Source organism: Onychostoma macrolepis, chromosome 05 (assembly GCF_012432095.1).
Source record: "Onychostoma macrolepis isolate SWU-2019 chromosome 05, ASM1243209v1, whole genome shotgun sequence".
Lineage (NCBI taxonomy): Eukaryota > Metazoa > Chordata > Actinopteri > Cypriniformes > Cyprinidae > Onychostoma > Onychostoma macrolepis.
This window is the reverse complement of record NC_081159.1, coordinates 31810093-32098450: the sequence shown is the minus strand read 5'-3', so window position 1 is coordinate 32098450 and position 288358 is coordinate 31810093. Positions and strand designations below refer to the sequence as shown.

The following is a 288358-nucleotide window of genomic DNA, read 5'->3' as shown; positions in this document are numbered from 1 at the left end:
TGTCTCCGTGCCTCTAGAGGTCCCCTGTGTTCTCCTCTGCCTTAGTTCTTCCTCGTGTGGCCTTGTTAGCGTTATCCAGCTCACCTGTGCCTTGTTTCCTGTGTATTTAAGTTGTGTATTTTTCCTTGGTTCCTCACTCGGTTTTTGAGTCTGAACCCTGTGTTTCCTGCCTGGTCTCACTTAAGCCTCTCTAAGCTAGCCCAAGTAAGGTATCCTGAGTTCCTTTCTTTGATTGTTATTTTTCCCTGGCTTTGTTTTCTCCCCTCTTGGAGTTTTGTTTTTCTCTTTTGGCTTTTTCCATTTTGATGTTATTAATACCTCGGTCCGAGAAGAACTTTTGTTGTATTTTTCCTGCAAAGACCTTTTTTTTTTAAATAAACCTTCATTTCCTGGAATACTGCCTTAAGTGTTTCGTTTGGGTCCAACATTATCACTCTCGTGGCTCAGTGGTAGATCTCACAACCACCACACCAGAGACCCAAGTTCAAGCCCGGCTTGTGACAGAAAAACCGAGTCATCCATGGACCCAGAAACACTCACCTCAAAGGACCTGTTGGCAGTGGTTGCCCAACACGAGTCATCTTTTCAGCGCCATGAAGCCGTTCTCAGCCATCAGGAGGAGCTAATGGCCAAACACTCTCAACTCCTCGCTGATCTGATGGGTTCCATCCGCCAGCTCTTTGAACGGCTCCCGGGCGCTTCACCTCCCTCTGCTTCACCCCCGAGTGGCAACAGGCCTACTTCAGTTGCAGAGCCTCGATTACCACCTCCCAAGGCCTTTGCAGGGGATCCTAATTCCTGCCAGGGTTTTCTCACCCAGTGCTCCCTGACCTTCGAGCTCCAGCCCTCAAGTTTTCCTACAGACCGCTCCAAGATTGCTTACATAATTACTCTTCTCTCAGACAAGGCGCTCTCCTGGGCCTCCGCGGTGTGGCAATCCCAGGATGCCTGTGTTGAATCCTACGCGGCCTTTGAAGCGGAGTTCAAGCGAGTGTTTGATCATCCAGTCAGTGGTCGGGAAGCTTCCAAGCGCCTGCTTACTCTCAGTCAAGGCTCCCGCAGCGCCGCAGATTTTACCATCGAGTTTCGGACCATCGCGGCAGGTAGCGGATGGAACAATGAGGCGTTGATGGTCTGCTTTCAAGGAGGGCTGTGATGGGGAAAATTAGAGCTCCTCCGGCTAACGCCATTCTAGCTGTTCCAGCCACTCTGTCCTGGGAGGGCCACCAGCATCTGGTCCAGGCCATGATTGATTCCGGTGCCGCAGGTGACTTCCTGGATCTATCCTTGGCTAAGGAACTTGGGATCCCTACCCAACTTCTTCCTCATCCCCAGGCAGTTACAGCATTGGATGGCAGACCTCTGGAACCGGGCAGAGTAACAGAGGCCACTCAGTCCCTGCGACTTACCATCCATCAACACCAGCAGGAGGAGACCTTTTATCTTATTGACTCTCCCGAATATCCGGTTATCCTGGGCGACCCCTGGCTGCGCAGACATAATCCCTGCATCGACTGGTCCGCTGGCACCATTCTAAGCTGGGGTTCCACTTGCCATCTCACCTGCCTGAGTCCCTCAGTCCCTAGTTCCGAGTTTCAAGAGTCCATCAATCTGTCTCGAGTCCCCAGTTCCTATCATCAGTTCAAGGCAGTATTCAGCAAGTCCCGGGCCACCTCCTTACCACCTCACCGCCCCTATGACTGTGCCATTGAGCTACTCCCTGGCTCTTGCCCTTCCAGGGGTCGGATCTTCTCCTTGTCTTCCCCAGAGCGCACAGCTATGGATACCTACATTAAGGAATCCTTGGCAGCCGGCATCATCCGCGCCTCTACTTCCCCGGCTGGGGCAGGCTTCTTCTTTGTGGGGAAGAAAGACGGGGGTCTTAGGCCATGTATCGATTACCGGGGCCTCAACAAGATCACGGTTCGGAACCGATACCCCCTTCCTCTCATGGCCACTGCTTTCGAGCTACTACAAGGAGCTTCCATTTTTACTAAACTGGATCTGCGCAATGCTTACCATCTCGTGCGGATCCGACAAGGGGACGAATGGAAGACGGCCTTCAACACCCTCACGGGCCACTGAGTATCTGGTGATGCCGTTCGGGCTCACCAATGCCCCCGCTGTATTCCAAGCACTGATAAATGACGTTCTCCGGGACATGCTTAATCTATTCGTCTTTGTGTATCTTGACGATATCCTCATTTTCTCGGGGTCATTGGAGGAGCATGAGGGGCATGTCAGCAGGCTCCTCCAGAGACTCCTTGACAATCATCTCTACGTGAAGCCGAGAAATGTGAGTTTCATGTTACCCAGGCTCAGTTTCTCGGGTTCATCATCACTCCTGGCCACGTGGAGATGGACCTAAGAAGGTTGAAGCTATCCTCAACTGGCCTATTCCTGCCACAGTTAAGGAGGTTCAACGTTTCATCGGCTTCGCAAACTTCTATAGGAGGTTCATTACGAACTTCAGCTCTGTGGTGGCCCCCTTGACTGCGTTGACCAAGGGAGGAGGCAAGATTCACTGGGGTCCGGAGGCAGCAGGGGCCTTCAAGGAGCTCAAGCACCACTTCACTTCGCTCCCATTCTCTCAATCCCCAACCCAGAAAGACCTTTCGTCGTGGAGGTGGACGCCGGAGGTGGGCGTGGGGCCATCCTGTCGCAAAGGGGTGAGGATGGAAAATTACACCCTTGCGCCTTCATGTCCCGTCGCCTGTCGGATGCGGAGCGCAACTACCACGTGGGGGATCGAGAGCTGCTTGCGGTTAAACTTGCCTTGGAGGAGTGGCGTCATTGGCTTGAAGGGGCTCAGCACCCTTTCCAGGTTCTCACAGACCACAAGAACCTGGAATACCTCCAGCAGGCTAAGCGGCTGAATCCTCGGCAGGCCCGATGGTCCTTGTTTTTTAATCGATTCCAGTTTCTCCTGTCTTACAGACCCGGCACCAAGAATTTCAAGCCGGATGCCCTGTCCCGAGCCTACTCTCCCGAGACACAGGAGAAACCTGTGGCATCGATTATTCTGAGGTCTAGGATTGTTGCACCCCTTCAGTGGGAACTGGAGAGGGTGGTGCAAGAGGCTCAAGCCCAAGAGCCGGACCCAGGAGGTGGTCCCGCAGAACGCCTGTACGTCCCTCAATCTGCCCGGGCCCTCGATATTGTCTCCGACCGAGGGCCCCAGTTCTCATCCCGGTTCTGGGGGGCCTTCTGCAAGCTGGTTGGGGCCACAGCCAGCCTATCGTCTGGGTTCCATCCAGAGTCTAATGGCCAGATGGAAAGAATTAACCAGGATCTGGAGACCACCCTGCGGTGTATGGCAGCCAATAACCCCACCTCTTGGGCTACCTATATCATATGGGCAGAATATGCCCACAACACCCTCCAGTCCTCGGCCACTGGGCTATCCCCCTTTGAATGCCAGTTCGGGTATACCCCCCATTGTTCCCTGAGGTAGAGTCACAGGTTGACGTTCCCTCGGCCCGGTGTTTTGTCCAATGCTGTCGGCAGACCTGGAGGAAGGTTAGGCGTGCCCTTCTTCAGACCTCCCAGAGATACCAACGTCAGGCCAATCGCCACCGCCGGACGGCCCCTAATTTCCGACCTGGACAAAGAGTCTGGTTAGCCACCAAGAACCTGCCCCTCCGGGTCGAATCAAGGAAGCTTTCCCAGAAATACATTGGCCCTTTTCGCATAGCAAGGAAAGTTAACCCTGTTTCCTATCGTTTGTTTCTTCCCCGTTCACTTAGAATTAACCCCACGTTTCATGTCTCATTGCTAAAACCTGTCTTGTCTTCTCCATTTGCCCCCCCACGCAGACCCCCTCCACCTCCCAGGATCATTGATGGCCAGCCGGCCTACACAGTCCACCGGATACTGGACTCCCGGAGGGTCCAGAACTCACTGCAGTATCTGGTGGACTGGGAGGGCTACGGGCAGGAGGAGCGCTCCTGGGTTCCAGCCAAAGACATCCTGGACCCAAGTTTGATCTGGGAGTTTCGCACCCGGAGGCAGGGGTGTTCTGGAAGGAACGTCAGGAGCCGTTCCTAGAGGAGGGGGTCCTGTGAGCATCCTTCCTCCTGTAGTTTGTCTCCGTGCCTCTAGAGGTCCCCTGTGTTCTCCTCTGCCTTAGTTCTTCCTCGTGTGGCCTTGTTAGCGTTATCCAGCTCACCTGTGCCTTGTTTCCCCCTGTGTATTTAAGTTGTGTATTTTTCCCTTGGTTCCTCACTCGGTTTTTGAGTCTGTACCCTGTGTTTCCTGCCTGGTCTCACTTAAGCCTCTCTAAGCTAGCCCAAGTAAGGTATCCTGAGTTCCTTTCTTTGATTGTTATTTTTCCCTGGCTTTGTTTTCTCCCCTCGTGGAGTTTTGTTTTTCTCTTTTGGCTTTTTCCATTTTGATGTTATTAATACCTCGGTCCGAGAAGAACTTTTGTTGTATTTTTCCTGCAAAGACCTTTTTTTTTTAAATAAACCTTCATTTCCTGGAATACTGCCTTAAGTGTTTCGTTTGGGTCCAACATTATCACTCTCGTGGCTCAGTGGTAGATCTCACAACTACCACACCAGAGACCCAAGTTCAAGCCCGGCTTGTGACAGGAAACATTATTTAAGTATGTTTTACAAACAAATACTGTTTTGTCTTTTTACTTAAAAATGGCATGTTTAATTCAGTACATTACTTGCAGTTTCTTTATCATTTATTGTTCTAAAATACATATGTAAATTTAAATACAATCTCCTAAGTAATATTTACTTAGTGTTCGCCATCTAATCAAATCACACCAAAAAATGAACAACTCAAGTAAAATGTACTCAATACAGCAAGATAATTGATGCGCATGCGTCTTTGGCTCCGAGTCCGAAGTGGCGCGCACAGAGGAAAGGAAGGGAGACTTCACGACGACTAATGTGAATTTTACCATGGTAAGTTATTAATATGCTTATTAATTAATTGAGGTATGTTTGCAGAAAAGTGTAGAGTTATTAAGCTATCTGCAGTCCCAGTGGTTTGTGTCTACCTTTCTTTTTTTATCGAGTTACGGATGCTAACAGTGTTCATGTTAACAATGTTAACAGATTTTTGGATAACGTTAAAACGTAATCTTAGTTTTGTTTTGTTAAACACATGGATAACAGAGTTAAATCGTTACTAAATGAAGCTATTAACATAGTTGACAGAGTTTGCAATTTGCACCACCATCCGTTATTAGCAAACGGCATCTGTCGAAAACAGTTGTCTTAAGTTTTATATATAACGTTAATCTTGTCAGACGATTATTGTAAAAATGAGTTTTAACATCCGTGCAAACTTTGCTCGAGGCTTTGGCCTGTCGTGTTCGAGCATTCTGTCCCAGAAAAGTTCGAGCTGCCGAAATGTAATAATCACCCTGTTTTTTGCGTATTAATCACACAGGATTAACGTTAAGTTTTTAAAATGCACGTGTACAAGGCAAATATTACCTTGAACTTATTTATATTGTTTACCTATACTATGGGGTATGATATCTATATATAGAAATCGATAAGGTGACTGTACTGCACACTTTTGCATTTACACAAGTTAAATGCTTGTTTAAATCAATCTTAATTACTTAACAATCAACCTTATTTAAGTTGTAAAGCCTGTATTTTATTTCATGATGTTCTTTTACTGACCAACATCCACTTTACAGGTGGTTGATATCTACAAGCAGTTGGAGATTCAAATTTGTTTCCATATGAGTGTTAGATAATCTTGAGTAAAAAAAAGTTAGTGTAGTTTAAAATATTATGTTAAATGATTCAAAATACATGTCATGAATGACACCTACAAATCATACATTTTTAATTTACATAACTGCATAACCACAGTCAATGAATTGTAAAGGTACATTTAGTTGTAAGAATATTTCATGTCAGTAAGATCAGTAAATTTATTTACAATTGTTAAATTAATTCTGATTAACATTTATTACATTCTTTTACAGATATTGCACTCACTATTCAAGCTAATGCAAGGTAAGTTGGCAATACTTTATTACAGCACACCTCACAGATAGATAGCAATAAGTATGCATTCACACGTGCATCGTTTGTTTACTGTAGGTGCCAGAGCATGAGGTGGTTATGTAAAAAATGCAGCTTTCAGTCAAATCAAAGGCTACAGCTATTAAAACACTTAATGCTCAAACATGGAAATGCAGGCCGTCAATCATCAATACCATGTCTTTATGCGGATTGTCCTTGTTCATTTAAAACATTTAATGCCCTTCAGATACACTTATCCCGAAACCACACAGAATCAGACAAACCAAGCGAGGTGCTGTCATTTAGTTGTCTAATATGCAGTTCAACTCCATTCTCTTCGGAGAAGCAATATTTTGAGCACCTTAGAAGCCATATGAGGAGGTACGAGGTAGTGACATGTGTGTTCAAAAACTGCAGCTTCAGTACAAACATTTATTCAACCTTTGTGACTCATAAACACAGGAAACACAATACACACTCCATTGAAGATTGTAAAACTGAAGTCTTGAAAAAATACCCAAATCCTGCTGCTTTTCAAAATGATCTAGAGGTCTCTGATGATGACACAAAACTTGATGAAACTTTGGTTGATCCAGGAGAGAACTTGCCTGAAGTTGTAAAGAAGAAGTTTGGACAACTTCTTCTAAAGTTGCAAAGTAATTTCAATATGTCAGGCAAGTGTATTGATCAAATTGTAGATGACCTTCAGTTCCTATCTTCCTCTGCATCTGCTCCAGTTTTGAAAGATGTTGTTGAGTCCACTTTGAAGAAACATAACTGTGAAGTGCATTCAGCGGTTATCTCAGATTTGGTGAAAACTCTTTGTGAATCACACCTTTAAGTTCAGATCTAGGGAAAGATGGCCCTTTTTCAACGTCATTTAAGAGGTCACAATTCATGAAAGCACATTTTTCAGTCGTTGAACCAGTAGAATACATACTACACAATAAAGACAACAGAACATTCCAGTATGTTCCAATACTTCAGTCGTTATTGCAAATCTTGAAGAATGTAGAGGAAAAAGACTTGGTCACTCAAAGAAAATCTGGATGTGCATCACAATACCAGTCCTTTCAAGACGGATCTCACTTCTGTAAAAATGATTTTTTGGCTGGAGATGAGGACGGATTAAGTCTTATTCTGTATATCGATGACTTCGAAGTGTGCAACCCCTTGGGAACTTCCCGCAAGATCCACAAAGTCACGGCCGTCTATTGGGTGTTAGGAAACTTTCCAGCATATGCACGATCAACACTAGCTTCTATTAATTTAGCTATTCTGTGCAAAGCAGATGACACAAAGCGATTTGGATTTCAGAAAATTTTAGAGCCACTCCTGACAGATCTTCAAAGCTTGGAAAAAGATGGTCTTTTTATTCCAAGTTTAGGAAAAATCATGAAAGGCACTGTGGTGAAAGTGGTGGCTGATAATTTGGGGGCCCATTCTTTGGGAGGATTCGTTCAAAACTTCACAGGCTCTAATGTCTGCAGATTTTGTCTCGGAGAAAGGTCCCAGTTTCAGACCACAGAAGTAAGATCTGGACTTTTTCAGAGGAGAGATAAAGAACAGCACACTCTGCATGTTGAGACGGCTTTGTCAAGTCATATTTCCACTCCTTGCTATGGTGTGAAAAACCAGTGTGCACTGTCTGAAAAACTACAACATTTTCATGTAACATCTGGTTACCCACCAGATGTGTTACATGACCTTCTTGAAGGTGTCGTTCCATTGGAACTGGCATTGTCATTTCAAGCCTTCATCAAGAAGAAATATTTTTCTCTTGTGGAGCTCAATACTTGCATTCAACAGTTCCCTTATAAGTGGAGTGACCAAACAAATCGTCCACATGTGATTCCTAGTCATTTTGCCACAAAAAGAACTGTAGGAGGGAATGCACATGAAAATTGGTGTCTGTTGCCTCTCATAATAGGTTTGAAAGTACCTGAGGATGATGAAGTATGGCAGATGTTAATGACCTTAAAAGACATCGTGGAACTTGCAGTGGCCCCAGTTCATACTGAGCAGAGCATCTGCTACCTTGCCACTTTAATATCTGAGCACCGAAACAGATTTCTGGAAGTTTTTCCTCAAGAAAAGCTCCTCCCCAAACACCACTTTCTTGAGCACTACCCTGAGCTTATTCAGGAATTTGGTCCTTTGGCAGCCCTGTGGACCATGAGATTTGAAGCTAAGCATAGCTTTTTCAAAAAAATTGTCAGACAAACAGGCTGTTTCAGGAACATACTGCTGTCCCTTGCAAAAAAACACCAGCTCATGATTGCATTGCATCTCCATGATTCAAATGTGACAAAGTCATCACTTTCTCTGTGGATGTGCTAAAGGATGGCATAAAAGATTTGGTGCAACACAGGTATCCACATGTCACAGTGGTGCATGTTGCAAATAATGTGCACTTCTCAGGCACCAACTACAAACCGGGGATGTTGCTATGTCATGGTTTCACTGCAGACTTGCCAGACTTTTCTGAGGTGTTACAGATTATCTTGGTTTGTAACGAACTGGCCTTTGTTGTCAGACTACTAAGCACATGGTATAATGAGCACTTTAGGAGCTATGAGTTGGAACACACAGGCAACATTCAGATACTGGAGCAAAAAGAAATGGTTGACTACTATCCTCTGGCTGCATACACTGTTGCAGGAAGACGACTGACTACCTTAAAGCACTACATTTACCCTTCTGTTTAGGTGCATGATTATCAAAGTTAATATTATACTGAATTCATATTGTAATGAATTGTGTTCATTTATTTTTTGTATCTGTTGCAGATGTGCACCCCAGCAAAGCTGCGATTAGTTTTTGGAGAGAATGATGTTCGCAAATTGGTTCTGCCCTCAGACATCCCCAGTACTTTTCAGGACCTCAAAAGTATAATCCAAGAAACATTCAATATTCCAGAATGCTTTACTTTGATGTATGAAGACATGGAATTTGGGGGCCAGTTTTTCAATTTGGACTTTCAATTTAGATGATGTGCAGGATAAATGTACTCTGAAAGTAGTACAAACTGAACCCGTCACCCTAAATCTGGCTGTTATGAATAGATCAACTCTACCAACAGAGTCCGATGCCAGGTCATGCAGTTCTCAGGACACTGTTGTGCTGACTCCTGTAAGTGACACTTACCTTTCTTCTGACTCCACATCCAGCGGATCTCAGGACACTGTTCTTCTATCGTCCTCTGAGACTACCACATCATGCCGTTCTCAAGGATGGCCAACAAATTTTATAGTACCTACTTTCTCCTTTGATACTGAGCTATTGCTTTCAGATGGAAACAAAGCCTACCAAAAGGACGGCACTCTCTTGAACAATCATAGAGTGACAAGTAGTGTCCTTGAGACACTAGCAGAGACAATATTTCGTTACACTGCATATCCAACGGGTGTCCAAATTATGAATGTAGTGGAGATGTTGATTGAAAAGTAGCCATGCCTCAACCAATTACAATTACTTTTATTTTGTAATTAAATTCCGTAATTTCGTTACATGTAACTAGTTACTCCCCAACACTGGTTGACACATCCCACAAGGACACTGATAACACCACGCAGCCAAAACAACCACTGTTCATGGAAACTATCCCGGCTGAGCCCTGCCCACAGTGCTCATCATAGCCAGACTGTGACGAACTACAACAGCTCCAAGACTCAGCACTGTAGGATCAGAATGAGTCAGACAAATTTAAGATTCGATCAGAACATCGAAACATGAAAAGCCGAAATTCCAGAAGAGGCCCCAATAAAACAGGACAACGTCATAAATCAGATTCCTAGCTCCAACCTCTGAAGGAAGCCTAACCAACAAGCCTCTTCCAGAACAGCTTGCAACATTAAGACAAAAGAACACTTATTGATAAGTCCAACGCAGGAAGGAGATCGTCAAATTTGGGGCAAATAATCAAGATTAATGGTCAAAGAGATGGCCATCACATGTGTTCCAAGAGAGAAATCACGAGCTTCTTTAGATTGACTTTTCCCCCACACATAGAAGACAAAGACTGAAATTCCTCTGTCCAAAGAACATGTCTTTTGGTCTCCACAGAACTACACAGAGACTTTCTGTTTCATATGCACATAAAATCATCCTAAAAGCACATTTCTAGGCATAACACTATATTATGTATGTAACCACACATTAGACTATCATGTTTTAAGCACATATTATGTATGTCTTTTTAATAACTATTGAATGACTTTAAGATTTATTCGTGTTTGGTATGTATGAGTTTGACCATTTTAGCTTGAAACGTTTCTTCCAACTGATTCTTTGTCAAATGTATCATATTCTGGTTATAGAAATCACATCCAAAAGTATACTTTGCAAGAGTGTGTAAAATTCAGACCATGTGACTGATAACGTGCTGATTTATGATGGAAGGAACAACCCTATCTAAGATAATAGCCTATCTAATTGGTCAAGACACCAGATGGGATGTGTCCAAAAGCCGAGTTTAAAACCTCAGGACACCATCAAATCTTCCTCTCTCCCTTCCCTTCTGGCCCTTCTCTCTTCTGGCTTTTTGCCACTGCGTTTTGACGCTGGTTTTTAGCGCTCTTTGAGCGTGCTCTGGCCTACAGGCCAGTTGCTACTTAACACCACTATGAGAAGAAAAACCGTTACACCCTTTCTTTCTTTTATTTTAGTTTATTTTCCGTTGCGAGTTTCGTGTTCTCAGTTTAAGTTTTGCCGCCACGCCTTGTCTCCGAGTTCAACTCGGGCCTGTGACCGCCTCAAAACTTTCAACGACTACTGAACTTCCAGTCAATCAACACTTGGGAAACCCCTTTTCCTGCAACGACTACAACGACAAAAGGGAATCCCTGAAACACAAAGGCAACGCAAGCAAGTAACCTCCAGGTCTAACTGAGCTGGTGTGTTTAATATAAATTTTAGCCTCATTGAGAAACTCAATGCGAGGGTTAAATAAGTGATTGATGGTTGTTCAGGTCTATGCAATAGCACATATTGCTATAAACTTGGGATTTCACATTCACATTCTCATTCTCTAAACTCATCCTTTCTCTCTTTCTGCAAAGTGTGAATGCGTGTGTTCATGTGTTAGATTAGTTTATGTCTTAGGTTTATATAAATAAAGTCTTATTTATATTGAAAAGATAAGTATCTTGTGTTTTGTGCTTACAAGTTAATGTCTTAATCTGACTATCTTGTTACTGTGCTTATTAATAGTGTTTTCACTATATTTTGGATTTTAATATCCAGTGCAGAATTAATGTTATACGGCTCGTTCAGTGAATCGCTGCCGACTCAGTGATCAGCCACAAAACAGTGATTCTGTTCAAATTCCCTATAAAATCATAAATGATTCCCTTTGAGCTAAATTAAATTATTTACATATCAAACCCTACCTAATATTGGTGGAGAATGCAGGCAGATTAATCTAAATTGTGAGCATAAACCAAGTTATTTAATCTTTTCCATTGCTGTGGATGAAAGATGAGACGCTTCTGAGCGAGACTGGTGTGTGTGTGTGTGTGTGTGTGTGTGTGTGTGTGACGTCAGCAGCGTGCGTCTGCTTGAATGAATGAACGCAGAGAAGGCTGTAACCCGAGTCCGCCTCTCCATTGTTCAACTGCAGTAAGTGAACTTAAAGTTAACATCTGAGATCGTACAATAAGGTTGAAATTGAGCGTATTCCTCTTTTCTGTAATGCCTTGTTTTATAGCTGAATTGATGTCCTGCGTGTTCCAGGTCATTCAATAGCTATACTCCTGAATCTGAGTCACCGTTAGCTGAACGGAGCTAAACTGCAATAATTAAAAGGTAAATAAATCGGTGGATAAAGAATAGTTTTGAGTGTGTTCCTCAGTTCTATTTTATCAAAGCCTTATTATTCATAGTTTGATTTTCAATGCGTGTTCCATTCTCAGATCATCTATGCTATAAGCTTGATAAAGTTAAAGTTAACTTTGTGCCAACAGCGAAGAAAACCTGTTGTGTTTACGTGTCCAGAGAAACTGGCATAGGCTTTTATGATCCGATCACTGTTTTCCTCAACTGCAGCACGAAGCGGCTATTCGAATAAAGTTTAATCAAACTCTGAACGAACTGAGAGTTTAAGCGCCACATCGCAGAACCAACTAAAAGCGGTGTTGTTATTTGTACAGTGTTGAAATGCGCCGACATTTCATGTAACATGCTTATCTGTAATTGCAATGCAACGATTCACGTGCTAGTCCACTAGAGCTTGTTTTGGTTGCCACAGTTACGATCATGACATGGAAGTCTTAACCTACTTCCGGAGCAACTCTGAACTACGCACGAGCAGCACATCGATGCTATTGTAAACAAACTCCATGCTCCAAGCTAACAAAACGGTTGTGTTTACAATTGAAGTCTATGCTAAAGTCATTAGCCTCAAAGGTTAGCAGTTAGCATTAGCATCCAGTGGTTGAATACAGTGTGTGTGTTTGAAAAGCCAAAGTGGTTTAACCCTTTAAACATCTAAACTAATACACTTGTTGGTCTTTCTCTTTCTTATTTATCTAATTTCTCACTTCTTACCACTTATTTGCATTTTACTAGAAAGGGAAATACTAGTTCACAATTATTAATTGTGCCAAATTCAAATTTAATTAAAACATTACATTTATTTGGAATCATTCAAATTTTCCCCTCAGATCATTTCATATGATCATTACTTCTAGTATTCTCTTCTGGGCCTAGTCATTTTAGGTACAAATAAGTCTACCTAAGTCTACTTATTCTACCTAATTGATTTATTACCCGTATCAATAGATTCTATTTAGATGTATACTCACTCATTACGTTACTGCATTTTACGCCCTGTTCTTCCTGTCTTGGTTATACACTTAGCCACTTTTTTTAATTTACTAATTTCCTGTTTTATTTAAATCTCCTTTTTGCTTATTTTACCCATTTATTACTTTTATTTTACTTTGTCTTACCATTTTCTTTCCTCTGTGTATCCTAGCTTGGGAACGACACACCCGCGCCTTAATAGGAGACATTGTTATACCTCACTACGAGTTCAAATAAATTAGAGACAAATCTCTTTCACCCAAAATTTATTTTTGTTGATTGGTTGTGCAGCAACTGAAAATAACGCTCTACTCATAGTTGGGCATAACAGCTTGCTAGTGGACCCGATCCACTTAATCTACTGTCTTCCCTTTTCTCCTGCTTTCTTTCCTTTTCGCTTTTCACATTTGTAGGGACCTGTAAGAACCATCAATCGATTCTAAGTGAATGAAATACACAATCCTGTCAAAAGGCGAATCATCCTTACGAATTTGATTGTAATCAAACCCGCTTTTGTTCTTCCTAGCCTCCCCACATTTGAAAACGCAATCCAAATTTTAACATCTCATCCAACGCGGAGATCAATTTAATAGAGAAGTTTTGAGCAGCTGTTGCCTTTGCAGCCTCCCTGGTGAGCGGTCCAACTGTAAGGTGTACGTTGTCAATCCTGTCAGACTAAGAAAGAGATATCAGAATTATTATTATATTCGTTTGTCTAAAACAGAGATTTAATAATATCGTTTGCCTCCTTGATAACATTTAATTGAAAAAAAAAAAATTTCCTCATTTGAAAAAAAAAAATTGTTTCTTTAGTGGAATTAGTTTTTCACCTCTTTTCCCTCTTCCTCATTAGAAGTGACAAAGTCTTCACATCTCTAGTCTACCTAGATACCCTGAGACCAACACAGTCATCACCACACTACGCTAGTGGTTCAAAATCACTGACACAACACTTAGTTGTCCCACCACACATAGGCTTCTACTCCACACAGATCTGTGTCAGTCTCTCTTCTCCCCAACGTGCTAACATGCCGCAGACTGCAGTCCTCTTTGCCCAAGGGGAAGATGCAAACACTTGGCTGAGAGGCACAACAGACAGCCTCACCGCCAAGACCCTTGAACTGTTATTATTTTTAATATTAATCCTAATTCTGAGAAGATTTCTGACACAAGATTCGAGCCAGAACACCAACCACGAGGAGCTAGTCAAAATCACCAGCTCCCTAAGCTATGCCTTCACAACCCAGCTGAAGCTGAGTGACAAGCACATCACCCATCTTCAAGAGGAGCTGACATGTGCTCAACGCCGCATAGAAAAGCTGGAAGTGAAAGTTCAAGATCAACCCAAAGCACCCAACGAGAGGGAGCAGGAAACAACGGAACAAGTTAAGGATCTCCAAGCAGCCCTGACAGCAGCTCAGCTTGACCGACAACATGCAAAAGCTGCCCAGAAAGACCTGGTAAACAGACTCCAGTATGCCGAACAGCTACTAGAGAAAGCCAAGAATGACATCAGCAACAAGAATGCTGAAATCAGTACCTTGAAAGACCACCTTGAAAGGTACAGAACTGAAATGGACAATCTGGCCCAACAACTAGACGATACCAACTATGAGCTCTATATGGTCAGAAAATAACTCAAACATGCTTATGAGCAGAGACAAGAGCCAAGGCAAGAGAAACATCTCTCAGCCTCACCACTGCTGAGCAGAGCCAGGTCCTACGTCCAAGAACTAGTACGCAGCGAAAGAAGCAAAGGGCCACAACCCAAAACCTCACCTGCCTTCGCCACAGAACTCTTTCCTGTCAACGAAAGAAAACCTCCCATCCAAGCAGACCTTGGACCTGCACTTGGGATGACCATCAAAGACCTCGACAAGCTGTCTAAAAACATCAGCAAGTTCAGCCCGAACTCCACAGAGGGCCACACCATCGAGGCTCATCTGCAAGATATCGACTTTTATCTAGAAATGAGACCTCATGTGACTGACAGAGACAGGTTATACCTCCTTAGAGCAACGTCCAGTCCCGAGGTACGAAACTTCCTAGATCGACAGCCCAGTCGAACGAAGTCAGACTACCAGCTACTTCATGAGGTCCTGATTAAAGAATTTACAGACCCAGAGTCCGAACATGGACTGTTAAACTGCCTGGGAAACCAAACAAGGTCGACAAGAGACTCCACAAGCTTACTACAACCGACTCCGACAAGCTTACTTTGGTGCACACAACGAACCTGACCTTGAAGAGAATGTGAACCAAAAGCCTCTTCCTAAGAAATCTGCACCCTGGAGTCAGTCACCATCTAGGCGTCATGGCCTGTCCACGCTCCATGACCATCCAACAGTTGCATGACCTAATACAGAAGGCCTACAACAAGCAGAAGATGGCCTCAAAGAAAGGTAACAAAACCTCCACACTCTTGAACTCTGTCAACAAAGACTCAAGCTTTGCACTGCACAACACCCAGTTGCATCACAACACCAGAGTCCTCCATCAAGAGCACAGAGAACGTGACTCCCATGTCCACGACAGCTATCAGCCCAACCGCTGGAAAAATCCAAGGGACAAGCCACGCTTCTCAAGAAACCCAAAAGATCAGAACAACTGGAAACCTAACCAGACATCCAAAGGTAACTGCCTGACTCATCCAAGTGCAACTCGTGTGGGTAAGCGACAACGAAACCCACCTCAGCACCACTCAGACATGCACAGTGCTGAGTATGCACAAGAACAAGACAGCTTACCATCAGAAGACATGGAACAAGTCATGGGACAACTGAAAGAGTTCCTTCAAGATAAGCTGAACACAGATGACTACAAAATTGAATCATACTCGCTGTGACCAGCGACAGAACGGAAGGCCAGTGATCACATGGTACACCACCATATCAGAGATGACACGCACCTGTTCAACAACTACCCCGAAGGAGCAAGTCTCTCACGGCCAACTGTTGATGAAAACTGAGGTACCAGAAAACATCACCTCAGTCACCCATCACCACTAACAAACTGCTAAATGAACTCCAACTCCAAGAACCACATTCTTGTCTGTGCAACAGCAACCACCAAAGCACAGAAGGTCAGAAAGTCTGCCACATCCAGAAGGCAGCACAAGAGGAATGCAACATAGGAGACGAAGTTTGCATCCCAGCTTCACACAGCCATGCCAAACTACCTCCGACTGTCTGCTAAAGAACTTCCTGCCTTTCTGGACTGACCCCCATTAGATCATGGACGCCCTCATCCAAGCCAAGGATGCAGAGAGCCAGTCTTCACTGACATACCCGAAAAGGGGGGAGACAATACAGACTAAAACAGATCTGACCACACCTACACTACACCAGTAACACACAAAACATTACCTACATCCAGAGGTAACCACATCTACTGATAACACATTTAACAAACATATTCTTCCCACAAGTAGAATATCCAAATTTTAGCGTAACATAAAGTTACATACACCACCATGAAGGAACATGCAGCTATCCTCACCATAGTTAGAACACCTGACACTAAGTTAAGGTACATGACTCCCTAGCTGCACATGACATCCTAGCTCAACAGTAGTTGCAAACCATGCTAGGAAAACCCACTGCAGATTTGTTTGTTTTGTTCTTCTTTTCCTTCCCCTCTTTCTTTAGTAGGTGAAACACCTAGACACCCTGCAAGGGTCAAAGGTCTGATATTAAGATTGACTCACCACACCTAATATCCGCAAGCCACTCTAAACAAAATGGAAGCCAGAGAGTCAATTCATTTTACCACAAATGATGTCACCAGAAACTAAAGGTAAACATTCTTAAGTTGAGACAACTTAGAAGAAATGAACAAATCTAATCACAAAATTTGATTGAAGAATCAACGTACTGAACCAAATTAGAACGACAATTTCCAAATTGAACTAAAACTATTCTATTTACTAAACTATATTGACTAATTGAATATAACCACCTGTACCCGAATAACCTGATGCCCTGCACCAGTACAGTAACTGTCATGGAGGTGTTGTCTTGTTGTTTCCTGTGTTTGTGTCTGCTTCTTCTGCCTCTGTTTATCCAGTGCTTGCCGATGTCTCCAACTCGACACATCGCCAATCAAGGGGGGTATGTAGGATCAGAACGAGTCAGACAAATTTAAGATTCAATCAGAACATCGCAACATGAGGAACCAAAATTCCAGAAGAGGCCCCAAGAAAACAGGACAACGTCATAAATCAGATTCCTAGCTCCAACCTCTGAAGGAAGCCTAACCAACAAGCCTCTTCCAGAACAGCTTGCAACATTAAGACAAAAGAACACTTATTGATAAGTCCAACGCAGGAAGGAGATCGTCAAATTTGGGGCAAATAATCAAGATTAATGGTCAAAGAGATGGCCATCACATGTGTTCCACAAGAGAAATCACGAGCTTCTTTAGGTTGACTTTTCCCCCACACATAGAAGACAAAGAACCAGACTGAAATTCCTCTGTCCAAAGAACATGTCTTTTGGTCTCCACAGAACTACACAGAGACTTTCTTTTTCATATGCACATATATTATGTATGTAACCACATATTAGACTATCATGTTTTAAGCACATATTATGTATGTCTTTTTAATAACTATTGAATGACTTTAAGGTTTATTCGTGTTTGGTATGTATGAGTTTGACAATTCTAGCTTGAAACGTTTCTTCCAACTGATTCTTTGTCAAATGTATCATTCTGGTTATAGAAATCACATCCAAAAGTATACTTTGCAAGAGTGTGTAAAATTCGGACCATGTGACTGATAACGTGCTGATTTATGATGGAAGGAACAACCCTAGCTAAGATAATAGCCTATCTAATTGGTTGTAATGAGGAGGCAGTGGCGTCAGGATCCATGTGCAGTTTTATTGAAACACAAGAGAAGTCAGACAGGCATAAATCAGTAACTGGTGTCAGATATAGCAGAGGCAGGGCAGAATCAGACACAGAGTTCGGGCTGAGGGTCAGGGCAGGCGGCAAACAAACAATAGAGATACTCAGTAAGGCAGGCAGAGTCAGAAGAGGCAGGCAGCAATCCTTCGGAAACGGGTAAACAATCCAGGTCATCAACAGGTAAGCAAACACAGGGAAAACGCTGTGACCACCTCAAAACTTCAACCAGACCAACTCCGCATCCTCAGCCAACGCCCAAGACATCACTTGGGAAACCCCTTTTCCTGCAACGACTACGACAGCAAAAGGGAATCCCTGTAACACAAAGGCAACGCAAGCAAGTAACCTTCAGGTCTAACTGAGCTGGTGCGTTTAATATAAATTTTAGCCTCATTGAGAAACTCAATGCGAGGGTTAAATAAGTGATTGATGGTTGTTCAGGTCTATGCAATAGCACATATTGCTATAAACTTGGGATTTCACATTCTCATTCTCTAAATTCATCCTTTCTCTCTTTCTGCAACGTGTGAATGTGTGAATGCGTGTGTTCATGTGTTAGATTAGTTTATGTCTTAGGTTTATATAAATAAAGTCTTATTTATATTGAAAAGAGAAGTATCTTGTGTTTTGTGCTTACAAGTTAATGTCTTAATCTGACGATCTTGTTACTGTGCTTATTAATAGTGTTTTCACTATATTTTAGATTTTAATATCCAGTGCAGAATTAATGTTCAGTGAATCCCTGCCGACTCAGTGATCAGCCGCAAAACAGTGATTCTGTTCAAATTACCTATAAAATCATAAATGATTCCCTTTGAGCTAAATTAGATTATTTACATATCAAACCCTACAGCACCCCAGGAAAACTTTCTGGAAAACAGCCAGGGAAGCCAGGACAACATATCACAGCCACCAGAAACATCAGAGCCAGAGCCCCGCTCACCAGACACACTATCCCTCTCTCCAGCATCTCCACTTCTAAGCTTCTCACAGAAAATGGAGGAACTGGTGTATGCTGGGACAAAACTATCCCACTCTTTCGCTGCAAGCCCCCAGATATCAACTAAAAATGGCGGGCCCCACAACCACCAAAGCCCATGGACCCAGCTCAACCCCCTCCTCCTGTGAGAGCTCTTCGACCGCTGACACAACGCCAGGGCTGACCCATCTAATCTGCGGCCTAGTATGCATCAAACTAAGATTGCTGAGACACAAAGTAATGCCATCAAGTTAGCATTTTTAAACATTCACTCATTAAAATATATATATATATATTTCTGATCAATGACTTAATAACCACAAACAACCTGGATTTTATGTCTCTAAATGAAACATGGCTAGAAGACAGCTGCAGTGCAACAGTCCTCAATGAAAAAGGACTGAAAAAGGACCTCCTAACTTTAATTTTTTAACCCTTTAACGCATACGATCACACCAGTGTGATCAGTCTTGGCTGGTCCCTGAAGCGTACGATCACACCGGTGTGATTAGAACGTTCAGTGCGTCACATCATCAACTGCTGAATTCAAATTTGCTTTCTGGCGCGGAGCCAGATCAGACGCGCAAGCGCTTGTCATATTATCACTTATTCAGTGTTTTCAACCATATAATCCCAGACAGCAAGCCAACATTGAATAAACATTGTTTTTCCATCTGAATCATCATTATGGTTGATGTTGAAATTTCAATGCAAAATAAATGTTGAATCACCATTACCATATCGATGAAAACCTGATGTTATTAATGTTGATGGCAACAATATTGGAACAACATTGATCTATAGTTATCTTTATGATTGATTAAGCATTGATATTTGGTTTACCGGGTGATCGCTGAATGTGTTGAAAAGTCATTGATTTATAGTTGACCGGGAAACGACGCTGTTGTTGAAGAGTCATCGGCATATAGTTGACCGGGAAATATGATTGAAAATGCATCGATATATATAGTTGACTGGGAAATATGATTGAAAATCCATCGATTTTTGGTTGACCGGGAGATCAACACCAACGTACTGCACCGGACACAGCTCATTTCTGGACCTTGGCACAAGCGTACAGGTAAGCTTGCTTAATGTTCGATATGAATGAATTGTACCAAATCAAATACTGTTAGGTTGATCGTTAACATGATGGTTAATGTAGTAACCGACGCAGTGCTGCAGTCACTGAAATAGATTTTTGTTTTACCAATGTGTCAAAATCTGCCAAAAGTACTTGATCTCTTCTAGGTTATAAAGTTAGCAAAACCTCATTGGTCCAGTCTATTTTTGTGACAGCTAGCTCGAAATACATGTCTGTACCCATTGCTAGTGTCGTGAAATCTATTAACACAGCACCGCTATTTCTTCTGACCGCCGGAGAACACCGGCGGAACCAACGCTAGCATAGTGCTCTACCCACAGCAGCGGCGGGCCAGAATTACACAAAAGATATGGTTTACCTTTACTTTATTCAATGCAGAACTGTCTCGAGTTGTAACGTTAACTGGAAATGCCGATTAGACCATCTCGTAATAGCCTACAAATCCAAAATATGAATAATCCTCTAGCAGGGCTGTGATGTGCGATACAGATTTGTAACTCCATTGTGTTTGTTTTCAGAAATGATAACAGTCATTTTATACTAGTGCTTATGCGATATCACGATTTTTGATGATCTTCTGCACCTTTTCTGAGCGCGGGGAAGCGCTGTTATACAGCACCTGACAACCGGGCCTGGCGTCTTAGCCCCACATACTTCATTTAGAAACAATTCAAATGCCTCGTTAATTTATTAGCCTGTTTTTGCGGTGAGATTTATGCATATTCCTCCATGCACCCAGTATTTAAGCAGAAATTAATGTGCAATTTAGTCAACCAGAAAAATCTTTTGTCTATGGTAACTCTAATCAATACATTTACTATTTAATTAGTTATAAGTATCCAGTTGTTTATATTTAATTTGTTGAGTTAACAATTAGTTCTGATTTAATAAAATAATAAACATGATTTTTTTTTTAGAGTCACTTGGCCTCATAAATTGTCCTTATGAAAGATGTCACTGCAAGCTAATCCTTTGCCTCCCTTTAATTCGAATACATCCATGAACATATTGGGCAGTTTTTAAAAGTGCTTTGAATGTAGTCTGTCTTATACAGCCTCGACAAAAATGCGTTTCTACCCAGAAATATAAAATGATTTACCTAACTATGAGATGGCAAGCTGAGAGAGGGGGTAAAATCTTTGCGTGGCAGGTGGAGCTGCCACTCGACCAGTCACGGATATATGTTCCATTCAGACATTATAGCACATGTGACAGAAAATTACGTGATGTGACGTGATATAGGTATCTTGTACTTAAATATAGTGAACGGAGTCCATTATTCATGAATAAAAATTGTTCAGTCTTTAGAAAACCCTTGCAAGCCCAGTTTAAAAGAACATGTTATCATCTGCTTTGTGGGGAAATACTCAGGGCAGTGGATGATTCTGAATTAAATTGCTGTTTACTGACACTGTGATTTACTTTTGTCCTTTTTCAGATCATTAATCCACATCGTTTTCAAGTAAGCAAGTCTTTAGTATAATAAGCCTCATCTGAAGTGGCTGCGCCACGCCCCAGACCGAGCGGGAGGAGCTGGAAGACAGACGCAGCAGGAGTTAGCACTTTAAAAGAAAAAAAAAAAAGAAATAATACAATAAAAATGATTGTTTAATTTTTAAAGAATGCGTGGGGTGTCATTTGTGCTAGTCTAGGTTATAGCCTAAAGGTATAGTTTCTATTTTCTATATTTTGCTAGCCCATCCTGGCTGTCGATAAAGCAGGATTATAGCCTAATAATAATGTTTTAATATTATATTAAAATTACAGACCTTCAGATTAAACCTGTGGTATACTAAAACACCATTGAAGTTTTGTTGATATGCTGGGATTTCAACATTGTTTCAATATCCATTGTAATCGAAATACCATTGAAATTCTGTTGATCTCTAGGTATGATTTAAACGTTGTTTCAATGATAATAGAGGGTGCAACATGATGAAGAATCAACATCAGAGTTTGACGTTGATTCAATGATTTTATCGTTGACAGCGGGATGTTGATTTAACATCGTTTCAATTACTATTTGCTATCTGGGATACTAATTTTAGATTTCAGACATTTAAATACACATAAGTTCTAGCAAAACCATACATTTATAGTTTGTAAAATACACGCTGATGTCTATGGAAGCAGCAATAATGATCCTTACAAATATTATCTGACGACATGTTTTATTGATATCATATACAGATTGTGTAGATAACTTTAAAGTTTACTCTGCTCTTCTCCCAGTTTACTGGAGACTTACTTTAAAGTGTTTCGGGAGGAGAGGATGAATTTACGTGTTGTAAATCCCACAGCTGGGATTCAGCACGAACAAACATGGCGGCCCCCATCACCCGGTATAGATCAACTAACACGGTCATTATAAAAGTGTTTAAACAACCAAATACATTTACTTGCACATATTTCAGAATCGGAATATCAGATATTTAAGAATATAGCGAGTATGTTTGTGAATATTAATATTAAAAAAAGGAAAAACGAAATAAAAGCAATCCATGTGTCATACAGCGCTATTAGGGATGCGGTGTGTCACGTGACAAGCATGACGCATCGCCATGGAAACAATAAGGCTATAAGTTCTAAAATAACGGTCGCCTAAAAAAACTCAGGCCAGGGGCTCAGCTAGAATATTTTAAACTCACATGCGAAAGGGTTAAGTGTCTGCAGGACTGTTTGGAAAGTTGGAGGTGTAGCTGCTCTATTTAAAGATGTTTATCAATGCAAGCAAGAGTCATTTGGTCAGTACTTGTCTTTTGAATATCTAGGTATTGTGCTGAAAGGTGCTCCACGCATTCTGTTTATCATTACTTACAGGCCTCCAAAATACTAACCAGCCTTTGTTGAAGAGTTCACAGAACTGTTATCAATGATTTCCTCAGAGTTTGACTGTTTTGCTATTGCAGGGGATTGTAATATTCACATACATAATGAAGAAATCAAAACTGCAAAATAAATTATAACTATTTTAAACACTTTTCACCTGATTCAGCATGTGCATGGACCCAGACACAATTTACATTTACATTTACATTTAGTCATTTTGCAGACGCTTTTATCCAAAGCGACTTACAATTGGGGAATACATAAAGCGATTCATCTTGAAGAGGCAATCAGACAGACGAAGTGCTTGCAACACCAAGTCTCAGGCATTGTTCAAATAAATACAAACTACCAAAGGAAGGAATAAGTAAAGAGAATTTTTTTTTTTTTTTTAAGTTTAGGATGAAGTCAAGTGCCGTCGAAAGAGATGAGTTTTCAGTTGTTGCTTGAAGATTGACAGGGATCCAGCATTCCGGATAGGGGTGGGAAGATCATTCCACCAGCCAGGAATGATGAACGAGAATGTTCTGGAGAGTGATTTTGAGCCTCTCTGTGATGGTACCACGAGGCGTCGCTCACTAGCAGATCTCAGATTTCTGGAGGGGATGTAGTTTGTTAATAGAGAAGTAAACGGGTGCTGAGCCAGTGGTTGTTCTATATGCAAGCATCAGTGTCTTGAACTTGATGCGAGCCGCGACTGGTAGCCAGTGCAGAGAGATAAAGAGAGGTGTAACATGGGCTCTTTTGGGCTCGTTGAAGACCAGTTGTGCCGCTGCATTCTGAATCATTTGTAGAGGTTTGACTGTGTTTGACGGAAGTCCAGCCAGAAGAGCATTGCAATAGTCCAGCCTAGAAATGACAAGGGCCTGGACAAGAAGTTGTGCAGCATGCTCTGTCAGAAAGGGCCTGATCTTTCTGATGTTGTATAGTGCGAACCTGCAAGATCGAGCAGTCTTTGCAATGTGGTCTTTGAAGGTCAGCTGATCATCAAAGATTACACCAAGATTTCTGACCTAAGTTGATGGGGTTATTGTTGATGAACCTAACTGGATCGGGAAGTCATGCTGTAGAGTCGGAGTGGCAGGGAGGACAAGAAGCTCAGTCTTTGCCAGGTTGAGCTGCAGGTGATGTTCTTTCATCCATGCCGAGATGTCCGCCAGGCAGCCTGAGATCCGCGCAGCTACCGTTGGATCATCTGGTTGAAAAGAGAGATAGAGCTGTGTGTCATCAGCGTAGCAATGGTGTGAGAATCCATGTGCCTGGATGATGGGACCCAGTGATGTAGTGTATGTGGAGAAGAGGAGGGGTCCAAGAACTGATCCCTGAGGAACCCCAGTGACCAGTTGATGTGCTTTGGATACCTCCCCTCCCCAGGCCACCCTGAAAGACCTACCAGTGAGATAGGATTCAAACCAGCGAAGTGGAATGCCAGTGATGCCCAGTGATGAGAGGGTGGACAGGAGTATCTGATGATTGACAGTGTCAAACGCGGCAGATAGATCCAGCAGAATGAGGACTGATGATTTGGAATGGGCTTTTTCAATTCGCAGGGCTTCAGTGACCGAGAGAAGCGCAGTCTCAGTTGAATGGCCCCTCCTGAAACCTGACTTATTTACTCATCAATAGAGGTCTAAACATATCATCTATTGTTATTAAGGATGTAGCACTATCTGATCACTTCTGTATTTTCTTTGATATATTGATCTCTGTTACCACTGAATCTAGATCTGTCTCTGTCAGAAAGAGATGCATTATGAAAACACTAGTGCGCTATTTATGGAGGCTATATCTTTAACACCAAGCATTTCTGCAGACTCTGTTGATCTCAAAGTTAAGAATGTTATTGATGATATTGCTCCCGTGAAAGTCTGTAAGAAGAATGGCAGACAAAAATCACTTTGGAGAAAATCAACAGCAGTTCAGAGTATGAAAAGACAATGCAGAAAAGCTGAGCGGATGTGGCGGAAGACGAACATCTAGTCATGCAGAGGTCACACAGATTCGACCGCAATTTCAAAAAGAAGTGACTATGTTTGTTTTTGAAGCAATTGATAGCAACATTTTGGAAGAAATGGTAAAGCACCTTAAATTGTCAACCTGCTATCTTGACAAACTTCCCACATTTTTATTTTTTTCTTAACTGTTTAGAAGCAGATCTCTTAGAAGTGGTGAATGCCCCACTTCTTTCTGGGACTTTTCCAAACTCCCTGAAAACTGCAGTTGTTAAGCCCCTTCTGAAAAAGCGCAATCTTGAAAACACAATATTGAGCAACTATAGACCAATATCAAATCTTCCTTTCATAGGTAAGATTATTGAAAAGGTAGATTTTAATCAGCTGAATGACTACTTAACCCATAAGAACCCGGACCAATTTCTACCTTTAGGAAAATTATGGGGCATATAAAACAGACCAAATGGACAACTTATAACATGTTTCTGCAGTTGTTTTTAAAATACAACCGCTCCTTGTGAAAGATCTGTAATGTTACACATATGACACATTGGGCGTTTATGATAAATTTTTCATGTTACATATATGTTACATTGGGCGTTTATTCCTCAATTGAAAAAAAAAAAAGTGTTATAATTTTTTTTGCTAAATAACTTCTTCTTTTTATGTTTATTTGCTTTTCCACAACATATATCAAAATAATTACTTTCCTGGGAAGATAAAACAAAAACATTTTCCAGAAGTAATACAGTTTTTGCATTTTATTTGCTTTGCCACAACATATTTCAAAACCACATAACTGTGACCATTAAATTTTACAACAACTCTTTTGTAACATATCAAAATTCTACCTTTTCAGGTATATGGTTTAACCAGAAATTTATTTTTAGATTTTTTTTTTTTTTTTCACAATTTGAAAATGTGCAAACTGAATAAAATAAATAACTACCTTACACTGGAGGTCAACATGTTAAACATGCGTGTAGATTTGTTAAAATATGCTTTGAAATGAGCAGCAGAATATATAACACTAAAATAATTGAATCAGCTAAATTAATTAAGCAGCTCATTACCATTTTTACCATTTTTCTTAATGTGACAAATACATCACATCAAAATTCCTCTTACTTTTATAAGGTTAAGAGCCCGATGTGACATATGTGTCACCACAATATCTTTGTAACTTATTTTATATCAATTTGCTCAAGAAATGTCCTGCTAACCAGACAGGACAGCATTTTGGAAATGTTGCCATGGCAACAAAAAATGCACACATTGTCACATGACTGAACCTGGGTGTTCATTATATGTCACTTAGGGAAAGTGAGGGATAATGCTTTAAAAATACCTTTCCAGATAGTCACAAGTGTTTGTGACACCCGCATCACCGTGGGTTCTTATGGGTTAAACTCAAATGGATACCTGGACAATTTTTAATCTGGTTTCCGAGCTCATCACAGCACAGAGACAGCACTCATTAAGATAATAAATTATATTCGTTTTAATTATGATTCTGGGAAAATATCAGTGCTGGTACTACTAGATCTTAGTGCTGCGTTTGACACTGTCGATCATAACATACTTCTAGAGAGACTGGAAAACTGGGTCGGGCTTTCTGGGATGGTACTCAAATGGTTCAGGTCATTATGTGAGTATAGGAGAGCATAAGTCTAAGTGGACATCCATGACATGTGGAGTCCCACAAGGCTCAATTCTTGCACTGCTCTTGTTTAGCCTGTATATGCTCCCACTAAGTCAAATAATGAGAAAGAACCAAATTGCCTATCACAGCTATGCTGATGATACCCAGATTTACCTAGCCTTATCTCCAAATGACTATAGCCCCATTGACTCCCTTTACCAATGCATTGATGAAATTAACAGTTGGATGTGCCAGAACTTTCTTCATTTAAACAAGGAGAAAACTGAAGTCATTGCAATTGGAAACAAATATGAAGTTCTCAAGGTGAATGCATACCTTGACTCTAAAAAACAACTAAAAATCAAGTCAAAAATCTTGGGGTGATTCTGGAGACAGACCTTGGTTTTAGTAGTCATGTCAAAGCAGTAACTAAATCAGCATACTATCATATCAAAAACATTGCAAGAATTAGATGTTTTGTTTTCAGTCAAGACTTGGAGAAACTTGTTCATGCCTTTATCACCAGCAGGGTGGATTATTGTAATGGTCTCCTCACTGGCCTTCCAAAGAAGACCATTAGACAGCTGCAGCTCATCCAGAACGCTGCTGCTAGGATTCTGACTAGAACCAGAAAATCTGAGCATATCACACAAGTCTTCAGGTCTTTACACTGGCTTCCAGTTACATTTAGGATTGATTTTAAAGTACTTTTACTCGTTTATAAATGTTATGGAGCCGACGAGACGAGAGACGTGCGGATCCATTTGTAAGTCTTTTATTCAGGGACGTGGTCACAAAATAAGCATGGTTCATGCAATGGTAAACAGGTACAACACAGGCAAGACAAAGAGTAATCCTAGGGCAAGCGTGGGTCTTCGATCGGCGAACAATATCCAACAGGGCAAGGCAGAGAGATTATCCAGGTACACGAGCAATAGTCCAAACGAGGTGCAAACAGAGTCCGAACGGCAAGGCAAAAAGGGTTAATCCAGGAAACACGGGCAAGAATCAAAATAAGAGAAAACAGGCAAGGCAAGACTATGGCTGTATCCGAAATCGCCCCCTATACCCTCATTCACTATTCCCTACATTAGTCCACTCATACAGTTCACTTGACGGAGTGAATGAAACGAGTGAGTGAATTTGGACACCGAGTGCACCGGAAAGACTGCCACTTTTGCATAGTTTGCTTGCTGTTTAATAATCATTTTAAACGGGCAGCTCCAGTAGTAAGTTTGAAGGATTTATCTTGAACTCTGTCATGGAAATGATGTATAAACTTTAATAGTCAATTTACAATTAGTTTGTACCTTTGTTGTATTACGCTGTATTACGCCGTGGACGAGCGCTTCTAAAATCAATGAATGGATGATTCAGCTGCGGATGCCATCAGCGAGACGCGGGAATTCATTCGGTGCGCGGCTCTCACAGTGCATTATGGGTTATCGCTAGCCGTTGAGTGTACATCGGTTGTACACTCATTTTTGCGGTGCATTGTGGGATTGAATGAGTGCACTCAAGAACATCCACTACAGTTTAAAACACCACTTAAAATGGCTGTCCCCTCAAATAGTGCACATAGGGGGCGATTTCGGATACAGCCTATGACAACTAAGTGGGCTCCATAGAGTAGCTATCTTTAGGTGAGTGATATATGCTATACAATACTCGGCAGTGAGGAAGAGGAAGTCCATGTTTTATGTAGCATGTCTGATGGGAATCAGCTGTGTAATCAGTGCATTAAGCTGTGTGTCTCATCAGTGCAATGGATGATGGGAACTGTAGTCCGGGGTGAAGTGCAGTGTAGTCCAAGAGTCCATGTGGTGAGCGGGTGACCTCTGGTGGTGAGTGAACGGAAGTTTATAGACCGGATTCGTGACAATAAATCACTCTATGGCCTAGGACCTAAATACATTGTAGATATGCTCACTGAATATAAACCTAACAGACCACTCAGATCATTAGGATCGAGTCAGTTAGAATACCAAGGGTTCACACAAAATAAGGGGAGTGCGCTTTTAGCTATTATGCCACTCGCAGTTGGAACCAGCTTCCAGAAGAGATCAGATGTGCTAAAACATTAGCCACATTTAAATCCAGACTCAAAACTCATCTGTTTATCTGTGCTTTTGTTGAATGAGCACTGTGCTACGTCCGAACTGATTGCACTGTATTTTATGTATAATCATTTTCTATTGACTATTTTACATCCTTTTATGTAAAGCACTTTGGGAATTACCACTGTGTATGAAATGTGCTATATAAATAAACTTGCCTTGCCTTGCCTATCAACTTAGCAAATGGGCATCTGATGACCCCTTTAACAATATTTTATTCATCCATTGTAATTTTGACATTATACATTATACTAAGACATATGTAAAGGTTATTGGTTTACATATGCCCTTTTTTAGTATTAGAGCTTAACTGAGACTTTGTAGACATTTAAGAGGCTGTGGACCAGTATATGCTGTTCACAAGCAAAATATACCTGAGTGGATCACCATCTTTCTAGTGTGGCTGGTTAAGAAGTATGATAAGGAACCAGCATACACAAAATAAGCTGGTGTTTTCAGCAAGGTTACGCCTATTAGAATGTATTACCTTACCATTTTTGTGCCGATGACACACAAGTGTACCTCCCTTTGAATCATGGGGATAATTGTGACATACATTCTCTACTGAACTGTCTAGCGTAGGTAAGATGCTGGCTGGCAGCCAATTTTCTAACATTCAATGATTCTAAAACTGAAATTGTAGTTTTTGGACCTCCAGCGTTCATTATACAGATAAACAACCATTTGGGTTCTTTATCTGTGAATTCTCATACACGTGCAAAAAATTTGGGAGTGATTTTTGAGTTTGATGCTGACTGTGCCACGGTCACATTTGAAGTTAAAAGGAGGTTGTGCCTTCTCTGTTGCGGCTCCATGACTGTGGAATGATCTGATGGTACACAATAGGCTGTTGTCTGATGTTGATTCCTTTTAATCTTCACTGAAAACATATCTTTTCTCTCTGGCTTTTGAATCAATGTAATCTTATTAATCAGGGTGTCCTCTTGTCAGTTTATCTATTTTATTGTTTTGTGTTTTCTTTTCGGTTTGTATTTGGTTGTTTTACGTTTTTAGATTGTACAGCACTTAGGTCTGTAGATGCTGTTTTAAACGTGCTTTAGAAATAAAAAATACCTTGCCATGCCTTACCTGGTACATACAGTATATCGCATCGCTTTGTGTTGCAAAGTATTTTTCAATCCATTCAAGAAAGTAAAGGTTTACATGGCTAATATTTAAATGGGCTGTATATATATATATATATGGATAATAATGTGCTAGTTAGCCAGTTTCGCGTTTCGCCTCAGTTTAACAAACAAACAAGGGACTCATGAACAACCATATCAAAAAACAAACAAACAAAAAAAACAGTTATAGATCATCCAGGTAACCTCACACAGTATTAAGAACCAAGGGTTCCCAAACTTTTGAAGGATGTTATTTTAATCATTTCAGCTATTTCTTTTGTCTCGTAGACTATATGTAATCTTCTTGTATGTAAAATATCTTACTCAGGACAGTACTAATCAAAAAATAACATGCATTTTGTATGATCTCTCTTATTTTGTTAAAATTATTCACATTTTCACAGATTCTACAAGGGGTTCCCAAACTTTCGCATGCCACTGTGTGTGTGTGTGTGTGTGTGTGTGTATGTGTGTGTATATATATATATACAGGTGCTGGTCATATAATTAGAATATCATCAAAAAGTTGATTTATTTCACTAATTCCATTCAAAAAGTGAAACTTGTATATTATATTCATTCATTAAACACAGACTGATATATTTCAAATGTTTATTTCTTTTCATTTTGATGATTAAAGCTTACAGCTCATGAAAGTCAAAAATCAGTATCTCAAAATATTAGAATATTTACATTTGAGTTTCAATAAATGACCATCCCTACAGTATAAATTCTGGGTATCTCTTGTTTTTTGAAACCACAATAATGGGGAAGACTGCTGACTTGGCAATGATCCAGAAGACGAACATTGACACCCTCCACAAAGAGGGTAAGTCACAGAAGGTCATTACTGAAAGGTGTGGCTGTTTACAGAGTGCTGTATCAAAGCATATTAAATGCAAAGTTGACTGAAAGGAAGAATTTGGGTAGGAAAAGGTGCACAAGCAACAGGGATGACCGCAAGCTTGAGAATACAGTCAAGCAAAGCCGATTCAAACACTTGGGAGAGCTTCACAAGGAGAGAACTGAAGCTGGAGTCAGTGCATCATGAGTCACCACGCTCAGACGTCTTCAGGAAAAGGGCTACCAAGCCACTTCTGAACCAGAGACAACGTCAGAAGCATCTTACCTGGGCTGTGGAGAAAAAGAACTGGACTGTTGCTCAGTGGTCCAAAGTCCTCTTTTCAGATGAAAGTAAATTTTACATTTCATTTGGAAATCAAGGTCCCAGAGTCTGAAGGAAGAGTGGAGGCATAGAATCCATGTTGCTTGAAGTCCAGTGTGAAGTTTCCACAGTCAGTGATGATTTGGGCTGCCATGTCATCTGCTGGTGTTGGTCCACTGTGTTTTCTGATGTCCACAGTCAACGCAGCCATCTACCAGGAAATTTTAGAGCACTTCATGCTTCCTTCTGTTGACAAGCTTTATGGAGATGCTGATTTCATTTTCCAGCAGGACTTGGCACCTGCCCACACTGCCAACGGTACCAAAAGCTGGTTCAATGACCATAGTGTTACTGTGCTTGATTGGCCAGCAAACTCGCTTGACCTGAACCCCATAGAGAATCTATGGGGTATTGTCAAGAGGAAGATGAGAGACACCAGACCCAACAATGCAGAAGAGCTGAAGGCCACTATCAGAGCAACCTGGGCCCTCATAACACCTGAGCAGTGCCACAGACTGATCAACTCCATGCCACGCCGCATTGCTGCAGTAATTCAGGCAAAAGGAGCCCCAACTAAGTATTGAGTTCTGTACATGCTCATACTTTTCATTTTCATACTTTTCAGTTGGCCAAGATTTCTAAAATCCTTTCTTTGTATTGGTCTTAAGTAATATTCTAATATTTTGAGATACTGATTTTTGACTTTCATGAGCTGTAAGCTCTAATCATCAAAATTAAAAGAAATAAACATTTGAAATATATCAGTCTGTGTGTAATGAATGAATATAATATACAAGTTTCACTTTTTGAATGGAATTAGTGAAATAAATCAACTTTTTGCTGATATTCTAATTATATGACCAGCACCTATATATATATATATATATATATATAAACACACATCAACAATCTAGGCCAACTATTGATTTTTCTTATCAGACTTGTGAGATGTAATCTCGGAATTGCAAGAATAAAGTCAGAATTTTGAAATATTGAAATTTAAATTTGAACGCTGCTGCCACTGCCAGACAAAATAAATAAATAAATAATAAATTAAAAAAATAAATAAATAAACGACGACAGCTGTGGTTAAACGAGATAAAGAGCGGACTGGACAGAAACAATCATCAGAAAAGCTCTCGTTTGCAGCGCACACTTCTTATCAGAAAAGGTTCAATGAAGTATTGCATTTTGTTGTTATGGGCGCGTCTAAAGATTTCTTATGGATCTCAGTACTATGTCGTGTATGAAATAATGTCTGCATGCATGTGTGTAAAACAACAAACTGACGATTTATATGCTTAATCATGTGTAATTGTATATACATTGTTATGAGTAATTGTGGCTGGAATAATAATGTAGCTGTAAAAATATTTGCCTGCTGAAATTGAAATATATATTACATCTTCATAGATACATGGTGAGTTTGTCTTTACTGTACACCTTAGTTGTGATCACTCAAGCGGAGGTAATCCTGTCAGATCGTCCATCTTTTGAGTGAGTACAGGTCGGCCAATTTCGTCCATTAAAGTTAACCTTTTCAAATAACGCGGTCCCGGACAGTATGCAGATATGCAGCCCTTACATATGCAGGTAAAATTGGAATTTCTCAAGTTATTGTTAAAAAAACAAGCTAACAGACTTCATAGCTAGCTTTAGTGAAGCGGTCAGGGGGATCTGCCACCACCGAAGCTCCGCCCATAGAAAAACGTTGCAATGTTTACTAACAGGAAATTGGTCTATATACTAAAATTTAGAGCACATGACCCATGAACTCAAAATAAAACATGCTTGTTAACCCTTTCACACGTGAGTTTAAAATATTGTAGCTGAGCCCCCAGCGTGAGGTTTTTAGGCGACCATTATTTTAGAACTTATAGCCTTATTGTTTCCATGGCGACGCGTCATGCTTGTCATGTGACACACTGCGGCCCTAATAGCACTGTATGACACATGGATTGCTTTTATTTTTAATATTAATATTCACAAACATACGCACTATATTATGAAATATATGATATTCTGATTCTGAAATATGTGCAAGTAAATGTATTTGGTTGTTTAAACACTTTTATAATGACCGTGTTAGTTGATCTATTCCGGGTGATGGGCGCCGCCATGTTTGTTCGCGCTGAATCCCAGCTGTGGGATATACAACACGTAAATTCATCCTCTCCTCCCGAAACACTTTAAAGTAAGTCTCCAGTAAACTGGGAGAAGAGCAGAGTAATCTTTAAAGTTATCTACACAATCTGTATATGATATCAATAAAACATGTCGTCAGATTATATTTGTAAGGATCATTATTGCTGCTTCTATAGACATCAGTGCATATTTTACAAACTATAAATGTATGGTTTTGCTAGTACTTATGTGTATTTAAATGTCTGAAATCTAAAATAAGCATTATATGGTTGAAAACACTGAATAAGTGATAAAATGACAAGCGCTCGCGCATCTGATCTGGCTCCGCGCCAGCAATCAGATTTGATGAGCATACTGTAAACTTCAGCCACGAAACTGGCTAACTAGCATATTATTAGGAAAGACGATTTGCAAAGATTCATAAAAAAAAACCCTTATACTCACTTCTTCTGTAGATGAAGCTGGATCACGAATGATTCGTGCAAACATAGACGGATTTAGGCAGATCGGGATCGGCGCATTCCCTTCAAAAACGAAAGTAACGTTAATCCTCTGCGTCTTCAGGGGCTCAGATGTCGGGAGTCAATGACGACTGCTATATGCATTATTACATCCAACAACAAAACACCTCAATCGCTTAATCAGAGACATGTCTTCTCCTGCACCGGAGTCGACACAATGGCGGACAGCTCTCAGCTCAGCTCACTCAGGGTGGGTCTAAGGTAAGACAGCCTTGACAATCAACTATCGTGGGAGCGGCCTGTGCTGAACTATGTCATTCTGACAGGAATCTCAGAACAGCCTGATTTGAGAAAGGGGATTTTAAAATAGGAACTTTAAAAAAAAAAAAATCTGGGTGGATTTTTATCATTATAGGATGGATGTGTACTCACACTTCCAACACACATTTATGTTGAAACAACTTGTAAAGTGAATGTTGCATCCGATGACCCCTTTAAGTTTGGATAGCCATTTTACGTGACCTGTCTGTCCATGACATTGACTTTGGGGATGGGGCATGAGGTGAACTCAGCTGAGAGCATAGACAAACCATGAAGTTACCTTGACAACAAAGACCTCCATTCATTTCACTCTTGCCCAGACCTTCTCTGCGTCAGAACAGCACATTTCAACATCCCTCCTTCGACTATACCAAACCTGATCTATTCCCTTCTTTTTGTCTAGACCTCTCCTCCCCTCCTCTTCATTTCAGGTTTTTATGCACAGAGTGGAAAATGTCATATTTATCAGCTGTCAGAGTCTGGCAGTTCTGAGTTACGTGAGGCAGAACAGCATAAAATTATCATACACAGGCATGAAATTACAAAATCGCCTAGGGACACCTAAAAAATATTTCATATTTCTTCCCTCCCCACCTACAGCATCAAAAATGATGGAAGGATTGTAAGAGAAGATCTGCAGAATGCATATTTAGCTGTGGTGCTTTAGGGTAATTATTTATTTTATTTATAAAAGACAAAAGCTCTTCAGTTTTTAATACTACCGGTAATGCTTTAGATTGGAGAACACTATTAACTAATTGCTTATTAGCATGCATATTACCAGCATATTGGCTGTTTATTAGTACTTATAAAGCACATATTAATGCCTTATTCTGCAAGGCCATATTCTAGATCCTTTATCCCTACCCAATACCTAAACATGTTCCATTATGGTGGAAATGGGAAACATTTGCTGAGAGGAACCTAGCTTGGAAAGGGTGGGGGGAGTGGTGTGACAATGTCAGCAATATTAATGACCAGTGTTGGGCACGTTACTTTAAAAAAGTAATTAGTTAAAGTTACTAGTTACTTCTCACAAATAGTAACTGAGTTAGTAACCGAGTTATATCATTATAAAAGTAACTAATTACCAGGGAAAGTAACTATTGCGTTACTTTTAAAAAAATGTTCAAATGTCAAATAACTTTAGATGCCCCCAATATTAAATATGTTAAATTAATTAAATGGACACCAAAAATAATAAATTATTATTATAAAACATTGTACATTAATCTTACACTATTTATCTACTGACACTTAGTATCAGTCAGTCAGGCATTATAATATAATATTATGATAATTTAATATTATATGATGATAGAACTTTAGTAATTAGAATAACCAAGTATGAATGAATATTTGTCATCAATATAAAACGCCCTAAGGATTAATGAGCCGCTGGGTTCATGAATATTAATCACGTTGTCTGCGTTCGCTCCAATTGATTTGCTGAAATTAAAACAGGGACGATAATAGGTGAGCGCCAGCCAATGAGATTGTCGTTTGCGCATTAGTTCAGCCCACTACCAGAGAACCCGGCAGTTCTTAAAAGCTGAAGAATTCCAAAGGAACTGCGTTATTTTGACAGGAAAATACAACAAAGAATATCGTTTACATGTAGCGCGTCAATTCTGCATGTTATGAAAGACTCTCTTGCTCTGTATCTTTCTTTGCGTGCGTGTCTGTGAGAGAAAGTGACGGCGAGTCGTGCGCTTCACACTAGAGTTTATGGTACGTCAAATACAGCTACACTGCGCATCCATTCAGATGAACTGAAAAATTCAATTCTAATAATATAATATAGTAACGCCACATTTTATTGTCAGTAACGGTAACGGCGTTGTAACGGGGGAAACAGTAATTCGTTTGATTACGCATTACTGAAAAAAATAACGCCGTTAGTAACGCCGTTTATTTATAACGCCGTTATTCCCATCACTGTTAATGACCCTCTGTGTTAGTGAGCTATTGAGAAAAAAAGAGAAAGAAATAGGAACAAAATTTAGGAGCACCTTCTGATCAATGACAAAAAATAAAAAAATAAAAATAAATAAAAAAATACATAAATAGAATAAAATAATAAATAATCTTCACGAGGGGATTTGCAGGGACACCTTTGTAATGGCATTTTTCTAACCTTATTAAAGGGGTGGTTAATTGTGATTTCATTTTTTTTTTTTTTTTTACTTTAGTTAGTGTGTAATGTTGCTGTTTGAGCATAAACAATATCTGCAAAGTTACGATGCTGAAGGTTCAATGCAAACAGAGATATTGTCTTTTAAAATGATGGCAGTTTAATGCCTACAGTTACGGCTCGTAGGGAAAACAATGCGCTACTTCCCGGCTTGGTGACATCACAAACCCTGAAACTTACATTAACCCTGCCCCCAGGAACATGAAACAAAGGGAGCCATTCAGCTGCACAGATTTTAATAATCAAAGAGAGGCGTACGCACGTTTTCTGTGCATACGTTCGTTCTATGTACCACACGTACGCACATTAGAGAAACAGTCATAAGATCAAAAGTGGGATGGTTTCTACTCAACATTTTATAAATGAGCCCCAGAAGGTAAATTACTACAGGAGGTCATGTTAGAATGTCACATACCATAGACACTTGTGGTATTACAGTTCAACACATTTTATTCACAATACATTCCATCACATCTTTATACCCTACAAACTATGGTGAAAGCACAATGACATAAAACAAAATTAGTACATAATGCGGCTGCTAAGCTTGCGCTCATTTGAGAGTTTGTTGCAAGCTGCTTCATTTAAGGATCTTGTATCCACATCAGGGTAAGCACATCTCACCTTTCCTGCAAGGGAAAATTGGACAGCTTAGTAGTGATGGAAATTTTGATTCTTTCAAGAGATTCATTCATTTTCAGTTCGTTCACCAAAATGATTCGTTTATTACATAAATTCGCCAGCAGGTGGCGGAAAAAAGTGTCTTATGCGTTATTATGTCTTAAGTCAGCGGACATAGGCCTACTGTATTTACTTGTTACAAAAAAATCTGATTTGGCTTTATTAAAATGTGTGCCTAATTTACTCACTAAATAAATAAATAAGTCTAAATAAGTGGTTCAGATGACCAAAACATAAGGTTTTCTTGCATAATTAACATTTTTAATTGTTTGGTCAGACCTTTACACATTCAAAAATCTGGGATTATGCTAAACGCGTCGTGGAGTTATGTTCTGTATGTTAAATATGAATATACAAGCGTATGTGCACAGTAACTGCACTTTGCATTCACTTTCTGATGATAGCTGAACAAGACTGACAAGCTAAATGAATGATCTACCCGGTACATGTTAGTTCACGAACGACATGTACCAGTTTGTTCAATTCGTTCACGAACAAGATCTTTCTTCAGACTCAAAACAGCGGCTCGGTCAGTGATTGGCGTATTAGTTCAGTAACAAACATTTGTGAACGAAAAGAACCAGTTTTTGAACGATAATGATGACGAACAGAGCTCGGCTCGTGTAGTTTGGCATATTTGCAGCAAAGAAAGAAATTTACACTTTAACATTGTAATGAAAACTGGCCCACTAGGTGTTTTAGACTTCGTTTCGTGGTGAATTTTGCACTTTAAACAATTTACTTTTAAACAGTACTTTTACTCTAGAACAAAGTAGTGAGTAAGTTTTCATTACAATGGTAAAATGTAAATTTCTTTCTTTGCTGCAAATATGCCAAACTACACGAGCCGAGCTCTACCTGTGTGCCATCATTATCGTTCAACAACTGGTTCTTTACGTTCACGAATGAGATGAACCAGTTTGGTCATTTCGTTCACAAACAACAACTCGTTCATGAATGAGATCTCTCTCTCGTTCAGACTCAAAAGCAATTTGGTCAGTGAAGGGCGTATTCCTTCACTACATTCAACAAATCACATGCTCCATCACATCTCTTACTCGAATGCTATTGGTTTGAGGTTTAGTCAGTCGATTTGAGGATGAAACCTGCCGCTCTCCTGTGGAGGGAGGAATTCAGTAAACGAGAAATGGAGTCAATGGATTATGTGAACGAGAACGATTCGTTCATCTAAAAGATTTGTTCAAAAAGAATGATTCGTTCATGAACGTGAACATCACTACAGCTTAGAGGTCTGCTAATACTTTCGAGTTTCGGGTCGGGTTCGGGTACGGGTTTGTAGCTAAACCAAAACTATATGCAGTAACGTTAGGCTACTTCTTTCATAGACGCACACACACACACACACATTATTGCAAACAGATATCAGAGTTTGCACAGCGAACACACAGCACGGAAACTTTTATTAGTAAAATAGCTTCGATAGGCTACTGACTCGCAACTTTATATTTCTTTGCAATGAGGGGGTAAAATCGCTATTTTTGAAGTAACCAAGTCTCATTAGGGGCTTTCGCACCGCATAGTTCTAGGAACTAAGTTCTGGAACTAGCCAGCAGGGTAGTTCCTAGAGAACCAATTTCTCCCTTGGGCTGTTTTCCTGGTTGCGTTCGCACCGGCAGCAGGAACTCTGAAGCGGCTGACTGCAATCTTTTTGCGTGGATCTTTAATTGCTTGTAGAGAGAGGCGCACAGATTCTACTTTCATCCCTCTCTCTCTTTGTCTCTCTCTCACTAATTCAAATAAATGATTAATTAATTCAAGTAAATGCGATCTTATGGCACTACATCTTTGTGTCTGATTTAAAGCAGGCCGAATGCTAACGAGCCTTAACTGACAAAAATGACCATAATTAGCACGGTGGAAGAATTATCGTCTTGTCGTATACAACCATTCAAAAACTCGGCAGAATTTATGTGACCGCTGCTGCACCTGATGTTCAGAAACTTTCATAACTGGTAAGTGTTTTTTCTTTTGCCTTGTGAACTGGCCGAGCCTTGATGAATCTGTTTCTTTACATGTATTTGTATTTACTGACCATTGAAAGCAATCGTGAAATACAGCATATTTTTTATTTATTTATTTATTTTTTATTGGCATTTCGTTGTGGAGGAATAAAAAGAAGATGATTTGGGTTCGGGCTCTAAATTTAACTGACAGACGATCTCAGGTACGGGTCGGGTTCGGGCTTCAGTTTAAAGCCCGTGCAGACCTCTACTACAGCTTAGCTGTATGGTGTAGTGATGAGAAGCTCGGATCATTTTACCGACTCAGACCTTTGAGTCTCGTTCAGCAAAATTAACAAATCTTTTTTCGAGACATTTCGTTCATTTTAGCAAAATACAATTAAAATGTTACGTGTTACTTCCCTAACACATCTACTACTTATGCAAACGTTGATCACACCACAAACAATACAAAACTATAATGCTATAAGAAACAGAAAAAAGTTTGTTCGTTCGTTCATCACGTGACTCCATAAACTTAACCAATGCAGTCTGAGCCGGAAAGAGAATTGATTAGTTCATCTCGAGTCTTTCATTCTTTTGTCACATGACAGCATTGGATAGAGAAATTAGTTAATTTACAACCTTCCTTACAAACGGGTGCTTAGTTAAGTTGGCTTGAGAAAGCCAACTTACTGAAATCCTATTTAAACTTATTAGGTTGGCTTGAGGACTAAATTTCTGAATGCATCTCCTCCTAGAGCATTCAAGCTAGAATCACCAAACTCAGCCCAGCTGTTCAGACTGATCTCACTTAGTGTGCTATATCTTTTCTAACTGATTGGACTTATAGTTTTCATAAAACTGAAGATTAAAAATCATAAAATCCCATTGATTTACCATTACGGAATGTTCAAATGAGCCAAGACAATTCAAACTCCAACTGTCAAAATACAACTTTTAAACTCCCAGAATCCTTTGAGACTCAATCAAGCTTCCCTTCTATGTACTATTTCTAATCCATTTCAAACTCATCTATCTAATATTTCTAATCTTTCTATCTATCCTAGCAACATACTAACCATGCTAGAAACATGCTAGCGACATGCTAGTAGAATGCTAATCATGTTAGAAACATCCTAGCGACATGCTAGTCACTTGCTAGTCATGGTAGCAAGATGCTAGCCACTTGCTAATCAAGCTAGCAACATGCTAGTAACATGCTAATCATGTTAGAAATATGCTAGCGACATGCTAGTCACTTGCTAGTCATGCTAGCAACATGCTAGTAGCATGCTAATCATGCTAGCAACATGCTAGTCACTTGCTAATCATGCTAGCAACATGCTAGTAACATGGTAATCATGTTAGAAACATGCTAGCGACATGCTAGTCACTTGCTAGTCATGCTAGCAAGATGCTAGTCACTTGCTAATCATGCTAGCAAGATGCTAGTCACTTGCTAAACATGCTAGTAACATGCTAATCATGTTAGAAACATGCTAGCGACATGCTAGTCACTTGCTAGTCATGCTAGCAAGAGGCTAGTCACTTGCTAATCATGCTAGTAACATGCTAATCATGTTAGAAACGTGCTAGCGACATGCTAGTCACTTGTTAGTCATGCTAGCAAGATGCTAGTCACTTGCTAATCATGCTAGCAACATGCTAGTAACATGCTAATCATGTTAGAAACATGCTGGCGACAGGCTAGTCACTTGCTTATCATGCTAGTAACATGCTAATCATGCTATCAACCTTTTTCTGTTTTTTACCTTTTAAAAACCAGTAAATGAATACTTAACTAGCCTATTTCAAACTGAAAACCTTTAAACTTCAAGCTTTCACAACTGCTTTAAACATTCAGGCTAGGCTTTCTCAAGCCAACCTAAAGTTTGTCTCGACTAACTTTTTAATCTAGTTATTATTAGTGGTGCTTGCCAAAGGCAAGGCATCACTATTGTTATCTTGCATACTTACGGTTCGCTACTCCTCCTGCACCGTTTGTCACAGACCCATGAATGAGGTGTCAAATTGACCAGATCATTGAGAAGATGTGGGCTATATCTTTTCTAAGCGATCGGACCTACGATGTTGGCACAGCGGACGAAAAACCAGGGCATGGCAGAGGAGAGAAGTTTCCCCTCTACTCAACGAAGATCCTGTGCCTGTGGACCTCCAGCATGAGGAGCATGATTATTGTTCATTTCCCGTTCCTGCGGCTGTCAATCTTTCTTTAGATCAGGCTGAAGATCTCCGAAAGGAAGTGGAACAACTGAGGAAACAGGTGGAAGAACTGTCCGTCACAGATTTTGCTTGGGCAGATTTGCTGCATCAGACGATGACATACGGTTCTACACTAGGTAAGATTTAAAACTTATAAATAATATATTATATCATTATTAGGATGCTGTATTATAATTTTCTGGTCTTTGCATAATACAGTATGTCCATGTAGATATTTTATTTACATGTCAGTAAACCTGTATACTATACAAGTAAGCTACAATACAGTCTAAAAATAAGATAAAACTGTTGGTCATTTTGTGATGTGTATTATCTCAAACATGTCCCACATCTTATGTAGGTTTGTGACTTACAATCACTTAATGGCGTTCTGGAGACTCATTGAACCTGCATCCCACAACATGGTTTGTGTGACCAGAGCAAGGGCAGCTACAACTAGGAGTGAAGGCGGAGCATCAGGCAATGCATCTGTAATTATATATTTTTTTCATTGATCATTCCTTTCTAATTTTGTTTATTATACAGTACATACAATATACATTGTGTTATGAATTTATGGGTCGGGGGGGGGTGTTATGGACGGACTCGGACACAAAGATGATAGGTGAGTATGAGGTGATTTATTGAAACAGGTTAAGCACACAGGTGAATTGAGAGGTGAGTAGATATCTTGGAAACGGCAATTCCGATGGGGATGACAAGGTGATGATACTTCTTTTCTTCTTCTAGGAATACAGGTAGATGAGACAGGTTGGATCCAGGGAGTGACACACACACACACACACTTCGTGCTGGGACTTCTGCAGAGAGAGAGAGGGCGACACAAGGAGGAGGAACTGTTGTGAACTTTTCACCAGGAGACGTTGGGATATCTTTCATACAGAAGTTCCTCTTTATTGAGAACTCGCTGCGCGTCGCTGTAGTCATCCAAGTCTAACTCAAGCAGCGATACATTGTAGTTTTAAATACATTTTAGGGGGCAGTGCTTAGGAATGGAGACCAAGCACCTGGGTGACAACTTTAAACAAAGCATGCAAATGAGAAAGACCGACCCAATCAACAACACTCCAATATATAATCCAATCAGTCTAACGATTCATGTCTGGGCCAGGGGGCTCCGAAAGCCATTTGCAGAACAAAAGATTCGAGTCTGGCTCATTTCACTTACAATAGGAGAACAGGAACTGGCAGGGACCTCTTGCATCTGATGTAGTGATCTGACTCATGTCACCATTTTTCACCTTAAATGCTAAATACAAGGTATATAACTTCTTCAGTTTGTACACTATTACATTGGAATCTAAATTAAACATTTAAATAAATTTGTAATCCCACAATTCCCCCTTTGAGAGTTCTAATAACTCATAAAATACAAATTTAGACACTTAAAAGTTTATTCTTGTAACTTGTGATCGTTACAGGCACATAGCACTCGTTCTGTGTTGATTGTCTGTAATTGCATGCTGACACAGAAACAAAACATGCAATTATGGTCCGTGAAGTTCTTAGTCTTTTCTGGTTGGAACTGTCATTTCTCGTGATGGGCGTGAGTCATTTGTTGCATGAAACACTTGATACTAACAGGTTTCGAACCATGAAGAATTATCTTCAGCCATCAGGTGTAATTTTGCTGAAAGATCAAGAATGTCTTGATCATGTTGCTGGATGACTGAAGTTCTCGTATGTGATACTCTGCGTTGTGTATTTTTTTCTTTGTTCTGTCTTCCGTGACAGTTGGCTCTGCAGTGGGTCTCGTTGTCTTTTAGAGGTTGTGGCTTCACACGCAGGTGAGGAGTTCGGCGTATGGGTCTCAGGACAGCCATCAAGTGGTATCTGCACAGAGGAAGAAAGAAAACAAAAGACAGCAGTATTTGTTCTAAAGACTACAAACATTAGGGTTGTATCCTCTGTTCAATCTGCGTCTGCTATTGTTGTTCCTTCTTTCCCTATTTCTTAATTCCTGTGACACCTAAAGAACAGTGAGGTGAGGGTGGACTAGTGGATGGGGAAGGCCTATGAGGGATGTTCACCGCAGGGTTGGCCCCAAGCCTGTTGCTCTGGTTCTTCCCTGGGCTCCTCACTGGTCCATGTGTCCTAACCTATCCCTGTAGGTGGAGGAACAACTTTACAGTGTGACACATGAGTCCAAGTTTTCCTTCCTGACACAATACTGCAGCTGCTGTAATCAACATCACTTGATGTGGTCCGTACCACTTAGGCTCTAATGGCTTGTTTCTGAACGACTTTATCATGACCCATTGACCTGGGATGATGGTGTGTCCACCTTCTAGTGGAGTCTGCCAACACGACTCAACTCTCTCTCTGGCACTCTGTACTGCCTTTGTGAGGTTTTCACAGTAAGCGATCAGGGCATCTGAAGCAATGTGAACATCAGCATTTCTAAGATCAATCACACCTGGCATCTGCATAGGACGCCCAGTAATAATTTCATGAGGGCTCAGTCCTACTGATCTGTTAGGTGACGCTCTCATACTACACAGTACTGCGGGCAGTGCTTCAACCCATGGTACTCCTTCCTGATGCATTTTGCTTAGCCTGGTTTTGATTGTTCTGTTTGATCGTTCAACCTGTCCTGATGCTTGTGGCCTATAGGGACAGTGAAGGTTCCACTTAATCTTCAACATTCTAGACACTTCCTTGACTACCTGTCCTGTGAAGTGGGTACCTTGATCTGAGTCAATGCAATCTGGTAATCCCCATCTGGGAATGAAATCAGTAACAAGACATTTAGCAGTATGTGCAGCTGTAGCACGCCCTGTTGGATAAGCTTCTACCCATCTTGAGAATTTGTCTATTACTACCAAAACGTCAGTTTTTCCTTTACAAGGGGGCAATGATATGTAATCAACTTGCAGGTGACGAAATGGCCCTGGTGGAGCTGGGGTATGTGCTGCTGGTGTGGTGGCTGCTGGTACCTCATTATTTTTCTGACATGTTACACATCTCTTGACTGTTTCAGTGGCTATGTTTCTGAATTTTGGATTCCACCATTGATTTGAGAACCTGTGATTCATCGTTGCTGGACCACTGTGACCCAAATTGTGTATTTGTTGAGCCAAATATGGCAACAGTGATTCGGGAGCAACATACTTTCCCCTTTGGTCCAGCAGCCGGATGAATCCACAGTGGCTCCTTTTCTAACCATGTCCATGCTTCATATAGAGGAACGTCTTTATACAGATCAATGATTGATTCCGGAGGTAGAATTGTCTTCTGTGCTGTACTACCTGAACACACTTGTACAGTTGCATAGAAACAAGCCTGTTTAGCCGCTACATCAGCAAGAGCATTACCTTTAGCTTCCGTAGTATTAGTTGTGAGGTGCTTTCACTTTGATCACCGCTAATTTCTTTGGGAGTTTCATGGCAAACATTAAATCTTTCACTAATCCAGCATGCTTAATGGGGATCCAGCAGAAGTTAGAAATTGTCTGGTTTGCCAAATAACACCAAAATCATGAATTACCCCAAAAGCATACCTGGAATCTGTGTAGATATTTGCAACTGATCCTGAAGCTAGCGTGCATGCTCTTGTTAAGGCTACTAGTTCTCCAGCTTGAGCTGAAAAATGATCTGGAAGTCGACCTGAAGCAACTACTTCAGTGGTGGAAGTTACTGCATATCCTGCTCGTCTGTTACCTTCAATAACTTGAGCTGAACCATCAACAAACAACTCCAATTCTGCGTTCTCTATGGAGTTTCTGCTATTTCACTTGTCGCTGCATATGTAAGCGTAACACAATCATGAGTCATTTCACCTTCACCCTCTAACACAACTTCAGTCATTGCAGACATCATACATGAGGATGGGTTCGTGACTGGTGCACGCTGTATAACAATGTTCGGGGCTGTGAGAGTTGCTAACCAATTTCCCCAACGGGTGGAGGTGACAGAAGTGACTTTGCTTGATTCATTAGTGCAGACACTGCGTGAGGGCATTTTACATTTACATTCTGACCTAACACCATTCCTGATGAAGCCTGAAGCGCTAGATGAACTGCCTGTACTGCTCTGAGGCATGGGCCCATACCTTGAGCGACTATGTCAAGTTTACCAGAATAGTAATGAATTGGGCGTAAGCTGCCCCCATGATCTTGCATTAGACATGCAGTCATAAAGCCTAAGTGTTCATGGACATAAAGCACAAAGGGTCTATCTGATTGGGCAATTCCTAATGCTGGTGCTTGACATAGTGCTCTCTTCAAATCATTAAAAGCTTTGAGATGAATTTCTTCCATACAAACAGTATCTGAATCTTTACCATGGCCTTTCAACAAATCATAGAGAGGCTGTGCAATCGAGGCATAGTCTTCAATCCAAGGTCTACAGTAACCTGCTGTTCCTAAAATGAGCGGAGTGTTTTAATGGTAGTAGGCGGAGGTATGGCTTTGACTGAAGCCGCCGATCCTGTGTAATGGATCTATTTCCTGCACCAATTGTTTGACCCAGAAATGTGACTTGCTTTTTAGCAATTTGAGCTTTGTGAAAGCTGCATTTGTGTCCTTTTTTATGCAAATAGTCCAACAATGCCGTCAATTCAATTTGATGTACCTCGTGGTCTGTTGAGGCAAGCAAAATATCATCGACATATTGAATCATAGTGGACTGTTTGACTGGACATTCTGGGTCACACAAATCACGTCTGACAGCCTGATGATATATGGTTGGGGAGTTTTGAAATCCCTGTGGCAATCGTGTCCACTGGTATTGTTCATAGTCAACTGTGAAAGCTAACCATGACTGGCTGTCAGAGTGCAACGGTACAGAAAAGAATCCATTAGACATATCAATTACTGAAAAAATCTTACAATCTAATGGTAAGCCATTACAAATTGTAGATGGATCTGCCACTAGGGGGGGTGATTTTATCAATGTTTATTGGCTACTCTGTAGTCTATTGTAAGTCTCCATGTCCCATTTGATTTCTTGATGGGCCATATGGGTGAATTACATGGACTGTTGGTTTTAACTAGCACTCCTTGCTTCAGCAACTTTTCTACAATAGGTTTGATTCCCTGTATAGCTTCCTTATTAATCGGATATTGTTTGGTGACCAGAGGTGGATTTCCCGTCAATTTAACTGGTTCTACACCTGTTAACAAACCACAATCATCCTTGTCTTTAGCCCAAATTAGATGATTCTGTAAGAAAGCATACTCAGTAGGGATTGCATTATTGGTAGAAACTTGTGCTGAGGAAATTTTTATGCTAGCGGATTCTGAGGACACGTCTAACGTTAGATGTACTTGTCTCAGAAGATCCATGCCTAAAATTGCACCTGTATTTAATGGAGCACATAGCAATTTTGTAGTCAGTTTTTGGGCCAAATTGTACCTCTATGGGCGGGGTTTCATACAAAACAGAATCTTCACCTATTACGCCAGTTAAACAAAGTTTGGTTTTCTTATATGGGATGTTTAAAACTTGTGCCAATTTTGTAGGAATTACTGTACACTCTGCACCTGTATCAAGCAAAAAATCTATCTCTTTCTCTTTACGCTACCTTTCACAAAAATTCTTTTGTCATTGTGATGGATTACAGGGAAAGGTAACTACTCACAGCCCCAACAATTAGTTTTTTCCTGGTCTTGTTGTGCTCTTACAAGAGCCTGTACGAGCTGTCCTAAAGTTTCAGTGGTCACTGGCGGAACTACTTCAGGGTTGTAGGCAGGCTGAGGAGGAGCAGAATTATGCATAGCATTTCTTTTACTATCTTGCAACTTCTTCCTACACTCTTCTCCCAATGTCCTAATTTTTCACAGTAGTTGCATTTGCCTTCTCTTTAGACCATCTCTTGTCTTGTTTTGTTGTGTTAAACGTAGCTGCTGCTACTCTCACTTTTGCCTTGACATCAGCATCTCTTTCCCATGTAGCTAACCGGTCTAGGTTACTTCTGAGAGTTCTGTTAGACCAAGTTAGATCTAAGAATGGTAAAGCTTTTCTGTATTCGGCTACAAGGCCATCTGACCAGATACGAACTAGGGGTCCCTTGTCATCTAGCACACTTTCAGGGTCATCAACAATTCCACTGTAAATTACAGCTGACTGACAAAATCTCTCAGTATATTCACTCACAGTTTCTTCTTTCTTTTGCACACAGGTAGTAATTCTAGACCAATCTATTTTGGGTCCCATGATATTCTTTAGAATTTTCAAAACACCTTCTCTCAAATCGCCTTTACTGGCATGTTGTAGTTCAGAAGTAACAGCAGACTCAAAACTGTTGAATTCAGATTCAGTTAGAATTTGTGACATCAGCTGTGTGACTTCTGTTAACGACATGTCGTAAAGGCGCATTTTACTGGTCAATACTCTTCTAAATTCAGAAAAATGTGTGCGTGCTGAGGGTAAGCTCTGAGACAGTCTCTATATCTTTAGGTCCTAGTGTTTTGGCAACAGTTTGTATTTGCACAACAGAAGAGTTGAGAGGAACACTTTCAGTTTCCTCAATGCCTTGAGATCTTCTCCGAGCACCACAAACATTGACCGAATTTACAGGCACATCAATTACTGATTGGAGAGCTACATCTGTCAAAGAATGCTTGTAAATCAGGGTAAATTTTATCCGGCTGACTAACTTCCACATCAGTTTTTGCTGCAGCTTTGTTGCGGTTCAATTTCTTAGTCAAAGAGGACACTCTAGCTTGAAGCTCATTGTTCGGTTTCTCTAGCTCTGGGTTACGCTGAGATTGTTGTGTAGCTAGTGCTAAACCAAATTCTCTGTGGCAGCAGATAATGCCTTTCACATTGTTCTTGCGAACACATGCTCCGAATACCTTTTTACACTCATCTACAGACCAAGTCTTATCTGGATGGATCTCATATTTCTGAATTAGTTCTTGTCTAACTTTTTCAGTGACTATTAGGTTCATTTGCACTCCTAACAGTGATTTGAATTCGCTATCTGACCACAAAGGAGTCGCAAGACCACCCTTTTCTGTTGTTGGAATCAGCCTAGCATTCCTTCTAACCATTTTGTACGTTTCTTCTGTACCACACAAACAAAAACACTAAAACTTCTGATCAACAGAGGGTACACTTGTTAACACAGCTTAACTATTGTTAACTTTCCAAATTACCAACACTTCACACTTAACTTCCTGCCTACAAGAACAGAGGATAAACCAAAATTATTAGCATGAAATGCTAAACTTCTCTGTGAAAAGAGGATAAACCAAAATAACTAGCACGTAAATGCCAATCTTCCCTGCCTACACAGAACAGAGGATAAAACAATATTAGCACTTGATGCTAAACTTCCCTGCCTGGACAGAGGGTAACTTCATCTCTAAAAGTTCATTTTTTTTAGAGGAAAACTTAGTTAACCAAACCCTACAGCTGTCTGTTAACTCTTCTCTGACGGCGCAGAGGATAAACAAATTTGTACTGGTCTTAAAGGTTCTTTTGGATTAGAGACAGCACTCACCACAACCTTGGTTGAGAGAAAATTCAGTCTGGAAATCTTTGTTCAGCTTGAAGTTTTCGCTGGATTCCAAAAGATGCAGTCTGGAAGCAGATCTTTGTTTGAGCTTGAAGTTTTCAAACTGGATTCAGGTGAGGAAGCTGGAACTCTCCGGGTCACGGCACCATCTGTTGTGAACTTTTCTCTTCTACGAAGCAGAGACCAGGAGACGTTGGGATCTCTTTCATACAGAAGTTCCTCTTTATTGAGAACTCGCTGCGCGTCGCTGTAGTCATCCAAGTCTAACTAAAGCAGTGATACATTGTAGTTTTAAATACATTTTAGGGGGCAGTGCTTAGGAATGGAGACCAAGCACCTGGGTGACAACTTTAAACAAAGCATGCAAATGAGAAAGACAGACCCAATCAACAACACTCGATTGCATTGATAATCCAATCAGTCTAACGATTCATGTCTGGGCCAGGGGGCTCCGAAAGCCATTTGCAGAACAAAAGATTCGAGTCTGGCTCATTTCACTTACAATAGGAGAACAGGAACTGGCAGGGACCTCTTGCATCTGATGTAGTGATCTGACTCATGTCACCATTTTTCACCTTAAATGCTAAATACAAGGTATATAACTTCTTCAGTTTGTACACTATTACATTGGAATCTAAATTAAACATTTAAATAAATTTGTAATCCCACAGAACACAGGAGGTTAGTTTATACAAGGTAAGCGGTCTTAGAATATTGGAAGGATATAGTTCTCTTCGTTGTAGAATGTAGCGTTGTCTGAGTCCACATAGCAAAGACGAGATCGGACACTGAAGTGTGTGTGTGGTGAGCTTTTGTAGTGTGGGCTGATGAGGAGGTGATCAGGTGCAGGTGTGTGTGATTAGAACTCCGGGGATGTGGAACGTTGTGATTGGTGGAGTGAAGGGCCTGACTGGTCTGTGACAGGGGGGGGATAGAAGAAAACAAAATTTAAATGCTACAAATGCTACTTTCTCTATGTGTAAACACACATATAATAAGTTTTAACATTTTTTAACAGGGTCAATGCCTGCAGCCCATAGATGAGTTTTTTCTCTTCATGGTTCATCTCTCAGTTGGTCTGACACAAAGGGATCTGGCTCACAGATTTGATATTCATCAGTCCACCGTGAGTCGAATTATAACAACCTGGGCAAATTTTCTTTATACCGTTCTTGGATCAGTGCAAAAAGAGAACAGCTGTCGGCTGATGAGGTAAAGGAAACTCAGTCCATTGCTCGACTGAGGGTCCATGTTGAGCGTCTCATCCTCAGGGTGAAACAACACAAGCTGTTTGATACAGTCATCCCTATTTCCATCACAGGGAGCATCAACCAGCTATACACTGTTGCTTGCCTCCTTGTGAACTACCAGAACGGCCCCTTGGTAAAAGCATGGGCAAAGGATTAAAGACTAGACAAGACACTTGCTGTAGGGGACGGAACAATTTGAATTTATTTGTAGAGAATATAAATGTTGATTAATTGTAAACAATTTTAATAATGTGTCTGTAAATAAATAACTTTGATACAGCATTTCTGTAAACATGTAAATATAAATAGCTGATAGTGTTTCTGTAAACGTGTAAATATAAATAACTTTGATACAGCATTTCTGTAAACATGTAAATATAAATAACTGATAGTGTTTCTGAAAATATGTAAACATAAATAAATGATAGTGTTTCTGTAAACGTGTAAATATAAATAACTTTGATAGTGTTTCTGAAAATATGTAAATATAAATGACTGATAGTATTTCTGTAAACATGTAAATATAAATAACTTTGATACAGTGTTTCTGAAAATGTGTAAATAAATAACTTTTTTACAATGTAAATCAACTTGAATTTCTTTTTTCTTTTCTTTTACATTTTTAAGGATCTTGGCAGGTAGAAATAAAAAAATAAATGGTCAGCCCTCTCTCTAATAGTTTTAATCTCTAATAGCATTCTACAGTCTTTGTAAATGCGCTGGATCACCATGTCATCCTGTGCGTACACAACAAAATCACACCAGTCCAATCCCGAGATCAGCATCTGACCTTGCACTTGCCAGTAATAAGCATGCTGTTATTTTAGCTCTGGTGTGCCATTCTGCAGCTTCAGGTAAGGGCAGTCAACATAACTTTTTAAATTTGGGCACTTTATCTCCAAAAGGCCAAAAACCTGGTGCTCTGTGAGGTCGTAAACGATACCATCAGGAGAGGAGCCAAGCCAAGGTGCATCTGGGTGAATTAAGAATCCACAAGGGTAGAAGTTCACTCCACGCAGCAGACAGTATTCCTCCACCGCTGCAGATTCCAGTTCAAGGCCTCTCTTCATGTCTGCTGTCTGGCGAGTTCCCTTGTGGATTCTTTCAGCCAAGTGTTCAGCAGAGCTCTGCCCCCTTACATGGCAAACCTCTCTAAATCGGGACGATGTTACTCGTGGCTTTCTAACGGAGTGCCAATCCATCGAAGCACTCTGGTTTTTGGTGGCATGCTGAATCTTGTGTGCCGTTTCCAGAGTTACTGCCAGTGACTTCATGTGCAGTAGTTCATGTTTGCTATGTACAAATAAGCACACAGATGGTTCAAGGTTGTAACCATCTAGAGGCAGAGGTGGTCTTGGTGGTTCATCTTGATGGGGAGTAACGTTGCGTGTTGTTGCAGCTGGCTGTTGGTATGACAGAACACTCCCAGCCTGAACTTTACCGAAAGCAGAATCCACCATCCAATCATCACTGGACATCCCCATTGTGGTGACTAAAGGGGCTGTAGTGCTGGTAAAGTCCTTATACACCTCTGCTACTTGCAGGACTGAGAGGTCAGGCAAATCGCTGGAAACACCTTTATACAAGGTACTCCTGAAATGAAAATGAGTAAAAAATAATAATAATAAAAATAGTATGAAAAATAAGTTGCACATTTTTATAGACTCAGTTACCATTCTTTATTGTATGGAGAAAAAAGATGCAATGAAAGTGAATAGTGACTGAAACAGTCATGCTGCCATATATGTTTTTGTGTTAAAGTAATATGGGTTTGGAATGACATGAGAGCGAGTAAATGCCATGACTTTGTGAACTATATCTTTATCCATATAGTAAACAATCCTAAACAATCCCATATTATACTTCTACATTAAGTAAGTAACCGATTGCACTGTGCACCTTAAGCCATCAAAGTCTTCTTAGTTGCCTTTTTCTCTATCACGAATTAGAAATCATAAGAAATTATTTATCAGTAGAAAACTTAAAATCTCAAAATTCATCCTTTGAAACCCATTTTAAAATCAGACATTGCATTACCATGGAAATGGTACATTAAAATCATGTTACAAAATGTTTTCATTCATGAATTATAAAAATTTAAGTTTGGATAGTGCACTATAATGTCTCTGTTCAAAACTGTGAGTGACAGTTAAGGGGTTAATGTAATCTGTAAAGATAATTAAACAATGACATAGTAAATGGATGGCCCCAAATGAAACAAATATATATCTATCTATTTATCTATATAAATAAATATATATATATATATATATATATATATATATATATATACATATATATATATAACTATCTTTCAAAATCAGTATCTTTCTTTTAAAGTGCTAAATTTATTTACTGAATAGACTTATGTCTGCATTTCTAAACTTACTGTATACATTAATAGAAATTTAATAAAAAAATAAAAAAAAGTTTAGAAAATTTAAACATTTTAAAATATGAACAATAAATCCATCCTTTATTTCACTAGTTTTGTCTCCCTACTCTCAAACTATATGGCTTCTCTGTCTTCCTCATAGATCTGAAACAAGTCGCCCTCACGCTGATCTCTCCTGTCACCTGATCCTTTTCAGAGACAGAAAAAAATGACATAGCTTTAAAGGGTCATACAGATCGTATTAACATAATATCATTAGCGAAACTTTAAAAACAGAAGATCTTAAAAAGGTTAAGTAAACAAAACACATCCTATAAGTGTATGCACTGTCACAAACGAAGCTAGCTAACGTTAGCTTGTTAGCTTGAGAATACGTACCTTCAAAGTTGTCGATATAGCTTGAAATATACAGTTTGAAGCCCTTCTCCTTTTTACTTGAAGGAGTGACCGATGCTAATCTTACAATTCGATTGACATCGTTCACTGTAATCCGTGGAAGTTCTTGCAAACAGTGAGTGTAAAATGCCATGCTGAGAGCGCTCATTGAAACGGTAGAGAAAAACTGCTTCCGCTGCAGCACCGGACGTTGCGGAGCAACTGACACGAAACGCGGAAGTAGTCGTGCATCGAGTCCATTGACTCATCTTTTAAGTAACCAATAAGTAATGACCTATGACCTTCATAGCCACCCCATAGACCTCCATTGAAAACAGATCAAAAAGGATATCTTTGGATAAAAGTGTCATATAAACATGCAGGTTTTGCTCTTTTGACTCGTGATCGCAAACAGGACTTTCCTTATGAATGCTACACATGCTAGCAGTGAATAGCTACATGCTAATAGTGATTAGCTAAGTGTTAAATCAGACTAAGAACATACGAATAACTCTATAAAACTACATAGTAATGATGTATGACAACTACCAACCGCTTAGCAACACAATAGTAACCTCCCAGTTATAGAGGTGTGCTATATCTTTTATAAGTAATTGAGTGTACGATGTTCGTCTGGTGGACGAAAAAATTTGGGCAAATATGTCCAATAGACGTAACATTGACACAACATTAGTGAGATTATATCTTTGGATCAGGAGGTCATAGAGACTTGGGGGAGGGCTCTTTTGACTCGGCCTATCAAGCAGCCAATAAGTACTGACATGACAACTTCATAGCTATGCCTAGCAACCACCTACAGCACCCTAGCAACCGTAAAAGGACATTAACAAACATTTTTTTCAGCACCAAAACATTGTAGAAACATGGGGTTGGGCTCTGTTGATTCAGACTGTCAAATAGTCTTTAAATATCATCCCATAAACTGTATAGTCACACCATTTAGAGTACCTTAGCAACTGAACAAACACATAAGCAATTTCTCAGCACCAGAAAGTGGTATAGAGGGTGGCCTCTTTTGTTTGGGCTGAAAAACCAGTCTGTAAGTATCAACATGGCGACAGTGCAGCTACACCCTAGCAACCACATAGAGAACCCTAGCAACCGTATAGCAACATAAAGAAGCCATATCTCAGCTCCACAACATCATACAGACATGGGAGTTGGCTCTCTACAATCGCGCAGAACACCGTAGCATCTGCCCAGTGCCGAGTTTTGCCACTGCAAGCACCACTCACATTTTCTTCAGGAAATGTATTTTCTAGTTCTGCTTCTTCTTCTTCTTCTTCTGGACAAAACTTCGGTTCGCTACTCCTCCTGCACCGTTTGTCACAGACCCATGAATGAGGCGTCAAATCGTGCGGCTTATTGAGGAATGGTGTGCTATATCTTTTATAAGTGATCGGGCGTATGATAATCGTACAGTGGGCGAAAAATCGACCGAAAAATCCCATAGACTTAACATTGAGGCCAGCTTTGACGAGCTCAGAGCGAGAATTTCGTAGAAACATATGAATCACCACATTTAGAGAGGCTATCAAGCTGTGCGAGAACATACCCCGGAATGGGGTATAAGTTGTACCCCTGGGGCACAAGAGCGCCTCAAAATTGCCCCATTGACATACTATGGTGAGGGACTGCCCATGAAACAGCACACATTTTTCCTACTATGGTAATTTACATAGGAATTTTGCATTGAACATAACTCTGCATCACAATATCATAGAGACATGGGGTGGCTCATTTTACTCAGCCAACCAATCAGACTCTCAGGATCATTATGAAGCTATCAAGCCATGCCCTAGCAACCATTTATAGCACCCTAGCAACTGATCCCATAGACTGCCATTTTAAAAGCCCAGATGGATATCTTCGGATCACAGTATCATAGAGACATGGGGGTGGGCTCATTTGACTCGGGGCAGCAAACAGCCAATCATGGATCACGATAGACACTTCCTAGCCACGCCCTAGCAACCATTATCAAGCACCCTAGCAACCCAAACCCAAACAGGCATATCTTCAAATCTGAATGTCATAGAGACATGGGGGTGGGCTCGTTTGACTCGGGGCAGCAAACAGCCAATCATGAATCACCATAGACACTTCCTAGCCACTCCCTAGCAACCAATGTCGAGTACCCTAGCAACCCAAACCCAAACAGCCATATCTTTCAATCTGAATATCATAGAGACATGGGGGTGGGCTCGTTTGACTCGGGGCAGCAAACAGCCAATCATGAATCACCATAGACACTTCCTAGCCACTCCCTAGCAACCAATGTCGAGTACCCTAGCAACCCAAACCCAAACAGGCTTATCTTCAAATCTGAATGTCATAGAGACATGGGGATTGGTTTATATTATTAATACGGGCAAACAGCCTTTGGAGTATTATCATTGGCAGCTGCCAAGCCACTTCCTAACAACCAAACAGAGTACCCTAGCAACCATTTATCAAGACTTGGGAGTTGGTTCTTTTGACTCATGCTAACAAATAGGACTTCCAAACATGTAACACATGCTAGCAGTGAATAGCTACATGCTAATAGTGATTAGCTAAGTGCTAATTCAAACTAAGAACTCTATAAAACTCCATAGTAACGATCTGTGACAACTAGTAACTGCCCTAGCAACCACCCCATTTACCTTAGCAACCAACCTGTGTACCCTAGAAACCACCCTGAGTACCCTAGCAACCGCATAGCAACAACCTAGCAACCACCCAGAGTGCCATAGCAACCACCTAGCAGTGCCGTGGAAAACACTCATGCCGACCTAACAACCAAGTGCTGAGTCTTGCCACGGCAAGCACCACTCACATTTTCTTCAGGAAATGTACATTCTAGTTATTCTTCTGAGACTAAATTTACAACTCTAACTCCTCCTAGAGCTTTAACTCTACAGACTCCAAACTCAGCCCAGATCTTCAGACTTATCTCGCTGGGTGTGCTGTATCTTTTATAACTGATCAGACTTATGGTTTTCATAAAAATGAAGATTAAAAATCATAAAAATCCCATAGACTTACATTGACGGAATGTTCAGATGAGCCAAGACTATTCAAACTCCAACTGTCAAAATTCAAACTTAAACTCCCAGAATCCTTTGAGACTCAATCAAGCTTCCCTTCTATGTACTATTTCTAACCCATTCAAACTCATCTATCTAATATTTCTTATCTATCTGTCCTAGCGACATGCTAATTATGCTATAAACATGCTAGTCACATGCTAATCATGCTAGCAACTTGCTAGTCACTTGCTAATCATGCTATCGACATGCTAGTCACTTGCTAATCATGCTAGAAACATGCTAGCAACATGCTAGTCACTTGCTAATCATGCTAGAAACATGCTAGCAACATGCTAGTAACAAATGCTAATATGCTAGAAACATGCTAGTGGCATGTTAATCATGCTAGCAACATGCTAGTAACTTGCTAATCATGCTGGAAACATGCTAGTAACTAGCTAATAATGCTAACAACATGCTAGTAACACCCTAGCAACCACCCCGGGTACCACAGCTATCGCATAGCAGCCACCACAGGTACCCTAGCAACCGCATAGCAACACCTTAGCAACCACACCGGGAACCCTAGCAACCACGTAGCAAAACCATAGAAACCACCCCAGGGTACCCTAGCAACCGCATAGCAACTGACCCAGGTACCTTATCAACCACATAGCTACACCCTAGCAACGCCCCAGGTACCCTAGCAACCACCCCGGTTAGCCTAGCAACCGTCATAGCAACCACTCCAAGTACCCTAGCAACCATATAGCAAATCCCTAGCAACAATCCAGAGCACCTTAGCTGTCACATAGCAACACCGTAGCAACCACCTAGAATACCCTAGCAACCACACTGAGGTTCATAGCATCTATCTATCTATCTATCTGTCTGTCTGTCTATCTATCTATCTATCTATCTAATATTCCTATCTATCTATCTATCTATCTATCTATCTATCTATATGTCTTTCTATTTAATATTCCTATCTATCTTGTTTATTTACACTTCAGACTTCTTCAAATGAACACCTTCAAACTGCAAGCTTTTAAAACTACATTTAATAGGTCAGACTTTCTTAAGCCAGCTTAAAAGTTTGTTCACAAACTTTTTTATCTACAATTTCCAATTTCTTACATTTCCAATTTACCTGAACACACTCTGTGAAAGATGACTAGACTAGGTCTAGATGCAATTCGAATTTAGATATGTCATGAAACTCAATTTTATCTTGTGGACGATAACCCAGATCTGTGTGTATGTTGTTGGCTATTCTCACCAACTCCTGGTCGGGGCAATGAGGGTTTAAAAAATGAGCTAGACAAATACTGAAGCACATATTGTCATATTTTTTGGGACAAAAAGATTTTGGATGACCATATTGTGCGCTAGGTCGCTTAACTTTCTACACCCCCCGCCTCGTTTGTTTCGTGCTACCGACACACATAACCAGCGGTGGAAAGAGTACTGAAAATTTGTACTCAAGTACAAGTACTGTTACATTGCTGAAATAATACTCAATTACAAGTAAACGTACTGGTCCCAAAAGAGTACTTAAGTAAAAGTACAAAGTACTCCTCTCAAAAACCACTCAGAGTACTAGTTACTTTTTAGCCGGTGATATTTAATGAAAAAAAAATATACATTCATATCAAAGATCTATGTGGATAATAGCTACTTTGAACAAAACCCACTTTTACCTGATTGACTGAAATGGAATATTGGACATTGAACACTCCACCTCTTACTCATTGCAGATTCACGGTTGGATAGGAGTGGTTAAGAATATCCAAGTATGTATCGCTGCAGCCTGGAGACCTCCAAGTGGGAGACAATTACGCCGCAAGTAGGTTGGGAGAGGGTAGGTTTAGGGTTGGGTTTGGTGTAGACAATATTAACAAATCCCACCCATTTGCAGCTGACCCGCCCATTTGGAGCTGGCTCCGACCTCCATTTACAGGTGCATCTCAATAAATTAGAATGTCATGAAAAAGTGTTTAAATTAAATAAAGTTTAATTTTGATGATTAGAGCTTACAGTTCATGTAAGTCAAAAATCAGTATCTCAAAATATTAGAATATTTACATTTGAGTTTCAATAAATGACCATCCCTACAGTATAAATTCTGGGTATCTCTTGTTCTTTGAAACCACCATAATGGAGAAGACTGCTGACTTGGCAATGATCCGGAAGACGAACATTGACGCCCTCCACAAAGAGGGTAAGTAACAGAAGGTCATTACTGAAAGGTGTGGCTGTTTACAGAGTGCTGTATCAAAGCATATCAAATGCAAAGTTGACTGAAAGGAATAATTTGGGTAGAAAAAGGTGCACAAGTAACAGGGATGACTGCAAGCTTGAGAATACTGTCAAGCCAAGCTGATTCAGTGCATCAAGAGTTACCACGCTCAGACGTCTTCAAGAAAAGGGCTACCAAGCCACTTCTGAACCAGAGACAACGTCAGAAGCATCTTACCTGGGCTGTGGAGAAAAAGAACTGGACTGTTGCTCAGTGGTCCAGAGTGGTCCTCTTTTCAGATGAAAGTAAATTTTGCATTTCATTTGGAAATCAAGGTTCCAGAGTCTGGAGGAAGAGTGGAGAGGCACAGAATCCATGTTGCTTGAAGTCCTATGTGAAGTTTCCACAGTCTGTGATAATTTGGGCAGCCATGTCATCTGCTGGTGTTGGTCCACTGTGTTTTCTAAAGTTCACAGTCAACGCAGCCATCTACCAGGATATTTTAGAGCACTTCATGCTTCCTTCTGCTGACAAGTTTTATGGAGATACTGATTTCATTTTCCAGCAAGACTTGGCACCTGCCCACACTGCCAAAGGTACCAAAAGCTGGTTCAATGACCATGGTGTTGGTGTACTTGACTGGCCAGCAAATTCACCAGACCTGAACCCCATAGAGAATCTATGGGGTATTGTCAAGAGGAAGATGAGAGACACCAGACCTAACAATGCAGATGACCTGAAGGCCACTGTCAAAGAGACCTGGGCTTCCATACCACCTCAGCAGTGCCACAAACTGATTACCTCCATGCCACGCCGAATTGAGGCGGTAATTAAAGCAAAAGGAGCCCCTACCAAGTATTGAGTACATATACAGTAAATGAACATACTTTCTAGAAGGCCAACAATTTACTAAAAATGTTTGTTTTTTTATTATTGGTCTTATGAAGTATTCTAATAAATCATCACAATTAAAAGAACCAAAGACTTAAACTACTTCAGTCTGTGTGCACTGAATTTTTTTAATGAAAAAATGAATGAGAATATCTGCTTGTTACGTCTGAAATCACGCCTCACCGCTTCTGAGTCCTAACGCTCTGCAAGACGCCCCAAAAAAACAGCAAACTGTGCTAATATACACCCACGATGTCATGTAATACTGAAAAATTATAACCCTAACCTTTATTTCCATACTGAAATCCCAGATGGCCAGACAGTGATTCAGCTCAAATATTAGTGTCTAAGACACTGTGAGCACGGAGACTGTAGTGTGCACAGCAAATTTTTAAATGCTTAGCTTAAATATGTAATATTTACTAAATAGTGCTAATAAATGGCTGTTGAGACAGCAATCCTTACGTCATAGTTAACAAGAGGATTCTCCCCAAGCCTTCAAACTGACGTCATCAGAGTGGAAGCAAAATTTTCAGTTTTTGATTAAAGATTATGATGGCAGACAATGTTTTTTGCAGTGTATTAACTTGCACGGTTTAATTGTTCACCACAAGACTAGTAATGTGCACTAAAAAAGTAAGTAGGGTCATTTTGATTTCATGACGACTAATCATTTTCAATACCATTGGCAAAACTACCACATAATGTATACTACCATATAGATATTTTAATATTTTACTTTTTTTTTTTTTTGTATATCCATTTTTTCAAGGCAATCATTATTTCAAGCTTATTATTTCAAGCTTCGAAACTGGTTTAATCCAAGTCTTCTAAAAAGACACATTCATTTTATATGATGAACAGATTTTAATATAGGCCTTCATGTACATACATATAAATATTGATCAATTACCATTACAAAAATCTCAATCTTAAACATTTGCTCATTCTGTGTATTTGTGTCTTTAAAATAGGGTAACTTTGTTGCAAAAGCTTACAACACAAGGAAGCTTGATTTCAAATTTGATTTCAAACTGAATTGAATTTACAAAAAAAAAAAAAAAGACCTCAATTCAGTTGAGGTATTCAAAACATGACAATACTGTACACTTATAATTTTTATAAGCAGTGATTTAAGAGCCATATATTTTAGGCTTATTTATTTAGAGAAATGGAACATCGGATGGTTTTGACCTGTAATGTCTGTACAATGTAGTGGTGCAGTTAGGCAGACTAGGATATTTATATTTACAAATCAGACAAATATCCCATTCGAAAACATTTCTAGCATAAATTTACATTGTAAAGAAATTAAAGTTCCATCTTTGATTGTTGAAAAACTTTCTGGTGCATTTCACATACAGCCAATAAAATTTCCAGTAGGATATTCATTGTTTCTCTCCAAACTTTGAGTCCATAAATTACACTGAGCTCCCTCACTGTCCGATCAGCTCTTCAACCCTGCTGCAGTGGCGGCTTTTCCCGGTTCAGATATCAGGGCTTTTATTGGTCCGTTTACGTTCGGATATCTTTGCTGGCTACTGAAGTTTCGTGAAAGGTTTGAATATCAATTCAGATTGTGGGCGTACTCAGTAATGAACTATGATTTAAAAGTAACGAAGTAGATTATTTTGCTTAATTTGTACTTAAGTACAAGTAAAAGTACAGCTTTAAAAATATACTCAAAAAAGTACAAGTACCAGAAAAAACTACTCAATTACAGTAACGTGAGTAGTTGTAATTTGTTACCTCCACCACTGCACATAACTGTAAAGCAGAATCGCAACCCACATCTGCATTGCTTTTTCTCGCAGAGACACATTCATGAAAGCGTCTTCCCCACCATCACGTATAGTATAAATTCAAAAATCAACGGAAATTCACACACAAGTAAAATTGAATCAGAAACGATCAACAATAACAAGTGTCACACAACGCTGTGTCTCCTGCAAATAGTGACTTGTGAATATACAACAGCACGAATCAATGGGGCCAAGCCTTCTACCATCGATGCTTGGCAGTGCTTTCTTTTTGATATATGTGACTGTATAAAGTAGTGACTTTTGTGTTTTTCTTGTCCTTCCCTCTCTCCCTCCCTTTGACTGGACTTTGAGATATTGAGTATGTGTCTGTTGTTGTTGTTGTTGTTTTAATTTTTAATTTTTTTATTTATTTTGGATGTTATGTATGAAAAATAAAAAATGTTGATAACAAAAAAAAAAATTAGAAGAGAGAAAATCTCTACATATGCAAGGTAAGACGTAACACAAGAAGACATACCAACACAGAGAGAAGGCATAGATGGGAATAAATAGGAAAGGGGAAACGAGTAACAGATGCGGGGCTAATGGAGCGCACAGCGCTGTGAGTTAACGCTGATTGCTCCCCCACGTGCAGCCGTAGATGACAGGATGAAAACAAACCACCATGTGTAGCTGACATAGCAGAAATGAGTCGGAGAGAGGTGCCGACCATGACAAGAAGTTACAATTCAGCACGTATATGAAATGGTAATAACGTAAATCAAACAATAATAAATCAGCATCAATAACAAACAGTAATAACTGCATGAAAATCCAATGTCAATAACAAACAATAATGTAAGGAATAAATCAATAAATAAATAAAAATTTAATAAAAAATTAACAATTCAGTACATAGAACATTATGATCTCCTCGACATCATATCATTATGCAAATCTGTTAACATTCTTTGTATTAAATTCAGACGTTCCGACATCAATGATAATGCGTTTACTGTAAGTCTCAATACTGTATGCTGTTCACGGACACCCTCCGGGACCCCGTTCATGGCCTGCTGAAACTGCCGGAATTTGTTATACAGTTGTTCGTGACAGCTTCTCCAAAACTCGGCTGCATGACGTAAGGCCTCGGTGTGTTGTTGTTGACACGATATGATGTTTCTTAAAATCAAAATTACTTCAGTTTGTGCATTAACAGCAATCTCTTCTGCTTCCCGGTAAGATAACGGTTGTCCGGCCAGGTCGAAAATCCTCTCAAAGTAACGATTAATGAATGAATGAATGAATGTGTCCTCTGTAGGTAATATTATCACGCAGTTGTCGTCATCGCCGTGCTCACCTGTCAAATTTAGTAAACACAGTTTATAAGGAACTGGAACTCTTAACACGTTAAGAAAAACTAATGTCTGTATAACTTACCATTAAGTCCGACGTCGTCACCGCAAACAACTAGTTGGGCTTCATCAACTGAATAAACGATAACGACAGTTATTATTATTATTATTAGACGTTAAACCACTCGTTAGAAAAAGAGTAAAGACTTACATATCTCTTCCAGGATCTGTTCCAGACCTTCGTCAAACTCGAGATTCTCAAAAGTAGCTGGAGATAATAACGATGTTGTGTTAAACAAATATTCATGTTAAAATATTTAAACAACACCGTTGAACAAAACACACTTACCGTCGTAATTGTCAGCCATTGTTTCAACGATTGATGAGGTGTATCAGTGTCGTACGACAAGAAGATAGAGTTTTACAGGTAATGAACGTGATATAACTTTTGCTTTTTAACGCTTCAGAGTGTGGGGGGCGTCTCCTGAAAACGCATCGTAAAATCCGATAGCTACCAGCAGGGGGTGGCCTAATACCGCAAATCTTTAGTAAGGTATACGGTACGACGTTAATTTGTGAAATAGTACGGACGAATATTGTGAAATTCATGTTTAAACCATAATGATAAGTATTCTATAAATAATGCAATCATTCGAGCATGAATACATAAACTCCCGCTTTTATTATTTTACATTTTAAAATACCAGTTTCGCATCTGTTTACCATAATTTACCTAAGGGTATGATATAGATTTACAATACGTTTGTTAAAAACAAAAACTCTGGATGAATTTTATATTTAGCTCTTATTATCATTCGCGTTTACCATATATTTATTCAGATTGCGACTTTTGTTATAAATCTCATCAAAATCTCCCCACGCAAATTCATCAGACGTCACCCCCCTCACATCTTCATCAGTTTACTTAACACAGCTGGAGATTTTTCACCGATGGGATGGAACGTCTTTTAGATTTTTCTTTTTTCTTTTACAACTTAATTGTCGCGATGTTAGCGGGATGCGATCTACGTCAGAACCTGTCTGGTCTTTATTACATATCCCTGCGTGTAGACACGGTTTTTCCTTATCTACGCGTGTTTGAACGCAACGGGGGGTTTTTAACTGCCGAAAAACCAAAGCTCGGGATATCTGTTTATTGATCTCGCGTGATGTAAACCATCTGTTCAAATGAGCGTTTGAAGTAGGTCTGATGTAATTCTTACGTCGGAAAAGATGATGGGGATCTATTTGAATCATCCGTTTTACTTATACTGCATAATATGTTTTAAACATGGCAACAATCAAAGATCGGATAAAGAAATAACAAAATGGGGGTGGAATTTTTATGACCCTCATCAATCAAATTTTGACTATGATCTCTCTCTTTGTAGAGCTTCAGCATATGTCTTCTTCTGTGACAGTGAGTTGATAAAATCCTCCGCTTTCTGAGGAGAGTTGAACATCATCTGCTCACCTTTGTGCCGTAGTTTAATTACCACCGGATAGGTGACCAAGTGCTGTCATCTTCTTCAAGGCTGGATTAAAGCTCTTTCTCTTGGTAGTTGTGGCTGGACTAAAGTCAGGAAAAAAATAGTAGTGTGACATTGTCCTGCGTATAGTTCACCGGATATGCCTGCCAAGCACCCTTCAGGATCGCCAATCTGTCTTGCCATCTTAGTACACGGAAGATGAGAGTACGCGGCTGATCTGAGTTTTTCCTTCCGTCATACACGAGATGGGCCCAGTCAATCTCAATGTCACGGCCTTTCAGTGAAGGGATCCACTTGGAAAGATTAGCTCTGAGGAAGCCAGCTGCATTGGAGCCCTCCGCCCCCTCCGGCAACCCCACCAGTCGCACATTATTTCTCCTGCTCCTATCTTCAATGTCCGTCATCTTCTCATTGAGTTGCTCCAGCTGATTTCTTAAGTTTGTGACTGTTCTCCTATCCTCACGTGCAGCTGCTTGAACAGAATCGACCCGGTCACGTGTCTGCTTCGCCGCGCTAGCTAGTTCCTCAAGCTCCGCTCTTAGCTCTTTAACAGAATTGTTGGCCGCTTGTATGTCCGCATGCAGGTCACGCAATGCTGGGGTCAGTACAGAGTCTACCGCATCTCTTACTGTCGAGGCCCTCTCTGGAGCATGTCGAGATCCTCTCTGGAGATGGTGGAATCTTTTAATTTTTTCTTTATTGGCGATTGCTCAATCTCTCTTTTCCGATTGTCTTTGACTGTTGAAGTACTCATGACGGGTCAAATACAGAGTGGCTCGAAATTTACTGACAGGATTTTACAATATTTGACAGAGTGAGCAGAGCGAAGGACTGCACGTGCATCGCTGTCGAAGGGTCACGTGATCTCAATATATGAGTAAATTCTGAGTAAGTTGCGCATAAAACAGACCTTCCCAAAAACTCTCCTCTGGATTCACAAACGCTTCGGAAAGGGTCCGATTTGTTAGTTAAACATGTGTATGTTAATGAATTCCAATCATTTGTAAATAGGGCACTTGTGCATGCTCATTCACAATTAGCATAATCCCCGCCTATAAATTACAGCTATGCAAATTGTGTGTCCTGGAAGACAGTGGAATATTCTGGTCTACTTTCTCAGGTTTGGCTCCAGTATATTGCATAAATGCATAAAAGACTAATAGTCCATATACCTAACAATAAATATTCAATAATGTGTGTCAACCAAAGAGTTTTCAGCCAGCTGAAAAAACATCAGGTGCTCTTCTTAAAACAACCAGCTGGTGGTGCTTGAAAACATTTTGGTGGCACAGCGTTTTTCCAGCTGATGCGCTTTAGTTGCTATGATTTGGAATATCCACGCTGGCAACGTATTACTAGTATCTCATTTTTAAGAATTTTACTAAATATAAAAAGCAGTAATATTGACTTCTCCATTGGTGAAGGCAGTCATTGTACAAGTAGGATGGTTGGTCGCTATTTTTCCCACCAATCCTCTATTTACGGCTGGATAAATAGTGACAGTGACGAGTGCTGCATTTACAGTTATCAACAAAAAAAAAAGGAAAAATTCAAAAAGAGGGCAAGGGCAAATTAACTAAATTAACAGTGCATCAAAAAACATTGTCATCAGTTTGCCAAAAAGAACACAGAACGTTTTACGCACCATTTACATGTGGTAGGGAGAAGGCGTACATTTCTTTTGTACCAACTATCATTTTGAAAATATGAACATGTTCATGAATTCGAAAGTTTACGTCAGAACGACTTTACGGACGATTTACACAAAAATTAGTTCTGCTCGTTTTTCATGAATGAGGCCCATTGTATCTACTGTACACTTTGTTTGTCATAATGAGATGATTCACGAGCTTGCATAACTCTGAACAAAAACAACACCTCTGATTGGCCATTGGCCATTTTAAGTTTCAAGAAAATAAATCTAAATAAAATGCTGAGAATAAACTCATTAAATTATGAGAAAACAGTAGTTACATTTCTAGAAATAAAGTAAAAAAAAAATGTTGAGAATAAACTCTAAAGTCATTACATTTTGAGAAAAAAAAAGTTTAAATAAACTGCTGAAACTGAACACACTCGTGTCATATTAATTTAATCTTGTTGGACAGGGTCAAACAGCATCTGCAGTGGCATAGGTTGGAGAGTAATGCACATGGGTGTAGCATATGATACGATCAACTAGGGTTTGAATCTGTCTTTTGCTGAACTTGATTTTCTTCCTTTCTCATCATATATCACACCGGAAAAGTCTAAATCAATTGCTAATAACAATTATTAATAATAATTTATTAACTAGGTAGGTTTAGTGTTACTACAGTAAATCTATTGTAAATATTCATTTGTGGATTGAAAAGTATTCTAACACTATTAATAATAATAATAATAATTATTATTATTATTATTATTTATACATACTGTATTTTATTAGCCTACATGACACCCATGTCTGGTTCTTGAATTTATGATGTTTGTAGTTAATAGATTTGGCTGATTTTAGCCTTCCCTCTGCCTAAGGAATTCCCCCACAGAACTCTCACCCGCCATGTTCTTTGAACATAAACCAATATCAATTTTAAGCCCAGCCCTGCAAACCCATGGCAAACTGCCTCCAGGTCTTCTGGGGTCTTCAGGAGGTGAATTGCTTGGTGGCGAATGGCCACTACCTCCTCAGCAACTCTGAGGACAATGCGGTGACAGTGGAATGAGGGATGTCAAACACTCTGGAGACCACTCTGTATGATGTACCTCTGGCCAGACAGAATAGAAACACCAGGGTCTCGATTGTGGCACCCCATCAATGTTGTCATTCACTTCTCAGAAGATCCAGGAGCACTGTCAGGGCCTCCCTGCTCAGCTGAAAACTGTTAAAAAACCTATCCGGCACTGGCACATTCAGCTTTGTCCTGCAGTACAGGGATCTAGTCTGATTTAGGGAAAGAAGGAAAAGATAAATTGTTTAGAGATATGACAAAGTAATTAGTAGAATAAATATTGAGATACTTTAGTAAACTACTTTTAGTAACTACTAATACCACATTGGGGAAAACTACACTGTTAGAAATCGCTGTAGATTTAGCAGCACAGTACTGTAAAAGCCTACAGTACAATACCACATTCTGGGTAGTTTTGATTGAGCGGGAATATTTTTCAGTATATTTTAGCGTTGCTGTAACCTTGCTGTAACCTGGCTGTAATATGCAAAGCAATAATAAAGGACTGCTGTAAACAGCGAAAGCATGCCACCTGACTGATGTCACATCACACACACAACACAACTGCAGGTCGCTCGTTGGAGAAGAACGGTGGAGAAGAACGGATTTCTGGAACTTTGGTAAGTTATTTTTTAAGATTATAATTAGGTTTTTGGATTTTTCACTGTAGTGTTCATTGTTTTTAGTGTGTAATGAAACTCGGAATCTAGCAAGCGAACGTTTCACTCTTCTCTCTCGGGCTGTAGTAACATTAGTCGAAAACTCTGTTACAGATTTGTCTACCGCTGTTCCATTCCCTGCTCTCCTAAAGTTTTTAAACTTAACTCCGTGAATAAACTTAGTGTATTTCGACCAAACCATACTTTATGATTGTTGAAACTTTGAAAAGACAAGTCAAGAAGGTTTGTGTAAATTTTATTTAGTTTCTGTCTTCTTTTTTTTAATAAAGTGTGTTTTACCATAGTTTGTGAGGTAAAATTGCATTTGGCAACAACAAATCTCTGTAGGGATTCGATAATATCAGTGGTTAAAAAGGAGATTTAGGCAGGCGTCTTGGGCAGCTGCCCAGTGGTGCATTTCTAAATTTCCGTCATTACCAATAGAGTTCAATGGAACACCCTAGTTGGCTAATGATGCTTTTAGGCAAACGCACCCCAGGGCACGTGACGGGGGCAACACATGCTTAATTTTCATCAGTAATGCCTGTAATTAAATTAACACTGCTATTAAGTACGCTATAATACTGAAATGCAGTAATACTACACTACTGTCCTATTACTTAAGACAGCATGTTAGAAAAAAAAAATGCATGGAATGATTCTAGCTTTTCACATATTTCTGTGCATAGTAATTATAAGACTTTATTGTCAGTAGATCATATTTATATAAATGAAATAGATCTTCACATGTACTTTCATTCAAAGAGATGAAAACGGATTAAAAATAGGCTTAAATACTCCTTTTCCTGTGACTCTCTCTAGTGGACAACATTAATATCAAATCCATCCTAAACTGAAAATAAATATATGTGAGTCTCTTGACAAGCAACACATAAATTAATAAAATGTATTTTGATTTCTTACAGCTCTACAGTGTGGGCCACTGATCTATGCGCCCTGAGAATTTTCGCAAGACAGAGTTTTCTGTAAGTATTAGCCATATTAATACAATATTTTAAACTTTTAATTTTTTATTTTATTATATTATTATTATTTTTGCTACAGTTTTTTTATTTATTCATTTATTTATTTTTTATAATTTGTATTTTAACACTGTCTGCTCATTTTTCATGGTGCTGTGGCTAACAGGTGTTATGGTACTTACCATTCTAAGTCATCTCTTTTTTTTCAGTTTTGGTCATTTGGTCATCAGGACAGAGTATAAGGAGTATGGTCATCCCAGCCAAGTTTTAAAGTATGTCCAGCTACATCTGCAAGTCACGCAGCTTTTCAACGTTTCTTTTAAATGCATTCACTGCACACACAAAAGTTCATAGGAATGTGGCTAATTACTCTTTTGCATGTGGCTTACCTGAGTGCCCTTGCACTTTTAAGAAATTTCAATCTCTTAAATCTCATATGTATCGACACCATGGCAAGACAAAAGTTGTGCCAACTGAAGGCAAATCTCAACCTCAGAATGTTATACTGTCATGCCAGGTTAAGGATTGCAAATTCCAGTGTGCACACTTAAAATGCCATATGAAGAATGGTAAAAAAAAAGTGGCCTGTCCTTATAGCGGTTGTGCCAAATATTTTCGGGTTAGGTCAACCTTTTCTTCTCACTTAAGTAGAACCCACAATTTTTCCTACCAAGAAACTAGTAGTCACACTGCTCCTACCAGCCAGCAAATTCAGCAGTGTAGATTGCCTGAAGAAATGTTCCCTGAAGCTGTGCTTAGTGAGCAAGATGAAGAGCAGGATGATGGGCGTAACCAAAGTCAGTTTTTGAACAATTTGGCAAGAGAAAACTGTCTCCCCTCTTGTAGCTGATTTAAAAGATATAGAAGAGCTGTGAAACCAAGGATGGTAGCAATCTGAAGGGAGCACTGAAAGCCATATCAGGGGACAATCTTGGCTCACATTGTATCGGAGGATTCACAGAGAGTTTTAGTAAAAGCATTTACTTTTGTCATTACTGCTTGATAGACAGAGACACATTTCAGAAAAATAAATAAATAAATAAAAAGTAGGCCCTAAAAGGACAATTGAAAACTACAGAGAGAATGTTGAGCAACTCAGTGGTGGCCAACCTATGGTCAATGGAATCAAATTTTATTCTTTTTCAATAACCTGAAACACTTTCATGTGTGCAGTCCAGGTCTCCTACCTTGTTTGGGCCATGACCTGTTTGAGGAGGTAGTCTCATATGACTTGGCAATGTACATTAGTCATCTTGTAAATGTTGAGAAACACTTTACATACGTCCAGTTAAACAGGTGCATTTCACAGTTCACATATTCAGGAAGTGATCTGAACAACAAGCAAGAAAGATGCGGGGAACCTTGGGCGTCATGCAATACAGAACTGGTGCTTCTTACAATTGCTACCTCTTTACATTGGGGATCGTATTAAGAATCCAGTTGACAACCAATTTGGCAACTCTGCCTAAAACTAAGATAAATAATTGAGCTGATTTGTGTACCAAAAATCAGCCATGACCAGATTGCATACTTAAATATTCTCATTGAAGATTACATACACTTCAGAAGTACCATGTTTCCTGATTGTCCACTAAAAGCCAAGCATCACTACTTGATGCACTACCAAGACCTCCTTCTACATTTAGGACCTCTGATTCGACTCTGGACCCTATGGTTCGAAAGCAAACATTGCTATTTTAAACAATGTGCAAGGAGACTGCACGACTTCAAACATTTGTGCAGCTCACTAGCAGAAAGACACCCATTACTGCAGGCATACTTAAGCACAGGGAATCAGTTTTTTTGTTTTTTTCCCCAAACAGTCAAGTTGTTGGAGTAGCAAGCAACTTTGAAGAGAGGCTGTACAGTCATAGGATTCAGCAGGACACTGGCCAACAGGAAAAACATTACAGAGCTGTCTGCTGTAGAGTACAAGAATACTAAATATTCCAAGGGTCTGGATGTGGCAGTGGCAGATGGTGAGAGTGGAATTTTGTTTGGGAAAATTGTATTGATTTTACTTGATCAAAGCAGAGTACACCTGATTGTGGAGAATCACCAGTCTGCTTTACTGGTTGATGTTGGTGTTCGTCACCTGACTCTACAGGGGGACTACATGTGATATTTCAGTTGTTGCCCTTCATCACTCCATTTGTGTCTAATTTTGCAGGTTTAACAATGTCTGAAACAATGTCTGAAATGGAACCCCTCAGCATACAGCCGGTGAGTCCTGTGAATCTAGTGAATCTCAACAGTTTATACAAAGTGTAGAGGAACAAGCTGATCGACAGACTAATCGATGGCACAAACAGGGAGCCAGACCCAAAGGCACTCGAGACATCAGATTGTCACTAGTATCTCATATTGCTGCGGTAGCATCCTCTACCCCAGATACGGCTATGACAAGACCTGTAAACACTGGTATTCTACAACCCCCTATACATCTTGAGAATCGATTTGAAGCATTAAGGAATGTGGGTGAGGAATCCCCAAATGTGACAAAACATGGATCGAATCAGCCAGCGGCTAACATCGCTACTAACAGGTGCTCAAAGTTGAGCAGACAGCGGCATTCAGCTCAGAATGCAGCCGAGCCCAGGACTCTGATAGTGGGTGACTCTATTATCAGAAACATCAGTAGCAGGACTACAACTACATGCTGCTTTCCTCAAGCAACCGTCTCTGATGTGAACAAGGAACTTCGGAACATTCTGATGAAGCACAAGACTGCAAATCGAATCATCATCCATGTGGGGAAGAACGATATTCGGAAAGAGCAGTCAGAACTGCTTAAGAAGGATTTCAGTGAACTCTTTGAAACACTTCAAAGACTTGAAGTTCAGTCATTCATCAGTGGACCACTCCCAGCAAGGGGAACTAACATGTTTTCATGGCTGCTTGGGCTGAATACATGGCTACAAAGAACCTGCAGTACAAAAGGAGTCAACTTCATCGACAACTTCAATATTTTCTGGGGCCATAGACAACTGTTTAAATTGGATGGCTTCCACCCAAACAAACTTGGTGCAAGAGTCCTAAAGGACATTATCTAGTTCTCCCTCCGTCATCCTTCAGTGGCGTGTGCCAATCCACTCGGCCGCAATGGCACACACACACCTGGACAGAGTATGAGTGACCACAGGACTTCATGTCAGCCTCAGAGTCATCTTGTGGTTGACACATCCCACAAGGACACTGATAACACCACACAGCCAAAACAAGCTTTCCTCATGGAAACTGAGCCCTGCCCAAAGAGCTCGTCACAGACAGACTGTGACATACTACAACAGCTCCAAGACTCAGCACCCAAGGACAACTATCTGGAAAACAGCCAGGGAAGCCAGGACAACATTTCACAGCCTCCAGAAACACCAGAGCCAGGGCCTATCTCACCAGACACACTATCCCTCTCTCCAGAATCTCCACTTCTAAGCTTCTCACAGAAAATGGAGGAACTGGTGTATGCTGGGACCAAACTTTCTCACTCTTTCGCTGCAAGCCCCCAGATATCAACTAAAAAACGGCGGGCCCCACAACCACCAAAGACTGCAGGACTCCCTCCTCCTCCTGTGAGAGCTCTCCGACCTCTGCCACAATGCCAGGGCCCAAACCCTCCTCCATCGGCTGTAGGTGAACCAAAAACAACTGATAACAGCTCTCAGTGATATGTGTCGGTCCCCGCTATATTAGCAACAACATTCACAAATGTTCACAGAACAAGCAGGAACCCAGTGTGCCTGTAGCCTTCTATATTTCTGTTTTATCACGTGATAGAAAGTCTAAGGCCTTCTCAAGCCGTACGGCTGACCCATCTAATCTGCAGCCTATAATGCGTCAATCTAAGATTGCTGTAGAGACAAAATGTAATTCCATCACGTTAGCATTTTTAAACATTCGCTCACTAAAAAATAAATCATTTCTGATCAATGATTTAATAACCACAAACAACCTGGATTTTATGTTTCTAAATTAAACATGGCTTGAAGACAGCTGCAGTGCAACAGTCCTAAATGAAACAGCCCCTCCTAACTTGAATTTTATAAGTGTCTGCAGGACTGTTAGGAGAGGTGGAGGTGTAGCTGCTCTATTTAACGATGTTTATCAGTGCAAGCAAGTGTCATTTGGTCAGTATTTGTCTTTTGAATACCTAGGTATTGTGCTGAAAGGTGCTCCACGCATTCTGTTTATCATTATTTACAGGCCTCCAAAATACTCTCCAGCCTTTGTTGAAGAGTTCACAGAACTGTTATCAATGATTTCCTTAGAGTTTGACTGTTTTACTATTGCAGGGGATTTTAATATTCACATAGATAATGCAGAAATCAAAACTGCAAAAGAAATGATAACTGTTTTTTTTTTTTGTTTTTGTTTTTTTTAAACAGTCTGTTTATTGAGATGTAATGATATATAACAGTAATACAATAACATTGTAGTTACATCTTTTAACATATGACAGCCAGGGAAAAACAAAAACAAACAACAACGAAAAACAACAAAAAGGAAGAAGAAAAATAAAACTAAACAAAATAAATTGGCACAGGTTATTTCAGATAGTGACATGATATGGGAATTTGAGAATACAAAACATGCATGCACACAGGCATACAACAAATGTATCAACAATGGTTAATTCATGCACATCTATGAAGGGGGGGGATTGATGCAATAGGTCAGGTGTCAGACTATCTTGTCTTCTCTTGTCTCATTCAGTACATTGCCAAAATCTGAATTTGAGATAAATGATATAAATGTTGTCCAAATATTTTCAAAAGAAGAAAGTTTACCTTTTAGCATATAGGTTATCTTTTCCATCGCTAAACAGAAGGACATGTTATTAATCCACTGTATGATAGATGGCTTTTCCACTTTCTTCCAGAATAAAGCTATTAGACGCTTTGCTTGAAGTATACTTATATCAACAAGTTTACGAGTGCTGCCATGGTGTACAATGTTCTCTGGAATAATTCCTAAAATAAAAATTTCTGGATTCATTGGTAGGTTTATAGGTACCATCTGAGAAATGAAAAAGCAACTTCTTTCCAAAACTCCTGCACCTTAGGGCAGTTCCACATACAATGCAAAAGTGTGCCTCTATCAACTGAGCATTTAATACATGTGTCTGGAATATTCTGGTTAATTTTATTTAACCTAACTGGAGTAATATACGTTCTCATAATCCAGTTGTACTGTATTCATTTGAGATTACTATTAAACTGTTTGTAATTGAGCTTTCATACATATTCCTTCCCATACATCAAGGGGGATGTTTACATTTAAATCTTCTCTCCAAGAAGCCAATTTAAATTCTGATGATTCTTTAGAGAATGACTCCAACATTTTATAAAACATCGATATTAAACCTTTAGATTGGGCAGGTTTTGATAGCAGGTCTTCAAGAGGTGTTTTATTAGGTTTGGTAAGCTTTGCACCTTGATAAGAAGAAACATAGCTCCTAAATTGAAGGAATTTAAAGAAATGTTTTTTTGGAATATCAAATTGCGCTACAATTTGCGTAAAGGACATTAGATCTTTTCCTTTATAGAAATCCTCAATTTTTTGCAGCCCTTTATCAAACCACTTCTTAAATCCTGGGTCTGATCTAGCTGGTTTGAAACACTTGTTCCCCCATATCGGAGTAAAACATGATAAAGTATCAGATTGACCTAAATATTTATATACAGTACATCACACCAGACATTAATTGTATTAATAAGGATAGGATTAAAAGATACAATATCTTTGTCTTTTCTGAGAGATTTAATATCTGCCGAATAAAGGTAGAGATTAAAGGGTAATTTTGATTTTATAAAGAAAGATTCAATGTCCAACCAAGATGTATGTCTTTCAGAAGAAAAATAATATAAAGTAGATCGTAACTGTGCTGCCCAGTAGTACCACTGTAAATTGGGAAACTGGAGACCACCCCTATTGTAAGGCAAGTATAATAATGATAGACGAACACGAGCTCGTTTATTATTCCAGATAAAATCAGTGAATAATCTCCGAAGTGTTGTAAAAAAGGAGGATGGAGGGCAGAGTGGGATATTTTGAAACCGATATAATATTTTAGGTAGTACACTCATTTTTATCGTATTTACACGTCCGATTAGCGATATAGGTAAACTTTTCCATCTTTCAATAAATTTAGAGATAGTGTTTAAAAGAGGCTGGTAATTAGCTGAAGATATATGATCTATATTAGTCATTATTTTAATTCCTAAATAAGTGAAGGAATCTACTACTGTTGCGAGCAATCATCAGACAAATCGGGATCCATTTGCAGCTTCTTTATTAGAATGGTCAAACAGAACAGGGTAATAGGCCAGCAACGGGAACAGAGTAGGCTAGGCAGAGACGTAGTCGGGAGAACAGGCAGAATAGTCAAGGCAGGCGGCTTACGATCAGAGTCCAGGGAAACAGTCCAAATCAGGGCAACCAGAGAGGGATCACAGAGTCGAGAATCAAGGCCGGGATAACAACAGGAAAGTAAACACGGGTATGGAAACGCTCAGAATGACAGCCGGGGCAAATCAAGACTTCGCAATGAGTGTCAGGAAGTGTGCTGCTTATGTATGGGTGTGTGAATGAGGTGCAGGTGTGGCAAGGTGATTAGGCCCAGGTATGAGGGGTGATGGGAAACTGAGTCCGAATGGGAGTTAATATTCAGGGGATGGCTCCCTCTGGTGGCGGAGAGGGTGTTGTGCGGGAGCTCCGATCGTAACAGAGCCCTCCCCCTGCGAGCAGCTCCTGACGCGAGGAGGCAGACGACGCCGGGGTCTTCCGCGAGGTCGAGGGGCCGGCTTCTCCGGATGCAATCGGTGGAACTCCTCCGTGAGAGTGGGGTCTAGGATGTCACCTGCGTTAACCCATGATCGCTCCTCCGGACCGAACCCCACCCAGTCGACTAGATACTGTAGGGCACTGCCCCGGCGTCTGGAGTCTAGCAGTTCATGCACTCGATACGCCTCCTCGCCGTCGACCAGAATGGGCGGGGGAGTCTGTGGCTCAGCTCCCTCCTCTGACACCCCTCTCGGACCACCAGCGGGTTTCAGCAGAGATACATGAAAAGTGGGAGAGATGCGGTAATTAGCGGGCAGTTCTAGCCGAAATGATACAGGGGTAATTTGTCTGGAAATTTTGAAGGGTCCAACATACCTGGGACTGAGTTTCTTGCATGGAAGTCGGAGGCGAAGATCCCGAGCCGAGAGCCAAACCCATTGCCCCGGCTGGTAGATGGGACCTGATCGTCGATGTCGGTTGGCCTGAAGTTCCTGGCGCCTGACAGCCCGTAGCAGATGGGTGTGAGCTCGGTCCCAAACCTCCTCACTACGTTGAAGCCATTCAGTGACCGAGGGCAACTCGGTGGGTTCTCCTGACCAGGGGAACATTGGTGGTTGGAATCCGAGAATACATTTGAAAGGGGTCATGCCGGTGGCTGGTTTGGTCAGGGAGTTTTGAGCGTACTCCGCCCACATCAAGTATCGACTCCACTCTGTCTGCTGCTGTTGGCAGTAGGAGCGAAGGAAGCGAATGACCTCCTGGTTGAGACGCTCAGTTTGGCCGTTAGATTGTGGGTGGTAGCCTGACGTGAGACTGATATTGACATTAAGACTCCTAAAGAAACTCGACCATACCCTTGAGGTAAATTGAGGACCCCGATCGGAGACGATGTCATCGGGCAGACCGTAGTAGCGGAACACCTGGTTGCACAGTAATTCCGCTGTCTCAAGGGATGTTGGCAGTTTGGGTAATGGTATAAGGCGGCAGGCTTTGGAAAATCGATCCACAATGGTGAGAATGGTGGTGTTACCGTGAGAGTTGGGTAGATCCGTGATGAAATCAATGGCGATATGAGACCAGGGACGCTGAGGCGTGGGTAATGGTTGTAACAGGCCGGCTGGAAGTTGTCTGGGTGATTTAGTGGTGTTGCAGATGTCGCAGTTGTGAATGTAACTGGCTGTATCGGTCAAAAGCGTGGACCACCAGAAGCGATTCCGCAGGAGTTGTTCCGTAGCCGAGATCCCAGGGTGGCCCGAACTGGGGTTTGTGTGGACCTGAGCGAGCAGTTGCTGACGGAAGGGTTCTGGAACGAATATACGGTCGGCAGGGCACTCTGGAGGAGGTTGACTCTGTTGATTAGCATGGCTGATCTCAGTCATAATGTCCCACTGTACAGGAGCTAGTAGAATTTTCCCGGGAATGATATTCTCGAGGGGGCCTGAGAGATCTGCACCTTCAGCTTGACGGGAGAGAGCGTCTGCTTTAGTGTTCTTGGTGCCAGGTCGATAGGTTACAGTGAAGTGGAAACGTGTGAAGAACAGCGCCCATCTGGCCTGTCTGGGGTTTAGACGTTTGGCTGAGCGCAGGTATTCGAGATTTTGTGATCAGTGAGAACGAGAAATGGAAGTGTAGTCCCTCCAGCCAATGCCGCCACTCCTCCAACGCTAGTTTCATGGCCAGCAGTTCGCGATTGCCCACATCGTAATTCCGCTCAGCAGGAGAGAGTTTGCGGGAAAAGAAGGCACACGGGTATAATTTCGCGGGCTCCCCATGGCGTTGGGATAGTACGGCTCCCACCCCCGTACTTGAAGCGTCGACCTCGACAGTGAATTGGCGTTCTGGGTCAGGGTGCCGAAGGATGGGTGCGGAGGTAAAGCGAGTCTTTAGTTCCTTAAATGATTGGAGAGCCTCGGGTGTCCATACTAGGCGCGAGGTGTTGCGTTTGGTCATGGTGGTGAGCGGAGAAGCGATGGAGCTGAAGTTTCTGATGAAACGTCGATAGAAGTTAGCAAACCCCAGGAAGCGTTGCAATTCCTTTACCGTTTGAGGCTGTGGCCAGTCGAGTACTGCCTGGACCTTTTTGTCATCCATAGCGACTCCGTCTTGACTGATTACGTAACCGAGGAAAGAGGTGCTGGTCTGGTGGAACTCACATTTCTCTGCCTTTACGTAAAGCTGGTGTTGTAGCAATCGCTTGAGAACTGATCGGACGTGTTGTACGTGTTCCTCTTGAGTATCTGAGAAAATCAGTATATCGTCTATGTATACGATTACCCATTTTTCTAACATGTCACGGAAGACGTCATTCATGAAAGCTTGGAAGACTGAAGGACTGTTAGCGAGCCCGAAGGGCATAACCAAGTACTCATAGTGCCCACTAGTGGTTGAGAAGGCGGTTTTCCACTCATCCCCTTCACGGATGCGAATCAGATTGTAGGCATTCCGCAGGTCGAGTTTGGTGTAGTATTTTGCCTGCCGTAGTTGTTCGAGGGCTGAAGGGACAAGTGGTAGTGGGTAACGGAATTTCACAGAGATCTCATTCAAACCTCGATAGTCGATGCATGGTCTGAGGCCCCCGTCCTTCTTCACGAAGAAGAACCCGGCGGATGCCGGAGAGGTGGACGGTCTGATGAATCCCTTGGTTAATTCCTCCTGTATGTAGGTCTTCATAGACTCTGACTCTGGCTGGGACAGAGGGAAAATCCTTCCTTTGGGTGGAATAGTACCCGGCAGGAGATCGATTGCGCAATCGACTGAGCGGTGAGCGGGAAGCTGGGAGGCCCTCCTCTTGCTGAAGACTTCTATGAGATCTGCATATTCAGAGGGTAAGTTGAGAGTGTCGGTGAGGGGAGTAGTGGTTGTGTTGGGTAGTCTGGTGAGTTTGGACAGACAATGTTCTCGACACGCTGGCCCCCATTCTGTAATCTGTCCTTGCCTCCAGGATACTTGTGGATCGTGGGTTCGAAGCCAGGGAAGGCCGAGAATCAACGGATGGTTGGGTGACTGTATGACGTAGAATTGAATCTGTTCGGAGTGCAGGGTTCCAATGTGCAGTGTTAGGGGTTCGGTGATGCGGAGAATCATTCCTTTGCCCAGAGGGCGACCATCTAGCGCCTCCACTGCCAGGGAGGAAGTACAGGGTTTTAGTTTCAAGTGATGCTGACTGACAAACACACTGTCTATGAAGTTTCCAGCTGCTCCTGAGTCTAGAAGGGCCGTTGTCTGAATTACTTGGTTCAGGGAAATAAGTTCAACAGGTAGCATAATACTAGAGGCTGAATAGATAGAGCGAGTGATGTCACTCACCGAGCGCTGATCTGATGATGGCCGAACGGGACAGGTGTTCTTCATATGGCCTGCTTGACCGCAGTACAGACAGAGTTGATTTCGTAAGCGGCGTTCCCTCTCCTCGGGAGTGAGGTGACTGAACCCTAGTTGCATGGGCTCGACAGCATTGTGAGGTTTAGGTGGTGAGCGAGGCGCAGATCGTACGGGGCGTCGGGAACGAATCAGATTGTCTATGTGGATGGAAAGCTCAATGAATTGACTCAGGGTCCTCCCTTCGTCTCGACACGCCAGCTCAGATTGCAATTCCGTGTTCAGACCCCTCCGAAACAGCAGTTTCAGGGTATCCTCTACCCATGTGGTTTGCGCTGCCAAAGTGCGAAATGACAGGGCATACTCAGCCGCCGTTCTCCTACCCTGTGAAATTGTGAGAAGCTGCTCACCCGCTTCTCCTTTCTCAGCTGGATGTTGAAACACCTCCTTGAAGTGCTGGAGGAATGAGTCGAAGGTAGGGAAGGTTGAACCATCGGTCCTCCATACCGCAGTAGCCCAGTCCAGAGCTTTGCCGGTGAGTAATGAACACACAAATGCGATGCGACTGGATTCAGTGGGGTAAAGTGACAGTTGTTGGCTGACGAAGAGCGAGCATTGTAACTGGAAGCCCTTACATTTAGAGGTGTCACCGTCAAATTTCTCAGGCAGGGCGAGTCGTGGGTTGACAGAGGAGCTTGCATGACCGGAGGGTTGTTAGGAACGGGTGGCGGGTTGGCAGTGGCTTGTGCTTGAGCCACGCCGCAGACCTTGCAACGCCTGCGAGAAGTTCGCCGGTGAGTGTGGTGTCGATGCAACTGATGTTGGTGCAGAGCAAGTTGCGAGGCTTGAGCCGTGAGCTCAGTGGTCAGCTGAGTCAATGCTGCTGGATCGCTGTTTGGCGAAGTCTTCTGTTGCGAGCAATCATCAGACAAATCGGGATCCATTTGCAGCTTCTTTATTAGAATGGTCAAACAGAACAGGGTAATAGGCCAGCAACGGGAACAGAGTAGGCTAGGCAGAGACGTGGTCGGGAGAACAGGCAGAATAGTCAAGGCAGGCGGCTTACGATCAGAGTCCAGGAAACAGTCCAAATCAGGGCAACCAGAGAGGGATCACAGAGTCGAGAATCAAGGCCGGGATAACAACAGAAAAGTAAACACGGGTATGGAAACGCTCAGAATGACAGCCGGGGCAAATCAAGACTTCGCAATGAGTGTCAGGAAGTGTGCTGCTTATGTATGGGTGTGTGAATGAGGTGCAGGTGTGGCAAGGTGATTAGGCCCAGGTATGAGGGGTGATGGGAAACTGAGTCCGAATGGGAGTTAATATTCAGGGGATGGCTCCCTCTGGTGGCGGAGAGGGTGTTGTGCGGGAGCTCCGATCGTAACAACTACGTTAAATTGTGTTACAGCTGGTATTTGACTATCCTCATTATTTAGTAATAGGATACATGATTTAGACTGGTTTATTTTATAACCAGAAAAATTTCCAAAGAGTGAAAGAAGTTGAGTTAAAGAAGGGATGGAATGAGCCAAATTTGTCAAATATATAATTACATCATCTGCATACAAAGAAATACGCAAATCTATTTTGTCTGATCTGATGCCTAGTATATTACTATGAGACCTTACTGCAATGGCAAGTGGTTCGATTGCTAAAATAAAAAGAAGTGGTGAAAGAGGGCACCCTTGACGAGTACCTCTTTGAATATTAAAAGCGTTGGAAACTATATTATTAGTAAGCACTTCAGCCATAGGATGCATATAAATGCTTAATCCACTTACAGAAAGTTTCTCCAAACCCAAATCTTTTAAGAACCTCGAATAGATACGCCCATTCCACCCTGTCGAAAGCTTTTTCAGCATCTAAGGACAAAATGGCCGTATCACCAGTCCCCCTTTTGAAATATAAAACATTAAGCAAGGTTCTAACATTATGAAAACCTTGCCTGCCCTTAATAAATCCTTTTTGGTCTTGGTGTATTATCTTAGGGAGAAGTGCTTCCAACCTCCTAGCTAAAATTTTACTCAATATTTTAACATCTGTATTAAGTAATGAAATTGGTCGGAATGATTCACATTTTGTATTTATTTTATTAGGTTTAGGTATTAATGTAATGAGAGCGTATCTTAAAGATTCTGGGAGCACACCATTTGCAAAGGATTCTTTAAACATATCTAAAATTGGTCGGACAAGTTCTTTTTTAAATTTCTTGTAAAAATCTACATTAAGGCCATCTGGCCCCGGTGTTCGACCTGCTGTTAAATTGTCAATAGCCTCTGTGATTTCTTCTTCTGATATGTCTATGTCTAGAGATCTCTTTGTCTCTTCAGAGATAGTAGGTATAGATAAATTGTCAAGAAAGGTTGTTTGTGAAATAATATCTGCATACTCAGAAGAATATAAAGTCTTAAAAAAGGATTTAAAAGTGTCATTTATCTTTACTGGGTCTACTGTAATACTGCCACTATTACCTTCAATAGAATTTATTGTTCTTTCAGATTGTTTTTGTTTAATTCTCCAAGCTAGCAATTTTCCTGCCTTTTCACCTTGGTCATAATAATTTTGTCTTAACATCATTAGACTAGCTGCTGCTTTTTTGGCAGATAGTTCATTATATTTAGTTTTAAGGCTCAGCAGTTCCTGGTGAAGAGCTGAGCCATTATTATATGATAAAGTCTTTTCTAGAAGTTTAATTTTAGTATCCAGTTCTGTCAATTCTTTCTTATAGCTTTTTGATTTACTACTTGTGACACTTAGAATAACACCTCTAATGAAGACTTTAAAAGCTTCCCATCTGATAATAGCTGAAGTTTGTGTTGTATTAATATCAAAGTACATATCTATCTGTTGTTTAATATGATTGTTAAATTGATCATCTAGGAGCCATTTAGGATGAAATCTCCATTTTGGAGGATTTCCTAGTAATTTAGGATCAATGTAAGTGAGTAATATGGGGGCATGATCTGAAATTACTATAGAATCATAAGAACAATCAGTGATATATGACATAATTGTTGCTGAAATAAGAAAGTAATCAATTCTGGAATAAGACTGATGTGTTCTGGAGAAGCAAGAATACTGGATATCTTTAGGGTGTAATTGTCTCCATATTTCAACAAGGTTTAAATCTTTTATAAAATAATATAGGGTCTTTCTGGTCTGTTTATGAGACTGATCAAGGCCAGATGAACGATCTCTAATCGGATCCAATGTACAATTGAAATCTCCTCCCATCACATAAAACCCAGAAAATGTGGATAAAGTTAGAAAGAGGTTACTATAGAATTTGGGGATGTCATCATTAGGACCATAAATATTAACAAGATTCAATGGTTTTGTTAATAATGTCCCTTGAACAATTAAGTATCTACCTGAAGGATCCTGTATTATCCTATCCATCTGAAATGGAATTGATTTGTGAATCATTGTGATTACCCCTCTTGCTTGAGAACTAAATGAAGCTGCAAATACCTGACCAGGCCATCTATTTCGTATTCTACATATGTCTTTGGGCATTAAGTGTGTTTCTTGAAGAAAAACAATTTTAGACTGAAGGTGTTTTAACCTAGACATCACTTGTTTGATTTTGGAAAGAGTATGCAGCCCCCTACAGTTCCAAGAAAAAATTTAACCGCAATGTTTTCCGTCATTTTATTCTACATTGTGAGATAATCCAACACTCTCCCATATTTTAAAACGGAAAGACACCTGTACCTTATGAAGATAAAACATAAAACAAACTAGAACTAAAATAAACAACATGAATAGAAACATCGTCCAATTAGAGAAACAACAACACTTTAACTCCACAACGATGAATTGCCGAAAACCACCAGCAAATTCAAACCATTGACTACTTCTAACTTCCTGAACTAGATCAACCCAATTTAAAGGGGGAAAAAAAGTAAGATGAATCGCATCGCACTCGAGCCCCGCTGAACAATTTACATAGTCTCCTTATAAGAAATAAAGTCTATTGATTTATTGTCCATTGCTTATATGCAATTTTCTTGAAAGTGAACAAGCACTGAGAAAACAGCACCAGCTTACATGTTCATTAGAAAGTCGTCAACTTCCGATGGACTTTGAAAGACGTGAGCTTGGCCATTAACGGTCACTCGGAGGCGCGCTGGAAAGATGAATCCGTACATCAGTCCCTTAGCTCGCAGCTTCTTCTTGACTTCGTCAAATTGCCTGCGTTGCTTGTTTACTTCAGCAGAAAGGTCCGGAAAGAACATGATTCGCTGATTTTGGAACAGTACATCTTTCTTTGCTCTGGCCGCTCGCATCACACGCTCCTTGTCTCTGTAGTCCAAGAACTTCACAATCATCACTCGGGTAGACTTCGCATCCGCTGCAGTCCTTCGTGATATAACCGATCCTGTGGGCCCTCTCTATGGCCAGTGGCTTCCGCAGTGGTTCCATGTCCAGCGCTTCAGGTAACCAGCTTTCTAGAAATGTACATGCATCGTTGCCCTCGGATTTCTCTGGTAAACCTAAAAGCCTCAGGTTGGAGCGTCGGCTGCGATTCTCCAAATCATCTATTTTCCAGGTGAGTGCAGTAATTTTCTTTTCCAGAGCGTTGGTTGTTGATTGAAGTGTGGAGACCGAATCTTCGGTCTGAGAAATGCGTTCCTCTGCCTGCGTTATTCTTCCGAAGCACTCTGTGACTTGATTTTTGATATCTTGTACAGCTGAAATGACCGCTTCGAACTGAGAGGCCATGTCAGCTTTCATCGAGTTTATTGCTTGAATGATACCACTTGTATCAGCGTGTAAGCCACTAGCTTGATCTCCACTAATCGGTGACAAGTCTTCACTGCCATATGTAGGCCGCAGCACCTCTTCCATGCTTTCGGATGTAATTTCTGTGGTTTCCACTTTTTTCGGCTTTTGCTTTGCTGGTTTAGGTGACATCTTAAAGAGCAATCACTTATAAACAAACTAAGTTCGAAAGTCAAATGAAACTGGGATAAATTTAGGAAATCTTCATACAAATTACAGCAGGGCTAACTCGTGCGTCTCTTCAGCAAGGCACCATAACCGGAAGTCCAAATGATAACTGTTTTAAACACTTTTGACCTGATCCAGCATGTGCATGGACCCACACACAATCATGGTGTAATGGTGGTGGTCGCCCTGGCACAAATAAAATCTCTTAAGTTTTTTTTTCGGGCGCCAGCCAGGATTGATCGTGACAAAATTAAAGTAACCCAGGATAGCCAATAAAAAAAACCACCTGTTACAATATTAAGTCACAAAAATTAGTCAGAAGAAAACTGTTCGAAATGGGAATATTTATTCCACAATGTCCATGGAGAAACTTGTTTGAAAAATAAGTAACAAGAAAATTAAAAATTAAAAAAAACATTTCAGCACTTTGAGTCAGTTCAAGGGTGAATTCGATGAATTCCTCCGTGTAGTAATCGCGTCACACTATTTCACGTTTCCAACACGGCAGATTCACATCCACAGTCATTCATAATTTGTCCATAGGAGAAAACAAAGAAACATTAAATAAGCATTTTGTTAATTTCATAATTAAGCAATAACATCAAACCACACTCTTAAAGCAACATTTAATCATTTACCAGTCATGGAAATCAAAAAAGGAACCCACCGAATGTGCGGGGATGAATATTATGCGAGTGCGTGCGTGTATAGAGAGTGAATGAGTGTGCGTAATGGTGGCGTAGAAATACTGACCAAGTTCACAGTCATGAGGGGAGCTGAAGCGTGTATCTAGTGGTCATCAGACACCAGGACAGGTGAATAAGCAGCCGTGACTTGTCTTCAGAACAACCTAACTAAATCCAGATGAACTTGAAGTGCAACGCTTAAAAAGTCACGTGGGACTCCGCAACGCACTAGATAGCGTTTGCAGAAGGCAACAGTTCCAGACGCGGCCGTCTTTCCACTTTTACTTCACTCTCACACTGCAATCCTTACTGATGACGCAATACTCCTGGGAATGACTCACTTCCTTATATCCTCTTTCCTTCCGCCATTAATTGAAACACTCCACCCCTAACGCGCAACGTAAAACGAAAGTAAACTGAAAAGATATTGTGGCCCAAAGTATTTTGCACTGCCACAGTGGACACACTCTAGACAGTAAATGCAATGAGTTTGCTTCCTTCTTTTCTGAGAAGATCAATAATATCAGAAAGGAGATTGGCATATGTAGTTTTGCAGAGGTCACACAGATTCGACCGCAATTTCAAAAAGAAGCGCGATGTCTGTTTTTGAAGCAATTGATAGCAAAATTTTGAAAGAAATGGTACAGCACCTTACATCGTCAACATGCTATCTTGATACACTTCCCACATCTTTTTTAAAAAGTGTGCTTAACTGTTTAGAAGCAGATCTCTTAGAAGTGGTGAACGCCTCACTTCTTTCTGGGACTTTTCCAAACTCCCTGAAAACTGCAGTTGTTAAGCCCTTCTGAAAAAACACAATCTTGATAACACAATGTTGAAGAACTATTGACATATCAAATCTTCCTTTCATAGGTAAGATTATTGAAAGGTAGTTTTTAATCGGCTGAACAACTACTTAAACACAAATGGATACCTGGACAATTTTCAATCTGGTTTCCGAGCACATCATAGCACAGAGACCGCGCTTATTAAGATAATAAATGATATTCGCTTCAATTCTGATTCTGGCAAAATATCAGTGCTGGTACTACTAGATCTCAGTGCTGCGTTTGACACTGTTGATCATAATAACATACCTCTAGAGAGACTGGAAAACTGGGTCGGGCTTTCTGGGATGGTACTCAAATGTTATTATGTGAGAATAGGAGAGCATAAGTCTAAGTGGACGTCCGTGACATGCGGAGTCCCACAAGGTTCAATTCTTGTCCACTAAGTCAAATAATGAGAAAGAACCAAATTGCCTGTCACAGCAATGCTGATGATTCCCAGATTTCCCTAGCCTTATCTCCAAATGACTACAGCCCCATTGACTCCCTCTGCCAATGCATAGATGAAATAAACTGTTGTGCCAGAACTTTCTTCAGTTAAACAAGGAGAAAACTGAAGTCATTGCATTTGGAAACAAAGATGAAGTTCTCAAGGTGAATGCATACCTTGACTCTAGGGGTCAAGTAAAATCAAGTAAAAAATCTTGGGGTGTTTCTGGAGACAGACCTTAGTTTTAGTAGTCATGTCAAAGCAGTAACTAAATCAGCATACTATCATCTCAAAAACATTGCAAGAATTAGATGTTTTGTTTCCAGTCAAGACTTGGATAAACTTGTTCATGCCTTTATCACCAGCAGGGTGGATTATTGTAATGGTCTCCTCACCGGCCTTCCAAAGAAGACCATTAGACAGCTGCAGCTCATCCAGAACGCTGCTGCCATGATTCTGACTAGAACCAGAAAATTTGAGCATATCACACCAGTCCAGCTTCCAGAAAAGATCAGATGTGTTAAAACATTAGCCACATTTAAATCCAGACTCAAAACTCATCTGTTTAGCTGTGCATTTGTTGAATGAGCACTGTGCTACATCCAAACTGATTGCACTATGTATAATCATTTTCTATTCTTAAATGTTTTAAATTCTTTTTAAATCAATTTTTAAATCACTTTGTTTTTATTGTTGTGATTATTATTATTTTTAATTCCTTGTTATTATTATTATTTTTAATGACTATTTCATTTCCTTTTATGTAAAGCACTTTGAATTACCACTGTGTATGAAATGTGCTATATAAATAAACTTGCCTTGCCTTGAATCAGTTGTGGATGCAATCACATCAGCACTTCCAAAGCTGGATGAGGATAGGATTAAAGCTTTGGTTGAGTGACTGCTTCTGGTTGTTGGAGTAAAAGAAGTTTCAGATCAGAATTATGTGAAGGAGGGTGACACCAAGGACATCCTGACACCTCTACAGTGCTGCAGACTTATAGCTGCCTTTCAGAGGAGAGGTTAGTTCAATTTTGTAGTTAAATATAACAATCAAAATCAGCTGAAGGCATATTTTTATGTATTTTGTTATTTATTTGCCACAAGAAATCTTGTTCTTCTTTCGAGGGAAATCCTGCCTTTACTCAGGCAGCTTCTTCCAGAAACGAACAGTAGCCGCAATGAACGATCTCCTCACTCTTTGTTTGTGTTGGGTGTTTGCACGTGCGCATGCCCCACATGAACGGCGCAAGCCGCGAAGGGGCAGGATTGAATTAGAGATAATGAGTTAGACGCGAAAGACTGAACATCGTGTTGGTTTCATACGGATTACTTCATCACAGAATGTTTGTTTTTGGTAAGACTTTGTCACACAGTCACCAGCGGAACCAGCCTCCTACACACGCTCCCTCTCTCCTGATTACTGATCACCCACACCTGCACCCACTTACCGACACCACATTTAAGCACACTCCACTCACTCACTAGGTGCGTTTACATGGAGCACTGTAATCGGTTTAAAAGTCCAATCCGAATGAAAATGCTCCATATAAACACCTCAATCGGAATAAAAATGCCCAAACCGAATGAAATTGTAATCGGTTTGAGAGGGGTGGGATAAACCTTTCTATAAACCGAACAAAATTAAAATCCTGCCATGTAAACACTTTAAACCGATTACTTTGCATCTACGTCATCACGTCCAGAGGTCGGGTCGTCAGAACATGAACGTGATGAAGTCGGCAACGGTACATTCTGTGATTTGGGGACACCGACACTACAGTAGAGACTGGGTAATAGTGGAGGTATAAAGTTAAAATTTCCATTATACAGTTAAAAACACATTAGAAAGGAAAACGCTTGCTGTGTGACGGACTATCTGCTCTCATGTCCGGAGTGAAAAACAGATCTGAAATGAAATTTTCGCAATTTTCTGCTTTTCAGCTTAGAAACAACACAGTGATGATAGTGAAAGTAGCTCAATGAAAATAAACAACTTGACCAAAAGTTGCCTTTGTCATTTGTATTTGTATAGATGAATTTATACTTGCTCACGCCATGAATGTTGTACGAAACACGATTGTGATAAAGCAATGCTCCTTTGATTCATTGTTCAGCAACTCTTCGTAAGAAATCGTGTATTTGTTCCATTTAAGTACAGTACAACTTTGTAGTATCAGAGTACAATTAATCTCAGAGCTGCATTACAGAGGGACATATGATTTCTATGATCGCGTTCTGGCCATATGACTGAGCGCTCGAATGAACGCAAGGGATTCAAATATTAACCGTTTATTCTAAGCAAGTGCAAACAGATATTAAAAATATTAACGTAAATATGGGCGTTTTTTCCTCTGGTGACTTGTTTTTGTTGTCACTGTAGGCTATTAGCATATCCTAAAATCGAAAGCACAGGCACATGTAAACACCATATCGGATTAGATAACGTCTCATGTAAACAGTTCATCGAATCTTTCAATCGGAATGATTTTAATCGGAATGACAAAAAAGTGTACATGTAAACGCACCTACTCATCGGCTAGTCTCAAGGTAGCAAGCTATTCTCTGGTTGCTGTCTACCTCTTGCCTCGGATCTGCCGGCCTGCCATTTGCCCGCCAAGGAAGGAAGGAGTGCCCAGATAAGACTCTTTATACTGCTTCCTCTGATGTTTTAGTTACTCTTTACCCGGATCCACAATCGGACACCTTCGCCACATTCGTGCACGCCTTACAAGAAGCTCTGCCTTCTCCCATTCCTCCCTCTGCCAGTCCCATGGCCCGACCTGGAAACTTCTCGGGTGAGGCAGCCGCATGCAGTGGATTCCTGCTACAATGTTCCCTTTATCTTGTGATGCAACCCCAGCTCTTCCCTACCGAGCGTTCCAAGATTGCCTTCATCATCTCGCTCCTCTCTGGCCGAGCACTTCAGTGGGCAGCAGCTTTATGGGAAGCCGATAGCCCTCAGGTGAACTCCCTTGAATGTTTCGTGGAACACTTCCGGGAGGTCTTCAGTCTGTCTACCACCAAAGTCTCTGTACATGATGAGTTGCTGCAGTTACAGCAGGCAGATTCATCCATCCATGAGTACACACTCCGGTTCCGCTCCCTCGCTGCTAGTAGTGGCTGGAATGATTCGGCGCTGCTCTCTGTGTTCCGCCGTGGGCTGAATGCCAACGTTCGTCAACACATGTCCATCTATGATGACACGGTGGGTCTCGAGAGCTTCCTCCTCAAAGCAAGCCGGGTATCCCAACACCTGCTTGCCTGCCACTCAGAGCCCGTAATTCCCGCTGCCCTCTCATCAAAACAGGCCCAACCTCCTCCCGAACCAATGGTCACAGATACCTATCACCTCACCCCGATGGAAAGATCTCGCCGCATTGCCCAGGGCCTCTGCCTCTATTGTGGGTCTCACGGACACATTCTCAACACCTGTCCCGTCCGTCCTCCATGCCCAGCGGTGAGTACTGTCCATCTAACTCCTACCATTTCCAGTGTTCCTTACATCAATGCTTCTCTCATGTATCATGACCAGTCTTTCCCAGTCAAGGTCCTTGTGTACTCGGGAGCCTCTGGGAACTTCATCGCGTCTCGCAGTCACTGAATTCTCTATTCCCCGTTGCGCCAACCAAATCCACTATCAAATCACAACCATCCAAGGAAAGCTGCCGGGCAGAGGTTTGGTGCTCCACCGCACCCCAGAGGTGGTACTGCACAATGGGTGTCTCCACTCAGAGCCTATCTCTCTACTGGTATTGGAGGGAGCTGTCGTTGACATTGTTCTCGGACGTCCCTGGCTCGCTCGCCACCGACCCACCATCGATTGGGAATCTGGAGAAATCCTCCGATGGAGTGAGAACTGTATCCGAGAGTGTATAAAGGAACGGCCCCAGCCTAGATCCATTCTGTTTCCATTATCCCTCTGTTCCACCACCGTTGAAAGCCCTGAGTCACTGCCCATCACACCCATTCCACCCGAATATCACCCATACTCTGATGTGTTCAGCAAAACTGCAGCCACTCATTTACCATCTCACCGGCGATGAGACTGCGCAATTGACCTGCTGCCTGGGGCCAAATTACCGAAGGGACGGATCTATCCTCTATCAATTCCGGAGAGGACTGCCATGGAGGAGTATGTTAAGGAGGCTCTTCAACAGGGGTTCATCAGACCGTCCACCTCTCCGGCCGCATCCAGCTTCTTCTTTGTCGCCAAGAAGGATGGAGGGTTAAGACCCTGTATCGATTATCGAGCACTCAATGACCAGACGATAAAGTTTGCCTATCCACTTCCCCTAGTTCCTGCATTCCTTGAGGAACTCCGTGACGCCCGCATCTTCAGCAAACTCGACTTCAGAAGCGCTTATAACCTTATCCGCATCCGCAAAGGCGATGAGTGGAAAACAGCCTTCATAACACCCACTGGGCACTACGAATATCGGGTTATGCCGTACGGGCTTTCCAACTCACCTTCCATATTTCAAAACTTCATGAACGAAATCTTCAGGGATATGCTTCACCAGTTCGTCCTCATCTACATTGACAACATTCTCATATACTCTCCTAACATCACCGAACACCACAGTCACGTAAACCAGGTCCTTCAACGCCTCCATCAGCATCACTTGTTCTTGAAAGCTGAAAAATGTGAGTTTCACAAAACCACCATTCACTTTCTGGGCTACATCATCACACCCACTGGAGTTCAAATGGACCCCAAAAAGATTGATGCGGTGCGAAACTGGCCACGACCTACCACGGTCAAGGAGCTACAAAGGTTCCTTGGATTTGCAAACTTTTATCGTGGGTTCATTGCTCATTACAGCCAGGTGGCGGCACCTCTCACCTCACTACTGAGACGAAAGACCCATTCCATCTCCTGGGTACCCGAAGCCGAACAGGCCTTCCATCAACTCAAGTCAGCCTTCTGTACTGCTCCCGCGCTGATCCATCCTGACCCTAATCTCCACTTCGTGGTGGAAGTGAATGCGGCCACCCTAGGAGTCGGTGCCGCCTTATCCCAGTGGAAAGGTGAACTCCCTGTGCTCCATCCCTGCGCATACTTCTCCAGAAAATTGTCCCCGGCAGAGCAGAACTATGACGTGGGGAATCGAGAGTTCCTGGCCATCGAGCTTGCTCTGGAGGAGTGGTGGCACTGGCTGGGAGGGGCCCAGTATCCATTCTAAGTAATTACCGACCACAAGAACCTGCAAAACCTCCAAGAAGCTAAACGCTTGAACCCCAGACAAGCCCGCTGGGCCCTCTTCTTCACTCGTTTCAACTTTATCATCACTTACCGTCCTGGCAATAAAAACATCAAGGCTGACGCACTCTCCCGTCTACACCAACCAGATCCGACACCCGACGAACCTGAACCAATCCTACCGTCCTCCATAATTCTGTCTCCCATCCAGTGGGCCCTCGACGATCAAATCCGTGCCGCCACTCTAACAGAACCTGCTCCGCCGGGAGGTCCCGAAGGCAAGGAGTATGTCCCATCTACCCTTCGCCTCACCCTTCTGTACTCAGTCCACACCTCTCCAGGATCTGGGCACCCAGGCAGCAACCGAACCCTCTCGCTCCTCCAAGGTCGCTACTGGTGGCCCAACATGGCCCGGGATGTCGGCCAGTATGTCAAAGGTTGTTCAGTCTGTGCCATCTCCTCCACGCCTCGTAAACTACCCGAAGGTAAATTGGTTCCTTTACCCTTTTAGTTACTCTTTACCCGGCAGCATGATCTTTTGATTTGTGAATAAATTACTCACCTGCTTGCCTGAACCCTCTTGTCTGCCTACTTGACCAGACTGTTACAGACTTACTTCATTTAACCCTCTGGGGTCTGAGGGTGTTTTGGGGCCCCAGAGAAGTTTTGACATGACCTGACATTTGTGCTTTTTTTCAGTTGCTTATAAACATTTGAATGGCTAAAATCTAAAAATACAAACTAGGCTACAATAATATGTGAGCAGCATGTATGTACGTGATTGTGTTTTTGAGAAAACAACGTTTATGCATGGTTAGAGAAAAACTAAAATTTTAAAGTAACTGTAATAAGGCCATAAAACACATACAGAACATTTGTTCACAAGACTTTTGAGAGCTGGATCTTGTAGCCTAGAATTTTTGCTTCAAAATGATCTGACAATAATCTTACTCACTCATTCAGAGAAAACAATATATTGATTTAAATTTTCGAAGTCACTTTTTGAGTAGAAAGGGTCTATGCGAGAGGGCGTGAACTATCCTGGATAATGCTGTGATTCACAGCTGAGAAGACAAAGACCCGCATAATGAGCTGCATAATGAGCCACTGAGTCAGGTATGTGACTGAGAGGGAATTGCTACAAGAAAGAATGTGAGGAAAAAAGAAATGTGTGTGTGTGTGTGTGTGTGTATATAGTTATATATATATATATATATATGTATATATCACATAAAATAACTTAAGATTCACTTCCGAGTGCAGTTAAACAGTTTATTAGGAACAAACAAACAAATAAACAACAGAAGAGTCAAGACATCGTGGGTGCAATATCCAGAATATCCAAAACAGTGGCAGGAAACTGGAACCCAGGAAAACGGGAGACAGCAGAAACTGCATGAGAAAACAAAAAAAACAGACGTGAGCAACACAATGAACGGACAAAGACAAAGAAATCATGGTGACAATTCATACACTACCTGTCAAATTTTTTAAACCGTAAGATTTGTAATGTTTTTTTTTAAGAAGTGTCTTCAGCTTAACAAGCCTGCATTTATTTGATCCAAAGTACAGCAAAAACAGTACATTATATTTATTATAACATATAGGCCTACATATTTTTACTATTCAAAATAAATAAAGCACCCCCCCCCCCCACACACACACTAAAATTAATAAATAAATCAGTGCGCATGTTGATAGGCTTATCAGGAGCAACTATATTATTACATTAGCAATCACCAATATTGCCCACGTGATTTTATAACATAGATGCACACATGCTTTGCATGTATTATCATACAATACAAAAACAACATTTTATAACTGAGAAACTAAATTATTATTGTTAATAAAGCTGCATATGGATTCCAACGCCACTGAATCTTCGTTACAACAATAAGAGTTTAAAGTTGATTCTGCTGGTATAAGGAAACAGTTGAAGTGATCGTGCAGGAGCCCACACACACACACACAAAACATATCAGTTCCAGCATTGCTAAATTGACAGCACAGTTGGTACTTTATCAAAATAAAATACAGTGAACCAAACATCAGCGTGCCCACCTCTGTGTTACCGTTGGAATGCAACTGAAGTAAAAGCCTATCATTTACATAATAAATAATAAGTAAGCATTTAGATACATTACATCGCAAATATGGAAATATTATGGAATATTTGGATTTGTGCCGAATGAGAGGGGTAGGATACACGAGCACAAAGCTCCATTTCGCAAACAGTTGAGTGAGCAAGCCTTTAAAGTATACTCCTTTGTAAGTCTATGTGAGAGACGCATTCAGAATTAGCACATTTTCACTGTCTAGTCTTGTCTTTGTTTGCAAGTGCACAACTCATGGCATTCGCTGTTCTTCTGCTGGCGGTTATCAAACAGCGTTGCATTACTGCGGGCGCTCCCATATGGATTGGGGGTGAATTGCCTGTATTCGTTGTAAGGCCTCATGCAACGAACCGAGATGTCCGTACCGTGACAAAAGTGTTTGGTGGAAGCGTGGAGCAAGTGCGAGCTGAGGCATTCACGATTTATAGGAATTCTGTTTTTATGACTGGATTCTACGAATCAGTCCGTGTTTTCCACATCGTGGATATCATACAGCGTTATGCCTCATATTTTAGAGTAGTCAGTGCAATTTTTGAAATAATTCAAATAAATCTGTAGGCCTATGTGGATGTGTGTAAATATTCAAATGTAACCCCCTTTGTAATCGTTAACATTTTTATAATTAACTGTAATTTGATTACACATTTTATTCTTAGTAACTGTAACTGATTACAGTTACATTTATTGGTAACAATTTATTTTAAGGTGTCATAATACAGAATAATTACCTAATTAAGTACTTAGTAGTAGCCGTTGTACTTACATGGTAAGTACATTTTGTTTCATGTAACTAAATTATGGAACAGCCTGTAATTACAGTTTGCAATTATGTAGATGTAATAAGCAGCTACTGTTACACATATGTAACAGACCAAGTCTGTTACACAGCTACTTGTACACTTAAGTACAATATTGATACACTTTATTTTAAGTAGCTTATGCCTGTGTAATAATCTGTAATTGTAATGTAATTAGAAAGGTATTACATGTATTTAAGCTGTGTACTGGTCTGTGCACTTACATTTATAATTACATTGTATAAAGTCTGCAACACATGTAACAATCTTTATACATAAGTAGCTGTGTAACAGACTCAGTCTCTTACATATGTGTAACAGTAGCTGCCTATTACATGTACATAATTACAAACTGTAAGTACAAACTGTTCCATAACTTAGTTACATGGTCAGTACATTTTGTTTCATGTAAGTACAACCGCTACTACTAAGTACTTAACAAGATAATTACTCTGTACTATGGACACCTTAAAATAAAGTGTTACCCATTTATTTTGTAATTAAATTACGTATTGCCGTTACATGTAAGTAGTTACTCCCCAGCACTGGTTATTATGCACAGTACATTCAGTGCCCGCTGGCAATCGATGACTGACTTTTAAACCGAGTACATTTTCTGTAAAGATAACAGGCTTGTATTAATAGTGAAATGTTTATTTGTATGCAGGAGCACCAGCTCATTTGCATTTAAAGTGGCATACACAAAACGGCATGTTTTACATGCACATATACACTGGGGACATGAGAGGCTTATTTTAAATCTTGTAAAAAGGGGCATAATAGGTCACCTTTAAGGGCAATATGTAACACAATACAATAATAGGGAATGGACACCATCCAACTCTTTTGTACAGAGTATAATTGACAACCAAACAGTTACATATCATGGAACTTTTAGAAGACAAAAGACCACCCCACCACAATGCAGTAATACCCTATAATCATCAAAACCATGTCCATTCAGTCCTTCAATATAAACTTGAGTGCCTTTTTTCATATATATATATATAATATTGACAAAAGTATCCACAAATAATGCTTTTTTTCACTCAAAAACTGAGGTATGTAAACTATCAGTGGATAAACTATCAGGCCTACAAAAAATCAGTTCCAAAAATAAACACAAAACCAGTCCTAATTGAAAGAAAACAAGCTTACAAAAAACATTGATACCAATATTTGGTGATAATATTGCATAACAAGAGATTTATAAGCTATTTTTTTAAGGTATTGAATAACATAAAAATGTTTAACGAAAATTAACAATTTTTGAGGTGGAAGTAAAAATTCTGAGACGTGCTGAAGTCGCGTTTGGTCTCGTGCTCTATCGCATACCTTGTCAGTGTCGGGCGCTTGCTTAACCCTTTGTGATAAACAGTAAAGTGTGTTCAAGTGCTAGCAAAAGACAGTGTAAAGAAATATTCTTTGAGAGAAGCAGTCAATCAGCGGAAGTTAAAAGCACCAATATTAGGACACCCTTGGTTTTAGTATCCGAAGATGAGTGAGATACCACTTCATAAAACGTATTATTACACCTGCGTATATCCTCCTCTTTCAAATGGGATTCTTCAGCTAACACTATATCTATCTTTCTTCTTTGCAAAAAATCCAGAAAACCTGTATGTTTGTGCGGGCCATTTAGGCCATTAATATTACAACTCAGAATATTAAGGTCATTCATAGGTATCGAACATATTTACTGCATAATAAGACAAGATACAAGTTTGAAAATAAAACCAGTTGAGTCTACCATTAAACCACCCCCCACCCTTCCCGTCACTATTAAAAAAAAAAAAAGAAAACACATAAATACATTCTCATGAACTATGGCAGATCGAACCAAGAACAAACCTTGATATGCCAGCACCCCTTAATAAGATCCATGGCGTCAACAAAAACCTGCACATTACTGAAGCACCAACATTGGGCCCATAGTCACATACTGACTAGGTAGTATCTCTAGTTAAAATAAATAAATTAAAAAAAAAAAAAAGAGAGAGAAGGAATACAATTAAAACATAAATAAAATAACATCATAATCAGTAAGCGATACTGTATGCACAATGAAAGCTTCAAATAACTATGAATTAAGAAGTGAACATTAAAGTGAACAGTGAAAAAACATAGTTACCTAACCATTTAGAGCACCTCTTCTCCGATTAGACAGCAAATATCTAGATGAAGTTCATTGAGAGTTGGTGGATGAATGGGATCTGAGAAAAACTCTTGCCTCTTCTGGGGAGTATAGCATTTTAGGTTCACCTTGATTGAGAATAACCTTCAGTGTTGCAGGATAATGAAGAAAATTCTGGATGCCAGCTTCTCTCATTTCCTTCCTAACTGGCGCAAATGCACTTCTTTTTTGCAGTGACCTGAGAAAAATCTGGAAAGAACGACAGCATTGCTCTGTCGGATGCTTTCACCGGGGCGTGAAGTTTGGCGGCCCACAAGATGAGCTCCCTGTCCGAGCACCGCAATAGTTTAAAGATGAATACCAGTGGTTTAGCACAATATGAGGACCGCCTTGTGTACACACAATGCGCTCGCTCCATTTCAATCTCTTTGCCCGCCAGAGACAGGAGCCACGTTGGTAGCGATCTTTTCAAAAAGCCCACAGGGTCGTCCTTTTCAGAACCTTCAGGCAATCCGACCAGATGCAGATTGCTGCGCCTATTGCAATCCTGTAAGTCCACAACCTGTTGCTCAAGCGCGGCTACTCCCCTATCGTGATCTGCAACAGCTTTCTTTTGTTCTCTCATCTCCCCTATAAGAAGATCCAATTTAAAGCATAGCGACTGAACAACTGACATGTGAGAAGCGAACTCGTTCCGCATCGCCGTCAACTCAGTTCTTAGAATTTCCTTAAAGTGTGTAACAGTGTTTGCCATGTTGTCCACCATATCACTCGCGGTCGGTGGCTTGGATTTCTTCTTAATTGGAAAAGCCGACGGTGACAACTCCTGCTGTTTCCAATTGTATGCCATCAGGGAAAGTATTATTAATGAATTAAACTTAAAATAAAACAGAAAAAAAAAAATCAGCAAAAAGGGACCAAACGTACAGAGCTCTACTCAAGTGTGACTAGGTTCATGAGCACGTTACGTGACTCCCATTCATCCTCTTTTCTACATCTTGCTTCTTCTGTTCTGTACTTATCTTTCAGTTTTTATGACCAACTCTTACTGTTACAGGGCTGATGAGACATGAGACGTGCGGATCCATCTGCAGACTTTTATTGAGCAGAGACGTGGTCATAACAGGCAGGGTCAAACAGTGGCAAACAGGTATAACATGGGCAAGACAAAGAGTAAACTAAGACAAGCGTGGGTCGATGATCGGCGAACAGTATCCAAAGGGGCGAGACAGGAGAGGTAGTCCAAAACGTCAGCGATAGTCCAGGCAGGGGAAAACACAATCCAACATAGGCAAGGCAAGACTAGACTAGGAAAACTAACGGGGCTCTGTAGGGCAGCGATGATGCATACAATACTCGGCAGTGACGGAAGGAAAGTCCAGGGTAGAAATAGAGTGTGTGATTAGTGAGAGCTGTGTGTGCAAACAGTGCAATTGTAATATGTGACAGCTGTGTGCTCTGTGTGATGGATGATGGTGAGTGAGTGACCTCTGGTGGTGAGTGAATGGAAGTACAGACCAGATTCGTAACACTTACTATGTGCTTCCATATCCCTACTATTACTACCACTTGCAAACCACACATCAACACACTAAAGGCTGTGCAATCCTAACCTGTGTACTTTGCCTATGTCTGCTAATACACTTCTTTCTTTTTGTATTGGTCTCTGAAATTGTCAGTCTGCAGTAAACAAAGCAGATTTCATTACATATATTTCTAGTCATTCAAGACTAAACCTCATGGCCCTGACAGAGACGTGGATCAAACCAGAGGACACTGCTACTCCTCCACTAAGCACACAATTTCAAAACACTTCCAAACGGTCATTGGCTAAGGGGTTTGCGTACACGGGTTCGTAGATGTTGCGCCCCGCCCACCCGGAATTTTTGGGGGAACGGCTGGCACCCCCCGTCGACGCTCCCCGGCCTCTATGACCCTGGGTGGGTTTTGGGAGGCCTAACCCCACCGGGGGCCAAACGGAAGCCCCCCGAAGTCCGAGGCCCCCAAAAGCAGTACTGTCTTCATCCACTGTGTGGCAGCACCACCGTCTCACTCCAGGATTATTGCAATGGGTTTCTGGGCCATTCATATGGTCTAGGAGTGGACGCTTTCTCAATTCCCCCCATACCACGAACCCACTATTTGTCCGCTGAAACACTAAAGTGTACAATGACCCCTGGACCCCCACTGACCACTCCCAAGCCACAGACCCACTATTTGTCCAATTACCCACTAAAGTGCGCAATGACCCCCGGACCCCCGCTGACCACTCCCAAGCCAGCTATTTGTCCGATTACCCACTATGGTGGGCAAATGTTCCGGTGACCTCCGCTGCCCACTCCCAAGACACACCCCATCCCACTAACCCACTATTTGTCTGATTACCCATTACAGTGGGCAAATGCCCTGCTGACGACTGCCAAGCTACGCCCCCATCCCACGGACCCACTATTTGTCCAATTACCAACTAAAGTGGGCAAATGTCCACTAACCACCTAGTGTGTTATTATACAATAAATTGCAAGTGGGACATGTGTCCACTTGCTATTTAATGAATGGGATCACTATAATAGGTTAGTGGGATGATTGTCCACCAACCTGTTAAACCAAACCCATACAATAAATTGCAAGTGGGATCTATGTCCATTTACAATTTATTGAATGGGATCGCTATAATAGCTTTGTGGGATGAATGTCCACCAACCTATTAATCCAATACTATTCAATAAGTTGCTGTCACAAATCCGGTTCATGGTCTTCCGTTCACTCGCCATCGGAGGTCGCCCTTCCATCATATTGACTCTTGCATCACACAGACTGTTGCATGTCACACTGGACTGCATTTCCCATCATCCATTGCACTGATCACGCAGCTGTCACCAATCACACGCTCACCTGAGAGCTATTACACACTCTACTTAACACACACTAAAATCCTGCTCTAGTCGCCGAGTATTGTTCTAGCGTTTAGCACTCTCCTAGAGTTAGCTGCCTTACCGAGCCTTTCCGTGTTTCTGTTTAGTCTCCAGTATTGTTCTGCGTTTATCTCTCTCTGAGTAATAGCTGCTTTACTGAGTCTAGTCTCTAGTTCTAGTTTGTCTAGTCTTTTCATGTTGCCTGTGTATCTTGGATTAATCCTTGTCTTGCCGTTCGGACTCTGTTTGTACCTCGCCTGGACTATCGCTCATGGTATTGGACTACCTCTCTTCTCAAGCCCTCTGGATATTGTTCGCTGATCGTAGACCCACGTTTTCCTTAGGATTGACTCTTAGTCTTGCCTGTTTTGTATCTGTTTGCCTCTGTTTGAACCATGCCTATTATGACCACATCTATGATGTTTTCATGCTCTATATAAAACAATAAAAGTAATATGAGTGTACACTGTAACATGATGAATGCTACGAGTCTAAGTATGTTTAGTACATGTTTATTATTAATAGCCTACTCTGTTCAGAAATAGATTTTAATAAAGTGCTAAACAATAATAATTAGTTTCTCAGATATAAGATTTCTTTCTCTTTTTTTTATGATAGTACAAAGCATGTGTGAGTCTATGGCTACAAAACATATATATATACAGATGTTCCTGATATTAACATGCTCACAAATGTTTTTTTGTTTGTATTTTATTGAATCAGATACCAGCACCTGATGTATCCTGATGTCTCTTCAAACTGTTTTCCTCTGAGAGCGCTGTACCAACATCAGATGTTCAACTACACTGATATTCTATGTTAAAACAAGCTCCTTTTCTACTGATTGTTTTTTTTCTTCTTGAATCCATGGAAAGAAGTAGAAATACTTAAAATGCATAAATATCAGGTATGATTTACTTGTTTCACTTGTTAGACAGAATCTGCTGCAGGCTCAAAGTCTGTTCACATCTCTGTGGTTAGATCAGTGTGCACAATAATGTGTCTTTGACCTTCATTATGTATGTTTTGATTATACTGTGTTGTAAATAAAATACAAATAATTTAAAAAACCTTTTTTCCGGGGGTGGGTGTTTAAGAGGAAATGCGGCTGTCACGGGTGCGTGGTTGTAGACTGAATATAAATGAAAGACAGGAGAACGAAACGGCATCAACTCACTTTCCCATTTATTAAACTCAAGATCGGACAAACACCAGGGGAAAACTGAGGATTTATAAATGCAAGGGAACAAAAGAGCAAACAACATAATACAAATCAGGTGGGGACAATGAAAGATAATTAACTAACGAGAAACGGAACTAAACCAAATAAGGAAAAACGGAACTCAGATGGGTTGACTCGTGACAGTACCTCCCCCTCCCGGAAGGCGCATCCCGCGCCGTAACAATACCACTGGGGAGGGGGGATGGGTGCCCTGGAAGCCGGTGCTGGACAGGGATACAAGGGAAGGCATCCAGGGCGGAACAGGAGACTCCGGCGGCCATGGCGGGTCAGGGGACTTGGGAGGCCATGGCGGGTCCGGGAGCTTGGGCACCCAAGACGGAGCAGGATTCTCAGGGGAATAGCCCCCCCCAAAAAAAATTTTAAGGGTGAACTTGAGGCCCTTCCACCTCTTAAAGGAATCAGGTGGGCATTCAGGAGGGACAGGTTCTAGGGGGCGCTTGAGCAGCGCGGACTCTTGGGGGTGCTCTGGAAGCGCAGACTCTTGGGGGCGCTCAGGCAGCGTGGGGCTGGACGGAACCAGCGGAGACTCTTGGGGGTGCTCTGGAAGTGCGGACACTTGGGGGCGCTCTGGAAGCGCGGAGATAGGGAGGCGCCTTCGTGGCGCAGGCACGGGGGGGCGCTCTTGAAGCGCAGACTCTTGGATGCGCTCTGGAAGCGCGGATTCTTGGATGCACTCTGGCAGCGTGGATTCTAGGGGGCGCCTTCGTGGCGCTAGGCTGGCTGATGTCTTTGTGGCAGCTAGGCAAAGGACTGACCCTTGGAGTTATGCTCAGTGGAAGATTGTAAGGGACAAATCTTCTTCTCGCAAAACATCCTCACTGCTAGAAGGCGGTAAGAGTATGGGTGAGAGACTGGTGAAACAAACAGAAACATCAAGCGTAGCTACAGGTGGGACTATTTCAATTAAATTCAAGTTTATTTGTATAGCGCTTTTTACGATACAATCGTTGCAAAGCAGCTTTACAGGAAATTAAGTTTCTACTATATATATGCATACACATACGCACACATGCACATATATATATACATACATATACACATACACACAGAAGAAACCCAATATATTTAAGTTATGACAGACTTAACTTGGTAATTATGTGTTGTCTGAGGGTTGGCATCCTCCGTTGCCATCATCTCTTCTCAGGTGTTTGGTCATCTCGGATCTTTTTAAGGGTTGGATCCAGACTGACGCTTCAGTAATTCCTAGTTACCAGGAATCAGAGAAACAGATAGAGACATAATTAGCGTAGCTGCTGTTCTATTCAAGCAAAAATGATTTGTTCAACCCAATCTAAAGAATTATAATATACATTTGATCAGATATAAATGCAGTACAATATTATAAGATGCATTATGAGAATGCTTGGCTAAAGAGATGTGTCTTTAATCTAGATTTAAACAGAGATAGTGTGTCTGAACCCCGAACGTTATCAGGAAGGCTATTCCAGAGTTTGGGTGCCAAATGTGAAAAAGCTCTACCTCCTTTAGTGGACTTTGCTATCCTAGGTACTACCAAAAGTCCATAATTTTGCGACCTTAGGGAGCGGGTTGGATTGTAGCGTGGTAGAAGACTAGTTAGGTACGCAGGAGATAAACCATTTAGTGCCTTATAGGCAAGTAATAATATTTTGTAATTGATCCGGAACTTAATAGGTAGCCAGTGCAGAGACTGTAAAATTGGGGTAATATGATCATATTTTCTTGACCTGGTAAGGACTCTAGCCGCTGCATTTTGGACTATCTGTACCTTGTTTATTGAAGATGCAGGACAACCACCTAACAGTGCATTACAATAGTCCAGTCTAGAGGTCATGAATGCATGAACTAGCTTTTCTGCATCTGAAACAGGTAGCATGTTTCAAAGCTTGGCAATGTTTCTAAGATGGAAGAATGCTGTTTTTGTAACATGGGAAATATGATTTTCAAAGGACAAGTTGCTGTCTAATATAACACCCAGATTTTTGACTGTAGAGGAAGTAACAGTACATCCGTCTAGTTGCAAATTGTAATCCAAGAGATTCTGAGTACTGTTTTTTGGACCAATAAGTAATATCTCGGTCTTATCTGAATTTAATAGGAGGAAATTATTGGTCATCCAATCTTTTACATTTTTAACACAATCTATTAGCTTAGATAGTTCAGAAGTTTCATCTGGTCTTGTTGAGATATATAGTTGAGTATCATCAGCATAACAATGATAACTAATCCCGTATTTTCTAATAATATCACCAAGGGGCAACATGTATATTGAAAATAGCAGAGGACCTAGGACAGATCCTTGTGGTACTCCATACTTTACTGGTGATAGTTGAGATGACTCCCCGTTTAAAAAAACAAAGTGGAAGCGATCGGATAGGTAGGATCTAAACCATCTTAAAGCCTGCCCTTGAATACCCGTATAGTTTTGTAATCGATCTATGAGTATGTCATGGTCTATATTGTCGAATGCAGCACTAAGATCAAGTAAAACTAGCAATGAGGTGCAGCCTTGGTCTGATGCAAGAAGCAAGTCATTTGTAATTTTAACAAGTGCAGTTTCTGTGCTATGGTGAGGCCTGAAACCTGACTGAAATTCTTCATAGAGATCATTTTTTTGCAAGAAGCAGTACAATTGAGCAGACAAAAATTTTAGACATAAACGGCATATTTGAAATGGGTCTGTAATTTGCCAGTTCACTAGAATCTAGTTGTGGTTTCTTAATAAGAGGCTTAATAACCGCCAGCTTGAATGGTTTTGGGACGTGACCTAAAGATAACGATGAGTTAATAATATTGAGAAGCGGTTCTTCTGCTACAGGTAACAACTCTTTCAGTAGTTTAGTGGGTACAGGATCTAATAAACATGTTGTTGGTTTAGATGCAGTGATAAGTTTATTTAGTTCTTCCTGTCCTATAGTTGTAAAGCACTGCAGTTTTTCTTTGGGAGCGATGAATGAAACTGAAGTACTAGACGGTGCAGAACCTACATTTGTTATTGTATTTCTAATGTTATCTATTTTATCAGTGAAGAAATTCATAAAGTCATTACTATTAACTCTTTCACCGCCAGCGTTTTTTAAAAAGTTGCCAGCCACCGCCAGCGTTTTTGATGATTTTCACCTAACTTTGACGGCCCTCAGAATATTTTCTGCTATGAATATAAGAACATGTTATATATCAAAATAAAGAACCAAGTCTCTGCTTTTACACAAAAAATTACATAAAAACTATTTTATTCTATCTTCATGTGTTCATGTTTTATGACCATTTGAACACAGGTGGGTACCATCAAAAATACAACATTTTGGACAAAAAACTGAGAAAAATGCATTTTTATCAAAGTAGTACATTTTCATGCAAAATACATTCAGATGTCATATTCTTTCACGTGTAAATAATTATATGAATAATTTAAATTGCATTCAATAAACAGAACAAACAGACACACACACACACACACAAACATATGATTATACACACACACAGGCTACATACATACATATGCATACATATACTGTACATGCACACACACAGGTCCACACACACACACACACATACGTGCACACACACACACGTACACACACACGTGCACACACACACACACACACACACACAAACATATACATACATATGATTATACACACACACACAGGCTACATACATACATATGCATACATATACTGTACATGCGCACGCACACGCACACACACACACACACACACACACACACACGTGCACACACACAAACATACACATACATATGATTATACACACACACACAGGCTACATACATACATATACTGTACATGCAGACAGACAGATAGACAGATAGATAGATAGATAGATAGATAGATAGATAGATAGAACACACACACACCCCCACCCCTATTCAGATCGACGGATCGGTTATAACTACAGATGTTTCTGTGTCTCTCTCTCTCTCACGGACTACATCGTCCCGATCAGATTCAAAATGGTCAAAGCATGATCTACATAGGCTATGATCTATATATGATCTACATTTTCTCTGACCCTCCATGTATGCCGATCGTCTTCTATTCGCACCCTAAAGACCCGGAAGTCCCGTAACTCATTCAGGAAATGCGCTAGGGCTTCCCTTACCGTAATACACCTAGAACACGGAAAGCCGTAAAAACTCGTCAATGGCGGGGAAGCGTTGTCTCTTAATTGACGAGATATCTCGTCAATGGCGTTGAAAGAGTTAAACTGTGAGGGAATATTTAGATTGGGTGGCGTCTGTTTATTTGTTATTCTAGCCACTGTGCTAAATAAAAACCTTGGATTGTTTTGGTTATTATCTATGAGTTTGTGGATATGCTCTGCCCTAGCAGCTTTTAGAGCCTTTCTATAGCTGGACATACTGTTTTTCCACGCAATTCTAAAAACTTCCAAGTTAGTTTTTCTCCATTTGCGCTCAAGATTACGAGTTTCTTTCTTGAGAGAATGAGTATAACTGTTGTACCATGGCGCAGTACGTTTTTCTCTAACCTTTTTCATATTGAGGGGGCAACAGCTTCTAATGTATTAGAGAAGATAGTGCCCATGTTGCTAGTCATTTCGTCTAGAGCTGATAAAATGTAAAAAAACTGTAACTTGAATGCAATGTAAGTCGCTTTGGATAAAAGCGTCTGCTAAATGCATAAATGTAAATGTAAATGTAAATGTCTAGTTCACGTGTATTTATGGGTACACAGAGCAGTTGAGATAAATCAGGCAGGTTATTTGTGAATCTGTCTTTGGTGGCTGGAACAATAGTTCTGCCCAGACGATAACGCGGAGCCATATAGTTAATATCGGTAATATGCAGCATGCACGATACAAGGAAATGATCAGTAACATCATCACTTTGAGGTACGATATCTATATCAGTAAGATCAATTCCATGCGATATAATTAAATCTAGCGTATGATTAAAACGATGAGTGGGCCCGGTGACATTTTGCTTGACTCCAAAAGAGTTTATTAGGTCAGTAAACGCAAGTCCTAACGCATCATTTGTATTATCAATGTGAATGTTAAAATCTCCGACAATTAGCACTTTATCAACATTAACCAATAGATCTGAGAGGAAATCTGCAAATTCTTTTAGGAATTCTGTATATGGCCCTGGTGGTCTATACACAGTAGCCAGAGCAAGAGATAGGAGAGATTTCTTTTGCATATCTGACAGTGTAACATTAAGTAGAAGTATTTCGAATGAGTTAAACCTGTATCCTGTTTTCTGAGTAACATTGAGAAAATCACTATATATTGTCGCGACACCACCGCCACGACCAGTCTGACGGGGTTCATGTTTATAACAGTAGCTTGGTGGAGTAGACTCATTTAGACCAAAATATTCATTTGGTTTAAGCCAGGTTTCAGTCAAACAAAGTACATCAAAACTATTATCTGTGATCATTTCATTTACAATAACTGCTTTGGGTGCGAGTGATCTAATGTTTAGGAGCCCAAGCTTTAGAAATTGTTTTTGTTCATTTATTTTGCATTTTTCAGGTTTAATCACGATCAGATTTTTTCTAGATCCTACATTAAATTTATATGTTGACCTCACTATTCGGGGAACAGATACAGTGTGTATAGATTGGACAACGCAAGTACTTCTGTCATTTAGGAGAGTAGAGAAAAAGCCATCATAGCAGTTATTTGAGAATTGGCTTACTAGTCAGATGGAGCGTAGCGTCCTGGAGATGTTGTCCGACAGGAGTTCGGCTCCGACTCTGCTGGGGTGCAGGCCATCAGCACGGAAAAAGCCTAGAACGCTCCCAGAAAAGATTCCAATTATTAACAAAGAGCAGTTTCTGTTCTTTACACCATGACAATAACCATTCGTTTAAAGCAAAAAGTCTACTGAACCTTTCGTGTCCTCGTCGATACGTGGGAAGCGGTCCTGACACGATGATCGTCGTCGCGGGCGATGTGCTGCGTACCGTCTCGATCAGGCTCCTGAAGTCCCTCTTCAGTGTCTCCGTCTGCCGCAGCTTGGTGTCGTTAACCCCCGCGTGCAGCACGACAGCGCCGATGCTCTCGTCGCCCTTCAGGATCACGGGTATCTGCGCAGAAACATCGAGAACACGAGCACCAGGGAAACAGTGAGTGTGCACTTTACCTTCAGCTAACGTAGCACGGACGTGCCGGACGATGGAGTCTCGGACGATCACAGCGTTGCGTTCCGTCTCGCGGAGGGGAGCGAAGCGGTTCCGGGTGGAGATCTTGAAGACCGGAGGCGGCGGAGGGGAGAGGTCATCACCCGGGGCCTGGCTCGCGTCTTCCGCTGCTGGTGCACCCAGGGTCCGTGGTGTCCCGGTGCCGGTGTGAAGGACACCTGGGAAGATCGCGTCCTGGGTGCACAGGGCCTGTGCAGAGAAACACACGGAGTAGAGGTGGTGGGAGTGTTAGCAGTGCGCTGTATACTTACCCCGGACTTGTGAGCATCAGCCCAGGATGTTTCCAGCGCGGCTCTCCGCTCTCTCAGCTGGGCCTGCTTCTCCACCAGGTCACGGATCTGCTTCTCCACGGCCTCCAGCTCCAGCTGCACCGAATGTAGCTCGAACGTGTCCTCACCTGCACTCAGAGGTGGACACAAATCCGCCATTTAAGCAAGTAGCAGTGAAACAATGGTAAAGTGTGTAATAGAGTATTAGCAATGTAAGCGAGATTAGCAGCAACCACGCTGGCGATGCTAACTGGCTATAAGCTAATAGCAGACTCGGGAAATCAAAATAAAACTAGTGATAACAAGGCGCTCTGATTGCTTTTGTTGTAGAATGCTATAGGGGATATAATCACATGTTATAGAAACAAAAATGATAGTGTATCTTGATCTTAAGATAGAAAATGACTATTAAGTGTTATGGTTGTGGTCAGGTAGGCCATAAGAAACCCATGTGTCCAAACCTGAATAAAAAGCTTACCAATGTCTGTTATGTTCCCCGAATGATGAAACCTGAACCTAGTATTACACCACTGCCCAGTAAAGTTACAATTCCTGTAAAACTAAATGGTAAAAAGGTTATAGCTTTAGTAGATACAGGATGCACCCAAACTTTAGTAGAAGATGGTCTTGTATCTGCGTGTTCTATTGAATTTGATTGCCCTGTCACGGTAAAATGTATCCATGGTGAAGAACAGTCTTATCCGACCACTGAAGTGTATTTGGGGGTTAATGAGCAGTCTTACCTAATGGATTTATTGTATCCAGGCAGTACTTGTAATGTGGTGTTAACACGGGCAAAATTTAGACAGAGTCAGGAGGTGAATGAGGGAAACCCCTTGAAATGCCTTCCCTTTTATGATTGTGAGATTCCAACCCATCCAGTGAAGCCTGTGAAATCTAAAGTATAGAAGAGGTTAGACAAGTTTCAGGGGACGGTGGTAGAAGTCACAGATGGGGAAGATTCAGAAAAATTCAATTTGGAGTGGTAGATCCCCACTGACATGTCTGAACTGCAGAAAACTGATTCTGAAATTGGTCCCATCTATGCTAGAATGATTGAAAATGCAAAACAATGCAAAGAGATGTTTTTCAAGGGTTCTTCTTTTTGTTTAGAGAATGATCTATTGTATCGTAAGACCCGAAATGTACCACAAATGGTTCTCCCCATGAATGTACTTAATATGGTAATCAAAATGGGGCATACAATCCCCTGGGCTGGTCATTTAGGCCGCCGTAAAATGTACCATCGAATTGGCAAACATTTTTTCTGGCCAGGCATGACTAAAGATATAGCCGAAATTCTGTAAGAGGTGTCCAGAATGGCGAAGCACTGCCCCTCAGGGTCCCCCAAAAGCCCCTTTGATGCCTTTGCCAGTAATTGAGGTGCCTTTCCAATGGCTGGGCATGGATATTGTAGGCCCTGTGGAGAGAAGCAAAGCCGGTAACAAATATTTGTTGGTAATTTGTGACTAAGCAAGCCGATATCCTGAGGTTTTCCCTTTGAAAAACATTAAGGCAAAAACTGTAGCTTTTTGTTTGGTGCAGTTCTTTTCTAGGGTGGGTTTACCCCAGGAGATATTAACTGATAGAGGAACTAATTTTACCTCAAAACTACTGAAGCAGGTTTATCAATTATTGGGGATAAGAGGCTTAAAGACCACCACTTACCATCCAGAAACAGATGGTCTTGTAGAAAGATTTAATCAAACTCTTGTTCAAATGCTCCGTAAGTTTGTGGGTGATACAGGGTCTGATTGGGATCAGTGGTTACCTTACATATTGTTTGTGTACAGAGAAGTTCCACAGGCCTCCACAGGTTTTTCTCCCTTTCAGCTGATATATGGGCATGATGTGCGGGGTCCCTTGTCCTTGTTGAAAGATTCCTGGGAGCAAAGTTCACAGACAGTGAGTTCAGTCAATGTTATTGATTATGTGTTGCAAATGAGGGAGAAATTGGAGAAGATGACTAAGTTGGCAGCAGAACACTTACAAGAATCACAGAGAAGGCAGAAATGCTGGTATGACAGGAAGTCAAAGCAGCGCTCCTTTAACTTAGGGCAGCAGATTTTAGTTATGCTTCCAACAGAAGATAACAAGTTGCTGGGTAAATGGCGGGGTCCATTCAAAGTTATTAAGAAGTTAGGTCCTACTACTTACCAAATTGCTACTCCTGGTGAGTCACGTTCTCATAGAACATTGCATATTAATCTCTTGAAGGAATGGTTTCCACAAAAAGAGTCTTCAAGTGTGAATTTGATTAGATAGGTAGATAGGTAGATGAGGAAGAGGCGGTAGAAGAACAGTATTTATCTGTTAGTCAGGATTCCTCCTCAGTTAATCTTGACCACTTATCAGGGGAACATAAAAAGCAAATTGAAGAGTTATGTGATCCAGAACTGTTTAAGAGTACTCCTAGTTGTACTACACTCGTTCAGCATCAAATTGTGTTGAAACTTGCTGCTCAAGTGAAAAGAATGAGTTACCGCATTCCTGAAAGGATGGTGTCAGCATTTACTGAGGAGGTTAAGGTAATGCAGCAGATGGGCATTGTGGAGCCTTCCCAAAGTGAATGGTGTAATCCAGTTGTTTTGGTTCCGAAAAAGGACGGGAGCTTGCGTTTTTGTATTGATTTCCGTTACTTAAATTCGGTATCCAAATTTGACTCTTTCCTATGCCCCGAATTGAGGAGCTTATTGAGAAGTTGGGAAAAGCCAAATTTATCAGCACAATAGATTTATGTAAGGGATACTGGCAGGTGCCATTGGCTCCTGAATCTCGAGAATTGACGGCTTTTCGTACTCCTACAAGTCTTATGCATTTTCGAGTTCTCCCCTTCGGGCTGCACGGGGCTCCCCCTACCTTTCAAAGGTTAATGAATAACATGTTGCAGGATTTAGGTGAGTTCACCGCAGTTTACCTAGATGATGTGGTGATATTTAGTGACAGCTGGAAGAAGCATTGTTGTCATCTTGCAACAGTGTTTCAGCGAATTAAGGAGGCCGGTCTAACTATTAATCCTGCTAAGTGTTCTCTGGCCAAAAGGGAGACGGAGAGATTGCATACAAAAGGACCTATACATTGCCATTAGAGTAAAATTACTGAACCTAAACATAGGAGCCTGATAAAAATGCTCATTTATGATGAAAATTTAAAATGGCACTTAGAGTGCTTTTGCATCTGAACTCTTCATATGTAAATATCCACGTGGGATGTGCACACGAGCAAATGCCCAACACAAACAAAGAGTGAGGAGATCATTCATCACAGCTACTGTTCGTTTCTGTAAGAAGACGTGCTGAGTAAAGGATGGATTTCCCTCGAAAGAAGAACAAGATTTCATCCAGTAGAGGAGATCAATCTGACGAGTAAGTAATGTTTCTTTTTGCATTAGTTAACGTGTTATTGTGACATAAACTTGAACATATTTACTAGCTGGGTTGTTCCCAAACTACAACATGATGAATGCTATGCATCTAAGAATGTTTAGACCATGTTTATTATTAATACTCTGTTCACAAATAGATTTTAATAGCGTGCTAAACAATAATAATTAGTTTCTCAGATATAAAATATCCTTTTTTATAGTACAAAGTACATCCGTTTATAGTACAAAGCATGTGTGAGTCTATGGCTACAGAATCATATCATAGGCTACTATAAAATCATACATACTACGCTATATGACTACAAAATCTATAACTATAATTCCTGACTACAATGTTTGAAATCGAGTAAAACATTTTCAATATGATAGGCAATTCATTGTATTTAAATTTCTTATGGCGCGATGATGCTTTCATGCTCTATATAAAACAATAAAAGTAATATGAGTGTACACTGAAACATGATGTCTAAGTATGTTTTGAACATGTTTATTATTAATAGCCTACTCTGTTCAGAAATCGATTTTAATAACGTGCTAAACAATAATAATTCGTTTCTCAGATATACATTTTTTTTTTTTTTTTTTTTTTTTTACGATAGTACAAAGCATGTGTGAGTCTATGGCTACAAAATCTATACGTGTATATATACAGATGTTCCTGATATTAACATGTTCACAAATGTTTGTTTTTTTTTTTTTGGTTGTTTGTATTTTATTGAATCAGATACCTGCACCACAGATGAATCCTGATGTCTCTTCAAACTGTTTTCCTCTGAGAGGGTTGTACCAACATCAGATGTTCAACTACACTGATATTCTATGTTAAAACAAGCTCCTTGACTACTGATTATGTTTTTTTCTTCTTGAATCTATGGAAAGAAGTAGAAACACTTAAATAACACACGTAAATATCAGGTATGATTTACTTGTTTCACTTGTTGAACAGAATCTGTTGCAGGAATGACTCAAAATCTGTTCACATCTCTATGGTTAGATCAGTGTGCATAATAATGTGTCTTTGACTCTCATTATGTATGTTTTGATTATACTGTGTTGTAAATAAAATACAAATAATTTAAAACACCCTTTTTTTCAATCTCCTCACATTCTCTCTTACCTGCCTCAAAGTCACAGTCACACTGATGTGCCATTAGGGGCCATTAGGGGAGGGCCCTTAATCTCTTTGGTGAGAAGTCAAGACTGATTACTCAAAAGTCTTATTCGGAGGTATTTAGTGTGGGTTTTATGGCCTTATTTCAGCTAAAAAAAATTTCCCCCTTTAACTTACTAATCACACATACTATTTTTTTTCTAAAAAATGCAAACTGTCACAAAGCACGGTACACACAACTGGTGAGTGACAACAAACAGGTTTATTGAAGGGAATCGGGGAATCAGGATCGGGAATGACCAAAAGCAGGTGAGTGAGCAAGTATATGGAGTTCAGATTGCTTAGCTGTGGTTGTGTCTTTGTTTGCAGGTTCGGATAGGTGGTCAAAGTCTTCAAGGGAGAATCGGCAAGGAATCCAATGGGTAAGCTTCGAGGTAGGTCGGGAGCGTGGAGAGAGTCCAGAACTGTCCATATGGTGAATGGTAGACTGGACAATGTGGGGTATGGAAGTGTGTGTGTTTATAGTGGTGTTGATTAGTGTCAGCAGGTGCGTGCAATCAGAAGTCAGGTGACTGTGATCGGGTGATTGTGCTGGGTGGTGACCGTTGTGATGGTGACTGATCCCTGACACAAACATGTACATCTATCTTGGTCACATATTATTGTAGCACAGTTTGTGCTGAATACAAAAATAAAATACATGTTGGTCAATAGTATGTTTTAAGTAGCTGAAATAAGCACAAATATCAGGGCATGTCAAAACATCTCAAGGGCCCAAAATGACCTCAGACCCCAGAGGGTTAATGGGATAATTGTCCACGATCCCATTTAATAAACTGCAAGTGGGATGTGTGTCCACATTCAATAAATGGCAAGGAATCGGTATAATGGTTAAGGGGGACGCGTCCATTTCCAACTTAGTCAATGGGCCCCAGGTTCGTGGACAGTGGAATTTTGGCACCAAACTGGGTGCTTCTAAATCAGGGGGGCCTTCTGAGTGTTGCTATATAGGTTTGATGGAAATAGTTCAAGATTAAAGGCCTTTCATAGTGTCCATAAACCTCCTACCTGGAGCCCATTGAATAGGCTGGAAGTGCGACGCGTCCATTTCCAACCTATTCAATGGGCTGTAGATAGTGTTTTTTTGGACATTTTAAATCAAGACCCATTCATGATAAAAACTTATTTTACTGCATTCAGCATGTCCTCCTGAGTCTATAGCACCCATTTTCCTGACCACTATTTCAGACAATGGAATAAATTGCGAGTGGGATCTCCATATCTCAGCTGTGGAAGGCTCTAGAGCCTACAAACTTGCATTCCTGTCTTAGTCTCAGTGGCCTCTATCAGATTGAAGAAACATTTTTTTTCTGACCAAAAAGGTGAAAAAAAAAAAAAAAAGCTTCTCCAATGTTCTTGAAACTCTGGATTCTGATAGAGACTAAGGCGCTGAGACTAAGACAAGCTGTACAAGCTGTATAAGTATGGGAGTTGCTTTGTTTTTTTGTTTTTGTTTTCTGGACTGGTTTAATACATTTTCTTCTTTTATTATCTGTTGCCAGTGTTGTTACTGTTGTCATATTGTGTGTGATTTTAATTCAAGAATACAAAAAACAACAACAACAAAATTGGGTTCATTTAACCCGGCAATATAGTAGATTTCAAACAATATTTGAATTAAATAAAACAGCCCACCATGATTATTGTTATATTACCTGGTATATAATGTATGACCTACTGTATAAACAACAATCGTTTTAGAGCAATTTGTTGTAGCCACTTTATCCTGTAACTACATGGAATAAGGGGGGAAAGAGCACCGCTTTAAATTACAGCCTGCAAATGTTATAATTACCCTGTAACTACATGGAACAAGGGGAAAAAGCACCACTTTAAATTACAGCCCACAAATGTTGTATTTACCCTGTAACTACATGGAACAAGGGGAAAAAGCACCACTTTAAATTACAGTCCACAAATGTAATATTTACCCTGTAACTACATGGAGCATGGGAGGAACAAGTTGGACTTAATCACAGAACAATTATATATTTACATAGTAATTACAGAGACAAATCTTGCACTCATTTTAATTTAATTGTTTGATGACCAAATTAAACCCTCTACTCTACATTTCACTAGATGTCCAGTTTTGTTGTTCAGTAGGAAATCTCCATCATATATCCTTTAATAATAGAATATGTACCCCATGGTTAAAAATACCTAGGCCTATAATAAAATACCAATGTAAAAATATAAAAAAGTATATCATCTTGTTAAATCACTCCCAAACATTGTTGTTTAGCATAGTAGGTCATACATACCATGTACTATTAATATTACTAAGGGTAACCCCTTAGTTTAAAAATACTTACAGTATAAATGATTTGTAATTTTACAGGTTGTTACCACTTTATTCCCCAAACATCGCATATTATTCTCTTATACGTACACGGAGGTACTGAACAGGTAAACTGTAATTATTAAAAAAAAAAAAAAAAAAAGTTATGCTGTAAATTCTGTTCACTTACACAGTAAATTGCAGGCTGTAATCTAAACCATTACTGGTCACCAGGAAGAAAATTACACAGCAACTGCAATCATATCGAAGTAACACCAAAAACACGCTAGAACTGTTATACTGTGAACAAGCACCAATTTGCTTCCAATTTCGAGCATTTGTCACCGATTTCCACAAAACTGTCAGTGATTGAAATTCGGGGCTAAAATCATGCAGTGTGTGCCCGGCATAAGTTTTCCATAATTTTTTTGTGAGCAGTATGTATACCAGCACTTATTTTAGTCTTTAGCATATGCCTTCACTTTTTTTCTTGTATAACGACACTTCTAACACCTAACGATGTAATTTCACTTTGTTAAAATTAACATGAAATTTAGCAGATGTTGTTTTTTTTTTGGTTACCAAACCTCACTAAATGTCTAACCTAACTAAATGTCTGTTTGTTGTCAATATGATTTGGTATGAGATGTTATGAAATTATACCTTATTGTAATTAGTGTTACTAAACAGAGCATTGTGAACTATGCTAATCATGGAAATCATGCGTATACATGGTTAGAGGATATGTGGGCATATTCTGAAGAGTGAAGATGTCTATATGTGCATAAAAGACTTGAAGGAGAGAGAGTTAGATAGAGAAGGCAACAAAAGGAGAACAATATAGGCATCAGTCTCACTCATCATTATGGCTGCCAGGTACTCAGGTGGTACAGCATTTGGCCCTGGCCGGGGCTCATCAATGTGAAGGGCGATCTCATCCTCTTTGCATCTCTCCTTTCTCCCTCTTGATTAATTGGGTTACAAAAATGCCAGTGGAATGCATAATGCAAGACCACCAACACACACAGTCCTTTCTAAATAGGCTTCTTTTGTCTTTGAGTCTCTCACTCTCCTCTCTCCCTTGTTGTCTCTTGGATACTCAGGATGTGTAACTCCAACTTATTTGCATATACTTGATACTCATGGCAGGCACGGTAACAGAGAAAAAACAAAGAAAGACTATTTAACAATAATAATGATGCTGATAATAAAATGAATTATGCCCTAGGATACCAGGTGGAAAAGACGTAGTATTAAATGTATTAAAAATATACTTGAAATTCAAGTAGTATGTTTATAATACATTTGTATTCCCAACATGCTTATTTGAAGTGCATTAAAAATATACTGAATTGCATTTTAATATATTTCTAAAAAGCATACTTGAAGTACTTTTGTATTAAATATATGCTTAGTTATACTTCTAAGAAATATGCTAAACACAAGCATACTTTTAATATATTCCTAAAAAGTATAGTAGAAGGTATATACTAAAATTAAGCATACTTTTAATGATGTTTTAGTGTATTTACAGAAAACACACTTATGTTACTCTTATTTAAAGTATATTTTATGTCTACTTTGTGTAAGAACATAACAAAATGATTACACTTTTAGTGGGTTTTTAATGTACTTTATAACCTATAATGGCCTACTGCAATATATTTTAAATATTTATGTATTTATAATTTTAATATTTGGAAAAGTACGATATTTGAAAAAAAAAAAAAAAAAACATTTTTTAACATTTACAATGTACAAATGTTGTTCAGTTTTACTTAAAACGTTATACTTTGCTTGATTAGGCTGTTGTCCATTACATGATACATTAATTGTAATAAGCTACTATTGAAATTCCCACAAGGATTTTTAACATCATATCTGAAACGCTCTAAATATATATATATATATATATATATATATATATATATATATATATATATATATATATATAAATATATATAAATTCAAACAACACACTGACTAAACCTGATTGGTTCCAGAACCATTGAACGGCTCTGATTGGTTCGTATGATAATGAGCTCGCACCGCGAGCTTCTAAATCAAATATGATGTGCATGCAAATGTCCCTTGAATGTGAATATAAGTCTAAATTTAAACAGTTATATTATATAGAGCGATCCTGTATCTTTAGAGAACTTGGAGGAAACCACGCAATTCATATGGAGTACTTTAGCGATGTTTTTTGTTATTTTTTGCGATTAACTTTTTGAAACATGAACATCTTTGGTGAATCATCTTTCATTGGAGGGACATAAAGATTTCATTAAAATATCTCTGCTTTTCTTTCAAAGATGAACGAAAGTCTTAGATAGTTTGGAGCATCTTAAGGGTGAGTGATGACAGAATTCAAATTGTTTTGGGGGAACTATAAAATTAATTAGAAATTAGGTATGTTCTTATTTTTACCAGCTTCTGAAAGTGTGTATGTCGTCTGGCTTTTGGAACCTCACTGTGACTGACTTCAGGTAAGTTTTGAAATATAATTAAAGTTATTTGTCTGTACCAGTCGTGTTTTTGACACATGCTTTGGCAGAAAAAAAGGCTTTATAACATGCACAACATTAACATTTTTATTGGCAAAATGAAGTTGTGTATTTATTTCTGATTTCCTGAACAATTTGGCTTCATTGTAATGAGATTAATGATCTTTGAAAAACATAATTATGAACATACGATTATTTTGTCTTGAGCTGATCACCCAACTGTGGTAGTGTTCGTTGATCAAGTTGTTCAAGCTTGACAATCTTATCGCCTTTATTTTCTAATATATATTTCTTATTACAGATAAGAACAAAGATCAAACTGTAAGAAGAGTTGCTTATAAGAGAGCATACAGTACATCTGAAATTGCTGAGGCTGGGAAGGGTTTTTGACTATATTACCGACCAGGGGTGCGTTTCCCAAAAGCATTGTTAGCTATCTATGGTCGTAAGTTCCATTGAACTCTATTGGTAACAACAGAACTTGCGACCATAGTTGCTTTTGGGAAATGAACCCCAGGAACATTGTACTCAGCATATTGTCATTCTTAAAAAGAAAAATCATCAATCATCATTTGCTTTTTAACATTTTTTTTGTGTGTGTGTGTGTGTGGAATATTAACATTTGTTGTTTTTCTGATCAGCTGCTACAGAAGACAAATTGAAATCTGAGTGCAGAGACGGGAATAGTAAGTATATTTTAATATCGTATCACCTCTGTTATAGAGATTTTTGAATCAGGCCTAATGGAGGGTTATTTGGTCAATCTTGGAAGAAAAACGTTAGCAATGTGTCCATTCCAGGTGGCTAATTTGTGCTGAAAAGTCATTCATGTAAAAATCTGTTATACTGTATATTTTATTTATTTTTTTAATCGTGGCAACAGAGGTGAAGAGAGTGTATGTTAGCATTACCACAACAGACATATTCATGCGAAATACCCTAGGTTACGATAAACCACAATTATCGATATACCCTGTAATACTCACAGGTTGCTTTATTGAAATAATTTATCAAATAATATCAGTGAGTTTGTACTTTAACTCTGCTCACTGTAAGTGCTGTTGTTGGACTTCTTCTAATCATATGTTCAATGTAACTCATAGAGTGCTGTACAGTGACAACAGACAAGAGGATAAGAATGGACACTCATATGTCAAGCTTGATGAGGATATTGTCAAAAGGTAAACTAAATTCTAATGAATATCAATGCAAATCATAATACATCATGGATGCAAAACTGTTATTGGCTAATTTTATATCAATAATTTTTCCCTTTCACAGATTCTGTAATAAAGCAGTCTTCAAATACTACAGTGTCTGAATTGCAAGCTGTTAGTTGCAGAAAATGCCAGTCGTACTCAAAGAAGTGACCTCGACCCACCGGCTCCCCCTTGGTCAGTCGTCACTCTACTCCTGCCACAGACTTGCAAGCCGTCTGCTGCGCTCTTTTGCGTCTCACCATCCCTATGCCATCTCCTCGTCCACCTCCAAAACCCCCTCCATCCCTCCCTATTCTGTTGCTTGAACTTTATCATCTTCATCTTCAGTCTGTAGTCACACACAGCTATTCACTTCTGCACTTTGTTTTTCAGTAAATTTTTATTTATTTATTTTTTCTTCAGAAAATCGCATTGTAATTTGTATTTATTCATTGATGTAAAACTCTGTACTTTTCAGTAATACAGTTATAACTGAAATGTTCAACAAATTGATAAGATAGCTCTGCCATAGCATTTCAGTCTTTTTCATTTATTATAATGTTTTTTGTATAATGTTTTAAAATGTACTTGAGTATGTTTGTAGTAATACAAATATACTATAAACATACTTGTATTTCAAGTGCATTTTTAATACATTTAATTGTATGTTTTTTTGTTTTGTTTTTCACCAAGGCATATATGCTGCTGTACTTTTTTTTTTAATGTACTTTATGTACAACAATATATAATATATTAAATTTTTCTAGATATCAAAGTGTGTACGTGTGTATATACTGAAAAAAAAGCAGCTTTATAATATACTAGTAGTGTAATGCTAATGCATTTCTAATGAGTTGAAATACAATTGAAATATATTTGAAGTGCATTAAAACTGTCACGAATCTGGTCTGTGCACTTCCGTTCATTCACCACTAGAGGTCACCCGCTCATCACATGGACTCTTGCACTTCACCATCTAACTACATTTCCCATCATCCATTACTGATCACAGCTGTCACCAATCACTCATTGCTCACTGTCTTTCAATGATGGCTACAGTGTCCCACGATGTTTTTGCACAATTTTGGACACAGAAGGCCACCAAATGGGAATTAAATATTACATGGAGGGATTTATCTATATTTATATCTATAGGGATTTATAAAATATTTAAAAATAAATACGGTGGGTAACTCAGAAGGAGGGTTTACAGATCACTATGTAAGCGGGAGAAGTCTCATATTATGGTCGGTCATCACGATCGCAGATGACAACATGCAGGATCAACACTGTTCATGTATCGCAGGGTGCGATTAAATTCATGTACATTTAAGCAGTTTAATATGGAGAGGCACTGAAATGTAGACTTTCGTTTATGTGTTTTTGACCTACACTGTATCAAGACGCGAACAGTCCGCTATTTAGGTTTGTATGTTAGCAAGGACTCACTAACTTTAACGTTAGCTAGTTTTAGCCAGAGATACTTGCTAAAGCACAAGATAACATTAACGTTCTGCTTGAGCAGATGAAAACTGTAACTTAATGAGTGTATGACAACCAGAAAATGAACGTTTTTATCTTCATTTGTATTGGGGTGAATACTTAGGGACATTTTGCTCTGTTTTGTTTGGATTGAGGAAATGTTATAAAATAAATTATATTTCCCATCCTCTCAGGATACCTGGAATCAGTGTTACAAGTACCCCAGGCACATCATTTTTCCATTTCTGAAGCATAAACCCCATAAAACCGATGCGAGCTTCGGATTCGGTTTCTCTATGGCTTTGAAACCTAAAGATGTCCGAGTTCCGCTCCCCGTGCAACTGATACTCGACTGCCATTGGCTAGTCTGCGTTCGAGGGGAGGGGCTTACCGATAGGTCAGTTGTTGTAAGTGATCAGTCTAGCAGTCATCCTGCATCTTGGATTTGTTCAGTTTGTACAGACATATGCATTATCTGATATTGAGTGATGCTTTTTCTTTTTCTCCCTTTTGTTTCTGTGTCAGTAGCTGCTGCACCCCAAAGGCTCCACAGCACTTGTCACAAGTCTTTGGCTTTGTAAGTATATATTTTTTAAGCTGACTGTCAAACATTTTCTAATTTTTTTTTTTTATTTAGGTTCATTAAATATATGTGACCCTGGACTACAAAACCAGTCATAAGGGTCAATTTTTCTAAATTGAGATTTATACATCATCTGAAAGCTGAATAAATAAGCTTTCCATTGATGTATGGTTTGTTAGGATCGGACAAAATTTGGCCAAGATACAAATTTGAAAATCTGGAATCTGAGGGTGCAAAAAAATCAAAATATTGAGAAAATCACTACCTAAATGAAGCTCTTAGCAATGCATATTACTAATCAAAAATTAATTTTTAATATATTTATGGTAGGAAATTTACAAAATATCTTCATGGAACATGATCTTTACTTAATATCCTAATGATTTTTGGCATAAAAGAAAAATAGATCATTTTGACCCATACAATGTATTTTTGGCTATTGCTACAAATATACCCCAGCGACTTAAGACTGGTTTTGTGCTCCAGGGTCACATATGTCATGCAGCAGTTATTTATTCATTTATTTATTTAACAGTCTAGCACAATCTGATCTGTTTTAAAAGTTATGTATTTTGTAGTTTGTTAGTGAATTTAAATTATTTAATTACACAACATATTATGTGAATAGTGTAATAATGTTCCTGCTACACTTCTAATATTTTTGTGATTGCTTTTTTATATTTTTTTGTCAGATTTGTCAAGATCATCTGAAAAGAGTTCACCTATGCCATGTAAGTAATTGAATGTTATCTTGGAAAGACAAAAAAAAAGTCCAGGGTGCTCAGGGAGTTCAACGAGATGTCTGAGGGTGCTCTTTGGGGTCGGGAATTCAAGTAAATGTAAAAAAAAAATTTAAAAAAAAAGGGAAATCCAAGGCACTCTTCTTCAAAATTATTTAAAAAGCCTTTATTTTGGCTATTTCATAATAGAAAATATAAAAGACATGGGAAGAAGACATGGTTGCTGGAGGAAATCTTTAATAATAATTTTTTTGTATTTTTCAGAGAACCAATGAATTACATGAACAGTTCTTATCCATGTAGGCTATATAGCAAACTAGCTAATATTGTTTTGGTAAATTTTGTTGTTATTAATTAAATAAATACTGGTTTGTATTTCATATACATTACCATTTGGAATCCAGACTCGGGCCAGTACCGGCTAATTGTATAATCTATGCTGGCGTGATTGCGGCCCGGGATGGCATCTAGTGTTTCTTGTCTCAGCCGTTTGTAAGCTCTTTCAGTAGCTGTGGTCTACTAAAAGACTCAAAGGCATCAGGGCTAAAGTGGAGAGAAAAAATAAGCGGGTCTTTAGGAAGTTTTATTCGTCCACAGGCATCTTCCCATTCTTTTCTCCTTTTCTTATCGCTAGGAAAGCAGTGAAGTCTTACATTACATTTTGTTGCCCTTCGACTGAAAATTACAACCAAAAGCCTCACAATGTGGTATCATATCAGTATTTTATTTTCTGAGTTGCATTGCGGTAAAAAGCGCCAGTAGCACACTGTGCAACCATTTGACGTCATCGACGCAGAATGTACTGTGCATGTAAAATAATGGCACCCCCCATAGTCCAAAAACGATTGTCGATTTTTTCAAATAACATATATTTTCATGGGTTTTTTACTACATATTTAAATAAGAGACATCATTTACGTTATATTAAGCTATACATGTCTTAATACCCGGGGATCCCTTTAAGGGTATTCTACAGTCTTTGACACTACCCCGAGCAAAATGATGCTGGATCAACGTAGTTTTGACGCCACGAGAAACATCGATTCTACGTTGATTCGATGTTAGTTTGCTATCTGGGGAGTGTGAACACCTTGCTGCGTAGAGTTTGTGTCATAAACATATTAAATTATTTGTATTTTATGTATTTATGTATGTCTATTTCTATTTGCATGTGTATATAAGTTTAATATAAACTACTTTCATGTGTTACAATGAGTTTACACTGAAAAGTACAGCTGCATTTTCCGAATTTCGGGTGACAGTTGAGAGAGTAGAGTTACCGTGACAACTGCAGCGCATCCTCAGACAACAAAAGAGGACCGCTTGGCCAACCACTAACTCTTGTCTCTGTCTCTTTCATTCATTGTTAAGAGAGTACTACATATGTACAATATATGTATATATATATATATATATATGTATGTATAAATGGATGTATGAACTGGTTAGCTTGCTTTTTGGTTTCAGGAAACAGATGTATGAAGAACAAGAAAACAAGAAAAATAAATGAAATATTCACTGATTCACAATGAAAAGAAGATAATTAAACTAATGTGTATTAATTAATTAAAATTAATGTGTTTGAGTCTCTTTGTTTCACAACAACGTTTCACTTAGTGTTTAGTTTCCTTCTCTATTTACTTTACTTTTGTTTTATTTTATTTTTCTAGAATTATGTTTTGTAGATCTAAATTGACTTTTAGATTAGTACTTAAGTATTTAATCTGTTTCTTTTTTTAAATATATAAAATAAACAAAACTAACTGATCCGATGTTTTGTTTCCTATTTGGAATCAATTTGGAAGATAACACTCTTTGAATTACCCTTATTATTCAAATCAACAGCTCAGTTCACAAAAAACATTTACATTTCAAATACAAAACAAATTCAACTCGTTGTCTTTGTAAGTACAACGTTACAGTCAATAAACAACAAAAACAACCATTAAATAAATGCAGTCAGTTCACAGTTCAAATCTGTGTGTCCGTTTCAATAGAACAGTCTATGAATTTGCAAGAACTGATCTCCGATTTTAAAATTAACAACCCTCCGCGTCCTGTGTGATGCGTGCGATCATGAAATGCAACAGTTCAGGCCTGCCGTCCTGATGAACACAGCAAGGAGCAGCAACATGAATTCTGAAGGAAAGTTTCACAGCAATTCACTCCATTTTCCAGCGCATTTGTTTTCCTCCATCCGGGGAAACTTGAGCAACGAATCCTTCGCGTTTCTTTCAGCGTTTTAGAAGTGTTTGAGACTCCCCAGATAGCACACGTACGTTTGCAAGATGTCTGTTAAAGATCTCTTGATCTGGAAAGCATCTGCTGTCTACAAACGTCTGACAGACGTCTTTCAGGTGTCAGTTTTACATACATTCTAAATCATAAACATCTTAAAGACATCTAATAGACGTCTATTTGGCATCTAAAAGGAAACGTCCTATAGACGTCCTGCAGATGAGCAAACACCCTAAAAAATACGTCTTGCAGATGTAAATGCAGGCATCAAATAGATGTCTCTGAGATGTACGTTACATAGTAAAATTATTCTTCCAAACAAAGTTGAGAAGTATTGTATCAATTTTTTTTTTTTTTTTTAAGAATGGCAGTGTCAACATTCAAAGAGATGTTACAGCATATGTTAACCTTGACAAACCTTCAGCTTTGGCTAGTAAGATTATTCCCTTCAATGAGAGATCACGCTGGAGCCAGTTTTTTTCTAATGGATTAAAATTTAAGGAGCATCTTTCGAATTCATTTTTTGTTATAATAACACATAAATAAGATGTCTGATCTTTGATCTGAATATTATACATTTCTGACAAATTACATTCTTTGATGGACATCAATTCACACTTTGAGAGGTTCAAGAGCAGGCCTGATGCTTTGGAGGATGCTGGATATACTTTAGTGCTAAAGGAACTTGGTTAGCATCTTGCAAAAAAAAGTGTGGTATCATCAGCCAGTTGACTGATGAGTATCTGTTTGTCAGCAATAGAGATACCATGAAGACCACTATTAGAAATATAAGAAGCGAATAGCTGGAAAACTAGTAAAAATAAATAAATAATAATTTAAATTTGATTGTGTTACTACAGTTGTAATATACAGCGGGTAAAATAAGTATTGAACACGTCACCATTTTTCTTAGCAAATATATTTCTAAAGGTGCTGTTGACTTGAAATTTTCACCAGATGTCGGTAACAACCCAAGTAAACCTACATACAAAGAAAACAAAACAAATAAGTTCAGAAATTAAGTTATGTGTAATAAAATGGAGTGACACAGGGAAAAAGTATTGAACATGAAGAAAGGGAGGTGCAAAAAGGCATGGAAAGCCAAGACACCAGCTGAAATCTATCATTAATTAGAAAGCAATCCTGCCACTTGTCAGTGGAAATTAATATTAGCTGGTTCAGTCCCAACACCTACAGTTCCAGGATGATGAAGATGAAACAAGGGTGGACATTTCAGCAAGACAATGATCCCAAACACAGCCAAGGAAACTCTCGATTGGTTTCAGAAAAAGAAGATAAAGCTGCTAGAATGGCTCAAGAATGGGCCAAAATCACACCTGAGCAATGCATGCGACTAGTTTCTCCATACAGGAGGCGTCTTGAAGCTATTACCAACAAAGGCTTTTGTACAAAGTATTAAATAAATTTTAGTACACTGTAAAAAAAAAAAAAAGAAAAAGTTAAGCCAACTTAAAATTGTAAGGCAACCAGCTTCAGCAGATTTTTGAGTTTTCTCAACTTGTCGTTTTAAGTTTATACAACACAAATTTGAGAATCTCCCACAAAAATAAGTTGAGCAAACTCAAAAATCTGCTGAAGCTGGTAAAAAAAATTTTTTTTATTCGCTCAACTTTTTTTTCTTTTTTTTTTTACACTGTAGTTCAATACTTTTTCTATGTCATTCCATTTTATTACACAATTTCTGAAATTATTTGTTTTATTTGTATGTATGGATTACTTGGGTTATTACCGACATCTGGTGAAAATTTCATGTTAACAGTACCTTTAGAAATATATTTACTGAGAAAAATGGTGTAACAGTTATGGCCGGACGCTGAGGTAAGTGACAACCAGTTAGAGTTTATTTGAACAGGATGAGGCAGACAGAGAAATGAGCAGATAACCGGAGGCGAGTATGGAACACTTGGAAAGACCCTGGGCTGGTGAGAGAGGTAGTAACTGCTTTATCTTCCAGAGAGCTGCTGGGGTGACGAGACGAGGGAATCCACAGCGGTACACAAAATCTGAGGACAGAAGATCTGGGAGGAGAGGAGAACACTAGGATGCAGAGACAGGAGGTAAGGTACAAACAGTAAGTATTAGTATGCAAAGGATATCTTTGGAGAGTAATTCTCAACCCAGATAGCACACGTACGTCTGCAAGATGTCTGTTAAAGATCTGTTGATCTGGAAAGCATCTGCTGTCTACAAACATCTGACAGACATCTATAAGATGTCAGTTTTACATACATTCTAAATCATAAACATCTTAAAGACATCTAATAGACGTCTATTTGACATCTAAAAGGAGACGTCCTATAGACGTATTGCAGATGAGCAAACACCCTAAAAAATACGTCTTGCAGATGTAAATGCAGATGTCAAATAGACGTCTCCTTGATGTACATGTGCTATCAGGGAAGGGTATAGAGTCCACGTTGAGTGTACGAGATCGGACAGTGTGTGTGGCTGAAGTGAGGGCTTTTATACTGGGTGAGATGGCTGAGGTGATGAGGTGCAGGTGATCCTGATTAGTATTCGGGTGATGTGGATCGTTGTGATTGGTGGGGCGTGAGTTCCGACCGATCCGTGACAAATGGTGACTTCAATACTTATTTTACCCGCTGTAGAGTTCTTACTGCCTTACAAAAATATTCATCAAAACCATTTTTTTCCGCTGATTTAAATATAAATTTATGTTCAACTGAATCAAAAGCTTTATACAAATCCAGGAAAAGAATAAAGCTAGTATGTTCCAGCAAATCACTATAATTCAATAAGTCGAAAACTAATCTAATATTATTCATTAGTGACCCGTTCTGGCGAAATGAGTCGGAAGTCGCACGGAATAATTTTGAGCTACAGGCAAAAGAAATGAAAAATGTCAGTTTTGGTCAAATTTGAGATTTTCACAAAAATGAGTTCATTAAGCCCTCTTCTAGTGATCCCAATGCTCCAAATAGTAATTAAACATCTAAAAATGATCTTTATTTGTACGTTTTCTGAGAGGAGTACCTTCTCTGCGCACTTCTAGACGGCTGCTGCTGCTTCTCACCACAACTTGTAAGTCTATTGTTGCAAATCGCTGCATTCCAGCTTTGTGAATATTCATATGGAATTCTCCATGACATGAGTCCAAACCAGTGAAATATTATTTTTAAACCCATGCTGACGAAAACAAAACGATCGCGCTGACTGACATTTGCAAAGCACGTGCATAAGACGCGGAAGCGCGCGATCTCCCTAAAGTACATTATTGCGAAATATGTATTGGCGAGATTCACACAGTCATAATTTGTTATGTCTTACATGAACGTTTAGTTAATGGTTGGGGGGAAATCTGATGTGTAACATTATATTTGATCCATGCATTACAGTAGGTCTTAATATAGATCTGTCTCAAATTGAGACTCAATGCTAATCATACATTAAAAGAAAAGACGGAATCACTCGCTGCTCTTGATTAAACTACTGTTTATTTGCATATGTGTTCTTATTTTTAATAACAAAGATAAAATAAAAATAGCTATGTTGTGATTAATAATATAGTAATTATTATTAAGAAAAGAATTGGAGGAAAATATGCAACGTTGCTTGGTGATTTTGCTTTGGAATCTTTAACTCGATTTTTCTCAAAAACAGATCTGCTGCCTCTGTTTCCTTCAAACGGCTGTAGCTCAGTCATTTTTTATCCGATTCCAACAAGTCAAATATCATTTTGAAGTATTTTAATGGAGAATGTGAAAATAAAATTAACTTATTTTTGAAAATATTTTGCCAGACTGAGTCTCATCTAACAGTATCCAAACAGTCTTAAGTCTTTTAGCAAATATTATGGCGAAAATTTTATAGTCATTGTCAGTGGCGTGCATAGACCTCCGGAGGGGCAGGGGCAAAATGGGGGTATGGGTTTTGTCCCCTCGGCTCTGGGTGGGCGATTTGGCAAAAATATCACGATTTTTTTTTAGAAATATCACGATTCACATTAGTATCACAATTTTTGTCATGTTGGATTTTCTATTTTGCAAGCTGTTTGAGTATTACAGCCAAACTAATTTCCCTACTATAAAGACAAAGCCTTTCAAGGTAACAAAATATAAAAAAGTATGGCGGATATTTAGGCCAAAGTAGGTGAAGATAAAAATCGTTGTCATTATTTTATCTTTGCTATTAAAAAATGAGAGCAAAGATACACTTTACAAATACACATAATATATAAATAAAATAAACTGTTTTATTTTCAGGTAGTCAATAGGTGTATTTAGCAGGAGCATTCAAGAAATTGAATGAACAAATATAAAAATAAAACACTATATAGATTGATTCCTATTAAAGCAACTGTATTAAAGTTTTTCAGTCAAGAGTAGTGAGTGGTTTTTCTCTTTGTGTTTGGTGTTTTATTAACATTAAAGGAATAATTCACCCCAAAATTAAAATAGGCTAGTGTTTTATTTTTATACCTTCATTTACTCACTCAAAAGTTGTTTTAAACCTGAACGAGTTTCTTCTGCTGAAAATAAATGCTATTTTGAAGAATGTGTAGAACAGTTGCTGGTCTACAGTGACTTCCATAGTATTTTGTTCCTACTGTTAAAGTCAATGATGACCAGCAACAGTTTGGTTAGCCACATTCTTCAAAATATCTTCTTTTGTTTTCAGCACAAGAAAGAAATTAATACAGGTTTGGGACAACATGTGAGAGTAAATAATGACAGAAATTAAATTTTAGGGTGAACTATCCCTTTAAATACAGTCGGCAGCATGTAGGCTACTGTCCCTTTAAGACCTGCACGCATCTAATATACAGGTACGCATGCGTTTCTCTCAGCTGTTTACCTTCATTTTAGACATGACCAACTGAGTCTATACATAAACCTTGTGTGTTTTGACAGTATTAGCACAAAACATAACTTAGTTCAGTAATCAGGCGCTGTTTGACGGGTCTTTTAGAGCACGCGCTTTGGGTGTATGTGCTCAGAAAAGGCGCTCATCAGAACAGCACACCAGTGACTGCGAACAAGTGCAGTGTCCCGTGAGAGTAACTCTACCGCTGAGTTAACACTGATGTGAATGTATGTGGCGCTGTACAGTATATAGAGACGGCGGCGCCAGAACTGCAGCTGATAAAGGGCAAAGGGCACTTTACCGTCGGACCTCAAAGGGGCAGGGGCTACCGCAGTAAAGATAGTTTGCGGTTCGATATTCAGATTTCTTTTGGCTATTAATACGCAGTGCGCTGTCATAGACACGCAAATAATACTGAATGACATTCTCCATGATTTGTGAATTCAGTTTACAGTGTGTGAGGGGATTAGTAGTGGACCCAAAAAATACAGAAACACAAGTGGATGCGTTTTAGAAAGTTTATTTTCAGTTTCCTTAATACTGGCAAGTCTTCTCCACACCAAGGAGTGGCGACAGTGAGATGAACAATAGGTCAGTGATGGGAATAGACGATCAGAGGAAGCTCTAGAAGATAGCAAGCTAGTTGAGCACTTCCAAGCAGGAACTGGCTTACTGGTATCCCCTGGATCAATACAGCTGACAGGGTTTAGGTGGTCCTTTGAGGTGGATAAGGTGACCAGCTTGGGAATTGAACCCTGGTCTACCACGTGACAGGCAGAGACGCAGTCCACTGTTCCACACGGGACAGTCTACCAGAATGTTCTCGAAGATGTTCTGAGGAGTGATAGTAGAGTAGAGAACAAACAGTTCCAAAGACAACACAATCCAATCTCCTTTATCCTTTTCCAGTCCCAAATCCAAAACAATAATTCCACAATCCAAATCCCGAATCACAATGAACTGACAATCCAGCTTCCAGAGCAGCAGATAAAGGGAGTCAACTTACTGACTCTTGATGGAGGTTCAAGCAGAGAGAGAAAAACAGGTTCCAGGCAGGGTCAAGTTCACACAGGCTTCACAGATCAGATTCAGGAACTGACTGGAATGTTCACCAATGAGCTGATGAGACAATCTGGCAGAGAGGTAAGAGTGAGACTAGCTTATATAGTTAGTGAGACAGGTGACACCAATGAGGATAATTAAAAAGGAATTATGAGATCAGGAACAAGTAGCTGGATGCTGGCTGATGAAATAAGTATCTAGCAGAAAGTGGTAACAGAATCATGACATTACCCCCCACAACAACAGACGGCTCATGACGTCCCACCAGACTGGTCAGGATGATCACGATGAAACTGGTCAATGAGTGAGGGATCCAAAATATACCGTGCCGGAACCCAGGAGCGTTCCTCCGGGCCATAGCCCTCCCAGTCAACCAAATACTGCAGCCCCCTCCCTCGTTTACGAGCTTTCAGGAGACGTTGAACCGTGTAAGCTGGGCCCCATCAATGAGCCGGGCGGGTGGAGGGTCTGGAGGAGGGTACCAATCGACTCTGTCGGAATGGCTTAACACGGGAAACATGGAAGGTAGGATGGATACGAAGTGGTCTAGGGAGTAGCAATCTCACTGCTACCGGGTTGACAACCTTAGTGATGGGGAAAGGTCCCACAAAGCGAGGAGCCAACTTTCTGTTCTCCAGTCGAAGGGCAGATCTTTAGAAGCCAGCCAAACTCGTTGTCCCATTTGATACTGAGGTGCAGGTGAGCGATGTTTATCTGCCCACTTCTTATAGTTGGCAGAGGAATGGAGGAGAGCCTGCCTGGCTCTTCTCCAAGCCAGGTGACAACGCCTCACCAGAGCAAATGCAGACGGAACTGTAATTTCAGATTCTTGAGATGAGAATAGAGGTGGTTGATAACCATAGACAGTTTGAAAAGGAGTCAAGCCAGTAGCAGAGGAAGGAGTGAATTGTGAGCATACTCCACCCATACCATGTTCTTGGCCCATGAAGCTGGGTCCCGAGCACACAGGAGGCGAAGTCCAGTCTCTAGCTCCTGATTGAAACGTTCTGTCTGTCCATTTGTTTGGGGGTGAAAACCTGAGGAGAGGCTTACGGAGATGCCAAGCTGTTTACAGAATTCTTTCCAGAAAAGGGCTGTAAATTGTGGTCCACGATCTGAAACAATATTACGGGGGAGGCCATGGAGACGGAAAACATGTTGAATCATGATTTCAGCCGTTTCCTTTGCTGAGGGCAGTTTGGGGAGTGGAATAAAATGAACCATCTTAGAAAACCGATCCACAACAGTCAAGACGGTAGTATTACCAGAGGATGGGGGAAAACCAGTGACAAAATCAATAGAAATGTGAGACCAAGGCCGTCTTGGTATAGGTAGTGGATGGAGAAGTCCACTAGGGGGTCTCCGAGGGGTTTTAAACTGTGCACACTCAGGGCAAGCAGCAACAAACTCCCGGACATCCTTTCTTAGGGATGGCCACCAGAAGCGCTGTTCCACTACAAATGTGGTCCGAGTAGCGCCAGGATGACAGGACAGGTGTGAGGAGTGACACCACTGCAGAATTCTTGGTCGAAGGGCCTCAGGTACGTATAATTTAGTGTCAGGACAAGCTGATGGAGCAGGAGAATTTCTGAGGCTGTTAATTACTTCCTCTTCGACATCAAGAAGGGCTGCAGCAAGACGGGCAGAGACAGGCAAGATAAAATCAGGATCCTCACCATCCTCCTCCGGAGTGTCAAATTGCCGAGAGAGGGCATCAGCCTTTTGATTCTTTGATCCAGGACGATAGGACAGTGTGAAATTAAATCTGTTAAAAAACAGAGCCCAGCGAGCCTGGCGGGGATTTAGCCGTTTTGCAGCACGAAGATACTCCAGATTCTTGTGGTCAGTTAAGACCAAGAATGGATGTTCAGAGCCCTCCAACCAGTGGCGCCACTCCTCCAGCGCCAATTTTACTGCCAGGAGCTCTCTGTCGCCTATATCATAATTTCTCTCAGCAGGCAAGAGTCGTCGCGAGAAAAAAGCACAAGGATGGATCTTGTTGTCATTCTCCGCTCTCTGGGACAGAATGGCTCCGACCCCTGAACTGGATGCATCCACCTCCACAATAAACTGCCTCCTAGTGTCAGGAAGCATCAGAATAGGTGCAGAACTGAACAGTCCTTTTAGGGTGGAGAAAACCTTGTCAGCAGTTGGGGACCAGTCAAACTTCTGTTTTACCGAGGTAAGTTGGTGTAAAGGTGCTGCCACCGAACTGTAACCTCTTATGAATTTACGGTAAAAATTGGCAAAGCCTAGAAAACGCTGTAGTTGTTTGCGGTTTTCAGGTACAGGCCAGGCTTTAACCGCTTCCACCTTCTCTGGGTCCATTCTGATGTCACCAGCTGACAAAATGAAGCCAAGAAACGAGACCGTGCTAGAATGGAATTCGCACTTCTCAGCCTTCACAAACAGCTGATTTTGCAAAAGTCTTTGGAGTACCACCCTGACATGCTCTGTCTCAGATTTGGAGAAAATCAGAATGTCATCTAGATATACGAAAACAAATCTGCTTAGCATATCTCCTAACACATCATTGACCAAATTCTGGAATACAGCTGGAGAGTTAGTGAGCCGAAGGGCATCACAAGGTACTCATAATGACCAGAAGGGTGTTAAACGCCGTTTTCCACTCATCTCCCTCACGGATTCTGGACCAGATGGTAAGCATTTCTCAGGTCCAATTTTGTGAATATCACTGCTCCCTGTAACAGTTCAAATGCAGAGGAGATGAGTGGCAGAGGATAACGATTCTTGATAGTAATTTGATTCAAACCTCGATAATCTATGCACGGCCTCAATCCGCCATCCTTTTGCCCACAAAGAAAAACCTGCACCAGCAGGAGATGAAGAGGCGGATGAGACCAGCAGACAAGGCTTCGGAGATGTATTCTTGCATTGCCTCAGATTCGGGACCGGAGAGAGAATACAATCTACCCGTGGGGGTATGGTCCCAGGAGCAGATCGATAGCACAATCGTAGGGTCGATGAGGTGGCAGAGAAGTAGCTCGTGTCTTGTTAAATACTTCCTTCAAATCATGATATACATTGGGTACCTTAGAGATATCTGGATAAACTGGATCTTTTGAGTCAGATTCAGATACTACGTTGTTCTTGGTAGCAGAACGGAGGCAAGAAGCCATACATTTAGTTGACCAACCTAACACCTTGCCTGACCCCCAATCAATGTGTGGATTATGACTGTTTAACCAGGTAATTCCCAGAACCACAGGATATTCAGACGTATGAATCAAATAAAATGAAATCTGTTCCTGATGATTATCTATGGTCATCTGTAAAGGTTTGGTCCTTAGAGTCACTCTGTGCAAAAGTTCATTATTTAATGACCGCACAATCAAAGGTTCAATCAAGTCTTCAAACTGCAAACCATGATTCGTTGCAAACTGAATATCCATGAAGTTTGTGTCTGCCCCAGAGTCAATGAAAACACTCACTTCAATCTTCGAAGATGACATCAACAAAGCCTTACAGAGTGGACGGGAGGACGAGGGATTAATGAGTGAGTGGCTCAGCAGCGTCCTCCCCTTCTCTGCTGAGCCGATTCTTTTACTGGGCACTCATTCACTCGATGACCTGAACCTCCACAGTATAGACACAGGTTCTCCTTAAACCTTCTCTCTCTCTCCTCCTTAGACAGACTTCCACGTCCAAGCTGCATAGGTTCTGGAAAATCAGAGGATTTGTTAGACGAATATGTATTCTCTTTAGCTCTTACCGATACAGGGAATTCCAGTAGTGTGATGTGCGGATAGTCTGCCGACTCTCATGAATCTTTTCCTGTTGGCGTTCCTTATAACGTCGATCTAACCTTATAACTAAATCAATGAGTTCATCAAGATTCTTGGGGAGATCCAAAGTAGCCAGGGTGTCTTTCAGTCTGCTGCAGAGCCCCCGATAAAAGGCATCGTACAAAGCAGACTTATTCCAAGAGCAATCTGCAGCTAGAGAGCGGAATTCAATGATATAGTCAATCACAGGCCGATTTCCTTGAGACAAACTTAACAGGTTATTCAAAGTTTCATGTTCAGATTTTACAGGGTCAAAAACTCTCCTCATCTCTCTGCTAAAACTTTCAAAGGAGTTACAACACTCAGTCCTCCTCTTCCACTCTGCTGACCCCCAGGTTCGAGCTCTGCCAACCAATAATGAAAGTACATAACCCACCTTAGCCCTTTCAGATGGGAATGACGATGGTTGCATTTCGAATTGCAGCTCACATTGCATCAAAAAGGCAGCACAATCTCCTGGTTCGCCACCATACTTCTCTGGGGGTGCCACTTTTGATTCTTGATTCACTACAAGTGGGGAAGCAGGAAGTTGAGCTTGATCCAATTCAAGTTCTCTGGTCTTGAGCAGGTCTGCTAAATGAGAAAAACTTTGATTAAGCGCTTGAATACTAGTGGTAATTGTACCAAAGTTCGCCTCATGTTTAGTTAACATGTTCTCAACACTCTCTTTCCAACCCTGCCCACTAGTGTCTGTCGGGTCCATGTTGGCCAGATTGTACTGTGAGGGGATTAGTAGTGGACCCAAAAAATACAGAAACACAAGTGGATGCGTTTTAGAAAGTTTATTTTCAGTTTCCTTAATACTGGCAAGTCTTCTCCACACCAAGTAGTGGCGACAGTGAGATGAACAATAGGTCAGTGATGGGAATAGACGATCAGAGGAAGCTCTAGAAGATAGCAAGCTAGTTGAGCACTTCCAAGCAGGAACTGGCTTACTGGTATCCCCTGGATCAATACAGCTGACAGGGTTTAGGTGGTCCTTTGAGGTGGATAAGGTGACCAGCTTGGGAATTGAACCCTGGTCTACCACGTGACAGGCAGAGACGCAGTCCACTGTTCCACACGGGACAGTCTACCAGAATGTTCTCGAAGATGTTCTGAGGAGTGATAGTAGAGTAGAGAACAAACAGTTCCAAAGACAACACAATCCAATCTCCTTTATCCTTTTCCAGTCCCAAATCCAAAACAATAATTCCACAATCCAAATCCCGAATCACAATGAACTGACAATCCAGCTTCCAGAGCAGCAGATAAAGGGAGTCCAACTTACTGACTCTTGATGGAGGTTCAAGCAGAGAGAGAGAAAAAACAGGTTCCAGGCAGGGTCAAGTTCACACAGGCTTCACGGATCAGATTCAGGAACTGACTGGAATGTTCACCAATGAGCTGATGAGACAATCTGGCAGAGAGGTAAGAGTGAGACTAGCTTATATAGTTAGTGAGACAGGTGACACCAATGAGGATAATTAAAAAGGAATTATGAGATCAGGAACAAGTAGCTGGATGCTGGCTGATGAAATAAGTATCTAGCAGAAAGTGGTAACAGAATCATGACACAGTGTCCTCCGGGCCGAAATCGTTTTTTTTTTTTCGTAGGGATCCTTAATTTTATAATGGCTATAGCTCCAAAAATTGGACAATTGGAAGACTGAAAACGGTGTCATCTTCACCAGCTTGATCTGTGAATTTTTTCACAGAAAAGCTTTTGTCCACAGACCCCTTGGTAAGTCCGCTATAAGGAAAGTGAAAGATAGGCGTTCTTCATGTTTAAACGTCTACTGCCAAATAAACACGCAGATGGCTGGAATAAAAATTATTGTTTTAGCTTGAGTTCCATTTGTGAAAACTTTCACAATCGCATTTTATCGCGTGGCAGTGTTTCTCTTTGCTCTGGCCCCTTTTCTTGTATAACAATGTTATATGGCGCTATTGAATAAAGGGTCATAATTCTAAAAATATAGTCTAAATGTTTTTTAGCCAAAAACATATATGAAATATATGTTGCAAACAAGGAAGCTGAATGAAAAATATTTTGTTAATAAAATAAATACAACTTTTACATACCAAAGCATATTTCTAAATTGGGTTTTTCAGGGGCAAGAAAATGCATTTTGATGGACTGTCAAATGCTTTTAAACATATATATTTCTGTATTTAAAATACATTTTCAAAATATATAAAAAATAAAATAAATGGCCCAAGACGTATTGGTAGAAAATATATTTAAGTAAATATATTTTTTAATTAAAAATATATTTTAAATAATATATTATATATTTAATATATATTTATTATTGTATATTTGCTGTATGTATTATTTACCATATAGGTAAATATATGTTATTTAAGGCAATATAGCAATTTTTCTTTTAAATTTTTTGTATGCTTTTATTTAAATGTATTTAAAATGTAAAAATATATTTTCAAAGATATACAAATTTGGGTCAGCTGACCCTCCTCTGAGTCATGTACATCACTATTCTGATCAGTGAAAACTTTCTGAGGTAAGCACGGGTCAGCTGACCCTACCCTAGGTCACTAACATCACTATTCTGATCTGTGAAAACTTTCACAGTTCAGTACGGTCAGCTGACCCTTCCTGGGTCACTAACATCACTATTCTGATCTGTGAAAACTGTGAAAACTTTCTGAGATAAGTACGGGTCAGCTGACCCTTCTCTGGGTCACTAACATCACTATTCTGATCTGTGAAAACTGTGAAAACTTTCTGAGGTAAGTACGTGTCAGCTGACCCTTCTCTGGGTCACTAACATCACTATTCTGATCTGTGAAAACTTTCTGAGGTAAGTACATGTCAGCTGACCCTTCTCTGGGACACTAACATCACTATTCTGATCTGTGAAAACTTTCACAGTTCAGTACGGTCAGCTGACCCTTCCTGGGTCACTAACATCACTATTCTGATCTGTGAAAACTTTCTGAGGTAGTACGGGTCAGCTGACCCTACCCTGGGTCACTAACATCACTATTCTGAGCTGTGAAAACTTTCTGAGGTAAGCACGGGTCAGCTGAACCTTCCTGGGTCACTAACATTACTATTCTGATCTGTGAAAACTTTCACAGTTCAGTGCGGGTCAGCTGACCCTTCCTGGGTCACTAACATCACTATTCTGATCTGTGAAAACTTTCACAGTTCAGTGCACGGGTCAGCTGACCCTTCCTGGGTCACTAACATCACTATTCTGATCTGTGAAAACTTTCTGAGGTAACTACGGGTCAGCTGACCTACCCTGGGTCACTACCATCACTATTCTGATCTGTGAAAACTTTCTGAGGTAAGTGCGGGTCAGCTGACCCTACCTGGGTCACTACCATCACTATTCTGATCTGTGAAAACTTTCTGAGGTAGTACGGGTCAGCTGACCCTTCCTGGGTCACTAACATCACTATTCTGATCTGTGAAAACTTTCTGAGGTAACTACGGGTCAGCTGACCTACCCTGGGTCACTACCATCACTATTCTGATCTGTGAAAACTTTCACAGTTCAGCACGGTCAGCTGACCCTTCCTGGGTCACTAACATCACTATTCTGACCTGTGAAAACTTTCACAGTTCAGCACGGGTCAGCTGAGTTTCCCTGCGTCAGAAAGTTTTCACAGTTTTCACAGATCTGAATAGTGATGTTAGTGACCCAGGAAGGGTCAGTTGACCCATACTGAACTGTGAAAGTTTTCACAGATCAGAATAGTGATGTTAGTGACCCAGGGTAGGGTCAGCTGACCCGTACTTATCTCAGAAGATTTTCACAGTTTTCACAGATCAGAATAGTGATGTTAGCGACCCAGAGAAGGGTCAGCTGACACGTACTTACCTCAGAAAGTTTTCACAGATCAGAATAGTGATGTTAGTGACCCAGGAAGGGTCAGCTGACCCGTACTTACCTCAGAAAGTTTTCACAGATCAGAATAGTGATGTTAGTGACCCAGGAAGGGTCAGCTGACCCGCACTTACCTCTGAAAGTTTTCACAGATCAGAATAGTGATGTTAGTGACCCAGGAAGGGTCAGCTGACACGCACTTACCTCAGAAAGTTTTCACAGATCAGAATAGTGATGTTAGTGACCCAGGAAGGGTCAGCTGACCCGTACTGAACTGTGAAAGTTTTCACAGATCAGAATAGTGATGTTAGTGACCCAGGAAGGGTCAGCTGACCCGTACTTACCTCAGAAAGTTTTCACAGATCAGAATAGTGATGTTAGTGACCCAGGAAGGGTCAGCTGACCCGTACTTACCTCAGAAAGTTTTCACAGATCAGAATAGTGATGTTAGTGACCCAGGAAGGGTCAGCTGACCCGTACTTACCTCAGAAAGTTTTCACAGATCAGAATAGTGATGTTAGTGACCCAGGAAGGGTCAGCTGACCCGTACTTACCTCAGAAAGTTTTCACAGATCAGAATAGTGATGTTAGTGACCCAGGAAGGGTCAGCTGACCCGTGCTTACCTCAGAAAGTTTTCACAGATCAGAATAGTGATGTTAGTGACCCAGGGAAGGGTCAGCTGACCGTACTGAACTGTGAAAGTTTTCACAGTTTTCACAGATCAGAATAGTGATGTTAGTGACCCAGGGAAGGGTCAGCTGACCCGTACTTACCTCAGAAAGTTTTCACAGATCAGAATAGTGATGTTAGTGACCCAGGGAAGGGTCAGCTGACCCGTACTTACCTCAGAAAGTTTTCACAGATCAGAATAGTGATGTTAGTGACCCAGGGAAGGGTCAGCTGACCCGTACTTACCTCAGAAAGTTTTCACAGATCAGAATAGTGATGTTAGTGACCCAGGGAAGGGTCAGCTGACCCGACTTACCTCAGAAAGTTTTCACAGATCAGAATAGTGATGTTAGTGACCCAGGGAAGGGTCAGCTGACACGTACTTACCTCAGAAAGTTTTCACAGGTCAGAATAGTGATGTTAGTGACCCAGGAAGGGTCAGCTGACCCGTACTGAACTGTGAAAGTTTTCACAGATCAGAATAGTGATGTTAGTGACCCAGGAAGGGTCAGCTGACCCGTACTTACCTCAGAAAGTTTTCACAGATCAGAATAGTGATGTTAGTGACCCAGGAAGGGTCAGCTGACCGTACTGAACTGTGAAAGTTTTCACAGATCAGAATAGTGATGTTAGTGACCTAGGGTAGGGTCAGCTGACCCGTACTTACCTCAGAAAGTTTTCACTGATCAGAATAGTGATGTACATGACTCAGAGGAGGGTCAGCTGACCCAAATTTGTATATCTTTGAAAATATATTTTTACATTTTAAATACATTTAAATAAAAAGCATACAAAAAAATTTTAAAAGAAAAATTGCTATATTGCCTTAAATAACATATATTTACCTATATGGTAAATAATACATACAGCAAATATACAATAATAAATATATATTAAATATATAATATATTATTTAAAAATATATTTTTTAATTAAAAAAATATATTTACTTAAATATATTTTCTACCAATACGTCTTGGGCCATTTATTTTATTTTTTTTATATATTTTTGAAAATGTATTTTAAATACAGAAATATATATGTTTAAAAGCATTTGACAGTCCATCAAAATGCATTTTCTTGCCCCTGAAAAACCCAATTTAGAAATATGCTTTGGTATGTAAAGGTTGAAACTAAATATATGTATTTTATTAACAAAATATTTTTCATTCAGCTTCCTTGTTTGCAACATATATTTCATATATGTTTTTGGCTAAAAAACATTTAGACTATATTTTTAGAATTATGACCCTTTATTCAATAGCGCCATATAACATTGTTATACAAGAAAAGGGGCCAGAGCAAAGAGAAACACTGCCACGCGATAAAATGCGATTGTGAAAGTTTTCACAAATGGAACTCGAGCTAAAACAATAATTTTTTATTCCAGCCGTCTGCGTGTTTATTTGGCAGTAGACGTTTAAACATGAAGAACGCCTATCTTTCACTTATAGCGGACTTACCAAGGGGTCTGTGGACAAAAGCTTTTCTGTGAAAAAATTCACAGATCAAGCTGGTGAAGATGACACCGTTTTCAGTCTTCCAATTGTCCAATTTTTGGAGCTATAGCCATTATAAAATTAAGGATCCCTACGAAAAAAAAACCCCGATTTCGGCCCGGAGGACTCTGTAAACTGAATTCACAAATCATGGAGAATGTCATTCAGTATTATTTGCGTGTCTATGACAGCGCACTGCTTATTAATAGCCAAAAGAAATCTGAATATCGAACCGCAAACTATCTTTACTGCGGTGCAGGGGCTCGAGATCACTTTCAGATACAACCTTAACATAATTAACTGAGTCTAGAAATGAGGATGCTGTCTGCTCAGAATACCTTGAACTATAAAGATTCTCATAAAAACTGGCACTAGTTTCATCAATACATAGTTGTTCAATTGTTGAGAGGGTAAAATTACACCTTTCAAGCTTAAAAAAAAAATATGCGGAATTGAGTTCTCCCTCTTCAAGCCACCCCTAGCCTTTGATAAGTATAATTCATCCAATTTCATTTGCAAATATGCAATTTCAGATTTTTCCTCCAGAGACATGCAATCAAAATTATTAGACTGAAATAATTTCATGATTAGGTTGTCTTCAAGAACATTTATTTTTTGGCTAAAAGTGTTCCAACTTTTCTTAAATAAACACCCATCTCAAGAAGCTCCCAATTGGTACCAAAATAATTTTGAATTGTGGCTGCTTTCCAATAGCTAGTAATTAATTCTTTAATTTTATCCTTTACATCTGGTAATTCTAACAGTGAACTGTTAAGTTTCCACAAAGAAGCTCTGCATTGGCCTGTTACATAATCTGCCATTAAAGGATTATTAATAAAGATTTTGTGGTTGGTCAACGGGGTACATTGAATGCCGACATTCAGATCAAAATTTGACATATATTTTGATATGAGCCAATAATCAATACGAGATTGTCTTGATCCACTTTTATTGGCCCAAGTAAATTCTAAATTGATAGGGAATCTCTCTCCAAATGTCCACCAATTCAAACTTATCTATTAGGTCTAAGAGTGCAGGACTAGAACAAGCTGTCCTTTTTGGAGGATATCTGTCCAAATAATTATTGATTGAAACATTAAAATCTCCTCCTAGAATGAAAAATTGGTAACACTTTACTTGAAGGGGTGTACATAAGACTGACATGACACCTTCATAATCATGACACATAATCATGACCTTAAAATGTCATTAAGTGTTAATACTCTGTCAAATAATTTTATAACATTGTCATGAATATTTTTCTTGACCTCAACTACAGTGGTACAAATTGAATTTGTCATTAAAATGTCATTAAGTGTTAATACTCTGTATTTTATAATGTCATGAATATATTTTCAATATTTCAAATGCTGTAAAAAGATGAACAAGTGTTAGAGAAATTAATAATAATAATAATGATTAAAATTGATAAAATTATATTTTATTGCATTTGAAGATCGATTCACCCAAAATTAAATGAAAACAGTACAATGGTGGTTTAAGCTATCGCAATGGATTATGGTTTCTGCGCTGATGACAGCTAATTTATTCACTTTATATCTTCAAGACTTACATCCTCATGCACACACTGTATTTGGGTACTTGCAAAACTTAATTGTAAACTTTAAAGATCATGATTATGATGTTTTAACTGACTGAAGTTATGATTGCTGACTTTATATATTTGAATGTATTTTCATCCCGGCCCGGGACCATGGATTATATCATTACGTCATCGCGAATGACGTCATTACGTCAGGGCGTAAAAGAACCGATGATCCGGTTTTTTGAACCGGTTCATTGAAACGAACTGTCCGAAAGAACCGGTTCGCGGAAAAGAACCGAACTTCCCATCACTACTCACGTCCCATTAGATTACATGGAGAGGGCGGGGTTTATGACCTATACTGCAGCCAGCCACCTGGGGGCGATCGAGGCGCTTTGGCTTCACTTTCAGGACACTTGCGGCACGCTTGTTTTACGTCAACGCCCCACACTCCATCCCAGTAGGTGTCGAAAATGCACCAACAGTTGTTTTGACAACCGCCGTAAAAGTCTAGAAGAAGAAGGGAGCAGCGTGAGCTGCAGGAGCAGCAGCAGCAGAAGAAGAAGAAGAAGAAGTAGGCGCCAAATTTCAACGTTCTGAGCAGAGTTTGCTTTCACTTGCCGGGATACAGATTATATGGAATAATTATTGAGTATTTTTAATTGTTATTATTTTTTTTTTATGTAACTGTGCTAACGTACATGACAAATGGTTTAAAAACTCCCGCGTCATTTTGGACATTTTTAATTAAACTGGCAGAAACGCAGAAACATTTGCCTGTCAAGAATGTGGAATCACGTCGAACTTCTTCTGAACGAGGATACTAACACAGTCCGTCTGTACAGCGATGTTGAACAAGAGTCCGGAAACGCTTTATATCAAGTGGATACCTTGGTTAAACTCTCATCCTCCGAAAAGGTTAGCACAAACTGTATTTTGGTAATTGCGCGAAAAAAAGTACTGTAGTATTACCATATTTTGGAACCGTAGTAATGACAGCGTGGCTTTGAAGTACCTTGTATACAACATATGATTATGATAGCAATTATTTAACAGAGCTTGGTGTATATCATCGCATTTAATAATATGTGTATTAATATGTTCAATACCTTGTTTCGTGGTTTACACTGTTTACACACACACACACACACACACACACACACACATACACATTCTGACCAAACGATGTACCGCAGGCCGGTCTCCACAGTGTCAAAAATGTCAGGTTTTACTATCCTTGTGGAGACATTTGTACACACACACACACACCTATCTGTCTATCTATGTATCTATCTATCTATCTATCTATCTATCTATCTACACACACATGATTTATTACAACTTACAACTTTTTTATCATTATTATTGTTCTTATATGCTCCAGGTGCTGTCTAATCCAAAGGTCTATGCCTTCAGTACTCCAAATTGCTGTATCGTTGTGGCTGACACTGCTGTGGTTCTCTTTGATCCTGGTTTTCAGACTGTTCTGAATCATTTCTATTTTGGTAACACACGATCAATCAAGTAAAGTTAGCATATACTACTCTTCGAAGTATTGTTTATATCTTTAATTAATGTGTTCTCATGCTTAATTTAGATACTGTAGTAGATGCAGTTACTACTTGCCCCCAAGGACAGTTTCTTCTGGTTGGAGAGAGAAGTGGAAGTCTGCATATCATATATGTCCCTCTGAAGAAGACAGTGCTGACTCAAGTAAGTGCTCACCTTAATAGAATTGTAATAATTGCTGATTTGACTCTAGTAACGTAGAACTGTTGTGATACCTAGACTATGCACAAACAAACCCCGCCTGATGGTGATGAGACAACCTTCAAGAGACTAATACTACATGAGACACCTGGTTCTAAAGGTCAGTGTCTGTAAATGCTAATGAATACTAATGTAAAATAAAGATGTAAATATACATAAATAGCCATGGCCACTAACAGTGTTATCATAGTCTGTACTTTTTATTATCATCATTATTAGCATTAATTTATTATCATTAAAACATTTTCTTTTTTTCAGGAGTGTATGATCTCTTTTTTATTATTAATGATGGTTTCCTACACGCATCCAACGTTGCCTTGGGAAAAATCCAGAGAGCGATTGAAAACATGGATCTAATGGCCTTAAATAAGGTTGAGGTTTCATTTAATTTAATGTCTCTAAAGTTTCTCTCACATGTCTTTTATTAAAGGGTTAGTTAATAAAAAAAAGTAAGATTTAATGGAAAGCCCATTCCCCAAAACTTCGATGCTTTAAAGAAGTTCATTAAAAACATTTTAAGAGTAATCCCTTTGAATCCACCTTTGTAATTTAAGTTTTCTGAAGGTACACAATAGCTTTATCCACTTTATTTGTCACTTATAACTCATCTTCCAGTAATTTTAGCGAGTACAAAACAACTCGTTAGCTGCTTTATACTGCAAACTATTTTCTATCTTATTATTTTAATATGTTTCTGTAATTGAAGAGTTCATTTGCAAAAACGGATAACTCCGTTTTTTACAATATTCAAAAAAATAACTTTTTCATTGTGCATTTCAGTTAATCTCAATCAAACTGCAGTTGGGTTATTTTGATTAGGTTAAAAACTATCACAATAAAACACAATAAAAACATGATTTTTGAAAAATTAAAAAAATGGAGTTATCTGTTTTTGCAAATAAACTCTTCAATTCTAAACACACAGGTTTGTTGTGCAAATAATTTTGCCGTTTACTGCAGTTTACTATTTTTAGTTATTTACCTGTAGTGGCTAATGTATCTGAAGTCTCACACATTCAGAGAAAAGAGCTTTAACGGTACTCCCATGCTGCAAAATAATGTGGATATGTTGAACAGATTTAATTTAGGCTTGTTCTCACAAATATAAACGTTGATCAGTGCACATAGATAGAGGACTTTGAATATGGTCAGTGTTTAGTGTGCATAAAAGCTAAAGTTAAATCAAATCTGTTTATCATTTAAAGTGATTGTGTCTCTTCAGAAGATTTGGATTAAACCATTTGGATTAAAATTGACGTGTTTTACAATTTAAAAAATTTTTTTTCTTTTTTACTTTTTTTTTTTTTTTTTTTATCTTAAACCCAATTCAGGCGGTAATCATTTCTCATGGGACATAAGCTATTTTCAACATTTACAGGGGTTCGTCTGTGATTTTTTTTTTTATGGCTGTGCAAATCCAAAATGTCTGTTTTTCTCCCACCACCCTCGTAAAAATCCCTGACCAAATTACCTACTGTTTTTGACAAACACCAAGGTTGTGTGGTATTTTAATTGCCGTCCAAATCCACATGTCTGAGATTACAAGAAGAAATTGATTTTCTGACCACTGCTGAACACCATACGGTAACTGTTACACTTTGCTGCAGGCAATTTGAAGATGTACACTTTGTCAAGTCAATTCACTATTATTTGTATAGCGCTTTTAACAATGCAAATTGTGTACAGGATACAGACTGGATCTGGGTGGCTATGGTGACCTCAGAATAAGAAAGAAACAGACTAATATTATCGTAGATGCCATTCTTCTAACGATGTAACAAGTTCATTGGGTGTTTTGGGAATTGTTCCCGGTTCCGGTTGACCTAATTAATGCAGCCTAACAATCCTTTAACGGATTTTAATGATAGAAATGCGGTAGTGTATTTTGTGTAAGCCAGGTTGAAGAGATGGGTCTTAAATCTAGACTTTCTGCTTCCCGAACAGTGTTAGGTAGATTGTTCTAGAGTTTGGGCGCTAAATAGGAAAATGATCTCCCGCCCACAGTTGATTTTGATATTCTAGGTATTATCAAATGGCCAGAGTTTTGAGATTGCAGTATACATTGCAGTATACATAACATGGCAATTCTACTAAAATGCTGTAGAATTTGTGAATAGTCTGTAAAATCGGCAAATAAAATATGTGCATCATAACATCATTCAGACCAATAATGTTGACTGCATACAGACTTAAAGATATGAAGCTTTATTTCCAAAATGATGCATTTTGAGTTTTAGACCATAAATAGACCATAAACATTACAGATAATCTCAGTTTACTATTGGTTTACACGCACATATCCTAAAAACTAATACTGTCCAACTGATATGTTGCAAATCGGTGATTTTAGGTCAAAGTTTTGGTTTGTCAGTCAATGATGCCCTCTATTGGTAGGGAATGGCGTATGACTGCTCGAACACTTCTGATGACTTCACTGTCCGAAGGCAGTTAACAACACAATAAGCTATCCAGTCATTTATATAAATCAGTGGATACAAGGCCAGATCAAGGAAAATGAGAAACGGGAAATAAGACAAAATTTGTTATTGTTTATCTTTCAGATCCAAGATGATATTCTTATAAACTTCTGTTCAACTAAAGCGATTCATGAAGATGGGTGCAAGTCGGCAGGTCTGGTCTGTTTTGGAAGCACAATCCACCTTCTGATTGGGGTAACTTTGATTCTAAATCTCAAACTCATCTGCATGTTTCCCTAATAAGCATTTTGTCCTCATTTCCCAAAATGAGCTGATGCTTCTTTTCCTTCCAGCAATGTGATTTTCTTTGGTATAATTAGATAACATTTAATTTATGAAAGGAAGTTCAGGTATTACAGCTGACAAAAACAGGTGAAGAAGGTACTGGATACTTCAATATTAATATCATTTTTATATATACAGTATGTACAGTGCTGTGAAAACGTTTTTTGCCCCCTTTTTAATTTTTTATTTTTTTTTGGCAAATTTGTCACATTTAAAAGATTCAGATCATCAAACAAATTTTAATATTGCACAAAGATAATGCAAGTAAATACAAAATGCAGTTTTTAAAGTGCCCCTATTATGGGTTATGCAAGGTTCATATTTTGGTTTTGGGAGTCCCCAAGAAAAGGGTGACATGCATGCAAAGTCAGAAAAATACGTTCGTTGTCTTAAAATATGCATTTATTTTTTCCTTTTTTGCTCACGACTCCCAAACGGTTCGTTCAACGATTCATTTTTCCAAACCCCTCCTTTGCGTGACACTAATCTGCTGTGATTGGTCCGATGACCCAGTCTGTTGTGATTGGTCTTCTGTGTGCAGCACATGTCAATAACGGAACGTCCATCGCCACTTAGCCCACAGCTCGGTGGTAAACACCCAAACAGCCATGGTATATGCGTTAGCCCAATGCAGAAACGCATTGATAAAGCACTGCAGTTTGTACACCAACATATTGCTCTATTCTTTATTAGAACTCCAAGTAATAACAACAACGACAAACATTCACTATTCATCTACACATTTTTAGACAATTGTGAGTGTGCAGATATTGCTGTTAGCCGGTTAGACGGAGACCTACAAGCTGTGTGGAGCGAACACAACACACACACAACTAAATACTAGGGCTGGGTATCGTTCAAAAATTTTCGATACCGATACATTGAGTTCGATACCGGTTCCTGAACAATACTTTTTTCGATACCAATTTTATAAAATCAGTTTTAACAAGATTACATTATCTCAAAAAACTATTTTTTCAGCTTGTTGACATTTATACAGACGCAAAGCCTCATCTCCTGAGCCACTGCACAGAGGAGCAAAATATATCCGACACAATAAATCAGTGCAAATAATTTTATAATTTTTATTTTCATAATTTCTATTCATTTATTCTAGGTTGTTAAAAGACTTCAAGAAATTGAAAATCTTTATCCACTTTCATAAGTGGTCGTTTTATTTTCTTTCACCATATGTTTTATTGTTATTAAATTCTGGTGTAGTCTGTTGAATTATTTGAATGCTTAAAACAACTTAGTTTATTCAAATTTATTCTTAAAATAGCCTTATGAAATGTTTTATTTTTCCTCAGAAATTCTGTGTTCTGTATCTGTACATTAATTTCATTTATCTTTTAAATGATTGAAAATCAAAGTTATTTATTTATTTTGGCAAACAAAGGGGGTTTACTATTAAAATTAAAACATGGAAGAAATGTTGTGTGATCATTACTAAAAAAAAATAAAGTTTTAATAATTTTAATAGTAGCCTAGTAGTAGCAGTATGTTCTGTCTGCTGAACAATAGTACTGTAATATATTTCTGCCGCAGTGTCTTCCAAGTTAAACCAAACTTTTATTTTGACGGGTTGCCGTGAATACCTTACAGTTCTGTGTGTATATGATATGACGCTAGTTTTACTCAAATCAAACGGTAAAAATGCTCATGAAGTGACTCTCAGAGCAGTTCTGGAGATGTTGTTCATGTGTTTATGTCCTCATTTAGTGAGACGGCAGACGCTGAAATCACCGTGAGCGTCATGCGCGTTTCAGTCTGTGTGTAGTAGCAGACTGCTCCATACGCTTCCGAGTCACTCTCGCGGATGTCAAACACTGATTGATCAATCTGCGCCGCGAGTGTGTTCTAGTCGGACACACCTAGGCCTCACTGACGTTGATGAGATTAACCCCTTAGGTATCGAAATTTGGCACCGAATGACAAGACGTTTTTCGATACTCGGTGGTATCGAGGCAATTCGGTCGGTGCCTAAAAAGTATCGAAGTCGATACCCAGCCCTACTAAATACGTATTTTGCATGCTACAGTACAGAGTACATGACAGCAACAGTTTTAAAAGAATTACTCCACTTTCAGAATAAAAATTTCCTGATAATGTACTCACCCCCATGTCATCCAAGATGTTCATGTCTCCCTTTCTTCAGTCGCAAAGAATTTTTCAGTCACAACTTATCTAGCAAAACCATCTGTAATTTTTAACCACAAATGCTCGTCTTGTCTAGCTCTGCGAGGCGCATGCGTACTTTGTCTGTGTACAACGGTTCAATACAGGGTATGTCTAAAAACTCCCAGCACTTTTCTCCTTCAACTTCAAAATCGTACTACATCGTTGTTTTACCCCTTTTTTTGTTGTTGTTGTTGTTTTTTGGGGGTTTTTTTGTAAAGGGTGTTTGACCCTCCTTGCACGTTCACTTTGTAAACACTGGGTCGGTGCTTCTGCAGCGATGTAGGATGATTTTGAAGTTGGAGGAGAAAATGAGTTGGGAGTTTTTCGACATATTTACCCTCACAGTGCAGAGCACAGCATCTTCTCCACAGGAATCAGTTATGGTGTTTGAGGGAGGGGAGGTTCAAGTTTTCCCAGGTCTGCACGTGCAACAAGTGGGCGGGAATAAATATGCTAATGTTTCATGTTGATGTCACCTTGAAACAGCTAAAGATTCGTTTTAAAAACGACTCGTTTTCATGACTCTGAGTCGACTCTTTCTTTTGAAAGACAATAACGTTGAGTTATGCATATAACTACTGTTCCCAGAAGGAGGGAAACGAGATACCAACACATGACTATGGGATATCGCGCTCTTGCGCCATCTGCTGAAGACACCTCTAATCACGCCTGAAAGGCCAATGACACATGACGACGTGGGCGGGGCTACCTGCCCACAGCATATAAATGCGGTTGCATGCGTCCTTTCCTTTAAGTCCAGCTCTTCACCAAGCCTCCGACTACGCGGGGCCCGGAGGTGTTGTACCTCGTTTCCCCCCTTCTGGGAACAGTAGTTATATGCATAACTCAACGTTCCCATTCAGTCGGTTCACTCGGTACAACACATGACTATGGGACAGATAGTAGCACTGTCACATACCCCTCGCTTCTTACGGGAGTGACGGCCCCTGGCTTGAGCCTGCTGCGGTGATCATAGACCGAGCCACTGTCGCTGCAGTGACATCTAGCCGGTAAAAAGGAACAAATGTGTGTGGGGACGCCCAGCTAGCGGCCGCACAGATGTCCTCCACAGACACTCCCCTAAACAGCGCCCATGACGCTGCTATGCCCCTAGTTGATTGCGCGCGCACCCCCTCAGGCAGGGACAACCCTTTGCTCTTGTACGCTATCGCAATCGCCTCTAGGGCTGCAACTAACGATTATTTTAATAATCGATTAATCTGTCGATTATTTTTCCGATTAATCGATGAATCGGATAAAAAAAAAAAAAGCATTCATTTCCAACCCTTTATTCAAAAACAGAACTAAAATCTTTAGAAAGTGCACAAACATGTTGCTCCTTGAACATCCCTGAGCTGTTATAATAATAATAAGATAAAATAAAAATGGACTAACACAAAAAACATACACATGTATGCTTTACATCTGGGGGGGGGAGTGCAAAAAATTAAATAATTTAACAACACTGCGTCGTTAGCGTTGGTATTGTATCAGACACCTGCACTTAACATTATATGAAAATCAAGCTCAAATGGAGTTAATAATGTTTTTGACCAGAGAATGACGGAGATGGAGTGTTTTGTCTGTCGTTAGAACGGCTGTAACTGTTATGCAGTGCATAAGTGCATTAAGTGCATTATGCTTTCATCAACTTTTACAGGTTATATAACTTTGATTGTAGCTATATGGGCGCTTAGTTTTTTCTTGTTGTTTAATACACTTGGCCAAAATCTCAAATTAAGCGCTTATGCACATAATGCACAGGATATTTAAAACGTATATAGACAGCAAATAACTAATTCTTCTCCACTCTTCAAACACACAAAAACATTATCCTTTACTGACATAGTGTTTGAGTAAAGAAAACGCTGTACTATTCAAACACCAATTATTTATTCACCCTTGCATTGCGAAAAAGCAGAGATCTCATCTTCTCCAGGCTGTGCGCGGCGTCAATCTGAACGGAGGCGGGTGAAGTTACGAGGTCTCGCTGAGAGCTCGATGATCCAATGGCGTTACAGTTTTACTGACAAGTTATTTTAATGCTTATAATTGGTTTACTATTTTTAAAACTCTCTGATTTAAAATAATAAAACGAATTATAAGCGACTCAAGTTTGGATAATTTTTCACAGCACCTGACTGGGCTAGGGTATGGCAACTGCCATACTCTGCCATACGCAAACGCCGCCCCTGCTCCCACACCTTGGATGACTTGGGTCGCACGGATTTCTCTGCCTCCGCCATGTATCTTTCCTCTACCTCCGCTCGTTTTTTTTTTTTTTTTTACTTTTTGTTTTTTATTTATGAGGCGCCAAACTCTGCTAGCATCCGTGCGCGAGAGAGACCGAGTGTGTTCACTCCGCTCCACGCTCAACTAAAGTTTTTTTTTTTTTTAAATAAATCAAACGTCTCCGCGTCGCGCGACACAACGAATCGATTATGAAATTCGTTGCCAACGCTTTTAGTAATCGATTTTTATCGATTTAATCGATTCGTTGTTGCAGCCCTAATGACAGAAACTACAGCTGATAACCCCACTGAATCGAGCGAAGAACCCATGGTGTTGGTGTGCATGCGCGCCACTGCTTGACACAGACAGCGAGGATCCCCGTCATCCCCTGGGAAATCCCTTCCCCCGCCCGCACATGCTGGATATGACATATCACTGCATCCTTTTCCCCCTTCGGCATATGGCCAAACTGTGAGGGTAGCGGTTGTGAAACATTCAGAATTTCTTGACCAATCAACACATGAGGCATTGTATGCTGAACACAAAATTTCTTTATTGAAATCAAACTTAAAGTTGGGCCCGCCCACTTGCAGGACCCTTTCTGCGCTGCGGGAAGAACGTGGCTGCCTCTGTGCCGACATTCCACCCTCTTTCGCGGGCTAGGGACCGGACGGCCCTTTCCTTCCCGAAGAGAAACCTCCCCCTTTCGCCGGGGGCGGAGGCCTCTTTCCTGGTCCCGCCTGCTGCTTGAACTGCGCTCGCCCCGCTCCCCAAACGGTCGGCCTTGGTGCTGCCGCTGGGGCCGGCCTCTTGGCCGGAGGCGGTCGGGAAGTTGCCCTGCCCCCTTGGCGTGCAGCCGACTGCTCTGGCCTGCTGAACCTCCGCGGCATTGAGCCCTTCAGCGATTCCGCCTGTTTTCTTGAGTCCTCGAACCGTGCCTGAAATGCGCCGAGGCCTTTCCCGAAGAGCCCGGAAAGAGAGATCGGAGCACCGAGACAAGCATTCCGATCACGCTCAGGCAGGTTCGCTAGAGTTAGCCATAGATGACGCTGCGCCACCACAGTACTGGCCATCGCATGACCAAGCGACACCAGCACCCCACGAGTTGTGCACAGAATGTAGTCAGCCGTAGCCCATACTTCCCCCATGAGCGCGTCACACGGCCTTCCTCCCAACACAGCCTCGCTCAGTTCCCCCAAACAAACGGCCTGATAAGTCTGCAGCAGGGACATAGAGCTTAATGCCCTGGCTGTGCAGGCTTGGTCGCTGTAGATCCTGCCGAGCTGTTTAAACGAGGACTCGTCGGGAGGGTGGGGCTACCCGCGATACCACTATTCTGCGCGGGCGCTAGGTATGCCGCGAGAGAATGCTCCATCGGGGGGGGGGCGACACCAGTCCTGCTTCTGTCGCACCCTCGAAGTCTGTAAATTTATTTGCACCCGGCACCGGAGGAGGGGGTGACATGGGCTTTGGCCATGAGGACGTGAGCTCTGCCACACAATCCGGATAGAGCGGTAGGCGGGTTCTCACTACCGTCTGCACCGGAGATAAATATAATTTTTCTGCCGCCCTTCGGTAGAGATCTGTGAAGGGGTCTTCCCCTGCCTCGCTATCACCCAACGCTTCAGAGGGCGAGGGAGAAACCGGGACTTGCCCTGTGTGAAAATTGTCATCGAGAACTCCTCGCCCGCATCCAGCGAGACTGAGTCATCATCTCGACACTCCATCTCCTGATTAAACTCGGGGACCAACAGGGGAATACCTCCGGCCTCCTCGGCTTCCACACGATCACCCCAGCCTCCTGCGGTCTCCCCAAAAACAGCTAGAGCCGCCTCTGGATCAGCCTCCGAGGACAGAAGCGGGCCGTGTCTGGCCACTGCCCCACCGAGCACACGCTCCACAAACGCTACACGCCACTCGAGCGTGGAACGCTGGAGTTGTCGACAATGTGCACATGCTCCGGGGTTTGAGAGAGCCAGTCTAGCGTGGACAATCCCCAAACAGTGCTCGTGGGTATCTTTACTGGACAGTGAATACCCACATGCCATTGACATGGCCGAGAATCTTTCTGGTGTTTATACATCTTACTTGAAAAAGAGTAAATTAGCTCTCGTTAGCAGTGCTAAACATGAGCCAAAACACTTTTCTTTCCGTGTCTGTTTCTTTTCTCTACCTCAGTTTCCACAAGGATCACCACCGTGGGTTTTCTCTCGTGAAAACGTGGCGTGACTGTGTTCTCGCCGCACGGTGAAGAGCTGAAGAACAAAGGGAAGGACACATGCGACCGCATTTATATGCTGTGGGCAGGTAGCCCCGCCCACGTCGTCATGCGTCATTGGCCTTTCAGGCGTGATTAGAAGTGTCTTCAGCAGATGGCGCAAGAACGCGATATCCCATAGTCATGTGTTGTACCGAGTGAACCGACTGAATGGGAACTTACACGGTGCACTTTTAGATTTAAAATTTTGCAGGATGTTTTCATTTACTTAGAGCTGCACACTGCATGAAAGGTAATTTTCAAAAATCCATAATGGGGCACTTTAAATGATGATTTAATTTATTATGGGAAAAAAGCTGTCCAAACCTACCTGGCCCTACGTGAAAAAATAATTGTTAGATCATGAAAGAACTGTGATTAACCACATTATTTTAGAAAGAGTTAAATTTCAATAGCCAAAACCAGGCCTGATTACTGCCAGACCTGTTGAATCAAGAAATCACCTATATAGAACCTGTTTGACAAAGTGAAGCATGCTTAAATAGCAACACATCATGCAGCGATCTAAAGTTTACCAAATAGGCCAGGCTTATTTCAGTTAGTCTGACTCATTGTCAAATGATTTGGTTCCGTAAAGCAAATTTAACATAGATCAACCTCAATCACTGTGACAGCTTATGCTGGAAAACTAACCTGGTAACTAACTAACTGTTAGGCTAAACTGAGTTCCTCTAACACCAATAGGAACGCAATATTACTACTGACTCTCTCACATAATGTTATAGCCATGCAGCCTTTCTCTCTGGTTATGGTTATGACAGCTGTACCTTATAGTTAGCGGAACGGATAGCAGAACATTAGAACATTGCAATCTAAAATTGCTCTTTAAAGCATTAACATCACTAAATTAAAAGTACATTTTAACTGCTATAAGAAACACATTAACTCAGAGCATAGTAATTTGTATTAGCTTACATTTTATTTACCCATTACAATAGTCCCTTTACAGTTACTGCATATACACTTATATGTAGGTTTAAAATTCTACAAAAGGCACATTTAATGTCCAACAACAAATATTTTAGGAAAATGCATATTTGACTCAGAATTATTGCGCTCTGTCTGTTTAGTGCACATGCACGCAACAGCGCTCGTTCACTCGCGTAAGCCTCGCCCACTCCTGACAGCAAAATTGAAAATATTTGCATGACTTTCTAACATTTACAGATGAAAAATATACTTGTGACATATGTTATGCACTGATGAAAACACAACGTCTCAAATGCATTAAACAGCACAAATATATTCGCTGTTTGCCATGGTGGATCGATTTGATCCATGATTGACATTAAGGGCTGCTTAAAGGGATGCTCCACCCCAAAATGTACATTTTGTCATTAATCACTTACCCCCATGTCGTTCCAAACCCGTAAAAGCTTCGTTCGTCTTCGGAACACAATTTAAGATATTTTGGATGAAAATTGGGAGGCTTGTGACTGTCCCATTGACTGCTAAGTAAATTACACTGTCAAGGCACAGAAAAGTATAAAAAAACATCGTCAAAATAGTCTATCTGCCATCAGTGGTTCAATCTGAATTTTATGAAGCGACGAGAATACTTTTTGTACGCAAAGAAAATAAAAATAACGACATTTATTCAGCAATTCGTCTCCTCTCTGTCTCTCTGTGTCAGTGTAGCGCCATTTTGAAAAACATCCGATGGACACAAAGTGCGTACGCTATTCACTGTCATCAGTAACGCATGGATACGCCGTTTATAGCGTACGCACTTTGCGTCCATCGAATGCTTTTCAAAATGGCGCTACGCTGACACAGAGAGGAGGATGAAGAGGATTTGATATTACAATTAAAACTTTGAAGAAATATTGTATGATTATTCCTTAAAAATAAGGTTTTTCTACTCAAATGAAATGGTCAAATGCTCATGGAGTGACTCGGAGCAGTTCTGGAGATGTTGTTCATGTATTTATGTCCTCATTTAGTGAGACAACAGATGCTGAAATCACCACAAGCGTCACGCGTGCTTCAGTATGAGTTAACACAGAGAAACGCAGAATTCATATTTAAATAGTCTTTTTGCAGCATAACATTTACAAATACTAGTGGGAGTGGGAGTGTGCTCACCTGTGTGTGTGTGCATGCATGTGTCTGTATCTGTGTGTGCATGCGCGCGCATCGGGGCGGAGCTCCGCCATTCGCGACACAGAGAGCAGAGGATTGTGAATTGTAAACGCGCGACAATGTAGGGACAGAAATGACATGCCGTCCTGTAAATAAGATAAATAACATAAGGCTATTTAGTTTGTTTAATAAAAGAACAAGGTTCTATAGGAAAGGGAACTTTAAATGACTTCTGTTGTGTTCTGGCGCAATAGAGAAAATAAAATTAACTTGACCTTCAAGAATATATTGGCAGGGGAAACACTGAGGTGTACGTGTTCAGAAAAAGCGCACATCAGAACATCACGTGAATTAAATGTATAACCGGCAAGGCTTTAAAGCATATGCAAATAATGTACTTTTGTGATGGCAAATAAGTGTAGTGTACTACGATATTTTTTTCAAAAGCAGATTGTGGAGACATTTTAATCATCCACGATCAAAAACCATTATGTCGCACACCCCTCCCCCAACTCCACTCATCCAATCTCTACAGTGTTATAACCGGTTACAAATGGTAAAAAGAGACTCTGTAAAATAAAATGTAGGCCTGTCTTCACCTGCATCTTTATAACAGGCTGTTGGTGCCAATGTTCTTTCACTTTGGACCATGGGCCCTGGGCAGAAATCGTTGTCTCTCACAAAACGTCTTGACTCTGCTATAATGTCAGGTATTAAATGTGTTCTTACAATGTTTACATTTTATTATTACTAAATATGGAGTGTGTATGTTAACAAAGCTGTAAAGTGTAAAATGTTCTATTTCTCTATTCAAGAGGTGAAGAAGATTCAAGTTGTGGATAATTTGATGTATGTTCTAAACAGAGAGGTAAGGGAAAACTGATGTTGATGCTACATGTTGCATGTGTTTATGGGCAATTGTTCTAACCTTAAATGTATGCATAATTTATGTAAAATTCTTAAATTTAATAAATTCAATTAGAATAAGACGACACTGTAGGACTGTAATCAAATGAATCAATATTATAAAAGTCCATCTTTGCATTACAGAGGTAGCACAAAAACTACATCTAAAGTGGCATTTAGGTGTACAACGATTGTTCATTGTTTTTCATAAGACAGGAATGTGATTCTTCCGGATTAGTTCAGAATTCCGTTTTTTTTAGGACTAAAATCATGACCCGTGTTATGCTATTGCATGGGTATTGCATGATGATTAAAATCATGAAATGGCCTTAAGCAATTAATAAATAAACTGCAAAAATATTATGTTGTCCAATACATCATGAACGGAATGGTCCCGTGAGCTCTGTACGAGTTAAAATGGTTCAGATGTTTCAAAGTGCCAAATGCGAGTAAAATCAGCACTGAGATGTGTTACTCGTCTGGTAACGAGTATGTTGTTGAGAATTTGATATTGCTTAGTACTATCATAAAATTTGCAAAGGTTATGATGTAATTATAAAAATATAGGCTATAGTCTGACGTGCTACATGTCTGCTGTAACAGTACTGTGTTTTCAGTTTCGATTCACTGTAAATGCTAGCTGCATTAGTCATTTTATTTTGTATTTGGGAATGCAACATTCATCATTAGAATTGTTTATAAATCTGTTGTTGTTTATTAAGAAGTTTTCAGTGTTGCATGATCCTGCAGAAATCATTCTAATATGCTGATTTGCTGCTCAATAAACATTTTACAGTTTATTATCAATGTTGCTGTTAACATGTGGAAACAATGATACTACTCAAACATTTGTGGAAAGATTTCAAAAAGAGAGAGAAATTAACAGGGTTTGTGCTGTCATGAAAAACCTGGAAAAGTCATGGAATTTTAAAACAGAAATTTCAGGGGCCAGTTGTCTTCTCTCTTTCACTCTTTCAATGCAGCTTCACATCAGCGCATCTCGTCTGCACTACAAGAGCTGCTGCACGCTGCGATGCAAGACTTTAGCTCACGTTTCGGGACAGTTGTCAGAACTGTCATTTGCCTACTCTGGTCATTGTTGCATCGTCATGAAAATGTATCATTTGCACATCCAGGGCTCGCAAAATTTCAGAATCCCTGGTAGCCCTTCGGGCAGGTACTCTTCAGATTTTGGTAGCCCGAAAATTAATTTAACTAGCCCAAATTAAAAATTTTTTTTTTCTTAAATATAGAGAATCAGATAGGAGTTTAAATGTCAATCAAAAATATTTTCAATACACAAATATCAACAAATATGAAGGAAGGAATCTTATTTAACTATTTACAGAGTATCTGCAGAATTAAAAAAAAATTATTTAAGGCAATTTATGACCCATTTTAAAAGCTGCACAAGTAAAATGAACACAGAATGAGCGGGGCTGGACAAAGTCGATGGTAACATACAGTATCGAGCCATAAAATTACATGATTTACAGTTCGCATACAGGTTTTCACAAAAACAAAAATCTTATACAACAGCATTTCAGGCTATAGACCATTTTTATGAAAAGGGATAAATCAAGCATATAAATTGTTAATTTAAAACGTATGAATATTACTGTTATAATTGTTTAAATTTTTAGAAGGCTAGTTCCTTCCTTCATATTTGTACACAAAGCAGCTCCGCGCTCATAAACGCTGCTTTATAAGGAATTATAGGTAAGATGAAATAAAAATGCCAACGGCACATTTCTGAGAACAGTCGGTTCCCCTCAGATACACTCACATAAAGACATCTGCGCCGCGTTTTGACTTGAAACGTCCAGCGCTCATATTTATTCAATGACATTATTGCCTTTTGAAGTTAATCCTCCCGTATCGCGACTCTTGTCTTTCCGTCCCCAACTGTAAGACACCTTGAAATTATAATTAAAATATTTCTTATACCGTTTAACATATTTAAACATTTTATGGCCTTAAATTTGATACAACTCACTTTAAGAGTTTTTAAAGACCCACGGGAGATCTGTATTTAAGGTAGCCCGACTGGAAAACACAATAGCCCCGGGACGTCAGGCTAGCGATTTTGCGAGCCCTGACATCTTTTTAATCCATTTGGTACTCGCATGCTCCAAAGCTGGTTTTCTGTGCACTCACAGCCACATCGAAAGCGCAGACATATAAAGCAGCCTTGTGATTATCGAGTTATTTTTCCGCAGTTTGTTGCGCTTAGGCGGCCAAAAAATACACACAACATGACGTCAAAATGGCCGTCCTGTCGAGTATCCTCGTAAAAACAGTCGGTTTTGTCTTAAGTGAATATAAACAGTTGAGAAAGAAAACGGATGTATATCAGTATTGGATCCGGGCATTGTATCTTCTGACAGCAGCCTAAAAAAGCTGTGCTGTCTGTCATTAAGGCAGAAAATAAAAAAAACTAATTTTTGTAACTTTAAACTATAAATTAAAAACAGATTAATTACGTGTTTGTACCTGAATACTACTGTTAGACTGAAACGGTTTCAGAAAGAAATTCAAATCCTGCACTGTAAACCTGAATAAATTGAGAAAGCTCAAGCTCAAAAAATTTGAGGTAATCGGTTACCTCACATTTTTTGTTATGATTTCTCCAATTTTAAGTAAACAGTACTGAACTACTAGTAACTACTAGTTTGTTGTACATGTATGTTTATTACTCTTAACTTGAAGTACTGAGTAACCTAACTTGTACAATTTGATAGCAATTAACTTAACTTTTAGTTAATTAACCTATTTTTGAGTTGTTGTAACTGAAATGTTTTTTTTTTTTTTTTTTAATTTAAGTTAAATCTGAATGTGTGTATATATGTGTGTGTGTGTGTATATATATATATATATATATATATATATATATATATATATATAAAAATATATAAAAATAAAAATGTACCGGCACTTACAAACAAACACATGTAATATTTATTTCAGAAGAAGGAATGCCCAACAGCCAACTTTATTTTTATTAAAACTAACATGAGACAATTACTGTAAACATACCTTCTGTAAAATTACACATTTCTTAAATCCTTTAAAACATGTTTCAAAGTAACATAAAAAAACTAAGATTTAAGGTCAAAACAAAAAGTTTTTTGCAGTTTCAATTGCTAACTCTGTGTAATAGGGCTGCACAATAAATCGCAATGATATCGCATTCGATATTAGGCAAAAGCAGCGATAAGTCATTCGCATCTTGTCAGTGAAGCACGTTTCTGTGATCAGTAGTACAGTACATCTTCATCCGAAGGCCAGAGAGTGCTCTCGCTCAGAAACTCCAAATATACCCCGCAGAAGAAACCCAGGAAATGCCTTTAGCAGGTTGCTGAATAAACAGAAGATTTAACTGCTTTCATTGATTCAAAGTGTCTAAACGCATGACTACGAAAATATATGGTTTATCTGAGTTCTTATTATAATTTTCCTTATAATAACAACGCAAACAACTTTTATCACAGCGCGATTTCATAATATCGATGATATCTTCTGCAATTATGAACGTGGTTCTGCGCGGCTTGTCAGTGAACTATGGCTCTGTGTAGTAAATGCTGTTCTATCTGAAGGAGCCCTACTTTTTAAATATCTTAAGAGCTACAAAAATAAGAGGGATCACACAAAATGCATGTTATTGTTTATTTAGTACTGACCTGAATGAGATGTTTCACATAAAATGTTTAAAGGGATGGTTGACTTTTATTTATTTATTTTTTTCCAGGTTTGATTGTGTTTATTGGGTGTCTAACATGTTAATGTTTAAAAAAAAAAAAAAAAAAAAAAAAAATATTTTTCCACATAATTGATGATCTGAATGAGACCGAGAGAGAGATGCAGAGCAGGGGGACGAGAGAAACAGGATTAAGAACCGCTGCTTTATAACGTTGATTTTGAAACTTGTGAATCCTTTAGAATAGTTAGAAGACAGAATCACGATTCACGTATGAATAGATTTTTTCTTTCACCCCTAGTTTTCTCTTCCTCTTCTCTAAAGCAGCACAGCATGGCCTCGCCCCCTTTGTTGTGTGTTCCCGGGGGCAGGGTTTATCAGGGTTTGTGATGTCACAAACACGGGAAGTAACTCGTTGTAGTCCCTACGAGCCGTTTTTGTAGGCATTAAACTGCCATAATTTTAAAAGACGATATCTCTGTTTGCATTGAACCTTCAGCATCATAACTTTGCAGATATTGTTTATGCTCAAACAGCAACATTATACACTAACTAAAGTAAAAAAATAATAAATAATGGTGAAATCTGAATCAACCATCCCTTTAAGATGCTTTAAGAGCCGGGGGGTTGAAAACGTTTGAACAGAATGAAGATGTGTACATTTTTCTTATTTTGCCTAAATATATTTTTTTCCAATTAGTTCTGCCCTTCAGAATCTACAGAAGATACTTGCATGTTTCCCAGAAGACAAAATACATCTTAATGCATAATTTTTCCTTCTGGAGCATCAGTGAGCATTTTAACCTTTTATAATAGTTGCATATGTCCCTCAGTTGTCCTCAGTGTGAAAAGATTGATCTCAAAATCATAGTCATTGTTGAAAAGGGTTCAAATACACAAAAATGCTTGAAAACCAAAGAATTTGTGGGACCTAAAGGTAGGCCTGTTGCGATAGTCAATATATCGACTTATCACACGATATATGGAAATGAGCGCGATCATTTTTGGTGCCGCGATATATTGCGACTGGTCATTTTTTTATAATTAAAAATAATGATTATATTTTTTTTTTTTACATAAAAATGAATATCACCAACATTTTAGTCGATCGCGCTGCCTCTGTCATCTCGTCTGCTCTCTGTGGCGGAGGCGGGGCGGCAGTGTCTCCCTCACACACATGCACACAGAGCGGACAGCGACAGGTGAAGAAAAGGCGTGAACCCACTGCGTTATAAAGTGTTTTGTGACAACTACAGCCAGTTAGGAAGAACAAGTCCCAATGGACTTAGTTTCAAAGCCGCAATCTTCAGCTCCGGTGTGGGAACATTTTGGCTTTAAGCCGAATGAGAGAGGAGAGCCAAATAATGTGAATGAGCCGGTATTTGCTTTATGTATTTAGCGCATATTTTTTTCACATTCCGGTTACAATGTCTAAATATTCTTAAGAATAAAATGTTCTTTGTTCTTTGAAAGAGTGTACTTGCATTATTATGCTATTATATTATCATACTGTAATTACATAATAAGTGAAATAAAATTGTCTTAAAATGACAATAATATCGTTTATCGCAATTAATTTTGGTGCAATATATCGCACAACAAAAAGTAGTTATCGTGACAGCCCTACCTAAGGGATTTATCTGCAAAACAGCAGGCATTTTAACTGTTTAGGATAAACAAGGGACTCATGAACAACTATCACTAAACAAAAAAAACACAGCTGTGAATCATTCAGGTAACATCACAGTATTAAGAATCAAGTGTATGCAAATTTTGAATGTGGTTATTTCTATAAATTGAACCATTATTTTCTGTTGTGGACTATGTAAACATCTTTTATGTGAAATATCTTATTCAGGTCAGTACTAAATAAAAAATAACATTCATTTTGTATGATCCCTCTTGTTCTGGTAAAATAGTTAACATTTTGCAAGTTCTGCAAGGTGTACATAAACTTTTGACTTTAGCTTTATATATAGCCTATATGCGTGTGTGTATAATTTTTAGGGCCCAAGCCACAAAGGCACAGGGCCCTATTGTTTTTCTAAAGGTGGTTGTTGTTGTTGTTGTTGTTATTATAATAATAATAATAATAGTTAGTTAATTTTTCGACTATCCGGGGCTTTTTGGGGGCCTTAAGGTGCTCAAAAAATCTGCGGTCATTAGGACACCGCAGAGGCTGGGACCCGGGCGTGGCACAGGTGCTCTACGGCGCTCCCTGGAACACATTCAGAAATCTTGCTGCATATCTCATACATACTTGTACGTATACATATAGATCTCACTAAGCTGAACAACTTTCGCACTGCATGTCATAGGCTCCACCCAACAGGAAGTGAGCTATTCAGGGCTGTGTGAAAAGTGCATGCTCTGGATTTTGTGATACTCCTCAGAGGTTTTTCATACGATTGCCACCAAACTCGGTCAACATGATCTCAAGACATTGGGGATGCAGATTTGCCAAGGGATTTTTGTTATCTCGAACGGTTTGGCCGTGGCGAGGCAACAAAATTATGGCGAGAAATGAGAAACAGGAAGTGTCTAATAACTTTTGCACATTTTGTCAGATTTTGATCAAAATTCATTAGTCTATTCGATATAAGATGCTGATCACATAGATGTGACTAGTAGGAGTCAAAGTTATAGCACCACCAACTGGCAGCAATAAGGATGTCATTTTCAAAATGCTTTGAATTAAGCATCTTATTTTTACTCGATTTTCTTCAAACTTCACCAGAATAATGTCAGAACACAGCCTATGTCAAAACTCTGAAGAAAATTTCTGATAACTTAAAGACGGTTGCTATGGCAACACGTCAAACTTTAATATTCTTTTCTGGTGTTTTTGAGGCCCTTAACATGCTTACAATTTCATGAAACTCAACACTCGCATCAGTATTAATAATAATTAGACACTGGCAAAAGCTCATAAATAGGCGTCGCCTTTCTAATTTACAGATCATTAGCTATAACCAACAGGAAGTTGGCTATTTTGGATTGAATGTGGATTTTTGGAAAAAAATCAGGCTGTGAATTAATGCATACGCCTCAGAGGATAATTATACTATACACACCAAACTTTGTCTACATGATGCCAAAACATTGAGGAACCTAAATTGCAAACGCATTTTGGATATCTTGAACAGTGTTGCCATGGTGATTTATTAAATTAACAGTAATTTTCTTATATCTTTAAAGTTCATTATTCAAACTCTTCAGAACTTTTTACATATGGAGAAAGTCACTCTTAGGAAACATGCTTAATTTCATAAATTTATCATGCACAGGGGCCAAGAAAAAAATAAAACTACTCAGTTTTACTCTAAAAATGCTAGAAAATGAAAAACCAAACATTTATCATGCACAGGGGCCAAGAAAAAAAAAAACTACTCAGTTTTACACTAAAAATGCTAGAAAACGAAAACGAAAAATCTGAAGAAGTTGTGTTCCACATTTGAGGTTGATATCTAAAAAAATGAGCTTTCAGTGAAATTTTGTTTGGGCGTACTACCAAGCTTTTCCACTAGATGACCATCAAACCCATTAGTAACCATATAAGGGCGGCTCCATTTCCATATATGGTTTGAGTGATCTGAAACATGTTTTTCCATACTTTTCTCAATATTTATGACGTAGACATCACATTCAGAAGTATTAAGGGTAGTATGGCAGTATTTGATTTCAATTCAACCTCTAAAAAAACACACAAAAGACATGCAACAAGAACCTTGGACGTTCGTTATAGTTCACGCTGCATCAAAAATTGAGAACCTATTGTTTTTTTCTTTATATTCTAAACACTTTTAGACCTTTTTTCCTCAAAAAATAGAATGAATGTTATCTTTTGAACACTTGACATGAACATGAATGGAGATTTTTCATGATTTTTTATTTTATATATGTATCACTATTTTAAAGTAAAGGTCAGAACTCGCTCTCTGACTCTGAGTACTCTTCTTACAAGTTAATAGATTACAGTTGCTCTGCAAAATATTTAAAATATCAGTCACCAAATATGAAAACTAGAGTCTTTAAGCTTTCAAACGATATATAGTTTGTCAAGATTGCGTTAGGTTCAGACTAAGATATTACTGTTTAAAACATGTAATGGCAAGTGGGCCCACCGGTGGGCCCGTGACAGTTAAGTTAATAGGCATTGGTAAGCGGTTTATAAATACAGCTATAAATGTTTTGTTCTTGAGCATATCTATAATGTTTAATGTTTGTATTTTCATACTTTAACGATCAATTTATCATTTCTAAATTATTACATTATTTACAAACCAGTTATTTAGCACTTGTCAGTGGTTCATAAGATCATTTAGAAAGTGTAAGTACATGATTAATAAATTATTTAAATGTACATTTATAAGTAGTATTATTTAGATGCATAATATTTGTACAGTGTGTTAATAAATGCTTTATTAACACACATTCCTGCTGTAATTCATGATTAGGTCAGGTACTTATAAAACATTTAGTAGGTGCCAGCCATCTATTTTTGTGAGCTCATCTAAAGTGAGGACTATTTATGCCTTGTAAAGCATTTACAATGGAGATTTATAGGCTCAGTTATCTTCTAAACAGAAAAATTGAACACAACACAGCGTAATACAGAATACAGAAATATTTTTTTCGAGATGCAAAAAATGAAACTGTACAACTGTACACTTGATAAAAAATGAAACGTAAACCTCTGCAATGTCATAGAAAAAAATTTATAGCTGTATTTATAAACTGCTTACTACTGATTATTAATGTTGGGACTATGCTTTGTAAAGGATGAAGTGACTAATTACTAATGCTTAACTAATGATTCATAGCGTGCAGTTATTATAAAATGTTACCGAAAAATCTTTCAAAGTTTTATGTATCCTACCCTCTCTCACTGATAGGATAAGAAATATTTTAAGCCCGATTCTTTACTGCTCAATTCAATTAGTTAGAATAAGAATCATGAAAAGTGTTGGTAACAAAGGTCTCTTTTGTTAACATTAGTTAATGCATAAACTATCAATGAAAAATATACACTAGTCAACATTTGAAGTAGGTCAAAACCTTTCATCAAAGTTTTCCTAAAACCAAAACAATACCCATTATTGTCTTAGGTCAACTTTGATTAACTTTCTTGATCCACTTAAAATGCTCACTACAATATTTTCACAGCATTTATTATTATTATTATTATTTCAGTTAATAAAAATATTCATGTTCATGTTAATTCACATTACATTAACTAATGTTAACAGATACAACTTTACATTTTAATAATGCATTAGTAAATTTTGTAATATTAATAAATGCTATGTAATTATTGTTCATGTTAACTAAAATAGTTAATGTTAACGAATGAAACTGCATTGTAAAGTGTTACTAAAATTTTATATATTGTTCCCTGTGTATGTGTGTGTATCTTGATCTTATAGTGTAACCCTTTCATTGCTGTAACCCTTAAATCCAGACTGCCAGAGGGTTACTGTAAATGCATGCTCCCGCTGGGCACCATTTTCCTGATGCCACCGGGGTGGCTTTTGTGCTGATGGCTTTGGCTCGTCAACGCTTCTATTTCTTTTTCTTTCTTTTTTTCTAGGGCATGCTCAACTTGTTGGACATTCACTCGTTTGTCCTGCTTTGTTGCTGGCCAGATCAATACATTGTTGATTTCCTGCTGATATCGGATGGAAACTCCTCATCTATCACACAGCAAGTGTCTAATTTTGACTTGTTTTTATAAGACATACAAAGAGATGTTGCTTATTTTTCATTATTAATTTACAAAGTGATGGACATATTTATTTTGTGTTAAACAGGCAAGATGATAACAGCATGAAAATCATGTCGTTGGTTGAAGAAAAGGTATTTCATGAGTTCTATATATGTATGTGTGTGCAAATATACACTACCAGTCAAGTTTGGGCACACTTTCTCCTTCAGTGGTTTTTCTGTATTTTTACTAATTTCAACATTATACACTAATACTGAAGACATCCAAACTATGAAATAACAAGCATGGAATTATGTAGTAAACAAAAAAGTGTTAAACAACCCAGAATATGTTTTATGTCCAAAGTAGCTCCATTTAGCTTTGAAGACAGATTTGTGCACTCATGGCATTTTCACATCAGATTCATAAAACCTGGAATGGTTTTTCAATTCACAGTTGTGCCTTGTCAGGAGTTAATTTGTGACATTTCTTGCCTAATGCTGCCTTCACGTGCTATCGGAATTATCGTAAATACAAGCTTCCTAGTCGGAGATTGGACATGAACGGCCTTAGGCCGCATTTACACTGCATGGTTCAACTGACCCAATTCCGAATTTTTATTTTTATTTTTTCCCTCTCATGTGGCACAGATCGGATATGGTAAGCAGGAAAACAATCACATGGATTCTGATATTCTCCAGTCGGTTTCGGGCCTCATTCATATGTGGAAATAAATCAGATATGAATCGGATACGTGCATTTGTGCCTGCCGTGTAAGCGGACAAATCGGATATTCCCCTGTAAATGCGACTACTAAGTCATTGAAAAGTGAGATATTTTTAAACATTTCACGGTACAGACATATCTGTAACTAATGAAACCTCTCTAGTTGAGTAGCAGAGTATTAATTTCGTTCGTTTGTGTTAAATAAAAGGCGATCTGATGCTGAAATGTGTTGCTTTTGAAATCACGCTGAGTGCTCGTTGCCGCTGTTGTCAGTGACGGCGGCTTGTGCACAGACGAACTTCAGTTCCATTGAAACCACAAAATAAAATGCACACAGACATGTCCCTACCTTTTGATTATATAATCACTGATGAACGCATTTGGTTTTAATAACTAAAAAACACAGACGATGTGACATGCTTAACAATATCTACCACCTGAGTATTATTCCACTCGCAAGCCGTCAGCGGCGCTACATCACTGTCCTGAAGAATTTGTACTAGGCTATATAATTATTTTGATGTATAAATATAACTATTGCATTAAAAACGTTTCTATATGAATTCCGTGTCAATAAATTAAACTCAATGTACAATTCAAATTGATTTGTGATGTCATATATGCTATTTTTGGCTTGTTTCACCAAGTTCAGTGTAAAACGCACACATCGGATACGGGTCACTTTTAAAAGAAATGTAAGCACGTCGTTCAAAAAATCGGATATAGTCACAAAATCGGAATTGGTAATCAAGACCTATAGTGTAAATGCAGCCTTAGAGAGGCCTTATATGTCCATTTTCTGACTAGGAAACTCGTATTTACTATAATTCCAATAGTACTTGAAGGCACCATTAATGTGCTTTATACCATTAGTTGTCTTGTACAGAGTCAATAGCCCAATTTGTGCTACTACAACTACTGTATAAATTCATAATATGACAAGAAATACACAGTTAAAGTGCCCCTATTACGGGTTATGAAAGGTTCATATTTTGGTATTGGAAGTCCCCAACAACAGGTTGACATGCATGCAAGGACAAAAAACACTTTCATTGTCATAAAATATGCTTTTTTCCCCAACTTTTTTGCTCACGATTCCCAAACGGTTTGCTCAACGATTGATTTTTCCAAACCCCTCCTTTGCGTTACGCTAATCTGCGGTGATTGGTCCAATGACCCAGTCTGTTGTGATTGGTCTACTGCATGCAGCGCATGTCAATAACGGAACGCCCATCACCATTACTTGGCCCACAGCTCGGTGGTAAACACCCAAGCAGCCATGGTATATATGCGTTAGCCCAATGCAGAAACGTATTGATAAAGCACTGCAGTTTGTACACCAACGTATTGTTCTATTCTTTATCAGAACTCCAAGTAATAACGACAAACAATCACTATTCATCGACACATTTCTAGACAATTGCGAGCTAACAGATATTGCTGTTAGACGGAGACCTACAAGCTGCGCGGAGCCAACACAACACGCACAACTAAATGCGTAACTTGCATGCTACAGTACAGAGTACATGACAGCAACAGTTTTTAAAAGAATTACTTCACTTTCAGAATAAAATTTCCTGATAATTTACTCACCCCCATGTCAACCAAGATGTTTATGACTCCCTTTCTTCAGTTGCAAAAAAATTATCAGTCACAATTTATCTAGCTAAACCATCTGTAATTTTCTTTAAAAAAAAAAAAGTTTATACACTTTTTAACCACAAATGCTCGTCTTGTCTAGCTCTGCGAGGCGCATGCGTACTTTGTTTGTGTACGGTTCAAGACGGGGTATGTCTAAAAACTAAAAACTTTTCTCCTCCAACTTCAAAATTGTACTACATCGTTGTTTTACCTTGTTTTACCTTGAGGGAGGGGAGGTTCAAGTTTTCCCGGGTCTGCGCACGCAACAAGTGGGTGGGAATAAATATGCTAATGTTTCATGTTGACGTCACCTTGAAACAGCTAAAGATTCGTTTTAAAAACAACTCGTTTTCATGACTCGGAGGCGACTATTTCTTTTGAAAGACAATAACTTTATACACAGTGCACTTTTAGATTTAAAACTTTGCAGGATTTTTTCATTCACTTAGATCTGTGTTACACACTGCATGAAAGGTAATTTTCAAAAATGCATAATAGGGGCACTTTAAGTAGAAATAAAAGACTTTAAGAAGTGATTGTCAGTCAATTTGAAAAACTTCAAGGACTTTGTATCCCCAAGTTCAGTCACCAAAACCATTAAATGCTATGATGAAACTGGCTCTCATGAGGACCATCCCAGGAAAGGAAGACTATCTCTGCTGCAGTATGGAAGTATATGGGTAGCATAATTCATTTTGAAATGCAATATGCAAAATGGCAATACATTCAGTTGGCCGTAACGCAGCAAAATCGTCAATAAATCATTTACAAAACAGCGTTTCCAAGCACCTGTCGCTTACTGACTGTTTGGACTTTTAAATATGAACATAATTCGTCTGTTAATATGCGCATAGTTTGTTACTCAGACGCAGGCAGTGTGCTGAATGAGACAACAGTAATATAGCCAAATCCACTGCATATAGTCGCTTTTTAGTGTAAGTTAGATGTATATTGATTTTATCAGACGATGTCGCGATTATAAATCAGGATTTAAGGAGTATAGTGAGAGTGATTCCTGGTTAACATGTAGTATTAATAGGTTGTGTTTACTATTTATACTTGTTTTATGACAACAGAAAATATAATGTGAACAGCTTTATTGGGCATTCAGTTTGTTGGGGAAATTTACAGTAAAGACCCTCGGACCAGGTGTATTGAATGAAGACCAGCAGTCAAAGATTCAATAAAAATGAAGACAATTTACTGAAGAAGATAGTTTGCAGTTTCATCAGCAGAAGTCCGCTTCAAGACTCGCAATCAAGTTCGTAGGCCGCTACAGAAATTTCTATTACAGAAAAAACAGTAATTATACCCTAACAGAGTATAATTGCTAATTGCGTCAATACATCAGTCAGCAAAATTCTGATTGGTTCTAAAACCTAGATAACTTAGACAGTTTCCACATATGGACGTAAATGCTTCAAGCATCTGATTGGGCAGACGTCAGCGATCAGGGATCATACAAGATAGGTGTCTTCCGGATACCTATTTTTGGTCAGGATGGCGACAACTGGCAGAGACATTCTTCTAACACAGAGAGAATGCTCTGCTACCAGCAAACACGCACACAGAGCACTTATCAGAACTTCAAGGCTGCCTAGCCCTAACTAGAATTTTATCAGTATGATAATGGTTCGTTACACACACATTATGAAGTCATTATCTTAGAGAGTGGAAGTACAGAATAAAGCAGGATTCTTTAATATCTCTTAAGCGCACATAAGGGTACACATTTCACTCTTGCCATAACTTGATTAATAGTCAAACAAGAAATTATGTAATAATATAATTAATATCAATATGAAGGATCTGGCAGCTGGGCATCCACTCCTTCAGTCCCCCATTTTAGACCAATGTGGGGTCCAATACCCCACGTCTGGTCTACTAAATGAAGTCACTATGGAAAGTGTAGTCGTGATGCATGCTCCCCTGGCCGGTCACATTTGTCTCTTCACCCCATCATTGACACACTGCAGTTTAAATGATGGTCCCGATCGCAGCGGCTCTCCCACCTTTCACTCACAAAAGGGCATCGAACTAATAACTAATTAATTTTCATGCCCCTTTAGAGAGAAATTTGCCTCGTTTGTTTTGACTTGTCTTACACAACTATGATGAATTTTGGTTAATTTGGTCATATCGTAAAATAAACTGATTACAATAAACGTGTGTGTGTATTTGAAATATATAACTTTTTGAATGGAATTAGTGAAATAAATCAACTTTTTGATGATATTCTAATTATATGACCAGCACCTGTGTGTGTATATATATGTATATATATATATATTAGTGCTGGGCGGTATGACCAAAAATTTATATCACGGTATTTTTCAAAATTATAACGGTTTCACGGTATATGACGGTATTTATTTTTTTCATGCATGACCGGGTGTTAACCACATTTTGTACTGATAGAGGGAGGAAAAACTGCAGTTGATTGACTCAGTTGATAGAATGCCCTATTTTACTGTCATGATGAGCGAATATTGTAGAAAAATTCCACACTAAATAGTGACTAAACACGACTCATTAATAGCCTACATGTTAACCAGGAGTCACTCTCATTTATAATCGCGACATCGTCTGATAAAATCAACATGCATCTAATGTTACACTAAAGAGTGGCTATGCGGTGGTTTTGGCTATATTACTTTTTTGTCTCATGCAGTGCACTGCCTGCGTCTGAGTAACAAAAAAAAAAAAAAAAAAACAACAAACAAAAAAGTGCATAATATTAACATACGAACTATGCTCATATTTATAATTCCAAACAGTCAGTTAGCGGCAGGTGCTTGGAAACGCTGTTTTGTACTCATTTATTGACGAATCTGCTGCGGTACGGCCAGCTGAATGCGGTGCTTCGCTGCCGCTCGCTGCACAGAACAGACGCCGAGAGAGGCGACACTGCGCCAGGAGTCAGATCTCGGTATGATCTCGGAAAATTGGTATGCAGCGTCTTGGTCCAAAGGGGCACGAGTGTATATGAGGTCATTTGCGTATCTCAAAAAACATGGCCGCCATCCGCCAATAAAATTGAAACACCCATTAAACAAGGTTAACGGATCGATCGGAACGAAACTCGGTGGGCATGTTCAACTCATTACCCTAAAGGTCTGTAAGAATTTTGAAAGAAATTGGTGACTATTTGGCGCTGACATTTTTTTGGCTCTGTAATCACGTGGCGTTTCACAAATCCACACAATATGCATATCATTTGATAGAACTCCTCATAATGAACAAATATGCCTCAAGAATCATTGCTGTCAATCAAGTCGTTCATTAATTATTCACAAATATGTTAAAAGCTCAATCTCGATCAAACCACTGCAGTAATAATCTCTGGACTCTCTAGATCAATAATTATCGAAAAAATGTTGAATTTTGTCCTTTGGTTAGCTTTAAGTAGCTCATTTAAAAAGGGGGCGTGGTCAAATACAACCTTAAGCCTGTAAAACCTAAACAAAAACTTGAAACTTTACGAAAGTGGATGAAAACATGTCGTATGACTCTTAACAGCCATGCAAAGTTTCATGGAGATCGGGCCATAGGTGGCGCTATAACAACTAAAAAGGCCTCAAAAACACAATTTCTATAGAAAATGACCTCAAATTGTAGAAAATGTTCATATTCACACAAACACTAGGCCTTCATATCATTTGATAGATCTCCTCATTCTCAGCAACTTTGCCTCTGGGACTAATGCTGTCAATCCAATTGTTCATTAAATATTCTCAATTATGTTAAAAACCTACTTTTGCGAACTAGTTCTAGGTTTTTTGCTCAATCTCGATCAAGCCACTGCAGTAATACTCTCTGTACTCTCTAGATCAATAATTATCAAAAAAATATTGAATTTTGTCCTTTGGTTAGCTGTAACGGGGTCATTAAAAAAGGGGTCTGGCCAAATATACCCAGAAGCCTATAAAACCTAAACGAAAACTCCTTGCTGAAAACATGTGTTAGATGACTCTTAACAAGCATGCAAAGTTTCATGTAGATTGGACCATAGGTGGCGCTATAACAGTGAAAAAGGCCTCTAAAACACTTCTATTTCTATAGTAAATGACCTCAAATTGCAATAAAATGTTCAAAATATTCACTTATACACCATATCTTCATATCATACGATAGATCTTCTCATTCTGAACAACTTTTCCTCTGGGACCATTGCTGTCAATCAAACTGTTCATTTAAATATTTGAGATTATTTAAAAAAATAAAATAAAAAACTACCTGAACTAGACATGGTTTTTAAAATCAAAATCAATAAAATCAGTGCAGTACTATTCTGTAGACTCTCAAGGTCAATAATTATCAAAAAAGTTTGAACATATGCATTTGGACAACTATAAACCGGTCATTTTATAATATCTTATTTACATAGTGTACCCAAAGGTCTATGAATCCTAAAAGAAAGCCCTCAAATTCTCAAAACTGTGCAAAATTATGCCTAATTTCGTTCTAAACGAGCATGCAAAATTTTAAGAGAGATTGGGCAAAAAATAACACTATAATAGTTATAAAGGTTAAAACAGTGTTGTATGAGAAATTGCCATTTATAACCACTAGATGGCAGTGGAAGACCACTAATGGGCTTATTAAACTAACTCAGTGGTTCTCAAACCTGTCCTGGAGGACCCCCAGCCCTGCACATTTTGTATGTCTCCCTAATCTTTCACACCTGATTCAACTCATCAGCTCATTAGAGCTTGTTAGTGACTACAAGACCTGAAGTGGGTGTATCAGATATAAGGAGACATACAAAATGTGCGGTGCTGGGGGTACTTCATGGAGAGGTTTGAGAACCACTGAAATAACTTAAACAGTACTGTTCATAGGTTTGATGGATTCATGCTTAGACATTATAAAATCACTGTTATAACATTTGAAATCACATTTAGCCAAAGTTTACCATTTTGTTCATAGAGACATATCAGTTTTTACAATTATGCCAGATTATGATTACAGTAAAACCTGAAAATGACATAAACTCTTAGAAAGAGAAGACTTGCATTAAGTATTGTCACTTATAATTTATTTCAAATATATATCTCTGCAACAAAATGTGTGTGCGTGTGTGTGTGTGTAAATATGCTTATAGAGTATTAATATACTAGTTAAATCATTTAATGTCGTGTCTGTGTGTGTGTCTGTGAGCCTATTCTCCGTTTTGGATGTGTTTAACCAGGGTTTCCGTGGGGTCTTAAAGTCTTAAATTTAGTTGTATCAAATTTAAGGCCTTAAAAAGTCTTGTATGAATTGTACAAGAAAGTCTTAATTATGATTTCAAGAGGTCTTGAATTTGGAGACGGAAAGACCAGAATTGCGATATGGTTGAATATGATGATTAAACTTCAAAAAGCCTATGATTTCATTTCATGTTCTGTCTTTACCGGAAAACCATTATATTTCAGCCAAACGCGACACCTGCTGGCAGAGAATGAATCAGTTAACAGGTTAAACTAGTGCGCGTACGAATTTCACTGCACGATTCAGTCTATTAAAATACATTTAGAATGATCACATAATTTAAGATATGGGCTCAGAAAATGTATAGCCTATTTTTATAACATTTCATATAGTTAATATCACACGAAGACTGCCATTTTTTTTCCTCCAAAAATCAGCATGATTACAAATGTGATCTTGTTTATTGAACTGTTGCATAAAATCAATAAGTTAATATTAAGAGACTTATGTTTTAGACACCATATTTCCAGCTTTTGCTCTATTTCTCCAACAAAAATAATTCCAAACACAGCCACAGAGCTGATTTGCGTCTCTGAGCAACATGAAGGTGATTTGTTCCTGAATGAATCAACCGTTTAAATGATTCGGTTCAATCGCAATGACTCACTTATTAACACTGACTTACTGCCACCTATTAGCCGTTTTAATTTCACATTTAAAGTATCTTCATTTTTAAAATAATTTCAAACATCAGTTTTCAATGTTTTATGTTTCAAATATCAAAACATTATTTATGCATTTGTAACTGCAGTTTAGCATTCTGTGTCCTTTCGAGCTACATTAAACAGTGTGTAAATACATCTAAATGCCTCTTCATATGCATTGCAAAGATACATTTTGTTGATACTGATTTCATTTGCTTGGTAACAACCCAAATGCAAGAATTTGACTCAAAAGATGATGCACACTTTTAGAAAAAATGGCTTAAAGGTAAAAATGCCCATAAAACTTGTTGGAAAAGATTCATTTCTATTGCTGCTGTGAACTGACCACACAGAAAATGAAGAATATTAAAAAAAAATCAGGAGTCAGCTGTCCACGGTAATCTTTTAGATATCAGCACAATAACACACTCTGCAAAATATAGTCTAATTATCGTTATCGATAAAATCTCAGAAAATATAAAGAGAACTTTTTTTTGCCAATTTTGCACTCCCCTAATTCATGTTATTTTAATTTATATAATAATTTATTGATAATAATTGTTAAAATCAATATTATTAATACTTTTGGCTTATCCATTTTCTTAAATTGTTTAAAGGCTGAAATGTAAAGTTTATCATTTTACTAAACTTTTTGTTTTTGTGAAAACTTGTATCTGAATTGTAAATTATGCTTTTTACAGTCATTTTACAGTTTAATATGGTACTATAGACATTATAGAATCTTCTCATTCTGATCAACTTTGCCTCTAGGATCACTGCTGTCAATCAAACTGTTCTTTAAGTATTTGAGATTATTTAAAAAAAAAAAAACATGCTTTTTTCAACTAGCCTTCAGTTATTAACTCAATCAATCAAATCAGTGCAGTACTGTTCTCTAGACTCTCTAGGTCAATATTTATCAAAACAATGTTGAACATTTGCATTTGGACAACTATAAACTGGTCATTTTATAATGTTATTTACATAGTGTACCCAAAGTCCTAAAACAAAGCCCACAAACTGTGCAAAATTATGCATAATTTCATTCTAAACAAGCATGCAAAATTTAAGAGAGATTGGGCAAAAAAAATAACACTATAATAGTTATAAAGGTTATAAATACAGTGTTGTATGAGAAATTGCTATTTATAACCACTAGATGGCAGCGGAAGACCACAAATGGGCTTATTACCCTCTAAAACAGTAGTGTTCATAGGTTTTCTTATAACAGTGATTTTATAATATCTTTATAACATTTAAAATCATATTTAATTCAAGTTTACCATTTTGTTCATACAGATATATCAGTTTTTACAATTTTGCCATATGATCACAGAGAAACCTGAAAATGACGATATAAACTCTTAAAAAGAGAAGACTTGCAAAAAATATTGTCACCTGTCATTTATTTCAAATATCTATATCTGCAACAAAATATGTGTGCATGTATGTCCGTGTATGAGTGTGTGTGTGTGTGTGTGTAAGCAAGCTTAATGATTATTAATATGATCATTTATTTTATTTCTATTTGTGTGTGTGTGTGTGTGTGTGTGTGTGTTTCTTTGAGCCTGTTGTCCATTTTTGATGTGTTTCACTGTCAGCTATACATCCAGGTTGGCCTAGACACTGAAAGCATACCACCTTAGGCCTTAAAATGCTTGAAGCTATATTCCTTATTATTTTTTTATCATTATTCTTTTGTTTTCATTCAGCCATTATCAGCCTTTTAAACTGGCAATAAAACATTTACCAAGCCACATCGCTTCAATCCCAGTATACATTTACCCAACTATTACCAAAAGTATTTCTAAATAAATACAACAAAACAGTTCTTGCGACCTCATTTGAAGTGTTATGACAAAATGCATTATGAAGAAGAATTGGACCTGTTCTGCAGGTGCATTAGAGCTAATATTAGCATCATGCTTCATAAGACAATTTATGAGATTAATAGTACACTTTTACTCAGAACTCACTTCAAACCACCATCGAGTGTTTGTAATAACTTCCTTTTGCGATCACATGTGGAATTTGGTCGTTTACTGTTGTTAAAATATGCTATTTATAGCCTTTTATATCGCTGCACAAGTTGGCATTTGATGTACACATTCAGTCAAGAAAATCACATACAGACCATGTCTATCGTAATCGTGTGTTTATTATCTTATATAATCTATAGTGGCTGTTGTCATGTTTATTTCTGCTGTGTAAAAGCCTTAACATGTATGCTCTGGCTGAAACTCACGTTGTTTGTGATGTTACAACCGCCTCTCCGTTCTTAAGTTGGCAGGTATACATTCCAAGTATAATACACATTAGTAAAAGGATCTATTTGAATTTTTATTTTTATACACTTTGGGCGTCCGCTGTACATTATAAAAGTAGTCCAAAGAACCGCAATCCACGGCTCTGTAATTTTTCCCGCGACTGTATTTTCAAAATAGCCCACTTGTGCCGCTATTCTGGCAACACTGGTTCGCTGTACCCTCATCACACAATGATAGATAGCCTTCCGTGCTGCGATGACCGGAAGATGTTGGGGTCAAATCTTATCAAACGATTAATTTGCTTTAAAAAATATTAACGCTTTAACGTTGACACCCCTTTTATACATATATATATATATATATATATATATATATATATATATATATATATATATATATATATATATATATATATATATATATATATATATATAGATCTTTGAGTTCAGCTCATGATAAATAAGGGCAAAAACAAAAGTGTTGCGTTTATAATTTTGTTCAATGTGTATATACACTGAACAACGCAACTTTTGTTTTTGCCCTTATTTTCATGAGCTGAACTCAATGATCTAAGACTTTTCTATGTACACAAAAGGCCTATTTCTCTCAAATATTGTTCACAAATCTGTCTAAATCCGTGTTAGTGAGCACTTCTCCTTTGCTGAGATACTCCATCCACCTCACAGGTGTGGCATATCAGGATGCTGATTAGACAGCATGATTATTGCACAGGTGTGCCTAAGGCTGGCCACAATAAAAGGCCACTCTAAAATGTGCAGTTTTATCACACAGCACAATGCCACAGATGTTGCAAGTTTTGAGGGAGAGTGCAAGTGGCATGCTGACTGCAGGAATGTCCACCAGAGCTGTTGCCCGTGAATTGAATGTTATAAATTATCAACAAGAATTGTCATTCTAACCTAAATTTGAGGTCATAATAAAATGGAGTCAGATTACAGTTTAACTTAAATTAAGGAACTTGGAAAGACCGAACATGCAGGAAGCCTTCAGCCACCATTGGATACTTTCCTTGGACCAATTGTGTGGGCCTTACACTGTCATCAAAGCAAAAGGTAGCTAATTTGAAGAATTAAAAACATATAACATATTCAGGGTTAATTAACATGTTTTTGTTGACTACATAATTCCATATTTGTTCTGTCATAATTTTAATGGCTTCAGTATTAATATACAACACAGAAGAAATTTTGAAAAATGTGGGTAACCAAACAGTTTCTGGTCCTCATTGACTTCCAAAGTATTTTTCCCCATAGACTGAAAAAAAAAAAAAAAACGATTCAGGTAAGTGGTTGCAATCAATTTATTTTAGCTACATTTTTAAATGTACTAACTTTTTTTAAAAATGTAGCTAAAATAAATTGTTTGCAACCACTTACCTTAAAAAAAGTATTTTTTTTCAGTGTACTATGGAAGTCGGTGGGGACCAGCAAATGTTTGGTTGGATGCATTCTTGAAATTATCTTTTGCCTTCAGTAGAAAAACAGAAGGAAAGAAAAAAACTCCCACAGGTCTGGAACAATTTGAGGGTTATGATGTCTGGTTCGGGAATAGATGTCAACAAAAAGTTTAGATAACAAAGTATGTCTGTGACCAACTGAAACCATTTGTATTTGTGACGTTAAATAATGTGGCCACTACTGAAGGAAGCGTACAGTAATTCCATTTTTTTCTTTATGCTGCATGCAGTGTGTTCCACTTTTTTTATTTATTTTTTAACATTTTTATTTTGTGGCATAATGCACAGTTGATTAATGTGTAAAATGTAGGGTAGCACGGTACAGTAAAAAGCAAGCACACTTCAAGCACCCCCATCATTGTGATATTTCACTGTAACAGGACTCTAATTTAATAAAACAATTTGGTAACACTTTATTTTAAGGTGTCCTTGTTACACGTTACATGTACTTTTTTTGGTACATGTACTTACTATTATAGTAAAACTTAATTATGCGTAATTACATGCAAGTAGCCCTAAACCAAACCCTACTCCTAACCGTATAGTAAGTACATGTAGTTAATTAATATTACTCAGTACTTAAATGTATAATTACACTGTAACAAGGACACCTTAAAATTAAGTTTAACCATCAATTTATTCTCTATAGCTTTTTTGAGAACTCACTTGACTTGGCCATGTGTGCACCCAACTTTAGTACATTCGTTGGTTAGAATTATGTATGTGTAACAGCTCAAGCTAGTTAAGTTTTGTTACACTTTCTAAAGACTTATGTTTTAACACAATTTTGTACCCTACCAGGCCTGTAAATATTACGTTATATATCAACATTATCACATTTAATATGCCACTGAACTGTTATAGATGGAATAAAAAATAAAAATAAATGATAATGAAAAAAACCTTACGTTTGTAAATTATTACATTCTCTGGGGGTTGAATAATTTGTTTTGCAATTGTATAAATATTTATATATCACAGTGATAGCATGCTCACTGAAAATATAGTTTTAATCATTACATTTTCTTTGTCTGTGTTAAGGGTCATGCTAGGAAGCTTGTGGTTCAGTCACTGCCTTCAATGGAGGTTTTCTACTCACTTGAAGTCTCTTCTGAGTCTTGGTTGATCCAGAAGGGAATCAGTATGGTAAATAAAACAATGTATATTAACAGTGTGGAATAATGCATAATATTATGCAGACATGTACTATTTGTTTCTAATGTTATGTTGTTTGTTCTTACAATGTCTTTGTCGTGTTTTGTAGGGGTTGGGTGATATAGGCCTACTGGTTAAAATTATGAATCTGTAAACATTTGAGTATTGTTTCTATCACTGTTACACCAGTGTTTCTTTGCTCAATCTCCAATGTCAGTGCAGGGGGTGTTATGGTACAAGAAAATTAATGGTATGTTTGGTATATTTTCAGTACAGCAGGTGGGAAAAAAACAAAACATTGATTTTTGATTTATTTATTTATTTATTTTACTGGACACAACTTGGTTTACCTATTGTGTTATTGTAAATGCCTTTATGCCATCACGCAGTTTTCTGTAATTCAGGGTTCCTGCGGGTCCTTAAGTCTTAAATTTACTTGTATGAAATTTAAGGTCATAAAAAGTCTCAAATTGTACAAGAAAGTGAACTTCAAAAGGCTATAAATAAATATGAGCACTGCATTTCAAAGTCCAGTACTGCACTGCTTTGTGTTCTGCCGTTACCGTGGAAACTGTTCCGAAAGTGCCTCCTGCTGGCAGAGAATGAATGTGCATTTTCAAAAAGGCTGTTGTTGTGAGTAGGGTATTCATGCAATACCGGAGACTAGTTTCAGAACCGGATTTCTAGGACCCTATAGTTTAAAAAAAAAAAAAAAAAAGTTTTTTTTAACTAGTTTTTTATTTATTTATTTTATGTATGTATTATGTCAGGTCTTCCAGGCAGTTCTATCAAACTTTTACAATTAATCCAGAATGCGGCAGCAAGATTAATTTTTAATGAGCCAAAAAGAATGCACGTCACACCTCTGTTTATCAATTTGCACTGGCTACCAATAGCTGCTTGCATAAAATTCAAGGCATTGATGTTTGCCTACAAAACCACCACTGGCTCTGCACCCCTTTACCTAAATTCATTATTTCAGACTTACAGTATGTGCCCTCTAGAAGCTTGCGTTCTGCAAGTGAACTTTGCTTTATAGTTCATCCCAAAGAGGCACAAAATCACTTTCACACACTTTTAAATTAAATGTTCCCTTCTGGTGGAATGACCTGCCCAACTCAATCCCAGTTGAGTCCTTAGCCATCTTCAAGAATCAGCTAAAAACACATCTCTTCCATCTTTATTTGACCCTCTAACTCTAGCACTCTATATTCTAATTCTATTCTTAAAAAAAAAAAAAAAAAAAACTTGTCCCTTTTAGACTTGCACTCTATTCATTTACTGCTTTAAAAAAAATTTCTAAACTTTTCTAATCTTTTGTATTCTATCTGTTTCCTTTTTTATTTATTATATAATAATAATAAAAAAAATAAAAACAAATCTTGCTACGTGTACTGCATTAAGCTAACTGAGACTTGTTATTGCACTTGCATATCATTGCACTTTTTGTTGATTTTGATTGCTTCACACAGAAAAATAAGGGTTTAAAATTGTACCTTTTGGGGTACAACAGCTTGTCCCTGGAGCAGTACCCTTAAAAGGACATATATTTGTACATTTTGTTTTTTATTATTTATTTTTTTTACCCCTAATTGGTACATATTAATAACTTAGAGTAGTAATACGTACCCTTAAAGTACTAATGTGTACCTATTAAGGGTAAAAAAGGTACAAATATGTCCTTTTAAGGGTACTACTCCAGGGACAAGCTGTTGTACCCCAAAAGGTACAATTTTAAACCCTTATTTTATTTTATGTTCCATTGTCCTCATTTGTATGTCGCTTTGGATAAAAGCGTCTGCTAAATGACTAAATATTAGCGGCTCATACTATTTTATAGCACTTCTTATAGCACTGCTATTCAATTCTGTATATTATTATTTTTAAGCAATTATTTAGTTGTTTAAGTGTATACACTTAAATATTGTCCTAACCATCTCCTAACCCTAAACATACCCGTTGGTAACCCTCTTGAAATATTTTACCTAATTTATTTAAATATATTCAATATATTCTGGTTTTAAATTCAGTTTTCTTGGAAAGGAAGACTTGTGTCTGTGCGAGACTACATCCAGCATCACAATTAGGGTTGGGTATCATTTGAATTTTATTGATTCCGATTCTTATCGATTCCTAGTTTCGATTCCAATAAGATAAAAAATCCAATATAAAAAAATTAAGTCAAACATTTAGATGTCAAACATTTATTCTGTCTTTAATCAAAGCAGTCTGTTGCAGCTGAATAACATGAGCAAAAATCAGCATCCTACAGAACACTGCACTTGCTTTTAACAAAAATACCACAGCAAAAACAACTAGATTAATATAAATTTCAAATATTAAAGTGTTAAAGACAAGTAAACAGTCAGTAATAAAATAGGAACAAACAAATCAATTAGCAATAGCATAAATAAATACAACTGAACCATATTTCAGGTACAGAAACTGTAATTAAAAGTTTAAAAACACTGCATAGTTTTCTTTTCATAAATAAAATATAGATTAATTAAAGTTGGCTGTGTTTATGATGATATACTTTTTCTGCATACTGGTCAATAAATATGAAAGAAGTCAGTTCTGGCCCGGGAACAACCTTTTCTACAGTGGAAATGCAGAAAACGGTTTGAGAACGAACACAAACCGGGAACCCGCATCGCGAACCGATGCTCTCTGTGCTTGCGCTTCGTGTGTGCTGCACGCAAACAAGGCGTAAGTTCTTTCCGTTCCTGCAATTCAATTGTTTTAAATCACATTAAAATGCGAACGCAGGAATCGTTAAGCAGAATCGAAATGCATGCATCTTACCTGATTATACCCGAATCTTGGAAATTTGGAACTGGTTCTAAAATGGAACCGGCTTTCGATACCCAACCCTAAGCACAATGAAGTGTTTTGCGCAGCTAAATAGGCTTAATGGAGATTGCTGACATCCTCTCAAACACTCAAGTTCACGCTAGCTCTTACATTAAAAATAAGATGGAAAGATAAAAAAATGAATAGTTTCCATGGATCTAGTCTTTGCATCTGTTTGTTTGATGTTTGAATCAGGTCTCCTCTGTTGGAATAGATGGTGCTGTCCCAAAAAAATAGGGTCCTATGCAGTCCTAGAACTGCAGCCTCCGGTATTGCAGGAATATTGGGTTGTTGTTTTTTGTTCAGACCAATGTGAAAATCGACCCATGTTTTTACCTGCAAACACACAGAACTGTAAATGTGAACTGGTGGATCGATAAGAAAATAATTCATTATAAAAATCTGAACAGTAAAATGTGTTTGTATGTTATTTAATTAATATAATAATTTATTAATAATAATTGTTTAAATTCATATAATAATTAATACCTTTGACTCATCCATTTATTTTTTAATGGTTTAAAGGCTGAAACGTGAAGTGTATCATTTTATAAAAGTTTTTGTTTTTGTGAAAACTTGTATCTGAATTGTAAATCATGCTTTTTTTAGTCATTTTACAGTTTAATAGTTTACCATAGGCATTGCCCTACCCCCCTCATATGGTATAATTTTATTTGTGCAGGTCTTAAAGAGTCTTAAATTTGAGCTTAAAAATCTTGCAGCAACCCTGTAATTAATCATGTTTGCACATTAATCTGCAAATTAATGTAGAAAAACGATGGTATATTTTAATTTATTTGCTTAATATAACAAGAGGGCAAGCTGCTTTAAACTGTATGCTTATGAGTTAGATTAGTCATCCTGTATCTGAGTTTAAAATTAGGTCCCACAAAAAAATTCTGCATGTGCAGTGGTAAAAAAAACACTGGTTACACATGCATGCTGAACTGAAAATGTTAACTGTTACACCCCTTGTTTCATAAGAAATCATATTTACCAGAGTTGTGAATGTGAGTCTAAATAGTATGTGATGAATACATTTACATTTATTAATTTAGCAGATGCTTTTATCTAAAGCGACTTACAAATAGTACTCATCCTTCTATTGAGTTGTCTTCATGAGCTGCGTGCAAAAACTGGCACAGAGCAAACAAATGACTCATTTGAGTCTCTTTTATGAATTGTTAAACAAGACTCAAATGCTAAGTAGTTAATTAGGTTTGAATCGGATGAATCCTTCACTAAATGCACTCACTAATTTCATAAGAGCAGATACTTTGCTGAATTTCATAGTCATAACTTGTAGAGTTTGGTGCTGTATCATTTAGAATGAAAACCAGTTTGGTTTCAGAAGCTGTTAAGGTTAATGTTTTTATTTTGTCTCTAAAGGCCACACTCTTGTCTCTAGATGCCCTTTGTGTCTAGTGCTGAAAATGCAATGGGAGCAGGAAAAAAACTGTTTTTAATTATAGCTGTTTTTTTTGTTTTTTTTTAAATAACCAGTATTTCCAAAAAGTGGTTATTGATGCTGATTAATCTGTCAGCCTCTAAAAGAAACAATACTTGAATAGTTATAGTGCTTAACACATTTCTGCTGGTGTATCATCCACCTCATATATAGTTAAGAACCTCCCGCCCTTAATATCTTGTATCAAAGCTAATTCATAAATGCAACTCTTTTTCTCAGGACACTATCTATCTGCTGGAAGGAATTTTGGCGAACACAAACAGGTGGTTAACAGACACAGTTAAGATAGTCTATAAATATTAAGGACAATGAACTTTTGCATTTATATTGCAGTTTAATGTTGTAGTATATTCTTCACATTTTTGGATAGCCAAAATCATGATTATTTATCTTTGTCGTCTAGCAGCCCTGAAGATCCAGTGTCTACTGTTGTGATAAGATGCTTCACAGAGGCGCTGCCAGAAAACAGGTGTGCTCATAACAACATAAGTAATCGATTATAATTGAATTGACAATGCAATTCTGATTATGTTTTAATTTTTGGTCACATTTTAGTTTGGGGACTGATTCACACTCTTGACTAACTGTTAGCTAGGACTTTTGCATCAATAAACTTCTAATATATTGCTTAGTAAGGTGGTTAAGTTTAGGTATGGAGTGGGATTAAGGATCTAAATGTAGAAAAGGCATTGATATGTGCATTATAAGTATGAATAAACAGCCAATATGCTAGTATCATGCATGCTAATAAATAAGCAACTAGTAATAGTGAGAATTGGTCCACAAACTGAAGTGTTACCTATTTTTTATTTATTTATTATTTTTTTCTTTTCAAGAAGATATTTGTTGTAGATGCAGCTGAAGGAATGCTCTGCCTTGATTTTAATGCAAATGGTGGTGGTGGTTTTGCTTCCTATGCTTCATTGTAATTATTAATTTATTTTCCTGTTGTGGCTTCACTCGCTTTTTAAATACTTTTTAACCTCTGGTGCTGTTCATGTAGGAGTCTTGTGTTGTTTACAGGCAAATCATATCTGGTACAATAGTTGTATAATAATTTTTTATTTTCATAAAATGAATGTACTATATTTAAAAAAAAAAAAAAAAATTCTAATATTTTAGAGGATTTAATAAAAAAAAAAAAAGAAAACTATATCTCAAGAATATTTAAAATCGATCAAATGGATGCAGATTAGTGCTACCTGGCGGAAAGAAATAAAGAAAATGCATGTATGGAATATACACACTAGATGCATGTATAGCCCTATATATAAATACATATGGTTCTTGAATGAGCTTTTACCAGGTACCGCTGCTGGTAATTCTAGATCAGAACTAGATCCAACTAGCTATGATATAATTTGAACCTGTTAGTTGAGTATTTGCATGTATGGCTGTGTGTATTTAATGCTTGTCTGACTGAATTATTGAATTTATTTCTCAAATTCTCAAAACTTTGCTCTGTGTTAGTCACACAGTTTTGTATGTGTAATTGTTTTGCACTCTTGATGTTTTAGAGTTTTACCCAAGCGTGCCTCACGATTCCTGAAAGTGAAGCCAAAGCATCTCGATCGCCCTCAGGTGTCTGGCTGCAGTACAGGTCATAAACCCGCCTCTCCATGTAATCTAATGGGATGTGAGACAAACAAAATGATCAAATTACACTTCAAATTAATTTTTCCCAAAGATAGTTTCCGTCGTTTGAGGCAGTTGCTATCGTACTGATTTATGTTTAAGTGTTCGTTTTTCTAAGAAGTTTGCTTTTAGGTAGTTATTTGATGCTATAAAAACGGGGTGTGGTGTCATGACTGTGATCTTGTCATTGGGTCTGCGGGAGTTTGGGCAGGAATTTGATACCGCGGCTCCACCTCACGGCACTATTGCACATACTCTGGCTCCAAACGAATCTCTGCTGCGCAGACTCGGGCTCCAAATGACGTCATTTACTCAAGATAGCAGTGGCCATAATGAGATGCTTTGGCTTCACTTTCCTAAAGTGGAAGGAAGTGAAGACGTATCGTCCATCTTTTTAAAAAATTTTTTTTTTTTATACAGTCTTTGGTTTTACCCCTTTCATTGCGGTGTTCTTTTTTTTTCAGTTTTTTGGCCTTTTTTATGACCATTTAACCTTTTCAAATCATGCCCATGATTTTTTTTTTTTTTTACAAAAGTCACCAAGTTTGATACCATTTTGATTAAATAAAAAAATCTACTTGCAAAATGTTTCAGGCTAACATGACAAATCAAAACCAGAGGGTTAAATACTGTTTAAAATAAATTGTACTTCAAGCTTCAAAGCAGAACTGCCCATTGTTTTCAATGCCTGTTTGCAGTACTTTGTGCACTATTTATCTTCTCCCACCAGACTGAACAAACTTCTTTATAAGCACAAGTTTGAAGATGCAGAGAAATTTGCCAAAGCCTTTGGACTTGATGTTGAAGTAAGACTGGCAAAGTTACCATATAAACATATACTTTATAATAGTGTTTTCATGGTGAACTGACAAGGTTTCTTTTTGTTTGTTTTAGCTGGTGTATAAGGTTAAGCTTAATGTTGTGCTGGAAAAGCTCATCTCGGAATCAGGCAGTGATCAAACCCTTGAGTGGCCCAAGCTCATTGAAGAGGCCAAAACCAACCTAATGAAGATCATGGTAATATTAAGCTTTTCTACAAATATGCAGAGCTTCATATAATAAAAATGAATAATAACAATTTTAGCATGTAAACACAAGTGGGCATTAATTTATATTTCTATAATTATGTTAATGAATTGAAACTAATGAATGCTGGTGGTGGGGTGGGGGTTGATTTGTAATTTGCTTAAAATCAGCAGTTCCTATATTAATAGTTTAACAAACAGAAAAGCCTTAAATTATTTACATTTGCCTATTGAACAATTTGAGGCTTTGCAATCCACAATAAATTACCTAAATCAACGCACTGAAAGCCACATTCATTTTTTTCTTTTTTTTTCTTTCAAGATTTCCTTTTTGTCATTTTTGCCTTTTTATTAGGATAGTACAGTATGTATTGACAGGAAACGAGATGGAAGAGAGAGGGGGGACAGAATTGGGAAAGGACCGTGAGTCGGGACTCAAACTTGAGTCACCCGAAACACAGTGGTGTTATATGTCGACACGCTGCCCACGAGGCTATCCTTTACCGACGTATCAAAATTATATATGCAGAATAGCCCGCATGCTGACCGAAGACGTTACTTTTAGGGTTACAAAGGGGCGGAAAATTTCCAGAAATTTTCTTGAAACTTTCGATGGGAACTTTATCTGGGGAATTTAGGAAATATTCCAATTTGAAAACTTAACAGGAATTTATGGGAATTTACTGGAATTTATGGGAATTAATTGGAAATTTGGGGAAATTTATAGAAACTGTATAATAAACAAATATAAATGTAAACATTTTGTTTGATCATAAGCTGACATGCATGCAAACTAATACAGATTTTAAAAATTTTATACTTTTTTCAGGATTCGTTGATGAATAAAAACTTTAAAAGAACAGCATTTATTCAAAATTGGAATCTTTTCTAACAATATAAGTCTTTACTATTACTTTTTATTAATTTAACGCATCCTTAAAAGTATTAATTTTTTCAAAAAAAGAAAGGAAAAAATACCGACCCCAATCTTTTGAATGGTGGTGTCTTTTTAAAAATGGATTTCTATTTTAAATGAATGCTGTTCTTTTTTTTTTTTTACTTTTTAGTCATTAAAGAATCCTGAAAAAAGTATCACAGGAAATTAAAAAAAAAAAAAAAATATATATATATATATATATATATATATATAAGCAGTACAACTTTTTCCAAAATTGATAATGAATCAGCATATAATATCCCGTAAATTTCCAGTCTTGAAAATTCCCAGAATTTGCAACCCTAGTTACTTTTTTATTTGGCAGGGGAAAACTGCAAGGTCAAAGGGGCAACACAAAAGCCAGTTGGTCAACATCTGGTTACACAACATGGGCAAAATGTTTAGTAAGCTGTGTAAAATTATAATACAGTAAACCAAACACCACAAAGGTATAAATCTAGTTTCATTTAGAAGCCGAGACGATTATTGGAATGACCGAATGATGGAAACGGTTCAGGTTTGGTGGACAACACACAATTTTATTTAGTTTCAAATTTTTGTTGCTCATCTGAGCTCACATATTTAGATATGTCCTCTGGTTTCACAAATTTTCAAAAACAAATGATGATCAGTGCAGTCATTTACAATAAATTATGATGGCGTGTGGTTATTTTCATTCCCAAAAAAAAAAAAATTCCCTAAAGTTTCACATTTTACAAATAATTCAGTTTTTGTCTGCTTTCCCAATGACTTGGCAATATCTAGAGAAATGTCACTTCCCTTAGGTCAAAGATGGATGTAAAAAATGCGGTTTAACTAAAAATGCTGAGGATTTGTAATACTGTAAGTAAGATTTCTGTTGGGCTTAATTTATGTTCACATTAAATATTATGCTTGATATATTATTTTTTGTGGCATTCATGAATACCACTTACACTGTAGCGTAATTTATACAGGTGCTTGATAGGAAATGGAAAATACATTCTTTAGAGTCCATGAATCTGGTGTTTATAAAAGAGTGGGAAGCCTATGAAATAAAGTGAAATAAGATGGCCAACATCTTATTATATTTATATAAAATGAAATGGAGAAATTAGTTTGGCAGCATTGCTCAGTAACTTGCATAAGTCTTAAAAACCAACATACAAATAAATTGTAGCAATAAGATTGTGGATTGTGAACCTGACTGGGAAAAAAAAAAAAAAATCTGATACAGTATTTCTGCCATGTTGCCCATCCTTATAAGATATTATAATGTGAAGTGGCCAAGAGACGGAAAATTGTGAGAAGGGTCTCTGCAGGGAGACACATGACAGGGAGTCATGTTTTGCGAAGGGGTCAAATACTTATTTCATTCATTAAAATGCAAATAAATTTATAACTTTTTTTGAAATGTGCCTTTCTGGATTTTTTTGTTATTCTGTCTCTCACCGTTCAAATAAACCTACTTAAAATTATAGACTGATAATTTCTTTGTCAGTGGGCAAACGTACAAAATCAGCAGGGGATCAAATAATTTTTTCCCCACTGTAGTTCCATTTTCCTGATAAAATAACACCTCTACACAATACAGTATCTAACCAGCACTTCTCTCTCAGGGGCTTTAATCACAATTGGTTAAGCTGAATATTATACTTCGTTGTTTTAAGGCATTCATACTACAAATGTGTTTTGTGAATGTTTAACACTGTCTTTCCATTTGTCCCACAGGATGAGCAGTTTGTGGTGCAGTACTGCCTGACTGCTTCCTGGCCTACTCTCAGCATAGCTGAAGAGATGCTAAATTACACCTTAAACCGTTTTCCGTGCTGCCAGATCCAAACAGCCCTGGCTAAGCTCGCCACCTTTGCCAACGTGTATGGACCTGGCAACTTTAAGTATGTTCAGCAAACCAGCGATTATTACACAAATCTATTTGACTGTTTTCTCAGTTATTAAAATGTAGGATATATGTTTTGTCCACCCTAGTCTTTTTGCACTTTTGAAACAATCATTTCACCCACTTGATGTAATTTACAGGGGCACAGCATGGATTGAGTTCTTAAACAGCACAGATTATCTCAAAGACATCCTTGCTCTTCTGAAAGAGGGGAATCTTAGTGGATCACAATACTTGTGGCTTCGACATGAGGTAAATGGATCGGTACTCAAAAACATGTCTCGTTTTTATTAACAGTCATTTTCACTTCATTGGGGAACTGCAAGTTTTGAAGTGCTGTAAAACCTTACCATTTTGGAATTCAGAGTCATCTATATGACAGCAACATTATATAAAGACTGAAATTGCGAAATGGTTTAAAGCCATTCCATGATTTAATGGCCTGAAACAATAAAAATGGTTGACTCAACTTGTTAACAAGTCACGTTGGAATAAAGGGTTTAATAAATTCATAAATGCAAATAAATCTATATATATATAGACACACATATATCAGATGTCTCTATATCTATCTATCTGTCTCTATATGTATATACAGTATCTCACAGAAGTGAGTACACCCTTCACATTTTTGTAAATATTTTAATTAGGGCTGCACGATATATTGCATGCGATTGTCATGCGCATCTAATACATGCGCCATTTAATACACAGAGCCGTAGTTCACTGACAAGCTATGCAATTCGCGCTCAGAATCGCAGATGAATCGCCTGCGATATCGAATGTGATATTGCGTAGCTTGTCAGTGAACTGTGGCTCTGTGTATTAAATGCACCTCCATTTGAAAACAGGTGATGGAGATTTACCGCTAATCACGGAACCGGCTTTACTGACGAGATGCGCATGACAATCGCATGCAATATATCGTGCAGCCCTAATTTTAATATATCTTTTCATGTGACAACACTGAAGAAATGACACTTTGCTACAATGTAAAGTAGTGAGTGTGCAGCTTGTATAACAGTGTAAATTTGCTGTCCCCTCAAAATAACTCAACACACAGCCATTAATGTCTAAACCGCTGGCCACAAAAGTGAGTACACCCCTAAGTGAAAATGTCCAAATTGGGCCCAATTAGCCATTTTCTCTCCCCGGTGTCACGTGACTCGTTAGTGTTACAAGGTCTCAGGTGTGAACAGGGAGCAGGTGTGTTAAATTTGGTGTTATCGCTCTCACTCTCTCATACTGGTCACTGGAAGTTCAGCATGGCACCTCATGGCAAAGAACTCTCTGATGATCTGAAAAAAAGAATCGTTGCTCTACATAAAGATGGCGTCGGCTATAAGAGGTAACCGGTTTCACTCAGAACAGGCCTCGCCATGGTGTTTGGGAAATAGACGTATGAGTGCTGCCAGCATTGCTGCAGAGGTTGAAGGGGTGGGGGGTCCGCCTGTCAGTGCTTAGACCATACGCCGCACACTGCATCAAATTGGGCTGCATGGCTGTCGTCCCAGAAGGAAGCCTCTTCTAAAGATGATGCACAAGAAAGCCCGCAAACAGTTGAAGACAAGCAGACTAAGGACATGGATTACTGGAACCATGTCCTGTGGTCTGATGAGACCAAGATAAACTTATTTGGATCAGATCGTGTCAAGTGGGTGTGGCGGCAACCAGGGTACAAAGACAAGTGTGTCTTGCCTACAGTCAAGCATGGTGGTGGGAGTGTCATGGTCTGGGGCTGCATGAGTGCTGCCGGCACTGGGGTGCTACAGTCCATTGAGGGAACCATGAATGCCAACATGTACTGTGACATACTGAAGCAGAGCATGATTCCGCAGGGCAGTATTCCAACATAACGACTCCAAACACACCTCCAAGACGACCACTGCCTTGCTAAAGAAGCTGAGGGTAAAGGTGATGGACTGGCCAAGCATGAGCATCTGTCGGGCATCCTCAAATGGAAGGTGGAGGAGCGCAAGGTCTCTAACATCCACCAGCTCCGTGATGTTGTCGTGGAGGAGTGGAAGAGGACTCCAGTGGCAACCTGTGAAGCTCTGGTGAGCTCCATGCCCAAGAGGGTTAAGGCAGTGCTGGAAAATAATGGTGGCCACACAAAATATTGACACTTTGGGCCCAATTTGGGCATTTTCACTTAGGGGTGTACTCACTTTTGTGGCCAGTGGTTTAGACATTAATGGCTGTGTGTTGAGTTATTTTGAGGGGACAGCAAATTTACACTGTTATACAAGCTGTACACTAGTCCAGTCGCAACCAGTTGGACAGGGGTGGGAATTACAGTTCTGAATTACAGTAGATCATCCTCAGTGTAATCTGTGAAAGTGACAGAAGGCCTTCAGATTTCCGTCACTGCTTAAAAAATGTCATAAATGACGGAAACTTTTCGGTTTATATATATATATATATATATATATGTGTGTATGTATGGTATGTATGGTATGTATGTGTGTGTGACATGGCCAAAAATATCTGCACCCTTGGTAAATATGATCAAAGAAGGCTGTGAAAATTAATCTGCATTGTTAATCCTTTTGATTCTTTTATTTAAAAAATTCACAAAAATCTAACCTTTCATTGGATAATAAGAATTTAAAATGGGAAGAAATATCATTATGAAATAAATGTGTTTCTCTAATACACATTGGACACAATTATTGGTACCCCTAGAAATTCTTATGAGTAAAATATCTCTGAAGTATATGCCCATTCATATTAACAATTTTGAGCACTCCAGGGTGATTATGAACATGAAATTATCCAGCCATGGCTTCCTGTTTCACAGAAATATAAATAGGAGGGAAAACAAAGCCCAAATTTCCTTAAACATCCATCACAATGAGAAAAACCAAAGAATATATTTCTGATATGCAGCAAAAGATAATTGAGCTTCACAAATTAGTGAAGTGGCTTTAAGAAAAGAGCTAGAGCAGTGAAAATTCTCATTTCCACCATCAGGGCAATAATTAAGAATTTCCAATCAACATAAAATGTTACAAAACTGCCTGGAAGAGGACGTGTGTCTATATTGTCCTAATGCATGGTGAGAAGGAGAGTTTGAGTGGCTAAAGACTCTCCAAGGACCACAGCTGGAGAACATATTTGTGTCTCGGTGTCAGAAAACCTTAAAAAAAAAAAAATGGTCAAACAGCACCTACATCACCACATGTTGTTTGGGAGGGATACAAGAAAAATCATCCTAGCTCATCCAAAAACACATGGCATCATGGATTCTATCAAATACCAACAGATAAAAAATCAATAAGTGACTGACTCTGTTAGAAATCTTATAAAGAGCCATGTTTGGATCTTCCAACCGTACAATAATCCAAACACAAACCTCAAAAAACAACACAAAAATAGGTCCCTGCACACAAAACCATGCTTCTGCTGGCCATTCCAGTCCTCTGACCTGAACCCTATAGAAAATGATTGGGGTGAACTGAAGAGAAGCACCAACATGGAGCTGGGAATCTAAAGGGCCTGGAGTGATTCTGGGTGAAGGAATGGTCTCTGATCTCTTGTCAGGTGTTCCCTAACCTTGTCAGGCATTATAGGAGAACATTTAGAGGTTTTAAACTGGCAAATGGAGGTTTCAAAAAGTATTAAATAAAAGGGTGCCGTTAATTGTGGCCAATGTGTATTAGAGAAAAACATTTATTTCATAATGATATTTCCCCCCATTTTAAATTCTTATAATCCAATGAAATGTTCGATTTTTGTGATTTTATTTAATTTTTTTTATTTTTTTATTTTTTTAAGTAAAAGATCAAAAGGATTAATCGATTGACAGCATATATATACAGGTGCTGGTCATATAATTAGAATATCATCAAAAAGTTGATTTATTTCACTAATTCCATTCAAAAAGTGAAACTTGTTTATTATATTCATTCATTACACACAGACTGATATATTTCAAATGTTTATTTCTTTTAATTTTGATGATTAGAGCTTATAGCTCATGAAAGTCAAAAATCAGTATCTCAAAATATTAGAATATTACTTAAGACCCATACAAAGAAAGGATTTTTAGAAATCTTGGAAAAATGAAAAGTATGAAAATGAAAAGTATGAGCATGTACATCACTCAATACCTAGTTGGGGCTCCTTTTGCCTGAATTACTGCAGCAATGCGGCGTGGCATGGAGTCGATCAGTCTGTGGCACTGCTCAGGTGTTACGAGAGCCCAGGTTGCTCTGATAGTGGCCTTCAGCTCATCTGCATTGTTGGGTCTGGTGTCTCTCATCTTCCTCTTGACAATACCCCATAGATTCTCTATGGGGTTCAGGTCAGGCGAGTTTGCTGGCCAATCAAGTACAGTAACACTATGGTCATTAAACCAGCTTTTGGTACCTTTGGCAGTGTGGGCAGGTGCCAAGTCCTGCTGGAAAATGAAATCAGCATCTCCATAAAGCTTGTCAACAGAAGGAAGCATGAAGTGCTCTAAAATTTCCTGGTAGATGGCTGCGTTGACTGTGGACATCAGAAAACACAGTGGACCAACACCAGCAGATGACATGGCAGCCCAAATCAGCACTGACTGTGGAAACTTCACACTGGACTTCAAGCAACATGGATTCTGTGCCTCTCCACTCTTCCTTCAGACTCTGGGACCTTGATTTCCAAATGAAATGTAAAATTAACTTTCATCTGAAAAGAGGACTTTGGACCACTGAGCAACAGTCCAGTTCTTTTTCTCCACAGCCCAGTTAAGATGCTTCTGACGTTGTCTCTGGTTCAGAAGTGGCTTGATAGCCCTTTTCCTGAAGACGTCTGAGCTTGGTGACTCTTGATGCACTGACTCCAGCTTCAGTTCTCTCCTTGTGAAGCTCTCCCAAGTGTTTGAATCGGCTTTGCTTGACAGTATTCTCAAGCTTGCGGTCATCCCTGTTGCTTGTGCACCTTTTCCTACCCAGATTCTTCCTTCCAGTCAACTTTGCATTTAATATGCTTTGATACAGCACTCTGTAAACAGCCACACCTTTCAGTAATGACCTTCTGTGACTTACCCTCTTTGTGGAGGGTGTCAATGTTCGTCTTCTGGATCATTGCCAAGTCAGCAGTCTTCCCCATTACTGTGGTTTCAAAGAACAAGAGATACCCAGAATTTATACTGAAGGGATGGTCATTTATTCAAACTCAAATGTAAATATTCTAATATTTTGAGATACTGATTTTTGACTTTCATGAGCTGTAAGCTCTAATCATGAAAATTAAAAGAAATAAACATTTGAAATATATCAGTCTGTGTGTAATGAATGAATATAATATACAAGTTTCACTTTTTGAATGGAATTAGTGAAATAAATCAACTTTTTGATGATATTCGAATTATATGACTAGCACCTGTGTATATATATATATATGCTGTCAATCGATTAAATTTTTTTTTTAACTAATTAATCACACATTTTTCTGAAATTAATCACGATTAATCCCACCTAAACTTAAAGTTTTTAAATATACATTTATATTGCAATAGTTTCACATTCAATCTTCAAATTAATATAGAAACGACTTATTTTTAATGTTTAATGGCATCTCTTTTTATAACTGAAGGCCAGTGTCACTGATACAGAGTAATAATGATTTCCTTAAAAAAAAATATATTTTTTAACCATTGACTATAGCCAATATTACATTATAATTAAGTGCTATCAATTTTTACATTTATTAGACTTTAAAAATAACTTCTAATTTAAGTGAACTTAAAACAATCTTCACATAAACCCATTATTGTAAATGTTATATTTAGCTAGGCTACCTGTGTCCCTCAGCAGATATATACAGAAATTGAATAAAGTTATCAAACACTAAATTCTAAGCTAAATACAAATAAATACGTACAGCTATATAAAAGTTATTGATTTCCTCTTCTTTCTTTTATTCTTGATGAACAGACATCACAGCAGCTGGTTATGAGGTTGTTTTTGGCTGATATTTCTTTAAGAGGTGCTGCTGCTAAACGTGATGCGGATCTGACACCCATCGTATTTTCTCAGTCTCAGCTCTCATCACCTTTTCTGACCCACTACAGGTCGGACCCATTTCAGTCTCTACTAATGAGCTGACGAGTTGAATCGGGTGTGTTAGATGAGAGAGACAGTTTGGACAGTTTTAAGGCAGCTTTAATCGCCTTTTTGGTAACTTAATGTCTTAACTGACCATGACATTGCATGCACATAGTTTATTTCGCGCTTAGATATGAATTGATACACACTGCAGCGTGTGCCGGTTTCCGCGCTTGTTTGACTCGCACCTGCCGCTGAAGTGAAGCTGGAGCGCGCGTCTGAAACGTCTCCGGATTGATGTGATCGTAAAGACGTTCTGGGACTGAATAAATGCACTTCTTGTAAAGAAAAAACAGACAGAAACAGCAGTTATGAGTGGGGTGGCCAACCTAGGCTCCGAACAAAGTTCCAAACAAAGATCACAGCAGAACAGTCGTGCATCTCTGAGCAACACAGCGGTGTTTCGTTACTGAATGATTCGCGTTTTTTTAATTAAACATTTGAGTCAATGATTCAGTGGTCAATTCACAATGACTCATTCATTAAAGGGATAGTTCATCCAAAAATGAAAATTCTGTCAAAATTACTCGCCCTCATGTCGTTCCAAACATGTAAGACCTTCGTTTGTCTTCGGAACACAAATTAAGATTTTTTTGATGAAATCTGAGAGCTTTGTGACCCTGCGTAGACAACAATGGAACTACCATGTTCAAGGCCCAGAAATGTAGTAAGGACTTTGTTTAAATAGTCCACGTGATATCAATGTTAAACTGTAATTTTACGAAGCTATGAGAATACTTTCTGTGCACAAAGAAAACAAAAATAACTTTATTCAACGATTTCTTCTCTTCTGGGTCAGAATACACAAGAGTACCAAGACACGTGTGTGGTGCTGCTGATGCAGGAGCCAGCATTCTGCCGTAGAGTAAGCATGCACTGCGCCTTGTTTACAAGCAGAGGAATGCACACGCATATGTCATGATACTCTAGTGAATGGCGGCGGAGACTGGTTAATGATTAATTAATGACGGAATTTTAATTTTTGGGTGAACAATACCTTTAATGATTGATTCAATGACTGAAACAGCCATTTGAATTAATTGCTTTAATGAGTGACTCAGTGACTCAACTCGGTGACACGCCATGGCCTACTGGAAGTTTTAATTTCATATTTTTTATTGATTTATTTTATAATTTATTTAGTTTTATAATTAAATATATAAAATATGCCTTTTTTATTGTAAATTCAGAAATAAAATGCAAGCCACCTTTAAGCTGCATTCAACAGTCTGTGTATAAACATCAGCTTCTGTGCCACTTTTGCAGTGAATTTTGTTGAAACTGTTTTAATTTAATTGGTAGCCATGTCTTATTATTCTAACTGAATTTGATGTAAGAATTTGACAAAAGATGATGCCTCCATCTAATAGGTTATAAACAGTTGCCATTCTAGAGATGAATATTCCCTGGAAATGAGTTTAAGGGTGCATATATTATCTCATAGTGGAAAAGATCGTTTCTGTCACTGCTGTGAAATAACCACTGCACAAAATATCAAAAGCTTTGGAATAAAGCTTCAGGTCAGTGTCAGGCCTAAACCAGCAACATTACCCACACACATGCAGCAGAATATTGTCTAATAATGTTATCAACAAAATCCCCCCAAAAATCAAGATATTTTATTATTATTTGAGTACATGTTGAAAGGTATGATGTCTAAAGCAAACTTGCCAGGAATTACAAAGCAAACTATGATGACCAGCAATTTTCACTCTACAAATTGAATATACAAGATGCACCGTTGATTTGCCGGTGTATATTTTATCTTCACAAGGGCGGTTTGGGTTGCCTTTTATGTCAAATACTTAAATTTAACCAATTCAGTCAATGAGAATACTATATACTGTTACCAATAACAACAAACTAAAGTTTTTATGTAAATGAATAAATATCTTTATGTAAATTGTGCATTTAAGAAAGGGCTGTAATGTAAAGAAAATCATTATTGTCAATTATTGCTATTGATATTATAATAATGATTAATATCGATTAATAGAATACATATAATGTTTTTGTTTTTGGATAAATGACTTGTCATAATCTGGCTACACAAAACATTTTGATACATGATGTTAGTTCAACACAAGTTATAGGAAACTACCATTATAATGAAGCTTAAATCTGTGGTGGCATTTTTGTTCATTTCGGTGGCATATTTGCCACAAGCCCCTGTTAATTTCCGACCCTGGTATGCAGTATTTTCTACTGATATAATTAAATTTGTATGAAGGTGCTAAAAAGTCCCTGATGTTTTCTAGATGATTTTAATCATTTTTATTTGTTTGTTTTATTATTAGTCAGCATTGTAACTTGCTATAGTTGTTTCTATGATAATCATGATAAGTGGATATTTTCCAGGGTGAGTTTGCCAGGGAATTTGATGAGAGCTGCCTGCATGCTCTGCTGGGCTCTATTTCATCTGACATTGCATCACAGGACCTAAGTCTGTGGTTTAAGGGTGCTGTGGTCCCATTTGTATGGAGAGTGTTTCCCAAAGGACAGGTATGAGGGCAACTAATATACTTGACTTTAAACGCCATGTTTTCAGATCTCATTGATAACATCCTTTTTTTGGTAATGAAATGCAAACCAAATGGTTCTTATATGTTCTTACTGTAATCTCTCTTTTTTTTAAATACATTTTTCATTTATTCTCCTTTCTAAGGATGCATCACTGATTTTTAAAAGAAATTAGTAAATTGTGCTAACACTTACGTTTAAAAAACAAAACAAAATTCTAAACACTTTTGTTTTAAATATAAACAGAAAATACTTGCCAGGTGGTTGGAGCAACGTGCAAGGAATCTGGAGTTAACAGAAAAGGTAGTGAACTCTTATGAGTATTTTATTTATTTTTTATTTTTTCTAATACAAGTATATTACTTTTTAAATGCAGCCCAGAAAATAAGCCAGCCATTTGTGACACTTTCTGTCTCTACAGTGTCAGGTTGATGATACACTCTTTGAGCAATGTTGCTGCGCAACTTTGGGAAATATTGCCATCATTGGGGAACCAAATGAGACACAGAGCCCACGACCGATCTAAAATATCCAGATAGAAATTTGTTACCCATTCTCAATGGAAAAGTTCCCAAGCAACATTGCTCAAAAAAAGTTGCCTGGCAAAATTGCTCAAAAAGTTGCCCCGTGTATTATCAGCCTCATTTGCCATTGTGACAGACATTGATCACGATCACATTGTGTGGCCAAATCTCACTTTAGAAAGTGTAAAAAAATGTGGGGAAAAAATGCATCCCTCTACAACATCAGGTGACCGCATGTAATACACATCTATAGGTAGATGCACTTTACTAAGGATATGAAAAGCCCAGCAAGTTGACTGTCTTTGGTACACTACAGTTTTAAGGAGAAATGTTCAGCAATGATGTTGACGGATGAATTTGCACATGGTTTATCTTTAAGCATAATAAAAACACCAGACAGACATGTAAAAAACTTGATTTTCACCACAGGGGGTATTTAAGGTTTTTATTAGCATTGCACAGTAAGTGACATTAACAAATTTGGTCCCACTTTATATTAGGTGGCCATAACTAGTATGTACTTACATTTAAATTAAATATTTGGTAAAATGCACTTATTGTGTACATACATGATTTTACATTTTACTTATATTTTTAAAAATACCTATATGTAGTTACATCTGTAATTAATTTCTGTAATTACATTTATAATTACACTGTTGACCCGTCCCTTACACCTAAACCCACCCTTAAACCTACCCATACTACCAAACCTGTCCCTAACCTTACCCATATCCCACCTCAAAGCAGCAAAAGTGTTTTGCAATACAATATGAACACAATAGTGCATAGTAGTTAAGGCCACCCAATGTAAAGTGTGACCACAAATTTAATTATTAGCCGCCAAAACTTCATAATTAATATATTTAGTCACAAATATCATAGACCCTCCCCCAACGAAAGCCAAAGCGGTAACCGAAGACTTGTATTAATACCAGATGAAATCGTAGTCTGTCTGGTGAACCAGGTGCAAATTGGCCGAAGTAAATGCAAAGACTATCTTTCACTCAAGTTATTTGATTTGTTTTATTATTATTATTATTATTATTATTATTATTAACTTACTTTTTTTTTTTTTATAGAGTGACTGGCCTCATAATGGACTGGTCCTGGCTGAACTTGGCTTGCCTTGCCTCTGGAGGTCTATGGGTTTGGTAAATGTCAAGTTTGTCCCTAATTTTTAATCTTTTTGACCATATTCCTGGTAGATTAAGCCATTGTGAGAAATAGTAGTACTGACCAGAACAATACATTTGTCCTCAGATGAGAATTAAATTGTTTTTCAGGCTGAAATCTGTGGATCAGAGGAAGTGCAAAATCTGAGGTCTCTAGTGGACAACCTCAGACAGCTTTGTGACCTCTACTCCAAATACAGCTGCCATCTTTCACTGTCTGACTATGAAAGGGTGAGTATGAAAGTTTAGATGTTCCAGTATAACAGTGGCTGTAAAAGTTTTGTACACACACAAAAAAAAAAAAAAAAACTGTCTAATAATAGTAATTAATAATAAATAGGGGTTTAACGGTATGCGGTTCCAAATGGAAGTGATCATCCCTATCCCCTTGGAGTGGGGACTTTGGAGTGAACAGGGCGTGTCATTATGTATTCGTTTGGAATGCACTTGGTGAAGGGAGCGTAATTTACTCATCTTCAGCTGGGATGTTCCTGTGACAACGCAGCACGGTGTGCGTCAGCAGATGTCACTGTTTAAATGTCAATAGTCTTTTTATTGTTGTTAGCATAACTGTTGCAAATAAACAATATTTTTATATATTATTTTTTATATATTATATAGCATATTTTAAAAACTTTTTAAAATATAAAATGTATGTTTATTTGCGGCATGTCACTGATTTTATCACTGAATCATTCATTTATTTGATTCGTTTGAACGGCTGATCCATTCAGGAACGAAGTACCGTCTTTAATGACAATGACTGTCTTTATTGACACTAGATTCGTTTAAAAACGCAGCTCATGCATAAACAAAATACCGCTGTGTTTGAATGGAGATGCGCAGCGGCTCAGCTGTTACTTTGTCGGAAACTATTTTCATTGACGAAATAGAGCAAAATAAGGCAATACCGTTGTAGTCAGAAAATACAAGTCACTTAAATATTAACTTCTTGTTTAATGAACTGTTGTATTAAATCAATCACATTTGCAAACTCCCTTAATCATTAAAAGCTGTCACTCATCTTAGTTTGCGATCTCACAAAACTCTATTATAATCAGCTCCTTACACTGCACAGTGAATCTCTAATTTACAGTCTGTCTTCGCGTTGTTTGTTATAATGAGTGGATACGTCTGTAAGTGATAGGCTACATTACTCAACGCAGCCAAACACGTTGTGAGTACGTTAGAAACCTTTGAAGCTCCTTCAGCGCAAACTCAAATATGCTGATTGGGTCAGTCGCACGTTTCTCCTAAATATTTTTTTCATAGTCGCACGCAGTAGCCTAGTTTTCAGTCTCAAATGCAACTGAAATGGTCACACTGTAGAGCCCTGAGTAATATTAATCTAATAAAAACTTAGTGTTTGACATGTGAGCAATGCCTTAGTGACGCCTAATCTTTAGCTAAGCAGTATTGTATTATGTGAGTTTGACAGAATAAACTAAGTTTTATATAACATACGAAAACTAAGTTTTACTTGTAAGTTTCCTCTCCCGCGTTGATTGCTTCTCTCGAACAGACCATGTGCTGAAGTATGCTTCGATAGTGCGGCTGTGTGAGTGCGCGAAGTCTCTCGCCGCAACGCAGGTAAAGAGGAGGAGGGGTTGAGAGCGAATTCTATGGTACACATAATACAAGTTTATTATATTTATTTTTAATGTAGTGTTTCGTCAATGTCCGTGTTAATTTATATAAAAAAATATTATTCTAAAAAAAACTCCACTCTTTCTGTTTGGGGGGGCCAATGGGGTGGCCGGTGCCCCCCAGCCCCCCCTTGGAGGCGCCACTGCTGTCGAGGCCCAGAAAAGTATGAAAAGCATCGTCAGAATAGTCCATCTGCCATCAGGGGTTCAATCTGAATTTAATGAAGCAACGAGAATACTTTTTCTGCGCAAAGAAAACAAAACGACTTTATTCAACATTTCGTCTCCCCTGGTTCAGCATAGCGCCATTTTGGAGAATATCCACTGGACGCAAGCAGCGTATGCTCTTCTGTGTCAGCCACGCCACAAAGAAACAGTGCTTTCGGTTTTAGTTTGTTTGACACATACTGTGCCAAAGCATAATGGCCCAAAACACAACTTTAAAGACCTTTTATGTAAGAATAAGAAGTTTAAATGGGTTTTAAAAACTATACCCCGGAAGACCTATTGTTTCATATTGTCATATGACCACGATGATATCGAGACAGTTTTGCTATCGCGATACCACGTTATTGATAATATATAATCATAATGATATAATGGTAACAATTTATTTCGATAGCCCACTTTAGACATTCTACTAATAGTAAGTAACTTTGCAACTACATGTCAACTAGCAGTCATTAAATTATTAGTAGACTGTCTACTTAAAACTTCTAACAATTTATTTTGATGGGTCCACAACATACTGACTATGAGAAACTCTGCAAGTATGTCAAGTTATTGTACTAACCCTAAACCTACCCTACTGAGAGTTAGAAGACATGCATTTGCAAATTAATGAGAATTAGTTGACGTAGTTACAAAGTTACTTATAGTTAGTAGAATGTCTAAAATGGACTATTGAAATAAAGTGTAACCAATATAATTAATCCTCAATAATAATAATAATAATAATAATCCTTTAAATAAACAAAAGACAACATGCTAGTGTTTCCACAATAACATCATTGCAGTTTTAATATTTTAATACCTGTTTTAAATACCTGTAATATTTTAATACCTGTTTTAAATACCTGTAATGTTTTAATACCTGTGAAATTTCGTAATTCATCACATGTTCTTTTTAGAATGCTTGCGGTTTTTGTTAGTTGGTTTTGGACACATTAAATGTGTTTAATTTGTCTATAAAATGAAATGCTTTATTGATATTCATGATGCATTGATGAAATATTCAGAAAAAAAACCTCTCTTGTATATGTTCTGTGGCAGGGAAGCACACGTAGTATGGCCTTTCTGATGCTGGATAAGGTGCAGGCCCCAGAGCTGATTCCTGCAGTAATTAAGAGTAGCATTGAACCCTATGCTCTTGAGAACGGATTGGATCTGGACCAGACCCTCTTACACTACATCAAGGTCACATTTATTTTTCTTTGTGTTGTTCATTGAGTTAAACATAGTAGTAGTTAGGGCTGGGCAGTATACCAATATATTATTTTAAAAACAAGGCAATACCATTTATATCAATATAAAGTAGTTTGATACAAGTGCATCTTGAACAAAAAAGCGGAGGAAATAGAGTGAGCTGCTGCAGGGAAAGTTCAAAAACAAATTTGTCCTAATCATGAGACTTGCTTTATATTAAGGGCTTTAAAATAACTCATAAGATATAGTTAACACGTATAGTTTAAAGCAGCTTGCCCCGTCAGATGCTCTGACAGATGTACTTGTAATGCATTTGATATGCGGTGTTTTCCTGAGAGCGTAACTTACATTTCACAGGTATATTCTCAGTCTGTAAATGTTAGAAAGTCATGGAAATATTTCCATTTTGCTGTCTGTAGTGGATGAGCCTTCTGTATGCGATTCTCCACTAAACTTCACAGACTTCAGTGAACAAAGTATATTAAAATATACATTTTGCAGCATACAAATATTTGTTGTTGGGCAATAAATGTGCTGTATGTAGAATTTTAAACCGATAAGGTAAGTGGATTTTTTTTTTTTTTTTGTATTTACAATTTTTTTTGTATTTTTTTTTTTTTTTGTTGCACATAATATATAGCATAGCCTACATCGTTACATTTACTTTTTTTTCATAGCCTTTAATATAAACATTGTTTCATTGGACAACATTAGGCAGGGTGTAAAATATTTTATTTACTTTTTTTTTAATAAATGCAAGTTTGTTTGTTTTTTTTTGGTTTGTTTTTTTTTGTTGTTGATTTTATTTTTTTTAGAAAAAATTTATAAAACATTGAAATATATCTCGTATATCGCAGTCGAGCCAAAAAATACCAAGATTTTTTTGGCCATATTGCTCTAAGGCTGCAAAAATTATTCAGAAGAATAATCACTATGATGATTATGGGTGACACAATCAATGAATTAGTAGTGGTTGACAAATATAATTACCAAGGCCAATATATCTTTATTGAAAAAATTATTTCCAGTGCATGCTAACTTGCCAGATTACCGAGTGCACTGTTGGTTACAGTGTTTACTTCCTTTTATGTTCACATTTTTTGCAGTCACTTTGATTGTGAACAATCCTATAACAGAATCGAGTTTCTATCTAAATAAATTTCTTTATTTTACAGATTTATTTTTGATCTAGTTCAGATTATTTTCATATTCATTTTAAAATGATATGGTTTAGTAGATATTATGTTAAAATTAATATAAAATTTCAGCGATTCTTATACTTTTTTTTTTTTTTTTTTTTAATAGTGTGATTTGTCATATATTTATATCAGCTTTATCTTCATCAGACATCAAACCAGTACTAATTAGGAGTCAAGACAAGTACCTGGAAAAATTTGTTGATCCCTGTTAAGATAGCCTCACAATGGTAGACTGTTTTTTGCATGAGAGGTGTGGTCCACTTTAAACTTGTCCACAGGATCAGACCATCTTACTCACATTTAACATGACCAACCACTAGCAGTTTTTGTTTTGTTTTTGCCAGGGCTGGGAAAAATGGTAAATTTAATTATTGTTTAGAATTTAAGAATGAATTCAGTTTATATACACATAGCTTATAAAGTCAGAAAGGACTGGCAAGTTGAAGTGCTGTTTCTTTTTATAGTGATGTTGTATGAAGTGGATGTTCCCACTACTGATATGTATTTTAATTAGTCATTTTATTACATATTTAGCATGACAATTACTTGAAATTGAACAAGCCTTTAACTTAAATGGACATTAGATGAAGTTTCAATATGCAGTAGGGGTGGAACAATAAACCGATTCGTGGATTGATTCTGCAGTTTTCCGAATGCATCGTGATTCTCTCTGGAATCAATTGTGAGCGTAGTTTTTAACAGCAGATGGCGCTCTAGGCAAGTTTTTAACCGCACACTCAAATGCTCATGAAGAACAGTGACTGTGCATTAGTGATGGAAATTTTTATTCTTTCCAGGGATTTGTTCACTTTCAGTTCGTTCACCAAAATGATTCGTTCACTGATTCGTTCAGCAACCATTTCTTCAAATTACATATATACGCCAGCAGGGGCCGAAAAAGAGTGCCTTATGTGTCATGTCTAAAGTCAACGATTGTACTGCATTACTAATTCTTGCAAAAAACTGATTTGATTTTATTAAAATGTGTAAACTACTCATTAAATAAATAAAATAATGTTCAGATGAAAAACATAAGGTTTTCTTGCATAACTAACTTTTTAATTATTTGGTCAGACTTTTACAAATTCATAAATTGTGGAGTTATGTTCTGTAGCCTATGTTAAATATGAAAATATATACCACGGTACCTGCTGCGCTTTGCATCCACTTCCTGCTGATTGCTGAATGAGACTGACTCACATGCTAAAATGACCGACCTACCTGGTACACATTCATTCACGAACGACATGTCATGTACCAGTTCAGACTCAAAACAGCGACTCAGTCAGTGATGGGCATATTTGTTCAGTAGATCCAACCAATTATATGCCCCTTCACAGCCCGAACTGGAATGCTATTCGCTGAGTGACGCAAATGAGACCTAACCAATACTGTCACATTTTTTGTTTGTTTTACATTTTTTAGAGAAGTGCATGACATGACTCAAACGTAATGAAGTTATTTTTATTTAAAAGAAGAAAACTGTTCAAACATAAAACAACAACAATAAAAAATAAATATTACAAAATGCACACAAAACACCAGTGCTTAAATAGCCTACTCTGTACAATAGTCAAGTAAACTGTTCAAAGTGCAAAATATACCAAGTCTAAAACACAGTAGTGCAAAAATACAAAATAAGGGCAACATTTAAAGTATAAAATAAAATATAAGAAACACTGGTAAAGAGTAGTGTAAAGTTTAATCAAGTAAACAAATGTACATTTTAAGTTTCTCTTCAAATGTAATAGAAGCAGGTAAACAGTACTGCAAATATTAAAACTAAACAGTATTTAGAGTGCAAAAAAAAAAAAAACTCAAACACAGCAGTGCAAAAATACAAAACAAAGTCACATGGAAAAAAAGATCCTGACACATAAGCAGGGATAACAACAACAGGATTATTTTAGGTTGGCATTTAAAAATATCAGTTGTTGGGCCTTAGAGGGGCTGATTCTGCTGCTTCTTTCAGAGATTATCTGTCCCATCTTGCTGAAAATTCTCTCTGATGGAACAGATGTTGCCGCAAGGCAAAGCCTTTCCAGCATAAGTTGGGTCAGTCTGGGGTAGATCAGTGCCCGGTTTTGCCACCAGAGTAGTGGATTGGAGGACCAAAACAGCCTCTGCTGAAGAACTTGTTGTCACAAGACCTGCAACTTGTTCATTGAAATCACCCCACACCAAGCTTTCTTGTGTTTCTTGTGGTGGCGGTGGTGGTGATGCTACTGCTACCTGTTGCTGCTCTGTTTGATGTGCTGAGGAGGACAATCTCACTCTCACAGCAGCATTTTTGAGTCTCTGGAAGGCTTCATTTGCTTCATGATCATCTAAAAAGTCCCTTTTTTTTTAACCTTGGGTCCAGTGCAGATGCTTCTGAGAGCAGATGGTGAAATTCAACCTTGTGGAACCTGGTAGTCATATCTTTGGTAATTGTCTCAAGCATGTTCATGATAGGTTTTCTGAACCCTCCTGATCTCAGGTATCTTGTGCTTATTTCTTGGAGACGCCGTGAAAGCAGGATCACCTTTGAGGCAGTCACATAGCTATAGTGAGCAAAAACAACAATTACATTTAATAAATGCAGTATAGTAATTAATAATGAATAATACTAATTTTCTGCATTACTGTGGCAATAACAATGCCACTTACACTGTAGTTTATCTTTACATTTTACAGTCTGCAAAAGCTGTTTGCAAAAATGATTGTTCTAAGAGTATTGTTACATACCTCTCACCACTTATTTCCACTGTGACTTCTTCAAATGGTCTTAAAACCTCACAGGCCTCTTCCATTTCTTTCCACTCATCCTGTGTCAGAGTTTCCAGTCGGGCATTAACCAGTGCAAGTGTGGTGATGATGGCATCCTTGTTATCAAGAAATCTCCGTAACACATAAAATGTGGAGTTCCATCATGTTGGGCAGTCTTGTTTCAGTTTTAACTCAGGCAAACCCATCTGCTGCTGAGTTGCCTTAAGTTTTTCAGCTGCCACTGTACTTCGGTGCATGTACCCCACAATTGCTTTAATCTTATTCAGTGTATTTTGGATTACACTGAGTCCACCCCTCACAATCAAGTTAACTGTGTGGGTAAAGCATGGCAGATGCTTCCATAAGGTTTTGTGAATGGCCAGGCTTATGTTGTGAGCATTATCACTAACACAAGCTATTATTTTGTCAGTTATGTTCCACTCTCTGGAAATTCTTAAAAGATTGTCTGCTAGATTGTCTGCAGTGTGCCTTTCAGCAAGTTCAAAACAATCCAACAGACATGACTCCATTTTAAAATTTTCAATGAAGTGGCATGTAACTGACATAAAACCACATGTGGCCCTAGATGTCCAGCAGTCTGTTGTGAGGCACACTGCTGATGCCTTGCCAACTTTTTCCATAATTTGTTCATGAATCTTCGAAAACATTTCTGGAATTATTGTTTTTGACAGGGTTTACCTGCTGGGCAATATATAAGGGGTTTAAGGCCTTTGTAAATGCTTTGAATCCTCTGTCCTCCACAACAGAAAAAGGTTGCAGATCCAATGCAATCATCCTTGCCAGGTCCTCATCCACTGTCTTTTGTCTGAGTGGGTCAAGTGGCCGAGCCACAAAATGTGTTAGAGTGGTCTGTCCTGCTTGTCGTCCATGTGGGACAGTCGTATGAGAAGTGCTGGTAGTGGCGGGTGAGGTAGAAGGAGGTTGTGCAGTGCTGGTACTGCTGGATGTTCCAGGCTCCTCAGCTTGTTCAGTTTCCCTGTTTTCATTATAATGGTTAAGTGTAATTTTTTTTTCTTTGCTGCAAATATACCAACACGAGCAGAGTTCTATCATTCCACAACTGGTTCTTTTCATTCACGAACGAGATGTACCAGTTTGGTCATTTCGTTCGCGATCGACATGCACCAGTTCATTCAACTCGTTCACGAACGAGATCTCTCTCTCGTTCAGACTCAAAACAGCGACTCGGTCAGTGATGGGCGTATTCGTTCACTACATTCAACAAATCACATGCTCCGTCACATCTCATACTCAAAGGCTATTGGCTTGAGGTTTAGTCATTCTTTGACAGGGTGAAACAGTCCACACAACTACCCGGTTCACTGATGTGCGCATGCGCTGCTAATAGCGCCGCGCTGCTGTGGATGGAGGAATTTCAGTGAACGAGAAATATAAGTCAATGGATTACGTGAACGAGGACGATTCATTCACTTAAGATTTGTTCAAAATGAACGATTCATTCACGAACGTAACATCACTATTGTGCATTCAACTGAGTAATGTAAGTGTTTAAATGACTTACTGAGCTGTTTTTGACAACCCAGGTGAAAAACAAGTACACTCATAATGTACTTAAAGTGCTCTCTTTTCGCGCACTAATTTTGTACTTAATATGCTAAAAATGATCCTTTAGTACTTAAGGTCAACTTAAGATCATCTAAGTGTGCTCAACTGTGCTATTTTGAGACACCATGAATATTAGCTAAAATGCACTTTTGACATACTACCTTTGTATTTAAATAATGTATTTAGCTACCACTTGTAGTACACTTGAGTGTACTAGTGTATGAAAGATGGGTTCAAGTCATAACTTTATTAGAGCTCAACAATTAATAATGGCCCCCTGACTGTAACCCTTAAAAAATATATGTACATGAAATATTTACAAATTAATTGATATCTAATAACATTGTGTGATACCATATATTGTGAAACCGTGATATTTTCTGAGGCAGTTGTCATACTGTTCAATTAGCTTGAACATATAAGGCTATTCACAGGGACTGAGGAAGAACCTTTAGTGTAGCCTCAGGACATGAAAACCGAAGCTGCATTATTTTTCATGTTAAACAGTCAAAATTAGTCCAAGAAATTAACTCCCTTTCCCAGTCCTAGTAAATGTATTTATAGTTATAAAAATATTAATTTCACATTTATTACACAATTACAAATATATGAATTACTCTTATTGTAGCAGCTTTGTGTCTTGTTCAGGTAAATACAATTTTGGTTCTCATGAAGACTGATCTATTTGGTAGTGATTTAAAAACGTGTGCCTTTTTTTATTTTATTGTGCTATCAATTCATATTTTGATCATTTTGATGTGCTTTATTTTTAGGACTTGCTAGACTGTTGCAGTTCTCAAATCACCTCTCTCTTCACTGAATGGGAGGCCAAAGCTGTGGCTGTACTGCACTGCATGACAGACACTAATGTGAGATCAGTTCCTTCACCTAATATACTGTACACTGTTACATAGTATTACTGTGGATTATGGTTTATTCATTAATAATTAGTGATACATCAGAGTATTTAGTTAAATACTTAGAATACTTTGACTGTTACATGCTTTTTTTGGTAGGGATGGGCAGATCATGTAGAGGTATCAGTACTGGTGTTTTGTCACACTAAATAAAGACAAAGATAAATGTAACCCTTATTATAATTGGATTATGATGGTTGTACTTTTTTATTATTATTGTTTTAAAAAGTTGTAATTTAAAAGTTTATTTAATTTATAGTTAATTCGTAATTTAGTTTATTTAAGTCATAATTTGCTTATACCTATTTAATGTGTAAAATAATTAGTTTTAAATATTACTCATTTTAACTTTGAGCTTTGTGTATGTTTATGTATATGTGCATATGTATATATCTCATTACAGCTAAATTTTTACACTAACATTTTTTTGGTCAACCTATTTTGAAGCATTCTTACTGACAGCAGTTTAAGAACTAGATATTGCTGAGAATGCAGTGAAGTTGAGTAGGGTTGTTAAATGCTGTCAGTGTGAAGGCCTACTGCTAAGTTAACTTTAAATTCCTATTTTAACCACAGTAGGTTCTGTTGGCTAAAGCTTGTCTTTTAACATATTTTAGAAAGTGATGGATGCTGTGATTGAAATAATGTATAAGGCCGTGGTGCCCTGGAGTGACACCATTGAGAAACTTGTTCAGCAGCACCTGGAGAAGGAACATCCAAAGTGAGTGGTGTGGTAAAGCATAAAGAAGCCGTTTTTTTCCTCTTGTTGTTTAGTAATAATTATCTACAGGCCATTTCACGTCACTTGTTTAATGTTCCCCAATGGATTCAGCTCTGTAGAATGAGGCTTCAATGTTAGCTCTGGCACCACATTGTAAAGCAGCAGTCAAAGTTTACAATATTTAAAATATCTGCAGCTGACCTTTGAAAATGCAGCCCATAATTTTTGACATTTGGTCCAAATTATTTATTATTACACCAGTGGTTTAAAACAGAAATATCAGAATAGGATTATTTTACACGATTTTCACTAAATACATTTACACCCATTTTAGAAGTTTGAGTTCAGTTGCACTAAAGCAATTTTGACTTCAATAATTCAAAAATGTAATGTAGACATTTCTGACTGAAATCATACTGGGGACAACCAGGGTAATGCAATTGTAGCTTGACTCCGTCCAGCTTGTCTACAAGTTAATCAGTCTACAGTTGGACTCGCTTTCTTCAGTTGGTCTACAATGTTCCCCTGGGGGGCCATCCCGATCTCTTTCTGGGGGGCCTATAAAATTAGAAATTAAACTGAAATGCATATTCAGCAGTAAAATAAATGAATACTACCAACATCTAAAAAAAAGTAGTGCTGTCTGTCAATTGATTAAAAAAATAACAAATTAATCACACTTTTTTTTTTTACTATTTGCATATTAATATATTTATATTGTCATAATTTCACATTGAACCTCCCAAATTAATGTAGATACAACATCAAGATGGTATATTTTAAATATGTGTTTAAAGGCATTTTTTTTTTTACTAAGCAGCCTATAATAATGAAAGTCGGTATCATTGATACCTGCTACTGGTGTATCTATTAAATGAATTTCTCCCTCAATTTTAGCCATTCAACATTACAGTACAATTGAAAAACTTTATTTTTAACATTTAATAGACTATGAAAAATATATCAACTTCTAATTTAAGTGAACTTAAAAAATCTTCATATAAACTATAAATTGTATATGCATAAACTATACAGATTAATCTTTATCCAAGCTACAAACATTAATCTGCAACTAGAGTAATTTCTCTTTTTCTTTTGTTCTTTGATGTACATCAGTCACAGACTGCAGCAGGTTTCACTTTTAAAAAGCAGCGCTGTCTCTTTAAAACTTGATGCACATGACGCGGACCCTCGTGAAACCTCCTGTTTTCTCCCAACTCTTTACGGTCATTTAGGACTTTATAATCCATTTAAGACCGTGTTTATGAGGTCACTCGCCCATTTTGACATAATTGTGTGTTTTTGTCCATTGAAGCACAACTGGCGCGCTAATCAGATGTGGCTCAGCATATGCATACAGCCGAACATGCAGACTTTCAAACTACCCTTCATTTGATGATAATATTCATCCAGTTTCTGCTATTTCTCACCTTAAATTATGACAGATAGCGCTGTCTTTATACTCATTTAAATTAGACTTGTGTATATCTTTTAACCCCCTCACACATGTGCTTGTCAATGCTGCCATCTATTGATGTTGCAGTCTTCGGTAGATTGTTGTTGTTGTTGTGTCTCTTCCTTTTCTTTTCCAGTGTTGCCACCTTGTGGACAAACTAATTAGTGCAAAAACAGTTCAAGACATATGTGCGACTCTTTCCTGAATTTGATTGGCGGCCAGATTGGGCCTGCAGGCTGCCAATTGAATATCCCTGATTTAGTACATCAAATTCAGTTAGCACTATTTCTAAGTTACAGGATATGTAACATGTAATGGAGTATAATTTGTGATTCATAAGTGTTTTCATACTTACAGACAGGAGTTGCTGAGGGAGGGTTACAGATTGATGGAAATAAAGAAGCTTCTCAGATGCTACGGTATCCGAAGCTTAGCCCTTTCTAACACTCGTGATATCATGGTAAGTTTGTCTTCAACTTTAAATGTCCTATTTTGTGTTTTATATGCAACAGTTGACTATTCCATACATCTTTAAAGATGTAAAGTTTTTGACCACAGATCTTTGTATCACCCTCTATGTTCCTGCAAGTACCTGATGTTTTACTGTTGCTTGCTTTGCTTAGATGCTTGTGAGGAACATTCTAAAACAGGACCTGCCTACCTCTCTCGATGACTCACTGAAGTTAATTGAAGCCTACAAACTAAACCCAGCAGAGATCCACCATCTTCACTGCATCCATCTTATACAGCATAATAAGGTAACACTCCCAGAGAATCCAAGAGAAAATGTATTATTAGTAGAGCAGTCGTGCATGGCATGGTATAAGGTAAAAATATTATGGACCCTCACATCTCTATTTAGAAGCAGATGTCCTCAAATGGATATATATATATATATATATATATATGTATATATATATATATATATATATATATATATATATATATATATATATATATATATATATGTATATGTATATATGTATGTATGTATGTATGTGTATAATGGAAAGTTCTTGGCACGGGTTATTAATGGAAAGTAGTTTCTTTGCAGGGTATATATAAGATGCATATCTCTAACAAAGTCATATTAAATATATTGTAAAACCATAATTAGCAGTTTCAGCTGGAACTGTTGAGAAAGTAAAAACATTTCAAGTGTGTTGTGACATTTGTATGTTGTATTTACAGAGGGAGAAGTGCATTGAACTGCTGAAGAATCTGCCCCATTCTGAGGCTGAATTTGTGATTGAGCGAATGGTCTGTTGGGCAAGACTTGAACTTCAAGACAAGCGACATATTTCTGAAGAGGTCAGAGAAAGTGAAAAGAAATTGTGATGTGGTTAACCTCACAAGCCTTTAAAATTATATAAATTATATTCTCCACATTAAAATTCTCATTTTGATTTGAATTGGTATAATACAAAAAAAAGCTGTTATAGTTAATGTTGGACATTATCCTTTCATCCATTTATCAAACATTTTCTGAATTCAATGTCTTTTCTTTCAATAGCAGAAGAAATTACAAATGCTAATATCGCAGATTATGGTTGAAGCTTTGAAGTACCTGCAGAGCATTCAGACAGGTGAGTACACAAATTTGTGAAGTACAGTATTAATTCTCATATGGAAATTTTAAAATGCTAACTTTTTTTTATACTCTCATCTTCTTAGTGTCGGTTTTATGCTGCAAACTACGCTGTTCATACTCTGTGCCCTCCTTCACAGATAGAATCCTCTCCAGTCAGACTACTATTCTAATCATGAATCTTTGTTTACTGATGGCTCTCAATTTGCATCGTTTTCATCCTTACCTTATTTGATCAAATTTCTCACTTCAACTTCTTTGCCTTTGTATCAAAAAATAAATTTTCAAATGGCTTTATGTGGATAAAATTATCAAAATTATTGAAAACAATCACTTCTAGCAACAAGGCTAGAGAAAGTTTATTCATACACATTTGAGTAATTCTAAGAGTGTAAAGTTGATGAATAATGAAAATAAAATCAAATTGGCTCTTAAACATTCATGTTCAAAATCATTAAACTCCCAAAGTCAAAATTGATGCAGAGCATATTATTGTTTAAAACCACCAATAAACACTGCTTGAGGGTGCTTCGCTTCTGTTACCTCTCTACTGCGGTCTTGGCCCAACTGACCAGTTTTTCTTTAACTGAAAAAGCTTTCAATTCACTGATAATCTTTGGCTTTCACATTGCCACTGCTTTCTTCAAATTCAACAAAATATTTTCAATGAGAATTAAATCTGGAGACTTCTCAGGCCACTCAAGAACATTTTATGTCTGATCCCTGAACCAAGCATAAGCATATTTGGATGTATACTTTGGGATGAGTGTCCTGCAAGAAAATCCTTTGATCATCATCTTCAGTCTTTGCACCAAAGGCATCACAATTATTGCCAAAATGGCCTGATATTTCAAAGAATCCATGATGTCCTTCATACATTCATGATTTCCACTTCCTGCAACAGTAAAACACTCCCATGACAAGACTGGTCCACCTTCATGTTTGACCATGGAGATGGTGTTCTTCTGCTCATTAGCTTTGCCTTTTTTGGACCAGACATACCACTGATTCATGGGTCCAAAAAATTCTAGTTGGGTCACATCACTCCATAAAACATTCTTCCAGAACTCCACATGTCTATCCAAATAAATTTTAGCATGTTCAAGTCGGTGTTTTATGTTCTTCTTAGACAAGAGTGGCATTCAGCAAGATGCCCCAACATGAAGGCCATACTTGCCTTGTGTTATACTCTGCATTGAAATGTTTTATCTCTTTTCATCGGGTCATCTTTAGGGCTTTTCACACTTGAAATTGTTAACCCTGGATCATCCTAAACCCCGGATAAGCGGAAATCTGGGTTATCTGTAATCACGTTTCACACTGCTCATGCTATACCTGGGGCTAACTGTTAATCCTGGGTGTTCATTAACAGACATTTCACACTGTACATTCCTAAACCCCGGTTAACGTTCTTATTTGCATATTTGCGGTGTCACTGTCTCTGATTGGACGAACAGTAGGCAACCTGTTTACACGGTTTTCCCGCATCTTGCCAGTTATTAAAAACGTTGCCGCTTATGTCTTTAGATCAGCAAAGATCAAGGAGCAGCTGATCAGCTGTACAGGCAGGGATAGCCATTTTTAATAAATTTAGTAGCAGAGCTACTGCAGGCGATTTAGTGCTGGAAATCCGCACAAAGACAAGAAAACAAAGACAAAAGTACAAAAGAAAGAAAACAAGGAGCAAAGTATGTGAATATCTTCTCACCGGCTGCAGTTTACACAACGCGTTTCCTGTTACTGACATGACATGAGCCTCGCTGCTCAATTTCTGATTGGCTGTCTGTTGCCAAGCGTCCAGCAGCAACAAGCAAACACCGCTCCGTTTCACACTGAACAAACTTAGCACCGCAATGCGGGGTTAACACCAATGTGGTGCTAACCCTGCCCCGGAGCAGGGTTTCATAACCCCGGGTAAAATGCGGTGCTAACACCGCTTTCAAATTACAGGTGTGAAACGTGTCTTTACCCGGGGTTAAAAGCGGTGTTTAGAACGGGGTTAAGCGCAGTGTGAAAAGCCCTTTTGAAGTTTGCCCTCCTTTCGTCGGGTCATCTTTGATGAAAGTATCAGAAGGCTAGACTAACCTGTGCTGAGGAGCATGTTGTGTGGACAGAGGAGAACTGGTTCAAAGTTCACTTCAGTGATGAAAGCAAGCTTATTAGGTCCAATGGTAAACATAATGTTCGTTATCAAACTGTGGAAAGACTGAAGCCTAAGTGTGTAAAGTAGTCCGTGAAAGGTGGAGGAGGAAGTGGAAGGTTTAGGGGATGTTTTCTGCAGCAGAGGCCACTTATACCGCTACATGGCAGAGTGAATGCAAAGGTTTATCAGAACCTCTTGCGGAAACATGTGGTTCCTTCCCTGCGTTCATCGCCTAATCAGCTAGCAATTATGCAGGACAATGCCCTGTGTCACACAGCAAAACGAGTAAAGCAGTTCCTTGAAGCTGAAAACATTGAAATAATGAAATGGCCAGCCCAGAGCCCTGATCTAACCCCGATTGAAAATAGCTGGAAAAACAAAGTTATGACTAAGAAACCCACTACTGTAACTGAACTTTGGAAGAGACTGGAAGAAAAGTGGACCAAGATCACACCAGAGCAGTTTGAGGGACTAGTGATATACTGTGGCCGCAAGATGTGCTGAAGTCATTCAAAGCAAGGCCCTGTACACTTCCTACACATTTTTGACTGCTGTAACCTTCAGAAATTTTAGTTGTAATCTTTCTTCTACAATAATTGCTTTTCTCTATTTTAACCACTGTGTTTTCCACAGAATTAAGGGTTTTTGTTGAAGTGCCTTGGCTGTTTTTTGAAACACTATTCTACTAGCGTGGTATAGCCAAAATTCCTTCAAATTTTGAACAATGAAGATTTTCTAAGTTTGATAGCCACTGTATATACTTTTTATTAGCTAAGTTGATTATCCTCAAGTTAAAGTTTCCTGTCCTTTCTTCTTGTAGATGATGCCTTCAAGAAAACTGAATATGAGAACAATCTGAAGATGTTCACAGCCATTGCTCATCTACAGGTCTCAATTTATTCATAAATGGATTTTGAGCCATTTAATGCCACATTGTAAACACATCTAAAAATTCTGCAACAAATGGGTATGTTTGTTAAGAAACATTTTATATTATTTTATATGTTAGGAAGACTTTGACATCTTCTTGACACCAGAGGAATATGATGATCCAGTAGTGAGACATAAGTTCAACCAACAGCTCATCACTGCATATGAGAATGCACAAGCATGGCGGCGCTCAGGAAAACAACACCCTGACAAGCTTTCAAGCAGTCATTTGAATGGCAATGCTGCAGTAGCCAATGATCCAGATGGTAAAACGAAGACACTCTCAACTGAAGCTGGGCTACATCGATTGGCCAGACAACTGCAGAAGACAGAGCAGGAACTTTGGGCAGACCTGGCTCTGAGAGCTCTGGATGCTGGAGATGTGGAGAAAGCTTTACAGATCCTCAGGTGAGGGGGAGAAAAGAAGGGTGAGATCTAAAAGTACTATGAAAAAAGTTCTGCACATATTTACATACCCCTTGCAGAATATGCAAGATGTTAATCATTTTAACAAAATAAGATGGATAATTTTTTTTTTTTTTACTTTTTAAATTGGATGATAAATTGTTTATATTTTTGATTGTGGCAGTCATGATTGTTATTGTGTTGTTGTGATGCCAACATTTTGACTTCAATGATACCTGACTAAAATATTTTGAAATAATTTTTTATTCATTCTTAAATCGCCAACAACTTTAAGCAGTCCTGTGCTGCACGGGTTTGGCGCGGCCAGTGTTCATGCAGGGAGCTGAACCAGAGCGCTGCACACACAATGCCCTGCTGTCGCATGTTGACACAACTCAGGAAATATGTTTTGTATGACTTTGTTATTAAAGCAATGTCATACTTAAAGTATCAGTACTAGTAAAATGAGAAATCATACCGTTTTTACAAGCAGGTTAGGTATCACGATACCTTTTTAGTACTGGTATAAATTTTCCTTGCAGTCCAAGTCAGAGTAAGGACAATAATAAGAATATGATTCTCTGTTTTTCTCTGCATTTCTCCTCTTCTCTAGCTTGGTTTCTTATCTAGTTAAATAAACCTTTTTTTTTTTTTTATCGTTCTGTAAGTTGCTTTGGATAAAAACATCTGCACAACCCTCCTTTGGTTCCAAACCAATAAGACTTTTGTTCATCTTTGAAACAAAAATACATTTTAATATTCTTGAAACATTTTTTGTATATCCATTTAAAGTCTACCAAACTGACGTATTCAATCTTCAAAAAAAGTCCATAGAAAATTATAACAAGTTTTTTTTTTAAAGAGACAACTGCTTATATGCACACATACATGATCAGCACATTCATAGAGCGCATTAAATTTGGTAAACATAAGTTTGACCGGGCCTGTTTGACATGTGAGAACAAACCTTGTTGGTTCCTGCTCAAAAATCAAGCACATTTGAGCAAATGGACAAAAATTGGTGAAAGAAAATAAAAAATTGAATTTGTGTTTCTGAAGATGAAAGGTCTCATGATTTTGGAATAACGCGGTTGGGTAAATGACAGCACTTTCAATTTTGTGTGAACTATCCTTTTTAACTTTTAATGTCTTCTCTCATATTTTCCATTTCACCTCACACAGTGAGTTATACAAGCACCACTCGAACTGCAGCACAGGACAAGTTCTGTTCAGCACTGCCCAGCGCATCTCTCAGATGCTGGAGGAAAATGTCCCCATGGTTTTGCCTGAAAAGGTTAACCTCCCTGCTGTCATCCATGGGCTGGCCTGTCAAGCTATTACAGTCTGCCACAGCGGTACTGTAACACTTCCACATTTCATATTCTCTTAAAGTGATTTTATTTATTTTTTCCAATTAGCTTTATCATTTATGGATCACACATTTGTCCTTTTACATCATCTTCAGGGCATGTATTTTTCCTTTCACAGACCTTCTGCTGGACTGTTTGGAGCTATGTAAAAGCACCAGAAGTGCTGCAGATGTGTACAGACAATGTCAGATTGAAGATTTTGGATTTTTTGCTAAGGTTAGCTTGCTAAACATTGTGTATGTGAACACTCGCATGCCAGATCGACTCTCCAATGATATTCAAACAAGGCTAGAGCTGGGCAATATGGACAAAAAAACAAAACGCTTCTCTGTATCTTTAGGCTGAATAGCGATATACAATATTTATCTCAGTATTTTCTACAGTTTTCTGTTTGGATTAAAACAAGTGAATGTAACCACAGGTTGTGGTGTATATTAGCCTATGTGCAAAAAGAAAAAAGGGTTAAAATCACATTAAATTCTTACATAATATCATTATAATCTAATGCATTTTAAAACATAAATTGAAATTAAGTTGAAAATGCAGGCTAAATATTAAATTGTAAGAGGAACACATTCCCTCATCGGAGCACATTTGATTATTATTTGATTAAATGTATGTTTTGGTTATAATTATTGTAAACTGGATTTAGCTCAAAGGGGTATAATAATAAAAAAAATATATAGAGAGAGAGAATTTTGACAGAATCTATATTTATTACATTTTAATAAAAATAGTAATACTTCTACATAGTTATCTTTCCAGGAACTCGGGCTCACTTTACGTAATACAAAAATAAATACATAATCCAAGCATACAGGGATTAAAGCAAAAAAAATAAAAAATAAATCTTTTGACTGAGAATTTTTCCTCAGCCAGACCCCATTCCATAAACATACCCAGTTTAAGAGCAGTTTTTTTTTTCTTCTTGTAATTAGGAGCGCTTGTCCTCCCAATTAAAAAAAAAAAAATTAGGAGCACCTTCTAATCAATAATAAAAAATGTGCCTTCCTAATACGAAGTGACATTTGACTCAGTGATTCACAGGGGCATTTTCTTTTTACCTTTTGTTAATGCATTTTTCTAATTTTATTAAATGTATGCAGTGTTTCCTCTAGGATTTTTTCCAGCTGTGGTGGCTGGACTATTTCCCATAGACCACGCCCCCTCCCCACCCAAAAGTCACGTGCACTCAGAATTGAATTTATTTTACCTAAAAAAGACAAGTAAATAGTAAATAATAAAATAAGAACAAATAAATGAATGACCATTAATAGCACAAACAAAAACAATAACAAGATACAAATTAAATTAACAGTACTTAATTTTTTTTTCAGTTAGGTCTAACTACAATCTATGCAACTGTAAAATAACACTGGATAGTCTTCACTGTATAATGAAAGACAACAGCAGGTTTATTTAGGCTGCTGTCTCTTTAAGACCTCATGCACGGATCTAATGTACTGTTACACAGGGCTCTATGCTTACTTTTCTTTTTAGGAGCACTTGTCCTAATTTAAAAAATATAGGAGCACCTTCTGATCAATAATAAAAAATTCTGATAAAAAATTAGCCTTCCTAATACGAGGTGATATTTGACTCCTTAAAATGATTAACAGGGGCTTTTTACCTTTCTAACTTTTTTACCTTTATGGCATTTTTCTCATTTTATTAAAAATATGTCATCATCTGTCAAATTCAAAAATGTATGTTTATAAGCTTTTTAAAATTTCTATTTAAAACAATATAATAAGTAGAATAAGACAAATAAGTTACCAATCATATGAAATTAGTAGGCTATTCATAAAAAAATAATTTGTACTACAGAAGAACACAAGTGTAGGTACATTTTCAGACGTTTAATGAGGTCCAGAGGTGGCATGAGTGCAATTCAATTTGTAAATTCATGTGGAGATTAATGTTTTAAATATAAAATTTTGAATACAGAAATATAAAATGAATTAAATAACTGAAATTATACGCTAAAAATGAAACTGAAACTGCCAGCAGGTGGCGGCAAGTCACTGATTTTATCACTGAATCATTCATTCAATTGATTCGTTTGAACGGCTGATTAATTCAGGAATGGAGCAAGTGACTGTCTTTATGAATGGGTAATCATGAATCACTGACTCACTAGATTTGTTGAAAGATGCACTTTCATGAATGAAACACCGCTGTGTAGCGGCTCAGCTGTTACTTTATTTGGAACTATTTTCGTTGATGAAATAGAGCAAAATCAGGCAGTACTTGTATATTGAACTGTTGTATTAAATCAATATCACATTTGCAAACTCCCTTAATTATTAAAAGCTGTCACTCCTTATCGCGATCTGTGGGCGCACAGAAAATGAGAGCACACAAGTGAGTTCTCAAGACTAAAAAGCACGTGCAAGTGATACGTTCCGTCATCTGTCATCGCATTATAAGCGCGGAACCTGTGGGAATGAGTAGAATTGTTATCAATAACCCGACTGTCAATGATGCGAGGAGCTTCACTATGTTGTCAGTGAGAATCGATCTCTAAACTTTAAACTTTTATATTACTTTTGAAATGCAACTGAATGAATATTTAATAATTGTCCAAACATTTTTACAGTACTAAAATTACAATCCTTATGTCTTAAAGGGATAGTTCACCCAAAAGTGAAAATTCTGTCATTAATTACTCACCCTCGTGTCATTCCAAACTGGCAAGACATTTGTTCATCTTCAGAACACAAAATAAGATATTAACCACTGATGTCACATGGACCATTTTAACGTTGTTCTTACTACCTTTCTGGACCTTGATCGTAGTAACCTTGCTGTCTATGGAGGGTCAGAGAGCTCTTGGATTTCATCAAAAATGTCTTAATTTGTGTTCCGAAGATCTTACAAAGGTCTTACGGGTTTGGAACGACATGATGGTGAGTAATTAATGATATAATAATCATTTTTGGGTGAACTAACCCTTTAATTTCTTTACCTACAAGTGTTAAACTCAAGCTTTATTTTGGTGGAAAACTGCAGGGGGGCACTTAACTCTTTACTCTTTACTCTTTTAAACATGGAATTTTCCATTATTCATGAGACAACCCTTCCCTGCCAAACATGGAATTTTCCAGGTTACAGTGTTTTCACTGTTATACACTAGGGAGCGCTATTACACGTCTCCTGAATGAGTCTAGAACAGGGGTGCCCAAACTCGGTCCTGGAGGGCTGATAGACTGCAGAGTTTAGCTCCAACTTGCCTCAACACACATGCCGGGAAGTTTCTATGCCTAGTAAGAGCTTGATTAGCTGGTTCAGGTGTGTCCAATTGGGGTTGCAGCTAAACTCTGCAGGACACTGGTCCTCTAGGACCAAGTTTGGGCACCCCTGGTCTAGAAAGTGCCGATCAAAAACACAGACCAGGAAGACGCAGAAACGAGCAATCTCATATGTAAGCATATGCATATGAAAAATAATGCAATCAACAAGACTAACATTAGGCAGTTTTCATTTATATGCGGTTAGAGTGAAATGTCAATCCAGAAAATGGTAAAAGCCTGTGCAAGGAGTACTGATGGAAGCCATCTACTGCATCTTTACTTTGATAATATTACTGAATATGATCCAGATATAGTATTTGATAAAAATGTGATTTTGCTCAAAATGTTGCTTGTTTTATGAAACCTATCAACATTGAAGTGTTGATTTCATAAAAATACATGCTTGAAGCTAGAATAAAACAGATTTTTATTTTTGTTTGTTTGTTTGAAAGTAGAGGGTCTGATCTTTTATTATAATGTTCAGATATTCATACAACTAAATATTCTGGGGGGCATGAAATATTACTGAAAATCAGCAAAAACACTAGCGGTGGCTGGCAACTTTTTTCAAAAACGCTGGCGGGTAAAGAGTTAAGCTTGTGTTTAGTTGACAGTTTATAAATGCTTCTTATTGTAAATCTATTCAAAGAATATTTATCTGAACAACCCATCGATCAGTAATTTGACCCTCATGTTGTTTGTTAAACAATTATTTATTTTTAGGAATCTGTATTGAGTGGCGAAGAAGATGCATACATTGAATCACATTTTCATGATGTCTTTAATGAGGACTGCATTGTGCTGGATCCAGTCTCAGTGCTGCCACTCCAGTATAAAATCACCAGAAATTTGTTACCACTGTCAGGTAAGAGTATACTGTTACTGCTGGAATGTATGGAAACTAGTGCTTTGATCAGTTTCAATATGGACATTATTGCTGACAGCTTTACAGTGATAAACAGGGAAAATGGTAAATGCTACATTTTTCAGGAATAAATCATTTGAGTTACAATTTCCACTTCGATTTCAAGTCAAAATTTAAAGCATCTCTTTCTGATTGGAGACTGGCTTGGGCCAAAACAGACTTGGGCAGAATTCATCAACTGGACAGAATTTTGAGACCACAGATTAATCCTTATTAGGGCTACTAATGTAATTCAGTCCAGAACAGTGAGTGATTTTCTCCCTTTTTTCTTTTGTTGTTTGATTAACATTAATGTCACAGATAGCAGCAGCTAAATTAGGAGGCTCTTCCTTTAAGACTGAAAGCATCAATCCAATATTCTGATACACATCCAATATAACTTTTTATCTTCACTTAAAGGTGCTGTATGTAGGATTGACACCTAGCGGTTGAACTAGGTATTGCAGTCCAAATTCAAAATATTGGAGACTAACGACACCAACAGGAACGAGCATGCCGATGAATGAAATTAAATACGCTGTGTTTTCCGCCAACTGGCAACCCGGGGTGCCGAAATACAATTGAGTAAACTGGCAGTGGACGGGTTTCACAAACCATAACAAACACAGACATCCGGAATGCACATTTTCAAAGGAGAATAACTGACTATAGAATTGTTTTTCAGATAAACAAGTATGTTAACTTAGCATGTTTCTTAAATATCTGCAAACATATTATGGTATTTTTATGCTTTAGTAGAGTCAAAATCCTACATACAGCACCTTTAAGGCATAACCGAGTGTGTTTTTGTGAATGCAGACCAAAACAGGCAATTTGACGTTGTTTTGAGTCTATTTCTCCGTTCAAGTGTGGTGAGACACGAAAGAGAACTCAATTCAGTAGTTGTAACAGAGATGGTCTTATTACTTTCCAGTGGTTTTGGTCGTATGCTGTCTGAGAGGCAATTTGGGTGTGTTTGCACTACACCCAGTTGAGTTCTCTTTTGCATCGTACCCGTTGTAGAATAGGTCATTCCAGGATGACGCAAAAGTTTTTAATACTAGGGGAAGATCCTCCAACATGTTCTCTCTGCTTTGTAAACACACAACTTTGTCCTTTATTCCAGAATCGAAGCTTTATCCTTTTGACTGTTCCTGCCTGTCATACTGTGCTCTCAAAGAAGGTAAGAGTGTCTTCTTATTGCCTTGACTAGTATACAGTGAGACTGATTAATAATTAATGATTAACCCTAAGGTAAGATCCTTAAGGAAAATGTTGCTGTTTATCTGTCAGCAAAAGACTGTTGAAAGTATTTTTATTGACAAAAATGGGGATGCATAGGTGCAGGTAACTTGGAGAAAGAGTCCATATTGTTTATTTATAAATGCTTCTGACATCATAGCCAAAAAAAGCTGGCTGAAAATTAATGGGGTAGGGTGGGTAGACGATTATGCAAACAATATTTTTACGTATCACCCAGCCCTAATACAGTGCTTGGCATAGTTTGGCAATTCTGTGTTAAGCTGTTCACAGTGTGAGACTAAGGGTGAATCCCATTTCTCTGTCTTACCCCTTTCCCTTCCCCTACCCCTTCGTCTTACCCCTAGCCCTTGTCCCTCAAAACCGAGTGGTAAGTGCTATGGGAGAAAACATACCCCTATGAAATGAGACACCACTTGGTTATGGTTACGTCATCATACACCGTCGCTAGCTGGCTGCTACGTCACCAGAGCCGACAAGTGTTGATCACAAACTTTGGATCGTTTTACAAACTTGTTAAAACTGTAGACATGCATGGAGTCCATTCAAGGCTAGTCTGCGGGACTGTTGTGCAAATCAGCAATGTAATGTTAGCGTAGGAAACTAGCGATTTTTTTTTTTTTTTTTTAAACGTTTCAATTAAGAACATGGTTGCAAATATATATGTACAGGACTGTCTAGAGCACAAAACAAGACTGTCGTAATTTTTAAATAAATTATTTAAGCCAAAAATACTTGAATACTTGATGATCTGGCCGCCATTGTTGCTGGTTGCGCAGTGTGTTCTGGGTACCCCTTGGTTTCAAGTAAGCTCGCGAAAATGCTTGGTTTTAAGGGGTATCTACCACTTCCCCTTAGCCCTACCCCTCGATCAAAACGAGAATTGGGATAGCTCTTACTCACGTGAACGTGCAAAACTAAGGGGAAGGGGTAAGACAGAGAAATGGGATTCACCCTAATTCTTATACCAGCAGCTCTCATAAACTGCTGGTATTCTCTTCTGCCCCTGCTTGAGAGAGGTTTACAAGGCATCCGTGGATTCTCTCTTTCTTGCTGTCTGTCTTGGGTCTTTGTTGTTGTTGCTTCGTTCTTTAGTTTTGTTTTCTATTGTAAAACGGTGGCCCGGGCCAGTGTTGCCACCTTGTGGAACAACTGATTAATGCAAAGCCAAGTCAATGCGCATATGCGACCTGCGCATACAGAGTACAGGTGTGCAAAAAACAGATTGTGCACCTACTATTCTGGTGACGAAATTTCCATCGCACACACTGTTCGCTGACCCTTGCGTATGCATAACCAAAGTATACTTTGGGCTTTACTCAGACACACTGGGTCTCTCGCCCTTTTGTTCAGATTTACTCTCTCTTGTGAACAAACTGGGTCCACCTGGCTGTGTTTTCTCTTTCTTGTGCAGTTTAAATCATGATCCAAGTCTCTTATGCTAGGGGATAGCACCAACTCCAGCTCCTTTCCCATCAGAGAGGTCACATTCCAAATTACCAAAGTATCAGAAACCTGACTAATACTGTCTATTATATTATTGTTGAATGTTAGAATATAATGCAATACTGTTATGGTTCAGTCCTAAATTCTTCACTTTCATGTTTGAATTATTTTTAGGGTCAATTCAACATCAACAACTTTAAATGGTGATGACATTAACTTCTGCCCTGTAGCTTCTATTATCTGTTCATGTCTAGCAGCTTTAGGGGGCCAATGGGAAAGGAATGTGGTGCTATTGTTCAAGTTTAGGGTTTAAAAGTGTACTGTGAAATTTCAGTAGTCCACTTTAGACATACTGCTAACTAAGTAACTTTGAAACTCCACTTCAACTTCACACTATGGGCTGGGCAATATGAGCAAAAATTCATATCTCTGTATTTTTTGGCTGATTTGCAGTATACGGTATCTCGGTATTTTGTATTTAGATAGATTAAACAAATAAAGTGAATGTACAGGCATATATTATGTGCAAAAAAAGGGGGGTTAAATCACATTACATTCTAACATAGTAACATTGAAGTCTAAAAACAAAAATAATTTAAATTAAGTTAAATTTACTAAAATAAAAATGAAAAAAATAAAAAAGCACAGACTAATTGAGTAAAAAGGCTATTTTGATTAGCCTACCCCATTACACTTTACAGTTTGTGCTAACATGTAAATACACTTACTTGTAGGTTGAAAATTCTACATATGTCACATTTATTGTCCAACTACAAATATTTCAGCTAAATGTATATTTTAGTCAGAGTTATTGCACTCCTATTTCATTGTGCTACGTCTATTTGGCGCGCATGCACGTGGCAGCACTCGTTCTAAATGAAGTCTGTGAAGTTTCGCGGAGATTCGCGAAGCAAAAGCTCATGCACTTCTGACAGCAAAATGGAATTATTTCCATGGCTTTCTAACATTTACAGATGGAGAATATACCTGTGAAATGTAAGCTATGCATTATGGAAAACAGCACATCTCAAACACATTAAACAGCGCGAGCAGCATCTCTGTCAGCCTCACACGCAGCCTTTCTGTCAGAGCCGCTTTAAAACGAAACTATATACTATATCTTGCAAGTTTTTTAAAAACAAATTGTATTATGCACTTTCTCCGCAGCAGTTCAGTGTCCTTCCTAGCTATTTTTTCAGATGTGCTCATATCAAACTACTGTATAGCCTCAGTATTAACGGTATTGCTTCATACCGTATCGCTTATAAAGAATATCATACAAACTCGATATACCGCCCAGCCCTACTTCACACTAACTCTCATTAGAGTATTAGTGGACTGTTAGGTTTGGGTTAGTAGAATAAGTTGACATGTACTTCTAAAGTTAGTTATAGTCAGTAGAATGTCTGTCGGGGGCCATCAAAATAAAACATTAGCAGATATTAAGCAGACAGTACTAATACTCTAATGACTTTGCAAAGTTACTTTTAATAGAATGTCTAAAGTGGACTATCAAAACTGTTTGAAAATAATTTTGTATTTTATTGGATTGTGAAAGGCAGAATGTTTTTTTCTTTCACTGAATTAGTTTTTGACTGATTTCTGGGGGAAAATGTTTCTGAGGCCTTAGTCGTGAGAGATCTGTCTGCTTTCACAGGCACTGATTGGGTTGGGCCTTTGCTCAATCCCTTGGCCACTATGCTGCAAATGCTGCAGGAGTGCAGTCAGCTAGAACTGGCTCTACGACTTCTGATGGAATCTTACGGCAGCATATTAATGCACTTTGTTTCTAACAACATGGATATTTCTCTAAGCAGGCGGGTGAGAATCCTGTAAAATAGTTACGTTAAATATAATGCAAATAAGTGCTTTTGTTGATGGTGTGTGTATCTCATTTCCAGTTTCAGTCTAACCACCGCATGGCCAGAGATAAACAGACTCTTGACGGGATAGAGAAAACTGTTCTCTCGTCTGTCACTGTGGTTGTGGTCTCCTTGTTACAGAAGGTGTGCGTTTATCTTGATTTCTTTCCAAGGAGTGATTTATATCAGTGACTTCATTCATGGAGTTGTATTACAGGTGCTCAACTGGAGAGTGGTCGACTCTGATTTGGCCATCGGGCTTTGTACCATTTTGCCCAAGGCAGCGGTTGTGGATATTCTGTGGAAGATGATCACCAGTGCCTGGCAAAATTATGAAAAGATTAAGGTCAGGCTAAAGTTTGATTTGTCATACAAGTTGTGCTTGCTTGGTGAAAATTTTAATCCTAAGTATAAAATCTAAATTAATCCTGTTTGCCTTGCTTTCTTATCTTTCTTACTCTAATCTTACTCCATTTTTTAGGGCCTTCATTAAATGTCTGTAACATTAATAAAAACATGAAATTCCTCAATGATCGTGCAAAACAACACCTTTTTACCTTGTCAAAAACAGCTCTGGTCACTGTGACCCTCTTCTATGGGGTGTGTCAACACAAGACGTGTGAATATATCCATATATTATTAGTGATGTTATATTAGTTATATCCACGGGCTGGGCGGGTCGGGTAAAAAAAAAAAAAAAACATTGATTAATTGCGGGTGGATGATATAAATCATTAATGATGTAAATATTAACTACATTCTCTAAAATTTGAACGTGTCTAAAATACATTTTTTCATCAGGCAGACATGCATTAATTTGTAGACTCTCAAAAAAAAAAATTTAAAAAAATAAATGGAGGCGAAACAGATTGGAGAGAAAATTAAAAAGAGAATTAAAAACAAAAGGAAGGAAAGAAAAGTACTGTTTGGGAGCATTTTATTTGTTACTTTGTATGTCTATTTATAAAGTTGCAGTATAATATACCGAATTATGTTTTGAACAGATAGGGCTAATAAATTAGCCCGTATCCAGTCATTGCATTGGGCTGAACATATTTCATTTGTGTGTCTGTGTGTGTGTTGCAGTTGCAATGACAGAATCAGTGACTTTCCAGTGCTATTAAGAAATTATAGGTTAAACTGGCCAAAGAAGAACTTTTGCTTTATAAATAAATGTTCATTTAAAAGCAGTCTACAATCTGCATATTATGTTACCATTAGAGATGTGAAGACCAGATCTAATGTCACTGAATCTGCTGTTAAAAATGAACCATCCATTGATACAGTACTGCTTAAATTAGTGGTCTCAAACTCAATTCCTGGAGGGCCACAGCTCTTCAGAGTTTAGCTCCAACCAGCTCTAAGACTAGGTTCACACTGCAGGCTAAAGTGGCCCAAATCCGACTTTTTGCGCAAATGTGACCCATATCTGATTTTCTTATGACAGTCTGAACAGCACAAATCCGATTTTTTTCAAATCAGGCCCAGGCCACTTTCATATGTGGTCCTAAATCAAATACATATCCATATTTTGCAATGCAACTTCTGTCTGAACGGCCATGTCGCATTTCATGCGAATTTTACGTCATTGAAATGCGACAGGCGTCACAATTCTGCGCTGGAGGAAATCGTGCTCTCTTTCTTCTTAATATTCTTCTTCTTATCACTTCGTTATTTAGGCTCCAATTGCACATTAACTTAAAAATTGCTAAACACGCTCTAACACGAGCAGCATCCATTTTTATTTCCGCAAACACAGTGCACTGCGTCTGACGTCACGTCGTCTTCTGCGCATGCGGGTCACTTCAGGGCCGTATACGGTTCACACATGAGACTGATGGCAGTCGCATTTAAATCACAATGTAAACAACAATGCAAAAAATCGGATTTCAGCAAAAAATCCGATCTGAGCATTAAGACCTGCAGTGTGAACTAAGCCTTAATCACACCTGCTTGGAAGTTTCTAGTAATCCTGAAGAGCTTGATTAGCTGGATCAGGTGTGTTTGATTAGGGTTGGAGCTAAACTGTGCAGAGCTGTGGCCCTCTAGGAATTGAGTTTGAGACCAATGGCTTAAAAGGGGTAGTTCACCCAAAAATGAAAATTCTGTCATTAATTGCACACCCTCATGTTGTTCCAAACCTGTAAGACCTTTGTTCATCTTCGGAACACAAATTAAGATATTTATGCATTGAGAGCTCTCTGACCCTCCCATAGATAACAATGTAATTACTACGATCAAGGTCCAGAAACGTAGCAAGGATATCGGTAAAATAATCCATGTGGCATCACGGGTTCAATCGTAATTTTACAAAGCTACGAGAATACTTTTTGTATGCAAAGAAAACAGAAATAACGACTTGTCTCCTCCGTATCACCCTAGTGCCATTTTGGGGAGTATCCACTGAACGTAAACAGCGTATGCTGTTCTGTGTCAGGTGCGCCACGTGTATACATTGTTTTTGTTCAAATCGAAGCGTAAACAACGTAGAAAACGTATGCGCGTGGCGCAACTGACACAGAACAGCATACGCTAATAATGACAATAACACCATTTGTAATGTTGTAAAGCATGGTTAACAACAATTGTAATGTCATAATCGGGTGCGGGTTGGGTGCCAATACCTACATCTGAGAAAATTATATGTTCGGTTGGGTGGTGGGTGGATGATTAAAGCAGTGTATTCGGGTGACGTTTGAGCTGATCTGCGCATCTCTACCATATATGGCTTGGAGAAGGTGGTCCTATTCAAATAGCTAGGATGATATCATTTCAGACACAGACAGCCCATAATGAACTTTCTGCGTGTTTTCTTTTCAGCTTTTCTGAAACATGCCAGAAACCTAACTAAATGACAAAAAAGAAGCTAGAAAAGAGAAAGTTTCAGCCGATGTGCCCTCTAAACTTTACTTTTTAGCGGGCATCACCTAGACCTGCATTAAAATTGACTTTTGAACATTGTTTTAGGCTACTGTTATATATAATGCAGTCTAAAAATCATTGGTGCCCTTGGTTAAAAATAAGCAAAATGTCTTGCTGTTTATCCTCTTAGGTCGGCCATATATGTTTTTTGTGTATACCTATGTGTTCTTGAACTTCTTAAGCATTGTAGGAAAATACAAATTTAGAAAAAGAGTTTGTGCAAAGTATTGAATCAAGGGGTGACAATAATTGGGGCACATACAGTTTGGGCCAGTATACATTAAAATGTATACATTTCAATTCCTTTGTTTACCAGTCTATCTGATTAATAGACAGTAGGGGAGTAACGGTACAGGCATTCATACCAAACCATTTCGGTACGGGTCTTTCGGTTCGGTACGCATGTGTACCGGAAGAAAAATTTTTTTTTTTTTTTTTCAGGAAATTCAAATAATAAATGGTGTTTTGACAGTCTTTGATGTGGCATGACAGATCGCTGTATAAACACCTTAGAGAGCCGCTTCTGGGACAGTTCAGAAACGTGCTGGTATAAACCCTACACAAGCATTGTCTCAAGCGGCCGTGATCAGTTCCGGTTCCCATGTCTGAACCGTGATGCGCCACAGACAGCGGAGCGCGAGTGAACACGATCATTACTTCCTCTGTACTACTAGTTTTAACGCGAATAAACATGACAGAACATCTCATGCCTCATGTAATTGCTCAATCAGTGTTTCAACCGCGGAAAGACATCAAAACAGCGTGGAAATAAAATGTCACGTAGCATTTCATTTACCTCAGCAAGTCATCAGTGTCCACAGCTCGTTAGTTCACTAGAGAAATGAAGTCTAGAGAGGAGCATTTCGCGAAATATTACACCATATACTTTACTAAACCTGTTAGTCTTAATTATTTAATGTACAGTATGTTTAAATTAATCTGTTATGAAATATGCTATGACAGCCCGTGTAATTTGAAAATATTTTAACAAATAGCCTAGAAATTTTATTATTTATAAGTTAATTTAAAAACTGCATTATGTGCAATTTACATGTTTGCAAACTTTTTTTTTTTTTTTTTAGAAAGTTGAGTGCTGATCGTCTATTTAAAAAAAAAAAAAAATAGTAATTCAATTTAAGGTTGGGTTAAGTTGTTAGGCCTAATTGTAACCTTGTAATGTAAAAGGGCTCCCTGTAGTTTTAAGCATAAGCTGAGGTAGATTTTTATTAAGAAAATTTTAACTATAACTGAATGTATTAAAGAAAGAGCAACTTATTTAGTAAACCACTATTTAAAAAAAAAAAAAACAGTTACATTTTTTTTCCCCCTGCTGTATTGAAATCATACAGGACCGTGACGTTAAAACTGAGGTATGTACCGAACCGTCATATTTGTGTACCGTTATACCCCTATTAGACAGACTTCTGTCCATGGACAGAACTGTTAACGACGACAGCGAACAAGAGGGAGAATGTGAGTACTGTTTGCGCAGGCGCTGACATTCAGTGACTCGTATCGGGGGCAAAAATAAAAAAAATAATCTGATCGGGACATCCCAAGTACTGCAGAAATATGTACTGATCAACAATAATGTAAGGCAATAATGACAATGATAACAAATACATGTAAGGTGTTCTTAAGGGTAACTTTAACTTCCCGATCAAAAAACCTTAGTGAGTGCTTTAGGAGAAGAGTAATCCTCCACTGTCCAGTCAACCAGTCATTCAATGTTGTTTTGTTTTTTTGTTTTTTTACCACTCAATTAATATGGCAACAACATTTGCATGGCCAAGCACCGCTAACATTTTTCTTGTTTTAATAATAATAATAATAAATATATTTGTCTTCTGTAGGTTGTTGCTATGGTGGGGGCCCATCTAAGTTTTTTGTATAAGGATGAAGAGGAGAGGGGGAAGTTTCTGTCTGTTATCACTGATGCAGAGTGGGGCATTCAACTTAGCAAACTCGGGGTCAGTGCTGAACTTATGCATGAATTTATGAACTTATTTAGCCTATGTGAGATAAAACCAAGTTATTTAATCTATTTTAAAACCATGCAATATGTCCAGAATTTTGTGCCCTTTTGTGACATTTGTTTCCATTTAGGTTTCCATCCAGTCGGTGTTTAGGCAGTGCACAGAGACAAAGAGAAACTTGATTCCTACACTTGTGAAAAACAAAAACATTACTCCTGACATCATACTGCATTACTGCAGGCAAGTCAGCTATTCACTATTTTACTTATTTATATTGATAACACATTTGGCAAGGTGGCTGTTTTTACATTTACATTTAATCATTTAGGAGGGTTTTTACAAAGGAGGTTTTTTTTTCTGTAATGTCCCTATATAAGTAGATGTAAATGATTATGAATAATTAGAGCATTTTTAAACACAATATTTAATATTTTCAATGCAGAGTACAAATGCAATGTAAAATACATTTGTTCATTTTGATGTGTGCAGTGATAAATTGCAGGTAGCATGGCTCTGTGAGATCCTTTGACACTTAACTCAAACTGTGGTAAAGCTGACTGGATCTTGAAGTTTACCGCACCCACTTTTTTTTTTTTTTATGTGGTGGAAACTGATCTGTGATGAAAGTTCATGACACTTTTTATTTTTATTATTTTTATTTTATTTATTTATTTATTTATTTTTATTTTTTTACCATTTTTAAACAATGTAGTGCACCCCAAAATTATTTGGACACTAAAACCATACTTTAAATGTAACAGTTTTAAACATAACTACCACTAAGATGTTTATAGATTAACAGGATACATGATATTAACACACATGTCTGTGTTATCCTCCACATTCTGTGAATTACCACAGTGTATTTTGTCAGTAACGCTGAATGTATTATGCTGAGTGTAATACTCAAGGTTTTTTTTTTTTTTTTTTTGGACTCTGCAGCACATTTGGATTGGACAGTGGTTCTGCAATCAATTTGTACATAACCACTCTACTACTTCAGGAGGATAGGTTGTATGAAATAGAGATTGAAGAAGGCGATGCTAAAGGTATCTTGCAGGGTGAAGAGTTACTGTTAGGAAAAGATGACATGCTCGAAAGTGCCCTACAAATTGTTCCTCGGCTTGGCTCTACCAAAGACCTTGTGATCAGTCTCAACACAGCCTTGACCAAGGTCTTGTATTGCATACTTCATCTCTGATTCTCTTTAAGCCTTGTCCTAATCTAAGATTTTATGGAATGTTTTATGGGATATAGGACACTGACACGATTGCATTTATGACACCAAGTATTTGACTACTCAAATGTCATTTATCATGTATAGTAGATTATTCTAATGCCATACCCTTTGTTCTAAAATGAATGTAATCTGTACAGCTAAATCCATACAACTATGAGTGGATAGAGAGAGTGCTCAGAACTATTCAGATGGCTGATGAGACCACAACCCTTCTACCCCTTGGTCAGGTCAGTTACATACCAAGATGCAATTCATGTTACCAAACAGGATGAAAAAAAACAGATGGTTAAACAAGCCACACAAACACAGAAATCGATAGACTTTTTCTACATATAGCTTGAATGACTGAGACCTGTAGTGAGCACTTTTGACTTTGGCTGGTGAGCAGCCGCCAAACAATTCCCTAGTGCTCATTGAAGCTTTATGTATTTAAAGTTTTGGAATTTTGTTTGTTTTGTTTGTTTGTTTAATTGTAACATCTTCATAATTTATTATTTAGATGGTGGGATTACTCCAGCATTTAAAGTCACATAGAAGAATCTCCCCCCCCACTGACCTGGAGAGCTCATACCTTTTGGAGAATGGTCTTGAACCCACTGCTCTAGCTAACACCCGCCTGCCCTTTCATCTGTTCTTCCAGACCAACCACGCTTTCTGGAAAATTGTCTGTGTGTATCAGGGTGTCAGGTTTTGTAGCTTTGTTTATTTCACCATACCCTTCCTGATTTGTCTTTTTGTGATTTTATTGTATCCTAAATGTCTCACATATTTTCTTTTTTATTGTGACGTTTTCTTTCTCTTTGTTTTTCTTAATGTGTGCCCACAGCTCCAGAACTTAGTGAGGACACTTTACCCACGCTACTCCTCATCTGTAAATTAATGAAGGTATCATACTTAAAGGAGAAGAGATCATTGTCTTTTTTTTATTATTCCTGCTTGTTAGTTTCTGTTTTTGTAGTTAAAGTGACAGCACACAACAGAACACCGTTTGCATCTGTAGTACTAATAAAATGAGCTTTAATAATAATAATAATTTGTTACATTTATATAGCGCTTTTCTGGGTTACATTTATATAGCACTTTGAATGTGTGTCTTTTACAGAAATTTTCTAGAATTTCTCTGTGAAAGTCATTCTGTAACACACAATGGTCAGTCTGTAAAGGCAAAGTGGCAATACAATGTCACGTCTAATGTATTTACCAAGAAGCAATGAGCATTTGTTTATTTCTTGTTAAACTCTACCCCAGTATCAGACTTCTTTACGCTGTTATTAGGATTTTAGGTGGTGGGTTTTAAAAGCATTTGCCAGATAAATTCACAAGACCAGTGTTATCTAAATATAACAAAAACTCATGCTAGGAACTAAACAAAAATGACACTTTTTACAGGCAAGATATTTACAGTCTATTTTTCTGTTTTGATTTTTACCCAGGTTAATCCTGATAAGCTGTATGTTTTAGCTGTGAACCATGTGTTCAAGAAGAGTCTTTTGCCTTTGCTAACGGATCAGTCAAAGAAAATCCAGAATCTTACTCCAAGTAAAGAATTGTCCAGTGTGACTCAGAGTATCTTTAACCATGCACTGTGCATTCAGAATCTGGAACTTGCTGCAGCCACAGTCCATAAAATTGCCCAGGACCTTCCTGCAGGTAAGTCAAGTAGCATGACAGCAATCTTTCATTAGTCAAACATTATATATTTTATAAATCTTTTGAAGGAATGCAATAACTTTGGGTGAGGAACAGACCAAAGTATGAGTTGTTGTTATTCCCTGAACGTGCTCTTCATTGCATTGTTACCTGATGATGCTGTAGTGGACTTGAGTGAAGGCATCATTGTAACAAAGTTTGTAGTTCGGGGAAGGAGGCGGCGGGAACTGGCAGACGTTTAACACAGATTTAATAATAAAATAAACAACAATGAAAGTAAAGTTGCAGTTCCTCACGGACGACTGGCGCATCAACATAAACAAAACAACATAAATAGTCCAGGCCTGGTCCTCTCTCGTCCTTCACTGTCGTCACTCCTCCTTTTATCCTTCCGGAGCTCCTTCGTGGGACTCGAACTGTGTGTGGCGCAGGTGTCGCTCATTATCATTTACTCCACTGGCCTTGGTCCGTTCTCATGGCTCTCGGCCCCTCCCCACTCATCACAGTCATATTTAAAAAAAAATGCATATTTGTTTGATTTCAGGTGCACAAAAGACAGATTTCTTAAAGTTCAGTTTGGAGCTTGTACACAAGTTACTGCAGTCTGATTCTCTGGAGGTATGTTGGCTTTTCAGAAAAATTTTAATATTATGTTGGGTAACACTTTATTTTAAGGTCTCTTAACTAGTTGCTAATTAGCATGTATATTAATAAAATATTAGCCATTTATTAGTAGTAATTAAGCACATATTAATGCCTTATTCTACATGACCTTATTCTACATCCCTAATCTTACCAAAGACCTAAACTTAACAACTACCTTACTAACTATTAATAAGCAGCAAATTAGGAATTTATTGAGGGAAAAGTCGTAGTTAATAGTTAATGTGTTCCCAATTCTAAAGTTTTACCAGACTTTTTTTCTTAATACAAATGAATGAATTTTAATATGCTGCTATCATTTTTTGTCATTCCATTGAAAGTCTAGGTACTCAACATTTAAAGCTTCAAAAAGTACATTTGAACATTGTAAAAGTAATCCATATGAATGAAGCGGTCTTATGAAGAGACACAATCACTTTTTATGATGAATGTTTTAAATTGGGGTTTTATTCACATGAACAATGATCAACACACATACATATAATATGTTAAATATGGTAAATGCAAGCTCAAAATTGCATGCTTGATGTTAATTCTGTGAATTTCATATGTGAATATGCCTTTCACTATATGCAATTAAATATACTATAACATAACACTATAACATAAATATGTTTATGGCAAAATTCTTAATTAATACTAGTCAGAGTAGTAGTACTATCAACTCGATCCTGCTGAAAATTAACATTTAATGTTGTTATATTTATTTAACATGGATAACACATTCATTTCATTGTCTCCTGTCTGATATTAAATGACTGGAAGAAGATCAAGAACACACACCAAAGCAAATGTTTATCACTTGATCGAGAAACATATTTTTCTTTGCACCTTATCAAATTCATTCATAAATGGAAACTCAACAGGTAGAAAGTATAATCAAATATAATGAAAAACACTACTAATGAGAAGACTAGCCACTGTATTGCTGCAGGTTAGGAAAATATGTATTTAACATTCATAACATAGCATTTAACATTTCAAAAAATTCAAGATAGTGCTATAAATCAAATAAATTTTAATCAACTCATAGCCTTAAAATAGTGTGTGTAAATGTGCGTTATGTAGGTGCACTAAACTTTGTTGTAGCATACTGTGTTTCTTTCTTCTGGGGAATGGTTTAGTCCATAAACTAGTTGAAATTCACACAAAGCATGAAGTAGCTGGATCTTCTTTTCTGCTTACAGAGATAACGTAAACAAGGGAATGAATTTCCCAATTCTTACCTGACAGCTTAATATGTAAATCAATAATTTATATTGGCATACTGGCAGTGATTTCATGAACAAGTCTGACATATGACCGTTTTGTAATTATGGCCTTGCAGTGGCAGTAACGGGTATTTTGGTTGACTATACTGTTCGGACCTTTTACCAGGAAAATTTACAGACTCGAGGTGAAGCACTCATCTCTAAACTGCAGCTACAGTATCAGCGCTCGGCCACAGAGAATGCTCTTATTTCATCTCAGCTCAGCTCTCCAGAGCTCCTCAAACTCACAGGACTCCCTGGTCGCCTCATTGTAGCTCTCTTTGAGCATAGCTCCGTGCTGGACCGTATGAAAAACCCTGCTGGCCTGACTTACCCTGGTAAGGACAAGTAGTATGGCATATACTGTATTTGTGGTATAAGAATTGCTGTATTTGCATATATTTGTGTTTTCTTCTTAATGTTGGTCTTATTATTGTCTTACATGTCTAAATCCTAACCTAAACTAATTACTAAATTATTTTTTAAAAACTTTTTTTTTTTTTTTTTTTTTTTTTTAAGAAGTTGCAAAAAAAAAAAAATTGTTTATCAAAGAATCTTGGGGGATGATTGAGGCATTTTGAGCTCTCAATTGGCATGATTTGTTTAACACTGAAGACTGAGGGGTTTTTTTTGTGAAAAATAGGTTATTAATGGTAGAGTATTTTATTTTTTTACACTTTGATAAACCTGTTAGAATAATTAATATTTTTTTAGAGCTGTAGGGATGGATATTGTGAGAAAAATATCCTTTAGCAATGTGTATTTAAACCAGATTTGTCCACACAGATCTTTTTGTTGTTGTTGTTGTTTGTTTTTATGTTTCTTCTTTTTTCCCCCTACAAGATGCAAGCAGTTTTTATTTATTTTACTGCTAGAAAGTTAGTGTTTCTTTTAAAATAGAAAACAGTTGTTTTAAATTGTAATAGTATTTCATAATATTAGTATTACTGAGACATATTTCAAAAACATGAAATAATAACTTTTGAACAGTAGTGTGTGTGCATGTGTGTAGAGACATTTATATTTGGATTCAGCCCGCTTTTTCTGTAATTGGACAGACATTCACTCCGTGGCCAAAGATATTGCCTCCATCAATGGTGTCGATCTTTTAAAGATTCGGAACATTCTTCTGGAGAAGTGGTTGTGCCAAACAGGGCAGTCAAATGGCAAGGTATGTAAAATGTGTCACGTACACACTACAAAGACTTTTGGGGAACAAACACATTTATTTGCTACAGTTGATCTCCTTAATTGTTGTCCCTTGTTTACAAAATAGAATAACGCTCAAACTGGTTCACATTGTGAATACCATACCATGCCAAGAGTTTTTACCTGTTTGGTATTAGATTGTTTTAATACTTTGCTATGAGATCTTTTTTGTGTATGCTCACTAAGCTGCTGCTTTTACTGTCTCACACTTCTTATTGTCACTGCATTAACGATTTGTTTATTTTATTGATACATGTCTGATGATTTTATTGAAAATTTGTTTGTCACCACATTAATTTTTATGGAGTGAAATTCAGTTTCACCATTACTTGCCCTGCCAATATTTTCACTGGCCTTGCCGCAAAAAAAATAAAAAATAATAATAATAAAATAAATAAGCAAATAAAATAAAATAGTTGGTGTTATTATTGTTTTTGATCTGTTATCTTGTATTCTAATACATAAGCTTATAGATCCGCCAAAATTTTGGATACCAATTCCATTTTACAGTTCCTGATTTCAATTTCAATACCACAGCAAAAATCACTAGCCTAACAAATATTAAGTTCAAACATTATTAAAGACAAGTGAACAGCCAGTGAATAAGAACAAATGAACAAATTGCGAGTGATAGCACAATTAAATATAGAACAAAGATAGAAATAAAATTTTGCTTAGGTTTTTATGTTTGTAGGTGTTCAGTTACAGAAACTGAATAATCTATTATAAGTTGCTCAGTGTTGCACCTTGATTTTTCATAGCCATTTGAAATTAGAGGCAACCACTGCATTTTAATCATGAATCAAAAAAAAAAAAAAAACCTAAACGTAACAACTACCTTACTAACTATTAATAAGCAGCAAATTAGGAATTTATTGAGGGAAAAGTCGTAGTTAATAGTTATTAAGTGTTCCCTATTCTAAAGTGTTACCTTTGATTTATATTAGACTGTCTGACTTTAGCTTTGTTAAATTATGCTACATAAGACATTGCATGAAACAGAAACCGCAGACGGGCTGAATGAGATGCATATTCACTCTCTGACAGCAGGTGCTTATCAAACAGTAATACAGTGTTTCCTTGGTTACCATTGTGTAAACAGCAGCGCTGCGCGTATTAACACTAATTTAAATGCATTATACAGAGGCAAATGAAAAAACAACGGCATGTAAACTTTTCTGAAAACAGCCAGTTCCCCTCAGAAACACATTCATATAAAAATCAGAATTTAGGATTCCTATATTTTGCGCACCATGAACATTGATCTTGTTCTGCCTGCTATGGTATTTTCTCCTCTTTGCATCCGTCTTCAGCATTTCTGGCCTTTGTTAATGGCCATTTACAGACTAATAGAGTGGTGGAATTATGACGTCACTTTGGGCATCGAGGTTATGAAAAACAAAAAAAGGGTCCTGTTAAATTTGTGCTTTCAAAGGTTATGCACAATCCTTTTGTTCGTAAAAATTCTCAGTGTCTGAATCTGGCAAAATCGACATTAATATTTACAGCTGAACAGATGAAACATGCGGTTATGTTAGGGGTATGACACATTTTCTGGAACATGCTCTAAGTGGTTCACCAATCACAGCACACTGGGCCTGCTAACCAATCAGAGCACATATCTGCAACATAAGCAAGATCTTTCCCATTGCACCTCAATTATATCTTGGCAGAAAAAAAAATTTAATTGGTAGTTCACCCAAAATTTTAAATTGTCGTCATTTACTTATTTTATTTTTTTATTTACTTTTATTTTTTTCGTGTGGAACAAAAAAAAGCTATTGTTTTAAAGCTGTTATGACTGTAGCTTGACCATCCAAAACCCCAGCTTGATTATATATGTTGCATTATTTAACAAGACTTTCATACCTCCAAAATTCATACCTCCTTTTCTGTAGGACATAAATCATCAGGCTGATATAAATGATGACCCTGATCTCATGAGGTACTAATACAAAATTTTATAAAAGTATTTTATAATTATACCATATGTGACCCTAGACCGCAAAACCAGTCTTAAGTCGCTGGGGTATATTTGTAGCAATAGCCAAAAATACACTCACTGGGTCAAATTATAGATTTTTCTTTTATGCCAAAAATCATTAGGATATTAAATAAAGATCATGTTCCATGAAGATATTTTGTAAATTTCTTACCATAAATATATAAAAACTGAATTTTTGATTAGCAATATGCATTGCTAAGAACTTCATTTGGACAACTTTAAAGGCAATTTTCTCAATATTTAGATTTGTTTTGCACCCTCAGATCCAGATTTTCAAATAGTTGTATCTCGGCCAAATATGGTCCGATCCTAACAAACCATACATCAATGGAAAGCTTATTTATTCAGCTTTCAGTTTATGCATAAATCTCAATTTTGAAAAATTTTGTGGTCCAGGGTCACATATAATATAATATAATGTAACATTACCAGTACCTGTAACATGGTAGACATCCTGTTGAAGTATTTCTTTTCCTCTTTCTTTTCATGTTCTTCTTTATGTACTGCAGAGTTGTTTACTTACTGCAAATGCACCCCATGGATATAAGTGCGCGACTGCTCAGTCCCATCCTGACAGCACAGACATGGGTAAGTAGAACTTTTCTTTATATAAATCCTTTTTTTTCTTCAAGTTTAGTCATGTGTATGGAGAACCAAAACTGCATATATATATATATATATATATGTACACACATACATGTACACAGTGCCCTCCAAAAGTATTGGAACAGTAAAGACAAAATTGCTATGTTGGCTGTGGAGTCAAGACATTTACAAATATGATTAAAAGATGAATATGAGACAAAACTACAGAATATCACATTTTATTATTGGGTGATTCAACACAGATGTTTTACCAGCTAAGAAGTTCAGCACTTTTAGAGTTTCATCCCTCTATCTGATGTGACCATAAGTATTGGAACAGTTGCCTCACAGGTCTTTCTAAGTGTGTCCTGTTGCATTAATTCTTCAGATATTAAAAGCAGGGAATGTGTCGTATCAGTTACATCCAATACTTCTGCATTCTGAATCATGCATTCGATTATGACACACACAAACCAGGATGACTTTGAGAGAAAAGCAAGCAATTTGGATGCTAAAAGAAAAGAGGAAGTCAATTAGAGCTATAGCAAAAACAAAAGGCATGGAGAAATCAAGAGTTTGGAAACCACCAGCGACACCAGCAACCAACAACTACCTGATCGGCTGAGAAAACAACAGTAGTTGATGACAGACAAATCATAAAAGCTGTGAAAATGAACCCTAAAAGACATGTTTGTAAAATCACCAACAACTTCCAGAAAGCTGGGGTGATGCTCGGACAATCTACTGTCCTCAGGAGACTTTGACATAGAATAACAGAGGCTACACAGCAAGATACAAACCTCTGACCAGCTCCAAAAATATAAAGGCAAGATTGCAGTTTGCAAAAAAGCACATAGGTGAGCCAGAAGTGTTTTGGAACTGTGTTTATGGACCGATGAGACAAAGATGAACCTTTATCTAAGTGATGGGAAAGCAACAATGTGGAGAAAAAAAGGCAAATACAAATGATCCCAAGCATACAGCCTCATCTGTAAAGCATGGTGGAGGTGGTGTCATGGCATGGGCATGCATGGCTGCCTCTGGAACAGGCCCTCTCAACTTTACTGACTTAATGTATGATGACAGTAGCAGAATGAATTTGGAAGGGTACAAAACCATCTTGCCTACCAATATTCAAGAAAATGCCACCAGATTCATTGGGAAGTGCTTCATATTGCATCAGGACAATGACCCAAAACACCCTACCAGTTCAGTCAAGGATTTTATAAGGGCAAAGAAATGGAAAGTCTTAGATTGCCCAAGTCAATCTCCAGATTTAAATCCGATTGAACATGAATTTCACCAGCTGAAGAGGAGAGTAAAGGCAGAAACTCCCCAAAACAAGCAACAATTGGAATTGGCTGCATTAAAGGCTGGGAAAAGCATTTCAAAGGATGAGACCAAGAGTCTGGTGATGTCTATGGGTCACAGACTCACTGCTGTGATTGTGCACAAGGAATCTGCAACTAAATAATAGCTTTTAATCTTTTATATCTGTCTTATGTTCAGCTGTCCCAGTACTTATGCTCACATCAATGAGTGGGATGAACTCTAAAAGTGCTGTTCTTTTTATTTGGTAAAACATGTATGTGTTGAAATGGCTAATAATAAAATGTAACATTCTGTAGTTTTGTCTCATATTCATCTTTTCATCATATTTGCAAATGTCTTGACTCCACAACCAACAAAGCAATTTTATCTTCACAGTTCCAATACTTGATGTTGCGTTTATACAACAGTTCAACGGCGTGAGTGTGTAAATCATTTAGAAACGACAACGGAGTATCTTTAAAAGCCCCCTTTTGTGCAGAACTACTTTCTTCCGCCATTGAACTGTTGTATAAACGCAATATCACACTCGTAGACGTGAGATATGGCTGTTTATGCCACGGTCTGTCTGAATACTCAATTCTGATTGGCTGGCAGGTGTTGATTAAATTCGTTTAACTGCACAGGTAGTTCCAGGTCAGTTTAATCACGTTCTATATATTAATGCACTTCCTATAAACATTGGTAACCATAGTAACATACAGTTACAGTTAAATAGTAATACAGATGAAAATAACCGTCATTTTTATCGGTCCGGTCAAATATTGCAGCGCAACTATTATTAACATCTTTAATATGTGAATGCTGGGAGATGACCATGGCATAAACGGGATAATCAACGGCTAGCTGTGCATTAAACGATTTGAATGCACTTCGCCGAGGCAACCACCCTCCGCTGCGAGTCAGGTGGTTCTTCGCCTCAAATCGTTTAATGCACAGCTAGCCGTTGATTATCCCTTACATATCGCCACGGCCGAATCACAGCCGTGGCGATATACAGCCATATTTCACTTCTACTCACGTGATATTGCTCATATAGTAAACTAAATATGTATATTGCATAAAATAGATTATAAATATATAGGGTCATTCCCTGTCAAATCAACCAAATTCCAGAAACTTCTCCAGCTCAATTTTTTTTGCTAAAAAAAATTCTGAAGAAAGATAAACATGTATAGTGATGATAGCCAAAATATAAAATGTCATGGATGAATATTTACTGAATAATCCATTATTTTGTAGAGGGGGTCAAAATGGCAATTTTCACCTGGGATTCAGAGCCAAATTACAGGGGTTAAAATTACTTCAGAATGATGGCAGCATCATAATGTTATTTTTACACAGAGATTAGTAGGTCTGTTAAAATATGTTCACTTTAGCAATCTTTGTTGCATTATGTGCCAATGGTGACCATTCAAAAATGGGGAAAGAGCACTTAAGTTTTTTTTTTTTTTTTCTCCAAAGTTTGAAGGCCTGTAACTCAAAAAGTATTAAAGATATTTTAATGCCCTCTTAGATATTGGGTCTTAACAAACTTCCCTTTTGGCATCTTCATTTAAGGCCTTATATGGTTCGGTTCCAGAGATAATGGAATTTCAATATGGCTCCAGGGGGAAATTGTTAAATTGTACACATTTTAAATGGTCAAAAACCAAATGTGGTACATTTTGCGCAAAAATTATACTTTTCTTTTAAAGAGGAATGTCTGAAGAACAAATAATGTTGAAACTAGAAATGTATCTTATTTCCTTCTGTCCAAACAACTGATTTGGACATACCTGTCTGAGTGTCATTCATAAATATTATTTTTCCCAAATTTGTGTGAAGTATTAAAGTTATTTTCATATGATTTTTGATTCTGGTTCCTAAGAAACCTTTCTTTTGTAATCTTAATTTTTAAGGCCTTGTATGGTTTAATCCTGTAGATTTTTGAGATCCCAGTGCAGCTCTGTGTCCAAATGGTTGTATCCTAACCATTTTCAATGGTCAAAAACCATTTTTTTTGTATGTGTGTTTATCTAGTCATCACTGTTGACACTGTCAAATATGCAAATAATAACATTAACACAGGGTTTAGGAATGTGCAGTGCGACATGTCAGATTATGAATGACCAGGATAAATTGTTGACTCTAGGTAAAGTATAAACAGTCACAGTGTGAAACGTAAAATAAGATTATCCAGGATCCTGTTTACCTGGGGTTTAGAATTACCCAGTGTTAATTATTAAGTGTAAGAGACCTTAAACGTTTGAGGTACTGTCAGTAATTCTGCCAAATATGCCCTTTAGCAGTAGATGCTACTTGATGTATGACTATGCTTCAAATTTTATAACAATAAAAAAATAAATTTTAATATTTAATCCAGGTGAGGCAAATCTTGCTTCATTGATGTAAAAAAAAAAAAAAAAAAAAAATGGGTATAAAAAGCAACCACTTTTCCCCATGAGGCGTGGGATTTGTTTCAAATATGTTGTGATGCCACATATCAGAACTCTTGGTAGCTTCAGAAGCTGTTAAAAGGAACAATATCCTTTCTTCCAAATATCCCTAAAACTGATTCAAATATAGAAACTTATGAATAGACTATTAAGAGAAAGGTAATGTGCCTCAACTTGATCATTTCAGAGCATTTTTAGCAGAGCAAATTATTAACTATTGTCTATGCATATTGTTTTGATAGTGAAACAAGATACAATTCTACTTTCAACATTACTTATTCTTCAGACATTGTTTTTTTGGGGGTTTTTTTAATAAAATAAGTACTGGCTGTATAAAAAAGTAAACAACATTTGGTTTTCAACCACTAAAAAAGGGGTATTATTCAACAATCTGAATATGGAGCCTCATTGGCATCCCCATATCTCTGGGACTAGCGGCTGCAGCTTTCTCTCGTGTTGGGGGCGTTTTGTGCAGTTGGGGCGGTGCTCGCGTCGCGGTCTCGGCGATGTAATTTTTTGTTCAGATCAAAATGTTATGACATTGTATATTACAATTGTAAACTTAAACTGTGAACCTTTAAAGCAGGGTCTAAAAATATATATGGTATTTTTTTATAAAATACATTTTGTACATACATTTAACTAAAGAATCCTGCAAGCACTTTAATTTTTCCCCCTTGACTCATACGGCACAAAAAGTGGTTCAATAATGTTGAATGTTAAAGGGACAGATTATTGCAAATGCAGATCCCAATGTGTTCTGGTTAAACAATTTTTATTTATTGATTTATTGCTAAGGTTTGCATATAGTGGTGTGCTCTTAATGACAGCTTTCCTAAAAATATATCCTATTCCTAAAATAAGAAATATCCCAATATATCGCATTGCTTACAGTATCACAACATATCGTATCGCAACCCCTGTATCGTGATACGTATCGTATCGCCAGATTCTTGCCAATACACAGCCCTAGTTTGATGGTGTCCTGAGTTTTTAAACTTGGCTTTTGGACACATCCCAACTGGTGTTTTGACCAAGTAGATATTATCTTAGCTCAGGGTGTTGCTCTGTTTCTCTTCCCAATCCATAAATCAACATGTTATCTCGTCAGTCACATGGTCCGATTTTTCCAACTCTTCGCAGAGTATAATGTTGGACATGATTTCTATAACCAGAATATGACACATTTGACAAAGTATTGATTGGAAGAAGCGTTCCAAGCGTGAATTTTCAAACTCATACAAACCAAACATGAATATGAACCCTTAAGCTATTCAATAGTTATTAAAAAGACATACACAATGAGTGATTAGGACATGATAGTCAAATGTGTGGGTTACATACATAATATGGAGTTATGCATAGAAATCATTAGTTGCTCATGTCTTTTAAGATGATTTTAGGTGCATCTACACAGTTTCTGTGCCATTCTGTTGACGTGAGAATGTGTTCTGGGGAACGCAGGTCAAAAAGGTTTTGGAAGGAATTTCAGTCTAGTCTTTGACCTGCTAGTTGGGGGAACCCACCCAACAAAGACTCTACTAATGATTTTGGTCAGGATGTGCTGTTTCATTGATCATCAATTTTGGTTACTTGCCCCAAATTTGACAATCTACTTCCTGAGTTGGAATTATCAATAACTGTTCTTTGTGTCAATGTTGTAAGCTGTTCTGTGAAAGGGGCATGTTGTTTAGGCTTGCTTCAGATGCATGGTGCCAGGGTATCGTGGACAGATTTATGACATTGTCTTGTTCCGGGGCCTCTTTGCGAAATTTGGCTCTTTTGGTGGTTCTAACACCAATCCGATCGAATCTTAAATTGTCTGATTCGCTCTGATATCCTACATAAGAACTAGAATCTAAAATCATATTGCAATATCTTTAATACTTCTTGAGGTATAGGCACACAAACTTTGGAAAACTAATATTTATGGCACTCAGACAGGTATGTTCAATGCAGTTGTTTGGACAGAAGAAAACGAGATATATTTCTAGTTTCATCATTATTTGTTCTTCAGACATTCCTCTTTAAAAGAAAAGTATCATATTTTTGTAAAATGGCCCACATTTGGTTTTTGACCACTGAAAATGTGTACAATTTACTCCTGGAGCCACATTGAAATTCCAATATCTCTAAAACCAAACCATATAGGGCCTTAAAAATGAAGACCTCAAAAGGAAAGTTTATGACCCAATATCTAAAAGTGTATTAAGATAAGTTTAATATTTTTTGAGTTACAGGCCTGCAAACTTTGGAGAAAAAACTTGCTCTTGCCCCATTTTTGAATGGTCAACATTGGCACATGATGCAACACAGATTGCTAAAGTTAATGGATTTCACTAATTGATTCCTACTAATCTCTGTGTAAAAATAACATTGTAATGCTGCCATCTTTCTGAAGTAATTTTTAACCCCCTGTAATTTGGCTCTGAATCTCAGGTGAAAAATGCCATTTTGAATCCCTCTTCAAAATAATGGATTTCTCAGTAAATATTCATCCATGAAATTTAATATTTTGGCTTTCATCACTATATATGTTTATCTTTCTTCAGAAAAAATATTAGCAAAATCAAAAATTTGAGCCAGGGACCTCTGGTTGAGTTGACATGGAATGACCCTATACATGATCCAATGGGGAAATTATATTTTTTCAAATTTTTTTTACAGTTAACTCATAAATGTGTTAATTCACTAATGTATTCAATAAATTAGTAATAATGCAAATGTTTATTAGTTGTGTGAAGTGGCCCCAAAACCTTGTATAGACCAGACACAAGCAGTATGTCATGTCAAAAGTAAACAACCCATTGTAATCGATGCTGTCTACACCCTATGCGTTGCACCAAGCTGACATTAGACAGATTCCTTATTCTGTTTCTGGTGTACTTACATTAAATATGACAACAGGACAAATGGATGAGAAAAGTCTTATCATTGAGGTGAATTTATTTATTTATTTTTTATTTTTATTTTTTGTACTCTGACACGTCCGGTGTAAACAGTCTTAAGCTGACATGTCTGGTATAGACAGGGTGTAATGCTTTTAGTGGTACATCTACAAATATCAGTCAGAGAAGAGGACATGTGAAGTTGTGAACATATATACACTGAACAAAATTATAAACGCAACACTTTTGTTTTTGCCGAAAACCAAGAACTGGAACACGCTGTCGTATACGCCGATCCAGAGCATCCCAAACATGCTCAATGGGTGACATGTCTGGTCAGTATGCTGGCCATGTAAGAACTGGGATGTTTTCAGCTTCCAGGAATTGTGTACAGATCCTTGCAACATGGGGCCGTGCATTATCATGCTGCAACATGAGGTGATGGTCGTGGATGAATGGCACAACAATGGGCCTCAGGATCTCGTCACGGTATCTCTGTGCATTCAAAATGCCATAAATAAAATGCACCTGTGTTCGTTGTCCATAACATACGTCTGCCCATACCATAACCCCACCGCCACCATGGGCCACTCGATCCACAACGTTGACATCAGCAAACCGCTCACCCACACGTTGCCATACATGCTGTCTGCCATCTGCCCTATACAGAGAAAACCGGGATTCATCCGTGAAGAGAACACCTCTCCAAAGTGCCAGACGCCATCGAATGTGAGAATTTGCCCACTCAAGTCGGTTACGATGACGAACTGCAGTCAGGTCGAGACCCCGATGAGGATGACGAGCATGCAGATGAGCTTCCCTGAGACGGTTTTTGACAGTTTGTGCAGAAATTCTTTGGTTATGCAAACCGATTGTTGCAGCAGCTGTCCGAGTGGCTGGTCTCAGACGATCTTGGAGGTGAAGATGCTGGATGTGGAGGTCCTGGGCTGGTGTGGTTACATGTGGTCTGCGGTTGTGAGGCCAGTTGGATGTACTGCCAAATTCTCTGAAACGCCTTTGGAGACTGCTTATGGTAGAGAAATGAACATTCAATTCACGGGCAACAGCTCTGGTGGACAGTCCTGCAGTCAGCATGCCAATTGCACGCTCCCTCAGAACATCTGTGGCATTGTGCTGTGTGATAAAACTGCACATTTTAGAGTGGCCTTTTATTGTGGCCAGTCTAAGGCACACCTGTGCAATAATCATGCTGTCTAATCAGCATCTTGATATGCCACACCTGTGAGGTGGATGGAGTATCTCAGCTCACTAACACAGATTTAGACAGATTTGTGAACAATATTTGAGAGAAATAGGCCTTTTGTGTACATAGAAAAAGTCTTAGATCTTTGAGTTCAGCTCATGAAAAATGGGGGCAATAACAAAAGTGTTGCATTTATAATTTTGTTCAGTGTAATTCAACAGCAGTCTGCTCCTAACCTTAAAGAGTGATGAATGTCCCAACTCAAGGAGGCAGATACGCCTTCCAAATGCAGTTTAAAGGGTCTTTTGGCTCTTCAGGATTCTACTAATCCAGGGTCCATGTGGATCCTTAAATACTTAAAGTATTTTAAATTCAGTTTAAACAGATTTAAGGTAATACGTCTTAAATGGTAAGTATCAAAACAAAAGTCATAATTGTCGTTTTAAGAGGCCATAAATTGGGGTACGAAAAAAAAAAAATCCCAATTTTCTCTAATTAATAAACTAAACTGTAATTACTAAAACTGAAACTCAAGTATATAAAATGAAAAAGAAGTATAAAAAAAAAAAAAAATATATATATATATATATATATATATATAAGTAAAACTATGTAGCCGTAAAATAAAAATCTAAGTCCAAAATTAAACTGTAAAAAATACTGAGCCCTGCACTTAACATTTGTTCATCTGTTCAGCCCCTGGGAGGATCAGGCCTTCGTTTGACCTTTGAACACCGCAGTCGTGCTCTGCTCTGTCTCACTCACTTAGCAGACCCTGCAACCCTGGAGGCACTTTCCAACCAACCTAGTAGCAAAATCAAGTGAGCTGCATCAACAATATTATATTAATTTTATTTTTTTCTTGTATTCAGAATAGAACTGTCCTAGTGTTGATGCAAACACATTTTTGTCATTTTGTTTGAATAATTAATGACCATTTACAAATTTTTTGACAGATATTATTTGAAGTGCTACATGTACCTTGCCCAGATGGAGGCCCTGAACATTCCCTATACCTTGGAGATGTTCATCAGTAGCCCTAAGGAAGGCATGATCAAGGGTTTATGGAAGAACCACAGCAATGAACCTCAGGTAGATATTGCAAATAGGATTGAAACTAGGGATGCACAATATTTTAAAATAAAATGGATATCACAGTGTGGCTTAGTAATTATAAATTTGCCTAGGCTGCGATTTAAATAAATATGCTTTATTCAAAGTGAAGTGTTAATCAAACAAGAAAAATCTGGTCACACTTTATATTAGGTAGCCTTAACTACTATGTACTTACATCAAAAAATAAGTACAATGTACTTATTGTGGTCATATTGTATTGCAAAACACTTTTGCTGCTATTGAGGTGGGATACGGGTAAGGTTAGTGACAGATTTGGTAGTATGGGTAGGTTTAAGGGTGGGTTAAGGTGTAAGAGATGGGTACAGTGTAAAAATGTATAAGTACAATGTAAAAACAAGTATGTACACAATAAGTGTATTGTATCAAATGATTAATTTAAAACTTACATTTAAATTAATCATTTGATACAATGCACTTATTGTGTACGTACATGTTTTTACATTGTACTTATATTTTTATAAATACATATAAATTAATTGCAGAAATTAATTACAGATATAATTAAGTAGTTAAGTAGTTATAACATAGTAGTTAAGGCCACCTAATACAAAGTGAGACCAAAAATATTTAACTGCGCTTGACTAAATCAACCTTATAAGAGCCAGCAAGGAAACATTACATTTTTTTTTTTTTTTTTTTAAAGGGGGTCTAACTTGCAGTACATCTGACAGTTACTAGAAAGGATACTTGCATTGGTTTTGATATGGAATGATAGTCCGAAAAGTAGGGGAAGTCTGAGTTCAGCTTAGTGTGCTGGCATTGTCCCTTCGGAGCAAGGATATTATAGTTTAGAATTTTTAAATTAGTTTTTATTTTAATATCGTTTTCAAATTTCCTATAATTTCAGTTTAGTTTTAGTTAGTTTTATTAATAGTTTTGTTAGTTTTCACTCTCATGTTGTTCTCGCACGTCAAGCACGCTTTTAAACGTTCGTGCGCTGTAAGGTGCGCATTATTATTATTTCCCATTTCATAGCATTTTAAATGCAAAAACGCATTCTTTGTGAATAGCCGCTGAGGACGCAGCTCACGTGCATGAAGCGCCATCTATTTCCCTAAACAACAACAGGTCCGATTTTCTGGCACAGAGTGAGAGCTTATTAAATCACAAACACGATTATTTATTTTTGCTAATTATTATTTTATTTTCGTTAGTTTTTCAGTTACTGTTGTTAGTTTCGTTTAGTTTTAGTTTTTCATTTATTTAGAAATTTTAATTTTATTTCAGTTTACGAAAATGTTTTTTGACCAATAGTTTTAGTCTTAGTTTCAGTTATCGTTTACGAAAATAACCTTGCTTCGAAGTCTTCCGGGAGGAGTTGGTCTGCGGGAAATTCAGACTGAGTTAATTTGTGAGTAAAATGCCAGAAAAGGTCCGAAGGCTGTGTCTGAAGGATAAAACTCCCTGAAGAAGAAGAAGAGCGATCCAGAAGAACAGAAGCCTGAAAACAGAAGACGTCCCAACTTGGAGAGTTTGGGGGTCTTTTAATAGCTTCCTCGTAGCCCATATAGAGCAGAGAGGGCATGGCGGACAGGATGATTTGAAAGACCCAGAATCGCACGTGTGAGAGCGGCACGAAGGCATCGTAGCAGACATTCTCACATCCGGGTTGGCCTGAGTTGCAGACAAACTTGCTCTGCTCATCGTAGTATATGGACTCGCCGCCCACCGCAGTCAGTACGATGCGGAAGACAACTAGTGCAGTGAGCCAGAGTTTCCCCACCGACGTGGAGTGGTGCTGGATCTCCTCCAGCAGACGCGTCAGGAAGCTCCAGCTCATGACGTCCGATGACAACGGGGCAGACAGCGTCCCACACTGCACAGCTCACAGACTCTGTGGACAAACACAGAGAGTTTCAAATATAATTACATTTGCATGTTTATTGCTGGTCTGGAGAGTCAGTGCAGTTTTACTCCAAAGTATAGTAAAAAATAGCATGATGCATTTCACTATCACATATTGTACGTCATTGTTTGAGGAATAAAGAGCAGATCATTTTGATACCAAGAAAGAAATATCTAGAAGATATTAAAGCAGAGATACATTCATACACCTGAATATAAGCATTTAGAGTTTGATTAATACAAATAAAGAGTTGTAACTAGGCTAATATAATAGGGGAACATACATACAACACATGCATATACCAGATACATTTGTAACCGATGAATTATGGTCTAAATAAAGAAAATGTCTTTATGTATGTGCATTATGTGTGAGCATGGGGGTAGTTCGCTGGCCACCAGGCATTTGGAGCCTGGTACTGAGTGTGACTGGCTTCTCATTGGAATGCGTTTGAAGTCTGATGGGGGGTGACCATTGGCAATTTAGCACCCATATAAATGTAGAATGTGGGTAATTTATATGCAAATGTCAAAAGGCAAAAAGGTCTCTGAAGGGCTTTTCACACTGCGCTTAACCCCGGGTTATCTTCGTTCTAAACACCGCTTTTAACCCCGGGTAAAGACACGTTTCACACCTGTAATTTGAAAGCGGTGTTAGCACCGAGTTTTACCCGGGGTTATGAAACCCTGCTCCGGAGCAGGGTTAGCACCGCATTTGTGGTGTTAACCCCGCATTGCGGTGCTTAGTTTGTTCAGTGTGAAACGGAGCGGTGTTTGCTTGTTGCTGCTGGACGCTCGGCAACAGACAGCCAATCAGAAACTGAGCAGCGAGGCTCATGTCACATCAGTAACAGGAAACGCGCGTCGTGTAAACTGCAGCCGGTGAGAAAGACGGAAAGAACTGAATAGGAGACTGTATTATTCTTACGGTACTGTACAAGTAAACAATAACGTATCTCCACACTTAAAATAAATTCAAAGAAATATTCACATACTTTGCTACTTGTTTTCTTTCTTTTGTACTATTGTCTTTGTTTTCTTGCCTTTGTGCGTCATGAGGCGTTCACAGGTCGCGCCTAAAAACTACGGTGGCCGGGAAGTGCAAAACAACATTACAAAGTGTGAAACACTTTTACGAAGCTCGAGACAAATTTACATTTTGGAAAACATTTTTACATATCATAAAACACAATTACATGGGAAAAACACTTTTACCAAGGACGAAACAAATTTACATTTTAGAAAACAAATTAACAAGACGCAAAACACTTTTACCAGTCCCGAAACAAATTTACAATGACAGATTCTTCACGGAAAGGGAATGTACCACACACTGGAAGTGACGCAGTGAAAGGTGTTGTTGTTGGTGAGCGGGTAAATTCGTGTTGTGGTTGTGGAGTAAATGCCGTAAATAAAGTTTACGGTGACCGAACATGGACTGCGGCCGAGGGATGTTTTGCCCGTTTTGTAGTGATGTAAAAAGAGCTTTGCGAAGCACCAAGGCTTCCCCGCAACTGTATCGTAAAAAGGTTCATTACTCAAAGCTTTTCAAAACGATGCACACTAACGACATCTTGTGGTCAAAAGGTGGAAATAGCTGCCTTTGCGTCCCAGACGACCCAGCCATTTTTGGATCATTTCAGATAATAAATCAGTTTGTGCTATGAAAATAAAACAAAGAAAGTATTAACTCTATATAAATTAATCTTTTGCATGTCAGTCATTGTTTTACACAATATATGAATAAATGAGTGAATAAATCTGTGGAAAAAATAGGCAAGAATATATGATATGCATAAATGATCAAAATAAAAGAAGATTATCAGAATGGTCAGCTGAAGTGATTGTGAAGCGGGAATTAATACAAAATGAACATGCACAAAACTACACATGCATATATTTATTCGTATATTGATTAATTCTTATCAAAGAAGTGAGTGACACTTCAAACTGCGCAAGTGGTTCGCGTTATTTGAAACAGAATACGAAGCAGTCACGTGGTTGTGTGCGAAAACGAAGCTTCAGACGTCACAGATCACGTGGTTTTGGCAAAATGAATCAAGCTCCGGTACAGTGCTTCACTGCCAGATGCTTCGTTTTTTTGATACAGGCTTCAAAGCCTCGGAGTCAAACGTCACATCACTACCGTTTTGTGGCAAACACATGAGCAGCTTAACACTGTCCGGCTGTCGAGACATCCTCTGTGTTTCCGTCTGGTTCGCATCCTTTAGAAACTCCAAACACCGACCACACGTACAGCAAAACCGCCTTAAGCTGCTCATGTGTTTGCCACAAAACGGGCAAAACATCCCTCGGCCGCAGTCCATGTTCCGTCACCATAAACTTTATTTACGGCATTTACTCCACAACCACAACACGAATTTACCGCGCTCACCAACAACACCACCTTTCACCGCGTCACTTCCGGTGTGTGGTACATTCCCTTTCCGTGAAGAATCTGTCATTGTAAATTTGTTTCGGGACTGGTAAAAGTGTTTTGCGTCTTGTTAATTTGTTTTCTAAAATGTACATTTGTTTCGTCCTTGGTAAAAGTGTTTTACCCATGTAATTGTGTTTTATGATATGTAAAAATGTTTTCCAAAATGTAAATTTGTCTCGAGCTTCGTAAAAGTGTTTCACACTTTGTAATGTTGTTTTGCACTTCCCGGCCACCGTAAAAAACGCGTTTAAAACGCTAAAGCAACCATGACCTGCACTCTTCATGAAGACGCAGAAGTTTCAGCAAAGGATAAATGCTGTTCGTCCAATCATAGACAGTGACACCGCAAATATGCAAATAAGAAAGTTAACCGGGGTTTAGGAATGTACAGTGTGAAACGTCTGTTAATGAATACCCAGGGTTGACAGTTAACCCCAGGCATAGTATGAGCAGTGTGAAACATGATTACAGATAACCCAGGATTCGCTTATCCGGGGTTTAGGATGACCCAGGGTTAACAATTTCAAGTGTGAAAAGCCTTTATGACATAAAGCCCAAAAGATCATAAATTATCCTAAGCAGACGCTACACAAGTGTTAGGCTTGTGTGAACAGTTCTTAAGACTGCGCCGTGCTTGAACATTCAAAGATAAAATATATAACTTTCTGTTTAATATTCAGTTCTGAATGAAACGGGGAAACCGTAATGAAGCCATTCATATCTTGACCTTTTAATTTTAAGTATTAAAAATCTGGTACTTATAAAATACTGCTCTGTTTGAGTGTCACAAATTGTTTGACCCATTATGAGATGTCTTATTTCCCTCTTGATCCGGATTCTCACAATGCCGCTGAAGCATAATCTGCACATATTTTTCAGTAAGGCATGTCATGTTGCTATTTCTTTCCAGGCTGTTAGACTAGTTGCAGAGCTTTGTTTGGAATATGAGGTTTATGACATGCAGCTATGGAACAGTGTCTTGCAAAAACTCATGTCGTTCAATATGGTAAGTCACCTCTACTATTACTATCCTTAAAAAGCTGTTGTAGTCATTAGTTTGAGTCTGTTTGTGTACTTGTTTACAAACACTACATAGTAAAATGTGAATTTACTAACTTTTTGATGCTGAGAAAAGCTGGAAATCTACTATAAAACTATAAATTCTGTATTTATATAGATTAGTAGTCATACTTTTTATTGCATTTGAACAAGTATACTTGAAGCTAGCTATAGGTTAAGACATTTCTCATGTGATGTTTGTTTAGACTGTGCATTGCCCCCTCCTTGTGTTCATTGCCGTTTTAAATTTCAGAAAATGTTTCTTTTTCTTCTATAGACAAGCTATTTGCAGAAGGTTCTTGAAGCCCTCATAGCAGTGTCTCATCTTTTAGAGGTGATCATTTTTCATGTTTTTATTTAGATATGGGGTGTCACTCATTTCTGGGAAAGACTGAACTAAAATATTACTTATTGTGGGCCATAGCATGCATATCACAATAACAGTATGTACGTTTTAAATACAAATCAGTGCTGTACGTTAACTTTTTTGTACGTTAACATTTGTACATTTTGCACATACCACTGGTGTTACAGAGGTTGAAAGATTTGCAGCACAGATCACACCATTGTAGCACAAGTATGAAGCATATGTTACATCTCTGAAGCAAGCAACCAGCAAAGCAGCAGTTCATCACTTAAACATAACAGGCATGTGTCTGGCAAATGACATTAATTGAATTGAAATTTATTTGACAAGTTTATAAACAACTGTACAGAATACACAGTATCCCATACACTTTTAAAAAACTGTCGAGGATAAAAACACAATAAAGCCATAGGCTTATTTCCATTATGGCCCTCAAGTGTTATGGCTATGTGCAGAACTGACAAAGCAAATAGTATCTCCTAATCATTTACATATTCAACTCATTTTAAAAAAAAACCCTGAAAAACAAAAATACAATACACAATATTAACAAAAAACACCACAAATTTACCCAATCGAAGCAAATATAATTACCATCTAACTACCATCACCAGACAACCATCTTTTTACCAATCTTAAAACAACAATTCTTTTTCTCCCTTTATTGACACTGGTAATCTATTCCATGCTATAGCACTAGTATATAAGAACATCTTTTTCCCCACCAAAGTCTTAAATTTACATGGAGAAATATTAAAATCTCTACCCCTAGTACCATAAGAATGCTGTTGACTCACCATATAAAAATAATTTAAATAATTTGGAACCTGATTATTAACAATTTTATGCGACATAATCAAATTTAAATAAAGAATCCGTTTTTCCACAGTCAATAGACCCAACTCCTTAAAACTTTCACTATGCAAACTTGATTGAAAATGCACTTTTAAAATTACCCTCACTAGATTATTTTGAGCCTTTTGCAATTTATTTTTCATAACTTGGGAACAACTGCTATACCAAAAGGAGGTAGCATAATCAAAATGGGGTTGAATCAATGCCCCTGCCAATAATCTTAAGGAATAAACATCTAATAAATCGGCTTGCCTCGCTAAAAACCTAATTTTACCACAAATTTTTGAAAATACCTTTCTAGCCATAAAATCACCCGTTAATTTATTATCTATTAAGCAACCCAAATAATTTAATACTTTTTTTCCTTCTATTACCATATCATTAATCTTAATCGAAAAGATATCATCCTTTCTTAATTTAATTTTAGATGCAAAGAGAATGGTCTCAGTCTTTCCTGCATGTAGGGAGAGTCTATTATCTAAAAACCATTTTGACATCACTTGAAGCTGCAGTGTCATAGTTTCCTCTAGTACTCCTTTATCCTGATGAAACACTAAAACTACTGCATCATCAGCATACAGAATAAGTTCCTCTGAACAAGCTGCTTTTAGATCATTTATATATAAAAGAAAAAATAAGGGGCCTAATATGCTCCCTTGAGGAACTCCAAAATTAATAAATAAAGGACTAGACAATGTACGCTTAATGTCAACCCTCTGACATCTATCCTCAAGATATGACTGAACCCACCTAAGAGAATTTTTATCAAAACCCACTGCCTTTAACTTGTACAGTAAAATTTTGTGATCTAGTGTCAAAGGCCTTCTGAAGGTCCAACATAACCATCCCACAAAACATACCATTATCAACCTATTTCCTTATTTTATCAGTCATATATAATATACAAGTCTCAGTTGAATGTAACAGCCTAAATCCAGACTGTAAATCATACAAGATTTTTTTTTTTTTACTGATATATTTTTCAAGTTGGTCATAGATGACTCTTTCCAATATCTTAGACATCACACCCAAAACAGAAACAGACCTATAATTAACCATATTTAACTTGCAACCCTTCTTATATACTGGCATAAGTCTAGCACTTTTAAACTCCTTTGGTACCTTTCCTTGTTCAATTGATAAATTTAAGATATATGTTACATAAGGAGCAATCACTCTAGCAGAGTCCCTAAAAATCTAGCAGAAATATTATCTAAGCCAGAAGCTTTATTTATTTTTAATCCATTTAGACATTGAAAAACCTCCCTTTCGGTAACTAGACTCAACTTTAAAGAATCTTGAATAACTCCACGTTGCCCATAAAAAGATTTCACTTGTGTTTCATTATAAATACCAGGCCGCTAATGTTGCATTTAGGGCACACAAAATCCAACCCTTAACAAGAAATGTTTTCAGACAAACATGTTTGATTTGCCCAAAAATGGCATACTGCAGGATAATGCCTTTTTTAACATTGTCAATTTTGTTTATATAGCCCAGTATCACTAATCCTAGCAATCCTAGCTGTCTATCTATCTATCCATCTATGTATCCATCCGTCCGTCTGTCCAAAGTCAGAATTGGAAACGTCTTGAAATAAATGTATTTTTCCAAAACATTTGTATGTATGCAAATTGTGTAATATCCAAAGTACACATTTCTAGTAATTGTGCAGTTAAAGGGATACTCCACCCCAAAATGAAAATTTTGTCATTAATCTCTTACCCCCATGTCGTTCCAAACCTGTAAAAGCTTAGTTCGTCTTCGGAACTCAATTTAAGATATTTTAGATGAAAACCGGAAGGTTTGTGACTGTCCCATTGACTGCCAAGTAAATTACACTGTCAAGGCACAGAAAAGTATAAAAAACATCGCCAAAATAGTCCATCTGCCATCAGTGGTTCAATCTGAATTTTATGAAGCTACGAGAATACTTTTTGTTTGCAAAGAAAATAAAAATAATGACTTTTATTCAACAATATGTCTCCTCTCTGTATCAGCATAGTGCCATTTTGGAGAGCATCCGATGGACGCAAAGTGCGTATGCTATTCTATGACAGTGTAATTTACTTGGCAGTCAATGGGACAGTCACAAACCTCCCAGTTTTCATTCAAAATATCTTAGATTGTGTTCCGAAGATGAACAAAGCTTTTGGGTGGAGTATCCCTTTAATTCTCATATTGTATTTTCAGAAAGGTTTGGAATATTTTTCCTTTCCCCAAATTTGTCACTCCCAAAACACAGTAATAATAATTTAACCTTTTCAAATTTTGCTTACATCTACATTGTAATTTTTTATTTTTTTTTACTATTTTAAATTTTTTCAGCGGTACATTTACATTTATGCATTTAGCAGACGCTTTTATCCAAAGCGACTTACAGTGCATTCAGGCTATACATTTTTGTTTTATCAGTATGTGTGTAAATCAATAACAATTACATTTTTAACAATATTTCAAGTGTAATTTATGAGATTTGTTGTATTTTGAATCTTTTTTTTTCTTTGTAAAAGGTAAAAAGTTGATCATACTAATTTCAAAGTTAAGGATTCATTAGTTTGAGTATACATTGAACAAAAAACTATCATAACATCTTAGTTGATAATTCAGTATACTTTATTTTTGACAAAACATCCCATGTTTCGGTAGTGACTGCACATTTTCAGTAGTGACAGTAATGCTTTGGTTGTGACCACATTACAGAATTTTAACTTGCATACTAAAACATACTAAAAATAAAAAATATAAATTGCATAACTATACTAAAATGTTGTTTATTTCCCCCAAATATAAGGATTATGTGTTCTCTTTTGTCACTACTGAAACGATGATTGGTCGTGACTGTTTCGGTAGTGACAACTTTATGGGATAACACCCAAAAAACCAGAGACGTCACTACCAAAACTCCTCCAAATGTTTCGGTAGTGGCAATTTTAGATATTTTTGAACCTAGCTCAAAGATGCTAATCAGCACATGGTTAGTTAGCACAGTTCTGAACAGTGGTACACATATAAAAACTACATGTAAACAAAGCAGATTTCATCACATCTATTATGGGTCATTCAAGGCTAAACCTCATGGCCCTGACAGAGAGACCTGGATCAAACCAGAGGACGCTGCTACTCCTGCAGCACTCTCCAATAATTTCTCATTTTCCAACACTCCCCGTCTGACTGGAAGAGGTGGAGGCACTGGTCTGCTTATCTCTAATGATTGGAAATTTATTCCTTTACCTTCTCTGGGTATTAACAGCTCCTTTGAATCACATTTAGTCACTATTACCCACCCTTTTAAAATTCATTTTGTAGTTATTTATCGACCCCCAGGACCACAAGGTAACTTCTTGGATAAATTGGATGTGCTGCTCTCAACCTTTCCTAAGGATGGTACTCCCCTAATTGTGCTTGGAGACTTCAACATCCACCTAGATAAACCTCAGGCTGCAGACTTGCCTCTTTTGATCTCAAGAGAGTATTAACGTCGGCGTCGATAGCCTCGTGGGCAGCGCGTCGACATGTAGCGCCGTTGCGCTTCGGGCATCCCGTGTTCGAATCCCGGCTCTCGGACCTTTCCCGATCCCGTCCCCCCTCTCTCTCTCCAACTTTGTTTCCTGTCTACCTACTTTCCTATCAAATAAAAAAGTGTTAACTACGGCTACTCACAAATCAGGCAACCAACTGGACCTTATTTACACACGACACTGCTCCACTGATCATGTGCTGGTTACTCCACTGCACACCTCGGATCACTTCCTCCTCAATCTTAACCTCAACATGGTTCCTGACACAACACACACCCCTCCACATGCCATCTTTCGATGTAACCTACGCTCACTCTCACCCTCCCGGCTATCTGCTATGGTTTCATCTTCACTTCCTCCCCCTAAACAGGTATCATCTCTTGACGCTAACTGTGCTACTGATACTTTCTGCTCCACTTTTACATCTTGTTTAGATATTGTCTGCCCCTTGTCTTTCAGGCCAGTCTGTACTACCCCTTCTGCCCCTTGCTTGTCTGATGTTCTCCACGAACATCGTTCTAAGCTTAGGGCTGCTGAAAGGGTATGGCGCAAATCAAAAAATCCTACTGACCTTAATGTGTATCAGTCACTCTTCTCTTCCTTCTCTGCTAATGTCTCCACTGCTAAAAGGACATACTATCATAACAAAATTATCAATTTGTCTAATTCTCGCATGCTCTTTTAAACATTTTCCTCCTTCCTTTGTCCTCCTCCTCCCCCTCCTTCTACTCTAACAGCTGACAACTTTGCCACGTTCTTCATAAATAAAATTAAAACCATCAGTGCACAATTTTCCACACCACAATCTGTCAAGCACATCTTACCAGCAAACATGCATTCATTCACATCCTTCTCTTCACTCTCTGAGGCAAAAGTCTCCAAACTCATCCTTTCTAATCATCCTACTACTTGACCTCTTGATCCTATTCCATCTCATCTCCTTCAAGCCATTTCTCCTGCAGTTGTACCTGTACTCACTCACATCATTAACACATCCCTTCAAACTGGTGCAGCATTTAAACAGGCTCATATAACCCCACTACTTAAGAAACCCACCCTTAACCCATCTCTTTTAGAGAACTAGAGACCGGTTTCCCTTCTTCCTTTCATTGCAAAAGCACCTGAACGAGCTGTGTTCAACCAAGTCTCTGCCTTTCTCACACAGAACAACCTCCTCGACAGCAAGCAGTCTGGTTTCAGAAGTAAACATTCAACCGAGACTGCCTTGCTCTCAGTTGCTGAAGCTCTAAGACTGGCAAGAGTGGATTCCAAATCTTCAATACTTATCTTGCTGGATCTGTCTGCTGCTTTTGACACGGTTAACCACCAGATCCTCCTGTCAACTGTATCGGCAAAGGGCATCTCAGGAACCGCACTACAATGATTTGAGTCTTACCTCTCAGATAGGTCCTTCAAGGTATCTTGGAGAGGTGAGGTGTCCAAGTCGCAACATCTAACTACTGGAGTGCCTCAGGGCTCAGTTCTTGGGCCACTTCTCGTTTCTGTCTACATGGCATCACTGGGTTCTGTCATTCAGAAACATGGCTTTTCATATCACTGCTATGCTAATGACACTCAACTCTACCTCTCATTCCATCCTGATGATCCGACGATAGCTGCTTGCATCTCAGCTTGTCTAACAGACATTTCTTGCTGGATGAAGGGCCATCACCTTCAACTCAACCTTGCCAAGACAGAACTGCTTGTGGTTCTATCAAACCCATTGTTTCATCACAATTTCACCATCCAGTTAGGCACATCAACCATAACTCCTTCAAAAACAGCCAGAAACCTTGGAGTTATGATTGATAATCAGCTGACTTTCTCAGTTCACATTGCTAAAACTGCCCGGTCCTGCAGATTTGCTTTATTCAACATCAAAAAGATCAGGCCCTTTCTTTCGGAACATGCTTCACAACTCCTTGTTCAAGCTATTGTTCTGTCTTCCATCAAACCTTTACAATTAATCCAGAATGCTGATTAATTGCTTGCATAAAATTTAAGGCATTAATGTTTGCCTGCAAAACCACCACTGGCTCTTCACCCCTTTACCTAAATTCATTACTTCAGACTTATGTGCCCTCTAGAAACTTGCGTTCTGCAAGTGAACGTTGCTTTATTGTGCCATCCCAAAGAGGCACAAAATCACTTTCACAGACTTTTAAATTAAATGTTCCCTTCTGGTGGAATGACCTGCCCAACTCAATTCGAGCAGCCGAGTCCTTAGCCATCTTTAAGAATTGGCTAAAGACACATCTCTTCCATCTTTATTTGACACTCTAACTCTAGCACTCTCTATTCTAATTATATTCTTTAAAAAAAAATCCCCTTTTAGACTTGCACTCTATTCATTTACTAACTGCTTGTTTTCTTAAGAAAAAAAAAAACAACAACAATCTTCTTGTATTCTACGGTGCCCGGAAGGGCCGTCTTCGGTTCACTTAGTTTTGTCGTGGCCACGAGATATTAATTCGTGGGAACGTCATATTATGAGAAAAATGTCGTTCCCTCAACATAAGAAGTCGTGGCCACGAGAAATGGATGTTGTTCCCTCAACATAACATCTCGAGGCCACGACTTATGTTGAGGGAACGACATTTTTCTCATGGCCACGAGTTTAATGCGTAAACAAACCTACGTTACCATAGCAACCCGGTATTATCAGAGATGGATAAAAAAATTGTATTAACATTTTAAACATTTAATTTAATATTTGTATATTTTTATTATTATTAGGTTATATTAACTTGTTATATTATTTCATATAAATATATTTTATTATTTCCCCTTTCAGTTCGTGTATCGCTTTACCTAATTAACGTTCTGTATAATTATGCTATTTGCTAGGCTACCATATATTTTGCAAATACTGTAAACGCCTGACAATTATGCCAATACTTTATGATTGTAAGCTATTTATGCCAGTGCGTGATGATAAATGAGTGTTGTTTTCATTTACAAATGAAACTACGTGAATGATTCATTCCTCAACGAAACATATTAATATTAATAATTTGCAGAAAAAAGAGACATATACAATATGTTAAATTCAACCTTTAAACTGCATTTCCAATAGGCTATAAATTCCAGTCAGCATAATCAAAACTTTGTCGAGTAATTACAGTAGGCTTATTTACAAAACTGGTCAGAGCGTTATGTAAAGAGATTGAAATGAAGCGGGAAAAAAAAGACTATCAGTTAATGGACACACACAGCTAGCAAGACTGTGGGATGGATAAAAATGTTTTCTTGTAGGTCTATTTTATTTTATGTACTTTATGTGAAAATTGACCCATGTTTTTACCCTGCAAACATACAGAGCTGTAAATGTGAACTGGTGGATCGTTAAGAAGATAAATCATTATAAAAATCTAAACAGTAAAATGTGTTTGTATGTTATTTAATTCATATAATAATTTATTCATAATAATTGTTTAAATTAATATAATAATTATACTTTTGACTCATCTATTTTCTTAAAATGATTTAAAGGCTGAAATGTGGTGTATCATTTTATACAACTTTTTTTGTTTTTGTGAAAACTTGTATCTGAACTGTAAATCATGTTTTTTATAGTCATTTTACAGTTTAATAGTTTACCATAGACATTGCCCTACCCCGCTCATATGGTATTCATTTTATTTGTGCAGGTCTTAAAAAGTCTTAAATTTGAGTTTAAAAATCCTGCAGCAACCCTGTATACACAAAGTTCTGGCATGAAACTATAGATGGCGCTGTCCGATAGGTCTAACTCAATCTGATATAATGACATCATTAATACACAGCACAGCTGATTGGTTCTCTCCTGTATCGGTAGCCAATGAGCTCGCTGCTCAAACATTCAAATATATGACTAGTGCTTGTTGTAGCTGTATGTATATATGTGTATATATACAGTGAGGAAAATAAGTATTTGAACACCCTGCTATTTTGCAAGTTCTCCCACTTAGAAATCATGGAGGGGTCTGAAATTGTCATCGTAGGTGCATGTCCACTGTGAGAGACATAATCTAAAAAAAAATCCAGAAATCACAATGTATGATTTTTAACTATTTATTTGTATGATACAGCTGCAAATAAGTATTTGAACACCTGAGAAAATCAATGTTAATATTTGGTACAGTAGCCTTTGTTTGCAATTACAGAGGTCAAACGTTTCCTGTAGTTTTTCACCAGGTTTGCACACACTGCAGGAGGGATTTTGGCCCACTCCTCCACACAGATCTTCTCTAGATCAGTCAGGTTGCTGGCCTGTCGCTGAGAAACACGGAGTTTGAGCTCCTCCAAAGATTCTCTATTGGGTTTAGGTCTGGAGACTGGCTAGGCCACGCCAGAACCTTGATATGCTTCTTACAGAGCCACTCCTTGGTTATCCTGGCTGTGTGCTTGGTCATTGTCATGTTGGAAGACCCAGCCTCGACCCATCTTCAATGCTCTAACTGAGGGAAGGAGGTTGTTCCCCAAAATCTCGCAATACATGGCCCCGGTCATCCTCTCCTTAATACAGTGCAGTCGCCCTGTCCCATGTGCAGAAAAACACCCCCAAAGCATGATGCTACCACCCCCATGCTTCACAGTAGGAATGGTGTTCTTGGGATGGTACTCATCATTCTTCTTCCTCCAAACACGTTTAGTGGAATTATGACCAAAAGTTCTATTTTGGTCTCATCTGACCACATGACTTTCTCCCATGACTCCTCTGGATCATCCAAATGGTCATTGGCAAACTTAAGTCGGGCCTGGACATGTGCTGGTTTAAGCAGGGGAACCTTCCGTGCCATGCATGATTTCAAACCATGACGTCTTAGTGTATTACCAACAGTAACCTTGGAAACAGTGGTCCCAGCTCTTTTCAGGTCATTGACCAGCTCCTCCCGTGTAGTTCTGGGCTGATTTCTCACCTTTCTTAGGATCATTGAGACCCCACGAGGTGAGATCTTGCATGGAGCCCCAGTCCGAGGGAGATTGACAGTCATGTTTAGCTTCTTCCATTTTCTAATGATTGCTCCAACAGTGGACCTTTTTCACCAAGCTGCTTGGCAATTTCCCGTAGCCCTTTCCAGCCTTGTGGAGGTGTACAATTTTGTCTCTAGTGTCTTTGGACAGCTCTTTGGTCTTGGCCATGTTAGTAGTTGGATTCTTACTGATTGTATGGGGTGGACAGGTGTCTTTATGCAGCTAACGACCTCAAACAGGTGCATCTAATTTAGGATAATAAATGGAGTGGAGGTGGACATTTTAAAGGCAGACTAACAGGTCTTTGAGGGTCAGAATTCTAGCTGATAGACAGGTGTTCAAATACTTATTTGCAGCTGTATCATACAAATAAATAGTTAAAAAATCATACATTGTGATTTCTGGATTTTTTTTAGATTGTCTCTCACAGTGGACATGCACCTACGATGACAATTTCAGACCCCTCCATGATTTCTAAGTGGGAGAACTTGCAAAATAGCAGGGTGTTCAAATACTTATTTTCCTCACTGTATACAGTATGTGTGTGTGCGTGAGTGTGTAAAAAATATATATATATATATATATATATATATATATATATATATATATATATATATATACACACACACACACACAAATACATGTGTCAAAGACATTGTTTTTTTGTTTAACACTAGAACCGCCACGGGGTAAATTTTACCTGTGGCTGTTTTTCAAATGTACGTAAAACATTCAAGTCTCCCAGTCATTGACTTTTTCTAAAATTATGTAATTTACAATTCAGTGTTGTTAAAAATTATTTAGATAAAACCAGATCAAAAAACGGAGCATTTATACCTATAAGCGCCGCGCCACATCAAATTTACCCGCTATATAATGCATGTATTTTCGCGCTGTCATTTTCTTGCCGCTTATGTTTTAACATTGTACGTTTCTAGGCAAAGCCTTTCACTCACTGATTTAGCGGTTATCAGTTTCATAAATAAAGTCAAAATGACTAAAAGGCGATTTATGGAAGATAGGTATTAGAAACACTAAATGCCATGAGTGATGGAGAGTCTGATGGTAAGTTATGCGTCCTGGGTCGGTTGAGCATCTGACGGCTCATCTGACAGTGATCCAGACATCATATTTAGACGTTTTAGCCTAACGTTACTCATAATTGGTCAAACTTTGGTTTTATTATTTAATTTTTGTCTTGCTATATCGTTTATTGTTTGCTACTGTGTTGCTATTTATTCTAGTATGGCCGTTTCCTGAAGAAAAAAAATAAATCCGATCTATGATGTAACGAATAAAACTTTTTTTTTTTTTTGATTACCTGAAGTTTATTGGTGTTGTTCTCTTATTCAAATTATAAATTATATAACTAAACAAATTAATAATTGGGCCTAGGTGAAGCTGTGCACTTGAATTTGCCATAGCATCATCCTATGCAGTGTGGTGAATTATTGTTGCTCATTGTTGTCTTATTGGGTATTTTAGTAATTTAAATAACATGGGTTATCCTAATATTGATTAATGTCATTGTATTATAATATTACACCACCCAAATATTTACTACCTTCTAATTTTCGTTGTCAGTGCAGGCTTTTTTTTTTTTAATAAGCTTACTGACCATTATGGACTAGTGTAGGCTGCATTAAAAAGTCTTGAACATAAAACAACAGGGTAAAAATATATTTGACGACTAGACATATTTTTTCATGACTCTAGACACTTCTTTCTGAAGACAGTGGCATAATACAGTGAAATAATATGTTCTTTAGCTGTATAAAAACAGTTGTTATGTGTGTTAGTAAAATTTACCCGCTGGCGCTTTTAGGTATACAGCGACCTCTGGCGGTTCTAGTGTTAAAGAAAAAGTGGCTGGCTGTGGGCAATCTGTTTAAGATACAAGTAATCGTTTAGAAATGGGCTGAAAATGTATCCTTTTATTTCTCAATTATCACTGTTTTTGATGTAAAAAATCGTACTAACATTATATAAGTGCACCTCAGGAAACAAACATGAAAAAAAAAAAATGCAATTGATAGCCCCTTTAAATCATTGCTGGATTGGGCTCCTCCATGTGTATTGTCTTTAAAACTTCTAATTTAAGTAAATTTAACACACTTCTGCAAATATTTTTATTTTATTTATTTTATAATAATAATAATTATTATTATTATTATTATTATTTATTTATTTTTTTTATCCATCAATTGCTGCAGGGGCAAAGTCTTTCCAGGATATGGCGGAGTGTAATTCAAGCCCCTTTCTTGACAGGTAAAAAGAGGCATACTTAGATTTTTATTTTATACATTTTTTCTGTGATGTTGCATGTAATGTTTTGTTATTTAAATACTTTTAAATCTTTGTGTTTGATCATTTCACAGCCTCTCTTCCTCTCAGCCCTCAACAACATGATGTAATGTATAAGACATTTGTGCTGCTTCTAAAGTAAGTTTCCAATCCAAGCAGCTGTTTAATAAATCATAATCATGTAAACAGTACCAACCAAAATGGTTGTTAATTATGATTTTATATAATTGTGGAGGCCTAATAATATTACATATATTAATGCTACTCTCCCTTAATACACCCAATTCAAATCTCTTTAGCAAAGAGCTACATGAATGAGCTTAGGGAAAAAAAAAAAAAAGTTAATTGAGGTAATTTGTGTAATTCATGTTGATCTGATGAGTTTTTGAAATTGGGGGAGTGACATACATGTCTATAATGAGAATATGCTTCGCAAGTGTCAATCAGCATATGGTACACTTGAGTGTTTAGAGATTATAGAGGGATTACGAACAGAACTGTGATAAATACCTAACAATTTAGTGTTGTGTCAGCACAATAATTAAGCAAAAAATAGTTTTATGTTTCTAATTTCTAGTTTGAATGTAACATTAGGGAACACCCCAGGTTAATGTTGTCTATTAATGGGTTATGAGAGGTCCAGGACCCCAGTTTATGATAAACTTGCATCCCAGTTTATTAATTTCATAAATCATACATACAAATTGTATTAATTAATTAGACATATTTAAATATTGATTATAGTGTTAATACCCTAAACATGTGTAAAGTTTGTAAAATGCTTGATTTTAACCTTTGTTTTTTTAAGGTTTGAAATGTGCTTGAATTTTTCTGTTTACTTTTTTATTTTTTTAAGATGTCCATTTTATTTACTTTGGATCTGGTTGCCATTGCCAAGCGGTTTTCTCAGTTCAGCCTGCAGGCTTTCTCTTTGGGAACACTCTTGCTCATACCTTGTGCCAAAAAGAAGGAACCACAGATTCAAGTAGGTTCACATTCACTATCGATAGTCTGGTTAAGATCTAAACACATTTATTCACTGGCTATGCTCTTATTAATACTCGATTTTCCATCTTAACATTTTAAAGATTAAATAAAATCAGTTTATATATATATATATATATATATATATATATATATATATATATATATATATATATATATAGTGATTTGTGCAAGTAATTTTCCAATATTTATCGTAAACTACAAATTGAGTGTATTCATTCAATTCTATTATTGCTATTTTGACAATTTCTAAAATATGTATTTTGTGGAATTGTAATATATCTCTTTGAGTGGGATTCTCTTATTTGATTTGACTGTCATTATTCAGTTATTATTGAATTTATGTAAGTTCTCCTATTTCACTATTTGTGATCTGCATACTTGTTCATTTTTTAGTTTGTACTAAACAACGTTTTGTATGTCTTATACATTAGAACTTCCTGTTATCCTGTAACTCTACACTAATTCTGGATCAGGTAGAGGAAAACATGACTACTGGAGAGTTAGCCGGCATTCCTTCACAGGTGTTATTGTTTTGTTAAAACAAATCTATTCTTAGTACTTGTTTATTTTTATGTTTTGTTTGATTGATTTCAAATTTCTTACCTTTTTATTTTTTTGTAGATTAGAGACACAGTGTTTACCTTCCTTTGTCGAAATGGCAAGTCCCAGATATTGATGAAAACCAAACACTTCACTTATTTGAAGAGGCACTTGATCTCAAAGGGTCACTCTGAAACCGTGCAGGAGCTGCTGAAGTGCCTTGTGGGGCAAAATGGGTTAGTTGATCCTAGATGAAATTTCATTTTATTTATTTATATATATATATATGATTGGGAAGTATCGCGATGAACACTGCAATGGTACAGTAATATTAAATTGCCCCTATTATGCCATTTTAATAATAATAATAATACATTTTAAAGGTTCCTCATTTTGTTTTGATGTCTCCTACAATGGACTACTTGCACAACTACTTCTGCGTTCTACTTATTATAGCTCGGTAGTTTCCGCATTCAGCATTTAGCACACCTACATACAGACAATTTCTCATGAAAACGCAGATTATTAATATTTTTTAGGGCTGACAATTTTTTATTTATTTATTTTTTTTACAATTAATCATATTCTCTGCATAAACATAAATTAAATTCAACCTGCTGAAATGTTATAAATATATTTCCCATCCAAATGTGCATTCTGAATAATAAATATATTTCCTCACTAACCTGCCGAGGTCCAGCGCTCATCTTCTCTTACTGATCATATTTCATACCTGTTGAATTTACAGTTTGACTAATAAACACCCTTACGAAAATTAATCCTGGTTTTACTATAGTAAAAGTGTAGTAACCATGTTTTTTTTTTGTTTTTTTTTGCATATTACCATTTGTATAACCACAATTTTACTACAAATACGATGGTTAAACTATGGTTAGTTAATTTGTGGTTACCATGGTTTAAGTATAATTTTAATTTTTTTGGTTTTATTTGTTGTAGATTTGTCTTATTCCAGTGTAATGGCTGTGAATGAATGTGTAGTAACTGCCTTAAAGATTGAATTAAACATTTAATTAATTTTAAACTGTAACGCATTGACAGTGCAACTACTTTAAATATTATTATTTTGGCATTACATATAGTTAGGGCTGGACAATAATTCAATATATCACAGTATACAGTGGGGCAAAAAAGTATTTAGTCAGCCACCAATTGTGCAAGTTCTCCCACTTAAAAAGATGAGAGAGGCCTGTAATTTTCATCATAGGTATACCTCAACTATGAGAGACAAAATGAGAAAAAAAAATCCAGAAAAAAACATTGTAGGATTTTTAAAGAATTAATTGGTAAATTCCTCGGTAAAATAAGTATTTGGTCACCTACAAACAAGCAAGATTTCTGGCTCTCACAGACCTGTAACTTCTTCTTTAAGAGGCTCCTCTGTCCTCCACTCGTTACCTGTATTAATGGCATCTGTTTGAACTCGTTATCAGTATAAAAGACACCTGTCCACAACCTCAAACAACTCCAAACTCCACCATGGCCAAGACCAAAGAGCTGTCAAAGGACACCAGAAACAAAATTGTAGACCTGCACCAGGCTGGGAAGACTGAATCTGCAATAGGTAAGCAGCTTGGTGTGAAGAAATCAACTGTGGGAGCAATTATTAGAAAATGGAAGACATACAAGACCACTGATAATCTCCCTCGATCTGGGTCTCCACGCAAGATTTCACCCCGTGGGGTCAAAATGATCACAAGAACTGTGAGCAAAAATCCCAGAACCACACGGGGGGACCTAGTGAATGACCTGCAGAGAGCTGGGACCAAAGTAACAAAGGCTACCATCAGTAACACACTGCGCCGCCAGGGACTCAAATCCTGCAGTGCCAGACGTGTCCCCCTGCTTAAGCCAGTACATGTCCGGCCCGTCTGAAGTTTGCTAGAGAGCATTTGGATGATCCAGAAGAGGATTGGGAGAATGTCATATGGTCAGATGAAACCAAAATAGAACTTTTTGGTAAAAACTCAACTTGTCGTGTTTGGAGGAGAAAGAATGCTGAGTTGCATCCAAAGAACACCATACCTACTGTGAAGCATGGGGGTGGAAACATCATGCTTTGGGGCTGTTTTTCTGCAAAGGGACCAGGACGACTGATCCGTGTAAACGAAAGAATGAATGGGGCCATGTATCGTGAGATTTTGAGTGAAAACCTCCTTCCATCAGCAAGGGCATTGAAGATGAAACGTGGCTGGGTCTTTCAGCATGACAATGATCCCAAACACACCGCCCAGGCAACGAAGGAGTGGCTTCGTAAGAAGCATTTCAAGGTCCCGGAGTGGCCTAGCCAGTCTCCAGATCTCAACCCCAATCGAAAATCTTTGGAGTCTGTGTTGCCCAGCAACAGCCCCAAAACATTACTGCTCTAGAGGAGATCTGCATGGAGGAATGGGCCAAAATACCAGCAACAGTGTGTGAAAACCTTGTGAAGACTTACAGAAAACGTTTGACCTCTGTCATTTGACCTCTGTATTGAGATGAAATTTTGTTATTGACCAAATACTTATTTTCCACCATAATTTGCAAATAAATTCTTTAAAAATCCTACAATGTGATTTTCTGGATTTCTTTTTCTCATTTTGTCTCTCATAGTTGATGTATACCTATGATGAAAATTACAGGCCTCTCTCATCTTTTTAAGTGGGAGTGTGTGTTATGCACCTACAGGCGGGTGCACATTACTAATGCACCCATTAAATAAATATAAAAAATACTGTGCCATCAACTTTAGAGCAGGTTTTAGTTGGGAAAATAGCAACGTGCCAACAATGCACCTGAACACCTCATTTTCAGACCAGCAGGCCCAGGGGGGGACAGATGGGCGCAAATGCATTTGCTTTAAACAACGTGGCGCTAGACATGAAAATGATAACTGCGTTGGGCTGAAACTAGCAAAAACCACTTGCATCGCGCCTGGCATCGCATTGTACCGGGTGTATGATAGAGCTCTTTGGCTTTGTTGAATAAACATGAGCACTGCACGTTTCAAAATTAAAACGTGGCGCGGGTGTTTTTATATGAATGTATCTTTGAAGGGAATGGTATCTTTGACGTTGATTGCACATTTCTTGTTTGTATGAAGGCTAAATACAAATAAAAGGTGAACATTAATTTATTTGTACCATTTTTATTTCTAAAATATTATATAGTTTCATAGGAGGAGGTTTCATAGACTTGGCAAGTTCATTTTTCAGAAGTTTGTAGGTATAGCCATCCGTTTTGGGCGTTCTTGGCAGTTTTTCTGAGGCTTTTTAAAATATTGTTCATATCGATATCGGAATTATACTGCATCGACCGAAATTAAGAAATATATTGTGATATACATTTTGGCCATATTGTGCAGCCCGACATGTACTGAAATGATTGTGAATGAAAAATGACACAGAATAGTGACTATATACCTCGACAAACCTTGACAAAGCCTTCCTGCCGAAATGTTGGTTAATTAAATAAAATACTTTATTTGCAAGTGAGTGTGCGTTTATATATCCTCTCTACACACAATAGTGACTAACATATTTAATACAGATAAATAAAGGTTCATTCTGATCGTATTCATCAGATCTCGCACGCACTGCAGCATTGCGATTACTAGTTTAGAGCAGACACCCTGTGGTGAAAATCACATGTTTACCAGCCACTGCTTTCTCAGATTGGCTTATGTTGGAATAAAACTTAAAGTTCTGTCGAGTTTGGAAAATTCTGTACACAGTAATCATCAGAATATCTCTTCTCCTGCCTCTGAAAATGTCAAGATTTTGAAATTATCACATGGACTCCCATTTTAATAAGCGTTTAGGTCAACTCGATGATGCTCAGTGCAAGTAGTCCATAGGTTTACATGCATCTAAAATAAAAAAAATCACTTCAGTTTTCTCATATGCATTGCAGCATCACCTCTTTTCTCAGATTGTTTTGACCGGTTAGTTGCATTAATTGACAAGCTGCATTAATCGACACTGCTGATTTCAAGACAATAATGTGTGACTAACTCTTCACATCCTCATTCTTTGGGATCACGTATAAAGTAGTTTTGCCTTCACAACACAGAAAACAGTGTATTCTAGACATTGCAGCAAGATGGACCAAAACTATGCAGGCAGTTCAGAATCGGTTATTTCTTTTGGGTGGTGATAACCCCATTTATCATACACTTTGAAACTTTGGAAACCTCTTACATTCAACAACAGCTATATACACACTAAATGAATGGTAATATTCAAAACAGCATAACAGAGGCACTTTAATACTTCAGTTCTCTTAGATCAGTTGTGTTTTTAACAATTTTAATTCAGTATCATGCAATGTTGTATGCAATATAATACAAATAAAGACAAAAATAGGTGCATTTTCTGCCCCCATATTTAAATGTCAAAAGCATTCTAATGAGTAGCATTACGCAGTGAAAGCATGCACTCTTAAGATGTTTTTGTTTGGTTTGTGCAAAGTAAGTGACACTCAATCTCAGCTCACACGCTGTTAAACCAGTTACGATACATAATACATATTGCACACCTGTATTTCCATCTAAATGTTTTAAATTAAAATTTTCACTTTCAAGGGCTAAGTTAATTTGTATTTCTAACAAAAGTATCTTTCACTGTGCTTTTTTCTCTGAATAGTGAAGAGGCGGCAATTTCTTTTGCCCATGAATATCTGAAATACAGAGAACTGAAAGGAGGGCAAACAGCACCTCTGAGCAACACTTTCTCTGATCCTGTCAGGGTAATCCATCTTAAATTTTAAAATTATTTTAATTTTTTTGGGGATGCACCAATACTCAGAATGTTATCTGCCAATGCTGATAGCTTAGTTTTCTTAAGGAACACAATCTCTCTGAACTGTTGCTGTAAACTATACAAGGAACCCTCTTAATGGGTACATTACTATAATATTAGAGATTTAAAATTAATAACAACCTTTGTTTACTTTCATATGTAATAATCACACCTGAAAATAAAAACTGAAATGTTTGTATACAACTCAGTTTTCATAAAAATGTGTCTTCATTAAAGATTACCAAGACAAACACTTTTTTTTTTTTTCCATTTATTTATTTTTCCTGTGGATTAATTTGCACAGATTAATTTTTCACCTAAAGACTAGCAATGCTCGCTAACAGTAAATAGGGTTAAACAGAACCTGTGTTAACTGCTATATTTTTAAGTGAGATTGTGATAATTTGTTGTTATAGTTGCAGTCTGACACATTTTTCTGGCCCCTGTTGATTGACGGGATATAATCGGCCCTGATCATTAGCTGTTTTTAAACAATTGGCAGGTGGCCAATAATGCTGATAATTGCTTTTATTGGCCAATACATGGTGCATCCCTATTTTTTTTTTATTTTACTCATTGTTTGTAATTGTTTATTGTGATTGTAGATATATACTTATGGTTCTCTCTCTGTCTCTCCTTTTTTTTTTTTTGTCATTCAGGAATTTTTGGAAAAGGCGCTGGAACCCAGGGGTACACAAACATTGGCATAATATTTAAATTCCAGTATTTGTTAGCTGTGGGTAATAATGTAGTCACTCAATGCAGGATAGCATTAATTAAATATATGCTTGCACATTTTGCATTGAATATTGTTACTTAATAGTATTTCAGTACTCATGTTTTGTGAATATAAACACCATTGAGGATGTAGACATACCTACTTTACAAATAAAACTATAACTTTTTTTTTTTTTTCAATATGTAAACGTTTGTGTTCTGTAGCTAGCATGGCTGTTATACAAGATATGTTATACACAAGGACTATAGTCAATATTTTCATTTTAGATCCTGTTCCAATACTATAGGAAGATTAAAATGATCTGAAAAAAAAACACAGGTAAAGAAATTTGAATCTGATAGTAATTGACATTTCACTGCTTAATGAATATGCTAGATTTTAGAAATATCAATATAAATAATGAATTAACGAGTGCCTACAACATTGGTGATTTGGTAGTTTGTGGCTTCAGTGAATTCCTGTTCCTCCATGTAAAACAAATAAAATAATAATAATAAATAGCACAATGTCTTCAGTCTGTTCTCATATGATATCATATGAATCAAACTGTAACCTCAAAGGATAGGGCCCAAGTAGAGATTCCAAGAGGTTTGGAAGATGATTTACTCCATCCTCCATTTTCAACCATTTTCTCCTCTATTGATGGTTGCCAGGAGAATTTCCACAGGTTCCTTAAACAATAAAGAGATAGTTTACCCAAAAATGAAACTTTGTTGTTAATTTACTCACCCTCAGGCCATCCAAGATGTAGTGGACTTTTTATCTTCAGTAGAACAGTAAAGAATATTTTTAGCTCCTGGTGATTAGGGATGGGCATTTTTCAAAAATATTGTATTCAAATATTTGGGCTCATAAAGAAACGAATATTCAAATATTAGTTGATTTAGTTGAAAACGTTTGTAAACAAAAAGATTATATATATATATAATGAACAAAAGCATTCGAGCTTGAGCAGAGCAAGCGGAAAAAATAAACCATGCCCATTACAGCACAGAATGTACATACACTCAAGTCGGCCTATGTTTCACATGTTAATGTTGAGAAAAACAATATCCACATGCTCGGTGAAAGCTGGCTCCTCAGTCTGACAACAATAAGAATTTGCGACGACACAGACGTTCCAGAGGCACAAAGATAATGGTGTGCCAAGCAAAGTTTCTTACAGTGCTTTGTGTTTTCTGTTCTTAAACCACTCTCCCTCGAGGAAAATAAAAGGGAGCATATGTCTCAAGATCATTTGACTACCCAGATAAGCTCTCTTTTCTGCTTACTCGGGGTATAGCTGTGCTTACCTGCAAGTCGTGAAAGCAGTGATGGACAGCTGTCTTTCCTCAGTCGACTGGTGTTTGGATTTCATGTGATTTCTCATTGTGATATTATAACTCAGTTTCACTGATTCATTGGAGCAAAAGTAATTTTATAAGCTCATTTAGTAAGATCATTTTGATCAAAGTAATTCAAAACTTTGCGAGGTAGACAACGACATTCTGTGGTGAAATACAATCAACTTGTTAACATGCTCTACAGCGCCACCCAGCGCATTTAGTTATAACTGACTTTTAGTTTGCGTGCTTAGGATTTATCATGGATTTCCTGCATTTACGTCCAGCAAAGCAACACGTGGTAAAGTGTTTTTATTTTTCGAATAATAATTACAGATCAAATATTTGATTATTTGTGCACACCCCTACTGATGATATATTGAGGTCTTATGAAGCAAAACAGTTGGTCTATGCAAGAAACAAAAAATTATTACCTATAATCCATAGCCTCAAGCAAATGGGGAAAATCCAATTATTTTTCGTGAACTGATTCTTTCTGACAGTTTGTTTCAATGAACTGGAACAATTCACTAGTTCAGTTTAGGCTATATTCACACTGCAGGCAAATGTGGCCCAAATCCGATTGTTTTTGTTTTTGTTTTTTTTGCTCACATGTGACACACATCTGTTTTTGTCATGAGTGTGAACAGCACAAACCACATGGAATCTGATCTTTTCAATTCCGATTTGTGCCACTTCCATATGTGGTACTAAATCCGATACATGTCAGATGTTTTGCAATGCAACCGCAGTGTGAACGGTCATGTCAGATTTCATGCGGCTTTTATGTCACTCTAGATCGACATTCATCATAATTCCCCGCTGACGGGAGACACTTCAAAGATTTTACATACCCAAAGTTATCAAGACAGCTGCAAAAGGTAGTCAGTGGAAGTACAGTGATGTTACAGTGACAACTCTATATACAAGCAAAACATGAGGATTCGTGTCACAAAAGTTTCAAAACTGTTGTTTGTTGTCGCATCCTTGTCTTTATTTTTCATATATCCTGTGCATAATTTCACTGGCTTCTGCAGCAGATCATAATATAAATAAATGCATAATCGCTTACTTATGTCCTTCGTGTTTACTTCCATATAACAGCGTACTGCGCAAGTGTTGCCAAATCCAGTTTCACCCTGGAATTGGGCTACTTTTTCCACTGTTGCCGCCGGTTGTTTTTCAACTTTGAGAGTTGACGTGACACCACTAAAACAATATTTACCCCCTGAATATGGTTGGGCTAGTTTTGGACTAGTTTTAAGAAGCAATTGGGCAGATTTTGTTGTGAAAATCTGGAAAACCTGTTCGTATCGTTCTTTTGCGAATGCGGGTCAGTTCAGAACCATGATCTGTTCACACTGGAAATCTGATAATGGCCACATTTAAAACAATGGAATTGAGCACTAAGGCTCGCAGTGTGAACGTAGCCTTACATAACATACATAATCATATTATTAAAGCACCCAATAATGATGTAAAACATGGATGTTTTACATGTCTAAAGTATATAAAGTGAATAAACTTCATCAACTCACTTTTTTACATTAACAATAAGCCATAAAAAATTTAATTTTGCCCCTTCATTCAAGTGCTCAGTTCTCACATGTGCTGGTCTTTGGTCCAAGTCAGAACTGTTTCCTCAGTTCAGTAACTCTTAGAGTAACTGGAACGCTGAATGATTTGGCAAAAAACAGTTTCATAGGATCATACACACCAGTATATTGGCTCATTTCAAGTCGATGTGACTGTCAGGCATGTACGAAAGTGAGGTTAGATTGAGTAACTTGTAGAGCTGTATCAGACAGTTCAGTCCGATTTGGTAAACTGGTTAAACAAGTTCAATTGGTTCCCCAAAAAGAACCGGATCACCCTGGACCGTTTGCCTGAGGCTATGGATTACAGGTAATAATGTTGTAAATAATAAGTTTCTTGCACAGACCGATCGTTTCACTTCTTAAGACCTCAATGTATTGTTGGGTATTAATTTTATATTTCTAGATATGCTGCTTATTTATTTAGTTAGTTAATTTGGATTTTATGAATCATCAAAGACCATGGTTTCAGCTAAAAATCTTATTTCAATCATGACAACTCATGGAAGATTTTGGCATGGTAATGGTTATGACAATGTTACTGTATTTGGTCTTGGCGGAATAGATCTGCTATGCTGCTGCTGGTTATTGCTGTAGTTGTAGATTATTGCTGCTGCTGCAAGTATGCAAACTTGCTACTGCCAGTGCATACGCCGATACAGTGCTGTGAGTATTTAAGACATACTGCTGCTGCATAAATAGCAAATAAAATAACACCCCAACAAAGCTGGACAAGAAGAGAGATGAAAAGAAAGAAAAAAATAAATAACACGAGCAGATTATCTATGTGACCCTGGGCCTGCTTTGCCGAATGACAACGCTAGAGAACAATTGTTGTGTAACTGATCGGCTTACACTACTGGCTTAGCAATGCGAACCTGGGTGCTGTACACTTATGTTTATTTAACTAATGACCTAAATAACTATGTGTGTCTGAGCCAATAGCTCAAACTTACCTAGGTAGAAACACACACTTTGTGTGCCATTAACAAACGCGAATCACGTTGTAGGCTGATAGATGAGGTAACCCCCAGCAACCACCTGCCTCAGGCTCAGTGACCTGAGCAAATAGTTTTAAATTTGTCATTCAAGAGTTGTGTCATGATCACCAGCTGGAGCGCCCATGAGCTCCACCAGAGGTCACTCCATCCCTGACTTTTACTATTCACCCAGGACTTAATTTCCCATAATCCTTTGCCCGGACTCATCTGCACTCATTAATTGTAGTCACCTGTCTCTGATTACCTTATTAGTCACACGCTATAAAAGCCTGGCTTAATCTCTCATTCATTGTGAAGTATTGTATGTTTAATGCTACACTGCAATTCCTAGCCCTGCTCGCTGGTTTCCTGTTTCTGTGTTTGCCAGTGGATCACTCTTGGACTGTTTATTCTCGTTGGGTTTCTTTGTTGCCTGCCCTTGGACTCTAATCATTCGTGGACTGTTTAGTGATTGTTTTCTGCCTGCCTTGATCACATGCCTTTTTTTGTGGATTACAATTTGCCTTGCCCTTACTGTTGTGTTTGCTGGCGATTAAACCTGCCTGTCTGACCATGCTCTTTCAATAAAACCTGTGAGTGGATCCTCAACCTTGTTGTCACGTTCGTCTACGTAACAAGTTGTCATTCGTCAGCATTACTGCAATGGAAATTTATTCTTACCCTTTAACAAAGTATTCAGCTAAAGCATAATCACTGTACATCCTGTAGTGGTATTGTCATGTGCCCAGAAATATTTTTGGCTAAAAGGCAGCTGCTCACTTATTTTCATGGTTTCAGACATTAGTATGCCTACACAGCAAATTTGAAAGTGTTAAATTAACACTTTTTCGAGGTTTATATAGGTCCATACTAAATAATTAAACTAACACTTTAATAGTGTTACTTTTTTACACTTGCATAGAGTAAAAACAACACTGTAAGTGTTCACCGATTACACCATTAGTGTTTTCCCTCCCCTCATTTACACCGTTAGTGTTGAAACTACACTAGGTGTGTCAATATCTTAACACCAAGAGACTTATTTCCATACTAATATAGTGTTCATACAAACCTTAGTTAAGGTAATTAAGTGTAATCTGTATTCGACTAAAAATATCTGTGCATTCAGTTTAAAAAAAAACAGATGTAACTATTACACCAACACAAAAGAAGGTACAATATATTCACCATCATCTGACCCATATAAACGCTGTAGAACCTGTAGAACTTCAAGCTGTTGGCTTTTACAAGTTCACCCAACTCACAGTATCTATGTACTTTAAGTGCATGATGATGTTCTGAAAAATGTCCTGTGAAAAGTTTGTCGACAATAAAATACACAGTGCTGTCAATGAAAAGTATTTTCCGAATTTGACTGAAAACAGGAATTTCATCCTCCAATTTCATTGCATACTATGAGGTCTTGTTTATATTCTGTCCCGTTTATTTTGACCCAGTTCATGGAATGCATATATCAGTCTGAAATAGGGCGACTTCAGATTTTTTTTAAAGTCGACTTTTATGTGATGAAAGTCGAGTCGAAGTCGACTAGTCGTTGATGACGTCATTAATGAACACATAAGTCTGGAGTTGTGACAAACACCTTGTGCACAACTATGGCATATGACACCGTGCCGCCCACATGGCTATTGCTCCTATAACCGCTCATTTTTTATCAGTTCTTGTGTCTTTGGTTCGTTATATTTCTCACAAGATTTCTGCTCGTTCTAAATCAGATACAGATAAAGTAAAGATTACATTCATATGAATGCATTAGTGAGAGCGATTGCGTGTGTGAATTAATTCTATCTGGCAGCTACTCTCTACTAGTAGTGAAGCTGTGGGATTTAGGTATTAAGAAATATATGCTTGAATTTTTCAGTTTCTAAGCTATTTTATTGAGAAATCACAGAACAGTGTTGACAATAAATTTCCGTGCTGAACGATTCTGTGCACGCGCTATCTGTGCATGATGTAAGCGCTATCTGAAGCCTTTGTGTGTGCGTTACAGAGCAGAGCGCATTATATAGCAAAACAGCCATCATAAATGCTCCTCGAGCCACTTTGTTTACGTTACCAGGGCTTCGGCTGCATTAGTAAACTTAATTAGCATCACATGGATATGCTAGATGAAACTGACGAAGCGGATCATAAATAACGATTAACACAGTTTAAAACTATAGAGAATGAGAATGTGACGTAACGCCGCGTAGAATTCCAGTAGCCCCTCACTGCAGAACAAAGATCCAGGGGGCGGAGTTGGATCCACATCCAGGAGGTGGAGATTGGTAGGTTTAGGGGTGGAGATGGGTAGGTTTAGGGGTGGGGATGGGTGGGTTTATGGATCAGGGGGTGGAGACGGGTAGGTTTAGGTCTATGTAAGGTGGGAGGAGTTGGATCTAGATCCAACTCCACCCCCTGGATCTTGTGTTCTGCAGTGAGGACCATCTCTAGAATTCTGGGAAACTGCTTTGTTTATCCGCCATATTTGCAGGATAGCGCTGCCTTTCCGCTGTTGAGTCTAGGGCAGTATTTGATTTTTTTTGTCGTGATTGTGAAAAATGTCACCATTGTATGTCATTCATGCTGCATCGAGAATTGCAATAGTAACTCAGATCATCGTTCTGAGAGAATACTGGATAAAACAGTATGTTTTTTTCGCCTTTTTTCTATGTGTAAACACATCAAAGGAAGCAGGTCACAGAGAAGACGCCGAATAGTAAATCTGTTAATGTCACTGATTAAACCCACTGCCGTTCACTCAATAAAATAATCACATTTCTGTGTTTTTGAAAGATTTGATTTTGTTGGTTTAATAATTAACGCTACCTTGTATGACTGGCTTGTGAATTAACAGAATTTGAACAGGGGACTTTCTAAACTGCTTAAAGTGGCTTAATGTACAAAGACAGTGATGAAGACAAAATTGTAAAGCATATACTATATGCAGATACGCATATAAGCTCAAAATGTGAATGCAACGCGTTTATTTACATTAAGCATTTTCCTATCATAAGAACAAATGCACCGAGACAGTGATAGTAAAAGAAAACATTCTGTACACACCTTACTAATAAATCATAATATGTGCAGAAAAACAGATGAGCCCCAAAATATGAACATTAAATATCACTGTCTTAATCCATAAGCGCTTTCTACATTATGGTTTTCTGAGGGAAACGCTTAATGTTTAAACATGTCGTGTTAACATTCTGGCTCACCTGCATGTCATTTGTTGAAATAAATATAAAAAGTACAGTGAGTTTGTGACTGTTCGCTGAATGTGATCCACAATCTGATTCTCCTCTGTGGCGTGGAAAAATGAATATTTATAATGGCAACAATTATACTTTATCATTAAAAAAAAAACGTTTCCAACAAAGAAATGGATCGACTTCTGTCAACTTGTTGAACAAACACTTTATTTGGATAATTTAATATGATGGCTGAAGCAGCAGCGAGCATCCAGCGGGTGACACTGTTTTCACGGTAATCAGAACATTGTAAATGAAATTCTACAAAACCTAAGAAAAAAAAAATCTAATTATCATGCAATGCGACAAATTAGCTTCTCTTCCCTGCAAACGATACAATGAAGAATGAATATTGTTTAACTTAAAGGCAAAAACAAAACAAAAGATAAGCAGTTATCCGTATAGAGAATGAGAAGGAACGGACAGTGTATCCTGCTAATATGGCGGCGCCTTCCCGAAATGCAACGCGGAGTGAAAAGACTGTGACGTAATCCTCATTCTCTATTGTAATATAGTGAATGTGTGGGTTTGTTTTACCTGTTGCTTTAGTTTCTGTGGCTCGAGTGTCGGTTAACGTTAGATCTGTCAGCCGTCTTCCTGCTTTAAAAGACAAATATCATCGGACTTGTTTGTCTGTGTCCGACTGAGAAAGAAAAACACAAAACATGTTTTTTATTTTCTCACTGACAAACTGTGGTGTAAAACACTGCATATTTAACACTTGCCGTTGATAACTTTGATGTAATGGCGTGTTAGTTCCTCTTTTCATTAGCGTTGCTGAGCTGGTTAAAATAATATGATACGAAAACAAATCATAAACGTTCAAAAGTGCTTTAAATAGGAATAAAGAAGCTTGAAATGCTTACCTTTTCTGTTTCGTGACTCTGTGAGTGAAGTTCAGCTCAGCTGTGATTGGACGGGCTGACGTCACACGACGAAAACGGCCGTGGTTTTTTAATCTTTTTAGGAAACACTAAATATACAGGTGCATCTCAATAAATTAGAATGTCGTAGAAAAGTTCACTTATTTCAGTAATTCAACTCAAATTGTGAAACTCGTGTATTAAATAAATTCAATGCACACAGACTGAAGTAGTTTAAGTCTTTGGTTCTTTTAATTGTGGTGATTTTGGCTCACATTTAACACAAACCCACCAATTCACTATCTCAACAAATTAGAATATGGTAACATGCCAATCAGCTAATCAACTCAAAACACCTGCAAAGGTTTCGCCTTCAAAATGGTCTCTCAGTTTGGTTCACTAGGCTACACAATCATGGGGAAGACTGCTGATCTGACAGTTGTCCAGAAGACAATCATTGACACCCTTCACAAGGAGGGTAAGCCACAAACATTCATTGCAAAAGAAGCTGGCTATTCACAGAGTGCTGTATCCAAGCATGTTAACAGAAAGTTGAGTGGAAGAAAAAGATGCACAACCAACTGAAAGAACCGCAGCCTTATGAGGATTGTCAGGCAAAATCGATTAAAGAATTTGGGTGAACTTCACAAGGAATGGACTGAGGCTGGGGTCAAGGCATCAAGAGCCACCACAAGTCAAGTCAAGTCACCTTTATTTATATAGCGCTTTTACAATACAGATTGTGTCAAAGCACTTAACAGTATCAAATTGGAGGATAGAGTGTCAGTAATGTATAATGATAAGATTAAACACTCAATTTTCAGTTAAAGGCATTTCATTATTGAATTCAGAGATGTCATTGTCTAGCTCAGTTTAGTTTAAATAGTATCTGTGCAATCAAATCGGCGATAATCGCTAGAAATTAAGTGTCCCCAACTGAGCAAGCCAGAGGCGACAGCGGCAAGGAACCAAAACTCCTCTGAGACATAATGGAGAAAAACCTTGGGAGAAACCAGGCTCAGTCGGGGCCAGTTCTCCTCTGACCAGACGAAACCCGCAGTTCAAAAGTTTCTATTTCTATTTTAATTTTGTTGCAATTTCTAACAATAGTAGTATTATGTAGTTAGGTATTTTATTATATTTTAGTTATTTTGTTATTTTGGTTGATATATCTGGGGATATATCTCTGGGGTCATCCGGGCGTCCTGGTCTCCGCCGACGATCAGGGCCGCAGACGTCACCTCCGGCGCCGACCCACCATCTGATCGGACACGGACCGAGAAACAGACTAGGAAAGAAACAGACAAACATTAGCGCAGATGCCATTCAACTTACGATGTAACGAGTACATCGTGTGTTATGGGGAGTGTTCCCGGTTCGGTTGATCTAATTAATGCAGCCTAACAATCCTTTAACGGATTTGAATAATAGAAGCGTATTAATGTGTTATGTGTAAGCCAGGCTAAAGAGATGGGTCTTTAATCTAGATTTAAACTGACAGAGTGTGTCTGCCTCCCGAACAGTGTTAGGTAGACTGTTCCAGAGTTTGGGTGCTAAATAGGAAAAGGATCTGCCGCCCGCAGTCGATTTTGATATTCTAGGTATTATCAAACGGCCAGAGTTTTGAGAACGCAGCGGACGTGGAGGACTATAATGCGATAAGAGCTCGCTCAAGTACTGAGGAGCTAAACCATTCAGGGCTTTATAAGTAATTAACAAGATTTTAAAATCTATCCGATGCTTGATAGGGAGCCAGTGCAGTGTTGACAGAACCGGCTAATATGGTCATATTTCCTGGTTCTAGTAAGGACTCTAGCTGCTGCATTTTGGACCAACTGTAGTTTGTTGATCAAGCGTGCAGAACAACCACCCAATAAAGCATTACAATAGTCTAACCTTGAGGTCATAAACGCATGAATTAACATTTCTGCATTTGACGTTGAGAGCATTGGTCGCAATTTAGATATGCTTTTGAGATGAAAAATGCAGTTTTACAGATGCTAGAAACATGGCTTTCAAATGACAGATTGCTATCGAACAGCACACCTAGGTTCCTGACTGATGAAGAAGAATTGACAGAGCAGCCGTCAAGTGTTAGATAATGTTCTAGGTTACATGTGGGGTTTTAGGTCCGATAATTAACACCTCTGTTTTTCAGAATTTAGCAGTAAAAATTACTCGTCATCCAGTTTTTATATCGACTATGCATTCCGTTAGTTTCTCAATTTGGTGTGTTTCACCGGGCCGCGAAGAAATATAGAGCTGAGTATCATCAGCATAACAGTGAAAGCTAACACCATGTCTCCTGATAATATCTCCCAAGGGTAACATATAGAGCGTGAAAAGTAACGGCCCTAGTACTGAGCCTTGAGGTACTCCATACTGCACTTGTGATCGATATGATACCTCTTCATTCACTGCTACGAACTGATGGCGGTCAGATAAGTACGATTTGAACCATGCTAAGGCACTTCCACTAATGCCAACAAAGTTTTGTAGTCTATTCAAAAGAATGTTGTGGTCGATAGTGTCGAGCATGGCGCTAAGATCCAGTAGAACTAATAAAGAGATACAACCACAATCAGATGATAGAAGCAGGTCATTTGTAACTCTAATGAGAGCAGTCTCAGTACTATGATACGATCTAAATCCTGACTGGAATTCCTCACAGATATCATTTTTCTCTAGGAAGGAATATAATTGTGAGGATACTACCTTTTCTAGTATCTTTGACAGAAAAGGGAGATTTGAGATCGGTCTGTAATTAACTAGATCTTTGGGGTCAAGTTGTGGTTTTTAATGAGAGGCTTAATAACAGCCAATTTGAAGGTTTTGGGGACATATCCTAATGACAATGATGAATTAATAATAGCCAAAAGAGGATCTATGACTTCTGGAAGTAGCTCTTTTAGTAGTTTAGATGGAATCGGGTCTAACATACATGATGTTGGTTTAGATGATTTAACAAGTTTATACAATTCTTCCTCTCCTACAGTAGAGAATGAGTGGAATTGTTCCTCAGGGGTCTATTGTGCGCTATCTGATGCGATACTGTAGTTGACGGCTGCAGGGATACAATTTTATCTCTGATAGTATCGATCTTGGAAGTCATTACTGCTATGCTCTTGGGAAATGCCAACACCTGTTGATGCTTGATTTTTCGTTAATTTAGTTACTGTATTGAATAAATATCGGGGGTTATGTTTGTTTTCTTCTAGAAGAGACGAAAAGTAATCAGATCTAGCAGTTTTTAATGCTTTTCTGTAGGATAGGGTACTTTCCCGCCAAGCTAAACGAAATACCTCTAATTTAGTTTTCCTCCAGCTGCGCTCCATTTTCCGGGCTGCTCTCTTTAGGGCGAGTGTGCTCATTATACCACGGTGTTGGACTCTTATCCTTAATCTTCCTTAAGCGTAAAGGAGCAACCGCATCTAAAGTGCTAGAAAAGAGAGAGTCCATAGTTCCTGTTACATCATCAAGTTGTTCTGAGCTATTGGATATGCTGAGGAACTGAGATAAGTCAGGAAGATTATTTATAAAGCAGTCTTTTGTGGTAGAGGTAATGGTTCTACCATATTTGTAACAAGAAGTTGGCTTTACAGCTTTAGCTATATGGAATATACAGGAGACTAGATAATGATCTGAGATATCATCGCTCTGCTGCAAAATTTCAACGCCACTGACATCAATTCCATGTGACAGTATTAAATCTAGAGTATGATTTCGACAATGAGTAGGTCCTGACACGTGTTGTTTAACACCAATTGAGTTTAGAATGTCTATAAATGCTGATCCCAACGAATCTCTGTCATTATCAACATGGATATTAAAATCACCAACGATTAGGACTTTATCTGCAGTCAGCACTAACTCTGATAGAAGATCAGAAAATTCTTTAATAAAGTCTGTATGGTGCCCTGGTGGCCTGTATACAGTAGCCAGTACAAACATCACAGGATTTATCATTAACACTTGTTTCTTTGGATAACGTTATATGAAGCACCATTACTTGAACGAATTATACTTGAAACCCAACCTCTGAGAGATACTGAAAATATTGCTATAAATTGTAGCAACACCTCCCCCTTTACCTTTTGGACGCGGTTCATGTTTGTAACAGTAATCTTGGGGTGTAGACTCGTTTAAAGTAATGTAATCATCTTGTTTTAGCCAGGTTTCTGTCAGACAAAGCACATCTAGTTTATGGTCAGTGAACATATCATTTACAAAAAGTGCTTTTGAAGAAAGGGATCTAATATTTAATAAGCCAAGCTTTATCATGTGTTTATCTGTATTATATCGTTTTTTATTTGTTGAACATCAATTAAATTGTTACTATTACTTTGGTTTGGATGTTTTCTGTATTTTCTAGTTCGGGAACAGACACAGTCTCTATAGTGTGATATCTAGGTGAAAAGTTTCTATGTGCTGAGAGTTAACTGACTTTGGTGGCGTGAGGCGGCTAGCAGACGATCGGTTTAGCCAGTCTGTCTGCTTCCTGACCTGGGCTCCAGTTAGTCAAGTACAAACTCTAAGACTATGTGCCATATTTCTAGAGAGAAGAGCGGCACCACCCCAGGAGGGATGAACACCATCTCTTTTCAACAGGTCAGGTCTGCCCCAAAAATTCTTCCAATTGTCTATAAAGCCTATGTTATTTTGCGGGCACCACTTAGACATCCAGCCATTAAGTGACGACAGTCTGCTATGAATCTCATCACCACGGTAAGCAGGAGCGGACCAGAGCATATTACAGTGTCTGACATCGTACTTGCAAGTTCACACACCTCTTTAACATTATTTTTGGTGATCTCCGACTGGCGGTCGAACATCATTAGCGCCGACGTGGATAACAATCTTACTGAATTTACGTTTAGCATTAGTCAGCACTTTTAAATTTGCCAAGATGTCAGGCGCCTGGCTCCGGGTAAACAATGGACTATGGTGGCTGGTGTCTCTATTTTCACGTTCCGCATAATAGAATCGCCAATAACTAGAGCACTTTCATCAGGTTTCTCAGTGGGTGCGTCACCGAGTGGGGAGAACCTGTTTGATGTTCTGATCGAACGGAAGAGTGGTGTTTTGACCCGCGACTATGCCGCCTCACTGTCACCCAGTTGACACAGACGTGTCAAGGAATTTGGCTACAGTTGTCGTATTCCTCTTAAGTCACGTCACTCCTGAACCACAGACAACGTCAGAGGCGTCTTACCTGGGCTAAGGAGAAGAAGAACTGGACTGTTGCCCAGTGGTCCAAAGTCCTCTTTTCAGATGAGAGAAAGTTTTGTATTTCATTTGGAAACCAAGGTCCTAGAGTCTGGAGGAAGGGTGGAGAAGCTCATAGCCCAAGTTGCTTGAAGTCCAGTGTTAAGTTTCCACAGTCTGTAATGATTTGGGATTCAATGTCATCTGCTGGTGTTGGTCCATTGTGTTTTTTGAAAACCAAAGTCCGTTTTGAAAACCGTTTACCAAGAAATTTTGGAGCACTTCATGCTTCCTTCTGCTGACCAGCTTTTTAAAGATGCTGATTTCATTTTCCAGCAGGATTTGGCACCTGCCCACACTGCCAAAAGCACCAAAAGTTGGTTAAATGACCATGGTGTTGGTGTGCTTGACTGGCCAGCAAACTCACCAGACCTGAACCCCACAGAGAATCTATGGGGTATTGTCAAGAGGAAAATGAGAAACAAGAGACCAAAAAATGCAGATGAGCTGAAGGCCACTGTCAAAGAAACCTGGGCTTCCATACCACCTCAGCAGTGCCACAAACTGATCACCTCCACGTCACGCCGAATTGAGGCAGTAATTAAAGCAAAAGGAGCCCCTACCAAGTATTGAGTACATATACAGTAAATGAACATACTTTCCAGAAGGCCAACAATTCACTTAAAATGTTTTTTTATTGGTCTAATGAAGTATTCTAATTTGTTGAGATAGTGAATTGGTGGTTTTTTTGTTAAATGTGAGCCAAAATCATCACAATTAAAAGAACTAAAGACTTAAATTACTTCAGTCTGTGTGCACTGAATTTATTTAATTCACGAGTTTCACAATTTGAGTTGAATTACTGAAATAAATGAACTTTTCACAACATTCTAATTTATTGAGATGCACCTGTATATTCTGCCATAGCCTAAGTAAACGTTATTACATACAAAAAAAAGCTTAATGTAGGCGTAATATGAAAGATTTATGTACACTGAAAATAATAATAATATTTTTTTAAGGTAAGTGGTTGCAAACAATTTATTTTAGCTACATTTAAATAAAAAAATGTTGAAAGTTAGTCAACAAAATTTGCTTATTTAAATGTAGCTAAAATAAATTGATTGCAACCACTTTCCTTAACGTAGTAAATTCAATTAATAATTTTTCCAGTGAAATATAGTAAATATATAAATATTAAATAGGCTATACTACTGTTTATGTATTTATTTGATTAGCTTTTAATTAGTTATAATAACCTACAGCTCTATACTCTATAAACATATTTTCTCCAAAAACATTATTTAAAAGAAAAGAAAAAGTTGTTTCAAGTCTGTTCAATGCAGTCATGTTTGAACGGGAAACCTGATATACAGTATGGTGTTAAATCAAAAGGAATTGTTTAAATAAAGAATAAAAAATCTTTTTTTTTTTCCAGTGGGCAATGTTCTTTATCATTCCTGTAATAACATATAAAAAGAGAAACAAATCTGTTGTACAGTTAAGTGATGGAACATTCTGTGAAATTATGACCCTGGTGGTTTTCAAGTGTGAGGATGGGGCATCTTCTGCATCCACCACAAACAGATTCTGTGTTTTAGCTAAAGAGTGTGCATGTAGGAATTTTATTTTTTTATTTTTTTAAGAGATGTTCAGCTAAATATATCCTGAACATTTACATGGTGTCTCATAATGTATTTGCTGTCCATCCACAATCACTCAAATGTAAATGTGTAATTATTAGGTCTAAGGACATACTGTATGTCATTCCACTTCCAAACAATATTGAAAGAGACTAAAAACTCCTGGGGAACAACTTTATTGTTGATTTCAGAAGATGCATATCTTTCAATATTGTTAAACAGCTTTATACAGATATCAATGCCAATTGTTGTTTTTCAGCTTTATTTCTCCGTAAAACTTATAATGATATGTTATAATAATGCAGTGATATAATATTAATGCAGAGTGAATGAACTTCAGTTTTTGGCCATGCAATATAGACAGTGTTTATTTGACTGTACACTTTATAATGCATTCACTTTATTTATTTGCTTTATTTATTTGTTTTACTTTCTGAAAGCCATGTACAGGTGCTGGTCATATAATTAGAATATCATCAAAAAGTTGATTTATTTCACTAATTCCATTCAAAAAGTGAAACTTGTATATTATATTCATTCATTACACACAGACTGATATATTTCAAATGTTTATTTCTTTTAATTTTGATGCTTAGAGCTTACAGCTCATGAAAGTCAAAAATCAGTATATCAAAATATTAGAATATTACTTAAGACCAATACAAAGAAAGGATTTTTAGAAATCTTGGCCAACTGAAAAGTATGAGCATGTACAGCACTCAATACCTAGTTGGGGCTCCTTTTGCCTGAATTACTGCAGCAATGCGGCGTGGCATGGAGTCGATCAGTCTGTGGCACTGCTCAGGTGTAATGAGAGCCCAGGTTGCTCTGATAGTGGCCTTCGGCTCATCTGCATTGTTGGGTCTGGTGTCTCTCATCTTCCTCTTGACAATACCCCATAGATTCTCTATGGGGTTCAGGTCAGGCGAGTTTGCCAATCAAGCACAGTAACACTATGGTCATTGAACCAGCTTTTGGTACCTTTGGCAGTGTGGGCAGGTGCCAAGTCCTGCTGGAAAATGAAATCAGCATCTCCATAAAGCTTGTCAACAGAAGGAAGCATGAAGTGCTCTAAAATGTCCTGGTAGATGGCTGCGTTGACTGTGGACATCAGAAAACACAGTAGACCAACAACAGCAGATGACATGGCAGCCCAAATCATCACTGACTGTGGAAACTTCACACTGGACGTCAAGCAACATGGATTCTGTGCCTCTCCACTCTTCCTTCAGACTCTGGGACCTTGATTTCCAAATGAAATGTAAAATCTACTTTCATCTGAAAAGAGGACTTTGGACCACTGAGCAACAGTCCAGTTCTTTTTCTCCACAGCCCAGTTAAGATGCTTCTGACGTTGTCTCTGGTTCAGAAGTGGCTTGGTAGCCCTTTTCCTGAAGATGTCTGAGCTTGGTGACTCTTGATGCACTGACTCCAGCTTCAGTTCTCTCCTTGTGAAGCTCTCCCAAGTGTTTGAATCGGCTTTGCTTGACTGTATTCTCAAGCTTGCGGTCATCCCTGTTGCTTGTGCACCTTTTCCTACCCAAATTCTTCCTTCCAGTCAACTTTGCATTTAATATGCTTTGATACAGCACTCTGTAAACAGCCACACCTTTCAGTAATGACCTTCTGTGACTTACCCTCTTTGTGGAGGGTGTCAATGTTCGTCTTCTGGATCATTGCCAAGTCAGCAGTCTTCCCCATTATTGTGGTTTCAAAGAACAAGAGATACCCAGAATGTATACTGTAGGGATGGTCATTTATTCAAACTCAAATGTAAATATTCTAATATTTTGATATACTGATTTTGGACTTTCATGAGCTATAAGCTCTAATCATCAAAATTAAAAGAAATAAACATTTGAAATATATCAGTCTGTGTGTAATGAATGAATATAATATACAAGTTTCACTTTTTGAATGGAATTAGTGAAATAAATCAACTTTTTGGTGATATTCTAATTATATGACCAGCACCTGTATGTCCAAGTAATTAAGTGAATTCCAAGCATGAAGAAGTAAACTTAAAATTACTCAAAAATGTGACTTAAAACAACTTCAGATTATTTAATAATGTACTTTGAAAGTATACTTTGAATGCATTGTCACAATGATCATTTTCAGCACACAGTTAAAAAGTACTCAAAATATATTTAAGTAAAGTGCAAATAAATATACTTATAAAAAATAAACAGAACTTTCAATTCAACTATATTTTTGTAAAATATATATTTTAGAAAATATATTAAATTACAATTATTTTAAAGTGTGTTAAAAGTTGTATTGTTAAAATAGGCAAAAGCATGATGCTAATATACTTTTTATATATTTAAAGCAAGTACATCTGTTGTTAGTACATTTGCAATGTACTATTAAAACAGGGAATATATTAAAAATACAATAAAGTCTACTTTTTTCCCCCCTAGGGCGTGTCTCATATGATATTAGCTCATAGTCATACGCTGGCGAAAGATATAAGTTCAGCAAAATGCTTCTTGCTTGATTATCTGATCATTTATCTCCGCTGCCTTTTACTTTGCAGACGAGAGTAACCGCGATATACTTTCATGTAAATTCCTCGGACCATCCGAAGCTGTGCGTTCAAAATCCACATATATAAAAAAACATTTTTTTAAATTATGCGATAACGTTACTTATGTAATGTACTAATATTATTCTGAATGGTGAAACATAAACGATACATGACAATTGGTCAAGGTTTAAGTGGTTATAAAATATTATGCCTGTTTGAACATCTCCTCGTGGTTGTACACTATTAATCAAAAAGGAAATAATGTGCCAGGTCTGGAAATTGGATCAACTCATCACCAGTGTCAATTGTCAACTCGCTGTAATTACACTGATTCCGACCACTGATTTACACTGCAAGTGTTAATGCCATTCAAATCAACACCAGCATCAACATTTTTTAACTCTGATAAATTAACACCATGAAAACAACTCTAAACAACACTGGATATTTTGCAGTGTAGTAAGAACAATAAGTTGCATTGTATGATCAAATCATTAGCTAGAAGCGTGGCTCGCTCCAAGATGGTCTTCAGCAAGACATTACAGTGACTTTATTTTAATGCAGTGTCTGCTTGCATGCTACTATGCTGTAAAATTATTGCTACATTGCCGTCTGATTTTACTGTACATATGCTGCTGTTTATATTAATGAATTGTGAACAAACTAAAATCCGCAACATAGAAATGCTATTCATGCTGCTGCTGAGAAAATGAATATTCTCGATGACTGAAAGTCTATGCAGGCTGCTGCTACTGCACAAGAAAACTGAGCTGCTGTAAGCTCCGTTAATTAGGCATATAGCTAGGCAAACGTCTGTTTTACTCTAACACAGTGCCTATTCCATTTTAGTTGAGTTAAATTACCATCCATGAGATACCACTGAAATTTAAATCTAAAGCACTTTCTGCTGCCGCATGCTGCTTTTAATATTATTTCTAACCTTGCATTTGAATTTGCTATGCATGCTATGCAATTCACTGACATTGCAATCTGAATAGCTATGCATACTGCTGCTGCAGCTGCACAAACTTACTTAGAACTGCAATAGCAGTTTGTTTAAATAAACAAATGCAATCAAATAATGCTTATTTCACTTTGGAGAGTTCACAAAATCTGCTGTAAGCCCTGTTGAATAAGCAAAAGTAATAAAATGCTTATTTTACTTAAAGAGTTCACTTACCATTTATGCATTATTACTGAAATTTCATGTGACTAAAGTACTTTCTACTGCCACTGCTATATTCGCAAAATAATAATTGGTTTGCTATGCAGACTGCTGCTAATATTATTTCTAACGTTGCATCTGAATTTGCTATGCAAGCTGCTGCTATTAAAATTCATTAAAATTGTGATCTGAATATGTGCATATACTGCTACAGCTGCACAAAGTACTTAGAATTGCTATAAGCCTCTTATTAAATAAGCAAACGCAATCAAATAATGCCTATTTCGCTTAAAGAGATCACGTACCATCCATGCTTAGTCACTGAAATTATCTGCTGCTGCTGCTACTAAAACATAATTTAATTGCTATGCATACTGCTATTAATTAATCTGGATTTCTATGGATACTACTGCAACACTCCATGAAAGTACTAGTAAATTACAGTTTAAAGTGCCTTATTATTATGCTGCAATGTGCACGGGCTACTAATCTGAACTAATTTATTACCAGTAGTACTATCTTTATATAGTAAACAAACTCATGAATCATTATCTTTAAACTATCAGTAAACACGACTTTCATAATAAACTCTTCGCTATCGCTGACCCAAATGTAATGAGAGAAATAGAGATGTGGCCCCTTTGAGAGTGAGCGCTCCCTTCTGAAATGCGCCACGAGTACACGTGTAAGCGTGTATATTACTTTCTGCTGCTCATTTAAGTTGTTTTGGTTTAATGAGTACGCCTGTTGCCAGTAGGACGTTTAAGGAAGACGGTTATACGGGTTCACCTTCAGGGCCGTCCCTGGCTGACGTGGGGAGAAAAAAGCATTGGAGGTTTCAGGCAAATAAGGTAATCCCCAATTCACTTTACTGTTCTGAAATCTGAGACTTTTTGACATTCTCACATACATGACTAGATAAGCTGCTGCTGCTGTTATATGAACACGGCATGCTTAGTAATTACTCCTCTCTCGAATAACCTGCATGTAGTTTTACAACTATATGTTTTCTAGTTTAAAAATGTAAAACTGACGAACGCAAAAATGCTCTGAAATAAGAGTGAGACAGTTTACTTATCTAGCTGTTGAGTTTCAGAGGAACTCTGAAGCGTGCTGCAAATGCTCAAGTGAAAGCTAACCAGCCATTTACATGTAAAGT

General features: G+C 38.2%; 3 protein-coding genes across 3 annotated transcripts; 1 reads left to right on the top strand and 2 right to left on the bottom strand.

Moving 5' to 3' along the window:
• Window positions 1–103193: 103193 nt before the first annotated feature.
• On the bottom strand, window positions 103194–104386 carry LOC131540792 (uncharacterized). Its single transcript, XM_058776051.1, has 2 exons — window positions 104350–104386; window positions 103194–104200 (listed from the first exon to the last, which is right to left on the bottom strand). The coding sequence occupies exons 1-2, from the start codon at window positions 104384–104386 to the stop codon at window positions 103209–103211; spliced, it is 1029 nt and encodes a 342-aa protein (XP_058632034.1). The 3' UTR covers window positions 103194–103208.
• A 34002-nt stretch (window positions 104387–138388) lies between these two features.
• kntc1 (kinetochore associated 1) lies at window positions 138389–269141 on the top strand. The gene is given in 62 exon segments (XM_058777423.1): window positions 138389–138510; window positions 138696–138854; window positions 139321–139441; window positions 139534–139649; window positions 139725–139806; window positions 139965–140077; window positions 142268–142378; window positions 151858–151951; window positions 152057–152109; window positions 161435–161547; window positions 161655–161700; window positions 174598–174702; window positions 179252–179295; window positions 179436–179501; window positions 181398–181473; window positions 181562–181684; window positions 184340–184506; window positions 184649–184760; window positions 192956–193099; window positions 193364–193420; window positions 194724–194795; window positions 194928–195047; window positions 197735–197878; window positions 204195–204290; window positions 204956–205059; window positions 206873–206975; window positions 207139–207273; window positions 207707–207826; window positions 208029–208101; window positions 211067–211134; window positions 211256–211584; window positions 212764–212936; window positions 213070–213167; window positions 216968–217109; window positions 218275–218331; window positions 221512–221675; window positions 221756–221860; window positions 221934–222062; window positions 226492–226608; window positions 226745–226854; window positions 227557–227788; window positions 227992–228081; window positions 228354–228522; window positions 228681–228739; window positions 229288–229504; window positions 230049–230122; window positions 231545–231755; window positions 232476–232588; window positions 234525–234571; window positions 235141–235219; window positions 243772–243896; window positions 244032–244167; window positions 249408–249503; window positions 249834–249890; window positions 261469–261523; window positions 261634–261697; window positions 262416–262423; window positions 262426–262544; window positions 262999–263088; window positions 263189–263343; window positions 267748–267850; window positions 268563–269141. Coding segments are annotated over 61 exon segments (6684 nt in total). The 5' UTR covers window positions 138389–138510; window positions 138696–138722; the 3' UTR covers window positions 268614–269141.
• Window positions 244672–247107, bottom strand: LOC131541581 (gap junction gamma-1 protein-like). The gene is made up of 2 exons (XM_058777424.1): window positions 247053–247107; window positions 244672–246046 (listed from the first exon to the last, which is right to left on the bottom strand). Exon 2 carries the CDS (start codon window positions 245990–245992, stop codon window positions 245492–245494), a length of 501 nt encoding a protein of 166 aa, XP_058633407.1. The 5' UTR covers window positions 245993–246046; window positions 247053–247107; the 3' UTR covers window positions 244672–245491.
• Window positions 269142–288358: the final 19217 nt, after the last annotated feature.

Coding starts and splice junctions, on each gene's coding strand:
- LOC131541581 (XM_058777424.1), bottom strand. CDS start 245,992: ATGAGCTGGAGCTTCCTGACGCGTCTGCTGGAGGAGATCCAGCACCAC.
- LOC131540792 (XM_058776051.1), bottom strand. CDS start 104,386: ATGGCCTGCACCCCAGCAGAGTCGGAGCCGAACTCCT. Junction 104,201..104,349: donor AGAGTCGGAGCCGAACTCCT/GTCGGACAACAT, acceptor TTCCCCGAATAG/TGAGGTCAACATATAAATTT.